The sequence below is a fragment of the Oncorhynchus keta genome, chromosome 25, assembly GCF_023373465.1.
Source record: "Oncorhynchus keta strain PuntledgeMale-10-30-2019 chromosome 25, Oket_V2, whole genome shotgun sequence".
Classification (NCBI taxonomy): Eukaryota; Metazoa; Chordata; class Actinopteri; order Salmoniformes; family Salmonidae; genus Oncorhynchus; species Oncorhynchus keta.
The window spans coordinates 6,418,840-6,707,197 of NC_068445.1; the positions used below are offsets into that span (position 1 = coordinate 6,418,840).

The following is a 288,358-nucleotide window of genomic DNA, read 5'->3' on the forward strand; positions in this document are numbered from 1 at the left end:
GCTATTGGATTATTTTGTGTCTTCTTCTGATCCAGCTCTGGAAGCATGACTCTTTTCTGTCTGTACCCCAGAGCCATTGGAGAGGTATAGACAGCCTGGGGAACCATTAAGGTAGTGTCTGTAGGTTATTTTGAGATGACAAAACCTTTCACATTATTGTGAGATGCTGCTTCCACTGTTGTGATACTCCCTGATTCTCTCTCTTTCTCTGCCATCACTGCAAGTGATCGCCGTTAGGTACAGCAGTATCACCAATAGCCTCCCATTGAATGTGGAGTCAATACACCGATTCCATCTGGTGCCTCCATCTGTTTCTCGGTGGCTTAGTCCACTCCCCTAGACCACTACCTTTGGGCTCCAGCTAGGTCCGGTCCATCCAATGGAAAATCCATCCCCATCGGTTTTTGAATTGGTTATTTTGATTTAACAAATGTATATTTGGGAAAGATAAGATTTGCATTTTATTTGTTTTAATCTTTTCCTTTCCAAGATTGCTCTTTGATCACTCAATGTAAAAAAAAATGTGGTAATCCTTTGCCGGAGTAGTATTTGTGCTTTTGGAACACTCCCACTCTCTCATTGGCAGCAGTCTCCTGAACCAACTAGCCAACATTAATTGTATTTTGTCAATGTGCAGCGGATTCAAGGACACATAATCCATACAGATCCACTGGATCTGCCAAGCCCTTGCTTACTCATTTATGTTGAATAGATATTTGTGCCTTTCTCGGGTCAAAGTTGAAAGCCCGTCTGAGGTCATGAGTGGTTTCATTCACCGTTGCCAATCATAATCAATGCTGTTTATACATGACATATCGCATAATGAGGCTGCAAGGAAACATTCAGCAGTAATCTACTTGAGTGAACACCCACTGTCTTGATACATGCTGGCATTTATGGGGCCCCGCAAAGAAATGTAAACAATATCAAGGCACCAAAGCAATCAAATCAAAATCCGAACATTTCTACTACTAATCCTAGGTCAACTTTCTATGCCTCCAAAGCATCCCTTTCGCTTGTTCTCTTCTCCCTACTTTCTATGTCTAATTGTCACAGTCTTTTGCTTCCAAGACCTTTCATCTCCAACTGCGGTGAGACAAATCATGTGCTAACCCCTTCTGTGTGTAAATAATTACGGGAAAAAAGACACTCCACTTCCTTTTAGTGTATATCTATTGCCAAATCACTGTAGATTCTCTAGATTATAGTTCAACCTACCCACTCATTAGCATGCCTGAACCTAACCTGTCACGCTTGCATGCATGACAAATGTCTGTAGTTTTGCGATTGGGAAAATGAGTGTGTTTCTCAGGCTGTTGCAATTCATAGCATTCAGAGCATTTGTGAGCATTTGGCAGTGAGATTAAGTTGTTCTTGAACCCGAGGAGATGGGAAGAGCAATAGGAAGACGAGCTTACTGTAATGGCTGGAATGGAATCAATGGAACGGTATCAAACATATGGAAACCGCATGTTTTATTCCTTTCCCTTAACTCCATTCCAGCCATTTCAATGAGCCCGTCCTCCTATATCTCCTCCCACCAGCCTCCGTTGTTCTTTACTCACATGGAGTAGTAAAATGTCACTGGAACTGACATGAAAGGCCTGCTTCCCCATACATATAAATATATATATAAACTCTATTTCTTGAACTTTGTCGTTGGTTAAGGGCTTGTCAGTAAGCATTTCACGGTAAGGTCTACTACACCTGTTGGCGCATGTGACAAATGCAATTTGATTTGATATATATACATAAATTATATATTTTTTTGAACGAAAGAAAACAAGTGACAGACAATAATAAAGAGAAACAATTATAATATATATGTATTTAAAAAAAATGGTGTGCAGGTTATATGGATTGTGAAAAATTGAGTTTAAATGTACAGTTGAAGTCGGATGTTTACGTACACCATAGCCAAATACACTTAAACTCAGTTTTTCACAATTCCTGACATTTAATCCTAGTAAAACTTCCCTGTCTTAGGTCAGTTGGGATCACCACTTTATTTTAAGAATGTGACATGTCAGAATAATAGTAGAGAGAATTATTTATTTCAGCTTTTATTTCTTTCATCACATTCCCAGTGGGTCAGAAGTTTACATACACCCAATTAGTATTTCTGCCAAGGATGAACCAGACTTGTGGAGGTCTACAATTTTTTTTTCTGAGGTCTTTGCTGATTTCTTTAGCTTTTTCAAGCAAAGAGGCACTGAGTTTGAAGGTAGGCCTTGAAATACATCCACAGGTACACCTCCAATTGACTCAAATGATGTCAATTAGCCTATTAGAAGCTTCTAAAGCCATTACATCATTTCTGGAATTTCCCAAGCTGTTTAAAGGCACAGTCAACTTAGTGTATGTAAACTTCTGACCCACTGGAATTGACCCACTGGAATTTGTTAAAAATACATTTGTGGTGTGGTAGAAAAAAATAGTTTTAATGACTTTTAATGACTTCAACCTAAGTGTGTGTAAACTTCAGACTTCATCTGTAAGTACAAAAATAAAAAGTTTTGTTAAAACATAATCCTACTAATTATCAATGTATAAATGGATTGATCAGTAATCAATCCATATATATATATATTTGTTTTGTTTGTTTTGTTAAAATGATGTGAGTGTGTGAGACTATATGGAGGAGATGACTGAGTTGTTTGGTTCATTAAGGTTGACCCCCAGTCTTGGCTGAAAGTTATTCAGAGATGATGAGGATTTGGCCATTTGAAGATAAGAATTCCAGAGTATAGTACCTTCTATATCTAATAGAGAATTGACTATGTGAGGTGCGGCAGTGGAGAGGATGAAGGTTGTCTTGTGTTATAAAGAGAGATTTCAGAATTAACCTTGAAGAATCCAGGGTTTAGGTAAACTGTAATGTAATCTCACTGTGGCTATGATGTGTAATGTTACAGAATAGCCACGCGCAATTACATTTACTTTTTTTTTTTTTAAACATCCCTTGTCTGTCATGAATGTTGAATAAAATTATATTTGATCCTAGTCTGCGGATTGTCCCTGGGGTTTTTCCACAGGATAGTATGATTAAGCCGATTTCAGAGCGCAGGTCTCTGTGTGTGGGCAATCGAGATTAGTTTGCTTGTAACCTAAGGCACATGCAGGCATACTAACTGAAGTCTTGCAGGTGTTTACATGGTTTTGCACATGTGGCAGGTGATAAAAATTTCAACGGCAATTTCCTGTAGTTTTTCCTCAGATTTAAACCCACTGAAGGAACAACTGCACAGACAACCAGTAGAGTAAGTTCACTCGTAGTTTTATTCAACGTTCTGGCTTGTAACTTTCCTAGTTTTTTTGCGGTGCTTTGTTTCAGACCTTGTACCAATAATTGGTATCACAGTCTGATTTATTAGGCAGCATATAATGAGTCGGTTGCAAGTTCAGAATTGGATACCCAAAAAAGCTGAGACATCTGTGTCCACTTACAAATGTTCTATTTCTATCTGCAGTATCACAAATAAAACAAAACATCAAGAACCCTTTTAGCAAATGCATCTCCTTGATCATGTTTGGATATACTGTTTGCTCTGTCTTTTATGATGAAAGATGTGGGTGGTTCAAACCAATTTATTCCAGTCCAAGTCTATTGATCACATTGTACTTATTATGTAACTTGCATATACATATTATCTTTACTTTCTTTGTACATTTACATTTACATTTAAGTCATTTAGCAGATGCTCTTATCCAGAGCGACTTACAAATTGGTGCATTCACCTTATGACATCCAGTGGAACAGCCACTTTACAATAGTGCATCTAAATCTTTTAAGGGGGGTGAGAAGGATTACTTTATCCTATCCTAGGTATTCCTTAAAGAGGTGGGGTTTCAGGTGTCTCCGGAAGGTGGTGATTGACTCCGCTGTCCTGGCGTCGTGAGGGAGTTTGTTCCACCATTGGGGGGCCAGAGCAGCACTGATGAAGGATTAAGGATGAAAAATATGCCATTTTTAGTTTTGATTTAAACACTTTGCACGGTCACCCTGTGTATTCTTTCAAGCATGGATTCAATGAAGTATATTATTTTTGTATCTCGGCCTCCTTGAGTTATTCTTTTTCATGTTTTTAGTTGGAGTACCTTTTGAACTCTCTTTACACCTTAACACATTTCTTTTCAAATTACACATTGTTCTGTAAAAAGCAGGATATTTTTACAAACACTATTCAAAGCTTGAAAGCAGAAAATATATATTTTTAAATGTGCATTCCCGTGATGACATTTTCCGCAGTGTTTTTGCAACTGGAAGCATTTTGGCTCATGTTTTCCTTTTCACCAAAGATGCTAAGAACATTTGTCATGGCATCTGATCCTCAGCATCAGACACTTCATGATCCTACAAACCAACAATACTTTGTCTGAATTATAGTCAATACTTACCTCAAATGGTAACATCAGGTGCACTGGTTCAGTGACACCTCTCTCTCTGATAAAACCATTTTACTGGGCAGGTGTGATTGGTTGGCCAACATGCTGAAGAAGAGACGGGGATAGATGCCAAGTAGGACACAAAGTCAGTATTTTACTGTTCTTGTCCTTTTTTCTCTATGTTTTAATCAGATGGTGGTGTGTGATGGTGGATTAATGAAAGACGGAAGTGAAACTGCATTCTCAATGCATTTTGAGTGTCTTATTAAACCCCCAGACCGAAGCCTTGATAGGGAGGTGGTGGTTGTGAGTCCTGAGTCATTAGAATGTATTAAATTATCAAATCAAAATCAAATCAAACTTGATTTGGCACATGCGCCGAACACAACAAGTGTAGACTTTACCATGAAATGCTTCCTTACAAGCCCTTAACCAACAGTACAGTTCAAGAAGAAGAAAATATTTACCAAGTAGGCTAAAATAAAAAGTAATAATAAAAAGTAACACTATATACAGAAGGCACCGGAACCGAGTCAGTGTGCAAGGGTACAGGCTAATTGAGGTAATCTGTACATGTAGGTGGGGGCGAAGTGACTATATATGGGTAACAAATAAACTGCGAGTAGGGGTCAATGTAAATTGTCCGGTGGTGATATTTCTGAATTGTTCAGCAGTCTAATGGCTTGGGGGTAGAAGCTGTTGAGGAGTCTTTTGGTCCTAGACTTGGCACTCTGGTACTGCTTGCCGTGCAGTAGCAGAGAAAACAGTCTATAACTTGGGTGACTGGAGTCTCTGACAATTTTATGGGCCTTCCTCTGATACCGCCTATTATATAGGTCCTGGATGTCAGGAAGTTTGGCCCCAGTGATGTACTGGGCCGTTCACACTACCCTCTGTAGTGCCTTACAGTCAGATGCCGACCAGTTGCCATACCAGGTGGTGATGCAACCAGCCAGGATGCTCTCGATGGTGCAGCTGTAGAACATTTTGAGTATCTGGGGGCCCAGATTTGTTGTGCCCTCTTTACGACTGTCTTGGTATGTCTGGACCATGAACCATGATAGTTTGTTGGTGATGTGGACACCAAGGAACTTGAAACTCTCGACCTGCTCCACTACAGCCCCGTCGATGAGAATGGGGGCCTGTTCGACCCGCCTTTTCCTGTAGTCCACGATCAGCTCCTTTGTCTTGCACACATTGAGGGAGAGCCTGTTGTCCTGGCTCCACACTGCCAGTTCTCTGACCTCCTCCCTATAGGCCGTCTCATCGTTATCGGTGATCAGGCCAACCACTGTTGTGTCGTCAGCAAACTTTGTGATGCTGTTGGAGTTGTGTTTGGCCACGCAGTCGTGGTTGAACAGGCAATACAGGAGGGGACTAAGTACACACCCCTGAGGGGCCCCAGTGTTAAGGAATGTTGTTGCCTACTCTTACCACCTGGGGGCGGCCCGTCAGAAAGTCCAGGATCCAGATGCAGAGGGAGCTGTTCAGTCCCAGGGTCCTTAGCTTAGTGATGAGCTTTGAGGGAACTATGGTGTTGAACGCTTAGCTGTAGTCAATGAATAGCATTCTCACATAGGTGTTCCTTTTGTCCAGGTGGGAAAGGGAAGTGTGGAGTGAGATTGAGATTGCATCTGTGGATCTGTTGGGGCGGTATCCGAATTGGAGTGAGCCTAGGGTTTCTGAGATGATGGTGCTAATGTGAGCCACGACTAGCCTTTAAAAGCACTTCATGGCTACCAATGTGAGTGCCACGGGGTGGTAATCATTTAGGCAGGTTACCTTCGCTTCCTTGGGCACAGGGACTATGGTGGTCTGCTTGAAACATGTAGGTATTATAGACTCTTGACAGTTGGTCCGCACATGCTTTGAGTGCATGCACCTGTTTAAAGGTTTTGTTCACATCGGCAACCAAGAGTGTTCACACAGTCATCCAGAACAGCTGGTGCTCTTGTGCATGCTTCAGTGTCGCTTGCCTCAAAGCGATCATAAAAGGCATTTAGCTCATCTGGTAGGCTGGCGTCACTGGGTAGCTCGCGTCTGGGATTCCCTTTGTAGTCCATAATAGGTTTCAAGCCCTGACACATCCGATGAGCATCAGAGCCGGTGTAGTAGGATTCAATCTTAATCCTGGATTGACGCTTTGCTTGTTTGATGGTTTGTCTGAGAGCATAGCGGAATTTCTTATAAGTGTCCAGATTAGTCTCCTGCTCCTTGAAGTGGCAGCTCTAGCCTTTAGCACGATGCAGATGTTGACGGTAGCAGCAACATTATGTACAAAATAAGTTTAAAAATAAGTTACAGAAAACGCAAAAAGATAACAAAATTGCACAGTTGGTTTGGAGAATGTAAAACGGCAACCATGTTCTTCGGCGCCATCCCATCCATCCCAATGATTGTGGAGAAGGACGCTATTTTATTATTAATACGCTGGCTAAACACAATGCAGCTGTCAATGCAAATCCTTGGCAGTATCTGCTTCTGAAATAATTGCCTGTTTATGGAGCCACTGAGGTGTTTCAGCAAAAATAGATGCCCAAAGGAGGCTACTGTAAGTCAGTGCTGTCAGGTCTGCGGTCAGGTCTGCGGTCATGTCTGTTGTCAGGTCTGAGGAATGCTTCACAGTGTTTCTCTCACCTACCTGCCCGCACTAGAGTTGTCTCTCTACTCACTTGTCACCTGCACTTTAGACTCCCTTTCTCAGCACCCTCTGCAAATATTGTGTAATATTATGCTTGTGTAGTATTATGCATGTGTAGTATTATACTTGTGTAGTATTATGCTTGTGTAGTATTATGCTTGTGTAGTATTATGCTTGTGTAGTATTATGCTTGTGTAATATTTGATTTGTTCATTTGACTTCAAAAGGTACTGAGAGACTGAGGAAATTCAAAATGGTATTATTAATGAGAGAATAAAATGAATGTATCCCTCTTGAAGGGCACTCATTCAATGTGCAATGTATTTATGTGTGTTTTTGGGGTGTCACAACTCAACACGTGGCTATTTTCATAGCTCGTGTAAATCTATCCCATCATTTGTTTAATTTAAGTATCAGAACTTATCTTTCACTACCAATTCAACCGAATTGACTGGTTCCTCTTTTGTCTGGTCATTCATATCAAGGAGCTCATGTGGGCTCTCATTATACATTGTGCGAAACAAAGGCTCGCCCTATCTTCATTTCTGCTCTTTCATCTGTTAATTGTGTTCCCTTATCAGCACTATACTGCAGATTGATAGCATCAATCTGATCAAAGAGAATAGAGTACAAAGAGAATATATTGTCTTGTCTGCTGACTCAATGATGGACCACTAATGATTGCTGATACACCATTTAATCTACCAGTTGCCATGTGAGAGAACCCTAAGAGGACCATGATGATCCATCTTACCTTCATGCAGCCAGGATGTCTTGTTTCCTGTGACATCAGTACACTTTGGCCATCGATCAGTGCATTTCATGTTGAAAGTGTCCGTCTCTCTCATCTTCACTGTTGTTGACTCTTTTCTCATGTGGACATGCCAATTTGGTAAAGTCAGGTTACAGTGCTTTGGTGTTTCAGTGTTATCACTGGGGTTTCTGAATACGCTCTAAGTTGGATCAGCAAAGGCCTTACAAGTCACAAAATAAGAATATTGCTTTATAATGCTATGAGGATATCCTGGGATTATTTGTAATGCTTTATCTAAAATACAATGTTATTGTCCATTGTAACTCAAATTTGAGGGGTTAAAGTGCCTGGCTCAAGGGCACAACGGCAGTAGGTGGCTCCAGATATTCTGATACCAGCAACCCTCCGGTTAATGGACTGTGTTTCTAACCACCACCACCACTATAAAGAACCTGGCTCCACAATGCAACATGGGTGAGAGCAAAAGACCACCACAATAAGCCAGAGCAAATCTTTTAATAATGTTTTCAGTTGATGTGTGAGTAAAGACAGAGGACCGAAATAATAGATGCCACCTATGGCTTAGATCAGTGCTGTGGCATCCTACCACAAGAACAATAATAAAACACCTAGTGTTTCACCATCCGTGGGAACAAAAGAGCAGGCAGGAAAATATACTGAACAATATCTAAATGCAAACATGTAAAGTGTCGGTCCTGTGTTTCATGAGCTAAAATAAAAGATCCTTGAAATGTTCCATATGCACAAAAAGCTTATTTTCCTAAAATGTTTTGCACAAATTTGTTTACGTCACTGTTAATGAGCATTTCTCCTTTGTCAAGATAATCAGCCACCTGTCAGTTGTGGAATATCAAGAAGCTGACAAAACAGCATGGTTATTACAGAGGTGCACCTTGTGCTGGGGACAAAAAGCCACACAAAAAAAAGCAACACAATGCATAGATGTCTCAAGTTTTAAGGGAGTGTGCAATTGACACACTGACTACAGGAATGTCCACCAGAGCTGTTGCCAGGTCATTTAATGTTCATTTCTCTACCATAAGCAGCGTCCATCGTTGTTTTAGAGAATTTAGCAGTACACCCAACCTGCCTCACAACCGCAGAACACGTGTATGGCGTTGTATGGGTGAGCAGTTTGCTGATGTCAACGTTGTGAACAGCATGCCCCATGGTGGCAGTGGGGTTATGATATGGGCAGGCATAAGCTACGGACAATGAACACAATTGCATTTTATCGATCGCAACTTGAATGCACAAAGACACAAAGACAACTCATGTTTCAGCATGATAATGCGCGACCCCATGTTGCAAGGATCTGTACACAATTCCTGGAAGCTGAAAATGTCCCAATTCTTCCATGCCCTGCATACTCAACAGACTTTCCAGCCACTGAGCAAGTTTGGGATGCTCTGGATCGACGTGTACGACAGCGTGTTCCAGTTCTCGCCAATACTCTGATTTTTCCCGACATTTACTCCTGAGGTGCTGACTTGCTGCACCCTTGACAACTACTGTGATGAATTTTATTTGACCATGCTGGTCATTTATGAACATTTGAACATCTTGGCCATGTTCTGTTATAATCTCCACCCGGCACAGCCAGAAGAGGACTGGCCACCCCTCATAGCCGGGTTTCTCTCTAGGTTTCTTCCTAGGTTTTGGCCTTTCTAGGGATTTTTTCCTAGCCATCGTGCTTCTACACCTGCATTGCTTGCTGTTTGGGGTTTTAGGCTGGGTTTCTGTACAGCACTTTGAGATATCAGCTGATGTAAGAAGGGCTATATAAATACATTTGATTTGAATATCCAGCAACTTCGCACAGCCATTTAAGAGGAGTGGGACAACATTCCACATTCCACAGGCCACAATGAACAGTCTGATCCACTCTATGATCCACTCTATGCGAAGGAGCTGCATGAGGCAAATGGTGGTCACACCAGATGCTGACTGGTTTTCTGATCCACACCCCTACCTTCAAAAAAATGTTTTTTTTGTGACCAACAGATGCACATCTATAATCCTACTAATACGAAATCCATAGATTAGGGGCAAATTCATTTCCTTATATGAATTATAACTCAGGAAAATCTTTGAAATTGTTGAATGTTGCGTTCTTATTTTTGTTCAGTATATATTAGTTGATTGGCTGTGTCATGCCCTGAACTTAGTATTTTGTGTTTTCTTTATTATTTTGGTCGGGCCACGGTGTGACATGGGTTATTTATGTGGTGTGTTGTGTCTAGGGTTTTTTGTAGGTTATGGGATTGTTGTTTAGTATAGTAGTCTAGAAAAGTCTATGGTTGCCTGGAGTGGTTCTCAATCAGAGGCAGGTGTTTATCATTGTCTCTGATTGGGAACCATATTTAGGCAGCCATATTTAGGCAGCCATATTCTTTGAGTGTTTCGTGGGTGATTGTTCCTGTCTCTGTGTATGAAACAGCCCTATCTGGTGCATACGTTTTTTTTCACGTTACGTTTATTGTTTTGTCTTTTTCGTTATTATCTTTATTAAAGATGTATCGAAATAACCATGCTGCAGTTTGGTCCTCCTCTCCTTCAACAGAAAACCTTAACAGGCTGACTGACTCAATGACTCAGAGTTGTCTTTTGACTTTAAAACTCCATTCAAAAAATTGAAGATCGGGCTAACAAATAAATCATTCTTTCCACCAGAAAGCTATTCACGTCAGCCTCCAGTCCCAACAATAGAAAGTTTCCTTTACAATTTATCTACATTTTCTTATTTCGGGGATGTGTTTCATATACTCCTATTCTTCGTGCAGTTATTTATTGGTGCTTTAACTTAAGATAGTATTTTTCCTCCATTTTAAGGGCCACTTTACAAATTAGACGGCTGCCTCTGACAGTCCTGCTCACTCTGCCAGATGATTACAGGCTTCTACCCTTCGGTGCATGAAGGCTCTTCATATGATTGGTATGGCCAGAGCAGGTCACATCCTCACAGACACACACTTCCTCTGCACAGATTCAACAAGGATATTCATTATGGCACTGCTTGTGAATCCACATTGTAGGCTACTTTTCAACTTATACCTCGGACAGGCTTCATTTGATGGTTAGTTTTTGAATGACATAGAATGAACAGGATGAATTGATTGGTTTCTTGAGAAGGATTTGAGACACTGCATTGTATGGGATTTTGCTCAAATGTGAATTCAACACCTTTTCTTAGACATGGGGACCAACATATTCAAGGTTATAGCACAAACTCCTACATTTACAGTAGACATGTCATGTTTATAGGACCCTCTTCGAAAATTAGATGGTGAAAAAAAAACTTCACGGTTGTTTTTGTATGGTTTATTGTTTTTGTCAGCGTCATCCCAATAAAAAGGAATATGTACGCTCACCACGCTGCACCTTGGTCTTCTTCCAGCAACGGCCGTGACAGATGACAGCTTTGCACAGGGCATTGTCCCCAATCAGCAGATGGCACTGGAGAGTATGGCTGACATTTTACGTGCTCATAAACAAGTGTGCTACTTTGGTTGTTTTTTTGCGTTGTTTGTAACTTATTTTGTACATAATGTTGAGCTACCATCTCTTATGACCGAAAATAACTTCTGGACATCAGATCAGCAATTACTCACCTCGAACTGGAAGAAGTTTTTTTCTTTAACGAGTCTGACACAAAGGATATACTCCTTTCTCAGGAACAGGCCCAAATCCCTGTAATTTGCGTGATGAAAAGAAAAAGTAAAAAGGGGGTGGAGGTCGGGCTGCCTTCTGAGAATTCGTAGGCGAGCGTGTAAACCCCGACTGCCATCCGTTCTATTGGCCAACTTGGAATCATTGGAAAATAAAATCAATGGCCTACGATCAAGATTACACAGAGACGCGTACAAAGCTCTCCCTCACCCTCCACTTGGCAAATCTGACCATAATTCCATCCTCCTGATTTCTAAGAAAGTGGTCAGATGAAGCAGATGCTTTCACTAAGACAGACTGGAATATCTTCCGGGATTCCTCCGATGACATTGAGGAGTACACCACATCAGTCACCGGCTTCCTCAATAAGTGCATCGATGAAGTCGTCCCCACAGTGACCATACGTACATACCCCAAACAGAAACCATGGATTACAGGCAATATCTGCACTGAGCTAAAGGGTAGAGCTGCCACTTTCATGGAGTGGGACTCTAACCTGGAAGCTTATAAGAAATCCTGTTAAGCCCTCCAACGAAACCATCAAGCAGGCAAAGCATCAATACATGGCTAAGATCGAATCGCACTATACCGGCTCCAACGCTCGTCGGATGTGGCAGGATTTGCAGACTATTACAGACTACAACGGGAAGCACATCCACGAGCTGCCCAGTGACATGAGCCTACCAGACGATCTAAATGACTTCTATGCTCGCTTCGAGGCAAGCAACACTGAGGCATGCATGAGAGCATCAGCTGTTCCGGACGACTGTGTGATCACACTCTCCCTAGCCGATGTGAGTAAGAACTTGTGAAAATGCTATTCATTGACTACAGCTCAGGGTTCAAAACCATAGTGCCCTCAAAGCTCCTCACTAAGCTAAAGATCCTGATACTAAACACCTCCCTCTGCAACTGGATCCTGGACTTCCTGACGGGCCGCCCCCAGGAAGTAAGGGCAGGTAACAACACATTTGCCACGCTGATCCTCAACACGGGGGCCCATCAGGGGTGAGTGTTCAGTTCCATCCTGTACTCCCTGTTTACTCATGACTGCATGGCCAGGCACGACTCCAACGCCATCATTAAGTTTGCCGATGACACAAAAGCGGTAGAACTGATCACCGACAAAGATGAAACAGCCTATAGGGAGGTCAGAGACCTGGCCATGTGGTGCTTTGTTTACTGGCCATGTTTGCTTGTGATCAAGACAAAGGATATGATTGTGGACTATAGGAAAAGGAGGACCGAGCACGCCCCCATTCTCATTGATGGGGCTATAGTGGAGCAGATTGAGAGCTTCAAGTTCCTTGGTGTCCATATCACCATCGAACTAACATGGTCTAAACGCACTAAGACAGTCGTGAAGCAGGCACGACAAAACCTATTCCCCCTCAGGAGACTGAAAAAATGTGGCATGGGTCCTCAGATCCTCAAAAGGTTGTACAACTGCACCATTGAGAGCATCCTAACTGGTTGCATCACTGCCTGGTATGTCAACTGCTCGGCCTCTGACTGCAAGGCACTACAGAAGGTAGTGCGTACGGCCCGGTACATCACCGGGGCCAAGCTTCCTGCCATCCATGCCAGGCGGTGTCAGAGGAAGGTCCTTAAAATAGTCAAAGACTCCAGCCTCCCTAGTCATGGGCTGTTCTCTCTGCTACTGCATGGCAAGCGGTACCAAAAGGCTTCTTAACATCTTCTACCCCCAAGCCATAAGACTCCTGAACAGCTAATCAAAGGGCCACCCAGACCCCTCTTTTACGCTGCAGCTACTCTCTGTTTATTATCTATGCAGTCACTTTATTGCTATTGTTCTTTTACTGCTGCTGTAAAATTATTTGTTACTTTTATTTTTTACTTAACACTTATTTTTCTTAAAACTGCATTGTTGGATAAGGGCTTGAAAGTAAGCATTTCACTGTAAGGTGTTGTATTTGGCACATATGACAAATTAAAATTTGATTTGATATAATTTGAATCATTGCCCTGGGGCATTGTGATTTTTATTTATTTTTCAGTCCAGAGGAAAGAGTGCCTCCTACTTGCCCTCCAACACCACTTCCAGCAGCATCTGGTCTCCCATCCAGGACCAACCCTGTTTAGCTTCAGTGGCAAGCCAGCAGATAGAAGGGCAATGGTAGAAGGGCAATGTTGAATGTCTAACTTCCATCACATGAAGAAGAACGCAACAAGCTATCCTCCTGTCGAAATGTTAAGCGATTCAATTAATGACCTGCATCCTCATCTCAGAGGGAGTTGAAACGGGTGCGTAAAGCCCATGCAGGTACAGGCATTCATGTAACATAGTGGCACACACACTGTCTGCGCACGCACTTGCACAGCGAACGGAATCATTGAGGGAGGCACACGGGTTGAGGCTTGGATTTCTCGTCTTGCCAAATGCAATATGCTTCTAATCTGAAAGACTGCGCCTTGAATCCTATCAGAGAGTTGCTTCATGCTTTTTAAATTAAGGTAAAACAGAGGCGGTTGAATATCTTACCCGAGCTCTCTCACATTTTAACAAGGACATAGCCCACGCGTAAAACCTTGACAGGACACTGGGCAACATTTTGAGTCTGAGAACAATTGAAATAGAAGGGGTTTTATTCTAGATTCTGGTTAACGACGGGTGAATTTTTGTTTCTTTAGGAACGGAAAATCTGCAACGCATCAAACGCGCACTGCCAAAGTGCACGTGGATTTTTTTTTTACACTGTAACAAGAAGGAACGTTGTAGCAATTTCACAATTGTGGAAATTCAAAGCAACTATTTGCAAGGGGTCCTACAAGTATGTATGATTTCAACATGTTTGTAGTACTAGATTCCCATGATCTGGACCTCCGTTAGAATTGTAGAGATCTGTGCAGTGAAGTAGCCTAGTTTTGTGTGTGAGAACCTTTTTTCCCTTCTTATTGGAGTATTTCAAACACTCATATACCCTGGTATGTTGATGACACTCTTCCTTTACCAATGATGTCAAATCTCGGATTTTAAGAATTTCAGAGAATGGTCAATGATCGATGGACAATCATGAACAGTGTGTCAGAACTCGAAGATGGACAACAGCATAAATCGCAGGTAGGCATTGCATGCTGCACAGACTCATTAATTGATCTGCTCTGCTCAAAAACAAAAAACCCAGGTGTAAAGCCTGGAGGCACCATCAAAGTATTTCCTCAAATAGACTGTGGCTCCTAATAATGCAAAACTATTGCACGTAATTACACATAAAAACGAATACACATTTATTTCGTGGGGAACTAAATGTGCCTATTTAGGGAACGCCTGTACCTATGTTTATTCATTGTTTTTGACTTTGAAATTATGCTAATATGATGTGAATTATACATATTTAATTATAATAGTATATAATGTACTGGTAAGTCCATAAATTGCTATTGAATCGCTTGAGTTGATGATGATTTCTAATTGACAAATGGCAAGATGTCCGAATGATCCTGTAGAAACAGAAATGAGCTCAATCCTGTCTATCTTTGGGATTTATCCTTAGTTTTTTTTTATTGAAATATTTTTCGTTCATTTGTCGGTCCACTTACTTTACAATTTGTGCATCTATAGGGACATTAGCCTTTCAGCTGTCCAGCTGCAAGTGTGTTTTTTTAAATTAGATTTTTGTATAAATATCCATTGAGGTAAAAAAAGGAAAAAAAAGGCATTACTGTAAAGTGGAGGAAACTGATGTTGAAACAGTTTCTTATCTCACATATTAACTTTATACACTTCTATGCTAGTTAAACATCTCAGTGGAGTATTTGGCATTGTGAAATGGCATACATACTAGGCTAAGTTTGTCGAAAGGTATTAAGTAGCTTGGTGTATTTTTATGTAACTTGGTGTCTGAGATTATATTTATTTTTTTGGCATGATACTCTCTTCTGGCTGTGTATTAGAGAACAGCATTATGGGTTCTTGTTACTAATATACTTCTGTAGGAAACCTGTGTTTTTCTGCTTTTTGTTCAGTTGAAAGCCTCTATTTCTGGCCACAGGTGAACCAGGGTATCAGAACCTCAGCAGCTGCTTATCACAGGTGGACAACCACCATGCATGTTTTTCTCTCATTATCATAATGAGTATGATGTAGACTTCACACACACGAGCACACGCACGCACGCACGCACGCACGCACGCACGCGCACACACAGACAGGGAGAGAGCTGTCTCCATGTAAGCCCAATGAATTTATTTCATTGCTCCCATTTGGACCAGCTATCATTGACATGTTTGTTACAGTTGCATCATCAACACTGTTTAATGACTGCTTTGTTAAGTATTTCACCTGACCAAACCCAAATCTTGATTTTTGTCCTTCACTCATGCAACACAATATAATCTCAATTAAGCCAGAACGAAAGTCTTGCATAATAGGTCTGCTGCCCAATTAAGTTATGGGTCCATTTATGTTAAAGGAGAAGTTTGCCTTTTTTTCAACCAAATCTCTATTTTTGATGTAAGTGGCATGTTATAGAAAGGACCAGACACTTTTTTTCGATTTCACTTTTTATTTTCTACAACCAGCAATTCACTTCCTCATCCTGCAGTACAGGGGCTCTGAAAAAGGAATTGCTCCAAAAAACACACATATTTCCTTTTAGAAACTGAAATGCTCCCAATATAGTGATGCACGTCTTCAGATGTTGTACACATGAAATTGTGCCATTCTGAACTTTAACCGCAACGTTATATATCATTTAGTTCAACGCAAACTGTTTCCCCCTATCCAGCTGTTTCATTCTCCGTGCAGCATCTAAAGACGTGCATCACTATACTGAGAGCTTGCACGTTTCAAAAAGGACATAAGTGTGTTTTTGGAACATTTGTTCATGTCTATTCATGCTGCAGGATGAGTAGGTGAATTGATGGTTGAGGTAAGTTTCTTTTAAAAAAAGCATCTGCACCCTTCCTTAGCATGCCATTTACATTGAACATTGGTTATAAAAAAAGCTAAATTTCCCTTTAAGAGAAGCAATTACAGGCCCAGTGCAGTCAGAAACGTGATTGTTCTGTGTTTTATATATATTTCCACACTAAGAGGTTGGAATAATTGTGAAAATTATGATAATTCCCTTTTAGTGTAAGAGCTGTTTGAAAAGGCTGTCTGTAATTTCAGACTGTTTTGGCCTTCCATGGTGACATCACCATGCAGTAAATAAGAAAGAGTTCCAAACCTCTCTGCCAATAACAGCAAATCTTCAGTTTTGAGTTTGGACTTTAGCACGTTTTGCACATTAGCGCGTAGGGCGCAACGATTGGTGTCACCTCGTTTGTCAGTATGTGTTACAACTGTGCTGGTTGCCCTCTCATTAGTGTTTCACCTGTGTTGGCCCAGGTGCTATTTAAGAGTGTCTGGTCCTGTGCTCTAATTGTCTTGAGAGATATGGAGGGTAAACACATTTAGTTGTTGCTCCTATTTAAAAAGAATTCTAGACAAAGTCACCTTTATCTGATTTAATTTTGTTCCACCTTTTTGGTTTGCTTCCTGTCTTTAAGTTTGATGTGGGTTGTCTTTTGTTTGCCTCTTCTTGCTCAAATTTAGTGGGTGCTCATTGTATGTGTCTTTTTTAGGTTCCAGTTGTTGTTGCTGGTCAACTTTCAGTGGTCACCCCCATGAGTGTCTTTCAGATCACCTCCTAAAACCCCACCTGTTTCGTTTTGGTTGTTGTCAGTTACTCTGTGTTATTTCCCCTCTCTGTTTGAGTGACAATGTATGGTTTTCTTGCTGGGGAACGTAACAAAATGGGTGTGCGTCCAGGACATTGTTCCCCATGAGTATGGTAGTCGCTCATGTCACCTACTCTGAAGCTCTGCTCTGCCCAGATATTTGAATGTTCAAAATAAGCTTTTGTGGTAGTTTTTGCCCATGACATCCACCTTGAGGGGTTATAACATTGGTGGAGTCATTTTGACAGTTGCATAAAGGCACAGGCATATAAAATTAAAGCCATAGAGTTGGAAGCATTTGTGGAAAACCCTACGTGGGAGATGCTAGATAAATGTACAAAGGTGAATCTACTTGTCATTGCAAAGCATTATGACATCAGTGGCATCTGACGATCCAAAAGCAGTAGCCAAAGAGTTGATCGGTACTGTTTTGGTGGAGGAGGAAATCCTCTCAGAGATAGGCTGATGAAAAGGGCGCTACGGGTAGAGTACATCCCGTAAAAGTGCAACTAAGGGAGTTAGAACTAAAGGCAAAGTTGGAGCAAAAACTATTTTGAGCTTGAAAAACAAATTACTGCTTGAGCTGTGCCAACAGATAAAGATAAAGATCGTATCTGCCAGTTTGTCATTACTGGCATGAGAAAGAAACGGTCTCTGTGTCCTAAGTTGAAACAGAAAAATGAGAGGGAGAAAAGGTTGTTTCTTCTTGTTGGAGCACTCCAGTTCATTAAGATTTTGGTTCAGATGTGTATGAACCTTTTAAGTGGCGATGCTGTTAAGCAGCCAATGAAAATACTGTGAGACACTGGGGCAGCCCATTCCTTCATTTTGGAGGGTGTTTTACCTATGTCTGACACTTTTTATTTTTGTTATTTATTTTATTGAATATCCGAAACATACAATATACTTGCACTGAAGCCGCTCAACAACTACACCACACCAGTCATCCAACAGACTCCCATTCAGAGGGACACACAGAAGCATCCAGGGTCAATTCCCTGCTCAAGGGTACGTTGACAGATCTCACACCAGGCCAAAAAACGTGAACCCGAACCCTCCAAGATCCCCCACAGCTCCCCAATAGCTGTCCCTCAACCATTCGAGACCCCTCCCACAGTCCCCCCAAAGAAGAATAATAAAAATACAATTAATTCCATTCCCCACCCCCAAGAACCCCCCAATGCACCAACAACCAAGACAATTAAGAAAAGAGACAGAAGAAAACAGCAAACAACAATGCAAAAAAAAACACACAAAAAACAAAAATCAGAACAACAATGCCTATGTCTGACACTTCAGCAACTGGCTACAGTGTGTTTAATACAAGGCGTGGAGATGGGTTGCATGGAAGTTCCTTTGAATAATGTGGAGCTCTAGTCTGATCTTATTTCTGGTTCCGTTGTCGTTGGAGTGAGGCCTAGCCTACCAGTGAAGGGGGTCTCATTCATTTTGGGAAACGATTTGACTGGAGGGAAGGTCGTGCCAAATCCTGTCGTTTTGTAAGGAACCCAGAGTAGAGGAACCTGATGGGTTATCAGAAAGTACCCTAGAGCAGTGATTCCCCCCATGGGGGTCATGGTAGGATTTTAACAGGTCACGTGACTTGTGCAAATAAATAAATATATATATATAACATTATTTTGAAAGTCAACCACCGCACAGCTTATTGTTGCTGACTTTACATAATGTTACCTGAAGCATGCACTGCACCGCTTGTTGTTGCTGACGTTACATAACTTGACCGCTACACACATGCGTGCATGCGCTGCACTGCTTACATGCTTTCAAACCACTCGCACACTCAAAACAAACTCTGAACCAATTATATTAATTTGGGGACAAGTAGAAAACCATTAAACATATATGGCAATTTAGCTAGCTGGCTTGCAGTTGCTAGCTCATTTGTCCTGGGATATAAACATTGGGTTGGAATTTGACTGAAATGCACAAGGTCCTCAACTCTGACAATTAATCCACAGATTAAAACAATTTTCATTCGTCATCTCTCCTCCTTCCTTCAGGCTTCTTCTTCTTATTTTGACTTAATATGGTGGTTTGTAGCATTACTGCAACCTACCGGAGTGTAGACCTTCATCTTTCATCAATCACCCACATGGCTATATGCTCCTAAAAACCTATCTGGAGATGGCACATGGGTATATGCTTCTAAAAACCAATGAGGAGATGGGAGAGGCTGGACTTGAGCGTCACAAATGGAACCAATTTCTATTTTAGTGCCTGGCCACCCGGATGCTCGCTGAGGTGCGCGAGCAGTGTGGGTGCAATGATTGAATAACAATAAATTGTATGTGTACATTTATTTTGCAACTCTTGCGCATGCGACGTGTCCGATCATTCTCGCCCTACACACACACACACATACACACACACAAACGCTGATCGAATAAAACATTTCAACCTGCAACATTGTTTTAAATGTGACAGATCCAATCAGATAATACAGATCTTCTTCTGACAGCTAGCTTGATGGACAGCTAACAATGCAGATGTATTCTGCAGGCATTACACATGTTGATAGTTAGCTGTCGTTTAACTCATGTAGGCAAGCTGTCAGAGTAAAATCTGCAACAATTTTAAAGAAAAAGTGCAGTTCCCTCTTCATCTACTGCTGCTTCCAATGTCAACAACAAGGCAGACAACCCGGTCCTTGTCAAGAAGAGAAAATACTACCACGACTTCATCAAATATGGTTTTACATAAGACAGGCAGGGTGAGTGTGGAATGCAGTGCGTCCTATGCAATGAGCTGTTAGCTAATGAGTGCATGAAACCCTCCAAAATGAAAAGGCATCTGGACACCAAGGATCCAAGCCACAAAGATAAGACAGCTGACTTTAAAAAAAGTAAACATCTGAAGGCCTCACAAGATTCATTGAAGAATGTATGCACGGTACAAGAAAAGGCACTTTGTGCATCATACCTTGTCGCCCAGTGCATTGCTAAATGCAGAAAATCCCACACCAGCGTAGAGGATCTCATACTCCCTGCTGCAATTGATATGTGCACTGAAATCTTGGGAGAGTCACCTGCCAACAAACTTGACACCATGAGGATAAGAATCCAGGACATGTCTGAGCACCAGACATCAGAGCGCATCAGTACAAATGGCCATTACACACTGCAGCTTGATGAATCCACAGATGTGGCTAGCCATGCAATTTTAATGGTCTATGTCAGACACATCTGGGATAATAACATCATTTTTTATTTGTATTTATTTAACTAGGCAGGTCATTTAAGAACAAATTCTTATTTACAATGATGGCCTCGGAACAGCAGGTTAACTGCCTTGTTCAAGGGCGGAATGACAGATTTTTGCCTTGTCAGCTCAGGGATTCAATCCAGTAACCTTTCAGTTACTGGTCTGACGCTCTAACCACTAGGCAACCTGCCACCCTAAAACATCAACATGTTAGTGTTGGAGCAGTTAGTGCTGATTTGCCCACCGCCACAGAGACTGTCTTTAAAACAATGGATATGTACCTGGGATCCATGGGACTGGCGTCGGATGGGTACATCGGTGTGACCACTGATGAGGCAGCTGCCATGACGGGAAAGCCCTCCGGAGTAGTAAAGCGGATCCTGGAGCGGGCACCGAGTGAGACTTGGAATCACTACTTCCTACACAGGGAGGCATTGGCAGCGAAGGACATGGTGCCTGAGCTCCACACCATTCTCCAGGATGTGATCAAGTGTGTTAACTATATCAAAAAGAGTTCCACGAAAAGCAGGTGTTTCCAGGCCTTCTGCAGGGATATGGGTAGCGAGCACCAGCAGGTGCTTTATCATGCAGGGGTAAAGTGTTGGATCACTTTTATGAACTTCGAGCGTAGATTGCTGCGTTTCATTCGGAAATCAAGTCACCTCTGGCCGAACATTTGGATTGTGAGGAATAGCTTGCACAGGTTGCTTACCTGGCAGATATTTTTTTATCATCTCAATTCGCTCAATCTGTCAATGCAAGTGAGGGGACACAATTGATTAGAACAAAGGGACAAAGTGGATGCCTTCAAGATGAAACTTACTGTTCGGGCAAATCATGTTTCTAACAGGATAATTGACAGTATTTCCTTCAAGATTCTGAACCTGATCAACAAAGTGCACAGCAACACACTGAAAAAAAAACATTAACCAGTTGAAGCTAGGGGGGCGCTATTTCATTATTGAATAAAAAAAACGTGCCCGTTTTAAGCGCAATATTTTGTCACAAAAAGATGCTCGACTATGCATATAATTGCCAGCTTTGGAAAGAAAACACTCTGACGTTTTCAAAACTGCAAAGATATTATCTGTGGGTACCCCAGAACTGATCTTACAGGCGAAACCAAGATGCAACCTCAAACAGGAAATGAGCAGGATTTTTGAGGCTCTGTTTTCCATTGTCTCCTTATATGGCTGTGAAAGCGCCACGAATTAGCCTGCCCTTTCTATCGTTTTTCCAAGTTGTCTGCAGCATTGTGACATATTTGTAGGCATATCATTGGAAGATTGGCCATAAGAGACTACATTTACCAGGGGTCCGCCCAGTGTCCTTTGTTGAAATTGTTGCGTAATCTCCAAGCTGTTCGCATTCATCCATGTGATTGAGACAGAGAGGAGACTTCCAGGAATGATATATCATGAAGAGATATGTGAAAAACACCTTGAGGATTGATTCTAAACAACGTTTACCATGTTTCAGTCGATATTATGGAGTTAATGTGGAAGAAAGTTTGGCGTTTGGATGAATGAATTTTCGTTTTTCCTTTGGTAGCCAAACATGACGCAGAAAACGGACCGATTTCTCCTGCACAACTAATCTTTCAGGAAAACTTAACATTTGCTATCTAACTGAGAGTCTCCTCATTGAAAACATCCGAAGTTCTTCAAAGGTAAATTATTTATTGAATGTTTTTGCTGGTTTTTGTGAAAATGTTGCCTGCTAATGCTAACGCTAAATGATAATGCTAAATGCTAACGCTAAATGCTAACGCTAAATGCTATATGATAAATGCTAGTTTGCTATGGTTGAGAAGCATATTTTGAAAATCTGAGATGAGTGTTGTTAACAAAAGGCTAAGCTTGAGAGCAAATAGATTAATTTAATTTAATTTGCGATTTTCATGAATAGTTAACGTTGCGTTATGGTAATGAGCTTGAGGCTGTATTCACGATCCCGGATCCGGGATGGCTCGACGCAAGAAGTTAAACAGCGTCTTGTCAAGCTGCAGGGAAAGTTGTGACTTCTTCCCGGAGAAGTACAGAAGACAAGACGACTGGATACGGGATCCCTTTCGAATGGAGATGGGAAGCGTCATTTTGCCAAGCAACTGTAATTTGATCGCAGCCTGAGCATGCGCTTCCCGGAAATGACACTGCCGCAGTTCTGGTGCAGCGTAGTATGAGAGTATCCGGTTGGAAGGCCAAGATGGCGTCTTGAACAAACTCCACACCAAACCATAAAGATTGTGAAAAAACATGTTTACAGTCATTGCTATTGCTATTTTTATTTGTTCAAGATATAAGAGCTTTCCTGTGACATGAATAATAATTGGATAATTGATTTTGGCATGTCCATGCGAAGTCATGACAAAAAAAAAGAGGGGAAGAAGCTAGCTGTTCTATTGCTAATCAACAAGAGAGGGACGTGCCTGTAGACAACTGCCATAACTACACTTGGCCTAAGGATAATCTCATGCTTTCGAATGGTGTTGAAGATGACGAGTTCCCCTCTTTACCAGTTACTCCGTGCAAACCTACACCCTCCAAAAAACCCAACATGGACTGACATTGTGGCTACCCTCTCCTTACTCATCAACTCCAGGTCTGATGCCATTAAGAAAATGGTAGACGCGAACACCATGGTAATCGAAGGCTTGAAAAAGACTCGAGTTTGCATGTGGTGAAATCACAGATGTGAAAATGAGAGTAGCTAAAGTTGAAAAAAGTGTGGAAAAGGTGGAACAGAATAAAAATTATTTCCATAGACATCTCACTGATCTAGAGAAATGCACAAGAAGATTGAATCTGAGACTACGATGTGCCAGAGGTGGAGAATGAGGATGTGTGACGAGAGGCTATCCGCATCTGCCAATAAGTTATGCCTGCAGAGAAGAACAAAGTTGGTGAAACCATCGACGTTGTGCATCGCCTCAGCAAGAAGCAACAGCAAAATGATTCAAGACCCAGGGGTATCATCATCCTCTTCACTGCCAGATTCTACAGGGATGCTGTCTGGAAAGCTGCTAGGAAGAACACGTTCCTTCAGACCCATGGTTTCAGCCATGGTATTCTCAATTTCCTTGTACTGATTAACATTACCTAACAAGCCTCAGGTGACTATTTTTCAGAATACTCAGGTACCTCAATAATTTATTAGCTTGTTATTGAATGACTACACCAGAAGAAGGCCTACATTGTTGAAACACAGTCTGGCTTTTCACTTTAAGTTGACTTAAATGGTGCAGATCTCTTCCATATCGCTTACATTCACTGCTCCATATTATCTTTGTTGTTTTGCATTTGTCTATAGTTCCTCTTAATGCTAGGGGGTTACGAAACAATGTGAAGTGCAAGGCCTTATTTTTATTTGCTAAACAATTTCAAACAGATTTTTCATGAGTCTCACACAATTTCTGCTGATGCCAATTTAACCTTGGTAGAGCATCCTACTGGAAGCTAAATAGCTCGTTATTAAATAATAATATAGTTAAGTTTAAGATTAAAGATCTGCTCTCACACTTTTGGGAAAGGGCTTGTGAAGAAAAATCTTATTGCAAGAACTGGGAGCTCTTTAAATTTGACGTGTCCAAATACCTTAGAAAATAGGGTAGTAATCTTGCTAAAACCAGAAGAGCTGAGGAGGAATTTCTCAGAGGTCCCCAGCTGGCCTCTCTGGGGAGGAGAAGATGGAACTGATTGAGTTACAAAATAATCTGGATAATATACTGTTACTATATTAAAAACAGAAGGACCCTTTATTAGATCTAGGAAAACATTGTACTCTACAAATAACACTATCCATAATTTAAACATTGATGGTTTTATTACAGATGACCAAACATGAATCGCTAAATACTGTAGCAATTTTTACAGGAAATTATATAGATCTACATATCCGTAGGAATCCACAGATGTGTGGATTGTTCACTCTATCAGTGATACAGAATCTAAACAGTGTGATGAACCCATTAAAGTTGAAGAGATTATAGAGTCAAACATCTAAATAACAATAAATCCAAGTGTTGATGGAATTACGTCAGAATTTTATAAATAAATGTGTATTCTTAATAATGACTATAAGATACCTACTACATGCAAAAATAATTAAAGAAGTCCTGGATGCAATCATTGTTGAAACACAGTCTGGCTTTATGAGGAACAGACATATTTCTAACAATATCAGAGTAGTACTAGACATACTTGACTACTCAGACCTAATAGCTTCATATTATTTTTTTGATTTTTATAAAGCATTTGACACAGTAGAGCATCAGTTCCTCTTCCACTCCCTTGAAAAATTAGTTTTTTTCTGTAAGGCTATTAAGACTCTCTATACAAATGGTAACAGCTCTATCAAACTGAAACATGGCACCTCACCTAGATTTGAGTGAAAGAGAGGAAATAGACAAGGTCATCCTATCTCTCCGTATCTGTTTTTATTAATCACCCAACTTCTTACAATAATAGTCCTGTACAAGGTATTTCCATAGCTGGTAAAGAAATTATTATAAGCCAGCTGGCTAACAATACTACACTTTTTCTGAAAGACGCTAACCAAATTCCCATATCGATCAATATAATACAATCCTTTTCCAAAGAATCTGGTCTATATCTTAACATTAATAAATGGGAAATCATGGCTGTCAAAGATTGTGTGACACCTTCATGTTATGGTATTCCAGTGAAAGAAAATCTTACATATTTAGGCATAACCATTACTAAGGATCAGAAGTCGAGGCTTACTACATTTTAACCCTCTTATTAAACACATCTAAATCAATGGCTACAGAGTGACTTACCTTTAAAAGGAAGATTCCTAATAATTAAGGCTGAAGGTATCTCTAGGCTAACATATAGCACACCATCTTTATATCGTGATGGTAAAATAAGGAAGGAGATAGACCAGATGCTTTTCAACTTTCTGTGGAGAAACTATACCCATTACATTTTGATTTTGATTTTGATTTTGACACTTTGATTCCAAGATGGCATAGCAGTTCAGACGTCTTTTGTCCTTACAACTTTTTTCACATACCTTTTTAAATATATTTTTTAATTTTCCATAAACTCATCTTCAAAACACTCTCCTGCAACCCGCATCACCAATTATATTTATTTTAAAAAGTATTATTTACCTCAAATCTGTAATCCTCCAAGAAGCTAGCCAGAAACTAGCCAGGAGCTAGCCAGAAGCTAATCCAGAAGCTAATCCAGAAGCTAATCAGAAGCTAATCAGAAGCTAGTTAGCTTCTTTACTGGCTAATCGTTAGTATTCAGCTAACCACGGTTTGTGGTCATCAGCTATCCTTTAGCTCGAAAATCTATCGCCAGTTTTGTACGGCGCAGCGCGGCTCGGAACATACCGGACCAATTTTTCTCTCCATGTCCCTGGATTTCAACCGCTAACTCTGGACATTCATACCTGGATCTCACAGCTAGCTAGCTGCTATCCGTGTGACTATCGGCTTTCGTCGATTCCGGAGCAAACATAAATTATTCCGGAGCTAGCCAGCTGAAGAGTTCCATCAATCACTCCTGGGCTACAATCACCTATCCGGACCCGTTTTACTGCCTACGCGGAGCCCCACCGGGCCTTCACAACTGGACTGCCGACGTTATCTACCCGGCTCCTCCGTTGCGACGTTACCTGAACGCCCATCTGCGGCCCGCTAACCGTTAGCTGTCTTATCGGCTGCTATCTGAATAGACAATCGGACAATTTATTTATTTTTATTAATATTATTATTTATTTATTTTCTTCTTGGGCCTCTATAACTATATCTATTGTTTTTTTTTGTTGTTTTGTGATTTGGATTAATCCCCTCTACCACATGGAACCCCATTAATCTCCTGACGGAACGCAAGAGGTGGCTAATAACAGACCTCCATCCTATGCTAGCTTGCTACCGATGGCCTGGCTAGCTGTCTAATTCGCCATGACCCCCAACCAACCTCTCTAGTCACTGGACCCTTTTGATCACTACTAAGCATGCCTCTCCTTAATGTCAATATGCCTTGTCCATTGCTGTTCTGGTTAGTGTTTTTTGGCTTATTTCACTGTAGAGCCTCTAGTCCTGCTCACTATACCTTATCCAACCTATTAGTTCCACCACCCACACATGCAATGACATCTCCTGGTTTCAATGATATTTCTAGAGACAATATCTCTCTCTTCATCACTCAATACCTAGGTTTACCTCCACTGTATTCACATCCTACCATACCTTTGTCTGTACATTATACCTTGATGCTATTTTATCGCCCCCAGAAACCTCCTTTTACTCCCTGTTCCAGACGTTCTAGACAACCAATTCTTATTGCGTTTAGCCGTACCCTTGTTCTACTCCTCCTCTGTTCCTCTGGCGATGTAGAGGTGAATCCAGGCCCTGCAGTGCCTAGCTCCGCTCCTATTCCCCAGGCACTCTCTTTTGACGACTTCTGTAACCGTAATAGCCTTGGTTTCATGCATGTTAACATTAGAAGCCTCCTCCCTAAGTTTGTTCTATTCACTGCTTTAGCACACTCTGCCAACCCGGATGTTCTGAATCCTGGCTTAGGAAGACCACTAAAAATGCAGAAATTTAAATCCCAAACTACAACATTTTCAGACAAGATAGAACTGCCAAAGGGGGCGGTGTTGCAATCTACTGCAAAGATAGCCTGCAGAGTTCTGTCCTACTATCCAGGTCTGTACCCAAACAATTTGAACTTCTACTTTTAAAAATCCACCTCTCTAAAAACAAGTCTCTCACCGTTGCCGCCTGCTATAGACCACCCTCTGCCCCCAGCTGTGCTCTGGACACCATATGTGAACTGATTGCCCCCCATCTATCTTCAGAGCTCGTGCTGCTTGGCGACCTAAACTGGAACATGCTTAACACCCCAGCCATCTTACAATCTAAACTTGATGCCCTCAATCTCACACAAATGATCAATGAACCTACCAGGTACCTCCCCAAAGCCTTAAACACAGGCACCCTCATAGATATCATCCTAACAAACTTGCCCTCTAAATAGACCTCTGCTGTCTTCAACCAAGATCTCAGCGATCACTGCCTCATTGCCTGCATCCGTAATGGGTCAGCGGTCAAACGACCTCCACTCATCACTGTCAAACGCTCCCTGAATCACTTCAGCGAGCAGGCCTTTCTAATCGACCTGGCCGGGGTATCCTGGAAGGATATTGATCTCATCCCGTCAGTAGAGGATGCCTGGATATTTTTTTTAAATGCCTTCCTAACCATCTTAAATAAACATGCCCCATTCAAGAAATTTAGAACCAGGAACAGATATATGGTTCTCCCCAGACCTGACTGCCCTTAACCAACACAAAAACATCCTATGGCGTTCTGCATTAGCATCGAACAGCCCCTGTGATACGCAGCTGTTCAGGGAAGCTAGAAACAATTATACACAGGCAGTTAGAAAAGCCAAGGCTAGCTTTTTCAAGCAGAAATTTGCTTCCTGCAACACTAACTCAAAAAAGTTCCGGGACACTGTAAAGTCCATGGAGAATAAGAACACCTCCTCCCAGCTGCCCACTGCACTGAAGATAGGAAACACTGTTACCACTGATAAATCCACCATAATTGAGAATTTCAATAAGCATTTTTCTACGGCTGGCCATGCTTTCCACCTGGCTACTCCTACCCCGGTCAACAGCACTGCACCCCCCACAGCAACTCGCCCAAGCCTTCCCCATTTCTCCTTCTCCCAAATCCGTTCAGCTGATGTTCTGAAAGAGCTGCAAAATCTGGACCCCTACAAATCAGCCGGGCTAGACAATCTGGACCCTTTCTTTCTAAAGATTATCTGCCGAAATTGTTGCCACCCCTATGACTAGCCTGTTCAACCTCTCTTTCGTGTCATCTGAGATTCCCAAAGATTGGAAAGCAGCTGCGGTCATCCCCCTCTTCAAAGGGGGGGACACTCTTGACCCAAACTGCTACAGACCTATATCTATCCTACCCTGCCTTTCTAAGGTCTTTGAAAGCCAAGTCAACAAACAGATTACCGACCATTTCGAATCTCACCATACCTTCTCTGCTATGCAATCTGGTTTCAGAGCTGGTCATGGGTGCACCTCAGCCACGCTCAAGGTCCTAAACAAACATTACTGTGCAGCCGTATTCATTGATCTGGCCAAGGCTTTTGACTCTGTCAATCACCACATCCTCATCGGCAGACTCGACAGCCTTGGTTTCTCAAATGATTGCCTCGCCTGGTTCACCAACTACTTCTCTGATAGAGTTCAGTGTGTCAAATCGGAGGGTCTGCTGTCCGGACCTCTGGCATTCTCTATGGGGGTGTCACAGGGTTCAATTCTTGGACCGACTCTCTTCTCTGTATACATCAATGAGGTCGCTCTTGCTGCTGGTGAGTCTCTGATCCACCTCTACCCAGAAGACACCATTCTGTATACTTCTGGCCCTTCTTTGGACACTGTGTTAACAACCCTTCAGGCAAGCTTCAATGCCATACAACTCTCCTTCCGTGGCCTCCAATTGCTCTTAAATACAAGTAAAACTAAATGCATGCTCTTCAACCGATCGCTACCTGCACCTGCCCGCCTGTCCAACATCACTACTCTGGACGGCTCTGACTTAGAATACGTGGACAACTACAAATACTTAGGTGTCTGGTTAGACTGTAAACTCTCCTTTCAGACCCATATCAAACATCTCCAATCCAAAGTTAAATCTAGAATTGGCTTCCTATTTTGCAACAAAGTATCCTTCACTCATGCTGCCAAACATACCCTTGTAAAACTGACCATCCTACCAATCCTCGACTTTGGCGATGTCATTTACAAAATAGCCTCCAATACCCTACTCAACAAATTGGATGCAGTCTATCACAGTGCTATCCGTTTTGTCACCAAAGCCCCATATACTACCCACCATTGCGACATGTACGCTCTCGTTGGCTGGCCCTCGCTTCATACTCGTCGCCAAACCCACTGGCTCCATGTCATCTACAAGACCCTGCTAGGTAAAGTCCCCCCTTATCTCAGCTCGCTGGTCACCATAGCATCTCCCACCTGGAGCACACGCTCCAGCAGGTATATCTCTCTAGTCACCCCCAAAACCAATTCTTTCTTTGGCCGCCTCTCCTTCCAGTTCTCTGCTGCCAATGACTGGAACGAACTACAAAAATCTCTGAAACTGGAAACACTTATCTCCCTCACTAGCTTTAACTTCTTGCGTCGAGCAATACCGTATCTGGGAGCGTAATCATAGCCTCAAGCTCATTACCATAACGCAACGTTAACTATTCATGAAAATCGCAAATGAAATGAAAGAAATATATTCACTCACAAGCTTAGCCTTTTGTTAACAACACTGTCATCTCAGATTTTCTAAATATGCTTTTCAACCATAGCTACACAAGCATTTGTGTAAGAATATTGATAGCTAGCATAGCATTAAGCCTAGCATTCAGCAGGCAACATTTTCCCAAAAACAAGAAAAGCATTCAAATAAAATAATTTACCTTTGAAGAACTTCAGATGTTTTCAATGAGGAGACTCTCAGTTAGATAGCAAATGTTCATTTTTTTTTCCAAAAGATTATTTGTGTAGGAGAAATCGCTCCGTTTTGTTCATCACGTTTGGCCAAGAAAAAACCCAGAAAATTACATCATTACAACGCCAATTTTTTTCCAAATTAACTCCATAATATCGACAGAAACATGGCAAACGTTGTTTAGAATCAATCCTCGAGGTGTTTTTCACATATCTATTCGATGATAAATCATTCATGGCAGTTGGGTTTCTCCTCGGAAGCAAATGGAAAAATACACGCAGCTGGAGATTACGCAATAATTGCGACGGAGGACACCAAGCGAGCACCTGGTAGATGTAGTGTAAAATGGTCAATCTTCCAATGATATGCCTACAAATACGTCACAATGCTGCAGACACCTTGGGGAAACGACAGAAAGTGTAAGCTCATTCCTGGCGCATTCACAGCCATATAAGGAGACATTGGAACACAGAGCCTTCAAAATCTGGGGCACTTCCTGTTTGAAATTTCATCTTGGTTTCGCCTGTAGCATCAGTTCTGTGGCACTCACAGATAATATCTTTGCAGTTTTGGAAACGTCAGAGTGTTTTCTTTCCAAAGCTGTCAATTATAAGCATAGTCGAGCATCTTTTCGTGGCAAAATATCTTGTTTAAAACGGGGACGTTTTTTTATCCAAAAATTAAAAGAGCGCCCCCTATATCGAAGAAGTGAAGCACCAACTGTCAGAGCAACTCACAGATTACTGCACCTGTACATAGCCCACCTATAATTTAGCCCAAACAACTACCTCTTTCCCTACTGTATTTCATTTATTTATTTATTTTGCTCCTTTGCACCCCATTATTTGTATTTCTACTACGCACATTCCATTGCAAATCTACCATTCCAGTGTTTTACTTGCTATATTGTATTTACTTTGCCACCATGGCCTTTTTTTTGCCTTTACCTCCCTTATCTCACCTCATTTGCTCTCATCGTATATAGACTTGTTTATACTGTATTATTGACTGTATGTTTGTTTTACTCCATGTGTAACTAACTCTGTGTCGTTGTATGTGTCGAACTGCTTTGATTTATCTTGGCCAGGTCGCAATTGTAAATGAGAACTTGTTCTCAACTTGCCTACCTGGTTAAATAAAGGTGAAATAAAAATAAATAAATAAAAAACATTAGGAAAACTGTTGTAATGAACACTTATGAGTATGGTGGGCTGAATTTTCTGGACTTACTACCTTATATAATACTTTTAAGATCAATTGGATAAAACAATTCCTAAGAAGACCCACTTCTATGTGGAATTTTACCTTTGGTGGCCTTAACTTCATGTTGGTTTGCAATTATAATATTGACAAAGTTCCAATGAAACTCTATTTTTCATCGGCAGGTTTTCTTGTCATGGTCATTAATTTATAAGCATAATTTTCTCCACGCAAATATTATATATGGAATAATCGGGATATATTGTAAAACAAATACCCCTTTGTTTTTAGAATGTTGTTTCTGAAAATAATATCCTATTGGTGAGCCAACCTGTAAATGCAGTTCCTTAGTTATAAGGAATTCTTAGCACTTTACAAGATCCCTGAAACACCTAAATATTTTGCAATTGTTTTAGATGCCATTCCCTCAGGTGTTGTTTTATTATTCAGAAATGTCTCAATACCAGAACCTTGGAACCTACCTTCCATTAACCCTGTTGACTCATCAGTAGGAAAGATTTGTTTCTCTTTTGGTCCATTGAACAACAGAGCGATACAAACCTTGTTTCAGCAGGATGTTGTATCTATTTATGTCATTCCTTATTGGAATGGTTTTATTGATAATATCTGTTGGGAAAAAGTATGGATGTTGCCACACACATACCGTCTTGTGAACAAAATAAAGGATGTTTCTAAAGTATTCATAAATATTATCCTGCCAAGCACTATATGAAGAAGTTTAAGAAAAGCATCAACTCTAATTGTACCGTTTGTAATGACCATCTAGAAACGGTGTTGCATCTTTTTGGCATTGTATTCATGTAAGGAAACTGTGGCAAGACATAATTGAACACATTTATGAACATTTTACACTATTGTGGAGAAATATAATGCTTGGATTCTTCACCTATGATAGAAAAAAGCTGAAGAATTTTTATGTAATTCATTTCATTAATCTTTTGGCCAAATTTCAGGATATGAATACTGACTATGTCCACGTCACCATCAGACCATTTTACTGGTAAACTAGACAGTATTGTGAAAGTTGTATTTTTTTGGTTGTAATCCAGAGGTAGACAAATGATCTAGATCCTTTGAGGCTATGAAGGGATCCTTAGGGGATCCATAAATTGAGGCTATGGAGGGACCTTGGCGTGATCCTGGACAACACCCTGTCGTTCTCAACTAACATCAAGGCGGTGGCCCGTTCCTGTAGGTTCATGCTCTACAACATCTGCAGAGTACGACCCTGCCTCACACAGGAAGCGGCGCAGGTCCTAATCCAGGCACTTGTCATCTCCCGTCTGGAGTACTGCAACTCGCTGTTGGCTGGGCTCCCTGCCTGTGCCATTAAACCCCTACAACTCATCCAGAACGCCGCAGCCCATCTGGTGTTCAACCTTCCCAAGTTCTCTCACGTCACCCCGCTCCTCCGCTCTCTCCACTGGCTTCCAGTTGAAGCTCGCATCTGCTACAAGACCATGGTGCTTGCCTACGGAGCTGTGAGGGGAACAGCACCTCAGTACCTCCAGGCTCTGATCAGGCCCTACACCCAAACAAGGGCACTGCGTTCATCCACCTCTGGCCTGCTCGCCTCCCTACCACTGAGGAAGTACAGTTCCCGCTCAGCCCAGTCAAAACTGTTCGCTGCTCTGGCCCCCAATGGTGGAACAAACTCCCTCACGACGCCAGGACAGCGGAGTCAATCACCACCTTCCGGAGACACCTGAAACCCCACCTCTTTAAGGAATACCTAGGATAGGATAAAGTAATCCTTCTCACCCCCCTTAAAAGATTTAGATGCACTATTGTAAAGTGGCTGTTCCACTGGATGTCATAAGGTGAATGCACCAATTTGTAAGTCGCTCTGGATAAGAGCGTCTGCTAAATGACTTAAATGTAATGTAATGTAAATGGATCCTTAGGAGGGGTCCTTAAATTGTGGATGTAAAGGAAAACATGAGCATACATCAGCATACAATGACAACTTTGTTTTTATGCCCTGGATTTATATCCCCTTGATATTATTGTTGGATATTATTTTAACTTCTTATGACTGCAGGGGCACTATTGAGTAGCTTGGATGAAAGGTGCCCAGAATAAAAAGCCTGCTCCTCAGTCTCAGTTGCTAATATATGCATGTTATTATTAATATTGGATGGGAAACACTCTGAAGTTTCTAAAACTGTTTGAATGATGTCTGTGAGTATAACATAACTCATATGGCAGGCAAAAACCTGAGAAGAAATCCAAACAGGAATTATTATTATACTATTGAAATCCCTTTGGGATATGTATGAAGATTCACTTCCTAGGGCTTCCACTAGATGTCAACCGTCTATAGAAATTTAAATGAGGCTTCTACTGTGTTGTGGGACTAAATAAGAGGGGAATGAATCATACTACTGGCAGAGAGCCAGTTCCAGGTATCGCGCATAGCACATGATATCTTCATGCGTTCCGTTCCTCCTCAAGACACAAAGGAATTCTCCGGGTGGAACTTTATTGAAGATTTATGATAAAAACATCCTAATGATTGATTCTGTACTTAGTTTGAAATGTTTCTTCGACCTGTCATATTACCTTTTGAAGTTTTTGTCCGACAATTTGGTCGTCCAGCACCAGCGTTTGGATAGGTGTACCAAACGCGTTAACAAAAGTAGCTAATTGGACATAAATAACGGACATTATCGAACAAATCAAGCATTTATTGTGGACCTGGGATTCCTGGGAATGCATTCTGATGAAGATCATCAAAGGTAAGGGAATATTTATCATGTAATTTGTGGTTTATATTGACTCCAAAATGGCGGATAATTTTATTATATTTCTGAGTGCCGTCTCAGATTATTGCATGGCTTGCTTTTTCCGTAAAGTTTTTTAAAATCTTACACAGCGGTTGCATTAAGGAGAGGTATATCTATAATTCCCTGTGTATAACTTGTATTATCATCTACGTTTATGATGAGTATTTCTGTTGAATCGATGTGGCTATGCAAAATCACTGGATGTTTTTGGAACTAGTGAACGTAAAGCGCCAATATAAACTCAGATATTTTGATATAAATATGAACTTTATCAAACAAAACATATGTATTGTGTAACATTAAGTCCTACGATTGTCATCTGATGAAGATAATCAAAGGTTAGTGATTCATTTTATCTCTATTTGTGCTTTTTGTGACTCCTATCTTTGGCTGGAAAAATGGCTGTGTTCATTCTGTGGCTTGGTGGTGACCTAACATAATTGTTTGTGGTGCTTTCGCTGCAAAGCATATTTGAAATCGGACACTGTGGTGGGATTAATAACAAGATTACCTTTAAAACGATATAAGATACATGTATGTCTGAGGAATTTTAATTTCAAGATTTCTGTTGTTTTGAATTTGGCGCCCTGCACTTTCACTGGCTGTTGTCATATCATCCCGTTAACGGGATTGCAGCCCATTAATAGCTAACATTTCGATAGCCATAATGAATAAATATGCTGATAATGGACAACCTTGTTTTACTCCCCTTAACAGTTTGATACTTTGAGAAGTAGCCATTATTTACAATTTTACATCTATGGTTACTATATGTAACTTTAACCCATTGTATAAGAGATTCTCCAAAATGTAAATATTCAAGACATTTATACTGGACAAAACAATATAAACATTTAAAGTGTTGGTCCCATGTTTCATGAGCTGAAACTAAGTATCCCAGAAATGTCCCATACACGTAAAAAGCTTATTTATGTTTACATCCCTGTGTCACAAAAGTGTGTATAGGTGGCAGGGAAGTCAGGCGCAGGAGAATAAACTTGTTAAATTGAGTTTTTAATAAAAACAAAACAACTCCAAAACCATAAATACAAATGAAACAAATTGGGTACGAGGACCTGTCGCGCACCAAATACAAACAACACGAAACTGAAACAAGAAACAATCTCTGACAAAGACATGATGGGAAATAGAGGGTTAAATACACAACAGGTTATGAATGGGATTGAAACCAGGTGTGTAGGAAGACAAGACAAAACCAATGAAAAATGGATCAATGATGGCTAGAAGACCAGTGATGTCGTCCGCCGAGCACCACCCAAACAAGGAGAGGTATCGACTTCGGCAGAAGTACTCCGCTACCACATATCTACAACACAAAATACATGTGTACATGTGTGTGTTTAGAGCGTATGTTATCATGTCTGTGTACCTAGTCTCAGTGCAGGAGGTGCTCTTATTCTCCATGGACTTTACAGTGTCCCAGAACTGAGTTTGTGCTACAGGATGCAAATTCAGTCGTATGTTTTTTTCCTTCTTTCTCTTCCCCCCTCCCATTTTTTTTCACATGACATTGTTACCTTTGTTTACAAAGCAGCATATACAAAATCTGGCCATTTCTCTAAGCGAACCCTGAGGGCTTTTAAAGCCCTGTTATCACTGACACCCCAGACGCCAGGGATCACCCTGGTGTAAAGCCACCCAGAGGAGTTGCAAATGACTTTGAACTCCTCCAGTAGCCGACTAGCGAACAACGAAAGGAGCGAGTGCATCTTCCAGAGAGATGTGGTAGCAACACACGCACGCATGCTCACGCACACACACACACAAGCCGTTAAAATGAGAGGAAATTACAGTGTAGTAGAGAGACATTAATGCTGCTGATGACTTTTGAGTGGACTTGGCATCTGTCACATCAGATCATAGACTGAAAGACTGTCAAGCACTATAATCCATTATGGACAATCTAATCAGGGTTTACAGTACATCTTAGAAGTCTAACCAGCCATGTCAATCTGTCAGACTGGCCTCAAGTCATCCCAGTTCCAATGTGCATACCAAGCAGAGCAGTGTGGAAATGTGGCTTCCATCACACTGGGCACACACTGGTTGAATCAGCTTTGTTTCCAAGTCATGTCAACGAAATTATGTTGAACCAACATGGAATTGACATCTGTGCCCTGTGGGATGCATGTTGATTATAAATAATGAATATGATAGGGAACTCACCTGCATTTTGTTTGCCAAAACACCAGAGTGCGCCGAATACAACAGATGTTGACCTTACCGTGAAATGCTTATTTACAAGCCCTTAACCAATAATGCAATTCAAGAAATAGTTAAGAAAATATTTACTAAATAAATTAAAGTAAAAAATCAATTAAGAAAGAACACAATAAAATAACAATAATGAGGCTATATACATGGGGTACCGGTACCGAGTCAATGTGTGAATCCAGCCAATATGTCAGATTTTAGAAAAGCTTTTCAGCGAAAGCATAAGAAGCTATTATCTGTATACAAAGAGGGCAGCATATTTCAACCCTACAGGCGCTACATAAAACTCAGAAATAATATGTCCCATAAACATCACAATTGCTCCTTTTGTTCGATTAATTCCGTCCATATATATCCAAAATGTCAATGTATTTGGCGTGTTTGATGCAGAGAAAAACAACTTCCAAATTGCGCAACGTCACTACAAAATATTTCAAAAGTTACCTGAAAACTTTGCCAAAACATTCAATACAGGAAGACATCAAACCAAGCTACTTTTTTAGTCTTGCGCAACTCTCAACAGTATTACGCAGTTCCTAGATGGCCGTACTTCTTCATTGCACAAATTAATAACCTCAACCAAATTCCAAAGACTGGTGACATCCAGTGGAAGCGGTAGGAACTGAAAACAAGTTCCTAAGAAATATCGTTTCCCAATGAGAACCAGTGAACAGACAGAGACCTCAAAAAAATAATTCTGAACGGTTAGTCCTCGGGGTTTTGCCTATTTTGCCTACATAAGTTCTGTTATACTCGCAGACATGATTCAAACAGTTTTAGAAGCTTCAGAGTGTTTTCAATCCAAATCTACTAATAATATGCATATATTATATTCTTGGCATGAGTAGCAGGAAGTTGAAATTGGGCATGCTATTTATCCAAAAGTGAAAATGCTGCCCGCTATACCTTAAGACTCCGGTACCGCTTGCCGTGCAGTAGCAGAGAGAAGTCTATGACTTGGGTGTCTGTAGTCTTTGCCAATTTTCCTCTGACACCGCCTGTAGGTCCTGGATGGCAGAAAGCTTGGCCCCAGTGATGTACTGGGCCGTACGCATTACCCTCTGTAGCGCCTTACAGTCAGATGCCAAGCAGTTGCAATACCATGCGGAGATGCAACTGGTCAGGATGCTCTGTGCAGCTGTAGAACTTTTTAAGGATCTGGGGACCCATGCCAAAACTCTCTACTGAGAGGAAAAAGATGTTGCACCCTCTTCACGACTGTCTTGATGTGTTTGGACCATGATAGTTTGTTGGTGATGTGGACACCAAGAAACTTGAAACTCTCGACCCGCTCCACTACAGCCCCGTCGATGCCTGGTCGAACCTCCTTTTCCTCTAGTCCACGATCAGCTCCTTTGTCTTGCTCACATTGAGGGAGAGGTTGTTGTCCTGGCAGCACACTGCCAGGTCTCTGACCTCCTCCCTATAGGCTGCCTCATCATTGTCAGTGATCAGGCCTACCACTGGTGTGTCGTCAGCAAACTTAATGATGGTGATGGAGTCGTGCTTGGCCACGCTGTCGTGGGTGAACAGGGAGTAAAGGAGGGGACTATGCACGCACCCCTGAGGGGCCCCAGTGTTGAGGATCAGAGTGGCAGATGTGTTCTTGCCTACCCTTACCACCTGGGGGGCGGCCCGTCATTAAGTCCAGGATCCAGTTGCAGAGGGAGGTGTTTAGTCCCAGGGTCCTTAGCTTAGTGATGAGCTTTGAGGGTGTTGAACACTGAGCTGTAGTCAATGAACAGCATTTTCACATGTTCCTTTTGTCCAGGTGGGAAAGGGCAGTGCTGAGTTAGATTGAGATTGCTGCATCTGTGGATTTGCTGGGGCTGTATGCAAATTGGAGTGTGTCTAGGGCTTCCAGGATGATGGTGTTGATATGAATCATGACCACCCTCTCACAGCACTTCATGGCTACCGACGTGAATGCTACGGGTCGGTAGTCATTTTGGTAGGTTACCTTCACTTGAGACATGTAGGTATTACTGACTCGATCTAGGAAAATATCAGTGAAGACACTTGTCAGTTGGTCCGCGTATGCTCAGAATACACGTCCTGGTAATACATCTGGCCCCGCGGCCTTGTGAATATTCTCCTGTTAAAGGTCTTCCTTTCATCAGCTACAGAGAGCGCGATTATACAGTCGACCAGAGCAGCTGGTGCTCTCATGCATGCTTCAGTGTTGCTTGCCTTGAAGCGAGCAAAAAAGGCATTTAGCTCGTCTGATAGGCTCGCAACAAAGGGGCAGCTCGCGGCTGGGTTTCACTTTTTTGTCCATAATAGTTTGTAAGCCCTGCGACATCCGACGAGTGTCAGAGCAAGTTTAGTATGATTCAATCCAAGTCCTATATTGACGCTTTGGCTTTTTGATGGTTCGTCTGAGGGCATACCAGGATTTCTCATAGCGTCCTGATTAGTGTCCCTTTCCTTGAAAGCATCAGCTCTAGCTTTTGTCTCGGTGCGGATGTTGCCTGTAATCCATGGCTTCTGGTTGGGTATGTACGTATGTTTATTGTGGGGACAACGTCATTGATGAAGCCGGTGACTGAGGTGGTATACTCCTCAATGCCATTCGGATGAATCTCAGAACATATTCCATTCTGTGCCAGCAAAACATTCTTGTAGCATCCGCGTCATCTGACCACTTCTGTATTGAGCGAGTCATTGGTATTTCCTGCTTTAGTTTTTGCTTGTAAACAGCAACCAGGAGGATAGAATTATCGTCAAATTTTCCAAATGGAGAGAGAGCTTTTGTCTGCGTCTCTGTGTGTGGAGTAAAGGTGTTCTAGAGTTGTTTTTTTTCCTCTCGTTGCACCTTTAACATGCAGGTAGAAAATAGGTTAAACAGATTTAAGTTTCCCTGCATTAAAGTCCCCGGCCACCTGGAGCGCTGCCTCTTAATGAGCGTTTTCCTTTTTGCTTATGGCCGTATACAGCTCATTGAGTACGGTCTTAGTGCCAGCATCGGTTTGTGGTGGTATATAGACAGATACAACAAATACAGATGAAAACTATCTTGGTACATATTGTGGTCTACAGCTTATCATGAAATACTCTACCTCAGGCGAGCAAATCCTTGAGACCTCCTTAGATTTCGTGCACCAGCTGTTGTTTACAAATATACATAGACCGCCACCCCTTGCCTTACCAGAGGCCACTGTTCTATATAGCATAAAACCTGCCAGCTGTATGTTATTCATGTCTTGGATAGCCATCCCCTCCAGCGCCATGAAATGACAGTACAAGGTATTGTTGATACCTTTAAACCAGTGATATGGAAGAACGAAATGTACATTTTTGTAATTTAGCAGACAATCTTTTTCAATTATAGGGTTCATTGACCCGCTCAAGGACAGATTTCTCACCGCGTCAGCTCGGGGATTCAAACCAGCGACCTTTCAGTGACTGTCACCCACTCTTAACCGGTAGGCTACCTGTCACCCATTCTCATACTAGGAAACTGTAGTTGACTGTTATTTCACTGAAGTATGTAAGTGTTGATCATAAATGAGAGTCATGGGGAAAGCTGCAAACACATTAGGAGAATGCCAGAAATGTCCATTAGCCTTCCGATGAGATCATTCCAACAGACAGTAGTAGATAATGTGTTTGTTAAAACTCGTGGGGTCTCTGTATTCTAGACTTCACTCCTTTGCATTTGGTATGGCTGATGTCGACCTTCTGCCAACATCTTCTAAGTTTCTAAACAACACATTGCTATGCATTGTCTGTGTTTCCCAGCTAATGTATTCTGTTCTGATTCATTCTGACCTATAGAGTTGCTGTGAGCCCCGAACTGAACAGACTGGATTACTGGGATTACCACCAGTGGCTGAAACTTTTCCTTTCCTTCCCTCCAATGATAAAACATTTCCATTTGCTTTCCACTTAAATGAGAGCTTACTGTTCATTTATCGTTGTAGTTGCAGGCAGGGCTGGGTCAAGATGAGGGATAAGGAGATGTATAGTCATACAAATAATAACAACACATTGAATTTACATTTTAATGTGTATTTTCTACCTAGTGGTTGGTATTCATTTGATCTTATGGCAACATGGCTCCTAATTGATAGTTCTCCCCTGAGATGCATCTGCTCTCCACCACTGATTTCAATGTGACCTTTGAAATATAATTTAACTATTACGAACCCCATTACCACCTCGTGATTCATTAATTTATATTATATTTTAACATTGATGTCTAAGTCTTTATGCAACCGACTGATAGCAACTATTTTCTCTTTAATGTAATAACAGGCACAGGCACCACCCACTCAGTGGCAGTTATTTGTTTTTTCACTCCCTTATGACTTACACAAATTGTGAAGTGAAATAAAAATAATTACCTGTTTCAAAAAATTATAAAAAATAAAAACAGAAAAGTGGTACGTGCATATGTATTCACCCCCTCTGCTATGAAGCCCCTAAATAAGATCCGGTGCAACCAATCACCTTCAGAAGTCAAATAATTTGTTCAATAAAGTCCACCTGTGTGCTATCTAAGTGTTACATGATCTCAGTTTTTATTTTATTTTTTATTTTATTTCACCTTTATTTAACCAGGTAGGCTAGTTGAGAACAAGTTCTCATTTGCAACTGCGACCTGGCCAAGATAAAGCATAGCAGTGTGAACAGACAACAACACAGAGTTACACATGGAGTAAACAATAAACAAGTCAATAACATAGTAGAAAAAAAATAATCTGTATACATTGTGTGCAAAAGGCATGAGGAGGTAGTGATAAATGATCAGATGAACATGTGCAGGTAGAGATACTGGTAGGCAAAAGAGCAGAAAAGTAAGTAAAATAAAAACAGTATGGGGATGAGGTAGGTAAATTGGGTGGGCCAGATACCGATGGACTATGTACAGCTGCAGCGATCGGTTAGCTGCTCAGATAGCAGATGTTTAAAGTTGGTGAGAGAGATTAAACTCTCCAACTTCAGAGATTTCTGCAATTCGTTCCAGTCGCTGGCAGCAGAGAACTGGAAGGAAAGGCAGCCAAATGAGGTTTTGGCTTTTGGGATGATCAGTGAGCTATACCTGCTGGAGCGTGTGCTACGGGTGGGTGTTGCCATCATGACGAGTGAACTGAGATAAGGCGGAGCTTTACCTAGCATAGACTTGTAGATGACCTGGAGCCAGTGGGTCTGGCGACGAACATGAAGCGAGGGCCATCCGACTAGAGCATACAGTTCGCAGTGGTAGGTGGTATAAGGTGCTTTAGTAACAAAACGGATGGCACTGTGATAAACTGCATTCAGTTTGCTGAGTAGAGTATTGGAAGCTATTTTGTAGATGACATCGCCTAAGTCGAGGATCGGTAGGATAGTCAGTTTTACTAGGGTAAGTTTTGCGGCATGAGTGAAGGAGGCTTTGTTGCGAAATAGAAAGCCGACTCTAGATTTTATTCCAGGAAGATACACTTCTTCTAAATGCAATCGCTGTGTTGCATTTTATTTTTAACGTTACAGGTTGCGTTCACTGAAGCTATGGATTGGAGATGTTTGATATGAGGCTGGAAGGAGAGTGTACAGTCTAGCCAGACACCTAGGTACTTATAGGTGTCCACATATTCTAGGTCGGAACCATCCACGGTGGTGATGCTAGTCGGGCATGCGGGTGCAAGCAGCGAATGGTTGAAAAGCATGCATTTGATTTTACTAGCGTTTAAGAGCAGTTGGAGGCCACAGAAGGAGTGTTGTATGGCATTGAAGCTCGTTTGGAGGTTAGATAGCACAGTGTCCAAGGAAGGGCCAGAAGTATACAGAATGGTGTCGTCTGCGTAGAGGTGGATCAGGGAGTCGCCCGCAGCAAGAGCAACATCATTGATATATACAGAGAAAAGAGTCGGCCCGAGAATTGAACACTGTGGTACCCCCATAGAGACTGACAGAGGACCGGACATCATGCCCTCCGATTTGACACACTGAACTCTGTCTGGAAAGTAGTTGGTGAACCATGCAAGGCAGTCATTAGAAAAACCGAGGCTACTGAGTCTGCCGATAAGAATATGGTGATTGACAGAGTCGAAAGCTTTGGCCAGGTCGATGAAGACAGCTGCACAGGACTGTCTTTTATCGATGGCGGTTATGATATCGTTTAGTACCTTGAGCGTGGCTGAGGTGCACCCGTTTACATACACTTGTTCTGAAAGGCCCCAGAGTCTGCAATTGGCCATGTCGCAATTGCAAATGAGAACTTGTTCTCAACTAGCCTACTTGGTTAAATAAAGGTGAAATAAAAAATAAATTTAAAAAACCTACATTTAGGCACATTGCACACACACACACACCACACTCAAATTTATAGAATGTACCGATACAGACTCTGCAGGCGTTTACCTGGTATTCATTAATTAAGACACTTTATGATAATGATGGATTCAATCTGGCACTTTTTTGAAGTAACTTCCTCATCCCAAAGGATAGGGGTACTTGTTTAATTTAATCACAAAGAAAACAAACCATAATTATTAAGCATGTTTATCATTTACGCATGTACAGTTAATACAAGGTTAAAAAAAATTGGCCCAAGCGTCGTCCAGGTTAGGGAGGGTTTGGGCGGCAGGGATATCCCTGTCTCATCGCGCACTAGCGACTCCTGTGGTTGGGCTGGGCGCAGTGCACGCTGACCAGTTCGCTAGGTGTACAGTGTTTCCTCCTACACATTGGTGCGGCTGGCTTCCAGGTTGGATGCGCGCTGTGTTAAGAAGCAGTGCAGCTTGGTTGGGTTGTGTTTCGGAGGACGCATGGCTCTCGGGCTTCGCTTCTCCCGAGTCCGTGCGGGAGATGTAGAGATGAGACAGTAACTACTAACAATTGGATACTACGAAAAGGGGCTAAAAAAATGACGTGTCTGTTTTTCTGCATCATTTAAGAGGGTACAGTGCCTTGCGAAAGTATTCGGCCCCCTTGAACTTTGCGACCTTTTGCCACATTTCAGGCTTCAAACATAAAGATATAAAATTGTATTTATTTGTGAAGAATCAACAACAAGTGGGACACAATCATGAAGTGGAACGACATTTATTGGATATTTCAAACTTTTTTAACAAATCAAAAACTGAAAAATTGGGCGTGCAAAATTATTCAGCCCCCTTAAGTTAATACTTTGTAGCGCCACCTTTTGCTGCGATTACAGCTGTAAGTCGCTTGGGGTATGTCTCTATCAGTTTTGCACATCGAGAGACTGAAATTTTTTCCCATTCATCCTTGCAAAACAGTTCGAGCTCAGTAAGGTTGGATGGAGAGCATTTGTGAACAGCAGTTTTCAGTTCTTTCCACAGATTCTCGATTGGATTCAGGTCTGGACTTTGCCTTGGCCATTCTAACACCTGGATATGTTTATTTTTGAACCATTCCATTGTAGATTTTGCTTTATGTTTTGGACCATTGTCTTGTTGGAAGACAAATCTCCGTCCCAGTCTCAGGTGTTTTGCAGACTCCATCAGGTTTTCTTCCAGAATGGTCCTGTATTTGACTCCATCCATCTTCCCATCAATTTTAACCATCTTCCCTGTCCCTGCTGAAGAAAAGCAGGCCCAAACCATGATGCTGCCACCACCATGTTTGACAGTGGGGATGGTTTGTTCAGGGTGATGAGCTGTGTTGCTTTTACGCCAAACATAACGTTTTGCATTGTTGCCAAAAAGTGAAAATGTTGGTTTCATCTGACCAGAGCACCTTCTTCCACATGTTTGGTGTGTCTCCCAGGTGGCTTGTGGCAAACTTTAAACAACACTTTTTATGGATATCTTTAAGAAATGGCTTTCTTCTTGCCACTCTTCCATAAAGGCCAGATTTGTGCAATATACGACTGATTGTTGTCCTATGGACAGAGTCTCCCACCTCAGCTGTAGATCTCTGCAGTTCATCCAGAGTGATCATGGGCCTCTTGGCTGCATCTCTGATCAGTCTTCTCCTTGTATGAGCTGAAAGTTTAGAGGGACGGCCAGGTCTTGGTAGATTTGCAGTGGTCTGATACTCCTTCCATTTCAATATTATCGCTTGCACAGTGCTCCTTGGGATGTTTAAAGCTTGGGAAATCTTTTTGTATCCAAATCCGGCTTTAAACTTCTTCACAACAGTATCTCGGACCTGCCTGGTGTGTTCCTTGTTCTTCATGATGCTCTCTGCGCTTTTAACGGACCTCTGAGACTATCACAGTGCAGGTGCATTTATACGGAGACTTGATTACACACAGGTGGATTGTATTTATCATCATTAGTCATTTAGGTCAACATTGGATCATTCAGAGATCCTCATTGAACTTCTGGAGAGAGTTTGCTGCACTGAAAGTAAAGGGGCTGAATGATTTTGCACGCCCAATGTTTCATTTTTTGATTTGTTAAAAAAGTTTGAAATATCCAATAAATGTCGTTCCACTTCATGATTGTGTCCCACTTGTTGTTGATTCTTCACAAAAAATACAGTTTTATATCTTCATGTTTGAAGCCTGAAATGTGGCAAAAGTTCGCAAAGTTCAAGGGGGCCGAATACTTTCTCAAGGCACTGTATGTATTGTATTGTACCTTTAAACTATCACAAAAAAATCACTTATAAAAATGCAGTCTGTCCAAAAAGAGCCGTCCTCCTTAGTTTCTACCAGAATGCTCTGCTGAATTGACAAACAGAACAGTGGTTGCAGACCAGTGGAATTGCGCTTTCGTAATAAAATAAGTTCTTCCCAACATAGAGGCTCATCATTTCTTCCTGATATGAGGTAAAAAATAGTTTCCCTCTGTTCATTTTTTCTTTGAATGGCTTTGCATCATAGTTACTGCTTACTGTACATACCCCATCTTTCCTCTGCTCACCTGATGAATATGCATCCGGCCAACCATTATCTTAACATTGTACAAGACCAGTACACTTCAGCTTAACGACAATTAGATTTGAGCTTTCTCCTAATTTTTGCTGATATACAGCCATGACCATTGCACTCACTATCAGTTTCTCAATTAGACACAGCCTCCCTACCACTGAATGGATCTATCGTTCAGTATTGTCCTAAATACGCTCTCACTGTGGTGTGAGGGAAAGGTGCAGATATCAGTGAGGAAATTCAATGAATGCTGACACAGAGCAGCAGGGTGGCCTGTGTGTTATAGATCAGACAAACAAACATGCAAGACGGAGTCTTAATCACCCAGCTGCGGAGGAGTAAGTTGACTACTGATTCCAGAGCACAAAGAGTCCCCTCTGGACCTTTCATTAGATATGCTGGACCGTTTAAAAAGACAAAGAAGGACATGTCACCAAGACACATTGGGTGTTTCTGTACTATAACGTAATTATGTTAGGGAGTTTTTTCAGTGAAAGTAATCAACATAAGGAAGTTCTTTGTAGCTGTAACGGCTGATGAAACGAGAGGACCAAGGTGCAGCGTGGCAAGTGTTCATGCTTTTATTTGAACTGAACACTGAAATAACAACATTAACAAAGAGAATGAATGAAAACCGAAACAGCCCTGTCAGGTGCAGAAACACAAAACTACTCACATAACCCATGTGGGAAAAAGCTACCTAAGTATGGTTCTCAATCAGAGACAACGATAGACAGCTGTCCCTGATTGAGAACCATACCCGGCCAAAACAAAGAAATACAAAACATAGAAAAAGGACATAGAATGCCCACCCAAATCACACCCTGACCAAACCAAAATAGAGACATAAAAAGCTCTCTATGGTCAGGGCGTGACAGTAGCCAGCTATCGATATACGGTATAGCCCAGTTTTGCACTATAGATGTGCAGCTTTGCCACATCAAAGTAGGAACCCAGTAGGAAATATGCCTAAAGCCATTTTGAAGATCAACGGTAAGCCGCAGTATCTGGTTTCCTTATTTACAGACCTATTTGTATGGATTGGTGCTCTCCCAAAGAATTATGTACAGTATGAGACATCCTCCTCTTGATTTGGGCCAACTCTTATAGCTTTCAGGGATTATTCTCCCATGGCTGTGGGGTCCAAAAGTCAAACGATTTTCTTTTTTTTTTTTTTCTTCCGTGCAGCCCTCCCCTACCCCAAAAGCTTGACATTTACTTCATAAGTCTGGTTTATGGGTTTGGATGACCATGTGCTAAATGGGCTCTCAGCAGTGTACTATGGTAAACAAAGCAATCACTGTGTATTTATTCCTCTTTCACTATTTATATATTTAAGTCCAGAGGCAATATTTACCATTGATTAAACAGAAGAACATGACATGGATTCATGCATGGATGACAATCATAGCAGGTCAGTGGCGAAACGGCACCAACTCCCTCCTGAGTATGCTTGAAAGCATTCCGTGTTTTGTCTTGAAGGTGAGCTATTTCACCACTCGTATCTCTGGCACCTTGTGCCAGCTGCTGTTTGCAGATGCCTGTCCGATTGAATCCACTGTATGTGTGGTAAGAACATTACAAGGGGTCACTTTGAATGTCAGGAAGTTTGCTTTAGCATTAACATCACACGGGATATCCAAATGTGAGGCAAAAACAACAACACAGGTAGTGGTATACATTATGTGACTGTCTGTCTGCCCAAAGACTGATCTAGGACCCATGGTCTTTTCCCATCCCCAAGTGGAAGACCAAACAGTCTTGACATCTGCACTGACCTTCTAGAGAACGGGGAGTTCTCATTGTCTTCCATCCCCAGTAAAGCCTCAGGACAGCAGGCCAGTTAGGGGTTTGGCACTGAGGAGGAGCAGTTACATTTCCTGCATGATTTTTAAAAATATAAATCCACTTGGTAAATGTTCCCCATTAAAAAAAAATACATTAAGGATGAGCTAAGTAGACACCGACTGCAGTGATAAAAAAAATAATAATAATATATGCCATTTATTATATATTATTTTAAAAAATCCTGCTCCTTGTGTGTGTGTGTGTGTGTGTGTGTGTGTGTGTGTGTGTGTGTGTGTGTGTGTGTGTGTGTGTGTGTGTGTGTGTGTGTGTGTGTGTGTGTGCGTGCCTAATGCTCAAACCAGGCCTTTTTTGTCATGTACTGTAATTAAATGAATTCGCTGCAGTGTCAGCCTCATTATTCCCAGCCGGCAGGAGGGTCAAGGTTTTTAATTAGGTGACAGGCTTTTAGCATGAGACACGTATCCTGGAGCCTGTATGCACTCCCTGTATCCACAGCACGGGTACACCGTTAATGCCAACACCCCTGCTCAAGTCACACCAGAGGGTCACATGAGAGAACTTCATGACTTTCATTATCCCTCTACTTTCTAATGGTACAGAGATCTGAGCTAGCTTCCCCTCTGCCTTCTTCCTCATAGGGTGTGTGTTTCAAGTGGCACTCTATTTACTATATTGTGTACTAGCTTTGACCATTTGATATGTCCCTTCTGCCTCCCTCCAAATAGAAAACTGCAGCACAGTTATAGTCAAATCGAGGACAAGCTTCCTCTGTTTGAGTAAGGGCCACATCTTAGAACAGCTCAGATCCAAGGTTTTCTGCTCAAGTGGATTATTGTGTGTATAGTGTATCAGGGTAAGCTGTGATCAGGGAGCTATTCAACCACCGCCTGACAATTAATAGCCTGATAGCCTCCCAAATAGCCTCCCAAATAGCACCGATCAGCATTATGTAGTGACTGGTACATATACTGGCCTTGTACAGGAGAATACACTGAGAATACACTGTAGCTCTGTTACAGGCAAGAGCTCCTAAAAGCATCTGACTTAATTCTTAATAATCATGCCTGGAATGGACCTCTTTAACTTGGGAAAGCTTCCATGCTATTGTTAATATACAGTACCAATCAAAAGTCTGGACCCAACTACTCATTCTACATTGTCGAATAATAGTGAAAACATCAAAACTATGAAATAACACATATGGAATCATGTAGTAAACAAAAAAGTGTTAAACAAATCAAAATATATTTTATATTTGAGATTCTTCTAAGTAGCCACACTTTGCCTTGATAATGCTATGCACAGTCTTGGGATTCTCTCAACCAGCTTCATAAGGTAGTCAACTGGAATGCATTTCAATTAACAGGTGTGCCTTGTTAAAAGTTAATTTATGTAATTTCTTTCCTTCTTAATGCATTTGAGCCAATCAGTTTTGTTGTGACAAGGTATGGATGGTATACAGAAGATAGCCCTATTTGGCAAAAGACCAAGTCCGTATTATGTCAAGAAGAGCTCAAATAAGCAAAGATATGAAGGTCAATTTCAATAACTTTCAAAGTTCAGTCGCAAAAACCATCTAGCACTATGATGAAATGTGCTCTCATGAGGGCCGCCACAGGAAAGGAAGACCCAGAGTTACCTCTGCTGCAGAGGATAAGTTAATTAGAGTTAACTGCACCTCAGATTGCAGCCCAAATAAATGCTTCACAGAGTTCAAGTAACAGACACATCTCAACATCAACTGTTCAGAGGAGACTGCGTGCATCAGGCCTTCAGAGTCAAATTGCTGCAAAGAAACCACTACTAAATGACACCAATAAGAAGAAGATACTTTTTTGGGCCATGGACATTAGACCAGTGAAATCTGTCCTTTGGACTGATGAGTCCAAATTTGATATTTTTGGTTCAAACCGCCATGTCTTTGTGACATGCAGAGTAGCTGAACGGATGATCTCCACATGTGTGGTTCCCACCGTGAAGCATGGAGAAGGAGGTGTGATGATGTGGGGGTGCTTTGCTGGTGATACTGTCAGTGATTTATTTAGAATTCAAAGCACACTTAACCAGCATGGCTACGAACCATGGTTTGTAGTGACGCCTCTAACACTGCATAGCAGTGTATTATACTACTGCACCACTCTGGAGCCCTACAAGTGGAACTTTCATTTGTAGGACAATGACCCAAAACACACCTCCAGGCTGTGTAAGTGCTATTTAACCAAGTAAAGTGATGGAGTTCTGCATCAGATGACCTGGCCTCCACAATCACCCAACCTCAACCCAATTGAGATAGTTTGGGATGAGTTGGACTGCAGAGCGAAGGAAAAGCAGCCACAAGTGCTCAGCATATATGGCCACTCCTTCAAGGCTGTTGGAAAAGCATTCCTCATGAAGGTGGTTGAGAGAATGCCAAGAGTGTGCAAAGCTGTCAAAGGCAAAGAATCTCAAATCAAAAATCTATTTTGATTTGTTAAACACTTTTGATTACTACATGATTCCATGTGTTATTTCATAGTTTTGATGTCTTCACTATTATTCTATGTCGAAAAACCCTTGAATGAGTAGGTGTGTCCAAACTTTTGACTGGTACTGTACATATGTGACAATCTTATGACAGTTGTATATTTCCATTAGTCGCTGTATGCTCATCTGCCCTTATTTCTAAGACTCATCCGAGGCGTACATTAATTTTATGTAAAAACAGGTCCACCTCAAAACGTCCCTTCCCTTTAGGTTAGGCTCAATTCCATTGTGAGTACTTGAAACTTCACCGTTCACAGTCTAAAGAAGCAGTCAGTAGTTCTGTTACCCCCTTTCTCCTGTATGACAAACCAGCAGTGCACTCCCCTACTCTTGCGGTGTTCAATGTCACTGCCTGTCTTGGCCTTGTCGGACAGCACCAGGTGAAACAGGAGATAGAGGAGAGGAGGAAACGATAGGGGAAGAAGTGATGGGGGTAGAGGAGAGGTAACGGAAAGGAAAGGAAAAGTGGAGAACAGGAGAGGAGAGGAACAAGGGCGGCTCATTCTGTTCGACAGCTCCCTGCTGGTGCAGCCCAGGCCTGCACTCCCAGTGAGCCTTTCCTCTCTCGCTGCTGCATGGACGGATAAAAGTTGTCAAATATTGTCTCTGTTCAGCAGAGTGTGCTTTTCCAATCCCAACCCAAGTGGCTAACAGGGCCAGAGGTGGCAGAGATGCCAAGATATGAATGTCTGCTTTTGAGTTGTCTTATGTCAGATTCAAGGGCACGACGGTAGAATGGGATATGAGAGGTGACTACTTGCCTGGCTTTCAAATGATTTTAAATAGTGATACACACACAGACACACACACAGCTCAATGTGGCTGCTTTGGTATTGCGTTACAAAGGGTAAGCAGCAGAATGTTTAGGCTCACAGGAAAAGTGTGGTGCCCCAGTATTCTTTGCTCTTCCTCGGCTAGATGTGTTCAGAGGGTTCTCATCTCTACAATAAAGGCTAATAATTCTTGCAGACAAGCGACATTGTTGCTTTGGTGTAACATATTTATCTTGTGCAGCATGGCGCAGTAGGCTGTAATCCTTTGTGCACATTAATTATCTTTAAAATAAAGATGACAATGCCTGCAGAGGATGCTGTGGGGGATAGGATTGGGAGTAGCTCCAGACTGTGGATGGGCCAGCCTGGGCCTAGTTTTAACAGGCTGAATGCTCCACTGCAGATGTGGCACTAAATCAATGACTGGCTGTATTTGTCATATCCTCTATGACATTGTGCCCCCACAAATGTTTAAAAAAATAATTATATATATATATATATATATATATATTTTTTTTTATATATATATATAATTATTTTTTTTTATATATATATATATATCTATATCTATATATATCTATATATATATCTATATATATATATATAGATATATATATCTATATATATATATATATATATATATATATATATCTATATATATCTATATATATCTATATATATATATATATATATATATATATATATATATATATATATATATATATATAGATATATATATCTATATATATATATATATATATATATATATATCTATATATCTTATATATATATATATATATATATATATATAGATATATATATCTATATATATCTATATATATATATAATTATTTTATATATATATAATAAACTGTATGTATGATGTATTTTGTTATGTCATGTTCACGTTTTGTGACGTGATGGTCAGGTTGTATACTGATAAAATTACTTTTTTAAACATATTCTTACAGACCAGACAAACACATTCTTAACTTGTTGCAATCTAGTTGCAATCTTTCCCAGACCGTCTTAATTTAGTCATGACTGACATCTCTACCTGGTTGTAATCTGGTCATTTGGCTTCTCGACAATCACAAAGAACTGTTTATAACCATCCTATTCCAAATTGTGTCCACTAGATAACTGTATAGAGTACATACAGTACCAGGATGCAATATATACTGCATGAGGAAGCTGACATTATGACCATGCTATCAGTATGTGCCATTTGTAAGAGAAGAGACAAGGAATAGGCAGGAAACATTACTCTGGTGACACACAAGTAGAAACAAATTGAAATGGCATTTGCAAAACAGCAAAAAATATAATAACAAAAAATAACTCTGAACGCCTATAATAAAAAAATAAGAAAATGCCTGCAAAGCAAAGTTTTCAATGTGGCAGTGACAGGGTGCCTGCGTCCTAGTCTTTGCCCCTCCTGTGTCAATCACTTAATTTGTCATTATAGCTAACTGTCTGAAGTGCAATGGTATAGTAGTTCATGCATGCAGATGCACACACACACACACACTCAAACAAACAAACACTAGTTCTCCCACAGTTGCGAGAGCTGTTGTGTGGAGACGCCTAGCCAATGCACAGATGATTGAGCTACAAGCCAGACCCAGTTTATTTCCTGTCCCACATTCCTTTACTCCCCTGCAGAGATGCTTGCCTCAGCACCATGATGTAAAAGAGGAGAAACACAAAATGCAGATTCGGAGAGGAGTTGTGTTCCAAACCCCTTGTCAGCCCAAAGCAGTCGGAAGTGAAATATTGCAAAGCCTACTGTAGTTCCCATTTAGGTTATATTCTACGACAATGGAGGTCGTTAGTATGTCTTGGATATTTAACCATTTCTGTGTTTAAGGATTGTGAGACAGACTGAAGTGGACTGAATAATTTGTCTAGTGGTGAGAGTAGTTTGCTATGAGTAGATGGGTAAGAATTGGATTCATTGAGGTGAGGTTGGATCCTAAATAGTTTTTGCCCATCTCAATCAATGATTTATTCACGAGTTGAAAGGGAAATTATGTACAATATTTCAAGATATCGATTTTTATTTTGATGTTGATGTAAATAGAATGTATGCACAAGTTTGAGTTACACACAAATATCTCATGTTGGGATTCAGCCTTACAGTCTATCTTGCTTTAGTTACTATACCTACACTGATGTGATCCATTCTGGATGTAGTCCTAAAACCTTTATAAGGTCTATATATACTGAACAAAAATATAAACACAACATGCAACAATATCAAAGATTTGACTGAGTTATAGTTCATGTAAGGAAATCAGTCAATTAAAATAATAATGCGCTGACCTATGGATTTCACATGACTGGGAATACAGATATGCATCTGTTGGTCACAGATACCTTAAAAAAAAGGTAGAGGTGTAGATCAGAAAACCAGTCAGTATCTGGTGGGACCACCATTTGCCTCATGTAACGCAACACGTCCTCCAAATAGAGTTGATTCAGGCTGTTGATTGTGGCCTGTGGAATGTTGTCCCACTCATCTTCAATGGCTGTGTGAAGTTGCTGGATATTGGTGGGAACTGGAACACAGTGTCGTACACATCGAACCAGAGCATCCCAAACGTTCTCAATGGGTGACATGTCTGGTGAGTATGCAGGCCATTGAAGAACTGGGACATTTTCAGCTTCCGGGAATTGTCTCGAGATCTTTGCGACTTGGGGCCGTGCATTATCACTCTGAAAAAAATGAGGTGATGGCAGCGGATCAATGGCACGACAACGGTCCTCAGGATCTCATTATGGTATATCTGTGCCCACACAATGCCATACACGTGGTCTGCGGTTGTGAGCATACTGCCAAATTCTCTAAAACAACGTAGGAGGCAGATTGTTGATGAGAAATGCTCTGGTGGATATTTCTGTAGTCCGCATGCAAATTGCACCCTCCCATCTGTGGCATTGTGCATATTTTAGAATGGTATTTTATTGTCCCCAGCACAAGGTGCACCTGTGTAATTATAATGCTGTTTAATCAGCTTCTTGATATGCCACACCTGTCAGGTGGATGGAGTATCTTGGCAAAAGAAAAATGCTCACTAACAGGGATGGTAATAAATTTGTGCACAAAATCTGAGAGAAATAAGCCTCTTGTGCATATGGAACATTTCTAGGATCTTTTATGTCAGCTCATGAAACATGGAAGCAGCACCTTACACGTTGCATTGGCATGCTGACTGCAGGAATTCCCACCAGAGCTGTTGCCAAATAATTTGCTTATTTCTCTACAGTACCATAAGCTGCCTCCAATGTAGTTTTAGAGTATTTGGCAGTACATCCAACAGGCCTCAGCTGCAGACCACGTGTTCACCACGCTGATGAAACAGTGGGTTTGCACAACCAAAGAATTTCTGCACAAACTGTAAGAAACCATCTCAGACCGCTTGGCTTTTTCCACATTTTGTTACATTACAGCCTTATTCTAAAATGGATTAAATAGTTTTTCCCCTCATTCATCTACACATAATACCCCATAATGACAAAGCAAAACAAGGTTTTTAGAAATTAGTGCAGATTTATTAAAGATAAAAAATTGAAATATGACATTTACATAAGTATTTAGACCCTTATTTTCAGCATTTTGTTTAAACACCTTTGGCAGCGATTACAGCCTTGAGTATGATGGGTATGATACTACAAGCTTGGCACACCTGTATTTGGGGAGTTTCTCCTATTCTTCTCTGAAGATCCTCTCAAGCTCTGTCAGATTGGTTGGGAGGTGTCGCTGCACATCTATTTTCAGGTCTCTCTAGAGATGTTCGATCGGGTTCAAGTACGGGCTCTGACTTGGCCACTCATGGACATTCAGAGACTTGTCCTGAAGCCACTGCATTGTCTTGGCTGTGTGCTTAGGGTCGTTGTCCTGTTGGAAGGTGAAACTTCACCCCAGTCTGAGGTCCTGAGCATTCTGGAGCAGGTTTTCATCAAGGATCTCTCTCTACTTTGCTCCCTTCAATTCTCCCTCGATCCTGACTAGTCTCCCAGTTCCTGCCACTGAAAAACATCTCCATAGCATGATGCTGCCACCACCATGTTTCACTGTAGGGATTTTGGCAGGTTTCCTCCAGACATGACGCTTGGCATTCAGGCCAAATAGTTCAATCTTGGTTTCATCTGACCAGAGAATCTTGTTTCTCATGGTCTGAGTCCTTTCATTGCTGTTTGGCAAACTCCAAGTGGGCTGTTATGTGCCTTTTCCTGAGGAGTGGCATCTGTCTGGCCAGTCTACCATAAAGGCCTGATTGGTTTAGTGCTACAGAGATGGTTGTCCTTCTGGAAGGTTGTCTCATCTCCACAGAGGAACTCTGGAGCTCAATTAGAGTGACCAACAGGTTCTTGGTCACCTCCCTGACAAAGGTCCTTATCCCCAGATTGCTCAGTTTGACCAGGCGGCCAGCTCTAGGAAGAGTCTTGGTGGTTCCAAACTTCTTCCATTTAAGGATGATTGGGGCCGACTGTGTTCTTGGGGACCTTCAATGCTGCAGACATTTTTTGGTACCCTTCCCCAGATCTGTGCCTCGACACATTCCTGTCTCGGACAGTTCCTTCGACTTCATGGCTTGGTTCTTGCTCTGACATGCACTGTCAACTGTCAAACCTTATATAGACAGGTGTGTGCTGTCCAATCATTTGAATTTACCACAGATGGACTCCAATCAAGTTGTAGAAACATCTCAAGGATGATCAATGGAAACCTGAGTTCAATTTCGAGTCTCATAGCGAAGGGTCTGAATACCTTTGTAAAAGAAAATCTAAAACCTGTTTTCATTTGGTCATTGTGTGTAGATTGATGAGGAAAATGTTATCATTCTTAGAATAAGCCTGTAACGTAACAAAATGTGGAAAAAGTCAAGGGGTCTGAATACTTTCCGAATGCATTGTATGTCACCCATTGAGAATGTTTGGGATGCTCTGGATCTATGTGTACGACAGCTTGTTCCAGTCCCCGCCTATATCCAGCAACTTGGCATAGTCATTGAAGAGGAGAGGGACAATATTCCACAGGCCATAGTCAACATCCTGATCAACTCTATGCGAAGGAGATGTTGCGCTGCATGAGGCAAATGGTGGTCACACCAGATACTGACTGGTTTTCTTATCCAAGCCTTTACCTTTATCTTTAAGATATCTGTATTACCAGTCATGTAAAATCCATAGATTAAGGCCAAATGTATTTATTTCAATTGGCTGATTTCCTTACATGATCTGTAACTCAGTAAAATCTTTGAAATTGTTGCATGTTGCGTTCATCTTTTTTATTCAGTGTAGTATGACTTTGCTCATAAATGATTTGTGAAGCATCTATGTAGTGCTTTTGAAGCCTTTAAGAATGTTCTATAAAACCTGTAGAAATTGTTTGTGTAAAGTCGGTCCTAATCTCATGCTATTCTCTCCTCTGTGTCTCTCACCTGTCTCCCCAGAGGATGGGCTGTAGCTACTTCCTGTGCACCATTCTGTTCTTTGTGGCTGTCCTCCTGGCCATCATGGCAACGGGTACCATCCTACTCATGAACCACTACCAAGCTCCACCCCCCGGCACCAACGACGGCCCCCCACTCATCTCCACCAACCACGACGAGGGCAATGCCCTGGTGACGGTCGAGCGGGGCGATGGTTCGCGCCTCAACATCTTCGTCGACCCCAACTGCCCCGACTACAACAACAACTTCATGCGGATGGAGGCCGTGCAGACGTCCCTGCTCCATTCACTGACCGACCATGACACGGACCTGAAGTCAGTGAAGGGCCAGGACCGAGCCCTGCTGGTGAAGCTGGCTGAGGAGGTGGCCAAGCTATCGGGCCATGCCAGCCAGCTTAAGTTGGAGTACGAATCTCTGAGGCGAGGCCAGGGGAACCTGGGACAAGAGCTCAACACTCTGCAGACGGAGCAAGGTCGTCTTATACAGGTTAGAGGCCCTCCCTAAAGGCTCCATAGGCCTCAAAGCCCCATTCCACCACGTACCCAGTGAAAGTGGGAGGTTAATGCTTTATTTTCTTAGTGTATTTTATCCAAAGCCATTTCTACAACTCTCCCATTTTTTTCCAACTGAGTATGTTGTGTACTGGAGTAAGCCTGGTTAATGAGCCAGGTTACTGTGCTCAAGGGCAAAACTGCACTATTCTCCATCTGAATTTCAGGCCAACAGCCTTCTGGTAAACCTTCTGATAACTATGTATGTAGGCCTACCATTTAATGCTTGGCTCTACTGCTGCATAAACTGATGACGCCCATATACACGGAGTATACAAAACATTAACACCTGCTCTTTCCATGGCAGACCGACCCGGTGAAGCCAGGTGAATGCTATGATCCCTTATTGATCTCATTTGTTAAATCCACTTCAAGTCAATGTAGATGAAAGGGGAGGAGACAGGTTATAGAATGATTTTTAAGCCTTGAGAATTGAGACATGGATTGTAATGTGTGCCATTCAGAGGGTGAATGGGCAAGATAAAATATTTAAGTGCCTTTGACTGAAGTATGGTAGTAGGTGCCAGGCACACTTTTGTGTCAAGAACAGCAACACTGCTAGGTATTTCATGCTCAACAGTTTCCCGTGTGTATCAAGAATGGTCCACCACACAATGGACATCGAGCCAATTTGACACAGTTGTGGGAAGCATTGAAGTCAACATGGGCCAGCATAACTTTGGAACGCTTTCGGCACCTTGTAGAGTCCATGCCCGATGAATTGAGGCTGTTCTGAGTGCAAGAGGTATTCCTAATGTTTGGTATAGAAGTGTATAGCGTATGAAGATTTTTTGTTTGAATAATAACATGAAGGTTGATCTCCTGTACTTCTCACGCTCTCTACTACAATCTAGCTTCACCAGACTAGATTAACCGACAAGAAAAGTATTGCCGTGTTTAGGAAAGTTGGTTGGTTAAAATCACAAGCCTCATGTTCTCCAACTCTAAATAGAGCTCGACCGGTATTGTCCGTTGAGCTCTTTTAACTTGAACAGTTGTTTTTTTCCATTCAGCACTTAATTCAAAGTCACTCATTAGATCAATTCTGAGCGTGGTAAGAATTAAATTAGTTGTTTTACCATCATCTGCAATATCTCACTGGCAGCCTCACAGTGAGAGGAGTTCCTTCTCAAGTACCTGTGTAAACATTTGTCGAAGCCCCCCCCCCACACACACACACACATACAGTACATACACCACTGCAAACTGATTAGATGGACGGAATGTTAGAACATGCTAACGAAATTACAGTAAACGAAAATGTACGCTTTATCCAGTATAAATGAATGTGGCTTGCGAAAGTATTCATCCCCCTTGGCATTTTTCATATTTGGTTGCCTTATAACCTGGAATTAAAATAGATTTTTGGGGAGTTTGTGTCATTTGATATATACAACATGCCTACCACTTTGAAGATGCAAAATATTTTTTATTGTGAAACAAACTAGAAATAAGACAAAAAACAGAACTTGAGCGTGCATAATTATTCACCCCCCCAAAGTCAATACTTTGTAGAGCCACCTTTGCAGGAATTACAGCTACAATTCTCTTGGGGTATGTCTCTATAAGCTTGGTACATCTTGCCACAGGGATTTCGCTCATTCTTCAAGGCAAAACTGCTCTAGCCAATTCAAGTAGGATGGGTTCAGCTGGTGTACAGCAATCTTTAAGTCATACCACAGATTCTCAATTGGATTGAGGTCTGGACTTTGACTAGGCCCTTAAACCACTTGAGTGTTGCATTAGCAGTATGCTTAGGGTCATTCTCCTGATGTAAGGTGAACCGTTAGCATTTTCCTTGATGGCCAAAAAGCTACATTTGTCTCTCATCTGACCAGAGTACATTCTTCCATATGTTTGGGGAGTCTCCCACATGCCTTTTGGCAAACCAAATGTGTTCGCTTGTTTTTTTCTTTAAGCAATGGCTTTTTTCTGGCCACTCTTCCGTAAAGCCCAGCTTTGTGGAGTATAGGGCTTTAATGGACAGATACACCAATCTCCGCTGTGGAGCTTTGCAGCTCTTTCAAAGTTATCTCTGCCATCCTTGCCTGGTCCATTAGTTTTGGTGGGTGGCCCTCTCTTGGCAGGTTTGTTGTGGTGCAATATTCTTTCCATTTAAAAAAAATGGAATACAATACTCAGTTTTAGAGATGTTCAGGACCAGTTTATTACTGGCCACCCATTCCAAAACAGACTGCAATTAAGGGTTTAAGGGTTTCAGTGACTTCATTAGATGTGGTTGCTGATGCGTATATGGTTGAATCATCAGCATACATGGACACATATGCTTAGCTTAATGCCAGTGGCAGCTCATTGGTAAAAAAATAGAAAAGAGTAGAGGGCCTAGAGAGCTGCCCTGCGGTACACCACACTTTCCATTAGAGAAGCTTCCATTAAAGAAAACCCTTTGAGTTCTACTAGATAAATAGCTCTGAATCCACGATATGGCAGAGGTTGCAAAGCCATAGCTCTTAAGTTTCTTCAACGACAGGTTATGGTTAAAAATATCAAAGGCTGCATTGAAATCTAACAGTAAAGCTCCCACAATCTTATTATTATCAATTTCATTCAACCAATCATCAGTCATTTGTGTCAGTGCAGTACATGTTGAGTGCCCTTCTCAATAAGCATGCTGAAAGTCTGTTATTAATTTGTTTGCAGAGAATTAGCATTGTATTTTTTCAAACATAATTTTTTCCAACAGTTTGTTAAGAACTGGCAGCAAGCTTATAGAGTAGGTCTTCTGTTAGAACCAGTGAAGGCCGCTTTACCACTCTTAGGTCGCTCCAGGCCTGAGGGACAAAGACTTTCCTCTAAGATCAGATTATAAATATGACAGACAGGAGTGGCTATAGAGTCAGCTACCATCCTCAGTAGCTTTCCATTTAAGTTGTCAATGCCAGAAGGTTTGTCATTATTGATCGTTAACAATATTTTTTCCACCTTCTCCCACACTAACTTAACAAAATTCTAACTGGCACTGCTTTCACTGTTTTTTTATGCATGAATATAATTGCTCAATGTTTGTCGTGGGCATTTTTGTCGTGGGCATTTCCTGCATACGTTTTCCCACTTTGCCAATGAAATAATCATTAAAATAATTGCCAACATCAAATGGTTTTGTGATAAATAATCCATCTGATTCGATGAAAGATGAATTTGCTGAATTTGACGAATTTGTCTTTCTGCCCATAATTTCATTTAAAGTACTCAAAAAAAAAATTCCATCGTTCTTTATAATTATTGATCTTGACTTCATAATACAGTTTCTTGTTGTTGTTGAGTTTAGTCACATCATTTCTCAATTTGCATTAAGTAAGCAAGTCAGATGTGCAGCCAGACTTATTAGCCATTCCTTTTGCCCCATCTCTTTCAAGCATACAGTTTTTAAATTCCTCATCAATCCATGGATCCTTAACAGTTCTAACAGTCCATTTCTTAACAGGTGAATGTTTATCAATATTTGGAAGAAGTAATTTCATAAATTCATCAAGTGCAGCGTCTGGACACTGCTCCTTAATAATCACATCAGACCAACAAATATTTTTAACATCATCCACATAACATAAAATTAACAACAAATAAGGTACAGGTGAAAACAGTGAAGACAACCAATAGTAAAGAACATGGAATCGGTGGCAGCAAGTAGACCGGTGACGACGACCGCCGAGCGCCGCTCGAACAGGGATAGGAGTCGGAAGTCGTGACAGTTACCCCCCCCCACCCCTCCCCGACGCCCGGCTCCTGCAGTGCGCCGACACCGGCCTCGAGGGCGACCCGGAGGCCGAGGCACAAGGCGATCCGGATGGAGGTGGTGGAAATCACTCAGCAGTGATGAATCCAAGATGTCCTCCACCGGTACCCAGCACCTCTCCTCCAAACCGTATCCCTCCCAATCCACGAGGTACTGCAGGCCCCTTACCCGGCATCTAGAATCCAGGATGGAACTTACCGTGTACACCAGGGGCACCTCGATGTCCAGAGGGGGTGGAGGGGCCTCCGGCACCTCACCTTCCTGCAGGGGATCAGCTACCACCAGCCTGAGGAAAGACACATGAAACAAGGGGTTAATCGATAGTAAGGAGGGAGCTGTAACCTATAACACACCTCGTTTATCCTCCTCAGGACTTTGAATGGCCCCACACACCGCGGCCCCAGCTTCCGGCAGGGCAGACGGAGGGGCAGGTTTCGGGTCGAGACCCAGACCCGGTCACCCGGTGCGAACACAGGGGCCTCACTGCGGTGGCGGTCAGCGCTCATCTTCTGCCGCCCACCCGCCCGTTTGAGCGATTCCTGGACGGCTTTCCAAGTCTCTTTTGAGCGCTGCACCCACTCCTCCACCGCAGGAGCCTCGGTCTGGCTCTGATGCCATGGTGCCAGGACCGGCTGGTAGTCCAACAAGCACTGGAAAGGCGGCAGGTTCGTGGAGGAGTGAGTTTTGGGCCACCTCAGCCCATGTGACATACCTCGCCCATTCTCCTGGCCGGTCCTGGAATTACGACAGCTGAAACCTACCCACATCCTGGTTCACTCTCTCTACCTGCCCATTGCGCTCGGGGTGAAAACCTGAGGTCAGGCTGATCGAGACCCTCAGACGCTCCATGAACGCCCTCCAAACCCAGGACGTGAACTGGGGACCCCGGTCATAAACTATGTCCTCAGGCATCCCGTAGTCCCGGAAGACATGGGTAACCAGGACCTCCACAGTCTGCAGGGCCGTAGGGAGACCGGGCAATGGGAGGAGACGGCAGGACTTCGAAAACCGATCCACAACGACCAGGATCGTGGTGTTCCCCTGAGACGGGGGAAGGTCGGTGAGGAAGTCCACCGACAGATGTGACCAAGGCCGTTGTGGAATGGGGAGGGGCTGTAACTTCCCTCTAGGCAGGTGTCTAGGAGCCTTACTCTGAGCGCACACCGAACAGGAGGAGACATAAAACCTCACTTCCTTCGCTAGGTGAGCCACCAGTACTTCCCCCTAAGACCCCGCACCGTCCTCCCAATTCCCGGATGACCTGAAGAGGGTAGTGTGTGGGCCCACCGGATCAATTTGTCACGAACACCAAGCGGCACGTACACGTCCACGTCCACCTCCCATACCACCGGTGCCACCAGACATGAGGCTGGAAGGATGGGAGTAGGATCGACGGATCGCCCCTCGGTATCATAGAGACGGGACAGCGCGTCGGCCTTAGTGTTAAGGGAACCTGGTCTATAGGAGATGGTGAACCGAAATCTGGTGAAAAACATGACCCACCTTGCCTGGCCGGATGTACTCCAGATTACGGTGGTCAGTACAGATGAGAAAAGGGTGTTTAGTCCCCTCAAGCCAATGTCTCCACACCTTCAGAGCTTTTACCACAGCCAGCAACTCCCGGTCCACCATGTCATAGTTTCGCTCCACCGGCCCGAGCTTCCTCGAAAAACAAGCGCAGGGGTGGAGCTTCGGTGGCATGCCCGAACGCTGTGGTAGCACGGCTCCAACCCCAGCCTCGGACGCGTCCACCTCCACTATGAATTCCAAAGAGGGGTCCGGATGAGCCAATACGGAAGCATCGGTAAACAGCGCCTTCAAATGACTAAAAGCTCTGCCCGCCTCCGCTGACCACCGCAAACGCACCGGGCCCCCCCTTCAGCAGTGAGGTAATGGGAGCAGCCACCTGGCCAAAACCCCTGATAAACCTTCGGTAGTAATTGGCAAACCCTAAGAACCGGATGTGGAAATGCGATACCCGAGGAAAGCGACGGCTTGTTTGGAGAACACATGTTTGGAGAACACATTTTCAGCCTTGATGTACAGGTCATGCTCCAACAGTCGCCCAAGTACCCTGCACACCAGAGACACATGCGTGGCGCATGTGGCGGAATAGATCAGAATGTCATCGATATAAACCACCACCCCCTGCCCATGCAGGTCCCTGAGAATCTTGTCTACAAAGGATTGAAAGACAGCTGGAGCATTCTTCAACCCATACGGCATGACGAGGTACTCATAATTGCCAGATGTGGTACTGAACCCGGTCTTCCACTCATCTCCCTCCCAGATACACACCAAGTTATCCTGAGATCCAGTTTTGTGAAAAAGCGCTCTCCGTGAAATGATTCCACTACCATAGCGATGAGAGGTAGCGGGTAACTAAACCCCACTGTGATGGAATTTAGACCTTTATAATCAATGCACAGACACATTACTCCCTCCTTCTTCTTAAAAAAAAGAAACTCGAGGAGACAGGTGACGTGGAGGGCCGGATGTACCCCTGTCCCAGAGATTCAGTGACATATGTCTCCATAGCCACTGTCTCTTCCTGTGACAGCGGGTACACGTGACTCCTGGGAAGTGCTTCGTTTACCTGGAGGTTTATCGTGCAATCCCCTCGTCGATGAGGTGGTAATTGGGTCGCCCTTTTTTTTACAGAAAGCGATTGCCAAATCGGCATATTCTGAGGGAATGTGCACAGTGGAAACCTGGTCTGGACCATACACCTACCTGAACACCTACCTAACACCTAACGCAGGCTGAAGAGGAGCTGGAGACGAGGTAGGCAGGCAGCTCCTCTCCCATCTGTCCATTCTCTCCATCATCTGGTCCATCGCCGTCCTGATCCGGTGTAGGATGTCTGTGTGATGGAGGACACGCTCTTGCATTGATGGGAGAGGGGGCGCAGCTGCTCCTGCTGACTCCATTGCTTATGGTGCGGCCCTGACGGAGGCTGTCACGAAAGCTAGGAGTGGTGGGTGTGGAGTCAAGCGCAGAGAGCAAAGCTTCCAATGTAGATATATTTATTCAGCTGGGTCTAGCCAACATACAGGCACATTGACCAATAAACAGTTAAGTCCCCCAAAACCCGGGAAAATAACGAACAGCAAAAATACTTATAAGCAAAACAAAAATCTACAACTGACAGAGAGGAATAAGCCAGCACAAAAGCAGGCGGGCCCTGGAAGTTTAAATAGCCCTGAATTAACAACAAATAAGGTACAGGTGAAAACAATCAAGACACAACCAACAGAAAAGAAAACCGAATTGGTGGCAGCTAGCAGACCGGTGACGGCGACCGCCGAGCTCCGCACGAACAGGGAGAGGAGCCACCTTCGGTGGAAGTCGTGACAATAACTCACTGTATCACAATTCCAGTGGGTCAGAAGTTTACATACATTAAGTTGACTGTGGCTTTAAACAGCTTGCATAATTCCAGAACATTATGTCATGGCTTTAGAAGCTTCTGATAGGCTAATTTACATCATTTGAGTCAATTGGAGGTGTACCTGTGGATGTATTTCAAGGCCTACCTTCAAACTCAGTGGTTCATCCTTGGGAGCAATTTCCAAATGCCTGAAGGTACCACGTTCATCTGTACAAACAATAGTACGCAAGTATAAATACCATGGGACCACGCAGCCATCATACCTCTCAGGAAGGAGACTCATGCTGTCTCCTAGAGATGGACGTACTCTGGTGCAAAAAGTACAAATCAATCCCAGAACAACAGCAAAGCACCTTGTGAAGATGCTGAAGGAAACAGATCCAAAATGATCTATATCCACAGTAAAACATGTCCTATATAGACATGAACTGAAAGGCTGCTCAGCAAGGAAGAAACGATTGCTTCAAAACCTCCACCAAATAGCCAGACTACTGCACATGGGGACAAAAATTTTACTTTTTGGAGAAATGTCTGATGCCTGATCTGATGAAACAAAAATAGAACTGTTTGGCCATAATGACCATCATTTTATTTGGAGGAAAAAGGGGGAGGCTTACAAACCGAAGAACACCATCCTAGCTGTGAAGCACGGGTGTGGCACCATCATGTTGTGGGGGTGTTTGCTGCAGGAGGGACTGGTGCACTTCACAAAATAGATGGCTTAATGAGGAAGGAAAATTATATGGATATATTGAAACAAGTCAGGAAGTTAAAACTTGGTCGCAAATGGGTCTTCCAAATGGACAATGACCACAAGCATACTTCCAAAGTCAAGGTATTGGAGTGGCCATCACAAAGTCCTGACCTCAATCCTATAAAACATTTGTGGGCAGAACTGAAAATGCGTGTGTGAGCACGGAGGCCTTACAAACCTGACTCAGTTACACCAGCTCTGTCAGGAGGAATGGGCCAAATTACTATGAAGCTTGTTGAAGGCTCCTCAAAACATTTGACCCAAGTTAAACATTTTAAAGGCAATGCTACCAAATACTAATTGAGTGTATGTAAACTTCTAACCCACTGGGAATGTGATGAAAGAAATAAAAGCTGAAATAAATCATTCTCTCCACTATTATTCTGACATTTCACATTCTTAAAATAAAGTGGTGATCCTAACTGACCTAAAACAGGGCATTTTTACTAGGATTAAATGTCAGGAATCTTGAAAAACTGAGTTTAAATGCATTTGACTCAACTATAGCTTTAGAACAAAGTTCTACAGCATTAATAAAAATGTTATCGATACATATGGATGATATTGTTCCTGTAGTGTGTGTAAACACCCTGGTAGGTTGATTAATAACCTGAACAGGCACTGGTTACAGTAAGAAGCTTCCTCTTGAGCGGACAGCTTGATGAAAACCAGTCAACATTCAGTTCCCCAAGAAAGTAGACCTCTCTGTTTACATCACATACACTATCAAGCATTTTACACATATTATTTAGATACTGACTATTAGCACTCGGTGGCCTATAGCAACACCCCAAAAGAAAAGGCTTTAGATATGCTAAGTGAACCTGCAGCCACAACACTTCAATAACAATTGACATAAGATCGCCTCTAAGCATTACAGGGATATGGCTCTGAATATATACAGCAACACCTCCCCCATAAGCATTTCTGTCTCTTCTATGAATGAATTATCCAATTGAGTCTTAGAAATGGCTAATATATGAATGTTATCTGATGTTGGCAAGTTATTGATTTCATTAACCTTGTTTAAGGCTACATCACTCAACTGTACTGTGTACTGAATCACAGTACAGTTGAGTGATGATATGATTGACAGTTGACAGTACAGTTGGCATTAATCTGTGATTCTTGTCATGATTGGGTTTGGTTAGGATTGGCCAGTCGGTGGGTAATGTAGTTTGTATGTATGCGTGTTCTTCTGAAGGGAAGAAATGACAAATAACAAGCAATATTGATGATAGTATGTGAATGCATAATTAGATTATCAAATGCTTTAAAAGTATAAATTGTCATATGAATATACAATTAATAAACATATCAATAGGTAAAATGAATAAGTGATTAAGCTATGAAAATATACCACATGGAATTTTGAAAGGTGGGACAATCTTCACTTTTTTTCACATATTTTTCTTAAAATTAAAGGGGAATGGAATCACTTCAGGAAGTTAAGCTGAGCAAAGAGATGTATTCAATCCACTAATACTAAACATATAACATAGAAAACTATATTTTGAACAATGTTTATTAGAGGTGTATGGTTGCGCCATCTTCAATTTCCATAGTAACAACTGACACCAATGCTTCATGAATAGGAGAGAGCAAATTGTGAATTTTGGCATGGTGACTGAAAGTGGAGTTAGCCTATTCAATTTAGCTCTCGTATTGTTGATGTAAATGTTTTCATTATTAACTTTACAAAATAAAATACTCTTATTGACAATTTGAAAAGCATTTGTTATTAGGATGAGCTAGACCTAGCTAAAACAAAATGGCTAGTGATTAGATATGAAGCTAGCTAGCCAGCCAAGCAGAAGAGAGGGCTGCTACATGATTGCTATTTTACCAGTAAAATGCATGATCCCCATATTATTATCTAGCTATAGTAAGTATTAGCTTAGCTAGCTAACTACGTACATAGCTAAATATCTACATTTTTATTTTTTATGATTCATAAAAAATAGTAAGCCTGCTGACAGTTGATTGCAAGAAGTAATATATCTTAACGTTAAGCCTTAAGCCTAACCCGTATAATGATAGCTAGCTATCTGTAATGACCTTTGGAAGCTAAGGCTGGTAGACAGCTTGGTAACTAAATTATCCTGGTCTAGCTGGTTCGTGACTTTACTACTTACAGGCATACATTATCATATTACCTCAGATATTAAATTGTTACATATTTTCTCAAATGTTAGAGTGAAAACCTTTAGATAATAAAATGCTACTTTGTCACCTTGCAAGCCAATTTATAACTGCAGGGTCATCGGTTGTACTATTAGGCCTAACATATTAGGCCTATATATAAATAAGGTCTGTGTATTCTTAAAATCTCTCTCTCTCTCTCTCTCTCTCTCTCTCTCTCTCTCTCTCTCTCTCTCTCTCTGTATTGTAAGGGCCTCTGTTAATTTATCTCTCTGGATGTATAAATAAATAATTTGAACAATTCTTGATTGTGAAACATTATTCCACTTTTCAATGCTAGAAAAAGTGTTTATTTTACACTGTAAATGGCCAGATTTATATCTAACTACATTGGAAGTTGCAGAGAGGCCCTATCTAATAGCGATATCTGAAATAGGAGAGAATAATGTAAATGTTTTGGTTTTTGAGGGCTGTCAACTAGGTAGCTGGTAATATGATTGTTTTCTCGTTATCTCCAAGTAAAATCCCACTGTAGTGGTCCATCTGGCCCCGCAGCCTTGTGAATGTTTACCTGTTTAAAGGTCTTGCTAATATCAGCTATGGAGAACATGATCACACAGTTGTCCGGAACAGCTGGTGCTCTCATGTATGCTTCAGTGTTGCCTGCCTCTAAGCAAGCATAAAAGTAATTTAGCTTGTCTGGTAGGCTCGCGTCTCTGGACAGCTCGCAGCTGGGTTTCCCTTTGTAGTCCGTAATAGTTTGCAAGCCCTGCCACATCCGAATAGCATCGGAGCCAGTGTAGTAGGTTTGAATCTTAGTCCTGTATTGACGCTTTGCCTGTTTGATGGTTCATGTGAGAGCATAGTGGGATTTCTTATAAGCGTCACATAGAGTTGATCAGGGTGTTGATTGTGGCCTGTGGAATGTTGTCCTACTCCTCCTCAATGGCTGTGCGAAGTTGCTGGATATTGGCGGGAACTGGAACATACTGTCTTACACCTCGACCCAGAGCATCCCAAACATGCTTAATTGGTGAAATGGCTGGTGAGTTTGCAGGCCAGGAATTACGTACAGATCTGTGCATTATCGTGCTGAAACATATGGTAATGGCGACAGAGGAATGGCACGACAATTGGCCTCAGAATCTCGTCACGGTATCTCTGTGGATTCAAATTGCCATCGATAAAATGCAATTGTGTTCATTGTCCGTAGCTTATGCCTGCCCATACCATAACCCCACCACCACCATGGGGCACTCTGTTCACAACTATAACAACAGCAAATTGCTCACCCATACAACGCCATACACATGGTCTGTGGTTGTGAGGCCGGTTGGACGTACTGCTAAATTCTCTAAAACTACCTTGAAGGTGGCTTGGGGTAGAAAAATTAACATTAAATTATCTGGCAACAACGCTGGTAGACATTCCTGAAGTCAGCATGTCAATTGCATGCTCCCTCAAAACCTGAGACATCTTTGGCATTGTGTTGTGTGACAAAACTGCACATTTCTGACTCGTTTCAGGAAACTAGGCATAAACTATACTTTTTTGGCAGAAATGCCTTCTGGAACTTTCATGTGCCTTAATAACAAATGTGTATGCCATCTGTAAATGCGTAAACACAAGATGAGTTCGGATTGGTCTGCCGTGTAGCATGTTTCTGTCTATTTGAGCTGGTCAGTATGTGTAGGTAGTCCTGTCTAAACACAGTTTTTAAAAATATACATATTGCGTTGTAGAATTGCATTATTGTTGCTCTCCACTTTCTGGAGGACCGAGTTTTGAAATCCGAATTACACCTTCAAACTAAGGGCAACCATGGCTTCCATGACAGAGAGGGAGAAGCATCCATCCATGTATACACTTAAGGTAGTCTAGCTAGCTACATTTTCTGATATTACATGTTTCTACATTTGTCAGAAGGTTGTTTTCATTTCAAGTTAAAGTTTACTATTCGCTGGCTGGCTTGCTAGCTAACGTTACATTTATGATCTGTGTAGTAATATAAGATTCATGCAGGGTAGTACAGTCATGAGTTGGGAGTATGGTTCATTGTTTAGCTAGCTAGCTACATGTCTTAACAAAAGACTCTACTATGCAAGTATCCATTTCAATAGAATATTAATGATATCACTGTGACAGCTGTTGATAGACGTAGCTGGTAAATTTGCTCTGGCTATTTACTCTGATTTCAGAGTACTCTCATCTGAGTGTGACAGAGCGCAGAATAACTGACACATTTACAAACGCTCAACATCCATTCAATATGGCTGGTGTCAATGAACTTTGTCAAGAAAAGCATAATTCAATTGTTGCCATCAGCAGCACTCTAGATAGCATAAACAGCCTAATCAACTCTACTAGGGTGAGTAAAATGGTCAGAGTGAGCTTTTTAGAGTGGTCTTTTATTGTCCCCAGCACAAGGTTCACCTGTGTAATGATCATGCGGTTTGATATGTCACATCTGTCAGGTGGATTGATTATCTTGGCAAAGGAGAAATGCTTACGAACAGGGCTGTAAACAAATTTGTGCTAAAGAAATATGCTTTTTGTGCAAATGGAACATTTCTTGGATCTTTCATTTCAGCTCATGAAACATGGGATCAACACTCTACATGTTTCGTTTTTTTGTTCAGTGTAATTACTGGTCCAAATCGCCATACAACTTTATTCAAAGTCAACTTTGGCGCTGGAGCCAAAGGCATTGACCTACAATCTTCTCCTTTGCAGGGTATTGTAACTCTAATAAGGACAGAGTGCATGCACAATGATTTGGCTGTGGACTAATGCACTCTAAAAATACAGTCCTTTAAAATGTCAGATTTCCTGCCACAAATCCCCTATGAGACGAAACCTGACTGCATTAAGCAGACAAGGCTGCAAAAACAAAAATAGGTTGCATTTTGAAACTTTTTCACTAAGCAACTACAGACTTGTATCTATAACGTATAACCGAAGCAGACATTTTTCCTGTGGACTTTTAAGGTCCACAGGAAATGGCCCTTCAAAATGTTCCATTCATCAGTGTAGAACGACCCCTGATCTCTGTGTAAAATATGAATACTTAGTAGTAGAGAAGTGCTTTTGGTATATCAACTGGGAACTTGTCCTGAAAAGGTGTTTAAAGTAGCTGAACTGTATCACTTTACAAACTCAAGACATGTTCAAAAATCTACTAATCACGGCTTCAAATCACCATACCACTTTGTGCAAAGTCAACTTAGGCACTGCAGCCCAAGCCTTTGACTAACACTCTTCTCCTTTGCATGGTATTATAACTAATAAGTACAGTATGCATGGATGTACTTATTTGAGTCTTGTAGGTGTGGTTCTGCATTTGGTTAATGATGTTTGTCCCCTATGAGACACTGTGGATGTGGAAGCCTTTTTTACTCTCCAAAACAATCTCCAGAATGAATCTGTGATTTAATTTTGCAGAGGATGTTTTAGTTGTGTAATTTTACATCCTAACTAAGGTGTTTGGTGCACTATTTCTCAAGTTTAAAAAGTGTGTGACGTGTTGACATATGTAAACAAAGTCGGAGCTGCTAGGCAGATCTGTCTCACTGTCTATGCTATTGGATAGAGAGTCATCACCGCAGCTGTTCACCCCATGTTCGTGGGCAAATGGACATCGTCAAATCAAAACCCAACCGTTATTTACCCGTTGTGACACACCGATGTTCCAAACTCCATTTTAAACGAGATTTTTAAAGTCTACACTAGGGAAAGTATTCAATTCCCAGTGTCATCATGAAAATCCTCATCAATCAATATTTATGAGATACTCCATTTGAAGTTTAAAACCATTTGATTGTATGAGAGACAGTCTGCAAAAGCATTCTTTTTGTGTTTTAATGCTAGCATTTACATGCACTGAAACACCAAAAAGTGTTTTCACAACACTCTTAAATTCAAGTACCACTTTTGGTGTTTCAGAGTACTTCCGTTCTGTTTTGATGAAATACATTCAGTGTGTCGTAACACCTACATTGGGTTTACATTAAAACACCAGATCTTGGCTTAGGTTCACTAGTTTTCATGGTTTTACTGCACAATGCTGGTGTTTTGAGTCTTTCTATTTTAATAGTGTGTAGCAGCAGAAGGAGAACTGCACAATCCATTCAACAGTAACTAGAGCCTAGATTTCACCAGAGTACTGTATGTCAGGATGCAGACAATAACCATAATCCATAGCCCAGTTGTCAAAGCTATCAAGGTCTGCCAGAGGAACACATTTTTTTTGTTTCAAGTGTTTGTATCTCCTCTCATACCTCTCTAACGTTTTGCAAACTCGCTCAACTTCTGTAATATTGGATTCAACTATAGAACAGAATGAAAAAAAGAGATCTACTTTCCTAACCTACTGTCTTTTATACCCTGTATCAGGGGGAATTATAACAGCTAAGTATGTCAAAAGGAGAGTGTGAGATATAGGGGCTTTGAAAGTGGATTTTTAGACAGTTGTGGTAGAAGTGGATGGTGTCAGTCTGGTCTCGTGGGCGTAAGGTAGCCTAGTGGTGTTGGGCCAGTAACCGAACGGTTGCTGGATCAAATCCCCGAGCTTACAAGGTACAAATCTGTCGTTCTGCTCCTGAACAAGGCAGTTCATTGTAAATAAGAATTTGTTCTTAACTGACTTGCCGAGTTAAATAAATCAAAATATATTAAAAAAATAGTGGTAGTTCTGTCAACTACAGACCATATCCCCCAAGGGTTCTAAACATGTTTGAGACATTCTCATTTGACTGCACCTCTATATCTGTCTCTCTATCTCCTTTCTACTAGACTGTCCTAAATAATGAAATACGAAAGGGATTGGGATTCCAAAAGGAGAGGGGGTGGTGCTGTTAACTACCTTGATTCCCACTGTCAATTTAAAGTCCTGCAAGAGCCCCGATGCCTACTGCCACTTCATTATCAAAGTGACCTCATTAGAATGATCACTACAGGTAATAGATACCCGGTCTGTTGCTACAGTGCTACATTCCATCAGGGCTGTGGTGATTATAGCCTCTGTCACAGAAACAAACATGTCTTCCCTCGCAAAGTCATCGGAATCAAGAAGAATGTTCGACTCATCTTGACTCATTTGTCACCCTAGCCGTTAAATTAACACTGGTTGGCACTTCTCCCCCTCCCGTCTCCAAGTGGCATCTGCTCATTGACAGCCAGCCAAACTCTGCTGCACAGTCACATTCACACAGTGAGTGTCGGAGACACATAGTCTAAGCTGTAGGAACACTGTCAGGCGAAATGTACATTTAGAGAAGAGATCCAAGGCCTTCTCCTTCAGACAAGGTATCAGGTAAAATTGAGGAGTGTCGTGCTTTCCAGGCAGTGCTTTCTGTGGAGCCATTTGACAGTGTTGATAATAGTGCCCAGAGGGAGATGAGAAAAACATTTCGGAGGAAAGAAGAGAGAGGTGGGGTAATTTAGTTATTGATTTTAATGGAGAGACCTCTGGATGAGTTTTCACTTGTAAAAAAAAACTGCAAAAGGAGTGATAACTGAAGCTCAGAGCACAATGCAATTTTTATATTTGGCGCCCCCTTGTCATTGTTCTTTCGTTCTAGGGCACATGTGTTTTAATGAGAATTGTAGGCCTACATCACTTTTTACAAGCTGGGAGTTCAAGCAAATAATATCCGAGAGCATTTCTACAGTGACAAAATGTATCGTGGCCCAAATTTACAAAACAACAACAATATTTCTGGAACGACAGATACTGTCGAATCTCTGCTCTGTATATTATTGTTCACAAAGTACAGTATATCAAACTGCTGTAGGACCCGCTACTGTGAGAGAGAGAGGGCTTCAGCAGATTAGAGGAGATGAGTAGAGAAAACTCCTAATAGCATGTATTTTTCATACCAGTGTTGTGGTTTGAGGCCCACTCGTGATTGACAGGCTAGTGCCATTGCTATAGAAGCATGTTAGGGAGGGGGATGAGGGGAAGGTGGGGGGCATTTGGGAGAGGGAATCTGTGCAGAGAGCCGAGAGTGATCATGGGGTGCGCTGTCATCAATGTCAAACCCGAGGCATTGTGGGTCTCTAAAGAGTTCCTATGTCAGAGACAGAAGAGGAAGCGAGACACCTCACTCGCTGTTTTTGGGGGGGGTGTTTCTTGTTCAATGAAAGTCAAGGAACTCAGTAGACGAGACCCAGATGCTATTGCATTGGTGTCTATGGGAAAGGCCCAGTTAAGGAGACTGGAACATAACTTTTTTTTCAACGGTAAATGGCCTTAGTGAACTATCTTCATTTATCCACCATCTTTGACGATGTCTCCTTACTGTAGACCAGGCGTGGGCAACAGACCCGGCGCCAGGATAAAGTGACTAAGGAGGCAGTTGGAGTCGGTGAGGGGGCACAATTTTGGGGGGTTCTCGCATTGGAATTATATTGAATTCAGCTTATACCACGTTATACCACAATAAACATAAAGTTCAAATGCCGAGACCATTGATTGAGTGCTTTATAATCACAGGTTGGCGTGAAATCTCCACTGCACTGTATCAGCACAACAGCGCCCTACACACTAAAGCGAGGCCGTTTTGGTAATAGATTGGGTAATTCACCTACTACAAACAGCCTGCGTCAATGCAGCCGTACACACAGTTGTCTTACCAAAATAATGCAAACTAAATGTGGAAAGTAGTAGCTAGTTATTCATACATGCAAATAAAAATACTGAATAGCAGTTCGGCTTAGAATATCGACACAACTGCGAATGCAGACAAATGAATGTGAACAGAACAAGACAGCGGTATCAGAGAGGCCTAGTAAGCAAAATATCAGATAGATAAAGACACGACACAATCTATATTTAGGCTAGTTGCGTTATCAGTAAACAAACAGTAAACAAAAGACGAAAATGGAGATCCAAATGACAAAAACATCCTACTACAGTGAGTTGCAGCCATGCACATCTGTCTTGCAAAACACATGGGTCAAAAGGCCTGCTTCAAGCATGGAAAACCGTGTCGCTCATGAGCACAGCAACACGTTGTGATATGTCACAATACACCTATGTGGATCAGATTCCACCCACGTAATCAATTAAGCAATGCCAGCCTACCATAAACAGACAACCAATGTGCATGGTTCCATTAACAACCACAAAAACCATAATAGAAGTGATCTATTTGTATGATGAAATAAAACGATATGTAGCTAATAATCAGGGGCATCATTTTGGTTATTGCATTGGAATTATATGGAATTTTGTTTATATCACACTATACCATAACAAACATAAAAGTTTAAATGACAACACCATTGAGTGCTTTTTACCAAGAAGTGTAAGGTTGGCTCGAAATCTCCGCTGCGCTCCATCAGCACCATGGACAGAGCCCTACACACATGGAAGTCATTTTGCCTTGATGTCCTACATTTTTGCTGAATGATGCCACTGGCTATACCATTAAGATTTTGAATAAAAACTAATGAGCTAGATTGTTTCTTACCTTTTCAGAAGAGTTGCAACCTCCTTGATGCTCTGTGGAACTTTCTGAGTAATCGATCATTCCATTCCCCCCCAAGTCTTTTTGTTAGACATCCCTTAAATGACAAGTGGATTAGTTGAGCTTTCCTCGGGTGTAGCATGCTTCTTGTGCTGAGGGAACACGTTTGTCAAAGTGGAAAATTAGTTCTCGCATGTAGCTTTGGATCCCCCACTATGATGTCATTTGAAATATCGTGTGACTTGTACAGTATGTATTGTATTGTGGGGTATGGTGCTCAACATCTTGGCAAGTTCCTTGTCTTTTCTGAGAATATATTCCATCATAGACAGAAAAAGTCCACTGCCACCCTCCCCTCTTGACTCTATCTTGTCATTTGTCCCCCTCAGTGGTTACTGGTTTGAAACAAGGAACTCAAGGATGCTCCAACAAATACATGCAATTTCTTGCCAGTGTTGACACTGATGTTCCCATAGCACTTCAAACTTGTTTTTCTCTCCACAATGCAGTGCATTTCAAATGCTCTTTGCATGCCTAGTGAATCCTTTGGTACTATCAATAGCATACTTACAATTAGAATACCCAGCTTGGGTGAAGGCCTTGTCTGCAATAGCATTAACACAGAATTTTCGACATGGGAAACAAAAATAATTTGCTGCAGTAAAGCTCTGCTACCCGACCCGAGACCGACGAGCCCCAACATTATACATCGAGTTAGGGCCAGGCAGTGCCTGTTTTTAAATCAATAACTAGGGTATGGGTAGGACTTGGGTATTACTCAATTGATCACTAACATTTTGAAGCTGAGCAATTTGCTTGTGCTCTGCTGTGCAGTCGTATCTGACTAAGATCATAACATGGTGTTAGAAGTGTTTATACCCAAAAGAAAATGTTGAATGTTCGTTGAGATTTTTCAGAGTTTAGTGACCAAAAGTAGCTAACTGCTCTCTCGTGTCTCTTCGTTAGTTGATCAGAGCCAGAGATACTTTTGAGGAGATGGGAAACTCCATTGGAATCATATTAACATTGTGTACATTGCCCATGTTACGTCAATGGGCCGGACGGTGACTTCTGGGTGATTCTTGGATAAGGAGAGCTCTCCTTCAAGGAGTGAATGGGAGTCAATTGGGCGCTAGCTCAAAACACAACATTACCATTAATTTAATCAACAAGAAGTACCGTATACATATATTTTCCAAGATGTGAGATAACGAACTTGTTATTTGTATTGTTGTATACCTTTGGAATCATGACATTATGTACGTTCGAGGAAACTAGGCACATTTCTTGACTCCTACCCTGACATTATCAGGAATGAAGGTAAGACCCAAGTGCAGACTGTGTGAAGTAACAATGTTTATTGTAACAACAGGGGCAGGCAAACGACAGGTCAAGGCAAGCAGGGATCAATAATCCAGAGTAGAGGCCAAGGTATGGTACGGCAGGCAGGGAGGCTCAGGTCAGTCAGAGGTAGGTTATCCAGACGGGAGCAAAGGTACATGTAGGTGGGCAGGCAGAGTGGTCAGGCAGGCGGGCTCGAATTCAGGGCAGACAAGGGTCAAAACCAGGAGGGTGAGAAAAGAGGAGCTGAGACACAAAACACTGGTAGGCTTGAACAAACCAGACGAACTGGCACCAACAGACAGAAAAGACAAGTATAAAAACCCAGAGCATAAGGGGGAAGATGGGTGACACCTGGAAAAAATTAATTACTTAAAAATCATACAATGTGATTTTCTGGATTTTTATTTTAGATTCCGTCTCTCACAGTTGAAGTGTACCTATGATAAAAATTACAGACCTCTACATGCTTTGTAAGTGGGAAAGTCTGCAAAATCGTCAGTGTATCAAATACTTGTTCTCCCCACTGTGTGTGTATATATATATATATATATATATATATATATATATATATATATATATATACACTACCGTTCAAAAGTTATGGGTTGCTAAGAAATGTTCTTGTTTTTGAATGAAAAGCTCATTTTTGTCTATTAAAATAACATCAAATTGACCAGAAATACAGTGTAGACATTGTTAATGTTGTAAATGTCTCTTGTAGCTGGAAATGGCAGATTTTTCTATGGAATATCTACATAGGCATACAGAGGCCCATTATCAAGAATACAAAATATAAAATATATCGATTTATTTTACACTTTTTTGGTTACTGTATGATTCCATATGTGTTCTTTCATAGTTTTTATGTCTTCACTATTAACCACAATATAGAAAAACCCTTGAATGAATAGCTGTGTTCAAACTTTGACAGGTACTGTAGGTCCACTCTGCGTTAATTTAACACTTTTGTAGTGTTCATAGTGAAACACTCTTGAGTGTAAGATATCACTTCAGTTTTTTTTTCAAATGACCCATAAAAGTTTTTTTTCAACACTTACCCAGTGTTTATAGAGGGCCACTCAGTGTTAATTTAACACTTTGGTAGTGTTCTCTTTGATACACCTGGAGTGTTACAACAACACCTCAGACGGTGTTCAAATGACACATGGGAGTGTTTTTTTCAACACCCTCAGAATTGAGCAGCAACACCTTACAGTGTTGAGGATCAACTCTTGAGAATGAGTCCTGGAGCTGAATTGACACCAGAAAGTGCTAAATATTCACACTAGGAAATAACAATTTTGTCTGGTTCTCTCACACTCATAAATCAAGCCTGCAATTTGTAGGTGACGTAAACAGGAACAGTAAATGATTCCTTACAAGAGTAGTGACTCGGCTTTGTTTAATTTATTTAGGCCAAAATGAAAACAGTGCATCACAGGCACATTAAAATGAAAATAGTGCATCACATATAGTGCATGTACCGAGGTGCCAATTACTTGTTAAAACAGTGCATCACACCCGCATTAAAATGAAATCAGTGCATCACAGGCGCCTCAGTACATGTATTATATGAGAACAAGAGTATTTGCAGAGTTCCTATTTCACACAAGTGGAAGTCCTTAAGACGAGGCTATGCAATTTTCTTGGCATAGTTGCCAATAATCTATTACTCAAATCAAATCAAATTGTATTAGTCACATGTGCCGAATACAACAGATGTAGACCTTGCAGTGAAATGCTTACTTACAAGCCACTAACCGAGAGTGCAGTTTTAAAAAATACGGATAAGAGATAAAAGTACCAAGTAACTAAAGAGGAGCAGTAAACAATAATAATATTATGCAGCTGTAGAATCTTTTGAGGATCTGAGGACCCATGCCAAATCTTTTCAGTCTCCTGAGGGGGAATAGGTTCTGTTGTGCCCGCTTCACGACTGTCATGGTGTGCTTGGACAATGTTAGTTTGTTGTTAATGTGGACACCAAGGAACTTGAAGCTCTCAACCTGCTCCACTGCAGCCCCGTCGATGATAATGTGGGCGTGCTCGATCCTCTTTTTCCTGTAGTCCACAATCATCCCCTTTGTCTTGATCACATTGAGGTAGATGTTGTTGTCCTGGCACCACATGGCCAGGTCTCTGACCTCCTCCCTATAGGCTATCTCGATGTTGCCAGTGATCAGGCCTACCATTGTTGTGTCATCGTCAAATGTAATAATGGTGTTGGAGTCGTGCCTGGCCGTGCAGTCATGAGTGAACAGGGAGTACAGGAGGGGGCTGAGCACCCACCCCTGAGGGGCCCCTGTGTTGAGGATTAGGGTGGCGGATGTGTTGTTACCTGCCCTTACCACCTGGGGTGGCCCGTCAGGAAGTCCAGGATCAAGTTGCAGAAGGAGGTGTTTAGTCCCAGGGTCCATAGCTTATTGATGAGCTTTGAGGGAACTATGGTGTTGAACGCTGAGGTCTAGTCAATGAATAGCATTCTCACATAGGTGTTCCTTCTGTCCTGGTGGGAAAGGGCAATGTGGAGTGCAATAGAGACTGCATCATCTGTGGATCTGTTGGGGTGGTATGGATATTGGAGTTGGTCTAAGGTTTCTGGTATGATGGTGTTGATGTGAACCATGACCAGCCTTTCAAAGCACTTAATTGCTACAGACGTGAGTGCTACGGGTCAGTAGTAACTAGGGGGCAGTATTTTTGGATAAAAAACGTTCCAGTTTTAAACAAGATATTTTGTCACGAAAAGATGCTCGACTATGCATATAATTGACAGCTTTGGATAGAAAACACTCTGCAAAGATATTTTTTGTAACCGCCTCATGCCAATGACTCCTTACGTTTTCTACGTCTTCCCCAAGGTGTCTACAGCATTGTGACGTCTTTATACGCATTTATGTTGAAGAATAGCCGTAAGGGACCATATTTAGTAAGTGGTCACATGATGGCTGCCGCAGAAAATCTTGCATAAAGTACACAAGTAGCCATTTTTCCAATTGCTTCTTATGAGAAACCAATTGTCCCGATGGATATATTATCGAATTGTTATGTGAAAAACACCTTGAGGATTGATTCTAAACAACGTTTGCCATGTTTCTGTCGATATTATGGAGCTAATTTGGAAAAAGGTTTGGCGTTGTAGTGACCGCATTTTCCGGTCGATTTCTCAGCCAAACGTGATGAACAAACAGGAGCTATTTCGCCTACAAAAATAATATTTTTGGAAAAAAGGAACATTTGCTATCTAACTGGGAGTCTCTTGAGTGAAAACATCTGAAGTTCTTCAAAGGTAAATTATTTAATTTGATTGCTTTTCTTATTTTTGTGAAAATGTTGCCTGCTGCCAGCAGAGCCTAGCATAGCATTATGCCATGATAAACTTACACAAATGCTTGTCTAGTGTTGGCTGTAAAGCATATTTTGAAAATCTGAGATGACAGTGTGATTAACAAAAGGCTAAGCTGTGTCTCAATATATTTCATGAATAGGAAGATTTTGTAGGAAGATTTCTGTCCGCTGCTTTATGCTAATTAGTTTGAGGCTATGATTATGCTCCCGGATCCGGGTTTGATAGTCGCAAGAAGTTAAACATGTTGCTATTACAGACTCGGACAGGGAGAAGTTGAAAATGTCAGCGAAGACACTTGCTAGTTGGTCAGCGTTCACTCACAGAACACGTCCTGGTAATCCGTCTGGCCCTGCGGCCTTGTGAATGTTGACCTGTCTAAAGGTCTTACATCGGCTGCGGAGAGCGTGATCACAAAGTCTTCCTGTACAGCTGCATGCATGTTTCAGTGTTACTTGCCTCGAAGCGAGCATAAAAGTAGTTTCACTTGTCCGGTAGGCTCGTGTCAATGGGCAGCTCTCGTGTTCCCTTTTGTAGTCTGTAATGGTTTGCAGGCCGTGCCACATCCGACGAGTGTCAGAGCCGGTGTAGTGCGTCTTGATCTTAGTCCGGTATTGACGATTTGCCTGTTTGATGGTTCGTCGGAGGACATAGCAGGATTTCTTATGAGCTTCCGGGCTAGAGTCCTGCTCCTTGAAAGTGGCAGCTCTAGCCTTTAGCTCAGTGCGGATATTGCCTGTAATCCATGGTTTCTGGTTGGGGTATGTACGTATGGTCACTTAGGTGGTGACTTCATCGATGCACTTATTGAGGAAGCCAATGACTGATGTGGTGTACTCCTCAATGTCATCGGAAGATTCCCGGAACATATTCCAGTCTGTGCTAGCAAAACAGTCCTGTAGCTTAGCATTTGCTTCCTCTGACCATTTTTTTCTTGATCTAGTCACTGGTGCTTCCTGATTTAAATTTAGCTTGTAAGCAGGAATCGGGAGGATAGAATTATGGTCAGATTTGCCAAATGGAGGGCGAAGGAGAGCTTTGTATGCATCTCTGTGTGTGTAGTATAGGTAGTCCAGAGTTTGTTTCCTTCTGGTTGCACATTTAACATGTTGATAGAAATTAGGTAAATCTGATTTAAGTTAACCTGCATTAAAGTCCCCAGCTACTAGGAGTGCCCCCTCTGGCTGAGGGTGTTCTTGTTTGCTTATGGCGGAATACAGCTCATATCTCGGTGCCAGCCCCTGACTCTGGTGGTATGTAAACAGCTGCAAAGAATATAGAGGAAAACTCTCTCGGTAGGTAGTGTGGTCTGCAGCTTATAATGAGAAACGCTACCTCAGGCGAGAAATGGCTCAAGACTTCCATAGATATCGTGCACCAGCTGTTGTTTACAAAAATACATAGACCGCCGCCCCTTGTCTTACCAGACGCCGCAGTTCTATCCTGCCGGTACATCGTATAACCAGCCAGCTGTATGGTGATATTGTTGTCGTTCAGCCACGACTTCCTGAAGCATAAGATGTTCGTTTTTAATGTCCCGCTGGTAGTTTAATCTTTCCAAAAACTCGTACATTTTATTGTCCAAAGATTGCATATTTGCGAGCAGAATTGAGGGGAGTGAGGTTTTATTTGATCGCCTCCTACTCCTCAGAAGGCATCCCGACCTCCGGCCTCTCTTTCTCCGCCTCCTCTTCACACAGATCACTGGGGTCGGGGCCTGTTCCCGAGGGAGCCATATATCCTTGGGCTCGTCAGAGTCGTGAAAGAAGAAAAAGGATTCTGCTAGTCTGTGGTGAGTAATCGCAGTCCTGATGTCTAGAAGTTATTTTCGGTCATAAGAGACGGTAGCGGCAGCATTATGTACAAAAATAGTAACAAAATAAGTTACAAACAACGCAGATGAACGAACAAAAAAACAATCGGTTAGGGGCACTAAAACCTCTGCCTTCAGTTACATGCTGCACCAAACAAAGCTCAAATTGATCACGCTTAGGGCATACCCCAATTAACACCATGCACCTGCTGTTTGCTAATTTTGCTAATTTTGCTAATTTTAGCTAGAATCCAGCCTACAGTAGATGTCATGATGCAATTTTCCAGATTTGTGACCAGTTTTTTCTCTGGCCTCTATTGATTTAGTTACCCTAATTATGACCATCCTACATAGGTAAAAACACAAATAACATTTGAATGGATTATGATAGAGACATGAGGTTTGAACAAATAATTTTCTTAGAAGATTATCTACAGAATTAGCATATTCTTTTAACCATTGGTCAAAAGATGCGTTTTTGATTGTACACCCTACATTCTGATTAATGAACACTCACACTCAGGGAGAGCCTAATTGCATTTTTTTTACACAGTTGTGCAGTGCAGGTACGTGCAATGCCGCCGGGGGTACGCAAAATAAAAATGTGATTCACATAAAAAAAAAATTGAAGTCCATTTAGATTTTCCAACATTAGACTTTTTTTCTCGCCTGAGTAGCCTCGATTCACTGCCAAAAAATGTAACCATATAGTGTTCAGCGGGATAAAAACACATTGTCAAATACAGGTAGCCTAGTCAAATAATTAACTTCCAATCACATTAACCGTTACTCTTTCACAGGAATTCCACTAATGGTCCATATGTAGCCAAACGTAGCTGCTAATGATTCTGTTTGCTAGAAAATGTATTAATGTTTAAGAAAAAGTAAGGCCTACATCCATAGAGACGCATACCAGCTCTACTGGTAGTACTGCTAATACCAGAAGTACTACACCTGTCGATGACACAAGTTGTTCTGCTTCCACGAGCACATCCAATGCTAGCATCAGTTATTCTACATTTGTTGTTAGCCCAGCTAGCATGGACACTGACAGTTGTGAATCTGATGCACCCGAAGAGCTACTGCCCCCTCCTCTACGACGTTGGACCATCGTAGAGGAGCAAATATGATGAGAACTACATTGATTTGGGGTTCACTTATATTGGGAGTAGTGCCTTTCCTCAGCCACAGTAAGTTATATGTGCAAAAGTAATATCTCACAACTGGGATGAAACCTTAACTCTTGCGCAGACATTTAGAAACAAAACATGCCAATTTGGAAAATAAGCCGCTTGAGTTTTTGGAGCGAGAATTTAGACGACTTTTGAGTTGTAAGCCGTATAAAAGCAAGAGATACCATTAATAAGAAGGGGCTAGAAGCATCTTACGTGGTGAGCTACCAAGTGGCTAGGACAGGCAAGTCCCATACTATTGTGGAGGACTTAATTCTTCCTGCTACCTCTGATATGGCTGGGAAAATGCTGGGGGAAAAGGCAAAAAAACTATACAGACAATGCATTTATCAAACAACACCATTTCACGACACATCAGTGACATGGCAGGAGTTGTTCTGAAACAATTACTGTTTCGCATACAAGCCAGTGAATTCTATGCGTGACAGCTGGATGAGTCAACAGACTACAAGGGCCTGGCACAGTTCCTTGTATATGTCCGTTACGTTTATGAGGGGTCAATTAAGGAAAACATGTTCTTCTGCAACCACTGGAACAGGACAACAGGAGAGATACTGGACAGCTTTGTGACATCAAATGGACTTTGGTGGTCAAGATGTGTTGGTATCTGTACTGATGACACAAAAGTCATGACAGGGAGACATAGTGGAGTGGTAACGTGCGTGCAAGCAGTTTCTCCCGATGCTACTTAGGTACACTGCAGCATCCCCCGAGAGGCTCTTGCTGCCAAGGGAATGCCTGACAGCTTGAAAGACGTTTTGGACACTACAGTGAGAATTGTTAATTTTGTTGAAGCAAGGGCAGCCATGTACAGTAATGCTTTTACAACATACAGAAGTGTGCTCGTTATCAAGGGGCAAAGTATTGATACGTTTATTTGAATTGAGAGACGAGCTTCAAGTTTTCTTTACTAACCATAGTTTTCACTTGTCTGACCGCTTGCATGATAACGAGTTTCTCACACGACTGGCCTATCTGGGTGATGTTTTTTCTCGCCTGAATGATCCGAATCTAGGATTACAGGGAGTCTCTGCAACTATATTCAGTGTGCAGGACAAAATTGAGGCTATGATTAAGAAGTTGGAGCTCTTCTTTGTCTGCATTAACAACATCATTGTATGATTTTTGCGTGCAAATGAACTCAAGCTCAACTCAAATGAACTCAATGTCAAATGTGATATAGCAAATCACCTGAGCGAGTTGGGTGCGCAATTACACAGGTCTTTCCTGAAACGGATGACACAAACAACTGGATTCTTTATTCCTTTCATGCCCTGCCTCCAGTCCATTTACCGATATCTGAACAAGAGAGCCTCATCAAAATTGCAACAAGCGGTCCTTTAAAAATTTAATTTAATCAGCTACTGCCAGATTTCTGGATTTGGCTGCGCTCAGAATATCCGTTAAGACACTGATGCCCTTTCAACCACGTACCTATCTGAGAGGCACAGACTGTGTGTGGGAAATTATTTAAGACTGAGACTCTCTCCAATACAACCCAACATCGCAGAGTTCTGTGCATACTCATTAACCTGTGGTGAGTTATTCACAATTTTCAATGAACAAATAAGGTTTTATATGTAAGATGGTTAAATAAAGAGCAAAATGATTGATTATTATTATATTATTATTTGTGACCTGGTCCTATAAGAGCTCTTTGTCACACGAGCCGGGTTCTGACAAAAACTCACACTCATTCTTATGTTTAATAAATGTATAGTATAGTGTGTGTGTGTGTGTGTGTGTGTGTGTGTGTAGCAGGCTTACAATTATGGCAAAAATACAATATTTGAGAATGCGCTGACCCTGGTGCTAGAGGGGGTACGCAGCTGGAGGTTGAATGTTTGAAGAGGTACGGGACTATAAAAAGTTTGGGAACCACTGGTGTAGGGTTTACTGTTAATGCCATGTCTACCGAGGGAAATCACATGGCCTCGTGTGTTTAGAGTAAGAGAGCCTGCCGTGGTATCGCATGATCCCTGACGTCTAAGATATGAGAGAATGGGAGGTGTCTGCATGCCCTCTTCAACTGGAGATTATTATAGTCAGAGGAAATCCTTTAGAAAAACGACTTTCATGTGTCAGGTACATACTGTACAAGTACTCCTAACTATGCATTACATCCAAATACATTGTTCAAAACAGTTACTGTTAGGACATTTCATCCTAGCTCTGTCAGTAATTTCTCCAGCCCCATCCGGCAGCTTCATAGCAGGTGACAAGGCTGCTGTTTAGTTGCTTTTCCAACTACAGAGTGGCCTTCAATGGGCTATTTGTGCGTTTGTTTCCAGCTGCTGTCCGAGAGCCAGATCAACATGGTGAAGGTGGTGAACTCTGTGAGTGATACACTCAACTCCATGCAGAAGGAGACGGGGAACCTGAAGAGCAAGCTGAAGGCAGACCTCCAGAGAGCACCTGTCCGTAGTACTCGGCCCAAAGGCTGCTCCAATGGTAGGCCTATGGATAGTGGCTGGTGAAAGGAGAAATAGTAAGCTGTCAGCTGTCGGACAATTGATCCCTTGAGCTGCAGTGAACCATATGTTAGATGTATTTTATGTCCGACATGGCTATTGTTCACAATTGCACTAGAGGGAGAAAAAAAGCATAGCTTCATATTGAAATAGGTTTAAACTGTGTTAACTGTTTGCGTACTCTGACATCCCAAATCATTTTTGTACAAACATGGCGTTTCTATAAGGTACAGACAGGATTTTGACAGGGTGTAGTGAAGCTGTCTAGGTTGATTCAGAGATAGGACAGATTATTAAGAGAAGAAATTGATGGAGCTCGCTGGTTTAATTGAATAATTTCTATGAGAAATTCTAGGATTTAAAAGTTAATCAGGTTTCTGATCACGCTAGGCTCAAGACCTCGGGACTGCAGTGATATCTTCACCAGTGGCCAGCGAGAGGATGGGATCTACTCTGTCTTTCCCACACACTACCCTGCTGGCTTCCAGGTCTTCTGTGACATGACAACGGATGGAGGAGGATGGACGGTGAGTGTCTCTTTTGTGTGTCAACCTGTGTCACGCCCTACTGTGTAGAAGAAACAATCATGTTTAGGTATGATACCAGTACTTGACAACAATGTACTATATACAGTACATCCACACAACATATGGACAGACATACAGATGCCTGCATCAAACCAATGTTTGTTTCTTTTTCTTTTTTAAATCACAGAGCAGTTAAAAGCATGGCCTTTTACTCACTCACTCATTCATCAAACACATAGACGCTTTAATAGCACACTATCAGAAACGTTCTAACTAGGTCCAACTTTCAGGGTATGTTTGGAGAAATGAATTTGTGTTACTCTTCTCATCACTATTCCTAAAGTGTCCTCCAATACTTCATTGCTTAAAAAGCCAATTATTCTGTGCATGAAGGATCACTTAAAGGCACCTCTTTCTCTTTTTTTCATAAGAATCACAATGTGTTTCAAATACAAAGCCCATTAACTTTTCAAGTGCCTTGAAGGTAATAATACCCTGCGGCGTCTTAGCGTTCCTTCCTCTCTTGCATTTCATGTTCTTTTAGACTGTTGTGTAGACAGAGCATTGTTAGTCTTGCTTTATTTAGAAAGCATTGAACTGATAGTGGGATAGGTCGAGTGGGAGGGCAGTAAAGCAACTGGCACAATGAAGATTGGAACCTCGGCTGGCCATGTTTTGTCTGGAGACGGCAGTGTTGATCGCTAGACCAACCTCAAGCACAGGCCATTATACTTTAGATATGACAGCATGACATCAGGTTTAAAAAAAAGTCCTGCATGAGGATTTATTTATTTATGTTTTAGGGGGTAGATCAGTGTTGATATTGCAGATAGATTGTGGCTTCCATCAATGTAATTGTCTGCATAATTTCCAATTCCCCCTTTTTTTAGTTAAGGTCACTTAGAAATGTCCTTGTTTTTGAAAGAAAGAAAAAATAAATGTTGATTAAAGTAACGTCAAATTGATCAGAAATAGTGTTTTCTAATGATCAATTAGCCTTTTAAAATTATAAACACTGTGTTTATTAGCTAACACAATGTGCCATTGGAACACAGGAGTGATGGTTGCTGATAATGAGCCTCTGAACGCCAATGTAGATATTCCATAAAAAATCTGCCATTTCCAGCTACAATAGACATTTACAACACTAACAATGTCTACACTGTATTTCGGGTCAATTTGATGTTATTTTATATATATATAGTACCAGTCAAAACTTTGGACACAACTATTCATTTAAAGATTATTATTAATTTTTACTATTTTCTTCATAATGGTGAAGACATCAAAACGATGACATAACACATATGGAATCATGTAGTAATCAAAATATATTTTATATTTGAGATTCTTCAAAGTAGCCACCCTTTGCCTTGATGACAGCTTTGCATACTCTTGGCATTCTCTCAACCAGCTTCATGAGATAGTCACCTGGAATGCATTACAGGTGTGCCTTGTTTAAAGTTAATTTGTGGAATTTCTTTCCATCTTAATGCATTTGAGCCAATCAGTTGTGTTGTGACAAGGTAGGGGTGGTATACAGAAGATAGCCCTATTTGGTAAAATACCAAAAGTCCATTATTATGGCAAGAACAGCTGAAATAAGCAAAGAGAAACAAGTCCATTATTACTTTAAGACATGAAGGTCAGTCAATACAGAATATTTCAAGAACTTTGAAAGTCTCTTCAAGTAGAGTCGAAAATCCATCAAGCGCTATAATGAAACTGGTTCTCATAGGGACCTCCACTAGAAAGGAAGACCCATAGTTACCATTGCTGTAGAGGCTGCAGAGGATAAGTTCGTTAGATTTACCAATTTCAGAAATTGCAGCCCAAATAAATATTTCACAGAGTGCAAGTAACAGACACTTCTCAACATCAACTTTTCAGAGGAGACAGCGTGAATCAGGCCTTCATGGTCAAATTGCTGCAAAGAAACCACTACCAAAGGTCACCAATAATAAGAAGAGACTTGCTTGGGCCAAGAAACACGAGAAATGGACATTAATGTATAAATAAACTTCTCTAGTCTTATATGTTTTTTGGGGTTATTATCCAGCTTGATTGTTATTGCCCAACAGTAAATAGATCTGTGTAGGATTACTATTTCGTCAGTTTTAGAGATATCGAATATTGCAATTTCTCATGAGGCATTCCGCACCACCATCTTTAGTCTGTCATATTAGCATTATTTGTCGATGCTCACCAGCAGGACATAATTTGCCTTTAAAATGGAAGCCCTATCCCGTTTGTGGAGTTTGAATAAGTTCCATTTATTTCCTCGGCTGCAGTCACACTCAATGTCTGCAGAAACCCCCAGATGGCTTGTGCTGAGAGAAGCTGTGGTGAAATGGCCTTTTCAACTGAAAAGAGTGTGATATTCATAACTTCCACAATGCGGTTGGCAATAGCTGAGATAGTGACAGTGCAGTGTTTCCTCTGTGACTTGTTGAGGTTTTCAGGGCTCCAGAGTCATCTCCCTTTGGTGTCAGCTTGGTTTAACAGAGGAGTACTTGGAGACACATTCCCAGACCAAAGTCTAATGATCCAATGATTTCCAAAATCTTAAAAGAGACAAATAGTACCCAGTGATTACCGACCAACCTGCTTCCCACATTTGAGAGTATTAGTTTCTGGTAATTCAGAGACATTTTTTTTACTTGACCACATCTCAGCAGTGGGCGATGGAAGGCGAAGAATGGAGCTTTTAAAAGGAATTAATAGTCACAGCGACCTTATTCATCATTGCTGGCCTCCAGCAGTTTTCAGGTGAGGATGCAGACTCCTCGTCTCTCTCTGCACCGCTGAAGATCTGTGAGCTCTGCTTTCCTGACATACAGGAAGGCTGCTGCTTCCCACTCAGACATGCCGCGTCTCACTCTCTTTCTCTCCTCTCTCTCTCTCTCTCTGCTTTCTCTCTCTTTCCCTCTATATACTTTTTTCTTCCATTTGGCTGACCATCGTATTGGCCTGATAGCCTCGTGTGAACAGCCAGGTCACCCGTGATACAAGTCAGTATTCGACGTCCATCCATGTCTGACCACGTGGAACGCGGCCACTAGGGACAACAGTGAGCGCTGTTGCCTTCAAGTAGGTTTCTGTTTTGCTCAGGAACTGTGGATGGGGATGGCAGATGGGCATATGCATCAGCCTGTGATACTCAAAGTTTGCAGGTTCAAATCCAGCAAGAAAACATTTTTGTTTTGTTTTAAGCCTATCCCAAACCTTAACCCTTACCTTAACCATTCAGAGTTAATGCCTAAACCTAATCCTGACTTTTAAAATTCATAGTTAAAGCTTAAACTTAACCTTAAAACCACTTCTAAATTTGACGTTTGGGATACATGGATGAACAGCTAATTCTGACGGGAGACTGTGAGAGCTAATTACGTGTGAAAGCCAGATAATATCATGTTTTCACTCTGGTATAAATGATTCGGGAGACAGGCGCAGGAACGCTTAATAAGGTTTTTTATTAAGCCCAAATTACGGCGTGCCGTGTAAAGGCATGCGAACGAAGACCAAACAAACACGTAACAAAACAGTGTAGAAACCCAAAACAAAAGAGCGAGGAGTACCTCGAATAAATACACACGTGCACAATGATTAACACATGGGACGAGACCCGTAATCATCTGTGCAATCCACAAGGGCACGGAAGCCAAAAACACAGCACAGGTACTCATATGCACCAACAGACATAGTAACAATAATTGACACCACCATGGTGAACAAAGGGCACATATATATATACAAATACAATCAGTGGGAATAGGAGCCAGGTGTGAGATGCAGCTGCCGAAGTTGCGGCGGCGCCGGATAGACCAGTCGCAGCGTCGTCGAACGGGCCATTCCCACTGTCTCCCTCAATGGGAGCACAGGTACTCACACATACCAACAAACATTGTAACAATAATCCACCCCACCATGGTGAACAAAGGGCACGATATACAAATACAATCAGTGGGATTAGGGGCCAGGTGTGCGCAATGAAAGTTCCAGAGAGATCCGTGACACATATGACCCTAATGGAATGCATGGATGAAGGTATTTTCCCTGAGGCATGCCTTGCATTGACAAAGTGCACGAGACTAGCCAGAGTGAGTTGACAGATGTCACTCAGATCACTCTGTTTTTAAATTGAAATTTGTTCAGAAAAAAATGAATACACTTTGACACGTAGATAGTTTTCTTTCTCGTCCTTTTCTTTTAAAGAACTCTGTCACAACGGACCAGTCAGTCATGTTGGCTTACCATCAGCTGTGGGGGTGAAGGAGAGGCCAATAAACTGACCGTCTGATTGTAGCCCCATAACCAGGCCTTCTTTTAGATGAAATGCTGTGAAATACTGGGCACCTAACCTGATTGGGACGGTGTTTTAATTCCTAAATGTCTAAGTCGTTGGGGAAGGGAGTTCTAAACTGACATATGGAATTGTTTTAAGATAATCATATTATGGATCATTTAGCATTGAATAACACATTCAAAAATGGCCAAAAATACATTCAGACGCTGCTGACGTTTTCATGAGAACACAATTTCGCCAGTTTGTTTCACACACTGCTCTAGTTCTGCCACCCTTCACCGCAGATGCAAGTGCGACGTCAGCGGATGCAGTGGATGGAGACTCATCCAATGCAACCAAAATAGATATATCTAGTTATTATAGTTTAAACTGACGGATTTTGATGTGGATTTTTTTATTTGGTTACTTACATTGACGCGCCGGTGCGTCAATCGACTCTAGGGTGTTAATCTGGACACCTCACGTTTTTCCACTCCCACTGTGATGACTGTAGCAGCTTGTCTTTGAAGGTTGCTCGAACCCTAGTGGCAATAGAGAGGTTAACAAACCCAGATCTACCCTATTTACATTGGGAACGTAATTAGTGTGTTTTGACAACCTTGACATTCACTCTTCGCCCATTTCACTCTTGGGTCAGCTTCAATGTGACAGGGTTGCCTCTCCCCACTGGCGCCCAGCGCTCAATAGACTGGTGGGTTATGACACTCTAGTGCGCTGATGTGCCTATGAGGGAGTGTCTCAATCAGGACTCTTCATGCACTGGAGGAGAGAGGTCAAAGGTCAAGACCTCGGAGGCCCAGGATCCTGAAATATCTTACACAGAACATGCTTTATTATTATCAAATTATAACCATCATCCGTAGTGGTGGTTGTAGTACTGTAGTGGTAGACAATAATGATAGTATGCCATCTGCTTTTATTCAATTTGATATAGGCCAAGGCCCAGTTGCAGTTGTAAACAGCAGAGTTGTAGTAGTGCTAGTGCTTTTGATACAAAAAATGCTTTTGATATTTTAGATTCTTTTTTTCCTTTTAAAGAGAAAGTAAATGAGACCAGCCTCTCAGGGAGATGGTCTGACTGGGAACCAGTCATCCAGGAATCATTTTCTGTCTGTAATCAACTGGGGGGATTGCACCAGCATTACAGGTCCTCACTGTCTCTGGAACGACAGAGCATGGGAATAAAATATAGCAATCCAGTTTCAATTTGACCCTATAATGTTTGACACGTTCTTTTCTATTATAGCTTCTTTCCAAGCTGAGCCCCCGCAGTTCTGCAGTCCTCTCCACATGTTCCATTTTTTCAATAATTGCTGTATTTTTCTGCCTCTCATAGCTTGGGACACGACGTTGGCGAGAACGTGGTCTTATTTCTGATGGCAGACTTTAAAAGGTGATGAAAAGATGAAAGTAACATTAATACCAGAGGGGCAACTCCGTGGCATATTTTCTCCTTTTCCATTGCGGCGGATTGAATTTTACATGACCACTAAAGGTCTGGAGAAACTCTAACGATTCTTGGAGTGGCTCTTTTAGATTCTGAAATAAGATGCGACCTTGAGATTCAAGTTGTTTTAAAACAACTGAACCCAGCATACTTAAAGGAAGTGGCTTAACCATTGATCCTGCAGAGTCATGATTTACCATGATTACAGATGGGTTGGAATTGTAATGCAGTTCTCAGTGGGGAAAGATATTAATAAAAAGCACATTTAATCCATATAGGGTTCAAATGTCCCTGTCCCTAGCAAAACTAGATATTTTTTTCATTTTCTTTTATTTGCTAAAAGGAAGAGAGTTCAAATGAATGGTTTATTCATTATTCATTATGGCTCAAGGTTTGCTGAAATATTTATCTTTGGTATACAGTACAGCGACTTAAAGACATTTTCAGTAGTGCAGGCGTTTTGTTTTATTTTTCGAGGTTAGATGTATTTTTGATGCACATACCACTTTTTCAAGTGTCCTTGAATTCTTCAGTTCCTGAATTGTCCTTGTATATATATTTTCTTAAACTTTGAATTACCGACCGGGGGGCCCCCATTGATTTTGTTAGTCACTCTCACTCAGATACATGTATCATATTAAAAACTGCAAATATTCCCCTATGCCCATGGCAAAATGTGTAAATTGCATAAAATTTGTAATACAATTCAAAATCTTCTCTTACTCTCTGGATTTTAAAAATGTCTTTCAGTGAATTTGCTTTAAATGTGCAACATTTATCCAGCACTATGGATTTTAAATTATGCAATAGCCCTTTTCACGCTGCATTGTTATTAGACCCTGGCTATCAATTAGCCCCATGCTAAGACTGGCCACTAGGCTAGCTTGTCCTGTGTTCACACAAGCATATGTTAACCCTAGGCTAAACTTTAGCCCTGGGCTAGGATTCACACTTTTATTCCAAATAGCTGGGATTAAAGACAAACACACATGCGACAAATATTCTATCTCTGCCACGCAACCAATTTTTTGCAAATAAGGCATTTATTAACACGTTACATCCCTTTGCTTCTAGCCTAGCATTTTATTTCCAACAGTGATGGTTTGTATAAAGCTGATTTGTCTGCCTGTCCGACCTCGGAAACAATGTTTCACTGGCGACTTGTGATATCGCCCCGGCACAGCAAATACTGTGCACAGAGGAGATATCAACTTTTTTGATCCAAACAAAATCGTGCTACTATGATTATGGCTTATTCTGAATGAATTGTAAATAATGATGAGTGAGAAAGTTAGAGGCGGTGGTGAAGTGAGCATGTCTTGGAGGTATGATATTATGCATCTATAACTTAACTCACTCATCATTATTCACAATTCATTAAGGACTATCCCTAATCATGGTAGCATCCACATTAATGTAGAAGGGTTTAGAAACATATTCTATTCTTATTTGCAATACATTGTTATTTACTCCAAAATGACACAATACATTATTTACCATCCATTTCTATTGGGCATAAAATAATCTAAAACACAACCAAAACAAACAACAAATGCATGCAACAAGTTTGTAGAGTCACAAGCTTGATGTAATCATTGCGTGTTAGGAATATGGGACCAAATACTAACATTTTTACTACTAATACGTAAGTGAATTTGTCCCATTACTTTTGGTCCCCTAAAATGAAGCCGTTGGTTCGCATTTTAACCCCATAGTCAATGTATCCTTTAAAAGGTCCTTGAGTACAGAGCCAAAACAACAATAACATTGTCACCGTCTCAGTACTTTTGGAGCTCACTGTAGATCATATGAATTCTTAATGGGTTTGATCATTCGGGACGCCTGGAATTGGAAATCCAATGTAATTTTCATCCACAATATTTGAGCAGTTCATTTCCACAGTTCCTGTCTGAATTGGTTAAATATGATCTCAGCAGTCAATTGAACTTGTGTCACTGAGATGAGGATAAGAGTAGGGGGGCTATGGGGGAAGTGGAGGGGCAGTGGGTCTGCACACACAGTATCTATAAGACAAAGTCAATTCGAATGTGATCTAGATGAGTGAATTCTCCACCCTGGTGCACAGACTGCTAGTGCACTTCAAAGTGTATTATCTCTAGTAGCATGTTCTACATTATTCCAGATGAGGCGAGATTGCCTTTGCAGACATTAGAGGGGCTCTGCGTTGAAGTGACAGTTGTTTGGAGAGTATTGTTGGATCAGTGTATATACAGTGTATTCGGAAAGTATTCAGACCCCTGGACTTTTTCCAAATGTTGTTTAGTTACAGCTTTATTCTAAAATGTATTACATTCATTGTGTTCCTCAACAATTTACACACAATACCCCATATGAAAAAGCAAAAACAGGTTTTATACATTTTTGCTAATTTATTAAAAATAAAAAACAGAAATACCTTATTTACATATGTATTCAGACCCTTTGCTATCAAATCAAATCAAATGTATTTATGAACCCAGCCTAAAACCCCAAACATCAAGCAATGCTGATGTAGAAGCACGGTGGCTAGGAAAAACTCCCTAGAAAGGCAGGAACCTAGCAAGAAACCTAGAGAGGAACCAGGCTCTGAGGGGTGGCCAGTCCTCTTCTGGCTGTGCTGGGTGGAGATTATAAGAGTACATGGACATTTAAGGCCAGATTGTTCTTAAAGGTGTTCAAATGTTCATAGATGACCAGCAGGGTCAAATAATGATCACAGTGGTTGTAGAGGGTGCAACAGGTCAGTAGTACCTCAAGAGAAAATGTCAGTTGGCTTTTCATAACCGAGCATTCAGAGGTCGAGACAGCAGGTGCGGTAGAGAGAGTCGAAAACAGCAGGTCCAGGACAGGGTAGCACTTCCGGTGAACAGGTCAGGGTTCCATAGCCGTGGTCAGAACAGTTGAAACTTGAGCAGCAACACAACCAGGTAGACTGGGGACAGCCAGGAGTCATCAGGTCTGGTAGTCCTGAGGCATGATTCTAGGGCTCAGGTCCTCCGGGAGTAGAGGGAGAGAGAGAGAACTAGAGGGAGCATAATTCAATTCACACAGGACACCAGATAAGACAGGAGAAATACACCAGATATAACAGACTGACCCTATCCCCCCGGCACATAGACTATTGGAGGCTTGGGTTGGCCCAGACAGGCCCGGCAGGATATAACCCCACCCACTTTGCGGAAGCACAGCCACCACACCACGTGTATTCTATACTACTCCACTGACTGTTAAACAGCCATCTCCAGCACATCTTTCGCAACAAAGCCTCCTTCACTCATGCTGCTAAACATACCCTCGTAAAACTGACTATCCTACCGATCCTTGACTTCGGTCATGTCATTTACAAAATAGCCTCCAAAACTCTACTCAGCAAATTGGATGTAGTCTATCACAGTGCCATCATTTTGTCACCAAAGCCCCATTTTTCACCCACCACTGCGACCTGTATGCTCTCGTTGACTGGCCCTCGCTTCATATTCGTCGCCAAACCCACTGGCTCCAGGTCATCTATACGTCTTTGCTAGGTAAAGCCTGTGATAGACAGTACTTTGTTGAAGCACCGTTGGTAGTGATTACAGCCTCAAGTCTTCTTGGGTATGATGCTATAAGCTTGGCACACCTACATTTAGGGAATTTCTCCCATTCTTCTCTGCAGATCCTCTCAAGCTCTGTCAGGTTGGATAGGGAACATTTCTGCACAGCTATTTTCAGGTCTCTCCAGAGATGGTCGTTTGGGTTCAAGCCGGGCTCTGGCTGAGACACTCAAGGACATTCAGAGACATGTCACGAAGCAACTCCTGCATTGTCATGGCTGTGTGCTTAGGGTCGTTGTCCTGTTGGAAGGTGAACCTTGCCCCAGCCTGAGGTCCTGAGGACTCTGGAGCAGGTTTTCATAAAGGATCTCTATGTACTTTGCTCCATCTTTCCCTCGATCCTGACTAGTCTCCCAGTCACTGCCTCTGAAAAACATCCCCACAGCATGATGCTGGCACCACCATGCTTCACCGTAGGGATGGTGCCAGGTTTCCTCCAGACCTTTGGCATTCAGGCCAAAGCGTTCAATCTTGGTTTCATCAGACCAGAGAATCTTGTTTCTCATGGTCTGAGTCCTTTAGGTGCCTTTTAGAAATCTGCAAGCGTGCTGTCATGTGCTTTCTACAGAGAAGTCTCTTCCATCTGGCCACTCTACCATAAATGTCTGATTGGTGGAGTGCTGCAGAGATGGTTGTCCTTCTGGAAGGTATTTCCATCTCCACAGAGGAGCTTTAGAGCTCTGTCAGAGTAACCATCGGGTTCTTGGTCACCTCCATGACCAAGGCCCTTCTCCCCCAATTGCTCAGTTTGGCTGGACGGCCAGCTCTAGGAAGCTTCCAAACTTCCATTTAAGAATGATGAAGACCACTGTGTTCTTGGGGAACTTCAATTCTGCAAACATTTTTTGGTACCCTTCCCCAGATCTGTGCCGACACAATCCTGTCTCGGAGCTTTACAGACAATTCCTTCCACCTCATGGCTTGATTTTAGCTCTGACATGCACTGTCAACTGTGGGACTTTATATAGACAGATGTGTGCATTTCCAAATCATGTCCAATCAATAGAATTTACCACAGGTCGACTGCAATCAATTTGAAGAAACATTTCAAGGATGACCAATGGAAACAGGATGCACCTGAGCTCAAGTTCCAGTCTCATAGCAAAGGGTCTGAATACTCATGTAAATAAAAGTGTTTCTGTTTTTTATTTGTATAAATATGCCAACATTTCTAAAACCCTGTTTTCACTTTGTCATTATGGGATATCGTGTGTAGATTTATGGAGAAACGGTTTTATTTAATCCATTTTAGAAAAAGGCTGTAACATACATTTTTGGGGAAAAAGACAAAGATTCTGAATACTTTCCGAATGCACTGTAAGTATATCAGTACCTTTGTTGGATACAATGGAAGACAGAAAATGGTTGTGTTCTTTAGGTCATGCAATGGAGAAAAAATGTAAATGAAAATGTGTGTTTATTGGAAAATTCCAGTTAGTCCCGCCCTTTTTTTAGCCCTCGTCACTGTCATTTGTTCAGTGTCACTCATTCCCTATTTCATCTAAAGGATGTTGGATGTTGGCACATCATTTGAGTTGAGATTCAAAGCTCTTGAACAACTGTGATTCTGTCAACACAAGTCAGACTTGAAAGAGATCCTGTTGATTACGCTACCATCCAACAGCCAATCAAAGACCTAAGATCTAAGTTTACCTCAATCGGCTTGTGACAGCCACCTCAGCCATGCTCCCTCTGTGTCCAAATAAAAAAACTGAACCCCTTACAGCTTATTGGAGCGCACTAAGTAGTTGATTAGTAATAAAAGAAGGATATCAAGGGCTTTATTGGCAACAGTTTTTTCGAGCAGTGCTTCACAGATTGCCATCATTGCATTTGGCTTGTTAGCATTGCTTTGACAGTATGGCTCCATAATCCAAAACACATTCAGTTAATGCTTATCAGCAGGCCAAAGATGATTCTTTACTAGATTGAGACCTGCGCCAGAGGAGTCCTATTGGACACTTAAATGGATTTGGAGAGGCACAGGTAGGCCACAGGCAGATCAGAGAATAATCTGCTATTTGCATCTTCAGACAATACTAGATTGTCTTTCTCGTGTACAGTATAAAGACACAGCTCTTGAAATGATGTACTGTAGCTTTTAGGCATGGAATATTATATCCAGTTATGGGTACATGTTCTTTATTCTCTATTGTATGTCTGGTGTTTGGAACACCGTGTAGTCTAACATGGTCATTCCTATGTGGTCATAACTGATGTACTTTATGCTTACTTGTATTGATCCATTCTGTATAGAGCATTGTAAAGTATCCTTTGCAGTGTGATCTATTTGAGACAATATACGGTTGGAAGAAAGAGCCTTTGTTGTTGTGGAGTGATGCACTCCAGCTCTGTGGCTTTGAAAGCTGGTGTTGGTCAGCCAGAGAAAAAGCAGGGGTCATGACACACAAGGAGGAGGTGCAGCAATCTTGCACAAATGACTGATGTCAGTGGAAATGCCTTTGGACTTGAATGGTGCTGTACCATTGGATACCGGTTTACGGAGACACTGTATTCCATCTGTATTTTGTGCTCATTAACAGCCCTGTATGGAGCCTTGTGATGGAGATGGGTAATTTCAGCTGAGCAGAATACTGTAGGGAAGAGCAATTTGTACTGCCAATCTGGTGTAAAGACAACAGGAGCTCTGAAAACATGATGTTCCCCTCCTTCATCCCTATATGGGCCTTTGGATGAGTAATGAGTAACCAGTAGGCCTATTTATTTTCCTATCTATTTATCACTCTCGTGTAGGACTGTTCCTCTCATGGGTGTTAATGACACGAGTGTACGATATGAGTGACATTGGGTTGTTTTCCTGCATGGCTCTGAAGGAAAAACATTACAAATATTGTACTGTTTATATGTTTACTATTGTGAGTAGCAATAGTTGTGGTCGTGGTCATCGTCATAGACATCATCGCAGTTGTAGTAGGTAGGGGTCACTGTCGTCGTCGTAGCAGTAGCCGTCGTAGTGTAACAGCGTTTAGAACGTTGCCATAAACTCTCTCCACAGCTAGCTCGAAGTGACACTGATGTAGCCATGCAATCTGTATCTTTTGGGTGGCTAAAAAAGTTGGTATGTAGTCAAGGAGGGTGGTCACGTGTGTTGCAAAGCAGAGGATCACTGGTTTGGACAGTGGAGGAAGCTAAATTGTTAGCAGCACACTGACCTCCGTTACGGTTGCAGTGGTCGTAATAACAGTCGTTTTTTTTTTTTGTATTAGGCATTGTAGCAGCAGTCATAGTATTAGCAGTCGTCTGGGTCGGTGCCAGCGGCTCACGGAGAACGGCTCAGTTTTACCTTCTCAGTTGATTGACAGCTCTGGGGGAGTACAGTACATTATCAAGTTCTCTCCACGGTGCCTTGTGGTGTCTAATATTCCCTGCCAGATTGACAAGGAGAGGGCATGTTTGTTGGCACTGGAAAGGCCTCTCATTTTCCAAGCCAGCAGATTGGCATGCTATTCTACTCTGCCAGTCTTGGCTGCTCTGAGAGTCTTTCAGTGAATGGTCCAAAGACATGAATAGGTTGTAGTGTCTTTGCACTGCGTGGCATTGTTTGAGAATTAGGAACACAGCCCTCCTACACACCATGCACACACCACAGAAACACAAGCCACAGACTATCTAATGTCTCATACTGGTCCATTAGGGTAATATGAAACTAACATTTGATGATCATTCTGAGTGGCGAGATATGATCTGTGCCAAGGAGAATGATGACATTTAGAGGCATATTAAAAGAAGCAGTGTTTTTTCCCCCAACGTTAAATTAAACATATTCCTTAGGTGATTAATCAGGAACTCCTTATGTAATAAAATCAACAAAGAGACATTCCATCATTATTTAAATATTTACCATCATTCTCAGATCCCTTTTAATGTCTTCTATCCCTCTCGCCTCCTCCCAAATACAAAAGTGATTAGGAGTAGCCAGCTCTTCCATCGTTGCCATGCGCCATCCCAGCAAATCATTTCTAGTTACCTACAGCATGTATACCCAGAACATTAGTAGAGATGTTTTGAGAACATTCATATGGTACGTTTTTCCAGAACTTTTGAGGTTCCCATGGAGATTCCCATGACATGGCTATAATGTTTTCCCCATTAACATTCAGTTAATACATTCTCGACACAAATGTGGCATATTCTTCTTCTAATGTTCATTAAATTATGTTTTCATTTAAAAAAAACAGTCATGGGATGTTGTCATCAGCTGGAAACCATATAGGGCTCCCATTGGAACGTTGCCTAACGTTGTTGGAACGTTCACTGTTTGCAGGGATGATAGGACTACGAGGCCACCTCAACATGCTGTTAATGAAGACCTAAGCTGTGGGAGTCTAGAATTCTCAACACATTCTCAGCAGAGTAGACCACCCAAGCACACCAGACAGATTGAGAGAGGGACTTCCGGCGATGGAATCATTAAGCTCTTCCCACACACACAGGATGCAATATTCAAGTGATTATGTGGACTAATACCATGTTATGGGATGTGTACACCAGACCATTCCTCTTCCGATGCCCATCAGACAAGTGTCATCTCGTTTTCTGTGGAATGCTGTGATCTAGCATGGTGCTTCACCGTGAATGACTAAATGACTGCTCTGTATTGGGGGCTGGCAAAAAAAAGACTCATTGGAATAGGTCAAGTTTCTTTTGCGACTCACTCTGTATTGCGAGGCACAACAGACAGACACATCACAGGATGGGTGAGAGCGAGCGCTTCCCCCGCCCCTTTGGATTTTATGCCACAATAACATATTTATTTTGTGTGTGTACCCAGCATGTGGTGCTTTCGAGTCAGCGCTTTTCGCTGCAACGTTATTACAAGTGCCCCCTAGCTCTACCCATCAATCATCCCCCAATTTACCATCTCTCCCAACACCCAGGACTGTGTCAGCCAGCCTGTTATGCGATTCCGGTTTCTGTACACCATCTAAATACCCCTTAAATTAAAGCCAGCATCAGGCCCGCTAATGGGAATAGTCATAGCCCAGCTCATCAAATATTTATTGAAACATGAGAATTTGCCTTTTATTTTAATCAACTGGCTTATACACAAGGTGCTGTGGTGATTTTGGCAGATTAATCATCGAGAGGTGGCTCATTGAACATTTCCACAGATTAGAGTGAATAATTAAAATCTCTTTGGCTGTGTGGTGGGTTGGAGCGGGGATAGGAGGAGTGAACATATTTATTCTCAGTAAAGCCTCAACACATTAATTTTGAATGTAGCCCAAAGCACCTGCCCAGAATGTTGGCATGTTTTATTAAGAGAATTACAGTGTCTTCACAGATCAGCTCACTTCAAAATACACTGCATGACCAAAAGTATATGGACACCTGCTCGTTGAACATCTAATTAAAAATCATGGGCATTAATATGGAGTTGGTCCCCCCTTTGCTGTTATAACAGCCTCCACTCTTCTGGGAAGGCTTTACACTAGATGTTGGAACATTGCTGCGGGGACTTGCTTCCATTTAGCCACAAGAGCTTTACTGAGGACAGGCACTGAGGTTGGGTGATTAGGCCTGGATCACAGTCGGTGTTCCAATTCATCCCAAAGGTGTTTGTTTGGGTTGAGATCAGGGCTCTGTGCAGTTCTTCCACAGCGATTTCAACAAAGCCTTTCTGTATGGACCTCGCTTTGTGCACAGGGGCAATGTCATGCTGAAATAGGAAAGGGCCTTCCCCAAATTGTTGTCACAAAGTTGGAAGCAAAGAATGGTCTAGAATGTCATTGTATGCTGTAGCGTTAAGATTTCCCTTCATTGGAGCTAAGGGACCTAGCCAGAACCATGAAAAACAGCCTCAGACCATTAATCCTCCTTCACCAAACGTTACAGTTGGCACCTGCATTGTGGCAGGTACCATTTTCCTGTCATCCACCAAACCCAGATTTGTCAGTTGGACTGCCAGATGGTGAAGTGTGATTCATCACTCCAGAGAACGCGTTTCCACTTCTCCAGAGTCCAATGGCGGCGAGCTTTATACCACTCCAGCTGACCCTTAGCATTGCACATGGTGATCTTAGGCTTGTGTGCAGCTGCTTGGCCATGGAAACCAATTTCATGAAGCTTTCAATGAACAGTTATTATACTGATGTTGCTTCCAGAGACAGGTTGTTACTCAGTAGTGAGTGTTGCAACCGAGGACAGACAATTTTTACATGCGCTTCAGCACTCAGCGATCCCGTTCTGTGAGCTTGTGTGGCTTACCACTTCGCAGCTGAGCCGTTGTTGCTCCTAGACGTTTCCACTTCACAATAACAGCACGTACAGTTGACCAGGGAAGTTCTTGCAGGTCAGAAATTTGATTAAATGACCTGTTGGAATGGTGGCATCCTATGACAGTGCCACTACACTGAGCTCTTCAGTACGGGCATTCTATTGCCAATGTTACCAATGGAGAGTGGATGGCCGTGTCCTCAAATTTATACACCTGTCAGCAACGGGTGTGTCTGAAATAGCCAAATCCACTAATTTGAAGGGGTGTCCACATAATTTTGAAAGCAGATCAAATGACATTGACTCAAAGTGAGAGGAGTAGATGTGCGGTCAGTCATTATGCTCCACATGCTTTGAAAGAGCCTCACCTTTAGTAACATTGACTAATTGAGCTTCTCCAATGGATCACAGATGACTGGACTAGAGATGAGAATGCTAAGAGGTCATTTTGCCAAACACTCTGAGGAATAACACCTCAACTGTATCACTATCATAATTGAATTTCACATAGATGGTGCCTCTGTCACAATGTATTTGTTTTTCAGTCCATTTGGGAATAGGGTCTCTCTCCTGGCTGTGGAAACTTGGCTTGGCAGTGTGGCACATGTGAGAGAGAGAGAGGGGCACTGGGCCTTGGCTCATTTACATTGATGGTGGCTCTCGCCTCCGCTGGCATTTACATCGGCCATTGATCCAGGGGCTGGCTGATTAATCTTCTATAAAGGGATCAGAAGTCAATTAGTGTCTGAAGCTCACTTCTAATTCCAGCCATGCATCAGCATCCTAGTAGCCCTCCTGGGGGCCACACAGTTTACACAGACTTTCTGGAGCTATTGAAGCCATTCACATCACCATTCCTCCCAAGTTTATGCTGTTTGAATGTTTTCATTTTTTTTCTCTCTTGATTTCAAAAGGACATCTGCATACCAAAGACAGCCCAACCTCTCAGGGGAAAGAGCATTGTTTTATGTTAGCTATTGGTTTTTGTAGCATTCAGCATTTTTAAGATAGCAAAATTAATTGAAGGGTGATGTGAAAATTGTGACAGATGGCTTTTTGGTCTAGTTTCTAATGCAAATCGAGCACAGTTGTCACGTCCTGACCATAGAAAGCCTTTATTTTCTATGGTAGAGTAGGTCAGGCCGTGACTAGGGGTTTAGTCTAGTTTATATTTTCTATGTAGGGTTCTAATTTGGTTTTTCTATGTTGGTGTTTTGGTATGATTCCCAATTAGAGGCAGCTATCATGGGCATTAATATAGGCAGCTATCGTTGTCTCTAATTGGGGATCATACTTAAGTAGCATTTTTTCCACCTGTGTGTTATGGAATATTGTTTTGAGTTAGTGCACGTAGCATCTCTGTAGTCACGGTTCGTTGTTAGTTTATTGTTTATTTGTTTTTTGTCTTTGTTAAGATTCACTTTGTCATTAAAATTATGTGGAACTTGGTCCAATATTCATTCCAACGAACATGACAACAGTGTCTTAGGCATTTAGGAGAAGAATATGTTGACATGATATGGACTGTTCGGTCCCGCTTGAAATGACATTCAGCTTATAATGACTTCATAAAGCCTTCATAAGCAATACATAAATAGATATATCTGATATTAACAAGAATTTAAGCTGCATTGTCCAATTTACAGTAGCTATTACAGTAAAGATACCTTAATAGAAAATTACTCAAGTAAAAGTGAGTCACCCAGTAAATTATTACTTGAGTATAAATCTAAAAGTATTTGGTTTTAAATATACTTAAGTATCAAAAGTCCTGGCTACTCCAACCTCGGCCAACAGCTCCGCCTCCCCCTCAGCTACTCGCCCAAGCCTCTCCAGGTTCTCCTTTACCCAAATCCAGATAGCAGATGTTCTGAAAGAGCTGCAAAACCTGGACCCATACAAATCAGCTGGGCTTGACAATCTGGACCCTCTATTTCTGAAATCATCCGCCGCCATTGTCGCAACCCCTATTACTAGCCTGTTCAACCTCTCTTTCATATCGTCTGAGATCCCCAATGATTGGAAAGTTGCCGCAGTCATCCCCCTCTTCAAAGGGGGAGACACCCTGAACCCAAACTGTTACAGACCTATATCCATCCTGCCCTGCCTATCTAAGGTCTTCGAAAGCCAAGTCAACAAACAGGTCACTGACCATCTTGAATCCCACCGTACCTTCTCCGCTGTGCAATCTGGTTTCCGAGCCGGTCACGGGTGCACCTCAGCCACGCTCAAGGTACTAAACGATATCATAACCGCCATCGATAAAATACAGTACTGTGCAGCCATCTTCATCGACTTTGCCAAGGCTTTCGACTCTGTCAATCACCATATTCTTATCGGCAGACGCAGTTGCCTCGGTTTTTCTGATGACTGCTTTGCCTGGTTCACCAACTACTTTGCAGACAGAGTTCAGTGTGTCAAATCGGAGGGCATGCTGTCCGGTCCTCTGGCAGTCTCTATGTGGGTGCCACAAGGTTCAATTCTCGGGCCGACTCTTTTCTCTGTATATATCAATGATCTTGCTCTTGCTGCGGGTGATTCCCTGATCCACCTCTATGCAGACGACACCATTCTGTATACTTCCGGCCCTTCCTTGGACACTGCTATCTAACCTCCAAACGAGCTTCAATGCCATACAACACTCCTTCCGTGGCCTCCAACTGCTCTTAAACGCTAGTAAAATCAAATGCATGCTTTTCAACCGTTCGCTGCCTGCACCTGCACGCCCGACTAGCATCACCACCCTGGATGGTTCCGACCTAGAATATGTGGACATCTATAAATACCTAGGTGTCTGGCTAGACTGTAAACTCTCCTTCCAGACTCATATCAAACATCTCCAATCTAAAATCAAATCTAGAGTCGGCTTTCTATTCTGCAACAAAGCCTCCTTCACTCACGCCGCCAAACTTACCCTAGTAAAACTGACTATCCTACCGATCCTCGACTTCGGCGATGTCATCGACAAAATAGCTTCCAATACTCTACTCAGTAAACTGGATGCAGTTTATCACAGTGCCATCCGTTTTGTTACTAAAGCACCTTATACCACCCACCACTGCAACCTGTATGCTCTAGTCGTCTACAAGTCCATGCTAGGTAAAGCTCCGCCTTATCTCAGTCCACTGGTCACGATGGCAACACCCACCCGTAGCACATTTACATTACATTTACATTTAAGTCATTTAGCAGACGCTCTTATCCAGAGCGACTTACAAATTGGTGCATACACCTTATGACATCCAGTGGAACAGCCACTTTACAATAGTGCATCTAAATCTTTTTAGGGGGGTGAGACGGATTACTTACCCTATCCTAGGTATTCCTTGAAGAGGTGGGGTTTCAGGTATCTCCGGAAGGTGGTGATTGACTCCGCTGTCCTGGCGTCGTGAGGGAGTTTGTTCCACCATTGGGGGGCCAGAGCAGCGAACAGTTTTGACTGGGCTGAGCGGGAACTGTACTTCCTCAGTGGTAGGGAGGCGAGCAGGCCAGAGGTGGATGAACGCAGTGCCCTTGTTTGGGTGTAGGGCCTGATCAGAGCCTGGAGGTACTGAGGTGCCGTTCCCCTCACAGCTCCGTAGGCAAGCACCATGGTCTTGTAGCGGATGCGAGCTTCAACTGGAAGCCAGTGGAGAGAGCGGAGGAGCGGGGTGACGTGAGAGAACTTGGGAAGGTTGAACACCAGACGGGCTGCGGCGTTCTGGATGAGTTGTAGGGGTTTAATGGCACAGGCAGGGAGCCCAGCCAACAGCGAGTTGCAGTAATCAAGACGGGAGATGACAAGTGCCTGGATTAGGACCTGCGCCGCTTCCTGTGTGAGGCAGGGTCGTACTCTGCGGATGTTGTAGAGCATGAACCTACAGGAACGGGACACCGCCTTGATGTTAGTTGAGAACGACAGGGTGTTGTCCAGGATCACGCCAAGGTTCTTAGCGCTCTGGGAGGAGGACACAATGGAGTTGTCAACCGTGATGGCGAGATCATGGAACGGGCAGTCCTTCCCCGGGAGGAAGAGGAGCTCCGTCTTGCTGAGGTTCAGCTTGAGGTGGTGATCCGTCATCCACACTGATATGTCTGCCAGACATGCAGAGATGCGATTCGCCACCTGGTCATCAGAAGGGGGAAAGGAGAAGATTAATTGTGTGTCGTCTGCATAGCAATGATAGGAGAGACCATGTGAGGTTATGACAGAGCCAAGTGACTTGGTGTATAGCGAGAATAAGAGAGGGCCTAGTACAGAGCCCTGGGGGACACCAGTGGTGAGAGCGCGTGGTGAGGAGACAGATTCTCGCCACGCCACCTGGTAGGAGCGACCTGTCAGGTAGGACGCAATCCAAGCGTGGGCCGCGCCGGAGATGCCCAACTCGGAGAGGGTGGAGAGGAGGATCTGATGGTTCACAGTATCGAAGGCAGCCGATAGGTCTAGAAGGATGAGAGCAGAGGAGAGAGAGTTAGCTTTAGCAGTGCGGAGCGCCTCCGTGATACAGAGAAGAGCAGTCTCAGTTGAATGACTAGTCTTGAAACCTGACTGATTTGGATCAAGAAGGTCATTCTGAGAGAGATAGCGGTAGAGCTGGCCAAGGACGGCACGCTCAAGAGTTTTGGAGAGAAAAGAGAGAAGGGATACTGGTCTGTAGTTGTTGACATCGGAGGGATCGAGTGTAGGTTTTTTCAGAAGGGTGCAACTCTCGCTCTCTTGAAGACTGAAGGGACGTAGCCAGCGGTCAGGGATGAGTTGATGAGCGAGGTGAGGTAAGGGAGAAGGTCTCCGGAAATGGTCTGGAGAAGAGAGGAGGGGATAGGGTCAAGCGGGCAGGTTGTTGGGCGGCCGGCCGTCACAAGACGCGAGATTTCATCTGGAGAGAGGGGAGAAAGAGGTCAGAGCATAGGGTAGGGCAGTGTGAGCAGAACCAGCGGTGTCGTTTGACTTAGCAAACGAGGATCGGATGTCGTCGACCTTCTTTTCAAAATGGTTGACGAAGTCATCTGCAGAGAGGGAGGAGGGGGGGGGGGAGGATTCAGGAGGGAGGAGAAGGTGGCAAAGAGCTTCCTAGGGTTAGAGGCAGATGCTTGGAATTTAGGATGGTAGAAAGTGGCTTTAGCAGCAGAGACAGAGGAGGAAAATGTAGAGAGGAGGGAGTGAAAGGATGCCAGGTTCGCAGGGAGGCGAGTTTTCCTCCATTTCCGCTCGGCTGCCCGGAGCCCTGTTCTGTGAGCTCGCAATGAGTCTTCGAGCCACGGAGCGGGAGGGGAGGACCGAGCCGGCCTGGAGGATAGGGGACATAGAGAGTCAAAGGATGCAGAAAGGGAGGAGAGGAGGGTTGAGGAGGCAGAATCAGGACATAGGTTGGAGAAGGTTTGAGCAGAGGGAAGAGATGATAGGATGGAAGAGGAGAGAGTAGCGGGGGAGAGAGAGCGAAGGTTGGGACGGCGCGATACCATCCGAGTAGGGGCAGTGTGGGAAGTGTTGGATGAGAGCGAGAGGGAAAAGGATACAAGGTAGTGGTCGGAGACTTGGAGGGGAGTTGCAATGAGGTTAGTGGAAGAACAGCATCTAGTAAAGATGAGGTCAAGCGTATTGCCTGCCTTGTGAGTAGGGGGGAAGGTGAGAGGGTGAGGTCAAAAGAGGAGAGGAGTGGAAAGAAGGAGGCAGAGAGGAATGAGTCAAAGGTAGACGTGGGGAGGTTAAAGTCGCCCAGAACTGTGAGAGGTGAGCCGTCCTCAGGAAAGGAGCTTATCAAGGCATCAAGCTCATTGATGAACTCTCCAAGGGAACCTGGAGGGCGATAAATGATAAGGATGTTAAGCTTGAAAGGGCTGGTAACTGTGACAGCATGGAATTCAAAGGAGGCGATAGCCAGATGGGTAAGGGGAGAAAGAGAGAAAGACTACTTGGGAGAGATGAGGATCCCGGTGCCACCACCCCGCTGACCAGAAGCTCTCGGGGTGTGCGAGAACACGTGGGCGGACGAGGAGAGAGCAGTAGGAGTAGCAGTGTTATCTGTGGTGATCCATGTTTCCGTCAGTGCCAAGAAGTCGAGGGACTGGAGGGAGGCATAGGCTGAGATGAACTCTGCCTTGTTGGCCGCAGATCGGCAGTTCCAGAGGCTACCGGAGACCTGGAACTCCACGTGGGTCGTACGCGCTGGGACCACCAGATTAGGGTGGCCGCGGCCACGCGGTGTGGAGCGTTTGTATGGTCTGTGCAGAGAGGAGAGAACAGGGATAGACAGACACATAGTTGACAGGCTACAGAAGAGGCTACACTAATGCAAGGAGATTGGAATGACAAGTGGACTACACGTCTCGAATGTTCAGAAAGTTAAGCTTATGTAGCAAGAATCTTATTGACTAAAATGATTAAAATGATACAGTACTGCTGAAGTAGGCTAGCTGGCAGTAGCTGCGTTGTTGACACTACACTAATCAAGTCGTTCCGTTGAGTGTAATAGTTTCTACAGTGCTACTATTCGGGGGCTAGCTGGCTAGCTAGCAGTGTTGTTTACGTTACGTTGCGTTAAAAGAACGACAATAGCTGGCTAGCTAACCTAGAAAATCGCTCTAGACTACACAATTATCTTTGAAACAAAGACGGCTATGTAGCTAGCTATGTAGCTAGCTACGATCAAACAAATCAAACCGTTGTACTGTAATGGAATGAAATGAAAATGTGATACTACCTGTGACTGCGACCGGGTTGTTGAATTCGATTCAGTAGACGTGTGTGTGGTGACGTTGGCTAGCTGTTAGCTGTTAGCTGTTGGCTAGCTAGCAGAGTCTCCTACGTTAAGGACGACAAATAGCTGGCTAGCGAACCTCGGTAAATTAAGATAATCACTCCAAGACTACACACTCTAAACTACACAATTATCTTGGAAACAAAGACAGCTATGTAGCTAGCTAACACTAAACTAATCAAGTCGTTCAGTTGAGTGAATAGCACTACAGTGATGCTAATCTGTGGGCGTTTGCTAGCGTTTGCTAGCTCCTGGGCGAAAAGCAGTGAAGGCTACGTTAGGGCGACGAAATACGATAATTATGCAATTATCTCTGATACAAGGACGGCTATGTAGCTAGCTAAGAAGAAATTGCTAAGATTAGACAAATCAACCGTTGTACTATAATGAAATGTAATGAAACAGTTATACAACCTGCGGAGCGAAGTGTGATGCGACCGCTCGCTCCAACCCGGAAGTCGCGCTCCAGCAGGTGTATCTCATTGATCATCCCTAAAGCCAACACCTCATTTGGCCGCCTTTCGTTCCAGTTCTCTGCTGCCTGTGACTGGAACGAATTGCAAAAATTGCTGAAGTTGGAGACTTTTATCTCCCTCACCAACTTCAAACATCTGCTATCTGAGCAGCTAAACGATCGCTGCAGCTGTACATAGTCTATCGGTAAATAGCCCACCCAATTTTACCTACCTCATCCCCATACTGTTTATATTTATTTACTTTTCTGCTCTTTTGCACACCAATATCTCTACCTGTACATGACCATCTGATCATTTATCACTCCAGTGTTAATCTGCAAAATTGTAATTATTCACCTACCTCCTCGTGCCTTTTGCACACAATGTATATAGACTCTCTTTTTTTCTACTGTGTTATTGACTTGTTAATTGTTTGCTCCATGTGTAACTCTGTCTGTTCGCACTGCTATGCTTTATCTTGGCCAGGTCGCAGTTGCAAATTACCTTTTTTAAAGTATAAATAATTTCTAATTCCTTATATTAAGCAAACCTGATATACTATAATAAGCACTTTCACGATACACTTGGTTTTTTAATTTACGGATAGCCAGAGGCACACCAACACTCAGACATAATTTAAAAACAAATCATGTGTTTAGTGAGTCTGCATCAGATTCAGATCAGATTCAGTACGGATTACCAGGGATTTTCTCTTTAAGTGCATGAATTGGACAATTTTCCTGTCCCGCTAAACATTCAAAATGTAACGAGTACTTTTGGCTAACAGGGAAAATGTATGGAGTAGAAAGAACATTATTTTCTTTAGGGATGTAGTGGAGTAAAAGTTGTCAAAAATATAAATAGTAAAGTACAGATACGCAAAAAAACTACTTAAGTATTACTTTAAAGTATTTTTACTTTACACCAGTGATGCACCGATATAAAATGTTTGGCCGATACTGATATCTGATATTTTCCTTGCCCCCCCAAAAAGTATAACGATAACCTATTCACTATACAGCCCCTGGTTCGAATCCAGGCTGTATCACATCCGGCGCACAATTGGCCCAGCATCGTCCGGCTTTGGCCGTGGTAGGCCGTCATTGTAAATAAGAATTGGTTCTTAACTGACTTGCCTAGTTAAATAAAGGTTACACACTGACCAAAAAGTTGTTTTGTTGGCATTTGCGTATGTCCCCATTACCAATAAAACATATTTCTTTCACCTACTTTCTGTGCTGTTTTGTTGTTCATTTTTTCAGTCGTTTCATTCTCAACCAGGATTTCTATGGAAAGCCATTTGGGTCTTTGCATGTCGAAAAAGATACACGTCAAATCAAATAATCTTGTTGACCAATCAGGACCTGAATATGACTGCACGTCACAATTCTTTACGTAGTTATTACGCATTGATTAAACTATCACTTGTATTTCATATGTCACAACGATTCATATGCTATGATGCTGGTAAAGTTGTCTCGCGCACTTACAGTGCTGGTCATAAAAAAAAGCTAGCTAGCTCATGGATGCAAACAATATTCTTCCCCCAAAAACATAGCAAATATTTCAGTAGCTATAGTTAGCTAGCTAACTATATAGCTAGGTGTCACCTAAAATAACCATCATTTATAAGACAGTTCTTATTTGACTAATGGTGTAACGGTTTTCTTCTGTGGACGAAGGATCGGACCAACGCGCAGCGTGGTTAGTGTTCAACATGTTTAATAAAGACAATAAACGTAAAAACTACAAAATACCAAAACAACAAATGTGAAAAAAATGAAACAGACCTATCTGATGCATAGACACAAAGACGGAAGACAGGAAACAACCACCCACAAAACCCAACACAAAACAGGCTACCTAAATATGGTTCCCAATCAGAGACAATGACTCAACACCTGCCTCTGATTGAGAACCATATCAGGCCAAACATAGAAATGGGAAAACTAGACACACAACATAGAATGCCCACTCAGCTCACGTCCTGACCAACACTAAAACAAAGAAAACACAAAATAGCTATGGTCAGAACGTGACAAATGGTGGCCAGACCCATCTGTGAAGCTAGCCAGAATAAGGATTAGCCACAATAGTGGACTTTGCAGTTAGCCTTCTAAATAAAAATGTCATTGACAGTGATGCGAATGCATACAAATAGTAGAATTATTCCATAATTGAATAGATCATGCTAAACGAGGTTGGATTGTTGTTGTATAGCATCAACAAAAGACAATCATTTGTTAATTTGACAAAAATCTGTTGAAATCACACTGGATGTATTATACTTTAGAATTGTATTGGGGCCACACTTATTTTAGTGTACAGTCTTACCTATGGATTGTGGATCAATGACATGGGGTATCAGTCTACTCAGTGACACCCAGAGAACATTAGTATCGTAGCTCTCATTGCGGGACTCCGAAACAACTTTAAATTGAGCCACATTTATTGTCAACCTATTGAACACTATTCCCGAGGAAAAACAATACTGTGTGGATGTTTTGGAGTCTAATAACTCTGAGGACGACGTTGGGAAAAAAGATATTGGGTATTGAGTAGACTGTCACCCCATTTCATTGATCCCCAATCCTTAGGTAAAGCTGTACAGTGCAATATGAATGTCAATACACACAATAGGCTGACTGGGGAGGTGATTTCACACAGTCACAGTCCCGCGATAACAGCTACAATGCTAATATTTGCGTAAACTCTTCACAGTTGTCTTCTGTGGGTGTGACCGAGTAGACTGATACACCATTTCATTGTTTCACATTCCAACCTTGTTTAACATTATCTAGTCTAAATATGGCCTTATGCATCACCTTCAAAGAGGTACTTTTATTTTGAAGGCAAACCGCAAATTCCACTTTTGTGCCTAATTTCACAACACATAACCCGGTCAGCTCGAGCCTCACTAGCTAGATGAAGCTAGTTGGCTTCTTATAACGTTAGCTTTGGGCAACAGGGTTAAGTAGCTGGCTAGCTCCAAAATTATTGCTAAGTATAGTGAGAATTATCATTGTTTTCAGGCTGGTTGTATTGGTGCTATCTAGCTACCACAGAAGTTGCTGTCGAACAAATAATGCTTTATTACCAACGCAGTATTGTAAACACATCGTTCGTGGCCGGTATTTGCTTGTTTGCAGACTTTGTACAGCTTTGATAATGCTACTGAAAGTAGTGGTGGCGCTTGGCTTGCACATGCAAATTCAGAACACAGGAACATTCTATAATATAACTGTGTTACTTGACGTGTCAGACTAAAAGCTTATTTAACCGTCAAATAGTGTTATTTGACGTGTATCTTTTTTGACACGCAAAGACCCAAACGGCCTTCCATAGTATGTCGTGAAGCTAATAGCAGTGACGCTATTACTGTGTAACCCCCGGTAGGGCAACATCGGAAACAATAGCGCACTTGTTAACATTAGTGTGTATTGATGCTCGACCAGTCGCAAAAGCCAACATCACCCACGATAGAGAATGGTTGATTGTCAAGGGCAATGAACTCCATTATCTTGGCGCTAATGGATTTCGCCTTTGAGTTGTCTCGCTGAGAATTTCTTACTCTTGCAAATGACTGCTCGATCCACACAGCAGACATTGTGGGCTAGGTTAGGAATGCTGTGTTGCACGTGTAGCTGAAATTTTTACATGGCGTCATGTACCTACGTGGTATAGGCATCCACGTCAGCTTTGTCATTGGTTTTTCACATCGGCGTTAAACTAGACATCGGGCCAATACCAATGTTGGCATTCTTAGCTAATATCGGCCCATTTCCGATATATATTGCATCCCTACTTTACACCACTGATAAATTGTGGAAATGGGCAGGGATTAGCTGGAATTATGACTCTGTGGTTGTCCTTCATGAATCAGCAAACCTTAATAACCTATTTAATTACACTTCATGTAATAGTTTGAAGTGGGACATCTGTCATTCATAACACATCCATAAGACTCTATATTGGATGAGGCCTGTACTTATGTAACAGTATAACTTTAGACCGTCCCCTCGCCCATACCCGGGCGCGAACCAGGGACCCTCTGCACACATCAACAACAGTCACCCACGAAGCATAGTTACCCATCGCTCCACAAAAGCCACGGCCCTTGCAGAGCAAGAGAAATCACTACTTCAAGGTCTCAGAGCAAGTTATGTCACCGATTGAAACGCTATTTAGCACACACCGCTAACTAAGCTAGCCATTTCACATCCGTTACACTTACTTTAAAGTCAGACCCCTTTGCTCATTCATAACACATGAATAAATGCCTTGTATTATATGACGCTATACTTACTAGAAAGTCAGACAGCTTTGGTGATTCATGACACATACATACAGCTAAATGATGTTAACACAAATGTATTAACACTTAGAAAATTCACTAACAGCTAAAACATGTTTAAACCATACTTTCTTTTATTTGTACATTTGTTCAAATGCATTGTTTCAAAAAATCCAGCAATGCAATTACATTGAACATTACACAGGGCTGTGACTAGCGTAACTTGATCCAGACCTGGCAGGCGAAGTGTTCTTGCCTCTCTGCCTGCTGGAGGTTCTGCATGTTGGTTAAATCTTAAAAGTAACAACAAATAAAGTTAGCAGTTCTGTTAGTAAATGCCTTCGTCACAGCATTTGGATAAGGGCACTGCGAAAATCTCTGAAGCTGGAGACTCATATGTCCCTCACTAGCTTTAAGCACCAGCTGTCAGAGCAGCTCACAGATCACTGCACCTGTATATAGCCCATCTGTAAACAGCCCATCTATCTGCCTACCTCATCCCAATACTGTATTTGTTTATTTATCTTGCTCCTTTGCACCCCAGTATCTCTACTTGCCCATTCATATTCTGCACATCTGCCATTCTAGTGTTTAATTTCTATGTTGTAATTACTTCGCCACCTTGGCCTATTTATTTCCTTAACTCCATTATCTTACCTCATTTGCACTCACTGTATATACTTTTTTTTGTTTTCTTTTGTTCTATTGTATTATTGATTGTTATTTGTTTATTCCATGTGTAACTCTGTTGTATGTGTCGAATTTCTATGCTTTTCTTGGCCAGATCGCAGTTGCAAATGAGAACTTGTTCTCAACTAGCCTACCTGGTTAAACAAAGGTGAAATAAAATGAAAAATGTATTGATTTATTATATTCCTTTCATTTACAAATCTCACGATGTGACTGAGACGTGGCTGTTTCTAGGGGGATTCTTATTTAGCTTAGCCTACTAGCTAGCTGCATTTCATTAGCTAGCTAGCAATTAAAATATATATATATTTAACCTTTAACTATTGCAGTGAAGTCACCAAAATTATTTGAAATAATGATTGAGGTATCTCTGTAATCTAACTCACTTTACTACAAACTCATTTAAATTACAATCAATAATGGTGAACTTACTAGTTTTTTCACTGTCTTCTGGTACCACAAGTGGGCATTTGATTTGCAAACTCATCAGATGTGAGCTTACTGAGCAACAGAAACACTGCTAACCAAACAGTGCAGGTCATGAGCACTGAATTAAAGGGCAACTACACTCTTAGGTCTTTCCCAGAACTCAAAAGTAAATAAAAAAATTACTGTAAAACAGTTGGCCTAAGGTTCCCACAATTTGCGGCAAGCTCATATTTTCACAGACAAATTGTTGCGGTAAATTTGCAGCAACTTGTGAATTTCTAGCAAACAATTCTGGGAAACTTGTGGAGAACATTCTACTGTTTGCCAAAAATTTACAGCAAGTTCATATTTTTTTATGCAAATCATTTTTGGGGCAAACTGAAGCTGGCGAATAGTCTGTTTGCTGCTAACTCAGTATGAATATGCAAATTGATCAAGTTTTGGGTTACTGTGTGTTACACTGAAATGTATCTACATAAACCAAATCACAAATTTAAATGAATTTACTTCACAGAGTCAAAAACAAACACATACGAAATGTAGTAAATACACTAAACAACATGTTTTCAATGTCTAAATCAAATACATCTTGAAATCAGCATGGTAATGAAGAAAATACCTGCTACCTGCCTAAGGCTACTTGCCTAACTATTTCATTCATAAAGCACTTCTCACAATCCCCAACATGTAACATTTGTATTTAAAATAAATTGTTGCGATAGAATGAAAGCGTACCAGAACGCGCTTTGGTAGTTGAGCTAAAGGCAAATGAGCAACGTACTGTAGGCAAAAAGCAGGCCCAAATGCATAAAAGAAAGTCAGTTTATCAGAGCTATAAGTAGTGCATTAACAGCATTTTAGCATCCTCCTGTCACTTCTCACACTACATAAATGAGCAGATACTTATCCACTATTGCTCAGTTGAAAAAAATTGTCTTACTGTGAGTGATTCTGTTCCTGGCAGCTGATAAACCGGGGTCTGTAGAAATTCCCAGGCGCAGTGGGAAAGTTGATAAACACATGATAGGATTTGAACCGCACACACCCTGTGCTCCAAGTAGAATACCTTGCTCCAATGCCAATCCACTAATTATCAGGTATCAAGGTAAGACCCAAGTGCAGGCTGTGTGAAGTAACAATGTTTATTGTAACAGGGGCAGCCAAACGACAGGTCAAGATAATCCAGAGTAGGAGCAAAGTGTGACACTCAGTGTGACACTAATGACCATAAACACCTGTGAGCAGTCCCCAAGAGCCAACACAATGAAGCGGACAATGACTTTTATTTACTTAGTTTTTTTTGTCAACAAAAACATACATTGACAAAATCAGACAACCTTTACGTACTTATCCACAAACATTAATGACATCACACTTGCTCAAATCCACACATTCCCACTGTATCCACAACCAATGAGGTTTCGAATTCTTGTGAGACTCTGCCCCATATGACTGCAAATTGTGTTATGTTGTAGCCAGACAATTAATTTTACATTGCAGTTAATCACTAGTCTAGCTAACACCTAACTATTGAAGTCCTCCTGACTTCAGTCTGGAATGGCTCTTTGATGTTGTCGGCACAATGTTTCAATAATGAAGGGGGCTGTTCTTTTACTGGTTGGCTCTCCTCTGTGCCTTTCTCACTCAAACACACACAGCCCCTGAGCGTCGCCCCCTTCTGTTACAATGGTTGTATTTTCAAATACAAACAATAAGAGGTTTCAACCCTAAAGAAGAAAAATCACGTTTGAGAGAACCACCCAAACCCAGTCACAGGGTCAATGAAAATCAGTGCCCCCCCAAAAAAGCTATTAACCCACTCTCAAAAAGGAATTTCTCAGTTTTACTTACTCCCAAACTTTTGACTTGACCTATGCATTTAAGAACAGAAACAAATAAATATTAGAAAGGTAAGGTAACTCTAACGTTAGCTATCTACTGTCAGACAATGCTAACTAAGTTAACTCAATCAATTACCATGCACACATGAGATAACCCTGCAGAATATCTTGGTTAAATTAACCCAGATGGAGAATAAGTAAAATGTAGCTTTTCTACCTTAGCTAGCCAGCTAACTTAGCTAATGTTAGCTAACGAGGGAAATGGTGTCTGAGACAGTCCAGAACTGTCAGACTAAGTTAGCTATGATAGCTAAAGTAGCTCTAGCTAGCTACCCTTAGATGCTGAAATAGTTAGCTTGCTAGCTAGCTAGCCAAACGTCATCAAAAAACGTACATTTAGTTATATTATGCAACAATTCTTCAATAAACTAGCGTCGCGAACATGGTTGCGAGGGTAAGGTTAGCTAACGTTACCACAGTCAAAGATATTAGTACAGAAATGGCTAGCTAGCTAACGCTCGTTATCTACCAAGCTGATGTTCAAGCTAACGTTAGCTAGCACCTAATTATGATAGGACAACCTACTTAACCTGAATGTCCATCAAATTCATAATTCATAAAGTTTGTTACTTACCATTTTCACAATTGAAATAACATTAGCCATTTTCCTTACAATTATATTTGCAAGTATTCAGATGGATTTCACAAGCTGGTAGCAGGATAATTAAACTACTGTCTGGGTCAAGTATCCATAGCCCAACCTTTATAACCCAGCAGCAACAACCCAACCTTGCTGTATTTACAGAAAACAACCCAACTTTTGACCATATGCCTGCAACCCAGCAATTGAGTCATCCAAAAATAATCCAACATTTTTTAGAGTGTAATTTATATCTCAAAGCTATGCATGCAAAAATACATGCACTTACCTTAATAGCCATATGTGTAAACATACTGGATTGTATTTGGATGCATTTTACCGCCATATCATACTGTGCTATGATTGGTTAAGAACACCCAAATGGTTAGGTCATGGTCAGTTTGATCCTGGTTGGCAATACGCGAACATGCCAGTTATAACTAGCTAATAAAGAGCTACTTTAAGAAATATCATGTAGTACTGCATTTTATTATTTTGTACAAAGCGTGCAAAACAAGACATGGTGTCAGAGTAAAAGGTCTTAAAATATGGATATTTCTGGAGTTCCTTCACCTCGAATCAAATCAAATCAAATCAGATGATAGCTCAAAGTGCTGTACAGAAACCCAGCCTAAAACCCCAAACAGCAAGCAATGCAGGTGTAGAAGCACGGTGGCTAGGAAAAACTCCCTAGAAAGGCCAAAACCTAGGAAGAAACCTAGAGAGGAACCAGGCTATGTGGGGTGGCCAGTCCTCTTCTGGCTGTGCCGGGTGGAGATTATAACAGAACATGGCCAAGATGTTCAAATGTTCATAAATGACCAGCATGGTCCAATAATAATAAGGCAGAACAGTTGAAACTGGAGCAGCAGCACGGCCAGGTGGACTGGGGACAGCAAGGAGTCATCATGTCAGGTAGTCATGGTCTAGGGCTCAGGTCCTCCGAGAGGCATGGTCCTAGGGCTCAGGTCCTCCGAGAGAGAGGGAGAAAGAGAGAATTAGAGAGAGCACACTTAAATTCACACAGGACACCGAATAGGACATGAGAAGTACTCCAGATATAACAAACTGACCCTAGCCCCCCGTCACATAAACTACTGCAGCATAAATACTGGAGGCTGAGACAGGAGGGGTCAGAAGACACTGTGGCCCCATCCGAGGACACCCCCGATGCATGGCGTAAGTACAAACTGGGGGTCTACAAACTCACCCGATGCATGGCGTAAGTACAAATAGCATGTGGAGCTAATGTTCACGGGTCCTCTGAAGGACAGAGGAGAAGAGGAAAAATGCAACTACCTGCTCCTCTGATCTGTGAAATAAATGAGAGATATATACAGCACATGGACAATAACCGAGGCTGAATCAAAGGTACTGAAGACATACTACAATCGTTTTGAAGCATATGTTGTCCCGAAGACCAATACGATATTCGCTAGGTACAAATTCCATGAGAAAGTACAGGGAGCTAGCGAGTCTTTTGAACAGTTTGTGGCAGAGCTGCGTCTACTTGTGAAAGACTGTGATTATGCAAACAAGGATGAGATGGTCAGGGACCGTATTGTATTTGGAATATACTCACCGCGAGTGAGAGAGAAACTTTTAAATGTTGGGTCTGAGGTAATGCTGGATACAGCTATCGACAAAGCCAGAACTCACGAGCTAGCACAGGCTCAGATGAAAACCATTTCGAGCAGCAGCAGGAGCGCATCACGTGAACAATCGAACGGAGAGAGACATAACTCCAAAACAGAGCGACACAGACTCAAAACGCCCCAAAACATGTCGATATTGTGGATACAAAGTGCATGGCGAACAAGGAAATTGCCCAGCTAAAGGCAAACAGTGTACTAAATGTGGTAAATGTAATCACTTTGCAAAAGTGTGCAGAACTTACCGTGGGAAAAGAGTACACACAGTGAGTGAAGATTAAATGTCAATCAAAGAGTCAAACGCTGATGAACTGTTTATTGATTCAGTGACACAGAAAAGTAAAATATCAGAGACAGCAAGTCTTTGCTGAGATAGGAACACAAGGCACAGAGATAAAGTTCAAACTAGACACTGATGCACAAGTAAACATTATTCCTCTGAATAAGTATGACAGCTTGACATCTGAGTGCGAGCTACAGCCCACTACGTACAGACTGACTAGTTATGGTGGTGAACAGCTCCCAGTAAAAGGCAAATACAAGGAAAGTAACATGATATTGGACTTTTATGTTGTTGACACTAGAGCACCTGCAGTGCTAGGTCTTAAAGCATGTTTAGACATGGACCTCATCAAGCTAGTTTTATCAGTGACAAGACCAGCAGAGACAGACAATGTACTGGAGGAGTTGGCTGATGTTTCTACAGGAATAGGATTATTCCCAGGAGAATGTACCATTCACCTTGACCCAGACTCAACCCCTGTGGTCTACCCACCGAGAAAGATTCCCCTTGCTCTCAGTGCCCATCTGAAGAAAGAGTTGGAGAACATGGAGCAATCTGACATAGTCACCAAGGTTACAGAACCGACTGAATGGGTGAACGTGTTAGTGGTGGTGGAGAAACCACGCACAGGCAAACTCTGAGTATGTCTCGACCCAAGAGACTTGAACAAGGCTATCAAACACCCCCATTTTCCTTTACCGACGCTAGATGGCATCACACACAAGCTAGCGGGAGCACACTACTTCAGTGTCATGGACGCTAGATCAGGCTACTGGGCTATCAAGCTCATTGAAGAGTCATCTAAGCTCACAACATTCAACACACCGTTTGGACACTACAGGTTCCGTAGCCTGCCTTTTGGGATTATCTCAGCCCAAGATGAGTTTCAGCGAAAGATCGGCAAAGTGTACGAAGGCCTCGTCGAAGTTGTGGCAATTGTGGACAACATCCTTGTCTATGGTCGAACCAAAGAGGAGCACGACCGAAACCTCAGCGCGATGCTGCAAAGGTCCCGCGAGAGAGGAGCCCGGCTAAACCCCGAGAAGAGCACAGTCGGCGCTACAGATGTCAGCTACTTCGGACATCTTCTCATAGCGACTGGAATCAAGCCAGATCCACAGAAGATCTTTGCCATAAAAGAAATGGAGCCACCAAAGAACCGCGCAGAGCTGGAAACAGTGCTTGGCATGGTCAACTACTTAGCCAAGTTCGCACCCAGCCTCTCCAATGCTAATGCACCCCTGCGTGAACTGCTAAAGCAGTCCAGTGAGTTTCTCTGGGGCAAGCAACACGACATTGCTTTCCAGAATGTGAAAGACTTGATCACGAGAGTACCAGGACCAATCCTTGCCTACTACGACCCGGACAAAGAGCTCAGACTCCAAGTGGACGCGTCGAAGTATGCACTAGGTGCAGTGCTACTGCAAGATGGAAAGCCGATCGGTTACGCTTCCAAATCTCTCACAGACTGTGAAATCAACTACGCTCAAATCGAAAAGGAGTTCTACGCCATACTGTTTGGATGTAAACGTTTTCATCAGTACATATATGGACGACAAGTCATTGTGGAATCAAGCCCCTTGAGTAAATTATGAGGAAACCACTAGCCGCAGCCCCGCTAGGGCTACAGAGAATTATCCTTCAACTACAAGAATACGACTTCACAATCACTCACCGTCCAGGCAAAGACATCTCTGTCGCAGACACACTCTCCAGTAAGTTTCTTACCTATAAGGACAGCAGCCTCAGTGAAGGCATGTGTCACGACTCCTACCGAAGGTGGCTCCCCTTCCCGTTCAGGTGGAGCTCGGCGGCCGTCATCACCGGCCTACTAGCTGCCACTGATTCTTTCCTCCCCCTCCTTGTCTGTTTATTGGTTACACCTGTGGTTTATTTGGTGATTCGTTTTTTTTTTTCGCCAGCCGGCCCAGCCAGCCTGCTCTTTGTGTGGGATTGTTTGTGTGACTAGTGTGCACGTTAGAGGTTAAACGTGTTTTCCTGTTTGTGGATTTTTTGCTGGACTGTTTTAGTCCCCGTGTTTGGGGCATTTGGTTTTGTGTGCGCCCTGTGTTTTCGTGGGGTGGCTTATGTTCGCCGTTTGTGCATTAAATAGCACTACTCTAAACTCTCTGCTTCCTGCTCCTGACTTCGCACCCACTACACCCAGATCGTTACAGCATGGACATGCAAGTGCACACTGTGTACAGCAACTTACCAGTTAGTGACACAAAACTGAAGGAGATCCAAGCAGAAAAAGAAAAGGACTCACAACTCGCACAGTTGAGGAAAGTCATACAGGATGGATAACCTGAGGAGAGGAGAAAATGCCCTCACAGCGTCTCAGAATTCTGGAACCATCGTGATGAACTATCACAGATCAACGGTATAATTTTCAAAGGAGAGAAAATCATTATTCCTACCAGTCTCAGAGAAGAGATTTTGACAAAGATCCATGCTGGACACATGAGCATGGAAAAGTGCAAACAGAGAGCACGGGACATTTTGTTTTGGCCCGGAATGTGCAAACAAATAGAGGACATTGTTGGTAAATGCACCATACTGTATGTTTTGAACGATGCCCCTTAAACACCAAAGAGCCAATGTTATCTCACTGTATCCCAGACCGACCCTGGCAGGTCGTGGCACCCAATCTGTTTACATGGAACAACGAAGACTACATCGTAACAGTTGACTACTACAGCATATACAGTGGGGAGAACAAGTATTTGACACACTGCCGATTTTGCAGGTTTTCCTACTTACAATTTTTATCATAGGTACACTTCAACTGTGAGACACAGAATCTAAAAAAATCCAGAAAATCACATTGTATGATTTTTAAGTAATTAATGTGAATTGTATTGCATGACATAAGTAAAGAAAAGCAGAACTTAATATTTGGTACAGAAACGTTTGTTTGCAATTACTTTTATTTTATTTTTATTTAACCTTTATTTAACCAGGTAGGCTAGTTGAGAACAAGTTCTCATTTGCAACTGCTACGTGGCCAAGATAAAGCGTAGCATTTCGACACATACAACACAGAGTTACACATGGAATAAACAAAACATACAGTCAATAATACTAATACTGTATACAATAATTACAGAGATCCTACGTTTCCTGTAGTTCTTGACCAAGTTTGCACACACTGCAGCAGGGATTTTGGCCCACTCCTCCATACAGACCTCCAGATCCTTCAGGTTTCGGGGCTGTCGCTGGGCAATATGGACTTTCAGCTCCCTCCAAAGATTTTCTATTGGATTCAAGTCTGGAGACTGGCTAGGTCACTCTAGGACCTTGAGATGCTTCTTACGGAGCCACTCTTTAGTTGCCCTGGCTTTGTGTTTGAAGATAAAGCATAGCAGTTCGACACATACAACAACACAGAGTTACACATGGAATGAACAAAACATACAGTCAATAATACAGTAGGGAAAAAAAGTCTATATACAGTGAGTGCAAATAAGGTCAAATAAGGGAGTTAAGGCAATAAATAGGCCATGGTGGCGAAGTAATTACAATGGGGTCTTCAGAGCAGATTGAACAGGATTTTTATATTTAATCTATTTTAGAATAAGGCTGTAAAAAAAAATAAGGTAAAAAAAAAAAAGTGCAAAAGTTAAGTGGTCTGAATACTTTCCCAATGCACTGTACGTAATGCACTGACTGCTAATCTGCTATTATTGTATATACATATCGGGTATGTAAGCTAACAACCAGCATACATAACAAGCTAGCTAACAAGACAACCTAGATAACTAGCTAATTAGCAGGCTGACTCACAAGACTAGCCAAGTTAGTTGCCTTGTTGCTTTCATGAGATTAGCTGTGGTCTTGGGAGTTGCAAACAGTCTGGGAAACAGGGCTTCCTGTCATGCATCATTCAGGGCTCAAATGCCCCACGAGGGAATATTTTATTTTTTGCCTTTACCTCCCTTATCTCACCTCATTTGCTCACATCGTATATATACTTGTTTATACTGTATTATTGACTGTATGTTTGTTTTACTCCATGTGTAACTCTGTGTCGTTGTATGTGTCGAACTGCTTTGCTTTATCTTGGCCAGGTCGCAATTGTAAATGAGAACTTGTTCTCAACTTGCCTACCTGGTTAAATAAAGGTTAAATAAAATAAATACATATATGTGCCAATATGTCTTAGCTCAATGTAAGGGACATTTATCTTGCTAACATTCTAACTTATAAACTGATAATGAGCTCCAAACACAAATGAAAGCATAATGTTAGCATGAAATGTACTATCCCTGAGTGAAGCAATCAATAAAAACACACACACACACATACACACACACACAAAAATGTGCTGATCCACTGTGGACTCGGCTGCATCAGTCATACTGTCAATAATCAAAACAACCTTTGTTATGTCATTATCATGAGATACAGTGCCAGTCAAAAGTTTGGACACACCTACTCATTCAAGGGCTTATCTTTATTTGTACTATTATCTACATTGTAGAATAATAATAATAATAATAATATAACAGATATGCCAAGAGTGTGCAGGGTGGTTATTTTATGAACCCTTTTGTCGAGCATGACATATGTTTATAGATGATTTGTGACACATTCATGTTCTGTTCATGAAGCCTTTATAAACTGCACGTCATTTAAAGCAGCACCAAATGTGTCAATGTCATTTTCACCAAATGGGGCTGGCAAAAAACAATTATTCAGAGTCATATTCACTAGGCACCAAACAGAAGAAAACGGACTGAAACAGGGAGAGACTACTTGAGCTTGTCCAATAAGAAACGGTCATTTTTGTTTTCTGTTGCAAAACATTTTGCTGTGGTGTGCACTAATGAATACTGCCCTGGGTTAGGTTGCATTTGGGCACTTATGATCACAAAACAATATACCAAAATGTTGCCACGGTAATCATATGGGGTGTTTTTCTTTTTCTGTTTATACTCCCAGGTCATTCAGCGCAGAGAGGATGGCGCAGTGAACTTCTTCCGAGCATGGGACGCATACCGCAACGGCTTCGGCAAGATTACTGGAGAGCACTGGCTTGGTGAGCACTCACAAATAGGATCAATACCATGAATAACTCAGTCTATTGGTTTGATAACACTCCACGTTCTTGTCACATTCCCAAAGTCTGCCCAGAAGAAAGGAGAACATTTTATTTGGTGTGGGATTCTAAAACTTGTTCTACACACTAGAATAATTCAAGGTAGATAAGACAGCTGGATCAAATTTAGGCTTGCATATGCTGGGTTTTCAGGAAAATAGTCATTTTTCTTACCTGCAACACTGGAAGCATAACTTTTGCGTCAACATCTTGGAAATCGATTTAACACTGAGCAGCATAAGCCTCTCAGGTTTCATTCATTGTCGTGACTTGACTTTAAAATTAATCTGAGGACTGTTATTTATCTAATCAAAAACTATGTTTAATTGTACCCAATTAAATTAATCATGTAACAATTAACTCATTAGGATCTGGAGCAACATGAGAGCGGTTCATTAAAGAGTTACCATCTCCCGAATTAAACTCCGAAAGGTCTTTACCTATCACATCTATAAGCAGTCAACTTATTAATCATAACCTCATATCATATCATCATTTTGAAAAGTTGTGTCACGTACTGACCTTAGTTCCTTTGTTATGTCTTTGTTTTAGTATGGTCAGGGCGTGAGTTGAGTGGGTTTATCTATGTTCCGTTTTCTATGTTGTGTTTTGTGTTTGGCCTGGTATGGTTCTCAATCAGAGGCAGGCGTCGTTAGTTGTCTCTGATTGAGAAACATACTTAGGTAGCCTTTTCCCACTTGTGTTTCGTGAGTGTTTAATTTCCGTGTCAGTGTTTTGTTCCACACGGAACTGTTTCGGTTTTGTTTTTTCACATGGTCGTTTATTGTGTTGTTGAGTGTTCATTATTCTTATTAAAAAACTAAGATGAACATTTACCACGCTGCGTATTGGTCCGATCCTTGCTACTCCTCCTCAGAAGAGGAAGAGGAAACCCGTTACAAGTCGTAACCTCCTTGCATCTGCAAAAACCAGAGCCTTACTTATTATTATGCACTACATAAATTGGTTGAATTTACTAGCTAATTAAATGGGAACACAGGATAACCTTGCACCCTTAATACGTTTAAAACAGGTCCCTAGAGGACTGATAACAATATGGCTGCTTGTTACAAAAGAGATGAAGAGGGCAGGGCGAGACAGAGAGGGAGAGAGACACTTAACGTTGGTACGTTTAGAAACTACTCTCACCTACAGTAACCATATACTACACAAACCGCAGCCAGCTTTGAGTAAGAAATCATGAATGTATTTATGTGAAATGCCTGAGTCCGCGTGGATTGCTCTCAGTGGACAGGGCCGCCTTGGAAAGGGAGTTGGGCCTTTCCGCGGCACACTTGTAAGGCTCTGATTGTCCAAAAGGGTTCCAACTATAACGACACCTGGCAAGACCCAGATGCAGACACAGGAGGAAGATGGTTCAAGTCTCTGATATTTATTAAAATACAAGGGACAGGCAATAGGCAGGTCGTGGACAGGCAGAAGTTCATTAACCAGGTCAGAGTCTGAAAGGTACAGGGTGACAGGTGGGCTCGAGGTCAGGGCAGGCAGAAGATGTTGGAACCAGGAGTGCTAGAAAACAGAGACTAGGAAAACCAGGAGCATGGAAAAAACACGCTGGTAGGCTTGACGAGACAAGACGAACTGGCAACAGACAAACAGAGAACACAGGTATAAATGGGGAAGATGGATGACACCTGGAGGAGGTGGAGACAAGCACAAAGGCAGGTGAAACATATCAGGGTGTGACACCAACAAGTCTTCTACTGTTGTTCTTCTCTGTAGTTGTCCAGTATCCGGTGACTTGACGTGTAGTCCTGAACAGAACTACAGAGTTTATTTTCCTTCCATTCGCTCTTGAAGATGCTTCTTTGAAGATAGGCTAGCCAGCCGTATCTATGGTTTGAGCAGAGTGCAGGATGGCCCTACTTAAATTCGCTTTCAAAGATACTTATTACAGCTAATCAGCAGTCGCAGTGATTGTCCGGATGTGAGTTTATAATCTCTACCTCGTGTTGAGATTTACAGTTCAAACCACTTTAAACATGCAGCTGCAACTGACGCTTTTGTGGTCTGCTATGTTCATTTCTTGTCTCATCAATTATAAAGTTTGTTCGAAAGGGGGCGGTTCCGTCAGGCTGATACGCTCTCTGACATTCCTAGGGGGCATGACTTGTCACTTGTACAAAGTTATGTAAAATAATTATCTCTTATAGTTTTTCTAATCACATCCCTCTTAACACATTTAAAATAAAATAAAAGTCATGTTAGATGCACAACACATAGGATGGACACTTCATACATGTAGTGGGTATACTTTCCAAAATGCATTATTTCCATTATTTCCAACATTTTTAATGACATCACAAAATTACATTAGTGTTCTGTAGATCTTCGCTGACCATTCCCCACATTCAATGCTAGAAATATTGTTCCGGTATTTGCTTTTGAACGTGTTAGAGTTTCACTGGGAAAAGTCTCTTGAAACAAAGGACATTCCTTTGGTGAGTATTGGAGAGGGAGATCTGAATCTTCAGGACGTGAGTTGTTAATCACCACTAATCTACCTCCCCTCATTGCAAACCTGATCTGACCTGATCTGACCTATTTGGATTCTCGTGGACAGTCATGACATCATGAATAGGAGTGGATCCCGTCCTGGTAATTGCATTACTTTATCCCAGCAACCCAATCTCACCAGCAGAAAGTAAAAGGAAAATATTATTTCTCAGGATTGCAGAGACACATGCTTTGTTATACTCTTTCTTTAGCTGAAATTAATCAGTGAAGCTCAAAGGAAAAGGCTTAGATCAACTCTCTACATAATTGTGTGTGTGTGTGTGTGTGTGTGTGTGTGTGTGTGTGTGTGTGTGTGTGTGTGTGTGTGTGTGTGTGTGTGTGTGTGTGTGTGTGTGTGTGTGTGTGTGTGTGTGTGTGTGTGTGTGTGTGTGTGTGTGTGTGTGTGTGTGTGGCATGCGTGCGTTTGGTGGGAGGGGCTGGTCCCAAAGGCCAATACAAAGAAGATTAATAGCTTTTTTCCTCATGCCATTTACTGCTGGGTGTTGCTACCTCATCAAAAATTTGAAATCTGCATACCGTGTTTATATGTTACATTTCTCAAGTTGCCTGTTTGGGTCACTGATGCTTCAGGGACATTTTTTTATTGCTGTACTTTCCACCTGTCCTCTAGGAATGTATGTGAAGAGTGTAGGTGTGTACTTGCATGGGTGGTTGCGTGTCTTACATTTGCCCTCAGTGAGTGAACCTGAGCCCTAATTCAGGGTTGGGTGATTTGAAATGACAGGCCTGCCACAGAGCATCAGCATGTCAAGATTGACAAATTCTCCAAGAGAGGAGCAGGCAAGAGGAAAGCTGCTGCTCACTGCAGCAGGGTGTTTAATGACATGTATTTTACCTACAGGCAGAGCAGTCTCTTTATGTACTGGTGGACCTGGAGAGGAAAAAAGCATGGAAGACAAGGGGTTCCAAACTGGTCCCATATGGGGGGAAAAAACGTTTAAAATGTATTTTTAGATAAAAAGCATGTCTATCTATGTGAAATATTTAATACATTTTAAATACATTCCAATATACTGTCTTTTACAGAATGTATATAAAATGTATATATAAATGTATGTCAAATGCATATCATAATATATGTTGAATACATCGGGAAGTGAAATACATTAAAGAATGTACTTTAGAATATGTATTTATCGATATATTTGCTAAATATATGATAAAAATGTATTTGATAATGTTTTGTAAAATATTTTCCAAAATGCTTTGAAATATTTTACATTTTATTTAACCTTTATTTAACTAGGCAAGTCCGTTAAGAACAAATTCTTATTTACAATGACTATCACGGCCGTCGTTGGAAGGAGACCACGGTGCGTACATTTTCTTTCATTTATATAAACTGTCGCCAACAAAACAACCATGAATGTTAACAGGGCTAAGTGCCACAAACAAAGTTAACTACCTATAACAAAAGGAGGGAAAACGGGCTACCTAAGTATGGTTCCCAATCAGAGACAACGATGCCGACCCCAAATCACACCCTGACCCAACCAAATAGAGACATAAAAAGGCTCTCTAAGGTCAGGGCGTGACAATGACAGCCTACCTAAAGGCAAAGGGCCTCCTGCGGGTACAGGGGCTGGGATTAAAATTAAAATATTGGACAAAACACACATCATGACAAGCAATTTATTTGTAAGAAATATATATTTGTATTAAGATATATGGCAAATATACAAAATTGGCCAAGTCATATTGTAATGAAGAGGTCACTGTATTAACAATGGAACTTTAGTAGGCTCTTTGGTATCACATGCACTTATGTCAGTGTACACCAGTACGGGAGAAAAATATATTTCAATATATTTAACATTGCGTAAAATGTATTTCAAATTCAAATAGATTTTGCATCTTCTATTTACCTGAATTTTCTCCATCTCCTTCTCCTGCTCTGCTTCCACATTATATACACATTTTAAATATATTCTGGAATATATTTAAAATGTATGAAATAAAAGCTCATTAAATACATTATTTGGCCAATTTCTTATATTTTGCATGTATTTTTTTTTCTCCATACAGTATGACAAAGCTTAACCTTTAATTACACACATGCATAATACATTCACTAGGATGACAATCCTTGTCACGGGAGGCCAAAAAGCACTAAGACAAAGCTACGATACCAAAAAGCCAGGCCTCCAAGTCTTCTAATAGGTTGCCAACTACATTTACATTTTACATTTAAGTCATTTAGCAGACGCTCTTATCCAGAGCGACTTACAAATTGGTGCATACACCTTATGACAACCAGTGGAACAGCCACTTGCATCTAAATCTTGTTGGGGGGGAGAAGGATTACCTACCCTTACTTACCCTATCCTAGGTATTCCTTGAAGAGGTGGGGTTTCAGGTGTCTCCGGAAGGTGGTGATTGACTCCGCTGTCCTGGCGTCGTGAGGGAGTTTGTTCCACCATTGGGGGCCAGAGCAGCGAACAGTTTTGACTGGGCTGAGCGGGAACTGTACTTCCTCAGTGGTAGGGAGGCGAGCAGGCCAGAGGTGGATGAACGCAGTGCCCTTGTTTGGGTGTAGGGCCTGATCAGAGCCTGGAGGTACTGAGGTGCCGTTCCCCTCACAGCTCCGTAGGCGAGCACCATGGTCTTGTAGCGGATGCGAGCTTCAACTGGAAGCCAGTGGAGAGAGCGGAGGAGCGGGGTGACGTGAGAGAACTTGGGAAGGTTGAACACCAGACGGGCTGCGGCGTTCTGGATGAGTTGTAGGGGTTTAATGGCACAGGCAGGAGCCCAGCCAACAGCGAGTTGCAGTAATCAAGACGGGAGATGACAAGTGCCTGGATTAGGACCTGCGCCGCTTCCTGTGTGAGGCAGGGTCGTACTCTGCGGATGTTGTAGAGCATGAACCTACAGGAACGGGACACCGCCTTGATGTTAGTTGAGAACGTCAGGGTGTTGTCCAGGATCACGCCAAGGTTCTTAGCGCTCTGGGAGGAGGACACAATGGAGTTGTCAACCGTGATGGCGAGATCATGGAACGGGCAGTCCTTTCCCGGGAGGAAGAGGAGCTCCGTCTTGCTGAGGTTCAGCTTGAGGTGGTGATCCATCATCCACACTGATATGTCTGCCAGACATGCAGAGATGCGATTCGCCACCTGGTCATCAGAAGGGGGAAAGGAGAAGATTAATTGTGTGTCGTCTGCATAGCAAATAGGAGAGACCATGTGAGGTTATGTGACTTGGTGTATAGCGAGAATAAGAGAGGGCCTAGAACAGAGCCCTGGGGGACACCAGTGGTGAGAGCGCGTGGTGAGGAGACAGATTCTCGCCACGCCACCTGGTAGGAGCGACCTGTCAGGTAGGACGCAAAGCGTGGGCCGCGCCGGAGATGCCAACTCGGAGAGGGTGGAGAGGAGGATCTGATGGTTCACAGTATCGAAGGCAGCCGATAGGTCTAGAAGGATGAGAGCAGAGGAGAGAGAGTTAGCTTTAGCAGTGCGGAGCGCCTCCGTGATACAGAGAAGAGCAGTCTCAGTTGAATGACTAGTCTTGAAACCTGACTGATTTGGATCAAGAAGGTCATTCTGAGAGAGATAGCGGTAGAGCTGGCCAAGGACGGCACGCTCAAGAGTTTTGGAGAGAAAAGAGAGAAGGGATACTGGTCTGTAGTTGTTGACATCGGAGGGATCGAGTGTAGGTTTTTCAGAAGGGGGTGCAACTCTCGCTCTCTTGAAGACACGTAGCCAGCGGTCAGGAAGTTGATGAGCGAGGTGAGGTAAGGGAGAAGGTCTCCGGAAATGGTCTGGAGAAGAGAGGAGGGGATAAGCGGGCACTAGATTTCATCTGAGAGAGAGGGGAGAAGAGGTCAGAGCATAGGGTAGGGCAGTGTGAGCAGAACCAGCGGTGTCGTTTGACTTAGCAAACGAGGATCGGATGTCATCGACCTTCTTTTCAAAATGGTTGACGAAGTCATCTGCAGAGAGGGAGGAGGGAGGGGGGAGGATTCAGGAGGGAGGAGAAGGTGGCAAAGAGCTTCCTAGGGTTAGAGGCGGATGCTTGGAATTTAGAATGGTAGAAAGTGGCTTTAGCAGCAGAGACAGAGGAGGAAAATGTAGAGAGGAGGGAGTGAAAGGATGCCAGGTCCGCAGGGAGGCGAGTTTTCCTCCATTTCCGCTCGGCTGCCCGGAGCCCAACTCTACAATACGTTTTGACAAAATGTTTTGTTATTCTACTTGACACATTCCAAAAGCATTAACATGTATTTAAATGCATTTAAAGGACTACAAAAATGACTACATGCATGATATATTATCGGTCATGACGTGACTCCATGTCTTTCATATCACAAATAAACAAACTTGACGAGAGCATTGTAACCAGCGTCCAACTGGCATAACATATATTATGTGTACTTAATATAGTCATTTTCTTTACCTCTTGGGAGCGGAAAACTAGTTTTTTATGAAGTCGAACATGTGCTCTTTATGATATAGTATTAAAATGAGGTGGGGGAAAAAATGTATATCACTGCCACAGTTTACATTTACAATCGTACCCATTTACACTTGTACCCGTATATTGAAAATACATTTGACATAATGTTAAATATATTGAAATGTATTTTTTATGGGGTGGTTATAACCAGGGGTTGGAACCAGTTCAGGGAATAAAACCCGATAACTGGAAAACAACAACATTTTTAGAGGAACAGAATCAGAGCCCATAACGAAAGTGATTTAGACTGTTCCGGAACAGAACCGTTATATTAAAAGCATAGGAACCGGTTAAAAAAGTCTAAGCTAACATATGGAATTGTTTTAAGATGGTCATACCATGGATCATTTAGCCATTCGATTTTGAGTTTTAGGACCCCTGTAAGTATCAAAAAAAACATATTAACCTTTTCGCGCGCAGCTCGACAACATTCTGCTGAAAGATGCGCGAAATTCAAATTTTTTTTTTTTAGAAATATGTAACTTTCACACGTTAACAAGTCCAATAAAGCAAATTAAAGATAAACATCTTGTTAATCTACCCATCATATCCGATTTCAAAAATGCTTTACAGCTAAAGCACAACATATGATTATGTTAGATCACCGCCAAGTCGAAAAAATACACAGCCATTTTTCCAGGCAAAGATAGGAGTCACAAAAAGCAGAAATATATATAAAATTAATCACTAACCTTTGATGATCTTCATCAGATGACACTCATAAGACATCATGTTACACAATACATGTATGTTTTGTTCGATAATGTGCATATTTATATCCAAAAATCTCAGTTTACATTGGCGCCTTAGATGCAGTAATGTTTTGATTCCAAAACATCCAGTGATTTTGCACAAATACTCATAGTCATGATAAAAGATACTGGTGTTATTCACAGAATTAAAGATAGACTTCTCCTTAATGCAACCGCTGTGTCAGATTTTTTTTTTACTTTACGGAAAAAGCATAATCTGAGAACGGCGCTCAGAACCCAAAACAGGAATATCCACCATTTTGGAATCAACAAAGTTAGAAACAACACCATAAATATTCACTTACCTTTGATGATCTTCATCAGAAGGCACTCCCAGGAATCCCAGTTCGACAATATCCTTCCTGTTTGGCCCTGTCCGGGGGTATCATCAGATGGGGCCACAGTGTCTCCTGACCCCTCCTGTCTCAGCCTCCAGTATTTATGCTGCAGTAGTTTGTCGACCATTCCATAAAAATGGAGCTCCATAGGAGAAAGCCCTGCCTCCAGCTGTTTGCTTAGAAATTCTATGGACAATTAGGAGGCCTGCGTCTTGTGACCGTAGCGTACGTGTGGTATGTACGGCAGGACCAAATCAGAGAGATAGGTAGGAGCAAGCCCATGTAATGCTTTGTAGGTTAGCAGTAAAACCTTGAAATCAGTCTTTGCCTTAACAGGAAGCCAGTGTAGGGAGGCTAGCACTGGAGTAATATGATCAAATGTTTTGTTCTAGTCAGGATTCTAGCAGCCGTATTTAGCACTAACTGAAGTTTATTTAGTGCTTTATCCGGGTAGCCGGAAAGTAGAGCATTGCAGTAGTCTAACCTAGAAGTAACAAAAGCATGGATACATTTTTCTGCATCATTTTTGGACAGAAAGTTTCTGATTTCTGCAATGTTACCTAGATGGAAAAAAGCTGTCCTTGAAACAGTCTTGATATGTTCGTCAAAAGAGAGATCAGGGTCCAGAGGTCCTTCACAGTTTTATTAGAGACGACTGTACAACCATTAAGATTAATTGTCAGATTCAACAGAAGACCTCTTTGTTTCTTGGGACCTAGAACAAGAATCTCTGTTTTGTTGTTCGCATGTTCAGCCCAGTAATCCATCTTCATGAGGCGCAGGCACTTCATCCAGACAAAAACTCGAAAATTTACAGTTACAGTCCTTTAGAAACATGTCAAACGTTTGATGTTTTAACATCAAACATCAATAATGATCCAACCAGAGAATTCCCTTGTCTTCAGAAAAAGCACTTGTACGAGAGGTAACTCTGTCGGAAGCACGCGTCATGAGACCAAGGCTTTCTGCCAGACCACTGACTCAAAGCGGCCTCATGAGCCCCTCCCTTATAGTAGAATCCTCAAACTAGTTTCTAAAGACAGTTGACATCTATTGGAAGCCCTAGGATGTGCAACCTCACCCATATCTAAATGTGTATTCGGTAGGCCAAGCTTTGAAAAACTACAAACCTCAGTTGTCCCACTTCCTGGTTGGATTTTTCTCAGATTTATGCCTGCAATATGAGTTTTGTTATACTCACAGACATCATTCAAACAGTTTTAGAAACTTCAGAGTTTTTTCTAACCAATACTACTAATAATATGCATATATTAGCATCTGGGACAGAGTAGGAGGCAGTTCACTCTGGGCACACTATTCATCCAAAGTGAAAATGCTGCCCCTATCCCAAAAAGGTTCATTAAAATGTTGTTTTATATTGATTTTGGCATTTAATACTATAGCCCATAGAAACACATTGAATAATACATGCATAAATGGCAAAACAGACAGTCAAAAAATAAATCATAATTAATAATGTTTTGAAGTGTCTTTCCTATACATATTTTACCCCTTTTTTATGGCACAAAACTACCTCCATATTTCCATACATTTTTTAAACCGATACCGGTTACCTTCAGAACACCACTGTGTTTGTGAGAATCTCCCCTTTCTATAGTGGGGTCATATAGTTTATGGCCCAAACAGTTCAGAAGCCAAAGATAGAAGTTTGCACATCAGCTGTATTGACTTCAGACAAGTCATATTAGGTTTGTGGGGGTCATAGAGCAAAATCATCTTGGTATTCTCCATTTGTAGGCCAAACCATTCGGATGACACTGTCACGCCCTGACCAGAGATATCTCTGTTTTCTTTATTTTTTGGTTAGGTCAGAGTGTGACAAGCGTGGACGAGAGGTAAACTAGTTTTTGTATTGTCTAGGGGTTTGCATTGTCTAGGGTTTTTGTATGTCTAGGGTTTTGTAGGTCTAGGTATTTGTATGTTTATGTTCGCCTGATATGGTTCCCAATCAGAGGCAGCTGTTTATCGTTGTCTCTGATTGGGGATCATATGGTAAATGTAGGACACCTGGTAAATGTAGTCTCTTCTGGTCAATCTTCCAATGATATGCCTACAAATGTCACAATGCTGCAGACACCTTGCCTGTCAGGCTCATTCCTGGCACATTCACAGCCATATAAGGAGACATTGGAACACAGCGCATTCAAAATCTGGTTCATTTTGTATGTTTTGTTCATTTGTTTCAGCCTGTAGCATTAGTTCTGGGGCATTAACAGATAATATCTTTGCAGTTTTGGAAAAGTCACCTTTTTTCTTTCAGCTTTCAATTGCATGCATAGAACCGAGCAAAAATGGACAAAATATCTTGTTTAACAGGAACGGAATGGAGCGGAGGAAATTGGAGGGAAAAAAGCGCTAAGGATGAGATAGAGGCAGCGAAGGCGGAAGGCCCTATCTCGAAGTTAAAGTTCAATTGATGCCGGCTATACAGTTAAAGTTAAAGGAACAATTGATGCCGGCTATACACGCCAGGTCGAGCAGTGTGCCTTCACAATCCCGTGTGTCCTGTCCCTGCTCCCGCAAACCCCAAGTGCGCTTCCATGTCCAGGCATCCTGGCCTCTTCCAGGCAGTCGCCTGAGAAGCATGTCAAAGGACAGGTACCACCAGTTCCGGCACCATGCATCAGGCCACAGTGTGCTTCCACACTCCATTACGGCCTGGCACATCCCCGCACTCGCCCTGAGGTGTGTGTCTTCAGCCCGGTGCCACCTTACTGGACACGCACCAGGACAGTACCCGATGGAAGGAGGAGAATCAATGGTCACGAACACCAAGTGGCACGTACTGAAGACCCACTGGACACTGTGAGGGCGCAGTTGGTCCAACCGTAATGCCTGCTCGATGTCCGCATCCACCTCCGATACCACCAGACATGAAGCTGGAAGGATGGGAGTAGGATCGATGGACCGCTCCTCGGTGTCATAGAGACGAGACAGCACGTCGGCCTTAGTGTTAAGGGAACCTGTTCTATAGGAGATGGTGAACCAAAATCTGGTGAAAAACCTTGTCTGATTCAGTCTCCTTGCTGCCCGGATATAGTCCAGATTACGGTGGTCAGTCCATTGAGGAAAAGTGCAAAGAAATGCCAATGAATCCACACCTTCAGAGCTTTACCACAGTTAACAACACTGGTCTCAGATTTTCCAAACCGAGCTTTTCGAAAAGCTAAACGCATTTGGGGAGGAGTATTGATAGCGTGCCCGAGCATTAAGCCTCCAACCCCAGCCTCACGGCAACATTTCCACATGAATGCCAAAGAAAGGGGTCCGAATGAGCCAATACAGGAGCGTTGAAGTAAACAGTTTTTCAGATTTGTGAGGAAAAGCTCTGTCCGCCTCCGCTGACCACCGTAAACACGCCAGCCCCCTTTAGCAGTGAGGTAATGGGAGCCGCCACCTGCTCAAAATCGGATAAACCTCTGGTAGTAATTCTCAAACCCTAAAAACCGCTGCACCTCCTTTAGCTGGCAGGCTAATTAGCACGGCTGTAACGCAGTCTCACTCCATCACCACCACAGAGGTAGAAATGAAATAAAGGAAGGAACCGGCTTGTTTGGAGAACACCATTTTCAGCCTTAACAACACTGTCATCTCCAGCATTTTCCCATGTACCTTGCGCACCAGAGACTAAATGCGCATTTGATCAGGAATAGATCAGATATCATCGATATACACCACTACACCCTGCATGCGCATTTTCACAAAAACAAGAAAAGCATTGAAAAATAAAATCATTCTTTCAACCCAAATGTTTTCAATGACGAGACTCTCATGGTCAGATGTGGTACAAATGTTGGTCTTCAACAGATGATCTAGGACCCTCCCGCATACGCACCAAATTATACGCGCTCCTGAGGTCCAGTTTTGTGAAAAACGCTCCGTGAAATGATTCCACTTTTTCCTTAAGCGATAATATCAGCGGGTAACTAAACCCCACTGTGATGGAATTTAGACCTCTATAATCAATGCACGGACGCAGACCTCCCTCCTTCTTTTCACAAAAAAGAAACTCGAGGAGACGGCTGACGTGGAAGGCCGAATGTACCCCTGTCCCAGAGATTCAGCAATATATGTCTCCATTGCCACTGTCTCCTCCTGTGACAACGGGTACCCGTGACTCCTGGGAAGTGCTGCGTTTACCTGGAGATTTATCGTGCAATCCTCTCGTCGATGAGGTGGTAATTGGGTCGCCCTCTTCTTACAGAAGGCGATAGCCAAATCGGCATATTCTGAGGGAATGCGCACTGTGGAAACCTGGTCTGGACTCTCCACCGTCGTGGCACCGATGGAAACTCCTCTACGCCTACCTGAACACTCCTCTGACCACCCCTGGAGAGCTCCCTGTTTCCATGAAATCCTAGGATTGTGACTAGCCAGCCAGGGAATCCCCAGCACCATTGGAAACGCAGGTGAATCAATAAGGAAGAGACCAATCCGCTCCCCATGATCCCCCTGCGTTATCATGTCCAGTGGAACCGTAGCCTCCCTGACCAGCCCTGACCTTAACGGTCGGCTATCTAGGGAGTGCACGGGGAAGGGTAGATCTATCGGCATCAGCGGAATACCTAACCTTAGGAATAGTCCGCAATCCATAAAGTTCCCAGCTGCGCCTGCATCGACTAGCGCCTTATGCTGGAGAAAACTCAGGGAAAGAGATTAGTAAAAACATGTGACCAACAGGGAGCTCTGGGTGAGTCTGGTGCTGACTCACCTGGGGTGACCGAGAAGTGCTCTGCCTGCCCTCTCGACTCCCAGACGAGCGCCTCCAGCACCGATCGGCAGTGTGTCCTCTCCGACCACAACTGGTGCAGGAGGAGCCTCCTCCTCCGGTTCCCCTCGATGTGCCCCCCAACTCCATAGGTATTGGAGCAGGAGGGCCGGGAGGTGGAACTAACAGGGCCCGTTCTGGATGCCCGCGGGCAGCTAGCAGGTTGTCCAGTCGGATTGACATGTCTATGAGCTCGTCGAGGGAGAGGGTGGCTTCCGAACGCCGCCGGAGGAGTAGGTTGAGCAGGCGGAGGAGTAGGGAGACCACTCCTCTCCCATCGGTCCATTCTCTCCATCATCTGATTCATCGCTGATCCGATTCAGTGGACGATGGCCATGGATGGGAGAGGGGGTGCAGCTGTTCCTGCTGACTCCATGCTGTGGTGCGGGCTTCTGTCACGTACAGTAGCTAGGGGTGGTGGGTGCGGAGTTAAGTGCAGAGAGCAGAGGTTTAGGGAAAAAACGTATTTATTCCGGTAAGTATGGTCACGCCAAAAACAACAGGCGAAATAATGACAGACCCAAACAGTCAGAAAAATAACAAAACACAACCACCCACAAACAGAACAGAGAACAAGCCCGCACAAAAGCAGGCGGACATAGAAGGCTTAAATAGCCCTGAAACAAACCCCAAACAAGAAACAGGTGAAACCAATACAGATATAACCAACAGAAAACGAAAAGGGAATCGGTGGCAGCTAGTAGACCGGTGACGACGACCGCCAAGTGCCGCCCGAACAGGAAGAGGAGCCACCTTCGGTGGAAGTCTTGACAGACATTCAAAGGTCCTTCATAGGAGTCAATCCTCTGTAGGTAGAATTCTGTGGGGTTCATTCAGATAATGCATGTCATAACAAGATGCCCAGCACTTGAAGCCAAGCCTCCTCCTCCACCCTCTTTCGCTCTCTCCCCACCAGCAAAGTTTCAGTCACATCTCGCACCCTACACTTGTCTGTCCAATGCAGGAAAATAGTTTGCCTGCTCCATACCAAGCTGCTCTATCCGCACAGATTGGTGAAGTGATTTAATGTCAAGCTAGATGTAACTTTCTTTTGCTGATCGGGAACAGTTGGGGGGAAAGAAAAGTTACATCATTTTGGTTCCAACCCCTTTATTTCTCATAAGTACAGTGAAATTCTTAACCTTTTCAATGCTAGTTAAGGATACAAAAGCTATATACAGGGTTAATGCCAGTACCAAATGTACAATGTTCAGGGATACTGGAGTATTTGAGGTAGATATGTACATGTAGGCAGGGATTAGGAGAGAATGACTGCTAGCAGGAAAATTAATAATAATAATGCACATTTGTGGTGGGTTTATGTGTGTGGTGGTGAGTGTGTGGGTGTTAGTGTGAGTGTGTATGTGTGCAAGAGTGTCATTTTAAGTGTGATAGGCTGATATACTGTACATGTAAACAGGGCTGAAAAGGGTATAGTAACAGGAATATATAAATACTTATGGTCATATATTCATATAAACAGGAGTAATAGTGACCAGTAGTAGGATAAAGAGATAGATACTAATACATACGTAGAATGTATGCACACATGACTGTAAGTCGCTTTGGATAAAAGCGTCTGCTAAATGGCATATATTACTAAGGTAATACTAATGGTAATCAATAATCAATTAATAATGTAGCAGCGTAGTGGTAGTAATACATCTAATCAATAATAATTTTAGCAGAAGCATCGGTGTGAGGGTTGTGTGTGTGTTGGTGTAAGTGTGTGGCGTCAGTAATGAGTGCGTGACTGAGGGTGTGTGTGAGTCAGAGTGACAGTGAAGGTATGTGTATCTGAATGGGTGCAGACCTGTGGGTGGGCATAGAGTCAGTGTGGATAATCTGTGGGAGAGGGAGAGAAGTAGCTGTTAACCATTTAAGAGTCTTGTGGCCAGGGGACAGAAGCTGTTTAGGAGTCTGTTGTTCTGAGCCTTGATGCACCGGTACCGCCTGCCGGACGAGAGAACAGTCCATGTGTCTGGTGGTTGGAGTTTTTGGCAATTTTTCAGGTCTTTCACAGACACTGCCTGACATGTACATCCTGAATGGCTGGGAAATCACCCCCAGTGATGCACTGGGCCATCCGCACCACCCTCTGTAGGTCCTTCCGGTCGAGGGAGGGGCAGTTGCCATACCAGACGGTGATGCAACCAGTCAGGATGCTCTCGATGGTGCACCTAGAAAAGTTCCTAAGGATCTGAGGGGCCATGCCAAATCTTTTCAGCTTCCTGAGGGAGAAGAGGCGCTGCTGTGCCTTCTTTAGGACTGTGCTGGTGTGAGAGGACCATGTTAAGTCCTCAGTGATGTGGACACCGACTTTGAGCTCCTGACCCTCGCAAATGTGGCCCCGTCAATGTGATTGGGGGTGTGCACCTGCCCCTGTTTCCTGTAGTTTACGATCAGCTCTTTGGTCTTGCTAACGTTGATGGAGACATTGTTTTTCTGGCACTACATTGTCAGGTGTCTCATCGCCATTGGTGATCAGGCCTACGACCGTCAGCTTATTGACTAGCTTGGAGGGCACTATGGTGTTGAGCGATGAGCTGTAGTCGATTAACAGCATCCTCACATACAGTGCCTTCAGAAAGTATTCATACCCCTTGACTTATTCCACATTTATTGTGTTACAGCCTGAATTCAGAATGTATTAAAACAAATAATAATTATCATGCATCTACACACAATACCCCATAATGACAGTGAACACATTTATTAGACATTTTAACAAATGTATTGAAAATTAAGTATTAAAAAATGTATTGTACGTTAGAATCAGCTCTGGCAGCGATTACAGCTGTGAGTGTTTCTGGGTAAGTCTCTTAAGAGCTTTGCACAGCTGGATTGTACAATATTTGCACACTATACTTTTTAAATTCTTCAAGCTGTCAAGTTGGTTGTCAATCATTGTTAGACAGCCATGTTCAAGTTTTTCCCATAGATTTTCAAGATTATTTAAGTTCAAATTGTAACTAGGCCAGTCAGGAACACTCAATCTCATCTTGGTAACAACTACAGTGTATATTTGGCATTGTGTTTTAGGTTATTGTCCTGATGAAAGGTGACTTTGTCTCCCAGTGCAGTGTCTGTTGGAAATCAGAGTGAACTAGGTTTTTCTCAAGGATTTTGCCTGTGTTTCGCTCTGTTCTGTTTCTTTTTATCCCCCCCCAAATACTCCCTATGCATTGCCAATGACAAGCATACCCATAGCATGATGCAGCCACAACCATGCTTGAAAATATGAAGAATGGTACTCAGTGATGTGTTGTGTTGGATTTGCCCCAAACATAATGTTTTGTATTCTGTACATAAAGTTAATTTCTTTGCCACATTTTTAGCAGTTTAACTTTAGTGCCTTATTGCAAACAGAATACATGTTTTGGAATATTTTTATTCTGTACAGGTTTCCTTCTTTTCACTCTACAACGTTGTTGATCCATCCTCAGTTTTCTCCTGACCATGGTTGACCAACACCTTGACCAAAATGTCTGACCTTGTATACTGTCAAAAGACATTTCATACCCATTATAATATTCAAATTCCTAATTCTGTGGGGCCAAAGGCCTAACTGTAGACTGTTGTCACGTCCACACGCACACACAAACACACACACTCGACACACTCTGCTGCAAAATCAAGAATATTATACGTTTAAGATTGATTCATGGGGCTCCCGAGGGGCGCAGCGGTCTAAGGAACTGCATCGCAGTGCTTGAGGCGTCACTACAGGCTGTGTCTCAGTCGGCCGTGACCGGGAGACCCATGAGGCGGCGCACAATTGGCCCAGCTAGGTCCGGGTTAGGGTAGGGTTTGGCCAGCCGTGATGTCCTTTCCCATTGCGCTCTAGCGACTCCTGTGGCGGGCCGGGCACATGCACCCTGACACAGTCACCAGTTGTACAGTGTTTCCTCTGATACATTGGTGCGGCTGGATTCTGGGTTAAGTGAGCAGTGTGTCAAGAAGCAGTCTGCTTGGCAGGGTCGTGTTTCGGAGGATGAATGGCTCTCGAACTTTCTCACTCCTGAGTCCATACGGGAGTTGCAGCGATGGGCCAAGACTGTAACTACCAATTATGGAGAAAAAGGGGTAAAAAATGTAGTTGATTTGTTATTGATATTATCTACATTGTTTATGTCGTGGCAATATGATCCTACATATTGATTTCAGTAAGATAAAAATGCTATTTATGTTTCATCTGAGCCTGAAATATGAATCTGCATATTATTTTGATATTGGGGAGACATGAATATTAATATGAGTATTTTTAAGTCATCAAGGGGTGAGGTTGAAATTGCCATTCCATATTTTTCTGTGGTAGTGTATTAGCATATTCAGTCAAAACCAACCTTGCAGAGGACTTCAGATAAGCATTCCCTTTTATCAGTCATAAAAAGAAGAAAAAATTGTGATAAAAAGTTCATTCCAACACTCTGCTATAAAACTCTAAACCTTTACCCAGAATGCCAATTTATGGAGCATCTGCCTCAAAAGCACCTTTCAAATATAGTGGCAAGCACACCATGCAGAGAGGCTCATGCACACGCACGCAGGTACACACACACACTTTCAGCTCCAGCTTCAGTGGTCCACAGAGGTAGGAGGTATTATAAAAGCCTTGCTTTGTGCACTGTTGGAATCCCATTATTGAAGCTCAAGTGTTACTTTTGAGATGGCTGTTTCTTTTTATGATGAAGTGAACAAAAAACACCAAAACCTTATCCTTCATTCTCTCTAAAATAAGGAATGTTTTCAATCTCGTAACCTGATCTCTTCGGTATTCCCTGTGTCATCATACCCCACCAACGAGAGCCAGGAGAGTCACACACATATCAGCAGAAAGAGAGGCCCTTTAATATATACTGAACTAAAATATGAACGCAACATGCAACCATTTCAAAGATTTTACTGTGTTACAGTTCACATAAGCAACTCAGTCAATTGAAATAAATTCATTAGGCCCTAATCTATGGATTTCACATGACTGGGCAGGGGTGTAGCCATGGGTGGGTCTGGGAGGGCATAGGCCCACCTACTGGGGAGCCAGGCCCAGCCAATCAGAACGAGTTTTTCCCCACAAAAGGGCTTTATTAGAGACAGAAATACTCTTCAGCGCCCCCCTCAGATGATCCCATAGGGGTAGAAGCAGGATGTGGAGGTCTTGGGCTGCCGTGGTTACACGTGGTCGGCGGTTGATAGGCCGGTTAGACGTACTGCCAAATTCTCTAAAACGACGTTGGAGGCAGCTTGTGGTAGAGAAATTAACATAAAAATTCTCTGGAAATTGCACGCTCCCTCGAAACTTGAGACATTTGTGGCAAACTGCACATTTTAAAGTGGTCTTTTATTTCCCCCAGCACAAGGTGCACCTGTGTAATGATCGTGCTGTTTAGTCAGCTTGATGATGTGCACACCTGTCAGGTGGATGGATTATCTTGGCAAAGGAGAAATGCTCACTAACAGGAATATAAACATATTTGTCCACAAAAATTTGAGAGAAATAAGCTTTTCGTGCTTGTGGAAAATTTCTGGGATTGTTGGGACCAATACTTTACATGTTGCGTTTATATATTTGTTCACTGTATAATCGCATTGATCCCAACCTTCCTCTATCAGTAATTCCTACTCAACCCAAGGTGAAAGGTCAATGGAGATGGCCAATCAAATTATCCTTTGGCCCCTTATGTACCCCTGGTTTGAAACACAGGGAGGGAATCCCGTGTCTGGTGTGGACCTGACACAACTGCCATGTCATGATTATGACAGTCATAACATAGCATAACGGCAGTCATTCTACCTGCCAGGCCTGTCGGCACACAACATTCTTCTCTCCCAGTAATTAATTCATGACATGGCCTATTTGCCAATGCCTCCTGGCGTATTGATCGCAGTCTGAATAGTGATTCCTTATTACATGCTGGTGATTGAGGAACAATCCAGAGAGTGTGCTGCTCACGATACAATCCCATCACTCTGCTCGATTAGAAGAACATGCACACATCTCAGGGACAGGCAGGGACCTTGCTGCAACGACAAAGATTTGCTGAATGTCATTACCCTGAAAAATGACAGTCCATTAGAATGCATTTTAAGCGCCTCACCAGTTAACATATGAAGTGGCACACATTTGATGTTCTGGGTGGGTTACTACTCTTGACCCAGTTGTCTTTCGGGCATAATTTTTTTCTCATGCTGCAGACTCTATTTCAGCATCAGCAACTGATTAAAATTTGAAACTGTGAGCTTAGATTTTGGGCACCAAAAGTTACATTGCAGTGTTGAGCTAGACCTCTGTTTGTTGTCGTGCAGTTGCATTTGCATAACTCATATGAAAGCATACTTTTTGCATTAAGAAGAGGTGAGTTATATATCAGGTCAAGTGTTCACATCCGCCTGGCGTTTTCTTCCACCATTTTGAATTGCCACGATGTTATGATAAGAGTGTAACCAGGCAGGCGTAAGGGGCATACAGTCTATTTTGGACTGGAATCTAAATAACTTATACCCTTTTCACACTACTGAGCCGAGCCAAGCTGTACTCTGCTGGCCAGTTAGCCACCATAGTTGCTGGAACTGGCCACAAGGCTGGAAAGGATCATGTAAAAAGTTGGGCAAAAAAATAAAAATGTGTTTTGGAACCCAGGGCTTTTGTAGCCTGGGGAACTAAAGGAAGGGACTTACATGTACATCCAACCAGACACACTTATTTTTGTTTTCTGTTGCAAAACATTTTAAAATGTGTTCCTTTTCATGCCGTAAGGAACACAATCCAGGCTAGGGAAGGCAGGCTAGTGGGATGTGGCCATGACCGTTTGTCTTGTCAGGCCGGTGCCCCACTTTCCCTGAATGGAATGCTGACTCTGTAACTTTCTAATCCTTCTGCAAACCCACTAGTTTCCTGCCACTCTCTCCCTCGCTCACTTTTACTCTTTGTTTTCATATTCAAATTTCGAGTTCCATTGATTTCAATAAGCTTAGATAAGCAGTCACCTTGCATCTCTACCCATTAGAATGTTAACAACTCCATAGAGAGTAGGCTATGGAGTCTGTGCAAAATAGCTTTTCCCATGTCTCACTAGGTAGGCCACTTTGTTCACTAATGGGAGGGAGGTCCATTAAAAAACAACTAATTTTGATGACAGATGTCATAACAAGACTTTCTTAGCAGAATCCATGTGTTACCGCTATTGATCAGTCCTTACATCATTCCTTACACTCAGGACTAACTGCTTTGTGGCAGTATTACTTGGGTGCTTTCGCTAGGTTAAATGGCCTAGATGATTTGTTGCCATCTTAAATAAAGGAATTTGAACTTTAGCATACATTTCAAAGAGTGCCTTTTCTAAACATGCCTATATTTAATGCCTATATTTAATCGTTCTACCATTAATGGAGTCATTTTCTTTGGGACATTACTTTATACATGATCTACACTGAACAAAAATATAAATGCAACATGTGAAGTGTTGGTCCCATGTTTCATGAGCTGAAATAAAAGATCCCAGTCATTTTCCATATGCACAAAAGGCCTATTTTTCTAAAATGTTGTGCATAAATTTGTTTACATCCCTGTTAGTGAGCTAAGATAATCCACCTGATATGAAGAAGCTGATTAAACAGCATGATCATTACACAGGTGCACCTTGTGCTGGGGACAATACAAAGCCACTCTAAAATGTGCATTTTTTTTCACACAACACATTGACGTAGGTGTCTCAAGTTTTGAGGGAGCATGCAATTGGTATGCTGACTGCAGGAATGCCCACCAGAGCTGTTGCCAGATCATTTAATGTTAATTTCTCTACCATAAGCCACCGACAACGTCATTTTAGAGAATTTGGCAGTACGCCCACCCGGTCTCACAACCGCAGGCCACGTGTAACCACACCAGCCCAGGGCCTCCACATCCGGCTTCTTCACCTGCGGGAGCCGGATAGCTGATGAAACTGTGGGTTTGCACAACCAAATCATTTTTGCACAAACTGTCTCATTGTCCAATGCGTGCTCATTGTCCTCACCAGGGTCTTGACCTGAGTGCAGTTTGGCATCGTAACCGACTTCAGTGGGCAAATGCTTACCATCAATGGCCACTGGCATGCTGGAGAAGTGTGCTCTTCACAGGTTAATCCCGCGTTTCAACTGTACTGGGCAGATGGCAGACAGTGTGTAAGGTGTCGTGTGGGCGAGTGGTTTGCTGTGAACAACATGCCCCATGGTGGTAGTGGGGTTATGGTATGGGCAGACAGGCATAAGCTACGGACAATGAACACAATTGCATTTTATCAATCGCAATTTGAATGCACAGAGATATCGTGACAAGATCCTGAGACCCATTGTCGTGCCATTCATTCACCGCCATCACCTCCTTTTTCAGCATGATAATGCACAGCCACATGTCGCAAGGACCTGTACCCAATTCCTGGAAGCTGAAAATGTCCCAGTTCTTCCATGGCCTGCATACTCACCAGACATGTCACCCATGTTTGGGATGCTCTGGATCGACGTGTATGACAGCCTGTTCCAGTTTCCACCAATATCCTGCAACTTCACATAGCCATTGAAGAGAAGACGGGACAACATTCCACAGGCCACAATCAACAGCCTGATCAACTCTATTTGAAGGATGTGTCACGTTACATGAGGCAAATGGTGGTCACACCAGATACTGACTGGTTTTCTGATCCACACCACATCCTACTTCATTTCTTTAAGTATCTGTGAACAACAGATGCATATGTGTATTCCCAGTTATGTGAAATCCAAAGATTAGGGCCAAATGATATTATGGCAATATCTCTCTCACAGCTCTCCTCTGCCTGCTGTCTCTCAGGTTGATGTTCGCTCCAGCGTGGAAATCAGTGACGTCATCCCATTTTATTACTGGTAGGGATATACAGTACCAGTCAAAAGTTTGGACACACCTACACATTCAAGAGTCTTTCTTTATTTTTACTATTTTCTACATTGTAGAATAATAGTGAAGACCTCAAAACTGTGAAAGAACACATATGGAATCATGGAGTAACCAAATAAGTGTTACATAAATCAAATTATATTTGAGATTCTTCAAAGTAGCCATCCTTTGCCTTGATGGCAGCTTTGCACATTTTTGGTATTCTTCTCAACCAGTTTTTTATTTATTTATTTTTTTTAATTTTACCTTTATTTATCTAGGCAAGTCAGTTAAGAACAAATTCTTATTTTCAATGACGGCCTAGGAACAGTGGGTTAACTGCCTGTTCAGGGGCAGAACAACAGATTTGTACCTTGTCAGCTCGGGGATTTGAACTTGCAACCTTCCAGTTACTAGTCCAACGCTCTAACCGCTAGGCTACCCTGCCGCCCCTTCATGAGGTAGTCACCTGGAATGCATTTCAATTAACAGGCGTGCCTTGTTAAAACTTAATTTATGGAATTTCTTAATGCGTTTGAGCCAATCAGTTGTGTTGTGACATGGTAGGGGTGGTATACAGAAGATAGCCCTATTTGGTAAAATACCAAGTCCATATTGTGGCATGAACAGCACAATGCAAAATCAATACACAGAAGAAAAAAAACTATGTTAAAATGTATGTGCGTGTGGAGTGCATGTTTGTGTGTTTGTGTCTCTTCACAGTCCGCGCTCTTCCATAAGGGGAAGTTTTACCTGTTTTTATCTGATTTTACTGCTTGACTGAATTACATGATGTTGTATAAATAGTTTTGAATAACGAATGTAGTCATGGCTCTATCTGTAATCAGTACAGAACAGTAATAGACAAAAACAAACTCAATATAGAAAATAAACATGTAATAAGTTATACACTGAGTGTACAATTAAGTGATAATGCCCGAGAAGTCGGTATTTGGAGGATTCATTGGCATGGGTGTTGTTGTTAAGTTAAAGGCTGGAAAACCATGCCAATATATTCTCTAAACACCGGCTTCGAGGGCATTACCACGTTTATACAACATATTCAAATAATGATTGACATATTTTTTTATTTTGATGAATTCAATTTCACCATTCCACAAGATATAGTCCCGACACAAATCTAGGGTAGCTACCCAAGCCGGCTGGTCATTTGTTCTGATTTGCGAGAAACACTACCCAGTCGTTCAGTTTTTTTGTTCTGTATCTATGGACGCCATCCAGTCGTTGGTTCTAAATGTTCCATTGCCATACTGGCTGGCATTGTTCTTATCCCTTACTTGATAACCAACTACGGCTAACTTACAGTCAGGTCAAAAAGTGCAGCCAGAATAACAGCAAAGTAGCTGCATTTGCATTTGCTGTTTTCTAAAAACATTTATTTGGATACATCCATAACAATGAGCTAATGAGGCGCGATCTCGCCTGGTATGGATAATGTGCTCACTCATCAGGACACTGTTGTTCAGAGGAGTTAGCCAACACAGCTAAAACAATCACATCAAACGGAAGCTGGAAACACTGCAAACTAGTTGCACTTAATTTCATTTGTATATATCCATAAAAATGATGCCAGCTGATTCATGATTTCGACTGGTTGAGAAACGCTGCCAGTCTGTCTCGTTCCGACTCTTGTGACACGTTCATTACTATGGGACAGCTGGAGTTTGAATTTGAATATTGAAACAATGTTGCAAATATCAGAAATACAAAAAGCAAGGTTTACACAAATCTCCGACGTTGAAAACTAAATGTTAGTCGAAAAGAAATGTCAGATAATGTCAACATGCTTTTTATATTGGAGATCAATTTTATAAATTGCTTGGCTGGGCTGATGAGTCAGTGGATTGTGCAGTCAGATGGAACAGAGTAAATATGCATTTTAACTCAGATTTAGCCGGTGGTATTGATGTCACGTGTTAAATGCACTTCAATCAGCGTAGATGAAGGAAAGAAGACAGGTTAAAGAAGGATTTTTAAGTCTTGAGACAATTGCAACATGTGTTGACCAGCAGCAAACATCCCACTGCTGGCATGCCTCTGAAGCTAAGCAGAGTTGGTCCTATTCAAATCAAATCAAATCAAATAAAAAAAATGTATTTGTCACATACACATGGTTAGCAGATGTTAATGCGAGTGTAGCGAAATTATTGTGCTTCTAGTTCCGACAAATGCAGTAATAACCAACAAGTAATCTAGCTAACGATTCCAAAACTACTACCTTATAGACACAAGTGTAAGGGGATAAAGAATATGTACATAAAGATATATGAATGGGTGATGGTACAGAGCGGCATAGGCAAGATACAGTAGATGGTATTGAGTGCAGTATATACATATTCCTATGAGAGTGGCTAGTGATACATGTGTTACATAAAGATGCAGTAGATGATATAGAGTACAGTATATACATATTCCTATGAGATGAATAATGTAGGGTATGTAAACATTATATTAGGTAGCATTGTTTAAAGTGGCTAGTGATATATTTTACATCATTTCCCATCAATTCCCATTATTAAAGTGGCTGGAGTTGAGTCAGTGTGTTGGCAGCAGCCACTCAATGTTAGTGGTGGCTGTTTAACAGTCTGATGGCCTTGAGATAGAAGCTGTTTTTCAGTTTCTCGGTCCCAGCTTTGATGCACCTGTACTGACCTCGCCTTCTGGATGATAGCGGGGTGAACAGGCAGTGGCTTGGGTGGTTGTTGTCCTTGATGATCTTTATGGCCTTCCTGTAACATCGGGTGGTGTAGGTGTCCTGGAGGGCAGGTAGTTTGCCCCCGGTGATGCGTGGTGCAGACCTCACTACCCTCTGGAGAGCCTTACGGTTGTGGGCGGAGCAGTTGCTGTACCAGGCGGTGATACAGCCCGACAGGATGCTCTCGATTGTGCATCTGTAGAAGTTTGTGAGTGCTTCAGGCTTTCAGTTTCACGCGAATGCTGCCATCAATCCACGGTTTTTGGTTTGGGAATGTTTTAATCGTTGCTATGGGAACGACATCTTCAAGGCACGTTCTAATGAACTAGCTCACCGAATCAGCGTATTCGTCAATGTTGTTGTCTAACGCAATACGAAACATATCCCAGTCCACGTGATGGAAGCAGTCTTGGGAGTGTGGAATCAGATTGGTCGGACCAGCGTTGAACAGACCTCAGCACGGGAGCTTCTGGTTTTAGTTTCTGTCTGTAGGCAGGGATCAACAAGATGGAGTCGTGGTCAGCTTTTCCGAAAGGAGGGCGGGGCAGGGCCTTATATGTGTCGCGGAAGTTAGAATAGCAGTGATCCAAGGTTTCTCCAGCCCTGGTTGCGCAATCGATATGCTGATAAAATTTAGGGAGTCTTGTTTTCAGACTAGCCTTGTTAAAATCCCCAGCTACAATGAATGCAGCCTCCGGATAAATGGATTCCAGTTTGCAAAGAGTAAAATAAAGTTCGTTCAGAGCCATCGATGTGTCTGCTTGGGGGGGAATATATACGGCTGTGATTATAATCGAAGAGAATTCCCTTGGTAGATAATGTGGTCGACATTTGATTGTGAGGAATTATAAATCAGGTGAACAGAAACCCTTGAGTACCTGTATGTTGTTATGATCACACCACGTCACGTTAACCATGAAGCATACGCCCCTGCCCCTCTTCTTACCAGAAAGATGTTTGTTTCTGTCTGCGCGATGCGTGGAGAAACCAGTTGGCTGCACCGACTCCAATAGCGTCTCTCCAGTGAGCCATGTTTCCGTGAAGCAAATAACGTTACAGTCTCTGATGTCCCTCTGGAATGCTACCCTTGCTCGGATTTCATCAACCTTGTTGTCTAGAGACTGGACATTGGCGAGAAGAATGCTAGGGAGTGGTGCCCGATGTGCCCGTCTCCGGAGTCTGACCAGAAAACCGCTCCGTTTCCCCCTTTTACGAAGTCGTTTTTTTAGGTCGCCGGCTGGGATCCATTCCGTTGTCCTGGGTGAAAGGCAGAACACAGGATCCGCTTCACGAAAGTCATATTCTTGGTCGTACTGATGGTGAGTTGACGCTGCTCTTATGTTCAGTAGTTCTTCTCGACTGTATGTAATGAAACCTAAGATGACCTGGGGTACCACTGTAAGAAATAACACGTAAAAAAAACAAAAAACTGCATAGTTTCCTAGGAACGCGAAGCGAGGTGGCCATCTCTGTCGGCGCCGGAAGTCCCTTGATGGGAGACCAGGTGCTGCTGGAAGTGGTGTTAGAGGGGTCAGTTGGAGAAACTCTTTCCCCTGGTCCCCCCAAAAAATATGCCAGAGCAGTGATTGGGGACATGGTGCTGTCTTTTGGATGGAATGTTAAACAGGTGACCTGACTCTCTGTGGTCACTCAAGCTGCACTTGTAAGAGTAGGTTTGATAACCATGGTGTAAATGTAAATGTAAATGATAACCATGGTGTCCTGGCTAAATTCTCAATCTGGCCCTAATACCATCAGGGCGACCTAATGCTTCTAAATGGCTCATTCATCCCCCCTCTCCCCTGTAACTATTTCTCAGGTCGTTGCTGTAAATGAGAATGTCTTCTCAGTCAACTTACCTGGTGAAAGTCAAATCATGTATGTGTGCCATTGAGGGTGAATGGGCAATACAAAAGATTTAAGTGCCTTTGAACGGGGTATGGTACACCGTTTGAGTGAGTCAAACTGCGACCCTGCTAGATTTCTCATGCTCAACAGTTTCCCTTGTATATCAAGAATGGTCCACCACTCAAAGGATATCCAGCCATCTTGATACAACTGTGGGAAGCATTTGGAGTCAACATGGGCCAACATCCCTGTGGAATGCTTTCGACACCTTGTAGAGTCCATGCTCCAACGAATTGAGGCTGTTCTGAGGGAGAAAGGGGGTGCAACTCAATATTAGGAAGGTGATCCTAATGTTTTGTACACTCAGTGTACAGTATATAGGAAAGACACCAAGAGACAACAAAAAAAACTATTTACACACTGTTCATATTCTTATACACAGTACAGTTAAATTAGATATTTAGAAAGAGCAGACGCACTCCGTAGTTGGGGGGTGTTTAGTCCCGGGGTCCCAAGCTTGGTGACGAGCTTGGAGGGGACTATGGTGTTGAACGCTATGCTGTAGTAAATGAGCAGCATTCTCACATAGGTATTCCTCTTATCTAGGTGGGTGAGAACGGTGTGGGATGCAGTGTGGGCCTTTCAAAACACTTCATGATTGCAGATGTGAGTGCTACAGGGCAGTAGCCTTAGAGTTCTTGGGAACAGGAATGATGGTGGTCAGCTTGAGACATGGGGATTACAGACTGGGACAAGGAGAAGTTTAAAGTTACTGAATATGTCTGCCAGCAGTTCTGCGCATGCTCTGAGAACATGCGCTGGAATACAGTCTTTGCCCTGCGGACTTTGGGTGTCGACCTGATCGGAGAGCGAGATCACCCAGTCCCCTGGGTGGGCGGGGGCCCTCATGCACGGTTGTTTTTGTCAAAGCGTGCATAATATGCTTTGCATTCGTCTGGTAGAGAGGCATCGTTGGGCAGTTCAAGGCTGGGTCTTGCTTTGTAATCCGTAATGGACGTAGCCCCTGCTACTCCCTTCGGGCATCTGAGCCTGTGTAATAGGATTCCACCCTGTTCATATATTGTCCTTTTGCTTGTTTGATGGCAGTGCAGATGTCATAGTGGGACTTCTTGTACTTGTTTGTGTCCTCAGAGGTAGCCTCGGTTTTGGCTGCGATAGCCCTGTGTGTGGTAGCCCTGTCCTTTAGCTTAGCTCCATCCTCAGTGTTAATCCATGGCTTGTAATTGGGGAAGCAGTAAACCTTGACTGTGGGGACGGTGATGCATTTCCTAATGAGGCCAGTGACGGAGGTGCTTAGCTCGTCGATGATATCTGCGGAGTCCTCGAACATATTCCAGTCAGCGTTAGCGAAGCAGTTTTGTAGAATAGCCTCCGATTCGGATGACCATTTCTCAACGGAGCGTCACGGGTACTTCCTGTTTCAGCTTCGGCTTGTAGACAAGAAGCAGGAGTAATCTGATTTGCAGAAGAGTGGACGAGGGAGGGCCTTTTATGCTTGTTTGTGGGTAGAGTAACGGTCTAGGACTTTATCGCCCCTAGTGGAGAAGGAGATGTGTTGGAAAGCAGCATCCCGGTGCATAGTTTCCTGCTTGTTTATTGCCTTGTACAGTTTGTCATATGCTAGCTTATTGTTCTCCTTGTCTTGAGGTGGAGGAATACATACAGCAGTCACTATAACAGATGAAAACTCTCTTGGAAGCTAGAAGGGTCGGCATTTGACCATCAGGTATTGCAAAATGGGTGAACAATGGGCCAATACTTCCACTGCGATAGAGTCAGCACACCATTTGTTGTTGATGAAGAGGCATACCCTTCCCCTCCACGGTTTCCCTGAATCCAATGTCCTGTCTGCTCGGTGAATGGAGAATCCATCGAGTTGGATAGCCACGGGGGTATCTTGTCCGAAAGCCATGTTTCAGAAAAGCAGAGAACATTGCAATCACCAGAGTCCCGTTAATAGCAAATCCGCGATCAGAGGTCATCCATCTTATTATAAAGAGATTGTACATTGGCCAATAGAATGGATGGAAGATGTGGCCGGTTTTCTCTTCACCTTAATCTCTCCTGCCTCTTTTTGGCCGGCGTTTCCTCTTAGATAGCCCAAAAATTGAGTTGGAATTACACAAAGAGCCCAGGGCAAATGGGTCAAAGTTGAAGCCGGAATTGTCTGCCGATCTGATGTAAAAAAATATATATATATAAAAAAGTTATTTTTCAATCCTAAAAATTATAGCGGATACATTCTGTACAAAAAAAAAGTAAAGATAAATGCCAAAAGAAAATAGCAAACGTTGGGTCGGAGATCGCAAGATGGCATAATTAGTTATTTGTCAGCGTGAAACTGGTGTGACACTGGTGTGATGCCTGATCACACAACTAGTTTTGATCTTTGTGTCAAGACTATTCTAACCATAAGTCTCCTTAAATACGTCTCCCATAGTGCTCCTTCATATCTATTTGTCAAATAACACCATGGAGAAATGGTGTGGGAATGAATGGGCCCTAATCCGGTTCCAATCAGCCCTTTTCACACAATGCAGCACTTCCTACTCCCAGAGTGTCGCCTACTTTGAATGGACACAGCCAGCGAGCAGCCCTATTGTATTGAATTTCCTAAAGATGAGCCACCATGATATCAGCTCGTTCCTGTTGTTTCGTTTGGCAACATAAACACACAGCTAATTCTCTTATGTTTATGTTGTGTGGCCCATTCTCCTGCCATGTTGAATAAAACATTGTTTGGCTTAGATTGGGATTGTTTAAGACTAACTACTTACCTTACTCTGCGAGTCACTCTCTCTCTTCCACTGAAATAAATTAGAATCAACTTTCCCTTTGAGCCTTTTTATCATTCCAATTCATACCTCCGCAATCTGCAGCCAACTTGGAAGTCATTGATTTTGAACACAAGGCATGGAAATGGGATGAACAGACTAGAGCTACAAGCAGATACCATAACTACTTTCCCTTGACTAATGCAACATCTTAGCCACATACCAAAACATATTTCCTCCGGATCTCCAACTTGAGTATTCATCATTTGGATAGGCTTGTTTTGAATAAAATGCATTTTGTACTTTCGAATATATTATATTTTGACTCTACATCTGTGTGACCTTGTTGATCTTGTTGGTCACATACACATGGTTAGCAGATGTTATTGTGAGTGTAGAGAAATGCTTATGCTTCTAGATCCGAAAGTGCAGCAGTGTCTAGCAGGTAATATCTAACAATTCCACAACAACAACCTAATATCTAACAAATTCCACAACGAAACCTGATACTCACAATCTAGTAAAGGAATGGGATAAGAATATATAAGTATAAAATCCTGTATATGGATGAGCAGTGACAGAACGGCTAAGTTTCAATAGATACTAACTAGTAAAGAATAGATAGTGAAGGATACAGTATACATTATATACATATGAGATGAGTAATGCGAGATATGTACACATTCTTAAAGTGGCATTATTAAAGTGACAAGTGTTCCATTTATTAAAGTGGCCAATGATATCAAGTCTGTAGGTAGGCAGCTGCCTCTCTGTGCTAGTGGTGGCTTGATGGCCTTGAGATAGAATCTGTTTTTCAATCTCTCTGTCCCAGCTTTGATGTACCTGTACTAACCTCACCTTCTGGATGGAAGCGGGGTGAACAGGCAGTGGCTCGGGTGGTTAATGTCCTTGATGATCTTTTTTTGCCTTCCTGTGACATCAGGTGTTGTAGGTGTGCTGGAGGGCAGGTAGTTTGCCCCCGGTGATGCGTTGTGCAGACCGCACCACCCTCTGGAGGGCCTTTGCAGTTGTGGGCGGTGCAGTTGCCATACCAGGCTGTGATACAGCCCGACAATTGTGCACCTGTAAAAGTTAGTGAGGGTTTTTGGTGACAAGCCAAATTCTTTCAGCCTCCTGAGCGCTGTTGCGCCTTCTTCACCAGACTGTGTGTGTGGACCATTTCACTTTGTTGGTGATATGTACACTGAGGAATTTAAAACTTTCCACCTTCTCCACTGCTGTCCCGTCGATGTGAATAGGGGGGTGCTCCCAGGGACGGACTGGGAATGAAAAATGGCCCTGGACCTTTTGACTCAGACCGGCCCATCAAAAAAAGAACAGCGATACACCACCACCCACACAACCCACGCCACACTTTATGTAAACAAGATTACTAAACAATATTTGTAACAATAACTTGTAATTGTAACAATACATATAGTAAAATATATGTAAAATAGAACAATGGGAGGAGGTTGGCTAGAAGGAGAACATATTGGCACAATGGCACTGGCAGCAAGGTGGCAAGAATATCTGGAACCATCTGACCAGTAGAATAAATAATACAGGAACATGTGTTGGTGAAAAGACTGGTGAGTAGGCAAGTCATAGAATAATAATAAGCATATTTCCTACATCCTTAAATTAGCCATTTCTGCAGCAGCTCACTTCTCTCAGCAATGCCATCTATGACCCGGTCACTGCCCAGGGCCATTAAAACATCTCGCTCAGTAGCCATGAGCATAAAAGCTTCCAGGTGCTGTTGTGATAGAGTGCTCCAGAGCCTACCTTTGATGAATTTCAAAGTAGAGAAGCTCCGCTCGTAAGCTACCTGGGTTACTGACAGGGTAAGTAGGAACTTGTAAGCAAGGCCCAGGATGTGGTATGCGTCGGTCAATAGGTTGTACTGACTAAGAATATGGTAGCAACACACTGGACAGTCCTTGCAAGATGAACAGCTCTTGTTCAACATTCTTCTAGTCCACTGTTCTGCCAGACTCACGAGCTCACTATGTAAATTGGACACCATTGCTCTGCTGTCAAATTTGATGAAACATTTGCTTAGTTCCTGGGTTTGGGGACTGTCTGTGGAAGGCCACTGGCACTGGGTGTTATCTGACTAAAGTTTTTAGGGTCCAGAAGAGCCATGTCGGCGTACAAAGTGCCATTACTCAGAAATCGCCGATGGATGCCATCTATAATATATAATAATAATATCCTGTATATTCTGTATCCAGAATTTGATTATGGACACCAATCCTGTATGCACTCTCTGCCCCAGTAAAAGTCTCATCTTGTGGCAAGGCATGGTTTTCTTCTTTCAAGCCCTTTTCGTTGGCAGAGTGGTCTCTAACTCCAGCTCTGTTTCCTCATCCCATCCCTGCAACTTCCTGTTAGCCCACTGAACAAATGTATCTGCAGCTGCCCTTGACTTTTTCAAAATGTCTTGCCATTCCTTTCAGCTGCTTCTCTGTAGACACAACCACACGGTGCGCAGACAGAATGTCCATTCCACTTGTTTGAAGATATTGTGAGACTGGTGAAGTGACCTGAAATATTCTGAGGAATATTTGAGCTGGAAGTATTGTTTCATACTTCAGCACCCCCTCAACGTATCCTTGAGCCTTGACCCGTGGCAGTAGTATTGATGTTTTTTTTTATCTTGTATGGTTGAAAGAGTGAGAAGGACATCAACATACAGGTCCTCACCTGGATTTCCAAAAAGCTCCAAAGACCTTCTTTAAGGCACTGTCTTTAGCCCACCAGCGTGTCGCTCCAATTGGAGCAAGACGTCTGTCTCTTGGGGTCCTTGCTCTCCTTCTCCCAAATGTTCACCCTCTGGTCAGATTCACGGAAGAACACAGCTATGTTGTTAACGAGAGAAAAAAGTGACCCACTTGCCAAGACACTCTCGGTTGTGTCTGCCAAAACAAGGTTCAAAATGTGTGCATAGCACCACACATGCACATGATTGGTGGATTTTGCAGAGAGCAGGGCAGAGAAACCTAGGTACTGGCCTTGCATACTGGAGGCTCCATCAGTAGAATTGCCAATGCTTCATGTTTTTCAGTACTTCACTCAGTACCTGGACAAGGTATTGTCCACTGGATGCTTCACATTTCACCACAGCCACAAGCCTCTCGTGGATGATGTTCGTCACATATCTGACTATGAAAGAGCATTGATCTTGTGTTGTAATGTCCTGCGAAGTGTCAATCTGGACTGAAAACATACCAGCTTCATGGATTACACTTGATATGGTGGCCTGCATTGTGTGTTGGATGGTGGTAATGACGTTATCGATGGTAGTCTTTGATAATAGAGTGATTCGAGAGCCTCTGCCCCCTCTTGACCCAGACTCATGCAGTTTTTTTTCTCTCTACGCAGGCAGTGAGATGCTTTTTCATTCACATATACTTTCCCAGCAAATTTATCATCTCTATAAAGTTGCCATGGTCAATGCTGCTGTCATCTAGTGTATAAGCTGCTTCAGACTGCATGCCTCTGTAGCTCAGACCCCTCTTGCCTTTAACAACATCTATAATGCGCTCCAGCACTTGCCTTCTTCTGCGCACTTGCTCTCCATGAGCAGACATCTGACTGGCGATGGACAGGCTTTCAATGTTACCTTTGGAGAACCTTATAAAGTAGGCCTCAGCTTAACCTCTATGCATAATGCTCTTCTCATGCTCTTCCACTCTCTGATGGATACTCTTCTAGTCTACCAGTACATTCATGAAAGGACTGTTCTCTGTGGGCTTTTCAAATGCCATACAAATGAAGCAGAAGAAAGTATGGTTCTCTTCACTGTATGACAGCCACTTCCTGATTGGTCCCCATCTTTACAAAAGAAAACCTTCTGCACCACAGACTTTTCACAATTTTGTTGGGGGTGGAAACTAAAAAACATATCTAAGTCCCCTGACTTCGGCCTCTTAAAATAATCAAAAATTGGGGTGGCTCAATCTACTTCTGTCCACTGCAGATAAACTATCCTCAACCTGGATGAGTAATTAGTATAAATTAGTATAATATTATAACATTAAATAAAAATAGGATGTTAACATAGTATAATGTTAAGATATGAATTATATAATGTTAGTATAATTAATAGTGACGATAGTATACTATATAGCACTAGTATAATATTAATTCCAATTATACAATACAGCAGTTTAAGAAATACACAACCAACATTTATAATTTTTGTAGTTTTTCTGCCATTAAATTCTTGTGCAAGAAAAATGGTCTACATTGGTGGTTCATCTAAAATGTTTTAATGCTAAGTACTAACTTGTCAATAATCATAACCATTCATGCATAACAATGAGTTCAACATTTCAACAGTTAGCACAACCTTTTTTTAAAGTCCCGCCCCATCCAGGCTGTGATTTGTTGGTTCACGAAAAGTGACATTGACGAGCGCTTGTTTCAACAAAAGGCACCCGATATAGCTAAACAGCCAGCTAGCCAAACCCAAACATTGCTTATCTTATCCCTATTGTATTCTGTCTTGTCGCTTCAGCTGCAAAACCTTGACTAAAAGTTGAACTGGTATCGCTGGGCTCAATGGGCTGCTTTCTCTGTGCTCTATCCTCTCTGCTGCCAGTGCCTTCAGGCTCACTAGGCTGAGATGATTGACTGGTAACGGCGCCAAATGAATCATTTGTTATTTTAAAACATTTGGCTACATCAGCCTCAAGGGACTTCAACCTCCTCTATCAAAGCACAAGGCGAGACCCAAATGCAGAGACAGGAGGCAGATGGTTGGAGTCTTACAATGTTTATTAATCCAAAGGGGTAGGCAAGAGAATGGTCGTAGACAGGCAAAAAGGTCAAAACCAGATCAGAGTCCAGGAGGTACAGAGTGGCAGACAGGCTCATGGTAAAGGCAGGCAGAATGGTCAGGCAGGCGGGTACAAAGTCCAGAAACAGGCAATGGTCAAAACCGGGAGGACTAGAAAAAGGAGAATGCAAAAAGCAGGGGAAACCGTTGGTTGACTTGGAAACATACAAGATGAACTGACACAGAGAGACAGGAAACTAAGCGACACCTGGAGGGGTGGAGACAATCACAAGGACAGGTGAAACAGATCAGGGCATGCCACTCTTCTCTCCGATTTTCAGCACCACCTTTACTTTTTTTCTCTTTTTGTTTTCTCATCTTGCTCCACTCAACTATTTATCAGGGGAGCAACAAGATGGAGTCATGGTCAGATTTGCCAAAAAGATGGCGGGGAAGGGCCTTGTATCCATCGCAGAAGTTAGAGTAACAATGGTCGAGTGTATTACTCGCTCGTGTACAGCAATCAATATGCTGATAGAATTTAGGTAGCCTTGTTCAGAAATTAACTTTGTTAAAATCCCCATCTATAATAAATGCAGCCTCAGGATATGAGGCTGCATATCCTGAGAGAATGACCACTTGGGAGAGATGAGGATCCCGGTGCCCACGTGTTCTCGCACACCCCGAGAGCTTCTGGTCAGCGGGGTGGTGGCACCGGGATCCTCATCTCTCCCAAGTGGTCATTCTCTCTTTCTCCCCTTACCCATCTGTCTATCGCCTCCTTTGAATTCCATGCTGTCACAGTTACCAGCCCTTTCAAGCTTAACATCCTTATCATTTATCGCCCTCCAGGTCCCCTCGGAGAGTTCATCAATGAGCTTGATGCCTTGATAAGCTCCTTTCCTGAGGACGGCTCACCTCTCACAGTTCTGGGCGACTTTAACCTCCCCACGTCTACCTTTGACTCATTCCTCTCTGCCTCCTTCTTTCCACTCCTCTCCTCTTTTGACCTCACCCTCTCACCCTCCCCCTACTCACAAGGCAGGCAATACGCTCGACCTCATCTTTACTAGATGCTGTTCTTCCACTAACCTCATTGAAACTCCCCTCCAAGTCTCCGACCACTACCTTGTATCCTTTTCCCTCTCGCTCTCATCCAACACTTCCCACACTGCCCCTACTCGGATGGTATGCGCCGTCCCAACCTTCGCTCTCTCTCCCCCGCTACTCTGGGCGTCTACCTTTAACCTCCCCACTCCTCTCCTCTTGCGTCTACCTCCTCTTCCATCCTATCATCTCTTCCCTCTGCTCAAACCTTCTCCAACCTATCTCCTGATTCTGCCTCCTCAACCCTCAACCCTCCTCTCCTCCCTTTCTGCATCCTTTGACTCTCTATGTCCCCTATCCTCCAGGCCGGCTCGGTCCTCCCCTCCCGCTCCGTGGCTCGACGACTCATTGCGAGCTCACAGAACAGGGCTCCGGGCAGCCGAGCGGAAATGGAGGAAAACTCGCCTCCCTGCGGACCTGGCATCCTTTCACTCCCTCCTCTCTACATTTTCCTCCTCTGTCTCTGCTGCTAAAGCCACTTTCTACTACTCTAAATTCCAAACATCTGCCTCTAACCCTAGGAAGCTCTTTGCCACCTTCTCCTCCCTCCTGAATCCTCCTCCCCCTCCCCCTCCTCCCTCTCTGCAGATGACTTCGTCAACCATTTTGAAAAGAAGGTCGACGACATCCGATCCTCGTTTGCTAAGTCAAACGACACAGCTGGTTCTGCTCACACTGCCCTACCCTGTGCTCTGACCTCTTTCTCCCCTCTCTCTCCAGATGAAATCTCGCGTCTTGTGACGGCCGGCCGCCCAACAACCTGCCCGCTTGACCCTATCCCCTCCTCTCTTCTCCAGACCATTTCCGGAGACCTTCTCCCTTACCTCACCTCGCTCATCAACTCATCCCTGACCGCTGCCTACGTCCCTTCCGTCTTCAAGAGAGCGAGAGTTGCACCCCTTCTGAAAAAACCTACACTCGATCCCTCCGATGTCAACAACTACAGACCAGTATCCCTTCTTTCTTTTCTCTCCAAAACTCTTGAACGTGCCGTCCTTGGCCAGCTCTCCCGCTATCTCTCTCAGAATTACCTTCTTGATCCAAATCAGTCAGGTTTCAAGACTAGTCATTCAACTGAGACTGCTCTTCTCTGTATCACGGAGGCGCTCCGCACTGCTAAAGCTAACTCTCTCTCCTCTGCTCTCATCCTTCTAGACCTATCGGCTGCCTTCGATACTGTGAACCATCAGATCCTCCTCTCCACCCTCTCCGAGTTGGGCATCTCCGGCGCGGCCCATGCTTGGATTGCGTCCTACCTGACAGGTCGCTCCTACCAGGTGGCGTGGCGAGAATCTGTCTCCTCACCATGCGCTCTCACCTCTGGTGTCCCCCAGGGCTCTGTTCTAGGCCCTCTCCTATTCTCGCTATACACCAAGTCACTTGGCTCTGTCATAACCTCACATGGTCTCTCCTATCATTGCTATGCAGACGACACACAATTAATCTTCTCCTTTCCCCCTTCTGATGACCAGGTGGCGAATCACATCACTGCATGTCTGGCAGACATATCAGTGTGGATGACGGATCACCACCTCAAGCTGAACCTCGGCAAGACGGAGCTGCTCTTCCTCCCGGGAAGGACTGCCCGTTCCATGATCTCGCCATCACGGTTGACAACTCCATTGTGTCCTCCTCCCAGAGCGCTAAGAACCTTGGCGTGATCCTGGACAACACCCTGTCGTTCTCAACTAACATCAAGGCGGTGGCCCGTTCCTGTAGGTTCATGCTCTACAACATCCGCAGAGTACGACCCTGCCTCACACAGGAAGCGGCGCAGGTCCTAATCCAGGCACTTGTCATCTCCCGTCTGGATTACTGCAACTCGCTGTTGGCTGGGCTCCCTGCCTGTGCCATTAAACCCCTACAACTCATCCAGAACGCCGCAGCCCGTCTGGTGTTCAAACTTCCCAAGTTCTCTCACGTCACCCCGCTCCTCCGCTCTCTCCACTGGCTTCCAGTTGAAGCTCGCATCCGCTACAAGACCATGGTGCTTGCCTACGGAGCTGTGAGGGGAACGGCACCTCAGTACCTCCAGGCTCTGATCAGGCCCTACACCCAAACAAGGGCACTGCGTTCATCCACCTCTGGCCTGCTCACCTCCCTACCACTGAGGAAGTACAGTTCCCGCTCAGCCCAGTCAAAACTGTTCGCTGCTCTGGCCCCACAATGGTGGAACAAACTCCCTCACGACGCCAGGACAGCGGAGTCAATCACCACCTTCCGGAGACACCTGAAACCCCACCTCTTTAAGAAATACCTAGGATAGGATAAAGTAATCCTTCTCACCCCCCTAAAAGATTTAGATGCACTATTGTAAAGTGGCTGTTCCACTGGATGTCATAAGGTGAATGCACCAATTTGTAAGTCGCTCTGGATAAGAGCGTCTGCTAAATGACTTAAATGTAAATGTAAATGTAATATGTGGTTTCCAGTTTGCATAAAGTCCAGTGAAGTTCCTTGTTGGTCGTCTTGGTATCCGCTTGCGGGGGTATATACACGGCTGTGTTGATAACCGAGGAGAGTTTCTTGGGTGATAATAAGGTCAGCATTTGATTGTGAGGAATTCTAAGTCAGGTGAACAAAAGGACTTGAATTCCTGTATGTTGTTACAATTACACAATGAGTTGTTAATCATGAAACATACACCCCCGCCCTTCTTCTTACCGTTGAGAGGTTTTCCTGTTGGCGCAATGCACTGAAAATCCAGTTGGCTGTATGGACTCCGACAGTATGTCCCCAGCCAGCCATGTTTCCGTGAAACAGAGTATGTTACAATCCTGGATATCTCTCTGGAAAGCAGCTCTTGCCCTGATTTTGTCGACTTTGTTAACTAGGGACTGGACATTAGCAAGTAATATACTCGGAAGCGGTGGGTGGTGTGCGCACATCCGAAGCCTCACTAGAAGACCGCTCTGGCACACTCTCCTCCGGCGGTGTTGTTTTGGGTCGGCCTCTGGAATCAGGTCAAATGCTTTGGGATGTACAGACAAAGCATCTGCTTTGGGAAAGTTGTATTGCTGGTTGTGCTGGTAAATTGACGTCTCTCTGATACCCAATTGTTCTTCCCGGTTATATATAATAACACTTAAGGTTTTCTGGGCTAACAATGTAAGAAATAATACATTAAAAAAAAATACTGGATTGTTTCCTAAGGACTAGAAGCAAAGCTGCCATCTCTATCGGCGCCATCTTGATGCGGTTGAGAACTCGCCAGAGGTGTGGACTCGAGTCACATGACTTGGACTCGAGTCAGACTCGAATCAGAAATATGATGACTTGCAACTCTACTTTGACTTTAACACCAATGACTCATTACTTAACTTGGACGAGAGCCTTTTGACTCTGACTTGATACCCTTCCCAAGCCCAAATATGAATAAGGATGCCATTTAAAAAAGTGTACAGCACGTCAACTCTTCATTTAACAGATTACAGTTGGAATCGGACAGCAGCCAATCAAATTGTGCCAGTGGAGAAAAAGTTGTGCGTGGCTGTACAGAGGAACGTTGTCGGGTGAATTCAGATGGAGCCCTTGGAAAGATGATACCCCAAATTATTATTTTTCGGTTATAAAGACTACGCTGTAGTCAACAAAAAACAGATTGCAACTTGCAAAACATGCAGGAAGAAAATAACAGACGGAGGAGCAACAACTTCCAACTTTGTTCAACATTTGAAGCTGCACAAAGAACGGTAAGTCGTGGCTAATATAGCCGACAGCTATATATATAACTGTGATAGTGTAGAATGTAGGCTAACATAATGTTAAATCAATGAGCCTCCACACAGTCAGCCAGTGCGGGGAACGTGATCATTGCACCCAAGATTGAGCTACAACTGGGTAGGCAGTTGGTAGCCGAAATCCTGCATGATGTTACTGCTTTTCCTAAAACCATTGACATACTGTATGTTAGCCTACTGTAACCACACGCAGAGTGGGGGTGGGGATGGGTGTGTGTGTGTGTGTGTGTGTGTGTGTGTGTGTGTGTGTGTGTGTGTGTGTGTGTGTGTGTGTGTGTGTGTGTGTGTGTGTGTGTGTGTGTGTGTGTGTGTGTGTGTGTGTGTGTGTTGGGTGATTGTGTACAAGCCTACATCGCCCGATTGTGCAGAGTTCATGGAGACCCATGTAGGGCAGTACAGCATGAATCATCCACAGCACAAAGCTATCAACAATGCAGTACTGTCCAACTAGGTTATTGTAACTTGCCTCTGTCTATTGTGGAAAACAAGAGCTTTTGTCACTTTCTGTAAGTGGTTGACAGTAAGTACAGCCCAGTGTGTCATAGAACATTGACATCAAAAGTAGAGAACCTCGCTACAGAGAGACGTTCAAAACTGAAAATTCAGTTGAGCAACACAGACCTTGTTTCAGTCACAGTGGACATTTGGTCCAACCGAAAGATGAGGGGGTTCCTTGGTGTCACTGTTCACTGTATGGAGAAATATGGAGAGTGGATACAGCTCAAGTACAATCTCTTGGCCTGTGACCGCTTCAAAGGCCCACACACGGCCAAAAGAATCTGTGAGCAATTTGAGGCCATATGTGGTGAGTACAGCATTTAAGATAAATTGGACTATATCATTAGTGACAATGCTGCCAACATGAGAAAAGCATTCACAGTGTGCTTCCCCATTGAACAAGAAGATGAAGTACATGACGAAGATCACCTTGATGATCACACTCTCCAGCTGGTGGTGGGAGATGGCTTGAAAGAAACAAAAGTGATGACTCTTTCTCTTTCAAAGTTTTCAAAAATCAGCTCACTGCTGCATACAAGCACAACACTCAAAGAGGTGTTTGAGGCTGAATCCCTGCTGCTGTCAACACAAGATGGAACTAAACACTGAGACAAGTGAAGGCAGTTTTCCAACGTGACCATCTAAAGATCAGTCATGTTCTAGAAAAGGCGGGGCACAAGGAGTTGTTGTTCACCGTACGGGAGTTGAATAAGTTGAAGGAGTTGGTGGACATCCTGAAGCCATTTGGAGAAGCAACAGATATGACACAGGGGGAGAAGATGGTCACAATCAGTTCTGTTGTTCCCTCGGTCCTGTCCCTGAATCACCACCTGGAGCAGCGGAAGCCTCAAGTCCATTTCCTGAGCGGCCTGGTCAGAAGTCTCCAGGCATCCCCGAACAAAAGATTTCTTGGAATTTTCATCAATGTGAAAATGGCCAGGACACAAGATGGAATCACTTCCCCCTTTTCAGATCCAGTCTATCTCAAAGCAGCTGCCTTGGATCAGGCTTTTTCTCTGATGTGGGTGGAGCACCATGTGCTGGTCAAGGAGGAGGTCAAGGAACAGATGGCACAAAGAGTGAAAGTGAAATATTGTTTTACATGTTTTGCCAGATCTGATTGTGAAAGATGCTGCAGGGACTGAGCAAGCTGTGCTTCTTGTTGATGAGGAAGAGCAAGAGGACCATAGTCTTGGACAAGAAGATGGGCTGTTTGCAGCATACTGTAAGAGGCAGAAGAAAGCTGTTGAGACCTCTCCAGCATTACAGCTAAGTCACTACCTTGACACATACGAAGGACAGAATCCCCTCTTGTTCTGGGCAACGAACATGAAGCATTTTCCTTCACTGTCCCGAGTGGCCATCAGGGTCTTGGCAGTGCCTGCCTCCAGCCATGGTGGCATCATACCGCGACCTCATCGTGCACAAATGACTGACAGACTTTTATCGAATTTGGTCTTTTGCAAATGCAATACATCATAGGGCCCTGAGAAAAGAGAGAAAATGAAACTGTTTATGCATTACACGCACACACACACACACACAAACACACGCGCACGCACGCACACACGCACGCACGCACACACGCACGCACGCACACACGCACACACGCACACACACACACACACACACACACACACACACACACACACACACACACACACACACACACACACACACACAGTCTCCATGTTCATGTTTTATCTCAGACATTCAGGCCAGTGTTCCAATTGTAGGCCTACTTGAAGTTCAGTAGCAGTTGTTTTGATGTACCTTTTAATAAATGTTTATAACTTTATGGCAGGATTGATTTATGTGTCTAGAGTATATCTGGAGGGAGAGCGAGAGAGAGAGCACTACGATATTTTGTTTTTATTGTCATATTGAGGCTACCCATGTATTTCCATGGAAAGTTAAAGTTTATTTGGAAAGTTATAAATAAATATATTTTTAAAAGCATTCATGATTTGCGTAAATTTAATATGCTAACTCTTACCTCTTGTTAAAAATATGAAATGGTATTACATTTGGTGAAGAGCACATTATGACTTGTTTAGGACTCAAAACTCAAAGTTTAGGACTTGAGACTTGACTTGGGACTTGTCTTGTTTGACTTTGGACTCGACTTGGGACTTGAGTGCTAAGACTTGAGACTTACTTGTGACTTGTAAAACAATGACTTGGTCCCACCTCTGGAACTCGCCATCACTCATTTTTACTATAGCTGCATCTGAGTGGCGTAATGACTAATCGTGTGTACTTTGCCAAGTGCTCAGAGGGAGATAAAGCCTGACTAGCCGAGGAGGTCAAATCAGGTCAACGCCATGGAAGATAAGATGCTGATGATCCTAAAAGTGAATTTATCTTGGTTGTATCTCTGCGTTTTTCTCGATGCCATCATACAACCAGAATAGAATTTCAGAATGTCATCGCTATCATTGCTGATAGTTCCGGTAGTTCAGAAGAGTTTACAGCAAAAAGATTTGAGCATCCAGTCATATTCATCTCAAGAGATAAGTAAATACACTGATGGATAATTATCATATTTGAATGAATTATATTGTCTTCTTTAAATGTGTGCATAAATCACTCAGCCCAACACAGCTGTTTGTGTGGTAAATACAATGTATCCATCTGTGGTGTTCAGCTACTTCAATTCTTCTGTACATAACAGGACACTGGTAATGCCATGTTTGAAAGCGTTCACCAACGGCCAACTTCTCATGAATTGACTCTTTGTAGAGAGTGGTTGACTACCAAGCTAGGAGGCCAATATTTGTTTAGTTGGAGTACGAACAGAGGGAGACAATTGTGCTTATTTGTATGGCTAAATCCAAGAGGAGTGTGTGAGTGATGACGACATCTAGGATTATTCTAATGCAGTCCCTCTTATGGGGAGAAGAGTCTCTTCCCATCCTTATTGTACAATCTTCATTAGCTCAGCTTTTGCAGAGAATGGCACTTTATTTTTAATTGAATAATCGCTATTTCATAAGCCTGGAGGTTATACAATGACAGAGGTTAGCTGGATATTCGGGAGACTCCCCCGGGAGTGTTCCCCTAAAAACTGCTGATACCAGGAGGATTCTTCTCGCAGAGAAGAATGTAAAATATAAAACAAGAGCCGCATCAAGCCTAATTAAATCTTCACCCTTATTTGCATAGAACTGCGCTGAAGGCAGAGAACAGTTTTGCCAAAGCAATCCTGCACAGAAAACCCGAGCCTCTTCAATGCAGACAAGCGCTGGAAATAAATCAAATCAATACTGATGCAGTGGTGGATGTCTGTCTATGGTGCCAAAGCCACAGAGAAAGACAGAAATTAGAAAATATGGGGACGTAGGGCGGGCCCCAGGTTTCATAGTGGGATGATTCATTTAGGACAAAACTGAGGGGATCCATATCTCCCTTTCTGAGAGGCGTTCAAAGACCCCCTAAACTAGTCCTGCGACTCTCAAGGGTGGCACTGACATCTATGTGATGTACTCTATGAAGTCAGCTTGTGTCTCCTCATCCTCCTCATCCTCCACCTCCTCCTTGTCCTCCTCTACCTCTCACCTCCCTCTCCATGCCATTATCTGACAGGGAAGGGAGAACAGCCGAGCTAGATGTGTTACCAAGAAAGAACAAGCTCTACTGAGAAGTAGAGTCCTGCTGCTGCTGCTGCTGCTGCTGCTGATGTGCACAGTGTGTTCTTAATAATTGATGGCCAGGAATGTTGCATCTGAGGAGAAAGGGAGTCTAGTTGTGATCAGAACCAGGTTGAGAGATCAATGTTTCCTCCTGCCACAATGAGTATCAAATGTGGCCAATCTCCAAGCTGACAATTAGTACAATAATTTCTCACCTTAAAATGTATGCAAACTTATTTTTGAATGAATAAGTCTTCAAATATTTGACCAATTTGCAGTTTCTACATAATCATTCCACTTCAGCAATAGTGACATGTAGGCATCACCATTCAAACCTACTTTGAGATGTAAACAACTGCCTCAACTTTATGTTACGTGTATTTTTCATTAAAGTCATATCTGATAATTACATGTCCATTACATTCATTTTTGTTTTAATCTCAATAACAAATCATTTATGGGTAAAAATGTACCTTACTGTGATAGTTTTCAATTTAATGCTTAGAAAGAAACTAAATAACTTCTTAGCAAAAGGTAATTTCGCAAGCAAGAATGTTGATATGATGGTCTGGGAGTGGTCTGAGTTGGGAGGGGAAAACTGAAAATGTGTTGTTATTGGCAGAGAGGTTTGGAACTCCTTTCATATTGGTCTATTAACTAATTTATCACCTGGTGATTTCACCAATCAGGCCAAAACTCTATCCCACCAAAACAGGCACAAAATCCCGGCAATCTTTTCAAACAGCTCTTACACTAAATTTTCACAATTTCACAGCATTATTCCAACCTCATAGTGTGGAAATATAAAACACAGGAATATAATGTTTTTGACTGCACAGGGCCATTAATGACTTTCATTATCTTATTATTGATAATTCCATCAACACCTTATCCATGCAAAGAGTAATTATGACACAAGTCTTCATTTATGTGTCAAAGGGATTAACAAAAATATTGAAGGCATTGCCAATTATCAATTATCTGAATGTTCAGATTGAGTTTGAGATAATGGATATGCTGTTAAATATCTCTACTGCAAAGAATGTTCTTTTTGAGAGAGAGATTGAGAGATTCTCAAGGGGTCTAATTAAAACCTAAACACAATTATGGAAATGTACAGGAAAGTGCAGTTTAAATATAAGTAGTGTGCTTAATTTCCAAATGAATGCCTTTGATGCTCGTAAATGTTAACATTTTTGCCTTGAGATAGGTGTCCCCCCTTTTTTGTTGGGTTCCGGGTCGTCGTCCCCCCCCTAAAACAAAATATGTATAAGCACTGAAAAGCTTGATTCTTGTTAAGTTCGTTCGATGAATTAGACCAAAGTGCAGCGTGGTAGGCGAACAACTTACTTTATTTCAAATGAACACCGAAAAACAACAAAATACAAAACGAACGTAAAGTTCTGCAGGCTACACAGCACATATACAAAATCAAGATTCCATAAACTAAAAGTGGAAAAAAGGCTGCCTGAGTATGATCCCCAATCAGAGATAACGATAGACAGCTGCCTCTGATTGGGAACCATACCCGGCCAACAAAGAAATAGAAAAACTAGAATGCCCACCCAAATCACACCCCGACCTAACCAAATAGAGAAATAAAAAGGCTCTCTAAGGTCAGGGCGTGACAGTTCTGGTGACTTTAGAATTATTATTTTTTTTAATAAACCATCTAAAATATAACTTACACCCCTAGAAATGAGCTCAGTAACATATTTGTAAAATGATTATAGTATACTGGATGCAATTTAAGGTTGAATGCTGCAGCTATCTAAAGAAACAAAACAGAGACCTTATTTATGAAATAAATAAGTTTATCTTGACAAAATGAACAGAGGAAGATTTGACTGAACATGAATTAGAGCCCACTTATTCATGTTCATCACAAAAAGAGAGCATTGGAAATCTCTTTCCAGGTTCTGATAAAAAACCTAGTTCTGACATAGTTTACAGTCTTTGTCAGAGCACTTTATTCTTCTGGGCTTTTGGATAAAGATTTTCAAAGCCCTCCTGTAATTGAGCTCCTTTTGGGGGGGTGTCATTGCAGAGAAGTCCCGCTCACAATTAACGGAAGACAATGGTATGGTCAGTGTGATTGCTGCCAGCTGGCTAAGGCAGGGGAAGACTGCCCCCATCAAACAGCGAGGGCTGGTCTAAAATACATGAAAAACAAAAAGATGTACAACATTAAAGAAGAGCTGGTGTCCCCGCACATTGACTCTGTACCAGTACCCCCTGTATATAGACTCGCTGTTGTTATTTTACTGCTGCTCTTTAATTATTGGTTACTTATATATATATATATATATATATATTATTTTTTTTCTTAAAAGTGCATTGCTGGTTTAGGGCTTGTAAGTAAGCATTTCACTGTAAGGTTGTATACCTGTTGTATTCGGCGCATGTGACAAATAACATCATTTTAACAGAGTGGTAGTTCAACAGGAAAAAGGGTTGAGCAACACTGGTCTAAAATGTTATTTTCAAAAGATTGTCACACTCATGCCATACCTTGAATGCCTCCGCTTGCACATGTTGCTTGTAAGAGTGCCACTCATGCAGCACAGCAGCCTCTGGCGCTTGCAAAAAGTGCCTGGAGAGGAGGGTCAGGTTAAAGGTGTTGATCATCTTAATAGAGAACGCTACCTGAGGTCCCAACACACTGAAGGTCCCCAGAATCTCCAGGTGTTGGAACCTCCAGTCTCGGCTGTCCTGGAGGCCAACAAGACTTAATTACAACAACAACAAACAAAAAATAAGCGATTAATAGCTATTTGTTTTAGTTTATCCAACACACATGATGTAACATTGGTTTCATCACAGCATTTGAAAACATGTTTTTTTACCTCCTCTCTGAACCGAGCCCAGAACTGCTCCCTGGTCTTCTCCACCTGCCCCCCACCCCCTCCCCTCCTCCCTTGACTGTGGCATATTATATAGGCACGGCTTCAGTCTGTCAATTTTAAGCCACTTTGGGTCTCATCCGGATTGCCGGTGGTGCGCACTTGGCCTTTTATCTATTCCTCTTTCTTCTCCTTCTCTCAGCTCTCCTCTCTCCTTTTCTCCTTCCATCTCCCCTCCTGGCTTTCCTCTCCTCTGCTCCATTCTGTCCCTCCTGCATCCCTACCTCACTCCCAAGATTCTGCCTCTTCTCTGTCTAGTAAAGTAAGCCATACACTTGTTATGAAACGATAGCTTAAGCTTTTAAAAAGTTAGCTTACTAAAGAAAGTTTTATTTAATTCAGGCTGATTTTACGTTAGCTAGGTAAGGTAACATTACCTGACACTCTTGTCCCTGCCTTCCCTTTCTCTTTTGCTGCTGTGTCTGGAAATATTTCAACAAATTCATCTGAAAAAATAAAAAAATCTAATCAAAGACTGATGAATGTAGCTATCTTGCTTGCACTTACAGTTCCAAACAAACTAGCTAGCTAACTTGCTTGTTAGATAACTATGTTTCTATCATCAACATACTTGTGGATATTGGATAGCTAAATGCCGTTACAATTGTGGCAACAATATTATAGATCTAAATTATGTTAGTAGAATTGTTAGGTTATAGCTAGCTTATGTAGTTAACTAGTTGGCAAGCTAACGTTAGTCAAACAAACAAGCTAGCATACCTTTCATGCAGTTCCTCAGGCAGGAGCACTCTTAGGTGATTCAAGTTAATTGTTTTTTTGCGCTGCAGAGCATCTGTATCGAGCACCGGTCACTGGCACCATGTGTTTCTTGAGTTGCAGGCTGCCTACCACAGCTCACAGAGCTAAACAACCTTCAGAACTGGGTTGATCCAAGACAGATGATCTATTAACAAGAAAAGTGAATGTGATTTACAGAACTTTATTGAAACTCTGTTTGGTAGAAATAGGATGTTTCTTTTGGTGTAGCGGCAATGATTCTGCCATGGCAGAGCGCCACACTTAAATGAATGCAGAGGAAACACTGCCTTGCAGTCCATACCACAATGAATTGAAGATGTTCTGGAAGCACAGCCGCGAGCTGCCCTGTGACATAAGCCTACCAGACGAGCTAAATTACTTCTATGCTCGCTTCGAGGCAAGCAACACTGAAGCATGCATGAGAGCATCAGCTGTTCCGGATGACTGTGTGATCACGCTCTCTGTAGCCGATGTGAGTAAGACCTTTAAGCAGGTCAACATTCACAAGGCCACAGGGCCAGATGGATTACCAGGACGTGTACTCCTTGACCTTCTTGACCTTCTTGATCCAAATCAGTCAGGTTTCAAGACTAGTCATTCAACTGAGACTGCTCTTCTCTGTATCACTGCTAAAGCTAACTCTCTCTCCTCTGCTCTCATCCTTCTAGACCTATCGGCTGCCTTCGATACTGTGAACCATCAGATCCTCCTCTCCACCCTCTCTGAGTTGGGCATCTCCGGCGCGGCCCACGCTTGGATTGCGTCCTACCTGACAGGTCGCTCCTACCAGGTGGCGTGGCGAGAATCTGTCTCCTCACCACGCGCTCTCACCACTGGTGTCCCCCAGGGCTCTGTTCTAGGCCCTCTCCTATTCTCGCTATACACCAAGTCACTTGGCTCTGTCATAACCTCACATGGTCTCTCCTATCATTGCTATGCAGACGACACACAATTAATCTTCTCCTTTCCCCCTTCTGATGACCAGGTGGCGAATCGCATCTCTGCATGTCTGGCAGACATATCAGTGTGGATGACGGATCACCACCTCAAGCTGAACCTCGGCAAGACGGAGCTGCTCTTCCTCCCGGGAAGGACTGCCCGTTCCATGATCTCGCCATCACGGTTGACAACTCCATTGTGTCCTCCTCCCAGAGCGCTAAGAACCTTGGCGTGATCCTGGACAACACCCTGTCGTTCTCAACTAACATCAAGGCGGTGGCCCGTTCCTGTAGGTTCATGCTCTACAACATCCGCAGAGTACGACCCTGCCTCACACAGGAAGCGGCGCAGGTCCTAATCCAGGCACTTGTCATCTCCCGTCTGGATTACTGCAACTCGCTGTTGGCTGGGCTCCCTGCCTGTGCCATTAAACCCCTACAACTCATCCAGAACGCCGCAGCCCTTCTGGTGTTCAACCTTCCCAAGTTCTCTCACGTCACCCCGCTCCTCCGCTCTCTCCACTGGCTTCCAGTTGAAGCTCGCATCCGCTACAAGACCATGGTGCTTGCCTACGGAGCTGTGAGGGGAACGGCACCTCAGTACCTCCAGGCTCTGATCAGGCCCTACACCCAAACAAGGGCACTGCGTTCATCCACCTCTGGCCTGCTCGCCTCCCTACCACTGAGGAAGTACAGTTCCCGCTCAGCCCAGTCAAAACTGTTCGCTGCTCTGGCCCCCAATGGTGGAACAAACTCCCTCACGACGCCAGGACAGCGGAGTCAATCACCACCTTCCGGAGACACCTGAAACCCCACCTCTTTAAGGAATACCTAGGATAGGATAAGTAATCCTTCTCACCCCCCTAAAAGATTTAGATGCACTATTGTAAAGTGGCTGTTCCACTGGATGTCATAAGGTGAATGCACCAATTTGTAAGTCGCTCTGGATAAGAGCGTCTGCTAAATTACTTAAATGTAATGTAATGTAAATGTACTCCCCGAGCATGCGCTGACCAACTGGCAAGTGTCTTCACTGACATTTTCAACCTGCCCATTACTCAGTCTGTAATACCAACATGTTTCAAGCAGACCACCATAGTCCATGTGCCAAAGAACACTAAGGTAATCTGCCTAAATGACTATCGACACGTAGCACTCAAGGGGCCCCTCAGGGGTGTGTGCTAAGTCCCCTCCTGTACTCCCTATTCACCCATGACTGCATGGCCAGGCACGACTCCAACACCATCATTAAGTGTTGCCAGACAGCCTTATCACCGACAACAATGAGTGGCAATGGGGCGGCAGGGTAGCCTAGTGGTTAGAGGGTTGGACAAGTAACCGGATGGTTGCAAGTTCAAACCCCCGAGCTGACTAGGTACAAATCTGTCCTTCTGCCCCTGAACAGGCAGTTAACCCACTGTTCCTAGGCCGTCATTGAAAATAAGAATTCTTCTTAACTGACTTGCCTAGTTAAATAAAGGTAAAATAAAAAATAAAATAAAAAATGAGACGGCCTATAGGGAGGAGGTCAGAGACCTGGACGTGTGGTGCCAGGATAACAACCTTTCCCTCAACGTGATCAAGACAAAGGAGATGATTGTTGAATACAGAAAAATAAGGACCGAGCACACCCCCATTCTCAGTGATGGGGCTGTAGTTGAGCAGGTTGAGAGCTTCAAGTTCCTTGGTGTCCACATCATCAACATACTATCATGGTCCAAACACACAACACGACAACGCCTATTCCCCCTCAGGAGACTGAAAATATTTGGTATGTGTTCTCAGATCATCAAAACGTTCTACAGCTGCACCATCTGGTTGCATCACTGCCTGTTATGGCAACTGCTCGGCCTTCGACCTCAAGGCACTACAGAGGGTAGTACGTACAGCCCAGTACATCACTGGGGACAAGCTTCCTGCCATCCAGGACCTCTATACCAGGTGGTGTCAGAGGGAGGCCCTAAAATGTGTCAAATACTCCAGCCACATTAGACATAGAGTGTTCTCTCTGCTACAGCACGGCAAGCTGTACCGGAGCGCCAAGTCTAGATCCAAAAGGCTTCTTAACAGCTTCTACCCACAAGCAATAAGACTGAAGAACAGCTAATCAAATGGCTACCCAGACTATTTGCATCTATGTTTTACTTAAAACTGCACTGTTGGTTTCAAGGCTGGTAGGTAAGCATTTCCCTGTTGTATTCGGCACATGTGACAAATACAATTTGATTAGATTTTACGGCAAATGGTGGGGGGGCTGCAACTCAATATTAGTAAGGTTTTCTTAATGTTTTGTACCGCTCAGTGTATACAGACAGTCCCACATCATTGCCTGCGTTTGTGCATCATGCATATAGTCTAAGATATCCTCGAGCTCCACAGTTTCACATGTCCAGTCATCCTTTAGCTTATCATTCAATAAGGATTTAAATTTTGTTTGATGAAATAGACAGTGAATTCAGCACATGTTTAAAGGCACAAACAACACAGTGTAGTTGCCCAAAATTAAGACAACGTATTCCAGAATAGGAAGCTGTTTGCCTGCGGTGTTGTTCTCCTGTTCTCTGTTTCTTGTGATCTGCAGGCTCGGGTGAATGTCAGAGTCTCTGAAAAATGCTCCCTGCAGAGGGATTATCAGGCAGTAGCAGCGATCAATGCCTAAAAAGGCATGAGTATCAAAGAGGGTTTGTGTTGACAACACTGACAGCCGCACAAGTTCACCCTGAGTGTACATTGAAGGCTGTGCTGGTTCATTTACTGTAGTTACTGGGTTATCTGTGGGTGTCTTAAAAATACAGTGCATTTGGAATATGTCAAATTCTCGAGTCCATTGGTCCCCAAAATTGTTACAGTCTCGTGCCCATTCAAACATTCAACCTCCAGCTGCGTACCCCTCTAGCACCAGGATCAGCGCACTCTCAAATGTTTTTCAAACTTTATTTGTCAAATGCGCCAAATACAACACATGTAGACATTACTGTGAAATGCTTACTCACAAGCCCTTAACCAACAGTGCAGTTCAAGAAGAGTTAAGAAAATATTAACCAAATTAACTAAAGTAAAAAATCAAAAGTAACATAATAACGTAACAATAACAAGGCTATATACAGGGGGTACAGGTACTGAGTCAGTGTGCGGGGGTACAGGTTAGTTGAGGTAATTTGTACATGTAGGTAGGGGTGAAGTGACTATACATAGATAATAAACATTGAGAAGCAGCAGTGTACAAAACAAATGGAGGGTCAATGGAATAGTCCTGTGGCCATTTGATTAATTGTTCAGCAGTCTTCTGGCTTGGGGGTAGAAGCTGTTGAGGAGCCTTTTGATCGAATGAGAAGGGTGTGCTTGAAAGGATGCACATAACTCTGCAATGTTGGGTTGTATTGGAGAGAGTCTCAGTCTTAGATCATTTTCCAAACACAGTCAGTGCCTGTAGGATACTTTATGTGCAGCTCTATCCAGAAATCTGGCAGTGGCTTCTGATTAAATTCAATTTTCATAGAACCTCTTGTTGCAATTTTGATTACGCTCGGTAAGTTGACTGGAGGCAGGGCATGAAAGGGATAACGAATCCAGTTGTTTGTATCATCCATTTCGGGATAGTACCTGTGTAATTACATACCCAGTTTACTCAGGTGCTTCACTATATCACAGTTGACATTGTCCGTAAACTTGAGTTCATTTGCAAACAAAAAAATCACACAATGATGGAAAGAACTGCATTGTCCTTGTTAATGCAGACAGAGAAGAGCTCCAACTTCCTAATCATAGCCTCAAATTTGTCCCGCACATTGAATATAGTTGCGGAGAGTCCCTATAATCCTAGATCACGATCATTTAGGCGAGAAAAAACATCACCCAGATAGTCATGCAAACGAAGTGTAAATGGAAAATTATGGCCAGTAAAGAGAACTTTAAGCTCGTCTCTCAATTTAAAAAAAATGTGTCAATACTTTGCCCCTTGATAACAAGCACACTTCTAGTATGTTGTAAAAAGTGTTACATGGTTGCTGCCCATAGCATTGCAAAATGCAGAAAATACACAAGAGTTCAGGGGCCTTGCTTTAACAAAGTTAAACCATTTTCACTGAGTGTGCAAAACGTCTTTCAAGCTGTCAAGCTTTCCGTTGGCAGCAAGATCCTCTCAGTGGATGCTGCAGTGTACCCAAGTGGCGTCGGAAGCAACTGCTTGCACTCGCGTTACCACTCCACAATGTCTTCATGTCATGGCTTTTGCGCCATCATTACAGATACCAACACATCTTGACCACCAAAGTCCATTTGATGTCACAAAGCTGTCCAGTACTTTAAAAAAATATCCTCTCCTGTTGTCCTGGTTTCCAATAGTTTACAGAAGAGGATGTCTTCCTTAATTGACCCCCCATAAAAGTAACGGACATATAACAGGAGCTGTGCTAGGCCCGCCACATCTTTTGACTCATCGAGCTGTAATGCATATAATTCACTGGCTTGTTGTTTCAAAACATCTCCTGCCATGTCACTGATGCATTGTGAAACAGTGTTGTTTGATGAAGACATTGTCTGTATAGTTTTTCTGGTCTTGTACCCCAACATTGACAAAGCCATATCCACGGCAGCAGGAAGAATTAAGTCCTCCACAATAGTATGGGGCTTGCCTGTCCTAGCCACTTGGTAGCTCACCATATAAGACGCTTCTAACCCCTTCTTATTAATGGTATCTATTGCTTTTATACATGTCTTACTACTCGATAGTCATCTAAATACTCGCTCCAAAAACTCAAATAGCCGGCTACACAGGCGAGGAAAAAAACATCACCCAAAGGTATAGCCCGTTGGAAAATCGAAATGGACTATTTGAAAATCTGAATTACCTTTTTATTTGGCATACCCCCGACAGGATTGCCCCAGTTTGGGAATCCAAACTATTATCCATATTGTCACGAACCAGCTCAAAGCCCGTAACAAAAGGGAGACAACGTGGAGGTAAGGAGTAACAAAATATATATTTATTAAATAAAGCAACTAAGGAAAATATACAATGGTGTGAGTAATCAGTAATCAGTAGTGTAAGTGAGTGTTTTGCATGCATGAATGTGATAATGCAGGGTGTTGAAAGGTGCCAAAGCAAACAACAAAAAGGCCACCAAGAAACACAACAAAATCTAGAAAGGTGTCTGCATGGACAGAGTCTCTTCCATGAATGTGGAAGAGGTCTATTTATCGTGGGACACACCTGGCCCAGGTGTTTCCCATGTAGCTGATGCCCCTCCCAACTCTGCCCACCGGCATCCTAATAAGGAAACAAGAACAAAGAGAGAATACGGCAGACAGAGTGGGAGGGTCGTCACAATATTCTTTCAGGGGCAAAACTAGTACATAGGATTTCATATTAGGGATGATGCCATGATAACATGTACAGCTCCAGCTTGTGGGTGGGTCCCATAGTTGAGAGTCGTAAAAGCAACTCATATACATAACCAAAAGTATGTGGACACCTGCTCATCGAACATCTTATTCCAGAATCATGAGCACTGATATGGAGTTGGTCCACCCTTTGCTGCTATAATAGCCTCTACTCTTCTGGGAATGTTTTCCACTAGATGTTGGAACATGGCTGTGTGAACTTGCTTCCATTCAGCCACAAGAGCATTAGTGAGGTTGGGCACTGATGTTGGATTAGACCTGGCTTCCAGTAGGTGTTCCAATTCATCCCAAAGGTGTTCGATGGGGTTGAGGTCAGGGCTCTGTGCAGGCCAGTCAAGTTCTTCCACACCGATCTCGAAAAACCATTTCTGTATGGACCTCGCTTTGTGCAAGGGGGCATTGTCATGCTGAAACAAGAAAGGGCCTTCCCCAAACTGTTGCCACAAAGTTGGAAGCACAAAATCATCTATAATGCAATTTTATGCTGAAGCGTTAAGATTTCTCATCACTGGAACTAAGGGGCCTAGCCCAAACCATGAAAAACAGCCCCAGAACCTTATTTCTCCTCCACCAAACCTTTCAGTTGGCACTATGCGGTGGGACAGGTAGCAATCTCCTGGTATACGACAAACCCAGATTCATCCGTCGGACTGCCAGATGGTGAAGCGTGATTCATCACTCGAGAGAATGCAATTCCATTGCTCCAGAGTCGAATGGCGCCGGTCTTTACACCACTCCAGCCAACACTTGGCATTGCGTATGGTGAACTTAAGCTTGTGTGCAGCTGCCCGGCCATGGAAACCCATTTCATGAAGCTCCCGGCGAACAGTTATTGTACTGACGTTGCTTCCAGAGACAGTATGGAACTCGGTAGTTAGTGTTGCAACCGCGAAAGACAGACAATTTTTACACGCTATGAGCTTCAGCACTCGGCAGTTCCGTTCTGTGAGCTTGTGTGGCCTACCACTTTGTGGCTGAGCCGTTGTTGCTCCTAGACGCTTCCACTTCACAATAACAGCACTTACAGTTGACCGGGGCAGCTATACTGTATCAGGGCAGAAATTTGACACACTGACTTGTTGGAAAGGTGGCACCCTATGACGGTGCCACGTTGAAACTCACTGAGCTCTTCAGTACAGGCCATTCTACTACCAATGTTTGTCTATGGAATTTGCATGGCTCTGTGCTCGATTTTATACACTTGTCAGTCACTATTCTCTATGAACTTAAGTGACTTATCCTCATTTAGGGTCATGACACCTAACTTCAAAATGTGGGAACACTGATGTGTTATGGTATGTGTGTGTAGATTTTGTATACAAACATAATGTTATGGGTCATTTTGACCCGGAGGCTTAAATGTGTATAGATATTTGCACAGGTCCAAAATTAACAAGTGTCTTTGATGTATTTTGTTCTGACTCGTTCTGGTTGCACTTTTATTATTATGTTTGAAAAGGAGCTTTCCCAAGCTTCTCCTTCTCAGTGCGAGAGCAGCAGATATCTGACACAGACACTCAAAAATGAGCTCCAAACAGAAAATGCTTGTTTGTGAGAAAGGAAACATTTCTAACAAACAGTTCTTAAATATAGAGTTTTTGAAATCAAATGTTCTTGTATTTCTTCTTTCTGAAAGGTCTGACAAGACAAAATAAAGTTTTGGCTGTTTTTACTTGATTCTTTGACTGCCTTGAGTGTGTTTAAACTGTGCTGGTCAATCTGACTTTACTGACTGTGGACTTTAATGCAGGCCAACTTAAATGTGTTTTACCTCATTTCTACCAGCATGTCACATGTGCAACCGAAGGGAAAAAAATCTAGACCACCTTTGCACCACACACAGAGATGCAAACAAAGCTCTCCCTCACTATCCATTTGGAAAATCTGACCATAATTGTATCCTCCTGATTCCTGCTTACAAGCAAAAACTAAAGCAGGAGGTACCAGTGACTCACTCAATACGGAAGTGCTACGCTACAGGACTGTTTTGCTAGCACATGCTGGAATATGTTCCAGGATTCATTCAACGGCATTGAGGAGTACACCACCTCAGTCATTGGCTTCATCAATAAGTGCGTCGACAACGTCGTCCCCACAATGACCGTACGTACATATCCCAACCAGAAGCCATGGTTTACAGGCAACATCTGCATCGAGCTAAAGGCTGGAGCTGCCACTTTCAAGGAGCAGGAGACTAATCTGGACGTTTATAAGAAATCCTGCTACCCCCTCAGACGAACCATGACTTTTATGCTCGCTTCAAGGCAAGCAACACTGAAGCATGCATGAGAGCACAAGCTGTTCCGGACGACTGTGCAATAACGCTCTCGGTAGCCGATGTGAGGAAGACCTTTAAACAGGTCAACATTCACAAAGCCGTGCGGCCAGACAGATTACCAGGACGTGTACTCAATGCATGAGCGGACCAACTGGCAAGTGTCTTCACTAACATTTTCAACCTCTCCTTGACTGAGTCTGTAATACCTACATGTTTCAAGCAGGCCACCAATAGCATAATCCCGGATATTCTAGACCCACTCCAATTTGCATACCTCCCCAACAGATCCACAGATGATGCAATCACACTCCACACTGCCCTTTCTCACCCGGACAAAAGGAATATCTATGTGAGAATACTGTTCATTGACTACTGCTCAGCGTTCAACACCATAGTGCCCACAAAGCTCATCTCTAAACGTAGAACCCTGGGACTAAACACCTCCCTCTGCAACTGGATCCTGGACTTCCTGACGGGCCACACCCAGGTGGTAAGGTTAGGCAACAACACACCTGCCACACTCATCCTCAACACTGGGGCCCCTCAGGGGTGTGTGCTAAGTACCCTCTTGTACTCCCTGTTCACCTACAACTGCATGGCCAAACACAACTCCAACACCATCATTAACAACATCTCAACAATGAGACAACCTATGAAGAGGTCAGAGAACTGGCAGTGTGGTGCCAGGACAACAACCTCTCCTTCAATGTGTGGAAGACAAAGGAGTTGATCGTGAACTACAGGAAAAGGCGGGCCGAACAGGCCACCATTAACATTGACAAGGCTGCAGTTGAGCGGGTCGAGAGTTTCAATTTCTTTGGTGTCCACGTCACCAACAAACTAGCATGGTCCAAACACACCAAGACAGTCGTGAAGAAGGCACAACAAAACCTTTTCCCCCTCAGAAGACTGAAAAGATTTGGCATGGGTCCCAAGATCCTCAAAAAGTTATACCGCTGTACCATCGAGAGCATCCTGACCGGTTGCATCACCGCCTGGTATGGCAACTGCTCGGCATCTGACCGTAAGGCTCTACAGAGGGTAGTGCGTACGGCCCAGTACATCACTGGGGCCAAGCTTCCTGCCATCCAGGACTTATAAACTAGGTTGTGTTAAAGGGAAACCCAAAAAATTGTCAAAGACTCCAGTCAGTCCAAGCAGTACCGGAGCGCACACAGCAAGCGGTACTCGGAGCGCCTAATCTAGGACCAAAAGTCTCCTCAATAGCTTCTACCGACAAGCCATAAGACTGCTGAACAATTAATCAAATGGCCACCCGTACTATTTACATCCCCCCACCCCCCCATTAGTTTATTACACTGCTGCCACTCGCTGTTTATTATCTATGCATTGTCCCTTTACCCCTACCTATAAATGATCTCGACTAACATGTAGCCCCGCACATCGACTCTGTAGCGTTACCTCCTGTATATAGCCCCATAATTTTTATTTTATTGTGTTACTTTTTATTCTTTTTTACTTTAGTTTATTTGGTAAATATTTTCTTAACTCTTTCTTGAACTGCATTGTTGGTTAAGGGCTTGTAAGTAATCATTTCAACACCTGTTGTATTCGGCGCATGTGACAAAGAACACCAATAAGAAGAATTGACTTGCTTGGGCCAAGAAACAAGAGCAATGGACATTGGTCTGATGAGTCTAAATTTGAGATAATGTTTCCAACCGCCGTCTCTTTGAGAGACACATAGGTAAACAGATAATCTCCACATGTGGTTACCACCATGAAGCATGGAAAAGGAGGTGTGATGGTGCAACAGTATCTTCTAAATCAAAGAGGAATAGGTGAAGCATGAATATGTTGGCTTCATGAATAAAGATTTAGTGAAGCCAAAGCTTATAGGGTCCCCTGGGAAACACAGAACATCACTTTGGTTCCTTTCCATTTCCATGATTCCAAAAGTTCACCCAAGTGTTTTGATCTAAATCACAATTGCAACATTTGGTTAAAAATAAGGCCTAGTATTTTTTTTTTGCCCATATTGTGGCAGTGTGGAAATGATCTCAAATGAGTGCAAGAAATGCAGAAATTGATGGAAATGCAGGAAATTATTTTAGGTTGAAGTTGAATTTAACAGTATAAAACAATCCACATGGAGAAAGACCCATTGAAATCATTTAGAATATATGTGTTTCCACCTTAGGGTCACGCACTACTCATAAAGCAAATGTAGAACTTTTATTAATCAAAAACATCAAATACCGTCCAAAAAAAAGAAAAACCATGATCTGATATTTTGGCCATATCGCCCAGCCCCTGTGGCTACTTGGAAGAATCTAAAATATATTTTGATATGTATAACACTTTTCTGGTTCCTTCAATGTAGAAAATAGTAAAAAGAAAGAAAAACCCTTGTCCAAACTTTTGACTGGTACTGTATAGTGTATCTCATTCTATCGATACAGGTGTACGAGTGGGCACACCGTTGTATCTGTGGGTGCCATTGTCGAGACTGTAATGACGACCTTCCAGTGGAAATAGCCCATCTATTTGCTGTAAAAATGTATCCATTAAACAACACTGTTTATGCCTGATGATGTACTATGGCGATGTGCCGGCTGCTGGGAGGAGTCTATCAGGCGGAACCCGCTGTTTGAAATGTGTCTCTCTGCACCAGGAGGGAGGCAGGTTAGGGTGTAGCGCGATTACTTGGTGTCGTTCTCCATGCCCAGTCACACTGTCGTATTAAGGTCATTCTCGAGTGCTGAACCTTTTGGAGTTTAACTTAATCTAAAATCGATTTAGACACTCCTCCAGCAGCCCTGAAGTGAATTGGTCAACCACTGTGCTAGCAATGCGTTCCAAGAATTCTGTGTGAAAACATTAGCTATTTCAAAAAAAAGTGTGAGACCATCGTACCAAGGACAGTGTAAATCAGAGCATTATCGGTAATTCTGTGATTAATGTTAATCGTGACTTTCTCCTAAATGTTATCCTCACTGGCTGTCTGTCTAATGATCCTATAGCATCTGCTAAGCATTTCAAACAGCAAGAAGCAGTCAGTAAAAACTAATGTGGCCACCTGCAGTGGGAGATTCACTTTTAGGAACCATACGAGGTATTCCACAACTGTCGACAACAGTTGTAGAAAGGCAGCATGCTTGGCTTAGCAGCGGCAAAACCTCCCGGCCTATTGATTTTCTGTCCTGGTGGTACAGCACATACACCAGTCTATGGCCTACAAAGAGAATTCATATGGGGCAGAGCACGGTAGTTCCTTACCAAGAACCCATATACAGCACTTGCAGAGAAAGAGGGGGGGGATGTTGGTGTAAAGCCTCATCTCTCTTTTCTGCTTGGAATAAGGTCCCCCTGGAGCTATTGATCCAAGAGTGCGTTGCCCCTCTACAGCACCCTTGCCTCTGGCTGTCAGATGCCTTGTCTTCAACTATCGCTGCCCACGATGGCTGACAGCGAGACTGGGATCCCAGGGGGACAATTTAGCAAACTAATGGTTCTCTATGAAAGTTTAGTCCAAAACACCCAAAAAGTTGGTTACTGTGCCTTGTAATGGTTCAATGCTGGAAAGTTATGGAAGCGCTTCATTTTTCCAAACCTAGTTCTACCATTGCATGAAGATGAACACAATGTAAGCCTGAGCTGACAATAATTGCAAATTCTAACAGTGTAATTAATGCATTTCACATGTGCTATAGCAAAAATCATAATTTGGTTGTGTTTATGTAGGCCTTGGGTAACATTAGAATACCATTGTTTTTTTTATTTCAAATAACAATAGCATTTTCATTCGTTTTTATGTTACCGTAGGCTATACTAAAAACAAAGAAACACAAAAAACACCTCAATTCAAGTGTTCAATCAGTTTTATTCGTGGAGTGCCTTTGTTACAACTATGAAACAGAAAGCATATGTGTTGGAACACAGTAACAGCTTCTTTTTATAATAACAAAATAAAATAAGTACCCCAACCACCAAGACGCACAGCCAGCAAGACGCACGATCAGCAAGATGTGCGGTCAAATTATGAAAACATCAGTAGCCTAAACAGTAATATAAGCACGAAGTGGCTGTAATAAATTGCGAAAATCGTCACAAAAAGCAATAATGGCCTTAATATAGGCAATTATTGTCAGCTCGCGCTTACATTGTGTTCGTCTTCACACAATGGCATCAGTTGGATTTAATTTAGCTGTTATCCCTTATCCTAACAGTTGACACATATCTTCGTAACTTTCACTTGCTTGACACACTTTGATATACCTTTGTTTGGTTGTACTGCGTAAGTCTACAGTTCTCTCTTTATTGTTGTCTTGTCGTTCAACAGCACCTTTGTGGAGTACAACAGCTGTGCAGGTGGCTTATTCTGCGCAGAGGGAGGGAGGGAGGGAGGGAGGGAGCGACTCACTTTGTTCATGGTGCCGACTAGGCTTGTTATTTGCAACTTGTTCGCCAATGACAGTGAAGTGAAGAAATTGTCCATGGTGACATTTCACCCTTTGCCATCATAAGGTTCCACAAGCCTCATCACTACATTCTCCAACACTTGCTCAACTGCTGCTCGACTTGGATCTTTTCCCAGATATTGAAAGCCGTTCAGCGTGTACAATTACTCCCTCTCTCACAGTGTAGCCCACTCCAAGTAGGCCAGATCAGACGGAGGGTTCGGAGGACTGATGGAGTACCTACCATTTTGAGATTAGAATTGGAACAGATGAATACAATGGAATGGTCCACACTGTTCTTCAATTGGTAATTACATTATCATGCATCGTTAGCTTCCCCTCGCTCATTAACTCACCAAATCACCCCCTTTCTCCCTCCCCATCATACTTCATTTATTTGATCTGTTGTGATATGTGTGGAATTAGTTTCGATATAGTTTAGGTTCAGTTTCGAGGCAATTATCGGGATGATTATCAGCTGGGCACTGCACATTCAACTGTCAGGAGAAGCAATGTGGGAAACCATTCAAAAATGATAACCCGTTTTAGGAGGGCACAACTCCAGTTTTGTTTGTAATATTAAGATACACCGACAGCGTGATATATGGATGTGTTGATGGAAAGTCAAGAACGGACGGGGCATGACTTCAAAAAGGACAGAGTAATAATGTTTTTAAATACATGAACTTTATCGGTCCTAGTGTTAATCACAGCTGTTCAATTCAGATCATGACGAGCCTCTCCTCTGTCTTCAAACTCAGGTTTGAAGAGGATGCATGCCCTGACCACCCAAGCCAACTACGAGCTGCGCATTGACCTGGAGGACTTTGAGAACAGCACAGCCTTCGCCCAGTATGGAGCTTTTGGAGTGGGACTGTTCTCCGTTGACCCGGATGACGATGGATACCCGCTGACTATTGCTGATTACTCCGGCACTGCAGGTACTGCAATATCCAACTGTACTGTAGCCATTTATTATGGCTCATACACATTTGTTTCATAGACTTCATAAATGCCCCTTAAAGCATTTATAAATTGTACTGATCTTCCTATTGGTCAATGCCCCCCTCTCAGGGAAGAAATACAATTTCTAAACATCCAAATATCAGGAAAATCCAATTCAGACATCTGTTCACCAGTATGAGAGTCTTTCTCTGGCTGTTGTTTGTTCTACATCAGCTGTAGATCATGAGCAGCAGCATCCAGGCAATGTGTGTGTGATTCTCCACGGTTCAGCTCTTCTGTCGCGGAGGGCTCTTTTCGACATGAATTGGGTCCCTCCACTCCGTTAGTCTCAGGTTTCCCCTTCCTCAACCCCTCACTCATGGTTGGGCCCAGCTGGACAAAATCATGACCTTCCAGGGCTGCTGGAAAGGGCAGGAATGATGAAGCTGTAGGATGCCTCTGTGGCCACGGCAAAAAAAAAGCAGGCCATTAGGTTATTACGGCCCGACATAAACAAACAGTCGGCTTCCACTTGATTTAATTAGTGAGGTTGTCTTTAAACGTCTGCTGCCAGGGATTCATGCAACATTGATTCCCAATCTTATCAATTAAAGTTGACTTTTCATCCTCTCTTGTTGTTTTTGTTCAGACGAATTGAGGCTCCGGGATTTAAAAAAAAGAAAATAAGTTTGTTTAAAGGCCTAGTGCAGTCAAAATTGTGATTTTCCTATGTTTTATATACACTGAGTGTACAAAACATTAATGACACCTACTCTTTCCATGACATAGACTGACCATGTTAATACAGGTGAAAGCTATGATCCCTTATTGATGTCACTTGTTAAATCCACTTCAACCAGTATAGATGAAGGGGAGGAGAGGTTAGAGAATGATTTTAAGCCTTGAGACAATTGAGACATGGATTGTGTATGTGTGCCATTCAGACTGTGAATGGGCAAGACAAAATTCTTAAGTGCCTTTGAAAGGGGTACAGCATAGGTGCAACGGTTTGTGTCAAGAACTGCAACTCTGCTGGGTTTGTCATGCACAACAGTTCCCCATGTATATCAATAATGTTCCACCACCCAAAGGACATCCACCCAGTTTACCCAACTGTGAAAAGCATTGGAGTCAACATGGGCCAGCATCCCTGTGGAACGCTTTCGACACCTTATAGAGTCCATGCCCCAATTAATTTTTAGGGCAAAAGTGGGGGGAGCAACTCAATATTAGGAAGGTGTGCTTAATGTTTGTACACTTTATATTTCCATCCTATGAGCTTGGAATAATACTGTCAAATTGTGAAAATGGTGACCATGCCCTTTTAGTGGAAGAGCTGTTTGAAAACACTTTTTTTGTTTTGGCCTGCCTCGCCAGGCAGTAAATTAGTTAATATACCAATTAGAAAGAAAGAGAGTTTCAAACCTCTGCCAAAAATAACTAGTTTTCCATTTTCTCCTCCCCACTCCCAGACAGTTCTAGCTAAAATTATTGCTTGAGAAGTTGCTCTTCGCTAAGAAGCATCACTACATTACCAAAAGTATGTGGACATCAGCTCATCGAACATCTCATTCCAAAATCATGGGCATTAATGTCTCCCCCTTTACTGCTATAACAGCCTCCACTCTTCTGTGGTCCTTCTGTAGCTCAGTTGGTAGAGCATGGCGCTTGTAACGCCAGGGTAGTGGGTTCGATTCCCGGGACCACCCATACGTAGAATGTATGCACACATGACTGTAAGTCGCTTTGGATAAAAGCGTCTGCTAAATGGCATATATTATTATTATTATTATTATATTATTCTGGGAAGGCTTTCCAATAGATGTTGGAACATTGCTGCAGGTAATTGCTTCCATTCAGCCACAAGAACATTAGTGAGGTTGGGCAGTGATGTTGGCCGATTAGGCCTGTCTCACAGTTGGCGTTCCAATTCATCACAAAGGTATTCAATGGGGTTGAGGTCAGGGCTCTGTGCAGGACAATCAAGTTCTTCCAAATCGATCTTGACAAACCTTTTTGTATGGACCTCGCTTTGTGCATGGGGGCATTGTCATACTGAAACAGGAAAGGACCTTCCGCAAACTGTTGCCACAAAGTTGGAAGAACAGAATCGTCAAGAATGTCATTGTATACTGTAGCATTAACATTTCCCTTCACTGGAACTAAGGGGCCTACCCCGAACCATGAAAAATAGACTATTATTCCTCTTCCCCACCAAATTTTACAGTTGGCAATATGCATTCGGACAGGTAGTGTTCTCCTGGTATCTACCAAAAACCAGATTCGTCCATTGGAATGCCAGATGGTGAAGTGTGATACATCACTCCAGAGAGCACGTTTCCACTGCTTCAGAGTCCAATGACGGCAAGCTTCACACCACTCCAGCCGACACTTGGCATTGCGCATGGTGATCCTAGGCTTGTGTGTGGCTGCTCGGCCACGGAAACCAATTTAATGAAGCTCCCGACAAACAGTTATTGTGTGGACATTGCTTCCAGTGGCAGTTTGGAACTCGGTAGTGATATTTCCACACGATGCACTTCAGCACTCGGCAGTCCAGTTTTGTGAGCTTGTGTGGCTGAGCTGTTGTTTCTCCTAGATGTTTCCACTTCAAAATAATAGCATTTACAGTTGACCGGGGCAGCTCTAGCTCTTCAGTAAAGCCATTCTACTGACAATGTTTGTCTATGGAGATTGCATGGCTGTGAGATTGCATGGCTGTGCGTGGCTCGATGTTATACACCTGTCAGCAACGGGTGTGGCTGAAACAACAGAATCCACTCATTTGAAGGGGTGTCCACAGACTTTTGTACATGTAGTGTTTTTTTTTTTTTTTACCATTTTAATTGAAAACAATCACAGTAAGGGTCTTAATTGTTACCCAGAAATGTTTTGATATTGAGATTTTAGAAAACGGCAGCATTGGACCTTAATAAAATAAAAACGTCTGGTGTTCAACCTTCCCAAGTTCCCTCACGTCACCCCGCTCCTCCGCTCTCTCCACTGGCTTCCAGTTGAAGCTCGCATCCGCTACAAGACCATGGTGCTTGCCTACGGAGCTGTGAGGGGAACGGCACCTCAGTACCTCCAGGCTCTGATCAGGCCCTACACCCAAACAATGGCACTGCGTTCATCCACCTCTGGCCTGCTCGCCTCCCTACCACTGAGGAAGTACAGTTCCCGCTCAGCCCAGTCAAAACTGTTCGCTGCTCTGGCTCCCCAATGGTGGAACACACTCCCTCACGACGCCAGGACAGCGGAGTCAATCACCACCTTCCGGAGACACCTGAAACCCCACCTCTTTAAGGAATACCTAGGATAGGATAAAGTAATCCTTCTCACCCCCCTTAAAAGATTTAGATGCACTATTGTAAAGTGGCTGTTCCACTGGATGTCATAAGGTGAATGCACCAATTTGTAAGTCGCTCTGGATAAGAGCGTCTGCTAAATGACTTAAATGTAAATGTAATGTAAATGTAATAAAATGTTTGCAGCAGCAGCACTGTTTTGATTTCAGCACAGTCCTGAGTGTGCTTTCAATACCTGGATTTAAATGATTTGTTCTTCATATATTTGGTTTCAGTTAAGTGGCATTTGGGAGGAACAGTTTGCGATGGGACAGTCAAAACCAATGATAAAGGGTGTGTTCACATATTGACTTAGAAGACAGGACTTGTATTTCTTTACCCCCGTTTGTTCTGCATCCGTTCACACAGAAAACTGTCGCTGCCTTTTAGTCTTTGATAATTCATCTTCAATCCTTGCAAAGATTATTTAACCATTATCCTAAACAACAAAATTATGGTTATATACTACAGAATTGTGTATCATATATATATATATATAAACATGAAATGAGTACTCTACCGGCAGAGAAATAGGGCGAACGTGCAATTACCTGTGTTGATGAGGCACACCAGCTGTTCACACTTTTAAGTGCTTACTCTCAGAACTTGAAAGAAACTCTTTAATGACAGTTTGTTACCTAACCAAAGTGTTTTAACCATATCATTACTAGGGCCACAGGAGTGTTGAATATGTTTTATTACAATGCTTGTGGAGTAGCACATCATTTCCCTCTGATGTTTTTAATGTATTCATTGTGAATATGATTATGAGTACTGGGGCATGTTTAAATACTTTCGCTGCTCTCATTGTAGGTTTCTCCCAGGATATTTGATTAAAATGTGTCCTACATTACATTACATTGCATTACATTTGTTATAATGGTACAGTAGGCATCCATTTACACGGCATCTTAAGGAGTTTAAGAGGTTTATTAATCATCAATGCAGTGTTTCATTATCATATCCTGCCACTATGTTTACAGTTATTCTATATTTAAAAAGGTTGCCAACCTTTATTAGCGGTAATCCACGAGCGTGTTGAAGCAGTTAAAGTCAGAATAGAATAGATGTACAATAGGTGGGGGCATACAATACACCGGGGTACTTTTTCCATGGGAAGAGAGGCAGACTCGTCCTACACTGCCCTAATAAACTGACTCTTCCCTTTGTGCAATGCATGGTTTTACTATTATTATCACCATGCTCTTTCATCATCTTCACGAACAAAACAAATCATGTGGTCTGTAATAACTCCATTTCATTGTTGTATGAGTAAACTGACATTTCAAAAATGTTCAACTTCATATATTCATAATGTCCAGCGCCACCCCAACATGAACATGGGTGAAAATGGCCGTTTCTATGTTTTTTTTTGTAAAAAAAAAAAAAAAAAGATAGAGGAAGACAAGTGTTCCCTATGACATCATCAACAAATTAGTAGGAAATGCCTAGTCATAATTGGTTAAAATCACATGATGCACACCAATGATGTCATTGGAATCACTTATCTTCCTCTATCTTTTTTTTTTACTACAAAACATAGAAAAGTGCCATTTTCACCTACTGTATGTAGATGTTGGAGTGGTGCAGGAGATTATGAATATTTAGTAGCCCTTTCAAGCTTAACATCCTTATCATTTATCGCCCTCCAGGTCCCCTCGGAGAGTTCATCAATGAGCTTGATGCCTTGATAAGCTCCTTTCCTGAGGACGGCTCACCTCTCACAGTTCTGGGCGACTTTAACCTCCCCACGTCTACCTTTGACTCATTCCTCTCTGCCTCCTTCTTTCCACTCCTCTCCTCTTTTGACCTCACCCTCTCACCTTCCCCCTACTCACAAGGCAGGCAATACGCTCGACCTCATCTTTACTAGATGCTGTTCTTCCACTAACCTCATTGCAACTCCCCTCCAAGTCTCCGACCACTACCTTGTATCCTTTTCCCTCTCGCTCTCATCCAACACTTCCCACACTGCCCCTACTCGGATGGTATCGCGCCGTCCCAACCTTCGCTCTCTCTCCCGCTACTCTCTCCTCTTCCATCCTATCATCTCTTCCCTCTGCTCAAACCTTCTCCAACCTATCTCCTGATTCTGCCTCCTCAACCCTCCTCTCCTCCCTTTCTGCATCCTTTGAGTCTCTATGTCCCCTATCCTCCAGGCCGGCTCGGTCCTCCCCTCCCGCTCCGTGGCTCGACGACTCATTGCGAGCTCACAGAACAGGGCTCCGGGCAGCCGAGTGGAAATAGAGGAAAACTCGCCTCCCTGCGGACCTGGCATCCTTTCACTCCCTCCTCTCTACATTTTCCTCCTCTGTCTCTGCTGCTAAAGCCACTTTCTACCACTAAATTCCAAGCATCTGCCTCTAACCCTAGGAAGCTCTTTGCCACCTTCTCCTCCCTCCTGAATCCTCCTCCCCCTCCCCCCTCCTCCCTCTCTGCAGATGACTTCGTCAACCATTTTGAAAAGAAGGTCGACGACATCCGATCCTCGTTTGCTAAGTCAAACGACACCGCTGGTTCTGCTCACACTGCCCTACCCTGTGCTCTGACCTCTTTCTCCCCTCTCTCCAGATGAAATCTTGCGTCTTGTGACGGCCATCCGCCCAACAACCTGCCCGCTTGACCCTATCCCCTCCTCTCTTCTCCAGACCATTTCCGGAGACCTTCTCCCTTACCTCACCTCGCTCATCAACTCATCCCTGACCGCTGGCTACGTCCCTTCTGTCTTCAAGAGAGCGAGAGTTGCACCCCTTCTGAAAAAACCTACACTCGATCCCTCCGATGTCAACAACTACAGACCAGTATCCCTTCTTTCTTTTCTCTCCAAAACTCTTGAACGTGCCGTCCTTGGCCAGCTCTCCCGCTATCTCTCTCAGAATGACCTTCTTGATCCAAATCAGTCAGGTTTCAAGACTAGTCATTCAACTGAGACTGCTCTTCTCTGTATCACGGAGGCGCTCCGCACCGCTAAAGCTAACTCTCTCTCCTCTGCTCTCATCCTTCTAGACCTATCGGCTGCCTTCGATACTGTGAACCATCAGATCCTCCTCTCCACCCTCTCCGAGTTGGGCATCTCCGGCGCGGCCCACGCTTGGATTGCGTCCTACCTGACAGGTCGCTCCTACCAGGTGGCGTGGCGAGAATCTGTCTCCTCACCACGCGCTCTCACCACTGGTGTCCCCCATGGCTCTGTTCTAGGCCCTCTCCTATTCTCGCTATACACCAAGTCACTTGGCTCTGTCATAACCTCACATGGTCTCTCCTATCATTGCTATGCAGACGACACACAATTAATCTTCTCCTTTCCCCCTGCTGATGACCAGGTGGCGAATCACATCTCTGCATGTCTGGCAGACATATCAGTGTGGATGACGGATCACCACCTCAAGCTGAACCTCGGCAAGACGGAGCTGCTCTTCCTCCCGGGGAAGGACTGCCCGTTCCATGATCTCGCCATCACGGTTGACAACTCCATTGTGTCCTCCTCCCAGAGCGCTAAGAACCTTGGCGTGATCCTGGACAACACTCTGTCGTTCTCAACTAACATCAAGGCGGTGGCCCGTTCCTGTAGGTTCATGCTCTACAACATCCGCAGAGTACGACCCTGCCTCACACAGGAAGCGGCGCAGGTCCTAATCCAGGCACTTGTCATCTCCCGTCTGGATTACTGCAACTCGCTGTTGGCTGGGCTCCCTGCCTGTGCCATTAAACCCTACAACTCATCCAGAACGCCGCAGCCCGTCTGGTGTTCAACCTTCCCAAGTTCTCTCACGTCACCCCGCTCCTCCGCTCTCTCCACTGGCTTCCAGTTGAAGCTCGCATCCGCTACAAGACCATGGTGCTTGCCTACGGAGCTGTGAGGGAACGGCACCTCAGTACCTCCAGGCTCTGATCAGGCCCTACACCCAAACAAGGGCACTGCGTTCATCCACCTCTGGCCTGCTCGCCTCCCTACCACTGAGGAAGTACAGTTCCCGCTCAGCCCAGTCAAAACTGTTCGCTGCTCTGGCCCCCAATGGTGGAACAAACTCCCTCACGACGCCAGGACAGCGGAGTCAATCACCACCTTCCGGAGACACCTGAAACCCCACCTCTTTAAGGAATACCTAGGATAGGATAAAGTAATCCTTCTCACCCCCCTTAAAAGATTTAGATGCACTATTGTAAAGTGGCTGTTCCACTGGATGTCATAAGGTGAATGCACCAATTTGTAAGTCGCTCTGGATAAGAGCGTCTGCTAAATGACTTAAATGTAATGATGTAAATGTAGTAGAACATTTTTGAAATGTCCTTTTCACCCTGTGTCCTGGCTGAATTCCCGATCTAACCTCTTAAACTACAGTGTAACTTTGTGCTCTCAGTCAACTCACCCAGTAAAACAAGGGTTAAATAAGTCTATAGTCTGAGGCACTTGGTGGGAAATTGAAATATATAACAGGATCTGTAATCTGCATAATGTGATAGTTAGGGGGATATTTTTCTCCTTACCATCAGCCCATGATTACGAGGCATGATATGAAAGCCAAATCTGAGAGGATATCCATACAAAAAGATGGAGTTAGTGCTATATGGGCAATAAGCAGCTGTCGCTAAGAGCTGCCTGGTCCAGCCACAGTAGAATTAGCACCTTCAGAGTAGAGTGTGGTGCTGCACAGAGGGGATTTGATTAATGCACCACTGGCTGCTGCATTACATCCCTGAGACATACATCATAGGGTTTAATAAGGCCACCACCACAGCCTACAGCCTCTCCACCAGTCTTCCTCTGATCTGCACACACACACACACACACACACACACACACACACACACACACACACACACACACACACACACACACACACACACACACACACACACACACACACACACACACACACACACACACACACACATATGCAAGCATGCACAGATACACACAAACACCACCCATACCCACCCACACATATCCTACTGGGCACACACTGGTTGAATAAATGTTGTTTTAATGTAATTCGTCAATGTATTGTGACGTGTAATCATAGTGGAAATTAGATTGGATTTGAAAAACGTCATCAACCAGCACTGTTTTCATCTCATTTCAACCAACATTGTAAACATTGAAATTAGGGTAAAACTTCAACTTAAATACATTAACTTAACTTGACTAACAGGTTGTTACATTAATCTAATTTCAACATATTCATCAGAACTATATATATGTTGAAAGTTCCACATAGACATTTTACTAATATTTTTATCCTATATTGATTACATATTGTGTGGTTGAATTTATGTAGAATTTCATATTTGATTAGAGATATTTTATTTGACCTTGTTTCAATGTTGCTAGTAAAATGGTATGTTTGAATCAACGTCGTTGTTTCAACGTCATGCCATCAACCTAAATAAAGAGCTATATTGAATGTGAAGCCACAGTCCACCAATTCCTGCCTGAACATTGACTCATACTGGTATATAATAGGTAATAATCTTCAGTGAGAACAAGTATACCATCCAGATCAACCTCTATCTACTCTGCTTAGCTTTGGAAACAAGCTGTGTTCGATTCAGCTGAGCTAACATGTCAACACATTTCTCTCTCTCTCTCATTCACTAACACAGAACCTGACAATAGCAAAGTAATTTACTTGCCCATCCCTGTGGTTTTCATTTATTTCAGTATAATGTTATATTTCACCGAGCAGTAATGGTTTTTCTTTTTAAACCTCTCACACATATACCACCATACATGTCATCATGATCCTGTCAAAGTGCTAAAATGCTGGCAACCTCTCTCATTCCCCACCCTCTCTCTCTCCCTCTCCTCCCTGTTTCTGCACCCACCCCTCCTCCCGTCTGTCTGTCTTTGTAAGGTGACTCAATGCTCAAACACAACGGGATGAAATTCACCACCAAGGACCAAGATAACGACCACTCGGAGAACAACTGTGCCTCCTTCTACCACGGTGCCTGGTGGTACCGCAACTGCCACACGTCCAACCTGAATGGACAGTACCTGCGTGGGCCGCACACCTCCTACGCCGACGGCATCGAGTGGTCCTCCTGGACGGGCTGGCAGTACTCCCTTAAATTCACTGAGATGAAGATTAGAGCCACGACAGAGGAGAACAAATGAGAGGGAACCGATAGCACGAGAAACAGTAGATGGATGGACTTAGGCGTTATTAAAGACACTCGACCTGCCGAAAATTAGAATAAGGACTCTGAACCTTAATCTGCTCGTACTGTAACCCCTGTCCAAAAACATTCTTAATCCCCTCCAAACGTCAACCATTTTGTGGTGTTGTGTTGAAACCTCCAAGGTTTTGTAACCTTTTGCAGCTTCTTGCTGATCTGATCATGTTTCTAAGAATTATTTAAAAAAAATAATGCAGGCAATGTCAGAACCACAGTATTGTTGTGCTTTTAAAAGGAAAGCTGTGGAATTTTGAAATCTGAAATGTTAGGATTTTTCTCATTCTGTTGAGTAAAATTGAATTGAATGAATTGAGTTCCCAGCTGCTTGTATGTACAGTTAACTTTGCATCTGACAGCAGTCTGAGTTCTCCTAAGTGTTACGCAGGGGGTTCAGTGAACCACGCTCACGAGATGAGGAACCCTGCTTGAGACCTGAATACGTGTGATAGGTCCCTGAGCTAACGCTCAGACTTTAGCTTAGTAGGTTAGCACTGTCTTGAGACACGCAAGAGACACAGGTTTGAACCCCAGTCAGTTACATGATCTTGTGGTTTACCCTTAGCTCCTTTTTGACCCCTAGACATACCTTGTACAGATCATGTGTCAGTCCAGTGCTCCAGTAAGACACATTCATGACAAAGCATTATATCAGTCAGACAGGGGTTTTAAAGCCAACCCAATCACTTCACAAAAGGCAGCCTTGCCTTTTACATAACATTTACAAATACAATGATCCCACAAGAGTGGCTTTGAGCAACATGCATGTGTGACCTGTTACAATGAAAGTAGAGAGAATGAAGAGAATACGTGAAAGGGCTGGGCCAGCGGTGTGCCAATTATAATCAGAGGCCTGGATCTGTGTAGCCTTCCAGTTGTTGGTGGAAACCTCCGACAGTAGGTTCTAACCTATAAATTCATCTCCTCTGAGAGCCAAGTCTATTCACTGATATGCTATCTTAACTCAAATTAGTCCTTTCAATATACTGGATTTTGCTTACTCCTGAAGCCTTCTAGTCTGTCATCTTCAGTGTGTGTACAGGAGATGATTGATAAAGTCAGGCAAACGGTGTTCTTTACTCAGTCAGAGTACCAAAAATTGAGATTCACCTATGGGCAACCAAAGTTTTAAAAAATACGAAAACATTGTGACATAACACAACAACGGCTGGTAATTCATTCCCTGCAAAAAGCAGCCTTTTCATCTGCCCAGATGTTGAATGACATTGTGTCACTGGTACAGTATGAGTGTATGTCTTTCTCATTATTTACAGTGATATGATATAGTGTTCGATACCTTGGAGGCAGCAGACAGTTGTACATCTGTGTAGTTTCCAGACCTGGGTTCAAATACATTTGTATCTGCTATTAAAAATGCTTTTTATTGTGCATTTGAGAATTTTTTTAAATACAGCCCAAAACAATGACTTTTATTTGAGTATTTGAATGTTTATTTTTAAAAATTGAACAAATAAAGTCTATCAAATTGTATTTGAAAGTATTCTCAAATACTTTTCTGGAACACTATTTGAAACCCTTTTCAAATATATTTTCAGCAAACATATTTCAAATACTCTGCTCTAAATGTTTAGCAAAAGCCAGATGTTTATATACAATCCTATGAATATATGTTCTAAGTAAATCGATCAATTAATTGCTCAAAGGGACTTCACCCTCAAAAGGCAAGAGAATGGCCATACTTTCAAATAGGAGATTGTAGATTTTGGCTACCAGATGGAAGCAGTGTGTGTGCAAAGGTTAAGACTGATCCAGTGGAGAATTACATTACTGCATCCTATTTTGTATCAAGTCTGCCAGGAGTTTGCCCAAATATGGCAAATTGGTCAGTTGCTACATTTTATCTCTGGGACCCTCAGGATGACAAATCAGAGCAAGATGACTGTAAGTACATTATTTACCTTCAGAGGTGAATGTATCAAACCAGTTGCCGTGATATGTTTTTTTTGTTATTGTGTACTCCTCAAATGGTAGCATGGTATTTGTTCACTGTAATAGCTACTGTTAATTGGACACTGCAGTTAGATTTACAATACTTTAAACTTTCTCCCCATATAAGACATGTCTATGTCCCAGGAAAGTTGGCTGTTGGATACAACGTCATTCTCGTCACATTAGTACACATTAGCAACAACCACTCCGGTTTAGAGACACCTATCCTGTAGAGATTAAACTGCTGAGGGATGGGTGCTGGTGAAATGTTATCAAAAAGAACAAAGATATTGAGGATTACCTAATCACCCAATATCTTCCACCAACTACTGATCCTCTGAAATTCTGGAAAACACACAGTCACACACACCCAACACTGAGCAAAGTTGCTGCTGAGTACTTACATGTCCCAGCATCCTCCGCAGCTGTGGAGCGGCATTTTAGCATTGAAAGGCGTATCTTCAGACCAGATCGCTGCTCAATTTTATTTTATTTATTTTATTTCACCTTTATTTAACCAGGTAGGCTAGTTGAGAACAAGTTCTCATTTGCAACTGCGACCTGGCCAAGATAAAGCATAGCAGTGTGAACAGACAACACAGAGTTACACATGGAGTAAACAATTAGCAAGTCAATAACACAGTAGAAAAAAAAAAAATGGGCAGTCTATATACAATGTGTGCAAAAGGCATGAGGAGGTAGGCGAATAATACAATTTTGCAGATTAACACTGGAGTGATAAATGATCAGATGGGCATGTACAGGTAGAGATATTGGTGTGCAAAAGATCAGAAAAGTAAATAAATAAAAACAGTATAAAAACAGTATGGGAATGAGGTAGGTGAAAAAGGGTGAGCTATTTACCTATAGACTATGTACAGCTGCATTGATCGGTTAGCTGCTCGGATAGCTGATGTTTGAAGTTGGTGAGGGAGATAAAAGTCTCCAACTTCAGCGATTTTTGCAATTCGTTCCAGTCACAGGCAGCAGAGTACTGGAACGAAAGGCGGCCAAATGAGGTGTTGGCTTGTGTCCGACAAGCTTTTTGAAACCCTGCTGTTTTTTAAATGTAACATGGCATCTTGCCATCTTTCATGAGACACCAACGTAAGGTAGCCTAGTGGTTAGAGTATTGGACGAGTAACCCAAAGGTTGCAAGATGGAAGATCAGCTCCCTGAGCTGACAAGGTACAAATCTGGTGTTCTGCCCCTGAACATTGCAGTTAACCCACTGTTCCTGGGCTGTCATTGAAAATAATAATTTGTTCTTAATAACTGACTTGCCTAGTTAAATAAAGGTAAAATAAATAGTGTGATCAAAAAGTGAAGTAAGACTCATACATGTAATATCTAAATACTTGTTTTGTAAAGCAATTGAAATACCTGAAATCGTATTTGAACCGAGATCTGGTGGTGCCTATAAAAGTCAGAGTGACAAAGGGTTGTTACAAAGTAGAAATGGCACATTGAGGCTCACAACTTGGAGTCAATATTGAGACAACATTGTGTGGTGTGTTTGCCGGGAATGTGGTGGTCTCCTATGCATTTTGTATTTATGTTTACTGTTTGTTTTTGTCATGATGCGGCTAGTCTTTCCATTTAAAGGTTGAGTGAAAATATTGCTTATATGGTGATAGGTAGAGAGGTCTGTTTAAGTTAGGCTGAAACACACTTAAAGTGAGATTTTAATGTTGCTATTATTATGAGTGTGTTTATAATGGTAAGCTGTTGTTGTAAAAGATCCCTCAGTCCAATATGAGCACTTAATAATCAGATCTTCTGATTGACATTCAGTGTACTTTCTATGTTTTTGTCTCAAAATGAATAAAACAAGAAAACATTGTGTTTAGATGTGTAAAGTTGTCTCATCACAGTATTTTCAAATAAAGGTATTACTATAAGAACTAACATTTATCACTTTACAAACTTACTTTTTAATTTCTTATGATTGTAGCCTAATCTTATCACTCATTATAGTTACTCAATTAGATGATAATTCCACCATAAGAGGGACATTGAATAAAACATTCTCAATAACAGAGTACTGTCAGTTTGTCATTGGGGGAAGGGACAAAAATATAGTTTTTCTACAGATATACTGTAGACTACAATATTAGTACAGTTTTTGAAATTGCTTTTGTGCTATTGGTTACACGTGGTCTGTGGTTGTGAGGCTCCAACAACATGGAGAAATCCTTTACTTTCAATTCTTTGGCAACAGCTCTGGTGGACATTCCTGCAGTCAGCATGCCAATTGCACACTCCCTCAAAACTTGAGACATCTGTGGCATTGTGTTGTGTGACAAAACTGCACATTTTAAAGTGTAATTTTATTATTCCCGGCACAAGGTACACCTGTGTATTGATCATGCCGTTTAATCAGGTTCTTGATATTCCACACCTGTCAGGAGAAACGCTCACTAACATGAATGTAAACTAATTTGTGCCTGAAATTTGAGCTCATGAAACATGGGACCAACACTTTTCTTTTCCAGTATAGTTATTTTATCAACCAGGTAATCCAATAGCAAAAAAATCAAGATACATTTCCCTTTAAATGTAATATGCTATGGTACATTAAACTGTTTTCACATTAGGCAAAACACTTGCATTACCCATTAAAATCAACTGAACATCAAATGTCATTCAATTCTATCACGTGTGTGATCAAAGGTGCGATCATTGAACACGACATACACAAAAAATGATTCACAGAAATAATTACATCACAGGTGTACCGTAATCAAATGAAACAAATTAAATAAATTAAAGAAGCAGGCACTACATTACATTACATTTAAGTCATTTAGCAGATTTCGATTTATTTAGATTTAGGCACTAGATTGCATCAAGTCTGTCTTGAGCTTTTGGCCAAACATTCTCAATCCCAGGTCCACATTGTTCATGCACCTGGGGAAAAACCTTTTGGCATGACGAATCCAAGCCTGACATAGGTCTGGATTGATCCATGGCCTGAAGGAGAATGGTACGCTCATGGGAATGGCATCTTACACTTGTATCGTAATTGTTACAAGTTTTGGGTTTTTCCATTTTTGTTTTAAAGGTTGGACTTTAGCACGTTAGCACGTAGGGCGCACAGATTGGTGTCACCTCATTAGTCCATATGTGTTACACCTGTGCTGGTTGCCATCTCATTAGGGGGAAGGTGTTTTACCTGTGCTGGCCCAGGTGATATTTAAGAGTGGCTAGTGCAGTGCTCCACTTGTCTTGAGAGATGTGGAGGGTTTAGTTGGCACTCCCTGTTTGATTTCTAGAAAAACATTCTTTGTCTGAACTTTAAGTTCAGTGTTTGCCTTCTTGGGAAAATTTAGAAGGTGCTCATGGTGGGTGTTTTTTAGGTCACAGTTGTTGTTGCTAGTCAACTTTCAGTGGATACCCCCATGAGTGTCTTTTACGAATCCCTCCGAGAACCCTACCTTGTTTTGTTTTGGTTGTTGTCAGTGACTCTTTGTTAATTCCCTTTTCTGTTTGAGCAACAATTTTTGGTTTTCTTGCTGGGGAACGTAACAGTAATCATGTCTTGCATATTCTACTTATGTAGTGTAGTGGTCCAGTACATGACTCCGTTCGTAAGAGCATGGCACTAGCAACACGAGTTGTGGGTTCCATTCCCACTGTTGTCACATAGAAAAATGTGCAGTCTCATACAGTGCATACAGTGCATTCGGAAAGTATTCAGACCCCTTTACATTTTCCACATTACAGCCTTATCGTAAAATGTATTAAAGGCAGAAAAAAAATCTCTTATCAATTTACACACAATACCCCAATAACGACCAAGCAAAAACAGGTTCAGAGTTTTGCAAATGTGTGTATATATACAGTTGAAGTCGGAAGTTTACACACAGGTTGGAGTCATTAAAACTAGTTTTTCAACCACTTCACAAATTTCTTGTTAACAAACTATAGTTTTGGCAAGTTGGTTAGGACATCTACTTTGTGCATGACACAAGTCATTTTTCCAAAAATTGTTTACAGACAGATTATTTCACTTATAATTCACTGTATCACAATTCTAGTGGATCAGAATTTTACATACACTAAGTTGACTGTGCCTTTAAACAGCTTGGAAACTTACGGAAAATGATGGCATGGCTTTAGAAGCTTCTGATAGGCTAATTGACATAATTTGAGTCAATTGGAGGTGTACCTGTGGATGTATTTCAAGGCCTACCTTCAAAATCAGTGCCTCTTTGCTTGACATCATTGGAAAATCAAAAGAAATCAGCCAAGACCTATAGAATAGAAATTGTAGACCTCCACAAGTCTGATTCATTCCTTGGGAGCAATTTCCAAATGCATGAAGGTACCACGTTCATTTGTACAAACAATCCCAGAACAACAGCAAAGGACCTTGTGAAGATGTCGGAGGAAACATGTACAAAAGTAGCTACATCCACAGTAAAACGAGTCCTATATCGACAACCTGAAAGGCCTCTTAGCAAGGAAGAAGCCACTGCTCCAAAACCGCCATAAAAAAAGCCAGACTACGGTTTGCAACTGCACATGGGGACAAAGATCGTACTTTTTGGAGAAATGTCCTCTGGTCTGATGAAACAAAAATAGAACTGTTTGGCCATAATGACCATAGTTATGTTAGGAGGAAAAAGGGGGAGACTTGCAAGCCGAAGAACACCATCCCAACCGTGAAGCACGGGGTGGCAGCATCATGTTGTGGGGGTGCTTTGCTGCAGGAGGGACTGGTGCACTTCACAAAATAGATGGCATCATGAGGCAGGAAAATTATGTAGATATATTGAAGCAACATCTCAAGACATCAGTCAGGAAGTTAAAGCTTGGTCACAAATGAGTCTTCCAAATGGACAATGACCCCAAGCATACTTCCAAAGTTGTGGCAAACTGGCTTAAGGATAACAAAGACAAAGTAATGGAGTGGCCATCACAAAGACCTGACCTCAATTCTATAGAAAATGTGTGGGCAGAACTGAAAAAGCGTGTGTGAGCAAGGAAGCCTACAAACCTGACTTAGCTCTGTCAGGAGGAATGGATCAAAATTCACCCAACTTATTGTGGGAAACCTGTGGAAGGCTACCCGAAACGTTTGACCCAAGTTAAACAATTTTAAGGCAATGATATCAAATACTAATTGAGTGTATGTACATTTATGACCCACTGGGAATGTGATGAAAGAAATAGTCACTGAGATAAATCATTCTCTCTGCTATTATTCTGATATTTCACATTCTTGAAATAAAGTGGTGACTGACCTAAGATTGGAATTTTTACTAGGATTAAATGTCAGGAATTGTGAAAAACTGAGTTTAAATGTATTTGGCTAAGGAGTATGTCAACTTCCGACTTCCACTGTATATATAAAAAACAGTTATCTAATTTGCATCAGACACTTTACTCAGTACTTTGCTGAAGCATCTTTAGCAGCAATTACAGCCTCGCGTCATCTTGGTATGACGCTACAAGCTTGTGTTTGGGGAATTTCTCCCATTCTTCTCTGCAGATCCTCTCAAGCTCTGTCAGGTTGGATAGGGAGCGTCGCTGCACAGCTAATTTCAGGTCTCTCCAGAGATGTTAGATCGGGTTCAAGTCCAGGTTCTGGCTGGGCCACTCAAGGACATTCAGAGACTTTTCCCGAAGCCACTCCTGCGTTGTCTTGGCTGTGTGCTTAGGGTCATTGTCCTGTTGGAAGGTGAACCTTCGCCCAGTCTGGGGTCCTGAGCAGGTTTATATCATGGATCTCTCTGTACTTTGCTTCGTTCATCTTTCCCTCGATCCTGTCTAGTCTCCCAGTCCCTGCCGCTGAAAAACATCCCCACAAACATGATGCTGCCACAACCATGCTTCACCGGAGGGATGGTGCCAGGTTTCCTCCAGATGTGACGCTTGGCATTCAGGCCAAAGAGTTCAATTTTGGTTTCATCCGACCAGAGTATCTTGTTTCTCATGGTCAGAGTCCTTTAGGTGCCTTTCGGCAAACCCCAAGCAGGCTGTCATGTGCTTATTACTGAGGATTGGCTTTCGTCTGGCCTCTCTACAATAAACGCCTGATTGTCCTACTGGAAGGTTCTCCCATCTCCACAGAGGAACTCAAGTTTTTGGCCCTACTCCCGCAGTTTCTCAGTTTGGTCAGGCAGACAGGCAGAAGATTCTTGGTGTTTTCAAACTTCTTCCATTTAAGAATGATGGAGGCCACTGTGTTCTTGGGGAACTTCAATGCTGCAGATATTTTTTGGGGCCCTTCCCCAGATCTGTGTCTTGACACGATCCTGTCTCGGAGCTCTACGGACAATTCCTTCCACCTCATGGCTTGGTTTTTGAACTAATTCTTAGTTTCATTAACGGCCTAGGAACAGCGGGTTAGCCGTCTTGTTCAGGGGCAGAATGACACATTTTTACGTTGTCATCTCGAGGATTCGATCTTGCAATCTTTTGGTTAATTGTCCAAAGCTCTAACCACTAGGCTACCCGCTGCCCCTATCTGAATGCACTATATATTATGGTATTACAGTACTGTATTGGCCAATGCAATTTGACTAAAACAGTGTGAATCCCACCCCAGCAACTTCATTGTGGATACAGGTTTACTGTATAGGGGATGCATGTTACAAATCCAATCAAATAAAATAACATTTTATTTGTCACATACACATGGTTAGCAGATGTTAATGCGAGTGTAGCGAAATGCTTGTGCTTCTAGTTCCGACAATGCAGTAATAACCGACAAGTAATCTAACTAACAATTCCAAAACTACTGTCTTATACACAGTGTAAGGGGATAAAGAATATGTACATAAGGATATATGAATGAGTGATGGTACAGGGCAGCATACAGTAGATGGTATCGAGTACAGTATATACATATGAGATGAGTATGTAGACAAAGTAAACAAAGTGGCATAGTTAAAGTGGCTAGTGATACATGTATTACATAAGGATGCAGTCGATGATATAGAGTACAGTATATACGTATGCATATGAGATTAATAATGTAGGGTAAGTAACATTATATAAGGTAGCATTGTTTAAAGTGGCTAGTGATATATTTACATCATTTCCCATCAATTCCCATTATTAAAGTGGCTGGAGTTGGGTCAGTGTCAATGTCAGTGTCAGTCAGTGTGTACATACAGTACATCTTGGATATTGTCAATGTCAGATTTAACTGTGAGTTAAGTCAAAATATTACAGTACATATACTTTATGTTTCTAATTCACAGACATACACTTGCATTATGTTCTCCATCTTATTATTCAAACCCATTTAAAATCTGTAGGTTTACCAAATGGTTTAGTGATTATCAGTTAGGAGAAGTTAGATGAATTAATAGTCAAATGCATTTACACAAATGAGAAGTATCAAATCAAAGTTTATTGGTCGCGTACACAGATTTGCAGATGTTATCGCAGGTGCGGCGAAATACTTGTGTTTCTAGCTCCAACACTGAAGTAATACCTAGCAATACACAACAATGCAGTAATCCCTATCAATACACAACAATGCAGTAATACCTAGCAATGCAAAACAATGCAGTAATACCTAGCAATGCAAAACAATGCAGTAATACCTATCAATACACAACAATGCAGTAATACCTATCAATACACAACAATGCAGAAATACCTATCAATACACAACAATGCAGAAATACCTAGCAATGCAAAACAATGCAGGCGTAATACAAAAAGGAAGACATTTAAGAAATATCAGAACAAACAAAAATCATATAAAAAATAATGTGAGAATTGCATTGTGAAAGGCAAATTACTTTATATGAACATGTATTGCAATGTGAAACGTGTATTTCTAGATGAAACACGGATTAAGTTTGGTGAAAAAGTGACTGATGTGTGTTGCACTTAGTCAGTTGAAAATGTAACAACTGCCTTTTTGATGATCTATTTTTAGCTTTGTACTGAGAGTTGTGAAAATGTATCACACACTTGTGAAAAATGTACCAAAGGATTGAAAAACTGTTATATACCCCCCACCCCTCCTCCACCCTCCCCAACCCCTGAAAATGAGTGTCTGTGACTAAGAACCTATGGAACCTCTAGTGGTGACCTGCTGAACTGCAACCGTATCCAATACATTAATTTTTATTTTTTTATTTTACCTTTATTTTACTAGGCAAGTCAGTTAAGAATAAATGCTTATTTTCAATGACGGCCTAGGAACAGTGGGTTAACTGCCTGTTCAGGGGCAGAACGACAGATTTGTACCTTGGGGATTTGAACTTGCAACCTTTCGGTTACTAGTCCAATGCTCTAACCACTAGGCTACCCTGACCCACGCTCCATGGGAAGTTTCTAGGGTATGAAATTGTGCATGTCCTTCAAAAGAACTCCCCCATAGGAAGACAACTGCTGTTCTCATATTTTTCCCCTAAATGCACAATGTCCTTCACCCTTGTTCCCCTTTGTTACCCAAAAAAAGATGCATAAATGTTTTGTGTTGAATGGAAAGGAATGAGACCAGGCAGACATTTGTAAACAGTCTATGCTGCAATGACTATTACCTCTGGATGTTTTCAATCTAAGCCAACTCTCCTGATTGTGCTATTTCCCTGAATATGGTGATGTCCATTGCTTTTTCTTGAATCCTTATACTGTGTTTAAATGTTCTCCACAAAATGTATTAAACACTTACATTTTCTAAATGAATCTCCCTTGGTGCGTCAGAACTATTTCTGTGTCATCCCTATTTTTGATTATCTGACTCCAGTCCACATCTATGCCTTTTTAATTACTCTTCACCGGAGACAAGAACAAGGCTAATTGAATAGATCAGCCTAGAATACATTGTGTGTGTGTGTGTATATATATATACACTGCTCAAAAAAATCAAGTGAACACTTAAACAACGCAATGTAACTCCAAGTCAATCACACTTCTGTGAAATCAAACTGTCCACTTAGGAAGCAACACTGATTGACAATAAATTTCCCATGCTGTTGTGCAAATGGAATAGACAACAGGTGGAAATTATAGGCAATTAGAAAGACATCCCCCAATAAAGGAGTGGTTCTGCAGGTGGTGACCACAGACCCCTTCTCAGTTCCTATGCTTCCTGGCTGATGTTTTGGTAACTTTTGAATGCTGGCGGTGCTTTCACTCTAGTGGTAGCATGAGACGGAGTCTACAACCCACACAAGTGGTAGTGCAGCTCATCCAGGATGGTACATCAATGCGAGCTGTGGCAAGAAGGTTTGCTGTGTCCGTCAGCGTAGTGTCCAGAGCATGGAGGCACTACCAGGAGACAGGCCAGTACATCAGGAGATGTGGAGGAGGCCGTAGGAGGGCAACAACCCAGCAGCAGGACCGCTACCTCCGCCTTTGTGCAAGGAGGAGCAAGAGGAGCACTGCCAGAGCTGTGCAAAATGACCTCCAGCAGGCCACAAATGTGCATGTGTCTATTCAAACAGTCAGACACAGACTCCATGAGGGTGGTATGAGGGCCCGACGTCCACAGGTGGGGGTTGTGCTTACTGCCCAACACCGTGCAGGACGTTTGACATTTGCAAGAGAACACCAAGATTGGCAAATTCGCCACTGGCGCCCTGTGCTCTTCACAGATGAAAGCAGGTTCACACTGAGCACATGTGACAGACGTGACAGAGTCTGGAGACGCTGTGGAGAACGTTCTGCTGCCTGCAACATCCTCCAGCATGACCGGTTTGGCGGTGGGTCAGTCATGGTGTGGGGTGGCATTTCTTTGGGGGGCCGCACAGCCCTCCATGTGCTCGCCAGAGGTAGCCTGACTGCCATTAGGTACTGAGATGAGATCCTCAGACCCCTTGTGAGACCATATGCTGGTGAGGTTGGCCCTGGGTTCTTCCTAATGCAAGACAATGCTAGACCTCATGTGGCTGGAGTGTGTCAGGAGTTCCTGAAAGAGGAAGGCATTGATGCTATGGACTGGCCCGCCCGTTCCCCAGACCTGAATCCAATTGAGCACATCTGGGACATCATGTCTCGCTCCATCCACCAATGCCACGTTGCACCACAGACTGTCCAAGAGTTGGTGGGTGCTTTAGTCCAGGTCTGGGAGGAGATCCCTCAGGAGACCATCCGCCACCTCATCAGTAGTATGCGCAGGCGTTGTACGGAGGTCATACAGGCACGTGGAGGCAACACACACTACTGAGCCTAATTTTGACTTGTTTTAAGGACATTACATCAAAGTTGGATCAGCCTGTAGTGTGGTTTTCCACTTTAATTTTGAGTGTCACTCCAAATCCAGACCTACATGGGTTGATACATTTGATTTCCATGGATAGTTTTTGTGTTATTTTGTTGTCAGCACATTCAACTATGTAAAGAAAAAAGTATTTAATAAGAATATTTCATTCATTCAGATCTAGGATGTGTTATATTAGTGTTCCCTTTCTTTTTTGGAGCAGTCTCTCTCTCTCTCTCTCTCTCTCTCTCTCTCTCTCTCTCTCTCTCTCTCTCTCTCTCTCTCTCTCTCTCTCTCTCTCTCTCTCTCTCTCTCTCTCTCTCTAAATGTTGCAATGTCCTAAAGGAAGTGGGAAGTTATTGATGCAGTCACTAAAATAGTTCAATCTCATGATTGGTAGTAGATATGTCTGTTCTGCAATGTTTATATTAGGACAAAATGCTTTGAAATGTGAAAAGTACAAATGCTATCAAAAAGCTGCAATGTCTGCACATTTTAGAAATTGAATGGCTTTTCTAGCTTAAACATTTCAAAATAAATTGTGGTCTAAAAAATGTGAAGTATTTCAAATATTTAGAATGGTCTTGCTGAAACAAGCATATTATCTATTGCTCTATTCAAAACACGTTTGTCCATGAGGCAGCTAACGATTAAGAATTCAGCGGTTGAATGGAATAGCCTATAACATCCAAGCATCATCATGCAATTCACAGCGGGCCTTTATGGCACTGGGAAACAAGTAGCTGATGCATTAACAGAGTCCTCATCTGTGTGTGCCCTGTCCAGCCAAGCACTCTAATTATCCCACCATATTGCAGCAATATACTCATTTGGTGATGTACTTGACAATGACATTGACAGCACACAGGGCTGTTATGTGAGGAATACAAGAGGAAATGGAGAGCGATGTGGATTAAATAATATCATTGTGTTGAGCCACTGTCATCATTACCCCATAAGAAGGCTGCGTTCCTGCTGTTCTGTTCCTCAGCAGACATGGGTTACATGGGTTCAAATACTATTGGAAATATTTCAAATACTTGAGCTCTAGTTTGCTCTACTCTGCCTGGAGTGCCAAATGGGAGAGGTTTGCACAGATGATTCTATTGATTTGATTGTGCCAGGCAAGCTCAGTTTAAGTTTAAATAGTATTTGAACCCAGGTCTGTTCCTTAGCAGGGCCTCCTGGGCCATATACAGCGTTCCTCATTGAGTTCCCTGAATTCCTATCGGATCTTGTAGTCATAGCAGATACTATTCTCATTTTTGGTGACTTTAATATTCACATGGAAAAGTCCACAGACCCACTCCAAAAGGCTTTCGGAGCCATCATCGACTCAGTGGGTTTTGTCCAACATGTCTCTGGACCTACTCACTGTCACAGTCATACTCTGGACCTAGTTTTGTCCCATGGAATAAATGTTGTGGATCTTAATGTTTTTCCTCATAATCCTGGACTATCGGACCACCATTTTATTACGTTTGCAATTGCAACAAATAATCTGCTCAGACCCCAACCAAGGAGATCAAAAGTCGTGCTATGAATTCACAGACAACACAAAGATTCCTTGATGCCCTTCCAGACTCCCTCTGCCTACCCGACGTCAGAGGACAAAAAACAGTTAACCACCTAACTGAGGAACATTTCTCATAAGAAACTAGCTCCCTGGTATACAGAAAATACCCGAGCTCTGAAGCAAGCTTCCAGAAAATTGGAACGGAAATGGCGCCACACCAAACTGTAAGTCTCCCGACTAGCTTGGAAAGACAGTACTGTGCAGTATCGAAGAGCCCTCACTGCTGCTCGATCATCCTATTTTTCCAACTTAATTGAGGAAAATAAGAACAATCCTAAATGTATTTTTGATACTGTCGCAAAGCTAACTAAAAAGCAGCATTCACCAAGTGGGGATGGCTTTCACTTCAGCAGTAATAAATTCATGAACTTCTTTGAGGAAAAGATCATGATTATGAGAAAGCAAATTACGGACTCCTCTTTAAATCTGCGTATTCCTTCAAAGCTCAGATGTCCTAAGTCTGCACAACTCTGCCAGGACCTAGGATCAAGAGAGACACTCAAGTGTTTTAGTACTATATCTTGACACAATGATGAAAATAATCATGGCCTCTAAACCTTCAAGCTGCATACTGGACCCTATTCCAATTAAACTACTGAAAGAGCTGTTTCCTGTGCTTGGCCCTCCTATGTTGAACATAATAAACGGCTCTCTATCCACCGGATGTGTACCAAACTCACTAAAAGTGGCAGTAATAAAGCCTCTCTTGAAAAAGCCAAACCTTGACCCAGAAAATCTAAAAAAAACTATCGGCCTATATCGAATCTTCCATTCCTCTCCAAAATTTTAGAAAAGGCTGTTGCGCAGCAACTCACTGCCTTCCTGAAGACAAACAACGTATACGAAATGCTTCAGTCTGGTTTAGACACGGACAAGTTCTGGCCTGGTTTAGATCTTATCTGTCGGAAAGATATCAGTTTGTCTCTGTGAATGGTTGTCCTCTGACAAATCAACTGTAAATGTCGGTGTTCCTCAAGGTTCCGTTTAAGGACCACTATTGTTTTCACAATATATTTTAGCTCTTGGGGATGTCATTCGAAAACATAATGTTAACTTTCACTGCTATGTAGATGACACACAGCTGTACATTTCAATGAAACATGGTGAAGAACCAAAATTGCCCTATCTAGAAGCCTGTGTTTCAGACATAAGGAAGTGGATGGCTGCAAACTTTCTACTTTTAAACTCAGACAAAACAGAGATGCTTGTTCTAGGTTCCAAGAAACAAAGAGATCTTCTGTTGAATCTGACAATTAAAATGAATGGTTGTACAGTCGTCTCAAATACGACCCACGTGGAGTTCCAGGTCTCCGGTAGCATCTGGAACTGCCGATCTGCGGCCAACAAGGCAGAGTTCATCTCAGCATATGCCTCCCTCCAGTCCATCGACTTCTTGGCACTGACGGAAACATGGATCACCACAGATAACACTGCTACTCCTACTGCTCTCTCTTCGTCCGCCCACGTGTTCTCGCACACCCCGAGAGCTTCTGGTCAGCGGGGTGGTGGCACCGGGATCCTCATCTCTCCCAAGTGGTCATTCTCTCTTTCTCCCCTTACCCATCTGTCTATCGCCTCCTTTGAATTTCATGCTGTCACAGTTACCAGCCCTTTCAAGCTTAACATCCTTATCATTTATCGCCCTCCAGGTCCCCTCGGAGAGTTCATCAATGAGCTTGATGCCTTGATAAGCTCCTTTCCTGAGGACGGCTCACCTCTCACAGTTCTGGGCGACTTTAACCTCCCCACGTCTATCTTTGACTCATTCCTCTCTGCCTCCTTCTTTCCACTCCTCTCCTCTTTTGACCTCACCCTCTCACCTTCCCCCTACTCACAAGGCAGGCAATACGCTCGACCTCATCTTTACTAGATGCTGTTCTTCCACTAACCTCATTGAAACTCCCCTCCAAGTCTCCGACCACTACCTTGTATCCTTTTCCCTCTCGCTCTCATCCAACACTTCCCACACTGCCCCTACTCGGATGGTATCGCGTCGTCCCAACCTTCGCTCTCTCTCCCCCCGCTACTCTCTCCTCTTCCATCCTATCATCTCTTCCCTCTGCTCAAACCTTCTCCAACCTATCTCCTGATTCTGCCTCCTCAACCCTCCTCTCCTCCCTTTCTGCATCCTTTGACTCTCTATGTCCCCTATCCTCCAGGCCGGCTCGGTCCTCCCTCCCGCTCCGTGGCTCGACGACTCATTGCGAGCTCACAGAACAGGGCTCCGGGCAGCCGAGCGGAAATGGAGGAAAACTCGCCTCCCTGCGGACCTGGCATCCTTTCACTCCCTCCTCTCTACATTTTCCTCCTCTGTCTCTGCTGCTAAAGCCACTTTCTACCACTCTAAATTCCAAGCATCTGCCTCTAACCCTAGGAAGCTCTTTGCCACCTTCTCCTCCCTCCTGAATCCTCCTCCCCTCCCCCCCTCCTCCCTCTCTGCAGATGACTTCGTCAACCATTTTGAAAAGAAGGTCGACGACATCCGATCTTCGTTTGCTAAGTCAAACGACACCGCTGGTTCTGCTCACACTGCCCTACCCTGTGCTCTGACCTCTTTCTCCCCTCTCTCTCCAGATGAAATCTCGCGTCTTGTGACGGCCGGCCGCCCAACAACCTGCCCGCTCGACCCTATCCCCTCCTCTCTTCTCCAGAACATTTCCGGAGACCTTCTCCCTTACCTCACCTCGCTCATCAACTCATCCCTGACCGCTGGCTACGTCCCTTCCGTCTTCAAGAGAGCGAGAGTTGCACCCCTTCTGAAAAAACCTACACTCGATCCCTCCGATGTCAACAACTACAGACCAGTATCCCTTCTTTCTTTTCTCTCCAAAACTCTTGAACGTGCCGTCCTTGGCCAGCTCTCCCGCTATCTCTCTCAGAATGACCTTCTTGATCCAAATCAGTCAGGTTTCAAGACTAGTCATTCAACTGAGACTGCTCTTCTCTGTATCACGGAGGCGCTCCGCACTGCTAAAGCTAACTCTCTCTCCTCTGCTCTCATCCTTCTAGACCTATCGGCTGCCTTCGATACTGTGAACCATCAGATCCTCCTCTCCACCCTCTCCGAGTTGGGCATCTCCGGCGCGGCCCACGCTTGGATTGCGTCCTACCTGACAGGTCGCTCCTACCAGGTGGCGTGGCGAGAATCTGTCTCCTCACCACGCACTCTCACCACTGGTGTCCCCCAGGGCTCTGTTCTAGACACTCTCCTATTCTCGCTATACACCAAGTCACTTGGCTCTGTCATAACCTCACATGGTCTCTCCTATCATTGCTATGCAGACGACACACAATTAATCTTCTCCTTTCCCCCTTCTGATGACCAGGTGGCAAATCGCATCTCTGCATGTCTGGCAGACATATCAATGTGGATGACGGATCTACACCTCAAGCTGAACCTCGGCAAGACGGAGCTGCTCTTCCTCCCGGGGAAGGACTGCCCGTTCCATGATCTCGCCATCACGGTTGACAACTCCATTGTGTCCTCCTCCCAGAGCGCTAAGAACCTTGGCGTGATCCTGGACAACACCCTGTCGTTCTCAACTAGCATCAAGGCGGTGGCCCGTTCCTGTAGGTTCATGCTCTACAACATCCGCAGAGTACGACCCTGCCTCACACAGGAAGCGGCGCAGGTCCTAATCCAGGCACTTGTCATCTCCCGTCTGGATTACTGCAACTCGCTGTTGGCTGGGCTCCCTGCCTGTGCCATTAAACCCCTACAACTCATCCAGAACGCCGCAGCCCGTCTGGTGTTCAACCTTCCCAAGTTCTCTCACGTCACCCCGCTCCTCCGCTCTCTCCACTGGCTTCCAGTTGAAGCTCGCATCCGCTATAAGACCATGGTGCTTGCCTACGGAGCTGTGAGGGGAACGGCACCTCAGTACCTCCAGGCTCTGATCAGGCCCTACACCCAAACAAGGGCACTGCGTTCATCCACCTCTGGCCTGCTCGCCTCCCTACCACTGAGGAAGTACAGTTCCCGCTCAGCCCAGTCAAAACTGTTCGCTGCTCTGGCCCCCCAATGGTGGAACAAACTCCCTCACGACGCCAGGACAGCGGAGTCAATCACCACCTTCCGGAGACACCTGAAACCCTACCTCTTTAAGGAATACCTAGGATAGGATAAAGTAATCCTTCCCACCCCCCTTAAAAGATTTAGATGCACTATTGTAAAGTGGCTGTTCCACTGGATGTCATAAGGTGAATGCACCAATTTGTAAGTCACTCTGGATAAGAGCGTCTGCTAAATGACTTAAATGTAAATGTAAATGTAAATAAAACTGTGAAGGACCTCGGCGTTACTCTGGACCCTGATCTCTCTTTTGACGAACATATCAAGACTGTTTTAAGGCTTATTATTATTGGACCATGCTGGTCATTTATGAACATTTGAACATCTTGGACATGTTCTGTTATAATCTCCACCCGGCACAGCCAGAAGAGGACTGGCCACCCCACATAGCCTGGTTCCTCTCTAGGTTTCTTCCTAGATTTTGGCCTTTCTAGGGAGTTTTTCCTAGCCACCGTGCTTCTACACCTGCATTGCTTGCTGTTTGGGGTTTTAGGCTGGGTTTCTGTACAGCACTTTGAGAAATTAGCTGATGTACGAAGGGCTATATAAATACATTTGATTTGATAGAGGACTGAGGGTCTTCCAAATATTGAAAGTGTGTAAATAGTTACACATGTTATTTTGTAAATGTATATATATTTTTTCCATATTTTCTTCTCCATTTTTGGGGGGTAGTTATTTGTTTCAAAATGTATACCTTCACCAATTTGGCCACTTGGGTACATTTGGGCTTCTTGTGTGGGACACCTGGGTGACTTCATGATAAATGTCATGTAGCACACTCATTTTGGAAGTTATCATTCTGAAACGTTGCACAAGTACTGTTGCCCTCATATTTTTCACTGAAATTGTTTGTTTTATCTTGTTCATTTTGAAGTTGATGATACAACAATAAAAATAAAAAAAACGTATGTTTTTTTTCATTGTATTATCTAAACCAGATCTATTGTGTTATATTCTCCTACATTCAATTTACATTTACACAAACTTTAGAGTGTTTTCTTTCAAATGGTATGCATATCCTTGCTTCTGGGCCAGAGCTACAGGCAGTTAGATTTGGGTATGTCTTCAGGCGGAAATTGAAAAAAGTTGAAGGGTAGCTCTAATTAAAGCTTGGTGAGAGTGTGGTTGTCATATGGTTATTTTGCAAACAATCTTCCCACAATTTTCTAGGAATGTTGCAGGATAGATGCTTGGCTTTGGAACATTCAACACTTCCAAAGAACTTGACAAATAAACAATATTTTCTTGTTATTTCATTACTTTAACCTAACATTTCCTAAAAGATCAAACATGGTTATATTTAATAACATGTTGGTTATGTTCTAGGAACGTTCTCCAACTGGTTTGACATTGGGAATGTTCTCAAATAGTTCGGAGAACGTTAACAACATTCTTCTGTGGGAATTTCAGTATTTCCCATAACGCAGATTTCATGTTTGTATTCATAGTCATGTTCTCAAATTGGTCAGAGAATGTTCAAAAACTTTCCGTAAAAACACCAAGAACTAAACGTTCAGAGAATGTTATTTAAAAGCATATACATTCCGTTCTCAGTGTCAACAAAACCCTCCTATCTTGTTAAGCGTGTTCAGGTGTGTTGGCTGCACACAAAAATTGGCCACCAGTTCTTAATGAGTGCTTTTTCCCTTTGAAATGGGGTCTGTTTGAATAGCTCAAAATGAACAGCTTTGTGTGCAGAAAAAAAACATGGCGCGCTATCTCCATCGTGGTAAACAATGGACTAATTCCATGGATAGGGAATGGTAGATTATAGGTTAAAATCTCACTGATGCTGTGTCACAAAAAATACATGTGTTCCCATGATTAATGTCGAGGGAAATTAATTTCCAGGTGTCCTATCTGTGCTTGGAGTTCAAAAAGGAAAGTTATTCAAAAACCTTAAAAACCTATCATTTCCATTGAGTGTTAATTAACCTCCCAGGAAAACTTTCAAAGAACCGGAGTAAAATGTTCTCAGAACCTCCCTGCAACCTACTGATAAACATTCCCAGAACAGGCTAAATGTTCACTTCTGCCTCCCGGGTGGCGCAGTGGTCTAGAGTACTGTACTGCAGCCGCTAGCTGTGCCAACAGAGACTCTGGGTTTGCGCCCAGGCTCTGTTGCAGCCGGCCGCAACCGGGGCGTAGTCCGGGTTCGGGAGGGATTGGCCGGTAGGGATATCCTTGTGTCATCGCGCACCAGTGACTCCTGTGGCGGGCCGGGCGCAGTGCACGCTAACCAAGGTCGCCAGGTGCACGGTACGTAATTCCCAAACATTCTAATAATTTATGAAAACATGAAAACGACCATAAGTGGTTGCTTGTCAAGATTTTTGTTTAAGTGTCATATTGTTCCTGGGGGTGTATATGGACAGATTTTCAAAATATTTCATGTTGCTAAAATGCTGTAAGTTCCACACACAAATTATTTTCAGAGATGTCTAACAGCAAGCGCACTGCAATAAAACACAGTTCCATTCACCAGATGGTGATAATTTGAAACTTAACTTCTTGATGAAAGTTATTCTTGAAAAGGGAGAAGCTAAGAAATTTGCAACAACATCCTTTTTGATAACACCTGCTGCAAACTAGCTGACAACAAAAGCTATCTAGTTATCTAGACCGTGGAAAAACTATTCCTCACTATTGTGCAGTGGTGACCTGTTGGCCTTCAAGAAGGCAGAAGTTTCCATACGTTTTTGTAAAAGTCAAAATTTGATTGGTTGATTCCACTGTCACTCCAAAATGTTGCCCTAATACAGTTCAATGGCAGATTCTTTTATCTAGCTTTTGATGGCCTAGCCAATGGCCACCTAGCTAGCTGACTAGCTAAATGTATCTCCCCAGAGACATCAAAGAAAAATCCTGATTAGATGTTTTTTTCTCTTTATTTAACTTGGCAAGTCAGTTAAAGAACAAATTCTTATTTTCAATGATGGCCTAGGAACAGTGCCTTGTTCAGTGGCAGAACAAGAGATTTTGTACCTTGTCAGCTCGGGGATTTGATCAAGCAACCTTTAGGTTACTAGTCCAATGCTCTAACCACTAAGCTAGAACATAATTGAAAATAATAATCTAATTATCATTATTATGATATAACAATCAATATTGTATAAATCCTTCTAGAAGTTAGGCTATATCCTATAGGCCTATGCAAAACGTAGCACATGTCGCTGTCATCATTCTTGCTGCTTCAAGTTCAGTACCCATACCTATGAGATCAGGTGCGCATGTGGTCTCAATTCAATAGAGTAGGCTACAGCCAATGCGATGGCGGAGAAGCACGGGGCAGTTATCTTTCCAAGGAAATTTACTTCCTAAAATAGGCCTATGATTAGGCTATAGCCTAGAAAGGCCTAAATATTGATCACCCATATTTTTCCGTCTGAACACTCCAAAAAGGTAGGCTATTAAAAATAGCTGAAGAGAAAGTGCAAGTCTCTCCAATTCTGCTCTCTTCAAACTACATCTAGCATATTGGCTGATCTAGACCAGTAATACTGTCACGGGCGTCGTAAGAAGTGGACCTTAGTGCAGCGTGTATGCTCAGTACATATTCCTTTTATTTATAGAAAATGTAGCCAGGAAAACAAAGAAAAGACAGTGAAGCTTAACTTCGGCAATAATGCCTCTCACAAAGTCAACTACCCACACAGAAAGGAGGGAAAAAGGGCTACCTGAGTATTATTCCCAATCAGAGACAATGATAGACAGCTGTCCCTGATTGAGAACTCCCCCCCCAAGTGCGGCCGCAAAACCTTAACCAAAGGGGAGGGTCCGGGTGGGCATCTATCTGCGGTGGCGGCTCTGGTGCGGGACGTAGACCCCGCTCACCCCACTTTGGTGGCACGTGTGGGGACCCTCGCTGCCGACCCCGGACTGGGGGCACCCTCGTTGCGGGCCCGGACTGGGCACCCTCGTTGCGGGTCCTGGACTGGGCACCCTCGTTGCGGGCCCTGGACTGGGCACCCTCGTTACGGGCCCCGGACTGGGCATCCGGTGACGGTTCACAGTCCAGAGCTTCTAGCGAAGTTTCACAGTCCAAAGCTTCAGGCGACATTTCACAGTCCGGAACCTCGAACGACGGTCCACAGTCCGGAGCCTCCTGAGACGGTCCACGGTCCAGAGCCTCCTGAGACGGTCCAAAAAGTTAAGACAAACATGTGGCCAACAGAGGGTTCTGGGTGAGTTTGATGCTGACTCACCTGGGGTGATCGAGAAGCGTTCCACCTGCCATCTCTACTCCCAGACGGATCCCCCCAGCCCCGATAGGCCGTGTGTCTTCTCCGACCACAGCTGGTGCAGGGGAGGCCTCCTCCTCCAGTACCCCTCGGCACGGCCCCTCCACACTCCATCGGAATGGGAGCGGAGGGGCTGGGGGGTGGAACACACAGGACCCTCTCCGAACGCCCGCGGGCAGCCAGTAGATTGTCCAATCGGATAGACATATCGATTAGCTCATTCAGGGAAAGAGCGGTGTCCCGACACGCTTGCTCCCTGCGGACGTCCTCCCGGAGACTACACCTGTAGTGGTCAATAAGGGCCCTGTCGTTCCACCCAGATCCTGCTGCCAAGGTCCGGAACTCCAGCGCGTAATCCTGGGCGCTCCTCTTCTCCTGCCTGAGATGAAATAGTCGTTCTCCCGCCGCTCGGCCCTCTGGAGGGTGATCAAACACGGCACAGAAGCGGCTGGAAAACTCTGGGTAGTGCTCCTTCGCTGAGTCCGGGCCATTCCAGACTGCGTTCGCCCACTCCAGAGCACGACCCGTGAGGCAGGAGATGAGGACACTCACCCTCTCCGCTCCCGATGGAGTGGGTCTGACGGTGGCCAGGTATAGCTCCAGTTGGAGTAAAAACCCCTGGCACCCTGCCGCTGCTCCATCATAAGCCCTCGGGAGCATCAGAGGGTGCCGAAGGTGGAGAGAGGAGACCACTCCTCTCCCATCGGTCCATTCTCTCCATCATTTCATCCATCTCCGATCCGATGGAGGACGGTGGTGTGGTGGAGAACCCGTTCCTCCATCGATGGGAGAGGGTTGGCCGCTGCTCCTGCTGACTCCATTCAAAAGGGTGCGGGATTCTGTAACGCTCCGGGTGTCGTGGGTGTGGAGTCAGACGCAGGAAACAGAGAGTGCAATACTGTGCTCTTTTAATGCACTCACGCAACACTGGGTGCTCAAAATCAAATGCCCCAAACACGGGGGACGAAAACAGTACAGCAGAAAATACACGACCAGAAACAAACACATTCCTCTACTACCTACACGAAGGTCACAATGATTAATCCCGCACAAAGAAACAGGCGGACCGGCTGTCTAATAAAGCCCAACTAATGACTCACTAACAGGTGCCAACAATAAACATACAAGGAGGGGGAGGAAAGACAATCAGTGGCAGTCAATAGGCTGGCGACTACGACCACCGAGCGCCACCCGACCTGAAAGGGGAGCCACCCTCGGTCGGACTCTGACAACAATGCTAATTTCACCATTCTCCTATTTCTTTAAAATGCAGTGGTAAATAGGAAAGTAAAAGCTTCCAAATTTCTACAAAGAGTACCCCTGTCCATAATTGGTATAAACGCATAGATGTTCCTTTGTAAATCATAATTTTCGCCATTTGTGGTGTTATCATTGGTGTTCTCCGTGCCGTCCGTGGCCACAAGAAGTAGACCATGTATTTAGCTTTATTATTTTATATAAATATTTATTTTCTTTCCTGGATCAGCTGATGATGGTCGACAATATCACTAGCCATCCAACAAGTAGGCTATAAGTAGTTGAGGTTACGACGCCAGGACAGCGGAGTCAATCACCACCTTCCGGAGACACCTGAAACCCCACCTCTTTAAGGAATACCTAGGATAGGATAAGTAATCCTTCTCACCCCCCTTTAAGATTTAGATCCACTATTGTAAAGTGACTGTTCTACTGGATGTCATAAGGTGAATGCACCAATTTGTAAGTCGCTCTGGATAAGAGCGTCTGCTAAATGACTTAAATGTAAATGTAAAGGTTAGATTTTGCAATGGCATAGGCCTACATTATTTTGGATTTGTGTGCCCTTGAGAACTGTTTTCACAGTTACATGTACAGTGCGTTTTTTCTGAGATCTCAAAGATCCAGGATTCCTACGGAGTTTAAGGTCAATGTTCTAATACACTTGTTAAATGCGTAATAATGACAAATAATAGCCATAAATGTCATTCATGTAAGGAAAGAAACGTTGTGTTTTATGACACATGATCTGTGAAGACTCCAAGCGAATTTTACTATTTACAATGCTTTATCAATACATTTTCTCTGTTTCTAAATGGTGATTGTGTGATGACAGAATATAATTGCTAACGTTGTGATATCTTAATGGCGCTTTCAAGACAACTGGCAAATTAGGAAAAAAAAGAAGTCAAATCATGACACCAGTGATCTTCAGGTCGGAATGTCATGGTTCTAGAAAGATGCCTGAGTTTCCAACTTAAAATTCCAAGTTCGATGACAATTCAAACTATTTTTCCAGTCAGAGCTCGTTATTTTCCGAGTTCCAGTTGTCTTGAATGCACTGAAGTCAGAACTCTGAGATTTATGAGTTCCTAGTTATTTTGAATGTGGCATAAGCAGCTTTATCTGAAGCCTGCTTATGTTTATGTGTGTAAAATTGCCTCGACAGTGGTGTAGGCCTAGTGGAGGGTAAAACGCAAGTAAACACAGTTTACCCATCTTTTTCAGACAAATGCATTGAAGGTATTAATAGGGAGCGTTTTTTTTATCACCACGACAGGCAATCGGAGTTTAGACACAATTGTTTTTACCACACAAGAATACAGCACTGGCTACTGTTGGGCCTATTTGAAGTTAATGGTAATACACATTGTAGCCTAGTCTAGTCAATTGACTGTGTGTATTAGGATGACCATGCCATTTTTCTGGGACAGTTTGTTTCAGCCCCAAATTCCATGTCTCGACTTTTCAGGCTACAGAAAAAAGTCAATTTGACAGCAAGACGCATCAATTAATGTAGCCCTAATCTATGACAATTGCAGAATGTCATTAGGCACACTTTTTGGTAACAGTAACCTCCACAAATGTATGAAAAGTTGACATGTTTTGGTAATGTGCTCATTGTTGTGATCATTTGATGAGTTCTTCTGTACAACACATTTGTACTGACAGTAAAAGCAACAATACTCACACACCTGTCATGTAAATAATGGGCCTCTATCACAAACGTGGTGTTCTGTGCTAGATGACAGGCAGGATGTGTGAAAATTATGGCACAGGGACTTTCCTATTTGGCGGAAGTGACTGTAGTTGAGGCAATTGAACCTGCCTCACACATTCAGAGAAATAAACTGCAATAAATGCTTGTGTGTGTATGTGTGAGAGAGAAAGGGAGAGTAAACAGCATTGCGAAAACTGGCTCCTGGAAATGTTTTACCCCTCATTTGAACACCATGCGTACTCACTGTAAAGTACATTTTTGTTTGGCACCACACATGGGGTTTTTGGTTTTAACATGTTTCCCGGGTTACCATAGGGGGGAAACCCACTGAATTCTTCAGTCTTCAAAATGATAAAGGTTGACACTATTTAATGGACGCATCATATAGTGGGAGAGAATAGTGACAATTACAATCTTAAAAACATCTTGGTGATTTGTAGATGGAGTCTAGTTTAAAACCAGAGGACAACTTCTAGTGATTCATCTGTCCCAGGTGAAAATGAGTATCCTTCTGGATTTCCTCAAAGTATTTGCGATGTAATAACGTACTGAAGGAGGCACGTCAGACTTTGTGCAGCCAACGCTACTGCCTCGCTTGTTTTCATTGGTTAGTGAGGTTAAGGAATTCCAATTGTTTATATTCCAAGTTTTGTGAAACATCTTCATTCATAACCAAAGTGAACCATTTCCTCATATCACACTCTTGCCAGGTCTTTGTATGTAATATAGCCTACATTTCCCTTTTTTGCCTTCCCCTTATGTTTTTAAAGGTTAAGATATTACAAATTTATGTTAACATATTTGTGTTTATTGTATTTAAATCAAATCCCACATGTTCATTGCTGTTGTTTAGGAACATTTGCGAAATGTGCAAAGAAGAGGATCCGAGCTCAGAGAGTGAAACAAGAATACTGACATCAGACAATGTATGTATAGTATTAATTTTTTATTTTTTATTTTTACCTTTATTTAACCAGGCAAGTCAGTTAAGAACAAATTCTTATTTTCAATGACAACCTGGGAACAGTGGGTTAACTGCCTGTTCAGGGGCAGAACGACAGATTTGTACCTTGTCAGCTCAGGGGTTTGAACTCACAACCTTCCGGTTACTAGTCCAACGCTCTAACCACTAGGCTACGCTGCACTTTGTATATATGCTTGTATAGTACAAGTGGATAGGGTGGAATGATATGGCAGGCCTCTATGAAGATGAGAAATGGAAAACTGTTTTATGGCACACATAGGTAGATAGCTTTGGTGAAAGACCTGCTTTAACAACACAAAGGATATCCTTTTATAAGACCATTTGAAATGCAGGCGACAGTTACCTTTTCAGTCTCGATGTAATACTGCAGCCTCAATAAGTGGAATTTCCTGTAAAAAAAAACAACAACAATGACATGGGATGAATTGAATCAAAAATGAAACCGCTCTTAAAGAATTCCCCATGTCCCTGTATGTTTACATAAATGTGTGAATATCATTTCCCCTTTTCATTATTTGACTAATTTGCATGACACAGCCACCAAGGTGCTGTGTGAATGAGCATGAAGTGGGAAGAGCACTGCTCTAACATTGGGAGGCAAGATTCAATGTATTCCTACGGTAGGTACCAAATCAAATAGAGGCTCTATAATAGTGGTGCTTCTAGTGTTATCCAAAGCATTCCCCTTTACTCATTACTTCTGGCATTCGAGCACTTGTGTTCCTACGCAAAATACATGTAAATATTTTAGCTGGATAGAATAAATGATCCAGATAACACTGAGTTACAGTGCATTCGTAAAGTATTCAGACCCATTCACTTTTACCACAGTTTGTTACGTTACAGCCGTATTCTAAAATTGATTAAATTGTTTTTTCCCCTCATCAATCCACACACAATACCCCGTAATGACAAAGCAAGTCCGGGCTCTGGCTGGGCCACTCAAGGACATTCATAAACTTGTCCCGAAGCCACCCTTGCATTGTCTTGGCTGTGTGCTTAGGGTCGTTGTCCTGTTGTAAGGTGAACCTTCGCCCCAGTCTGTTACGACTTCTATAAATGGTGCGGTGGAGGAGTCAAACGCAGAGAGCAGGTAATATCGTACGTGAATCTATTTATTCCAAAGACAGCGGAGACACGGACATGCCAACACTAGGGAGCATGAAACAACCCGTCCAAAATACACAGGACTAAAACTGTCCGGAAAATAATGAGATAACACTAATACACCGACACCAAAATAACAGAGAACAAACCCGCACAAATACCCAGCGGGCCTAGTGCCCTTAAATAGCCTACAAACAACACTAACTCAAAACAGGTGTACCCAATTAAACCCAATAAACAGAAACAAAAGGAAAGGGAATCGATGGCAAGCTAATAGGCCGGCGACGACGACCACCGAGCGCCGCCCAAACAGGAAGAGGCACCATCTTCGGCGGGATTCGTGACACAGTCTGAGGTCCTGAGCACTCTGAAGCAAGTTTTCATCAAGGATCTCTCTGTACTTTGCTCCGGTCATCTTTCTCTCGTTCATGACTAGTCTCCCAGTCAATGCTGCTGAAAAATAGGGATGGTGCCAGGTTTCCTCCAGATGTGACACTTGGCATTCAGGCCAAAGAGTTCAATCTTGGTTTCATCAGACCAGAGTATTTTGTTTCTCATGGTCTGAGAGTCCTTTAGGTGTCTTTTGGCAAACTCAAAGCGGGCTGTTGTGCCTTTTACTGAGAAGTTGCTTCCGTCTGACCAATCTACCATAAAGGCCTGGTGGAGTGCTGCAGAGATGTTGTCCTTCTGGAAGGTTCTCCCATCTCCACTGAGGAACTCTGGAGCTCTGTCAGAGTGACCATCTGGTTCTTGGTTACCTCCCTGACCAAGCCCCCCAAAACAGGAGACATGATCAGAGCCTGTATTTGGATTTTAGCAGAAGGGTCATACAATTGAACTCACCAGAGAATTGCAGTGACCTGAACTTTTTCATTGCTCTGGTGAGACTCCACTCAGGGGATATAAGGTTTAAGAAAGAAATTGAATGTGAAAAGATGCTAGAATGGACCGGTGTGATTAGAATGTCTGTAGAGTTGACAACATGCCATGTGTTGATATTTGTCCAACGTGAATTAGTCCATTGCTGAGGCCCTGAGACCATAGAAAGAGAATGGCTAAAACTGACATTCCCATTCAAGTCAATATTGTATTTCTATGGCTGAGACGTGTCTCACCAATACATCATTCTAGTGATAAGTGATATGCTATGTAAGCAGATAACCTATAACAAATACGTCATTATAATGATAAGTGATATGCTATGTCAGTAGGTAACATATAACTAATACATCAGCATACGTGACAACTAGATTGGTAAAAAAAAGCATTATTTCAACTTATTCTAATGAGACCATGTTGGTCAGCATGTGGTTCTATAAGGGCACAAGGCGAGACCCAGATTCAGACACGGGAGGCAGATGGCTTGAGTCTTGATATTTATGAACAATCCAAAAGGGGTTGGCAAGAGAATGGTCGTGGACAGGCAAAAGGTCAAAATCAGTTCAGAGTCCAGGAGGTACAGAGTGGCAGGCAGGCTCAAGGTCAGGGCAGGCAGAATGTTCAGGTAGGTGGGTACGGAGTCCAGAAAACAGGCAAGAGTCAAAAACCGGGAGGACTAGCAAACGAAAATAGAAGCAGGAGTACAGGAAAACCGCTGGTTGACTTGAGAAACATACAAGACGAACTGGCACAGAGAGACGGGAAACAGGGATATATACACCAGGGATAATAAGCGACACCTGGATGGGGTGGAGACAATCACAAGACAGGTGAAACAGATCAGGGTGTGACAGGTTCAGCATCAGAATGGGGTTCAGCATCAGAATGGGGTTCAACATCAGCTCCTCCAAACATCCTAGGCAGAAGAGACACCCCATAACCGTCTGACTTGTTGACTTGTAGGATTTAGGTTTGTTGTGCTAAAATAATAGGCCTTGAGTATATTCATATCAATATCAGTTGGAAAAGTCTATTTTCAGGACAGATGACTCCTATATCTTGATTCAATTAGGTTAATTGGCCACAGCGAATACTTTGAGCATCAGAGTGGAATGGAAACTAAAAGCTTGTTAAACAGTAACTCAAATGTTTTACTTTATATTTACGTTCATCTTCCCTTGTATGCTCACAAAGCAAAGGCTTGACTGTCTCTGACTGTTACTTACACAGTGGGTTCATTGTTGGTTGTCCGTTTTAAGAAGCTACTGTTGTATTGAATGATTCGTTGTTATTATTGTGATGATTAAAGAGATAAAAATGGCTTTGTGTGTTTGTTGCTTTTGAGCGGTAGAGACACAGCAGAGCTTAAAAGTTCCACTTCAAGGTGTGTCAACTTAAAACAATGACAGCCAGAGAACGTTGTCATTTAAACCAGTTTAGCACTGAAGATTGCACCGGTGTAATATGTAGAAATCAAATAAAACACATTTTCCCCTTGAGGAAAATTTAACATGGTGAGACTGAATTTAGGACTGAATTAGTAATTGAAGTACTGAACGTTGATCTTAATTCTCCTATGTGTTACTGCAGGAGATCTTGGAGTTGAAAATGCATTGTGCTAACCAAGGGTGCTCCTGGAGGAGTATTCTCAAGGACTTTGAGCTATTGACACTGTTTTACACATTTGTGAATGATACAATAAAAAATGATTATTTTATCACCATGTGACCATTGTAATACATACCCACTGTAATTAGATCAGGGTCAGGGCCCAATTCTTCACTAAAACAAAAGTCCTGTTGAAGAAAACCTTCAGACAATTTAACAACAAAATATTTTAAATTGGTACCAAAATAATGAATACATTTTAGAACTAATGAGGACAATTGCCCCTGATGGCTGACTCTGCGCTGCTATCAAGATGTTTATCCTCCAATTGGATTGATTCACTGAAATGTTGTGCTGAGCTTGGGATGTTTATTGTGATTTCTGAATTGTTTTGAATCCTCTTTCAGGAGCACCAGGAGCAGTGTGAGTATGCCCTGATCCCCTGCAACATTGGCTGTGGTCACATGGTGCTGCAAAAGGCCTTGGCCTGTCACCTGGAGAAGGCCTGTACAAACAACTTGTCAGTGTTCCCCACATGCTGCCGCTCTATGTGCCCCTCAGAGCTACGGGTAAGACAGGCCCAAATAATTAACTTCCAGCCGTGCACTCAGTAGCTGTCAAACTAACCACCTTGTCTAAGTTGCAAGTCCTGTCACTGACAATCTTGCTGAGATTCTCAAATGTTCAGCCCTGGTATGAAGTGTTTTTACTCCTGGAAATAAATAGCCAGTGTATGGTTTCCTGTGGTGTTATACTGCAGGGGCTACAGTCGCTGAGAATTGTACAAAATAAGTTAGAATTGGTCTCTAGTGGAAAACCTTGTTGGGGACAAGGTCAGTGTGACATTGGTTGGGTCCCCACAGCACAGCTCAAGCAGCAGTGTCTCCAATGTTTACTGCTGCCCCATATTCCCTTTCACCACTGATCTGGGAAGGGCAGGGGGCTGCCGAGAGCTTTGGACCACAGCGAAAGGGAGCAGAAAGCCACAGAACTTTAGACTCAAGAAAGGTTAGGTTAACCATTAGGGGAAGGGCATCATGATTCGGGAAGAAATTTATCAAATGTATTGTAAGAAGCAATTGCAAAAGCATTCTGTGTGTAGACTACTGAACACACTAAAATAGTAATACTGTTCTCCTTAAGTTGTCCAGTCTCTTGACAACAAGGTAGATGAAATTCGAGCAAGGGTTTCCTTCCAGAGAGACATCAGAGATTTGAACATCCTGTTTCACAGAAAAATGTCTCACTCGGGATATGTTATCAGAGTCGGTATAGCCACCTGTTTTTTTTCACGCATCGCGCCGACAGAAACAAACATCTTTCTGGTAAGAAGTAGGGCAGGGGTGTACGCCTTACAATTAACGAGTCGTGGTGTGATCATAACAACTTACAGGAACTCAAGTCCTTTTGTTCACCTGACCTAGAATTTCTTACGATCAAATGCCGGCCGCATTATCTGCCAAGAGAATTCTCTTCGATTATAATCACAGCCGTGTATACTCCCCCCTTGCTACTCTAACTTCCGCGATGCATACAAAGCCCTCCCCCGCCCTCCTTTCATCAAATCTGACCATGACTCCATTTTGTTGCTCCCAGCCCATAGACAGAAACTAAAACAGGAAATGCCCGTGCTCAGGTCTGTTCAACGCTGGTCCAACCAATCGGATTCCACGCTTCAAGATTGCTTCAATCACGTGGACTGGTTTATGTTCCGGATAGCCTCAGACAACAACATTGATGTATACTCTGATTCGGTGAGCAAGTTTATTAGCAAGTGCATAGGTGATGCTGTACCCACGGTGACTATTAAAACCTTCCCCAACCAGAAACCGTGGATTGATGGCAGCATTCGCGCAAAACTGAAAGCGCGAACCACTGCTTTTAATCATGGCAAGGTGACCAAAAACATGACCGAATACAAACAGTGCAGCTATTCCCTTTGCAAGGCAATTAAACAAGCTAAGCGTCAGTATAGAGACAACGTAGAATCGCAATTCAATGGCTCAGACACGAGACGTATGTGGCAGGGTCTACAGACAATCACGGATTACAAAAAGAAAACCAGCCCCATTGCGGACACTGATGTCTTGCTCCCAGACAAACTAAACAACTTCTTTGCTCGCTTTGAGGACAATACAGTGCCACTGACACGGCCCTCTACCAAAACCTGCGGGCTCTCCTTCACCGCAGCCAACATGAGCAAAACATTTAAATGCGTTAACCCTCACAAGGCTGCCGGCCCAGACAGCATCCCTCGCCGCATCCTCAAAGCATGCGCAGACCAGCTGGCTGGTGAGTTTACGGACATATTCAATCAATCCCTATCCCAGTCTGCTATTCCCAAATGCTTCAAGAGGGCCACCATTGTTCCTGTTCCCAAGAACGCTAAGATAACTGAGCTAAACGACTCTCGCCCCGTAGCACTCACTTCCGTCATCATGAAGTGCTTTGAGAGACTCGTCAAGATCATATCACCTCCACCCTACCTGACACCCTAGACCCACTCCAATTTGCTTACTTCCCCAATAGGTCCACAGATGATGCAATCACCATCACACTTCACACTACCCTAACCCATCTGGACAAGAGGAATACCTATGTGAGAATGCTGTTCATCGATTACAGCTCAGCATTTAACACCATAGTACCCTCCAAACTCGTCATTAAGCTCGAGACCCTGTGTCTTGACCCCGCCCTGTGAAATTGGGTCCTGGACTTTCTGACAGGCCGACCCAGGTGGTGACGGTAGGAAACAACATCTCCACCCAACTGATCATCAATACTGGGGCCCCACAAGGGTGCGTTCTCAGCCCTCTCCTGTACTCCCTGTTCACCCATGACTGTGTGGTCAAGCACGCCTCCAACTCAATCATCAAGTTTGCAGACGACACTACAGTGGTAGGCTTGATTAACAACAACGACGAGACGGCCTACAAGGAGGAGGTGAGGGCCCTTGAAGTGTGGTGTCAGGAAAATAACCTCACACTCAACATCAACAAAACAAAGGAGATGATCGTGGACCTCAGGAAACAGCAGAGGGAGCACCCCCTATCCACATCGACGGGACAGTAGTGGAGAAGATGGAATGTTTTAAGTTCTTTGGCGTACACATCATAGACAAACTGAAATGGTCCACCCACACAGACAGCGTGGTGATGAAGGCGCAACAGTGCCTCTTCAACCTCAGGAGGCTGAAGAAATTTGGCTTGTCCCCAAAAACACTCTTTTACAGATGCATAATCGAGAGGATCCTGTCAGGCTGTATCACTGCCTGGTATGGCAACTGCTCCGCCCACAACCATAAGGCTCTCCAGAGGGAAGTGTGGTCCGCACAACGCATCACCGGGGGCAAACTACCTGTCCTCCAGGACACCTACACCACCCGCTGTCACAGGAAGGCCAAAAAGATCATCAAGGACAACAACCACCTGAGCCACGGCCTGTTCACCCCGCTATCATCCAGAAGGCGAGGTCAGTACAGGTGCATCAAAGCTGGGACCGAGAGCCTGAAAAACAGGTTCTATCTCAAGGCCATCAGACTGTTAAACAGCCATCACTAACATTGAGTGGCTGCTGACTCAAATCTCTAGCCACTTTAATATTTGGAAAATTGGATGTAATAAATGTATCACTAGTCACTGGAAACAATGCCACTATATATAATGTTTACATACCCTACATTACTCATCTCATATGTATATACTGTACTCTATACCATATACTGCATCTTGCCTATGCCGCATGGCCATCGCTCATCCATGTATTTATATGTACATATTCTTATTCATTCCTTTACACTTGTTGTGGGAGTTGTTGTGAAATTGTTCGATTACTTGTTAATGTAGTGTCTATCAAATCCAATGATGTTATTTGTTGTATAGCTACTGATCGTTTTTGCGTAACACTTTTTGTTGTTGTTGCATGACGTGTTAATTGTCAAAATTGTCTTGATTCTACAGAAAAATCCTCTTCCAGGTTCCAAAAGGCAAGACTCTTGTGGTTTCTCTGAAGTTCGTTGCCCATTTAAGCCAATTTAATAATTCCAATATTGCATTATAGTAAAATTATTGAATTAGAAGAAATGGGGCATCAAATACAAAGAACGTGTGGCATATAATAAAGCTTTTGCTGTACAGTTATTGACGTTTTTGTCTTGCAATCCCATGTATCTTAGGGGACCGTAGAGAAGGTGAGAGGCCATGAGACCAGCAGCCACGTCAGCCACCTTCAGCTCCTGCTGCGTGCCGCCACCACCAACAGCAGTGACCTGCAGTTCGCCCCACAGGTAGCCCAGTTCTCCTTGTCTGGTGTAGCAGCTATGGTTGAGGAGCTGCCCCAGCTCAGAGAGGCTTTATCTGACTTGAAAATCCACTAGGACAGGGGGAGCTGGAGGCGGATGGAAGGGACAGATGGGATAGCTCAGCAGCTGAACAGTCTGCGAGATGATGACCAGGTGACCATCCTCATGAACATAAGGCTGCAGATAGACACACTGCAGCAGAGGGTCCAGATATCAGAGAACATCATCTCTGTCCTCAACAAGGAGGTGGAAAAGACCCAGCTGAGAATGAAGGCTTTGGAGAGGGAGAACCAGAGCAGCCAGAACATGATTCACCAATTAGAAATAAAGGTACAGTATATTGTGAGTCATAGAACACAGTCATCTTTGGTGGACCAGTTATATGACCTCATGCTGTTTCATTCCAGGGCATGCTGTGAACTTAAAAAAATATATATTCTTCTTAAAGGTCCAATGCAACCATTTAAAAAAAATCTCAATATCAAATCATTTCTGGAAAACAATTAAGTACCTTACTGCAATTGTTGTCAATTAAAATGGTTAAAATAAACAAAAAATGGTTCTTAGCAAAGAGCAATTTCTCAAGAAACAACTTTTGCTAGGACTGTCTCGGAGTGGTCTGAGGGGGAGGGGGAAACTGAAAACTAGCTGTTATTGACAGAGGTTTGGAACCCTCTTTCTTACTGGTCTATTTGTTACATCAGCTCCTGCCACGCCCTCTACTTCTCATCCTGTGTCTCCATAACCTGCTGCCACTCCCCCAGTGCTCTCTCTCCCCCTCCCTCTCTCTCTGTGTGAGTGGAGACAGGTGTGCTGGAGGCAGAGCCCCCCCCTCTACTGCTTTCTTGGATTCCGCTCCGGACCTGCTTACCCTGCTCCTACTGCTTTTCAATAAAAACGTGTCCCTGTCTCCTCGTCTGAGTCTGCACTTGGGTACACCTGCTTCATCACACGTTTCACTAACTAATTTACCACCTGATGTCACCAGGCAGGTGACATCAAATTACAGAAAGTAACTTTTCTGATGCTCCTAATTTGCAGTGGTGGAATTGTAGCCTTACAATTGCTCTATACACTCACTGGTCTTGAGAATAATAAAATGCTGGTCTGGCTGAACATTGAGGGGGAAGGGAGAGCATCAAATGTCACATCTTGGTTGGAAAAATGGACTGTTGACAAGAATGTATTTCACTTTCCTGAAAAAGATCAATTTATATCCCGCTTCTACAAACGTTCCTCTCCTACTCTTATAGTAGAGAGCCTCTTCTCATGTAACAGTGCATAGAATAACCCCCAACCCCCTCCCCACAAAATGAAACAGATTTTTATCTCCAGCAAACAATAGTTTTGAGTGTACATTTTTTTATAAAAACACATTACCAGGGTCTCTCTGCTTTTTTCACTGGCCGTTGAAATGTCAGCTTAATTAACAAAAAAGTGCGATGTCATTTTATACTTTAAAATGTCATCTTAGATCACTGTTCTAATTTCTCTCGAATCCCAAACAAAACGTTATTGAACAGTAAACAAAACGAAGCGGTAATTGTATATTTTCAAAACAAACATATCAGACAGTCAGCTGAAATTGAAAGGTCCTAAACATAATATTTAGTTACGTGTTATCTGACCAGGATAATGGAGGTGATTCAGCTACACTGCAATGTCAAGACCTGCGACAACAATACCATTTCAGAAAGCTCGGCGAGAACAAATTATAGAGGGGGACCAAATAGATGTATCTGACAACAGACATCAACAGTTTTCTGCGTGATGTCTGTTGTTTGTATCAGCCTACTTTATTGTGGAGAATGTTGATATTTGTAATGTTGATATCTGTTTCATTGTGTGTGTGTGTGTGTGGGGTGGGGGGTTATTCTATGAGCATGAGAAGAGGCTCTCTACTATAAGAGTAGGAGGGGAACGTTTGCAGAAGCTGGATATAAATGGATATTTTTCAGGAAGGCGAAATTCATTCTTGTCAACAGTCCATTTTTCCAACCAAGATGTGACATTTGATGCTCTCCCTTCCCCCTCAATGTTCAGCCAGACCAGCATTTTATTATTCTAATTTTCTTCAAGAATAGTGGGTGTGTGCAGCAATACTAAGGCTACAATTCCACCACTGCAAATTAGGAGCATCAGAAAAGTTACTTTCTTGATTGTATTAGCCTACCTTTCTGTCATTTGGGAAGATAGTTGACGCATGCACTTCTTAATTGCCCCTGTGGGGATTAATAAAGTTCAATTGAATTGGTTGTTGCCCTGTTGGTGCCAGAGCAGCAGCACAGACTGGCCAGTAAAAGATGTTGTCATCAGCTCCCTGATAGAAAGCCTCTGCGCCCACCAGGAGGTCTCCTATGACGGTAATTTCATCTGAAGGCTGTCTGACCTTAGCTACAAAATGAAGGAGGCCATCTCTGACCATTGGAATAGGCCTAACCTGTACTCTCCTGGTACAGTATTCTTTCAATTTCACCTAAAACGGAAAAAACAGTGGTGTAGGACAGTCAATTCACAGGGACAGTCTTCTATGCACATGGAATAAAATAGGCCTTCATTAGAGAGTGCTTCATTTGAACAAAATTGTTTTTTATGTACCACCTTTGAAACACTACACAGACAGACAAGTTCCCTCCAATATTAACATTTGTGTCCACTGAAACCCTGGCACAAGTTTGAATCTGCGTTTTTTTGTGTCCTCTGCTTCCTCTAGCATTCTAAACATCCAGGTACGGCTTCAAGGTGCGCATAAGGCTGTATCTGAATGGCAACAGGGTGGGAAAAGGCACTCATATCTCTCTGGCCATTCAAGCACTCCCTGTAATACCTGTGTAACAGACATCATAGATTGTTTATTTGGAGGGTTGAGGTTTTCAACTGAAATGTTAGTTGAGATAAGTATTTCCCGAATGTCAAAAAACAAACAAACAACAAAATCTCTTCGTTGAGTCATTATAGTTCTAGTTCTCATCTCGTTCCCTCTGCATCATTAAGGTAAGTAAGCATCGAGTCAACCATCTTGTGTGGTATGTCTGTTACACGGATTAAACATGAACATGTCTGTCTCCTTTCCAGGTCACTTTCTTTTTGCTTGATCATAATCACTGAGAACATGTGATTGACGCCTTGTTTTATGCATAGATATGTCCACAACATGAGCCCGTGGTAGGTAGGTAGGTACTCAACTCATCTGCTAAATGACATTTCAGTTGATCCCTGACATTTCCTCTCAGCATAGAGCCATTAGAAAAATCCTCATGAACAGACGGCAGCACAGTGGAAGTAAACAGAGATCTCTTTGGATTTCATGTTTTTTTATTTGCTTGAGAGTAAGCTCAAATAAACAGGGCAGAATCCGCAATCTTACGTCGGTGCTAGTATAGCAATCCTAGGATTCTCAAGGAATTTGATTTGAAAACCTCTCAAATGACTTGTCCAAACATGTTATTTGTTTAATGTTGTGTGTTATTTATTACATTTAAAAAAAGGTATACATTTAATCGTGCAACAGTAATGTTAAATACATGTTGCAGGCATTTCAAAATCATAATTCTTTACAAAAATATATTATTAGTCTTATGGTGATGATGGTGATGGTGATGATGATGAATAGGGTAGTAAAAGCCTAGTGGTAGTACAGTGTTGCGTAATCAGTAGTAGTGGTAGATAGTATTACAATCATTGATAATAACTAATAGTGCGTGAAAATATATGTGATTGGAAAAAAAAAATACATGTAGAGATTTGAAAAACGTAAGGGGCTCATTTGAAGAAAACAAATGCTGTTCCTCCGCACCTTGTGAGGAAATATTGAACTTCCTGTATGGTGATGATGTGTTTATGTTAATCACATAGCTAAGGCAAAAACCTAAATGATTCGCGGGAAAAAGTAAAAAATGGCGACAAGCAGAGTTTGAACTTTAGCGCCTGTCCACATATTTGCAAGAAGAGACAACTCCTAAGCTAATGGAACGTTACTCAACAGCAACAACAATATTTCGAGTTTTATCGAACCTGGGTTGGAAGTTTATCAAGGGGGTAAGAAGTCTGGATACATTAGAGCTATATTTGATGTGTTTTTGTTGTTGTATCTCCTAGTTTTTATGTCTCAAACTAGTATTTTATGTAACGTGCTCAATCTCATATGTCGGTTATTCATTATAGATTACATTTATCTAGCAAGCTAAAATATATGTTCCTAATGCATATGCGATACACTATACCCAGGGCCAAGCAACAGATACGTTTCATTGCATTGACAGTTGCAACACAGTTTAGCAGGCTAACTTCACTAGCAGCTACTTTATCAGTTACCAAGCTAGCTATATTCAATATTGCTACTATAGTTAGCTACATTTGATAGATAGCATTTTAGACTAGCCAGCAACGTTTTGTGACTCTAGAAGACATCCCGTTGAGATGCAAAAGTGTCCGATCAGATTTGCAGAAGAAAATACTTTAAACAGCTTGAGCTGGCGATATGACCATCATCTTATTGATGTACGTTAACTTATCCAATCAACCAGTCTATTATCAGTTTGATATAAGTTACATTCGAGAGTTGCTATAGTTTGATAGCCTACTAACTACTACCAAGTTTGTAAGCCATGTTACTTTTTAATGCGGTGCACGATTGTTTGGCTCGAGCAAGTGCTGCAATCTGCGACTGCTTTGACAAGTCCAACTCAAATGTGCAGGCTGGCTGTAGTTAGCTGATGAGTCAAACCTGTAGGCTGTGCTGCGATCTACAAGCAGGAGAAAATTGAGTCATCAGACATCAGCCTCAGAACAGGGGAGGGGTGTTAAAACAAATATGTTGAAGGGCTGTAATTCGTGATAGCATGGGCATATGTCGTAAATATGTTTTTTTTAGGCTTTGTATGACACAGTAATAATACATACATGTCATCAACAACCCCAAAATTACAGGACGATGTTCAACCACCACTAAACCTCCATAACGTTGTGATCAGGAGGACATACGGTGTCTACCACAATGATGATGTAACACCCTGATTCACCTAGGAAGTGTTGTAGTGTGTGGACAGCCCAGCTGCAGCATGTTGGAGTCAGCATACAGAGATGACTTCTGCAGTGTGGAGCCGAAGAAGGGGCTGGATGCCAAGCGTCTACCCCAGAAGAGGGAGCGGAGCTTCACAGACCTGGAGAGCAGCCTGACCGTGGGCCAGTATGTCCTGTGTCGATGGTCTGATGGCCTATACTACCTGGGGAAGGTCCAGAGAGTAAGTGCTCAATAGAAAACATTCCTGTTATCAGTCAAATACTGTAGTATACTGCCACACAATGGTTTGGATTAATTTGATTTACAACCCAAATACCGCTATTCACAAACTGTGATGGTTTCTCTGTAGTTTTCTGGGACCACATCTGTTATTCCTGTTTTATGAAAAATCTATTGTAATACACTATGAGAATAAAACTGTAATAAGGTTTCTGTAAACAACTTGCCTCCTGCCTCATACTGGCTGTTTTCACTTTTCCATTCAAGGTGAGTGCCTCCAAGCAGAGCTGCTTTGTCACTTTTGAAGATAATTCAAAATTCTGGGTTCTCTGGAAAGACATCCAACATGGTGAGTGAAGAGGGACTAGAATATTGTTGTTGTCACAGTGTTCAATAAAAAATGTGAATTAGTCAAACGTCAAACGTACTACATCCAACATCTTCAATGAATGTACAGTGGGGCAAAAAAGTATTTAGTCAGCCACCAAATGTGCAAGTTCTCACACTTAAAAAGATGAGAGAGGCCTGTAATTTTCATCATAGGTACACTTCAACTATGACAGACAAAATGAGAGAGAAAAAAAACAGAACATCACATTGTAGGATTTTTAATGAATTAATTTGCAAATTATGGTGGAAAATAAGTATTTGGTCAATAACAAAAATGTATCTCAATACTTTGTTACATACCCTTTGTTGGCAATGACAGAGGTCAAATGTTTTCTGTAAGTCTTCACAAGGTTTTCACACACTATTGCTGGTATTTTGGCCCATTCCTCCATGCAGATCTCCTCTAGAGCAGTGATGTTTTGGGGCTGTTGCTGGGCAACACAGACTTTCAACTGACTCCAAAGATTTTCTATGGGGTTGAGATCTGGAGACTGGCTAGGCCACTCAGTTAATTTGCATATGAATAAATTAATAAAAAATCTTACAATGTGATTTCCTGGATTTTTTCTCTCTCATTTTGTCTGTCATAGTTGAAGTGTACCTATGATGAAAATTACAGGCCTCTCTCATCTTTTTAAGTGGGAGAACTTGCACAATTGGTGGCTGACTAAATACGTTTTTGCCCCACTGTATGTCTGCTGATAATATGGATCTACACCATACAGGTTCAACATATCAAAAGCTCGCTCTAAAAGCCATTAGTAATGTAATCCACTTTGAACAGCAGTGCACAACATCCTAACGGGAAATCATTGACATTTTGTGCTGTAGCTCTGTGGAACCTCATGAAGCTGTTTTAGGCCTTTATTCCTTAACACTTTTTCATTGGCTAGCCGACACTTGTACTATGTAGTAGGCCACTTAATGTTATATTTAGATACTTCCCTAAAGGATTTAGCTGTCCTTCAAACTCTTCAACTGTCACGTTTCATTGAAAGGCTGATTTATGTCAGTAATTCCCTGTCGATTGCTTCTAATTTAATATCTTGCGTGTTTTGTCTACATGTTGGTTTCATGAAGCTGAACGATGAGAAAGCTGAGAATCCCACTCCAGCTCTTCATTCATCATTGAATATACCCTAATGCTGTTCTTCTCTCCCAAAACATGCAGCTGGAGTTCCGGGGGAGGAACCCAAATGCTCGGTTTGTTCTGAAATGGTGCTGGTGTCTGACAATGAGATCCTGATATGTGGGAAATGTGGAATAGGTGAGTCACTGTAGAGTAATGTATAGTCTGACACTTCAACATTAAAATATAAGTGGTGAAGTTCCCCTTTAAAGGAGGGTGTGGCTACACCCATCTATCTTGCCCTGATATAGCCTACAAGAGGATGTTGGTTCTTTACAAGCCATGGTTAAGTGGGAGGAGATCGCATTGCTTATTGCATACAGCGTTCTGTATGCTTCTATATTTACTTCCATAACTTTGTTTAACTCTTTTAATGATTTAACACTCACTCTAAAAGCATAAACTGTATCTTTGAACTGTGGTAAATGGACTGGAACAACATACAGAACTTAAGATGGGGACAATGTGTCCAACTTGATCAAAAGTAGCCTTACTGCATCAAGTTATCTTCTACAGTTCAGTTAAAGTGGAACTGAACATTTTCAAGTTGGACAAGGCAAGTGCACACCAAGCCTCTGTGACTCATAACATCATTTACTGAAGCCTGTGTATGTTAAACTAAGTACTTTCCATGGATGTTTGTCTTATAGAGTCCGGTCCCATTTGCAGTCTACGGTTTGCAGGTCCTGTCTTCAGGCTGTGGTCTCGTTGGTTCGGTTTTTACATGGCACTTAATTAAAGTCATTGGGAGAATCTCAATTGCATTCTCTCTCCTCGCCTCCTTCTGGAAACCCATTGAAAGAGAATGTCAGAGGGGAGGGACCTCTGGCTTTCTCATCAAATGGGTTGAGAGAAGAGGACGCGAGGAGTATGTCATTGAGATTCTCCCATTGATTGCTTTGGGAGTCCACTCCTGGCTTCCTCTAACATTTGCTGATCAAGGGATTACAAGCTTCTAGTTGGTTGGGTGCCACCTTCAGATGAACATAACACATTGATGTGGCTGAAAGTGCGGCCGGCAGTAGCGCTTTCATTTAATCCATTCATTTATTTCTATTGGGTTTGAGATGATCCAAGGCAAGCAATATTTTTCAAACATTTAACCTTTATTTATCTGGGCAAGTCAGTTAAGAACAATTTGTTATTTACAATGATGGCCTTCCCCGGCTAAGCCCTAACCCAGATGACGCTGGGCCAATTGTGCGCCGCCATATGGGACTCCCACGGCCAGTTGTGGTACAGCCTGAAATTGAACCAGGGTCTGTAGTGACGCCTCTAGCACCGAGATGCAGTGCCTTAGACAGCTCCGCCACTTTGGAGTTCCGGGGGAGGAACCCAAATGCCCGGTTTGTTCTGAAATGGCCTTGGTCCTCTTGTTTTTGCTTTTTCCAGGTTACCACCAGCAGTGCCACCTGCCAGAGGTGGAGAGCTCAATGGATTTGTCACCATGGTTTTGCAGGAGGTGCATCTTTGCTTTAGCTGTGCGGGTGAGTATTATTAATAGAACAACCTGCTCAAGGAAAACAAAACTGACTAATATAATATATAAATTACTGTTTATCTAGGGTCTTGTTCAGTAGTGAGAAAACGTTTGGAAAAGGAGTGAAATGGAGAGGCACTATCTAAACACGTCCAATAAGAAAACACATTTTTGTTTTGTGTTTTAAAACATTTCGCTATGATATGTCCTACAGATCACTGTCCTATTGCCGAACCATGTTGATGTGGCTGTTTCTTCTCTTCACAGAAAGGGGGAGCTCTCAAAAAGGGCGCTATAGCAAAAGCACTGCAGGCCATGAAGCAGGTGCTTACCTACAACCCAGCAGAGCTGGAGTGGGATTCTCAGCACCGCACAAATCACCAACAGTGTTATTGCTACTGTGGAGGACCTGGAGAGTGAGCATGCTGGCTAGACACACTGTAGCATAGTATTTACATGTCCACACTTTTAAAATCCATTAGCAGGTTTTGTGACTCAATGAAGGCACAGTAGCTGTATTTGATTCAGATGGGCACAGTAGCTGTATTTGATTCAGATGGGCACAGTAGCTGTATTTGATTCAGATGGGCACAGCAGCTGTATTTGATTCAGATGGGCACTGCAGCTGTATTTGATTCAGATGGGCACAGCAGCAGTATTTGATTCAGATGGGCACTGCAGCTGTATTTGATTCAGATGGGCACAGCAGCGGTATTTGATCCAGATGGGCACTGCAGCTGTATTTGATTCAGATGGGCACAGCAGCTGTATTTGATTCAGATGGGCACAGCAGCTGTATTTGATTCAGATGGGCACTGCAGCTGTATTTGATTCAGATGGGCACAGCAGCTGTATTTGATTCAGATGGGCACAGCAGCTGTATTTGATTCAGATGGGCACTGCAGCTGTATTTGATTCAGATGGGCACAGCAGCGGTATTTGATTCAGATGGGCACTGCAGCTGTATTTGATTCAGATGGGCACAGCAGCTGTATTTGATTCAGATGGGCACAGCAGCTGTATTTGATTCAGAAAGATGCCTCTTAGCACTCTGTTGCTCATTCAGTGACTACTACTTTTCACTAAATGGCTGCTTTCCACCCAGGTGGTACTTGAAGATGCTGCAGTGTTTTCGGTGTCAACAGTGGTTCCATGAGGCCTGTATCCAGTGCCTACAGGAGTCCATGATGTTTGGAGATAGGTGCGTAACATTGTTATCAAACAAGAGGTTTTATTCCCACGGTCCGGTAGGGCTGAGCGATATGGCCTAAAAAAAAAATCATATTTAGGGGGGATTTACATGGGGGATTTACGATATACTGTATATTTGGATTTTCTTTCCCTGAATAAGCCTTGTTGTGCAATAAGGGAAAGTGTGATACTTAGTGTCTGAAATGTGTCTTCTGCATTTAACCCAACTGCTCTGAATCAGTGAGGTGCGGGGGGCTGCCTTAAATCGACATCCACATAAAGGTCAATACACTGCATGTAAAATTCTACCTCGGCTAACTATAAGCCTTCCACAACCATAAAACCCACTAATAATTTTTTAAATCAAAATAGTTTAACCTGCTTTTTTACAGTAATCACTGACTTGGCTTTCAAGTCTGTCTATGAAAATGCAATTTCTAAAGAAAATGTAACCAGAATCATGCACATGCACTAATAATGACCAACTTTGAGTAGTAGGCACATGCTAGTGAGTAGCCAGCTCATATTTAAAGTCGAGCCAACTTGGATCTATTTGCTTGCTGAAAAGAGAGTAACTGTTATGAATACACCCTCCTGACCATCTCAAACTGTTTGAACATTATAGCCTGTGCATAGTGCACACAGCACAGAAGAGTGAAGGAGACGAGACCAGAAAGACATAAAAAGTTCATGAAAAAAACCCCGAAAAACATGATTCTTTTGATACAGGCATTTGGAACATTGCGCTATAACATCAATTGCAATTAATCAAACTGATATACAGTGCATTAGGAAAGTATTCAGACCCCTTGACTTTTTCCAAATGTAACGTTACAGCCTTATTCTAAGATGTATCAAATTAATGTTTTGCCTCAATCTACACAATACCCTATAATGGCAAAGCGAAAATGTGTTTTAGACATTTTTGCAAATGTATTAAAAATGAAAACAGAAACACCTTATTTACATAAGTATTCAGACCCTTTGCTATGAGACTTGAAATTGAGCTCAGGTGCATCCTGTTTCCATTGATCATCCTTGATGCTTCTACAACTTGATTGGAGTCCACCTGTGGTAAATTCATTTGATTGGACATGATTTGGAAAGGCACACACCTGTCTATATAAGGTCCCACAGTTGACAGTGCATGTCAGAGCAAAAACCAAGCCCTGAGGTCGAAGGAATTGTCCGTAGAGCTCCGAGACAGGATTGTGTCGAGAAATGGGAGAAACTCCCCAAATACAGGTGTGCCAGGTTTGTAGCGTCATTCCCAAGAAAACTTTAGGCTGTAATCGATGCCAAAAGTGCTTCAACAAAGTACTGAGTAAAAGGTCTGAATACTTATGTAAATCTGATATTTCATTTTTTGTTGTTGAATAGATTAGCTAAAAATGTCTAAACAGTTTTTACTTTGTCATTGTGGGGTATATTTGTGTAGATTGATGAGGGGGAAAAATGACAATTTATTCAATTTTAGAAGGCTGTAATGAAACAACATTTGGATAAGGTAAAGCGCCCTACGGTCAGAGCAAATCCTGGGAAGTCATAAGACATATAATGGAAGTCGAAAGTGTAGCCAGGTGACCGAGGGCCAATATTGATTTTGATTTCCCCTAGAGGCATGTGACCTGTGCTTTCTCCTCTGATCTCTCTTCCTTTCTCTTTCAGGTTTTACTTGTTCATCTGTTCCGTGTGTAATAAAGGACTGGAGTACATTAAGCGCCTGGCTCTCCGATGGTAAATGGCCACTATTATTTTCCTACCTACCTCTGAGGCTCACTCAGGGGTACTTTAAGAATTACAAAAGGCATTTGTGTCGTATAGTGCAGGATGTATGCATGTATGCAATGATTGTGCTCTTGTGCGCATAATGTCGTAGGGATAGATAAAGTTGTACAGTATTGCACTGTATTGGTGTTAATACACATAGTGGTGCTGTGAACGATTCAGGCAGCACAATAGCTCTGATTAAGAGGACTACATTTACACCTCTCTCTAAACCCAATTTCTTATCTGCTAACCCATAGGGATGTATAATTGAGAATTCCATTTATGAAGATGATGAAATACATTGTCATACTCATACCTTATTATCTGATATGCTGCAGGTTAGGGTTCGGCACTCATTAATTGCTATCAGCTCTAGATACATTACAATCAGTTCATCTTTAGATTTTCAGGCCTTCAAGGAATTTTGTGTGATTTATTTTTATTTGTTTATATATATATATAAATCAAACCATGTGTTTGACCGGTCCGCGGGAGCCCAAACCGATCCAAATGAATCATGCATCGGTAAGAAAATCAAATCAAACATTACGAATCGGCACTAATGTTTATTACTCATATAATTGTTTTCTGCCTTATTCCAAAAATACACGACATGGCCAAAAGTAGGTGGACACTAGAGGTCGACCGATTATGATTTTTCAACGGCGATACCGATTATTGGAGGACCAAAAGCCGATACCCGATTCATCGGACGATTTTTATTTTTTTGAATTTGTGATAATGACAATTACAACAATACTGAATGAACACTTATTTTAACTTGATATAATACATAAATTTAGCCTCAAATAAATCATGAAACATGTCCAATTTGGTTTAAATAATGCAAACAAAAAGTGTTGGAGAAGAAAGTAATATGTGCCATGTAAAATATGTGCCATGTAAAAAAAGCTCAAGTTTAAGTTCCTTGCTCAGAACATGAGAACATATAAAAGTTTGTTCCTTTTAACAGGATACTTCAATATTCCAAGGTAAGAGGTTTTAGGTTGTAGTTAATATAGTATTTATAGGACTATTTCTCTCTATACCATTTGTATTTCATATACCTTTGACTATTGGATGTTCTTATATGCATTATAGTATTGCCAGTCTATAGCTTCCGTCCCACAGTATAGCCTCGAACCAGGAACACATCGACAACAGCCACACTCGAAGCAGCGTTACCCATCGCTCCACAAAAGCCGCGGCCCTTGCAGCGCAAGGGGAATAACTACTCCAAATCTAAAAGCGAGTTTGAAACGGTATTAGCGCACACCCAGCTAGCTAGCCATTTCACATTGGTTACACCAGCCATTAGGCTGATAGGCTTGAAGTCATAAATAGCTCCATGCTTGAAGCACAGCGAAGAGCTGCTGGCAAAACGCACAAAAGTGCTGTTTGAATGAATGATTACGGGCCTGCTGCTGCTCAGTCAGACTGCTCTATCAAATCAGACTTAATTATAACATAATAACACACAGAAATACGAGCCTTTGGTCATTAATATGGTCGAATACGGAAACTATAATTTAGGAACAAAACGTTTATTATTTCAGTGAAATACGGAACCGTTCGGGATTTTGTCTAACGGGTGGCATCCCTAAGTCTAAATATTCTTGTTAAATTGCACAACCTTCAATGTTATGTCATAACTACGTAAATTTCTGGCAAATTAGTTCGCAATGAGCCAGGCAGCCCAAACTGTTGCATATACCCTGACTCTGCGTGCAAGAAAAGTGACACAATTTCACCTGGTTAATATTGCCTGCTAACCTGGATTTCTTTTAGCTAAATATGCAGGTTTAAAAATATAAACTTCTGTGTATTAATTTTAAGAAAGGCATGGGTGTTTATGGTTAGGTATAGTCGTGCAATGAACGCAAGAGAAATTACACAATTTCACCTGGTTAATATTGCCTGCTAAACTGGATTAGTAGTTATAACTAGTGTTTATGATTGATTGTTTTTTTATAAGATAAGTTTAATGCTAGCTAGCAATTTACCTTGGCTTCTACTGCATTCGCGTAACAGGCAGGCTCCTCGTGGAGTGCAATGGTGAGAGCGTTGGACTAGTTAACTACGGTTGCAAGATTGCATCCCCTAAGCTGACAAGGTGAAAATCTGTCGTTCTGCCCCTGAACAAGGCAGTTAACCCACCCTTCCTAGGCCGTCATTGAAAATAAGAATGTGTTCTTAACTGAATTGCCTAGTTAAATAAAGGTATAAAAAATATATATATATTTTAAAAAGTATGCTCTGCTAGAGCTGCCCCGGTCAACTGTAAGTGCTATTATTGTTAAGTGGAAATGTCTAGGAGCAACAACAGCTCAGCCGCAAAGTGGTAGGCCACACAAGCTCACAGAACGGGGCCGCAGAGTGCTGAAGCACGTAGCGCGTAAAAATCATGTGCGAGTTCCAAATTGCCTCTGGAAGCAACATCAGCACATTAACTGTTCAGTCGGGAGCTTCATGAAATGGGTTTCCGTGGCCGAGCAGCCGCACACAAGCCTAAGATCACCATGTGCAATGCCAAGCGTTGGCTGGAGTGGTGTAAGGCTTGCCGCCGTTGGACTCTGGAGCAATGGAAACATGTTCCCTGGAGTGATAAATCACGCTTCACCATCTGGCAGTCTGATGGAAGAATCTGGGTTTTGTGGATGCCAGGAGAACGCTGCCTGCATCGTGCCAACTGTAAAATTTGGTGGAGGAGGATTAATGGTTTGGGGCTGTTTTTCATGGTTCGGGCTAGACCCCTTAGTTCCAGTGAAGGGAAATCTTAATACGACATTCTAGATGATTCTGTGCTTCTGACTTTGTGGCAAAAATTTTGGGAAGGACCTTTCTTGTTTCAGCATGACAATGCCCCCTTGCACAAAGCGAGGTTCATACAGAAATGGTCAATGTGCAGGGGCACCGGTTATTTGAGGTAATATGTACATGTAGGTAGAGTTATTAAAGTGAGATGATAACAACAGAGTAGCAGCTGTGTAAAAGAGGGGAAGAGGGGAGGGCAATTCAAATCAAATTTATTTATATAGCCCTTCGTACATCAGCTGATATCTCAAAGTGCTGTACAGAAACCCAGCCTAAAACCCCAAACAGCAAGCAATGCAGGTGTAGAAGCACGGTGGCTAGGAAAAACTCCCTAGAAAGGCCAAAACCTAGGAAGAAACCTAGAGAGGAACCAGGCTATGTGGGGTGGCCAGTCCTCTTCTGGCTGTGCCGGGTGGAGATTATAACAGAACATGGCCAAGATGTTCAAATGTTCATAAATGACCAGCATGGTCCAATAATAATCAGGCAGAACAGTTGAAACTGGAGCAGCAGCACGGCCAGGTGGACTGGGGACAGCAAGGAGTCATCATGTCAGGTAGTCCTGAGGCATGGTCCTAGGGCTCAGGTCCTCCGAGAGGGAGAAAGAAAGAGAGAATTAGAGAGAGCACACTTAAATTCACACAAGACACCGAATAGGACAGGAGAAGTACTCCAGATATAACAAACTGACCCTAGCCCCCCAACACAAACTACTGCAGCATAAATACTGGAGGCTGAGACAGGAGGGGTCAGGAGACACTGTGGGCCCCATCCGAGGACACCCCCGGACAGGGCCAAACAGGAAGGATATAACCCCACCCACTTTGCCAAAGCACAGCCCCCACACCACTAGAGGGATATCTTCAACCACCAATTTACCATCCTGAGACAAGGCCGAGTATAGCCCACAAAGACCTCCGCGACAGCACAACCCAAGGGAGGGGCGCCAACCCAGACAGAGTGACCACATCAGTGACTCAACCCACTCAGGTGACGCACCTCTCCCAGGGACGGTATGAGAGAGCCACAGTACGCCAGTGACTCAGCCCCTGTAATAGGGTTAGAGGCAGAGAATCCCAGTGGAAAGAGGGGAACCGGCCAGGCAGAGACAGCAAGGGCGGTTCGTTGCTCCAGAGCCTTTCCGTTCACCTTCCCACTCCTGGGCCAGACTACACTCAATCATATGACCCACTGAAGAGATGAGTCTTCAGTAAAGACTTAAAGGTTGAGACCGCGTTTTCCTCTCTCACATGGGTAGGCAGACCGTTCCATAAAAATGGAGCTCTATAGGAGAAAGCCCTGCCTCCAGCTGTTTGCTTAGAAATTCTAGGGACAATTAGGAGGCCTGCGTCTTCTGACCGTAGCGTACGTGTAGGTATGTACGGCAGGACCAAATCATAGAGATACGTAGGAGCAAGCCCATGTAATGCTTTGTAGGTTAGCAGTAAAACCTTGAAATCAGCCCTTGCTTTGACAGGAAGCCGGTGTAAGGAGGCTAGCACTGGAGTAATATGATCAATTTTTTTGATTCTAGTCAGGGTTCTAGCAGCCGTATTTAGCACTAACTGAAGTTTATTTAATGCTTTATCCGGGTAGCCGGAAAGTAGAGCATTGCAGTAGTCTAACCAAGAAGCGTTTCCTTGTTTGTAATACATCTCATTCAATGCTGTCTAAATGCCTCAGTCTGGTGGTATGTAAACAGCTGTGAAAAATACAGAACTTTCTAGGTAGATAGTGTGGTCTACATCTTATCATGAGATAATCTACCTCAGGCGAACAATAGCTCGAGACTTCCTTAGATATTGTGCACCAGCTGTTATTTACAAAAAATACATAGTCCGCCACCCCTTGTTTTACCAGAAGGCGCTGTTCTATCCTGCCGGTACAGCATATGACCAGCCAGCCATTCAGCCATGACTCCGTGAAGCACAAGATATTACAAGCCCTTGCATAATATGTGGGGAATTGTTGATTTGGCAAAAACAATTGCAATCGTGGGATCCTGGAGGGACTGGTTTCTGTTAAACATGCGTATCTTTTTCCCCCTCTCATTTCATCTCTATTTTGAGCTCACTGATTGTCCCTGGTTTCTTATCCAGGGTGGACGTGGTGCACTTGGCACTTTACAACCTGGGAGTCCAGAGTAAGAAGAAGTACTTTGAGCTGGAGGAGATCCTTAACTTTGTCAGCAACAACTGGGAGCATTTCCATTTGGGCAAGGTTAGAACCACCAAATGAATTCCTGTCTGAATTCTGAGTAGGAATCCGGATAGGAAGTTGATTAATGCCATCTCAAGTCAATTGCATCAGACTAACATTTTGATATTCCCCACAGCTCTCCAATACTCCTCCAACAGAAAGAGGCCAATATCTCCTTGATGCTTTGAACAACTACAAGAGCAAGTAAGACATCTCTCTCCGTTGTATTCAGATAATGCATTATAAAACTATTATTTAATTGGAAATCCCATCAACAGCATATACTGAATCTGCCAATGTAATTCTCATGTCCAGCTAACAATAATATAGTATGGCCCCCAACATTCAGTAAGTTGTTTACTTTTTGTTCTGGGTGATAAGAGTATTTGTTACAACAGACATGTTACTCGGCTGAAGGTTTATTTGTTGACATCACACCTCCTTTACCAGACCATTACCTTAACATCCCCTTTGTATTTCTCCAGGTTTCTCTGCGGGAAGGAGATCAAGAAGAGGAAATGCATCTTCCGCCTGAGGACACGCGTTCCACCGAACCCTCCCTCCAAACTCTTTCCCGAGAGGGCCCAAAACGAGGGATGGAGAGGACGAAAGAAAGGCCCAGACAGGAACAGGTATTTCACGGCGTTGTGATATGCTTGTTTTCATGGGAAACTGTGTATTTCAATGAGGCCTGTCTTGGCTCAGTCAGAAAGTGTTAATCAATGTTAATGATGCTATAAGGCTGTGCCGAATTGTCACCCAATAATCCTATTGTTTGGTCAGAAAGTGAAAGTTGTCTCTTTAGCTCTCTCCCGGCAGAGAAGAGGAGGAAGAAAAGGTCGAAATGGCTGCTGGAGGACGCCATTCCCAATGTAAGTTCTCGGATTGTCACAAGATCCTCCCTCATTCTCAAAACACCTCACATCAACGCTATTAGCGCGCACCCCGCTAACTAGCTAGCCATTTGACATCGGTTACACCAGCTATTAGGCTGATAGGCTTGAAGTCATAAACAGCGCTGTGCTTGTGAAGAGCTGCTGGCAAAACGCACGAAAGGGCTGTTTGAATGAATGCTTACGAGCCTGCTGCTGCCTACCATCGCTCAGTCAGACTGCTCTATCAAATCATAGACTTAATTCTAACATAGCACACAGAAATACGAGCCTTAGGTCAATAATATGGTCGAATACGGAAACTATCATTTCGAAAGCAAAACATTTATTATTTCAGTGAAATATGGAACCGTTCTGTATTTAATCTAAAGGGTGGAATCCCTAAGTCTAAATATTCTTGTTACATTGCACAACCTTCAATGTTATGTCATAATTCTGGCAAATTAGTTCGAAATGAGCTAGGCTGCCTAAACTGTTGCATACACCCTGACTCTGCGTGCAAGAAAAGTGACACAATTTCACCTGGTTAATATTGCCTGCTAACCTGGATTTCTTTTAGCTAAATATGCAGGTTTAAAAATATAAACTTCTGTGTATTGATTTTAAGAAAGGCATTGGTGTTTATGGTTAGGTATAGTCGTCCAACGATTGTGCTTTTTTCGTGAATGCGCTTTTGTTAAATCATCCCCCAGCGCTGCATCGATTATATGCAACGCAGGACACGCTAGATAAACTAGTAATATCATCAACCATGTGTAGTTATAACTAGTGATTATGATTGATTGATTGTTTTTTATAAGATACGTTTAATGCTAGCTAGCAACTTACCTTGGCTTACTGCATTCTCGTAACAGGCAGTCTCCTTGTGGAGTGCAACGAGAGGCAGGTGGTTATAGCTTTGGACAAGTTAACTGTAAGGTTGCAAGATTGGATCCCCCGAGCTGACAAGGTGAAAATCTGTCGTTCTGCCCCTGAACAAGGCAGTTAACCCACCGTTCCTAGGCCGTCATTGAAAATAAGAATGTGTTCTTAACTGACTTGCCGAGTTAAATAAAGGTATTATTATTTTTTATTTTTTAATCTGCAAAATCGGCGCCCAAAAATACAGATTTCCGATTGTTATGAAAACTTGAAATCGACCCGAATTAATCTGCCATTCCGATTAATCGGCCGACCTCAAGTTTCAACCACACTGAACGATCCAAACCCCTGGTTATTTCACTCATTCCTATCTCTGATGGTTATCAACGTGGCTGGAATCCCTCCCTTCTCCATTTGTCTGTGCTCTTCTTTTTTCTTTCCCTCTGACCACTGTCCATCTTCTAAAAGGCTGTCTTCTCTCTGCCATGTCCCATGAAGAACTTATGTGTCATTGCCCTCATCACTGTCTCCCTCCACAGTTCTACTCAAAAGGGGATTACAGTTGGCCTTTGAGGCATTTTACTGACAAATCCCCCTGAACAGAGCAGTGTATGTCTGGTCCCCAGGCATATTCATCTCAAACAACAGACCTCTGACATTTCTTAGTAATTAAGCTAATACTGCCTCGCTGGAAGGAGGAAGGTGCTCTGATTTGAAAATGTAGACATAGCATATAGTAGGGTTCTCCAACTGGCAGCCCGCAGGCCAAGTGATTTTTATTTGGCCCCCAAGTTTTCTGAGCAAAACACAACGTATTATTATTAATTGTTGGAAATATACAGGTTGGCTGACCACGTCACGAAAATCATGTGCACGCATCGATGTGACCGGAAAGTGTGCGTTATGATTCTGAACAGTCCGATGGCTAGCAACAAATAAAAGAAGATTCCATGTGGGGAAGCGTAGGTGGCTCGTTTCTGCTCGTTGTATCTTGTTATTGATGTTGTCTTGTTTTGACTGCGGTCATGTCTATGCTAATATGAAAAACATTCGCTAGCAAGCTAACCAACATCGTTAACTATGTATTTGAGAGACAACAAGTGCTCATTGTGCAAATGTATTTGTTTTCAATAAACATGTGGAGGCAAAATATGGTTGTCAACAGTCTAAGCTAACCCAGTCTGTTTTGCACACATCGGTTTTGTTACTCTACAACCAACTCGTCTATAAAAGACTGTAAAAAGACCAGCAAATCAGCTCCAAATGTAAACAAGGTTTGAAATTAGGCTTTGACGGTATCCAGATGTTCACATCGTCATACTGTCCTTTTCTCATCCTGGGATTATTGGTATTATCATCATAGCACACGGGGGGGTGCAAGAAAAGCCCATCGGGCCTTTGCTAACAAAATGCTAACAAAATTAGAACAAACTACTAGCAAAATCAGACGCTATTAGCTAAATGCTAAAAAAACAGATACTTTATTTATGGAAGTATTCACACCCTTTGTTATGAGACTGGAAATTGAGCTCAGGTGCATCCTGTTTCCATTGATCATCCTTGAGATATTTCTACAACTTGATTGGAGTCCACCTGTGGTTAATTCAATTGATTGGACATGATTTGGAAAGGCACACACCTGTCTATATAAGGTCCCACAGTTGACAGTGCAAAAACCAAGCCCCGAGGTCGAAGGAGTTGTCCGTAAGAGCTCCAAGACAGGATTGTGTAAAGGCACAGAACTGGGGAAAGTTACCAAAAAATATCTGCAGCACTGAAGGTCTCCAAGAACATAGTGGCTTCCCTCATTCTTAAATGGAAGAAGTTTGGAGACACAAAGACTTCCTAGAGCTGGTCGCCTGGCCAAATTGAACAATCGGGAGATGAGGGCCTTGGTCCTTTTTATGGTAGAGTGGCCAGACAGAACCCACTCCTCAGTAAAAGGCCCGCTTGGAGGCACCGAAACAAGATTCTCTGGTCTGATGAAACCAAGATTGAACTCTTTGGCCTGAATGCCAAGCGTCTGGAGGAAACCTGGCACCATCCCTACGGTGAAGCATGGTAGTGGCAGCATCATGCTGTGGGGATGTTTTTCAACAGCAAGGACTGGCAGACAATTCAAGATCAAGGGAAAGATGAACGGTGCAAAGTACAGAGAGATCCTTGATGAAAACCTGTTACAGAGCACTCAGGACCTCAGACTGGAGTGCAGGTTCACCTTCCAATAGAACAATGACCCTAAGCACACAACCAAAACAACACAGGAGTGGCTTTGGGACAAGTCTCTGAATGTCCTCGAGTGGCCCAGCCAGAGCCCGGACTTGAACCCAATCAAACATTTCTGGAGAGACCTGAAAATAGCTGTGCAGCGTTGCTCCCTATACAACCTTACACAGCTTGAGAGGATCTGCAGATAGGAAACTCCCTAAATACATGTGTGCCAAGCTTGTAGCGTCATACCCAAGAAGACTCAAGGATGTAATCGCTGCCAAAAGTGCTTCAACAAAGTACTGAGTCAAGGGTCTGAATACTTATGTAAACGTGATATTTATGTAAATGTAATATTTCATAAATGTTTTCTTATCTGTTTTTGCTTTGTCATTATGGGGTATTTTGTGAAGATTGACTATTTAATCAATTTTATTATAAGGCTGTAATGTAACATAATCTGGAAAAAGTGAAGGGGTCTGAATACTTTCCGAATGCACTGTAGGTTGGGAAGAGATTTTTCGATGTACCAATTCCATGGCACATGGTTTATGAACTGATACACAAAACAACGCTGTATTCAAAACTTTGAGTTTTTCAATTTTAAATCATTATACAAATTATTGCAACCAGTAGAATGTTATATACTGTTGAAGTCGGAAGTTTACATACACTTAGGTTGGAGTCATTAAAACTTGATTTTCAACCACTCCACAAATGTCTTGTTAACTTCTTAGTGATCCCTTCCCGCTCGAATCCCGGTAACGGGATTGATTTGACAACATCCAGTGAAATTTCAGCGCGCCAAATTCAAAAACAGAAATACTCGTAATAAAAACTCTCAAAACATCCATGTGTAATACATCAAAATAAAGCTTAACTTCTTGTTAATACAGCCACAGTGTCAGATTTCAAAAAGGCTTTACGGCGAAAGTAGACCATGTGATTATCTGAGGACAGCGCCCCGCATACCAACACATGAAAATCATATTTCAACCAGGCAGGTGGTACACAAAAGTCAGAAATAACGCTATAATTCATGCCTTACCGTTGAAGATCATCTTCTGTTGGCACTCCAAAATGTCCCATAAACATCACAAATGGTCCTTTTGTTTGGTAAAGTCCTTCTTTATATCCCCAAAATGTCCATGTATTTGGATCGTTTGATTCAGAAAATACACCGGTTCCAACTCGCCCAACATGACTACAAAGTATCTAATAAATGACCTGTAAACTTGGTCCAAACATTTCAAACAACTTTCCTAATCCGACCTTAGATATATATCCTAAAACGTAAATAAAAGATAAAATTTAAGACTGGATAAACTGTGTTCAATACCGGACGAAAACAAACGTTGGCATCTAGTGGAAGCCATAGGAACTGCAAGCAGGTTCCTAATAAAAAGGGTTTACCATAGAAAACGAATGGAAAACAGATTGACCTAAAAAAAAAATGTCCCTGGATGGATTGTGCTTGGGGTTTCGCCTGCCAAATCAGTTTGGTTATACTCACAGACACTATCCAAATCTACTAATAATATGCATATCCTAGCTTTGGGCCTGAGTAGCAGGCAGTTTACTTTGGGCACGCTTTTCATCCGGACGTGAAAATACTGCCCCCTATCCCTAAGAGGTTTTAACAAACTATAGTTTTGGCAAGTCGGTTAGGACATATAATTTGTGCATAATCTGTTGTTTAACAATTGTGCAATTTATAATTTACTGTATCACATTTCCAGTGGGTCAGAAGATTTCATGTACTAAGTTGACTGTGACTTTAAACAGCTTGGAAAATTCAGGAAAGTGATGTCATAGGCTAACTGACATCATTGAGTAAATTGGAGTTGTACCTGTGGAATTATTTCAAGACCTACCTTCAAACTCAGTGCCTCTTTTTGACATCATGGGAAAATCAAAATAAATCAGCCAAGACATCAGAAACAAAATTGTAGACCTCCACAAGTCTGGTTCATCCTTGTCAGCAATTTCCAAAAGTGCAAATCAATCCCAGAACAACAGCAAAGGACCTTGTGAAGATGCTGGAGGAAACCGGAACAAAAGTATCTATATCCACAGTACAACGAGTCCTATATCGACATAACCTGAAAGGCCTCTTAGCAAGGAAGAAGCCACTGCTCCAAAACCGTCATAAAAAAGACAGACTACAGTTTGCAACTGCACATGGGGTCAAAGATCTTACTTTTTTGTGAAATGTCCTCTGGTCTGATGAAACAAAAATAGAACTGTTTGGCCATAATGTCCTTTGTTATGTTTGGAGGAAAAGGGGGATGCTTGCAAGCCGAAGAACACCATCCCAACATTGATGCATGGGGGTGTCAGCATCATGTTGGGGGGGTGCTTTGCTGCAGGAGGGACTGGTGCACTTCACAAAATAGATGGCATCATGAGGGAGAGAAATGATGTGGATATATTGAAGGGTCTTCCAAATGGACAATTTCCAAGGTTGTGGCAAAATGGCTTAAGGACAACAAAGTCAAGGTATTGGAGTGGCCATCACAAAGCCCTCACCTCAATCCCATAGAACATTTGTGGGCAGAACTGAAAAAGCGTGACGCGAGCAAGAAGGCCTACATACCTGACTCAGTTACACCAGCTCTGTCAGGAGGAATGGGCCAAAATTCACCCAACTTATTGTGAGAAGGTTGTGGAAGGCTACCCAAAACGTTTGACCCAAGTTCAACAATTTGAAGGCAATGCTACCAAATACTAATTGAGTGTATGTAAACTTCTGACCCACTGGGAATGTGATGAAATAAATAAAAGCAGAAATGAATTATTCTTTCTACTATTATTCTGACATTTCACATTCTTAAAATAAAGTGGTGAACCTAACTGACCTAAAACAGGGAATTTTTACTGGGATTGAATGTCAGGAATTGTGAAAAACTGAGTTTAAATGTATTTGGCTAAGGTGTATGTAAACTTCCGACTTCAACTGTATATGGGGACACAACCATCCCTGCTCTGCAGATTTTGCTGTGAATAGAGAATTATTAGATCATTTATTTTGGTACTGGCCATATTTAGCTGGTTTTTGGTCAAAGGTTCAGGAATAGCTGAAGAATTGCAACATTTACCTGAATCTGTCTCTGCAAATAGCACTGCTGGGTGATTAAAAAAATTCAGTCAATCGATCAATGATGTGATAATACTCTTAGGGAAATGTTGTATCTTTAATTTACAATCTGTAAAAACTATGAGAATATAAAGGTTCAGAATGTTTGCACAGCACAGTTGAAAAATAGATGGTCTCAGAGATGAGTTCCCACATATGCTGAGCACTTGTTGGCTGCTTTTCCTTCACTCTGCGGTCCAACTCATCCCAAACCATCTCAATTGGGTTGAGGTCAGGTGACTGGAGGCCAGGTCATCTGATACAGTGCTCCATCACTCTCCTTCTCGGTCAAATAGCCCTTATACAAAATAAAGGAAAACCCTTGAATGAGTAGGTGTGTTCAAACTTTTGACTGGTACTGTACAAAAAATATAAATGGGAGATTGAAAATTACGCAGACAATTACATTGATGGAAGCCACAATCTATCTGCAATATTAAAGCTGATCTACCCCTAAATACATTTAGTTAATAAAATGTTTTATTGATATCATATTTATTTATTTATTGATATTTATTGATATGGCTCCCCAATGGTGGAACACACTCCCTCACGACGCCAGGACAGCGGAGTCAATCACCACCTTCCGGAGACACCTGAAACCCCACCTCTTTAAGGAATACCTAGGATAGGATAAAGTAATCCTTCTCACACCCCCCCCCCCCTTAAAAGATTTAGATGCACTATTGTAAAGTGGCTGTTCCAAATAATATTTTAGTTAGTAAATGACTTAAATGTAAATGTAATATCAAATATGATATCTGTTAGGGTTTCTTGCGGTCAATTTGTCGTAAAATAATATTATTAGTAACTATGTTTCGGCCCCCTGATCATCTTCTTATTATGAAAGAAGAAAATTGCCCCAGGCTGAATCTAGTTGATCTCTGGCATGTAGCATTTAAACAGTAGTGATGAAGACAATGATGATGATGACTGTCTGTTTATGACACTGGCTGAGTACTATAATACCGTGTGTGTGTGTGATTTGTTATGTAGAATGACCTGACCTCAGCCTGGAGCACCAACCATCATATGGCCAACATCTTTGACTTCACATTGGACGAGTTACAAAGCCTCAAAAGGTAAATGGTTTGGATACTAAGGGCAAGTTTCCCTGACAGATTAAGATTCAGCTTGGATGAAGTAGCATGTTCAATGGAGTTGATCAATATAAAGTTCTTTTAAATCTAGGACTGTGTCTTGAAAACCAGCTCTAAGTGTAATTTTGAACACTTTTGTCTAGATGCTCATTTCCAATGAACTCTGTACGACTGCAAACATTTGACATAGACTTTGATTGAATGCAATCATTTAAGGCCCTAGCTATCTACTTAATTTACATGAATTTCCCTTTGAAAGACAACCTCTGCCAGTGTTGTTTTGTCACCCCTCTGATGATATTCATCAATGTGTCGAACGAAGAGATTTAATTATGCTTTCCTGTAAAGGTTATCTCCCGAACAGTGCATAATAATAAAAGAAAGGCAAACACTTTGGGGACTGTTGAGAATCAACCAAGCTTTCTTAGAGGAAAATCAAGAGATGGGGAATAGCTGGTGCAACGCCAAAAAGTGGACTAACACTGTCGGAATGTGAGGAGTGGAATAGGCTTGGTCATAACTCTATAGCACCTGAACTGAGCTGGAGGATGAGAACAGCTAAAATAGTCTGTGGGAGCTTTGAAGCATTACATTAACTTTCTTCCATTAGCTAGATATAGTACTTTCTCACACATACACACGCCTTTAGCATGCAGGCTCTTTTATTATATGGGCGCAGAACAGTGACTTGCAAATTCAAGTCGCAGGGTGAGGGACCATGGTAATAATGTACTTTGAGGTTAGGATTAGAAACTACAAAATAGGACTATTCTATCTGGTCCAGGGGCCACAAAATCCTCTGATTAGCACTTATTTCCAGCGTCTGAACGGAGCTGACGCTGTTTACTCCTCAGCACTAGCTCGGGACGGACCTTCAGTCTTGACCTGGACTCCACAGACGCTGCCAGCACCTCTGGGTCCGCCACCACCAGTGTCTCCTACGACTTCAGGTACAGTACGAGAGTCACCAAGACTTTTATTGTTAGAAAAGGCAACTCCCTCACGCACGGTTACCTCTGCAAATTGTTCATTGTGTTGGCATTAGGAGGAGGTCCTGTCTTCTTTATTTTGCTCCACTGTGTGGAATGTGTTGCAAACCGATCGATAAGACTGGAACCGCTGCAGCCCGGGCTGTCAGAAGAGATTTTGTCTCCCACCCTTTCTAAGCTCTTGGACATTGTCCTATGTAAGGAGTTGAGGAGAGCCAAAACATGTTTGACAGCACACAAAAATAAGTATGATGTGAGGTCCTGGATTATTTAATGTGGTTGGCTCCTCTACATCTTCCAATATTAGCTTGAATATTTGCTTAAACTTGGTTGGAACCTAGCAATGGAAGTGACTATACATTCACTCTATCCACATTCACAACCCCCCGATGACAGAATTATTTGAACACTGTGAAACACCACCCCTCCCGTTATCTGCGAACACCCCTGGGCTCCCTAACTGACTGGCTTAATTAGGCGACACTCTCGGTGCTGGCTCCTCGCACGAGGGAGGGGCTCTGAAGTCTGACATACAGAGTGTATTGACACTCTATGCTAGGTTTCAAAAAATATATATTAATAATCATTTGTCTATGCCTTTTACTGTGTTTTGTTTCATGACTGAAAATCCTACTGTTTGGCATCCCGGTGGAGCTGCTGACATCTCCTGTGGCTCTATATTTCCAGCTGGCACTAAGGAGGCACATGTTAGTTTGCAATTTCGTCATGTATAAACTGCCATTTTACGGCCCTAATGCAAGGTTTGGTAATTTACCTGTCTATCGTCATCTCACTTGCCCTGAGGTGGGAGGGGTGGCAATATTTAATTTCATGCAGAGCTAATGGGAAGTTCAGACCCACAAAAAGCAGGTCTTAATGGTAACGCTGTTTATAATGCCGTGGAGTTTGAGAGCGGAAACACAGCCATGCATTACACACAGTGCCTTTGGAAGGAGAAATGTGCCTTTTATGCCAATTCATCTGGTTTAGAAACACAAGTTCATTTAATTAGATTCAAAACCAAGCATAGCCTACCCTCCCCTTAATCAAGGCTGGTTTAGCAGCATCAGAAAGGTGCGCATTTGTATTCTGGCTTATAGCCAAAAGAAGCCTATGGTTCAACAGCAATGAGTTTTGCCTTTTTTATCCTGGTCTTGCAAAGTAGCATTTCCATAAAAGTAGCCATCCCCATTTCCAAAGAGCGCCTCGTGTTTTTACGAAAGACTCCCTTATCCAAACTTATTGAAGGATTCAGTCCTATAATGCAGTATCAACAGTAGGCCAAGGCTGTATTTTGCTCATTGACAACATGCTTCACATACAATACAATTTACGGAGCCTAGTATTTTGTTGTTTTTGGAGAAGTGCTATACGTAAAGACATGTAGGCTAGGCTCGTTGAAGCCAATTACAACTCCAAACATACTGTTGCTATTACTCATTACCGTAGCCTATGCTATTTAATAAACGGTAGTATCAATCCACAATGGACCTGGACGAGAATTGAAGTTGATGACAATAACCTACAGAACTTGAGACAAACGCAGGCAGTATTAAGCCTATGCACCGCGTTGATTGGCCAGTGAGGGGCCAAGCCCTCGTCACAACTACTGTTTATTCATCAAAATCCAGCCCTTTCGGGCCACCGCCAGCTATTGCATTCATAATTACGGCTGTGAAAATAGCTAACATATTTCTGAAACACCCCCAGGACCTACAGTTGAAGTCAGAAGTTTACATACACTTGGGTTGGAGCCATTAACTTGTTTTTCAACCACTCCACACATTTCTTGTTAACAAACTATAGTTTAACCTAAGTCGGTTAGGACATCTACTTTGTGCATGACACAATTTAATTTTTCCAACAATTGTTTACAGACAGATTATTTCACTTATAATTCATAGTTTCACAATTCCAGACGTTTACATACACATCGTTGACTTTGCCTTTAAACAGCTTGGAAAATTCCAGAAAATGGTGGCATGGCTTTAGAAGCTTCTGATAGGCTAATTGACTAATAGGCTAATCATTTGAGTAAATTGTAGGTGTACCTGTGGATGTATTTCAAGGCCTACCCTCAAACTCAGTGTTTTTTGCTTGACATCATGGAAAAATCCAAAGAAATCAGCCAAGACCTCAGAAAATAAATTGTAGACCTCCACAAGTCTGATTCATCCTTGGGAGAAATTTCCAAACGCCTGAGATACCACGTTCATCTGTACAAACAATAGTACGCAAGTATAAACACCATGGGACCACGCAGCCGTCATACCGCTCAGGAAGGAGACGCGCTCTGTCTCCTAGAGGTGAACGTACTTTGGTGGGAAAAGAACAAATCAATCTCAGAACAACAGCAAAGGACTTTGTGAAAATGCTGGAGGAAACAGGTACAAAAGTATCTATATCCACAGTAAAACGAGTCCCAAATCGACATAACCTGAAACAACGCTCAGCAAGGAAGAAGCCACTGCTCCAAACCCGCCATTAAAAACAAGCCAGGCTACGGTTTGCAACTCCACATGGGGACAAAGATCGTATATTTTGGAGAAATGTCCTCTGGTCTGATGAAACAAAAATAGAACTGTTTGGCCGTAATGACCATCGTTATGTTTGGAGGAAAAAGGGGGAGGCTTGCAAGCCGAAAAACACCATCCCAACCATGAAGCACGGGGGTGGCAGCATCATGTTGTGGGGGTACTTTGCTGCAGGAGGGTGGTGCACTTCACATCATGAGGCAGGAAAATGATGTAGATATATTGAAGAGACACCTCAGGACATAAGTCAGGAAGTTAAAGCTTGGTCGCAAATGGGACTTCCAAATAGACAATGACCCCAAGCATACTTCTAAATTTGTGGCAAAATGGCTTAAGGACAACAAAGTCAAGGTATTGGAGTGGCCATCACAAATCCCTGACCTCAATCCCATAGAAAATGTGAGGGCAGAACTGAAAAAGCGTGTGCGAGCAAGGAGGCCTACAAACCTGACTCAGTTACACCAGCTCTGTCAGGAGGAATGGGCCAAAATTCACCCAACCTATTGTGGGAAGCTTGTGTAAGGCTAACCGAAATGTTTGACCCAAGTTCAACAATTTAAAGGCAATGCTACCAAATACTAATTGAGTGTATGTTAACTTCTGACCCACTGGGAATGTGATGAAATAAATAAAAGCTGAAATAAATCCATCTCTCTACTATTATTCTGACATTTCACTTTCTTAAAATAAAGTGGTGATCATAACTGACCTGAAACTAGGAATTTTTTTCTAAGATTAAATGTCAGGAATAGTGAAATACTGAGTTTAAATGTATTTGGCTAAGGTGTATGTAAACTTCAGACTTCAACTGTATAACGCTATTTCCAGTGCTTGGATTTATCATTGCTTTAGGTTTGTTCAAATAGAGCCCTGAGAGAGAGGACTGATTGTGATGATGATGTTTACACTGATGTTACTCTGCCCTGTCCGTTTCCCCTCTGGTACTCTGCCTACACATATATACTATACATGCATGCATGTTTGATATGTTCAGAGTGTAAAGAATTGGGGAAACTACCAGATACGGGGTGCCACACAGGACATTTTCAAAGGGATTTATTGCTTTTTAAAGGCAGTCGCTCTTTAAGTGTGGCATTGAGGAGGGAATGTAAAAGCAGCACAGTTATTGGGCATGAATATTTGACAGAGAAAAATCATGTAGCGGACCACAGCTACACCTGGAGGCTGGTCCAAGTCATGTTAATAATCGCAGTCTTCTCTTGGATTGGGTTGGTGGATTGCATCCAACTTAAAGGTGCATACACCACCACCTATTGTTCTAAAGTGTGAGGCCAGTCACGGCCTACCTACATTACATTCTCTTCATTATTCCTGTTCCTAAAAGGAAAATATCGTACCACCAACTAGCCCTAGACCTATATACCACTATTTAATAAACATTTAAACCACCACCCCATTAACTCTTCTGCAGTAAAATCTTGCACACCCAGGTACTTCTCTGCAGCTGCCAGTTTCCCACGACCCCATTCCCACTGCTTTGACCCTATCTGCTCCTGCACCATGCCAAGGGTCTGGGATGACGGGACGTCGCTCTTCAACACACCCTGTAACTCTTTTGAAGTCAAATCTCATATCCCTAAATACTTCTCTGCAGCTGCCACCACAACATTTATTCGCTGTGATTTACGTTCCATTTCTGCAGTACATTTGATAACCATCGCTAAGAAGCCAACCTTGCTGAAGCAAAACTCACTTGTTGGCCTATCCGTCTGTGCTGGCACAAATCTACTACCCACTGGGATCTAGGGCTGGGCGGTATACCATATTTTACTATATACCAGTATTGATGCACGGACCGGTTTAGGTTTTTACTTTACCTTCTATAACAGTATTTGAATGCTTGGTTTGTTAAATGTGATACGGTGTGTGTAACATCCATTTTTATAGTTTACTATGCTACTTGAGTCTCTCTCTCTCACGCAGCTTTACACACACACCTAGTTCCACCCCTGTCACTAAAGGAGCTAATTTGTTGTTGTTATAGATAATGTGTGGGCAGAACTGAAAAGGCGTGTGCGAGCAAGGAGGCCTACAAACCTGACTTGGTTACACCAGCTTTGTCAGGAGGAATGGGAAAAAATTCACCCAACTTATTGTGGGAAGCTTGTGGAAGGCTATCTGAAACGCTTGACCGAAGTTAAATAATTTAAAGGCAATGCTACCAAATTCTAATTTAGTGTATAGAAACTTCTTACCTACTGGGAATGTGATGAAAAAAATAAAAGCTGAAATAAATAATTTTCTACTATTATTCTGACATTTAACATATTAAAATAAAGTGGTGATCCTAACTGACCTAAAACGGAATTATTACTAGGATTAAATGTCAGGAATTGTGAAAAACTAAGTTTAAATGTATTTGGCTAAGGTGTATGTAAACTTCTGACTTCAACTGTATGTGTTGCCACCAGAGGGTCACACACTACTCATAAAGCAAATGTAGAACTTTTATTAATCAAAAATGTGAAAAATACAATGATATGATATTTTGGCCATATCGCTCCTCCACTTTCATCACTGCCTCAGCATACGAAACTCTCTGCACTACTCTGACTCTGGCCACTTGCCTCTCCTGCACCGGACACTTCCGATCCCCAGAATCATCAACACCCCTACATTTGACACACACAACTTTATCCACCGAAACTACACAATCGTCTATCCCTTTCCCTCCTGCACACTTCCCACATCTTGGTATCTCCCTCCTACAAACTGCTGCAACATGACCATGAACATTGCACCTGAAACAGCACAGTAGATTCTGCACAATAGCTCTAACAGGATAACTGATATATCCTAATATGACTTTGTCAGGTAAAGACTGACTCAAAAGGACCTACAATGACTCATCTGTTTCACCATGCTTCCTACCGGGTCTGCGTCACACCAAACAGCGGGTGTCACAAAAACCAGGAATTTCTACTTCAATTGCTCCACCTCCACACTTAATACTACGCCAAAAATGACCCCTTTCAATGTTGCCCTGTTCCTAACAGCAAGGCAAGAAACATATCTTGACCCATGTTGTGTAACGCAATCGCAGTAGGTGTCCAATGTCCAGTTGTACAAAAGTGTTTGTTGACTCCACAAAAGTATGACTGGTGGCACAGCAAAGCACAAAAAGCAGTAAATTCAGGAAACAGTCGTTACTTTTGTTTCAATAGGTTGCTGATATCAGGGTCATTATGTTCATTAGGCATCAAATGGAATAAAACAAGACTGAAAGAGGGAGGGACTTGTCCAATAAGACAAGGTTTCCCAAACTCGGTCCTGGGCAGGGTTAAGGGTTAAGTTTAGTGCCAGGTAAGGGTTAGTAGCTAGCTAGTTGAAATGTTACTGATAGTCTAGAGCAGGGTTTCTCAACTCTCCTCAGGCCCGCACCGATGTCTCAGAGTTTTCGTTTTAACCCTAAACTGGCACTCCTGATTTAAATTACTTAACTAATCATCAATTGAATCAGGTGTGCCAGTGTAGGGTTAAAAAAAAAAGTGAAACGTCTGGGGGGACCGAGGAGAGGGTTGGGCAAACCCTGCTGTAGAGCATCTACAGATGGATTATCCAAATGTTTTTTGCTGCATGCCCTAATGAACCCGTTATTCTAACTTGTTGCAGGAAGAATGTTGGCAGTCGTAAGAGGAAGCTGCCCACCTCTAACTATACGGTGCTGGCCACTAAGAAGGAGGTGGTGGAGAGCGAGCTGAGCCCCATGGAGCTGAGCCTACCAGGAGAGGAGGCTGCCTCCGCGATGCTGGACAACGCGATCGACAGCCACACCTTTGACAGCATCAGCGAGGACGACTCCTCCCTCTCCCACCTCAAGTCGTCCATCACCAACTACTTTGGGGCGGCGGGGCGGCTCACCTGTGGAGAGAAGTACCAGGTGCTGGCCCGCCGGGTCACTCCAGAGGGGAAGGTGCAGTATCTGGTTGAATGGGAGGGCACCACTCCCTACTGACCGAGCCGGCCAGACTGGCTGGCTGCTGCAGTCAGGAGGTGTCGCAGAGGAAGGGGGAGTAATAGGCAAGATCGGCATAGCAAGGCCTACCTGGTTGTACTCGTTTATTTTTTTCATGTTACTTTCTCTTGCTCTACAGTGGTATCTTTATTTCAGTATATAATATTATTTTGGGTATATTGAACCAATTTGGTAGCGTCCTCTTGAGCATCTTGAATAGTAACAAAGCCTGAAAAACTGTGTTCCAGATGCTAGTGTGAGTAGGTTTGTGATGGTAAAGATAGCGAAAGAGTTGGCTCAGAGTTCCAAGAAAGAACAATACCACTGATTCTAAAGGATGGAAGCAAAACTGTCAGAAGAGCACTACTAAAATACAGGCTCTGTGTCCCTAAATTCAACAATATTCTGCTCTATTAATAGTTTTTCACAGTATTTAAAAAAAAAAACTTTCTGTTTAGAATTATTTCACAATAACAGCAATATGCCATATCTAAGCCACATTGACAGTGCATTCAGAAAGTATTCATGCCCCTTGACTTATTCCACATTTTGTTCTGTTACAGCCTGAATTCAAAATGGATTAAATGTATCGTTTCCACCCATCTATACACACTACCCCATTTTGCAAATGTAGGGAAAATGAAATACACAAATATCTAATTCACTTAAGTATTCACAGCCCTAAGTCAATACTTTGTAGAAGCACCTTTGGCAGAGTCTTTCTGGTTAGGTCTAAGCGCTTTCCACACCTGAATTGTGCAACATTTGCCCATTTTATTATTTTCCAAATTCAAGCTCTGTAAAATTGGTTGTTGGATCATTGCTAGACAACCATTTTCAGGTCTTGCCATAGATTTAAATCAAAACTATATCTTGGCCGATCAGGAACATTCGCTGTCTTGGTAAGCAACTCCAGTGGGCCTCCCGAGAGGTGCAGTGGTCTAAGGCACTGGATCGCAGTGCTAGCTATGCCACTAGCGATTATCGGTTCGAGTCTAGGCTCTGTCGGAGCCAGCCCTGTCCGGGAGACCCATGGGGCGACGCACAATTGGCCCAGCGTCGTCCGGGTTAGGGGAGGGTTTGGCAGGGATGTCCCTGTCACATCGCGCACTAGCGAATCCTATGGCAGGCTGGGCGCAGTGCAAAAAAAAAAGCAAATCCAGTGTATATTTGGCCTTGTGTTTTAGGTTATTGTCCTGCTGAAAGGTAGATTTGTCTCATGGTGTCTGGTGGAAAACGGACTGAATCAGGTTTTCCTCTAGGATTTTACCGATGTTTTAGCTAGATTCTGTTTCTTAGCCCCCAGTCCTTAACAAAAAACATTGATTGGAGAAGATTTGGAAAGGCATACAAGTGTCTATATAGGGTCCTACAGTTGACAGTGCATGTCAGTGAAAAAACCAAGCCATCAGGTCGAAAGCAATTGTCCATAGAGCTCATAGACAGGATTGTGTCAAGGCACAGATTTCGGGAAGGGTACACAAAACATTTCTGCAGCATTGAAGGTCTCTAAAAAAACAGTGGCCTCCATCATTCTTAAATGGAAAAAGTTTGGAACCACCAAGAGTCATCCTAGAGCTGCCCGCTCATCCAAGCTGAGCAATCAGGGGAGAAGGGCCTTGGACCAAGGACCCGGTTGTCACTCCGACAGAGCTCCAGAGCTCCTCTGTCGAGATAGGAGAACCTTCCAGAAGGACAACAATCTCTGCAGCACTCCACCAATCAGGCCTTTATGGCAGAGTGGTCAGACGGAAGCCACTCCTCAGTAAAAGGCAAATGACAGCCCGCTTGGAGTTTTCCAAAAGGCACCTAAAGATTCTCAGACCATGAGAAACAAGATTTTATGGTATGATGAAACCAAGATCGAACTCTTTGGCCTAAATGCCAAGCATCACGTCTGGAGGAAACCTGGCACCTGCCCTACGTTGAAGCATTGTGGTGTCAGCATAATGTTGTGGGGATGCTTTGGGACAAGTCTCTGAATGTCCTTGAGTGGCCCAGACAGAGCCCGGACTTGAACCTGATTAAACATCTCTGGAGAGACCTGAAAATAGCTGTGCAGCAAAGCTCACCATCCAACCTGACCGAGCTTGAGAGGATCTACAGATAAGAATGGGAGAAACTCCAAATACAGGTGTGCCAAGTTTGTAGTGTCATACCCAAGAAGACTCGAGGCTGTAATTGCTGCCAAACTTGCTTCAACAAAGTACTGAGTAAAAGGTCTGAATTCTATGATATTCTTGTTTTTAATTTTTAATAAATGTGCAAAAAAAAAATGTTTTAATTTGTTTTTGCTTTGTTGTTATGGGCTATTGTGTGTAGATTGTGGAAAATGTCATCCATTTTAGAATAAGGCTGTACTGTAAAAATAAAGTGTAAAGCATCAAGGGGTCTGAATGCACTGTATAATTTCATATTTTTTGGAGTGGTGGCAACGATTTATCAGCGGCAGCTCGCCTCTGCTAAATGAATATAGGGGGAAACACTGGCAAACACTGCAAGCACCTCTTATATAGTGTATAGTCCTGGTTTTCCTTAGGCTCTGTTTATGCTGACATAGGTAGTTTGGCTAAGTAGATGCAAAACTTGTATTTTCCCGGAAATGCAATGCAGATGATGGAGAGCTTAACATAGTACTTTTAGACACTGTAAGATCTTTTTTGACATTTGAAATCTAGAAAGTTACAATGAGAATATTATGGACTTCAAGGGGTAGTCTTGGTTTATTTTCTTACAATATCCAAAGATGTCTTTACATATTCCTCCCATCCATAGTTATTTCTGTGTTGCTGATTTATTTTTCACTAACAGTGAAACCTGGGTCGTGTTCCTTAGGGCGCTCAGTGGAAAAAAAACATATTTGTGTTTAGGGCTTCATATGACAAGTCCAGGTCGTCCCTCCCTGTTTCATTTTGTTTCCTTCTTTTTCTGCCTAATGAACATGATACATAAAATAAATATTCGATTTCAATAAGTCAGTACATTATAAAAGATAAATGATGCTTTCCTATTAACATTTCTACGTGCATAACCCCCTTTGCTTCATTGCACTATTGACATCTTAAACTATGCAAGTATTGTTTTTTTCAAATCCTTTGACTAAATAACCAAATATTATTTACAAATAGTTTTAATTGATGAATATGGAAATATGTGATCAGAAGTCACATGCTATATGCGTTTATATTATTAATAAGAAAAGTTTGAAGCTAATTGTAATATTTTTCCCAAATGGCATTTTGCAACCATTTATGCTCTTATGTCTTTAAATTACAGTATGACTGTATTCACTCTAAAACAAACTGTTTACATGAGTAGATTCATATCTATCCTATGGAGTCTCCATTTAATATAATTTTTTGGATGATTCTTGAAGTGACATGTCAATGGTAAACTTTGTTCATTGTTTTACATTAATAGGCCTTTTTACCATGTAACATGCCCAGAGCTGTGTAGATAGAGAACATACTGTATACATTTCTCCTATTTGCTATGCTTGTTAGAAATGATATCTCTCAGCGAGTATTGTGCATCCTTTATTTGTAATTTGTAAAATCTTTATTTGGTATTTTGAATTGTAATTAAAAGCATTTTGAGATGTGTGTATTTGCTCCTTGGATAGATGCCATATCAGTTAACTCCATGGTAACGGCAAAGTGCCCAAGAAACCCGATTCACACAGGAATATAATTTTTATTTTATTTTATTTTTTATTTTACCTTTATTTATCTAGGCAAGTCAGTTAAGAACAAATTCTTATTTTCAATGACGGCCTAGGAACAGTGGGTTAACTGCCTGTTCAGGGGCAGAACGACAGATTTGTACCTTGTCAGCTCGATCTAAAAACAATACCCACATATGTTCACAAAAGGCTTTAGCATTACTAAAAGCCAAGCATGGTGGTTTTCCAGAGCAGCATGTGTGAAGTGTTACAGGAGAAGACTCCATGTCTTTTCCTTTAATAATTGTTCAACCTCTTATCTTTGCTCTCTAAACGTTGAACATCACTGGCACTAGAGGGCAGCAAAATAGCACGATACAGACTGATCAGATCTGTTGTGATTGAAAGTCATAATGATGATGTTTGAAGACATCTTCAGCAAAGCTAAATACACCTATGTCCCATAAGTTTCCAAAATCATTTATATATTTAAAAAAAAGTGCAACCGACCGAGACTTTATCCCACCCAGGTCCATGCCAGACAGTTAATTCTTCAATATAATTAAGGCGTTTTACGCTCCAGTCAGTGTGTCAAAACACGGCCCTATATTCTGTCAGCAAGAGTCTGAAATGCGGAGTTCGTGGCGAAGAAGTTGTGGAAGTCGGGCATAATTATGGTCCTGAAAAGTGAAAAAATGCTTAACGTAAAAGTACCTCAAACAATAATAGCCGAGGGAGACGCCACTGTATTTTTGTTATCCCCGTGAAAAGTGCGCTCTACGAAATAATGAGAATGTGGTGACCCCATCTGTCACGATGTCAATTCCAAGGCTGGATGAGTGCGGTAAGTAACGTTCGCCGTTAATAAACACAGCAAATGTTTTAAATTAAACCTCCAACTCAAGCACCGATGAAAAGGGGATGCATCTCAAATCAATGGGCTGCTGTGTATTTGCTAAAAGCTTGTAGCTACGTTAGAACTGTTGACGTTCATGTTAAATGTCATTCGATTCATGCGAAAGGCCAGTCAGCTAACATTACCTATCAAAATAACTAAATTACGCATGAGTCAAGACGGGTGAGAACACTCAGCACTTAGAGAGAGAGACATTATATTAATGTTTCTTTCCTTTTACTTGTTTACAAGTTGTGCAACCAAAATGTAGATATTAAGCTGCAGGATAAAAGCTTTGTCCTGTAAAAACAGTAGTTGACTGAATATAGACGAGTGATGCAACCATTGAAAAAAAAAGAAAAATCAACTGGAGGAGCACTAAACTCAACTCGTCATCGTCAACACTCAAACCTATGTCTTCAATCTGATATGGGTACACACTAACTGACAATACTGGTGTAACCTATCATACGGTTAACGTCAAATTAGTAAAAAAAAATCCATCTTCAAGCAGTAGACAACTTCAATTTGTAGACAGAGGATGTCACAAGCAAGGGACATTTGACCCCGGGTAGTAACTGAAAATACAGCATTGCCCTGTAATGATATGGTCTATGCTGCCTGCATACAGTGCCTAGCATAGGCAATAATCCCCTACTCTCAACTTCATTTTAGTATGAAAACAGTCAAACTCAGTAGCTAAATTACTGTGCCTGATGGACTACTGTGCCTGAGTCACCTAACCATTCTGTACCACAGCATTGATGAGCCCAGAAGAATGAGCCCAATGCCCTACTGCGAAAGGTGGAGGATTATTGAAGGATCCCCTTGAGTCTTGATTAGAGGTCGACCAATTAAACGGAATTGCCGATTTAATTAGGGCCGATTTCAAGTTTCATAACAATTGAGTAATCAGCATTTTTGGACACCGATTACATTGCCCTCCATGAGCCATGAGGAGACTTCGTGGCAGGCTGACTACCTGTTATGCAAGTGCAGCAAGGAGCCAAGGTAAGCTGCTAGCTAGCATTACATTTATCTTATAGAAAACAATCAATCTTAACATAATCACTAGTTAACTACACATGGTTGATGATATTACTAGTTTATCTAGCTTGTGCTGCGTTGCATATAATCAATGCGGTGCCTGTTAATTAATCATTGAATCACAGCCTACTTTGCCAAACGGGTGATTTAACAAGCGCATTCGCGAAAAAAGCACTCATGTGTACCAATGTGTACCTAACCATAAACATCAATGCCTTTCTTAAAATCAATACACAAGTATATATTTAGAAACCTGTATATTTAGTTAATATTGCCTGCTAACATGCATTTATTTTAACTAGGGAAATTGTCTCACTTCTCTTGCGTTCTGTGCAACAGAGTCAGGGTATATGCAGCAGTTTGGGCCGCCTGGCTCCTTGCGAACTGTGTGAAGACCATACTAATTTGCCAGAATTGTACATAATTATGACATAACATTGAAGGTTGTGCAATGTAACAGCAATATTTAGACTTAGGGATGCCACCCGTTAGAAAAAATATGGAACGGTTCTGTATTTCACTGGGGGAAAAAAGTTTTCGAAATGATTGTTTCCGGATTTGACCATATTAATGACCTAAGGCTCGTATTTCTGTGTGTTATTATATTATAATTAAGTCTATGATTTGATAGAGCAGTCTGACTGAGCGGTGGTAGACAGCTGCAGGCTCGTAAGCATTCATTCAAACAGCACTTTCCTGCATTTGCCAGCAGCTCTTCGCTGTGCTTCAAGCATTGAGCTGTTTATGACTTCAGGCCATTCAACTCTTGAGATGAGGCTGGCAATACTAAAGTACCTATTAGAACATCCAATAGTCAAAGGTATATGAAATACAAATGGAAAAGAGAGCAATAGTCCTATAATAACTACAACCTAAAACGTCTTACCTGGGAATATTGAAGACTCATGTTAAAATGAACCACCAGCTTTCATATCTTCTGAGCAAGGAAGTTTAAATGTTAGCTTTTTTACATGGAACATATTGCACATTTAATTTCTTCTCCAAAACCTGTTTTCTTGCATTATTTAAACCAAATTGAACATGTTTCATTATTTATTTGAGACTAAATTGATTTTATTGATGTATTATATTAAGTTAAAATAAGTGTTCAGTATTGTTGTAATTGTCATTATTACACACATATATATATTTTTTTATAAATCGTCAGTTTAATCGGTATCGGCTTTTTTGGTCCTCTTTTTTGAAAAATCATAATCGGTCGACCTCTTGTCTTGATGCTGTCTGTCATATGGGTAAGTAAATTAATGTATTGTTTGCCCCTTTATCAGAGCTCACACATTTTTCATCCATTCCAATAAAGGGACTTGCTTATATGTACAGATAGACTACTGTTAGTAATAATATCTTAGTTTGTACACGTTTTGCGGATATTAAGAGCTCATCAACTAACTGGATATCCTGCGGCCAGCCTTTCACTGAGCCTGTCATATTGAAGCCCAAGTTCGGCACAGTTACCGACTATCAGCTACTTCTATTGGACAAATGAGGTATTTAACCCCTGTCCAAATAACAAATAATATATGGTGTGAATATTGAAGAGATGGAAAATAATTTAGGCCTATATTTGTACTTTTTTAAGGAGAGTGGAATTCCACCCTCCTGGAGTGAATTGTCCCATTGTTCAGTAGCAACTGTAGCCTAAGTTTCCCTCATTCCCTGCTGTCCTGGTTGCTCCTCAGATCCACCCGCTGCTGTTGCAGGAGCGCCGGGCAGTTTGGCTACTACGTCACACCCCCACTGTGCCCACAGACAGCCACACCCCTGGAGACTACACAGCCACACCCCTACTGTGCCCACAGACAGCCACACCCCTGGAGACTACACAGCCACAGATGACAGTGAGTACAACCCCACCAACTCCTCCCCTACCAGACTGGTAAACATCACTCAACTATACTATGAGATGAAACACTTCCCTGACAAACAACAGAGTACAGTGGTAGTAAAATATACAGTGGCTTGCGAAAGTATTCACCCCCCCCCTTGGAATTGTTCCTATTTTGTTGCCTTATAACCTGGAATTAAAATATATTTTTTTTGGGGGGGGGGGGGTGTATCATTTGATTTACACAACATGCCTACCACTTTGAAGATTCAAAATATGTTTTATTGTGAAACAAACAAGAAGTAAGACAAAAAAACAGAACTTGAGTCAATACTTTGTAGAGCCAACTTTTACAGCAATTACTGCTGCAAGTCTCTTGGGGTATGTCTCTATAAGCTTGGCATATCTAGCTACTGGGATTTTTGCCCATTCTTCAAGGCAATACTGCTCCATTTCCTTCAAGTTGGATGAGTTCTGCTGGAGTACAGCAATCTTTAAGTCACACCACAGATTCTCAAGTGGATTGAGGTCTGGGCTTTGACTAGGCCATTCCAAGACATTTAAATGTTTCCACTTAAACCACTTGAGTGTTGCTTTACCACTATGCTGAGGGTCATTGTCATGCTGGAAGGTAAATCTCTGGAAGACTGAAACAGGTTTCCCTCAAGAATTTGCCTGTATTTAGCACCATCCATCATTCCTTCAATTCGGACCAGTTTCCTAGTCCCTGCTGATGGGAAAAACATCCCCACAGCATGATGCTGCCACCACCATGCATCACTGTGGGGATGGTGTCCTCGGCGTGATGAGAGGTGTTGGGTTTGCGTCAGACATAGTGTTTTCCTTGATGGCCAAAAAGCTCAATTTTAGTCTCATCTGACCAGAGTACCTTCTTCCATATGTTTGGGAAGTCTCGCACATGCCTTTTTGCGAACACCAAATGTGTTTGCTTATTTTATTCTTTAAGCAATGGCTCTTTTTCTGGCCACTCTTTCGTAAAGCCCAGCTTTGTGGAGTGTACGGCTTAAAGTGGTCCTATGGACAGATACTCCAATCTCCTCTGTGGAGCTTTGCAGCTCCTTCAGGATTATCTTTGCCTCTCTGATTAATGCCCTCCTTGCCTGGTCCGTGAGTTTTGGTGGGCGGCCCTCTCTTGGCAGGTTTGTTGTGGTGCCATATTCTTTCCATTTTTTAATAATGGATTTAATGGTGCTCTGTGGGATGTTCAAAGTTTCTGATATTTTTATATAACCCAACCCTGGTCTGTACTGAAAAAACTTTGTCCCTGACCTATTTGGAGAGCTCCTTGGTCTTCATGGTGTCACCTTGCTTGGTGGTGCCCCTTGCTTAGTGGTGCTGCAGACTATTGGACCTTTTAGAACAGGTGTATATATACTGAGAGAATGTGACAGATCATGTGACACTTAGATTGCACACAGGTGGACTTTATTTAACTAATTATGTGACTTCTGGAGGTAATTGGTTGCACCAGATCTTATTTAGGGGCTTCATAGCAAAGGGGGTGAATACATATGCACACACCACTTTTCCGAAACAAGTTCTTTTTTTCATTTCACTTCACCAAATTGGACGATTTTGTGTATGTCCATTACATGAAATCCACATTTAAATCCTTTTAAATTACAGCTTGTAATGCAACAAAATAGAAAAAAAATGCCAAGGAGCATGAATACTTTTGCAAGGCAATGTATAGTCTTGTCTATTCACTCCATCTTTGACAAAGAAAATACAAAGTTTTCATCTGCAGCAATTGGAAGCATAGCAAACTAGGCTACTCGTTGTAAATATTGGAATTATTCATTTAATATCACACCAGAAAACATTTTGTGCAGGCTTTAACTTGCCTTAGGACTGGAGTAGGCTAACACATTTTCTTCTGCATTTGAGTCATAGTGCTGATAATGAATTTAGCCAAGATTTAGGTTAATGGAAAATGAAACTTTGATTGGAAAAAGTTGCTTGTGGTTATGAAATTAAGGCTGTTTGTCAGAATGGGGATAATTAAAAAGAAAAAAAAGAAGAAAGAGATAAAACATCAACAAAAAAGTGTGGAAAAACAGTGGAAAAGAGTGGAAAAGAGTGGAAAAGAGTGGAAAAGAGTGGAAAAGAGTGGAAAAGAGTGGAAAAGAGTGGAAAATAGTGGAAAAGAGTGGAAAAGAGTGGAAAAGAGTGGAAAACAGTGGAAAACAGTGGAAAAAGTGGAAAAGAGTGGAAAAGAGTGGAAAACAGTGGAAAAAGTGGAAAAGTGGAAAACAGTGGAAAAGAGTGGAAAAGAGTGGAAAAAGAAAACAGTGGAAAACAGTGGAAAACAGTGGAAAAGAGTGGAAAAAGTGGAAAACAGTGGAAAACAGTGGAAAATAGTGGAAAACAGTGGAAAACAGTGGAAAATAGTGGAAAACAGTGGAAAAGAGTGGAAAAGAGTGGAAAAGAGTGGAAAAGAGTGGAAAAGAGTGGAAAAGAGTGGAAAAGAGTGGAAAAGAGTGGAAAAGAGTGGAAAATAGTGGAAAAGAGTGGAAAAGAGTGGAAAAGAGTGGAAAAGAGTGCTCCGACCCGAATGCCGGTTGAAAATGGCAGATGTTTAAAGCCTTTATTACAGATTAAAGATTTAAAAACAGCCAAATTTGTGAAATTGTTTATCCATCATGTTGTGGTCGACTGAGGCTTGGTGCTCACGGAATCAGTAGGCTATTAAACAACTGAGCAAGAGGACAGGTATATTAGAGTGTCTAGTTTGAGAAACAGATGCCTCACAAGTTCTCAACTGGCAGCTTCATTAAATAGTACCCGCAAAACACCAGTCTCAACGTCAACAGTGAAGAGGCGACTCCGGGACGCTGCCCTTCTAGGCAGAGTTCCTCTGTTCGGTGTCTCTTCTTTTGCTCATCGTAATATTGTATTTTTATTGGCCAGTCTGAGATGTGGCTTTCTATTTGCATCTCTGCCTAGAAGGCCAGCATCCCGGAGTCACCTCTTCACTGTTGACGTTGAGACTGATGTAGACAATTAAGGCAAGGACTGTTTTCTCGTCTTCTGCTGCGTCCGCCGCATTGTTCTCAACACCAATGCTGGGTAACTTTGCTATTATGCACCATAGCAACATGGTCTAGGAGAAGGTGCCAATTCAACAGCACACTTACGTGTTTCAGAACCGCGAACAGCGACCACTATCCAACACTGGATAACCCCCACATTTGTTATAAAGTATGACTTTTATTTGTGTTGCACCATTGTTCTTACGTAATAAAACCACATACAATTTCAGTAGCAAATGTCTTAGACTGATGTACTGTGCCGCCAAAGGATTAGTCCACTCAGACATGCACTAATCAGACAGGTGTCTTGTATACCATAATTTAATATTTATTTTGCTACTGCTTGACTAAAGAAATCTCGGATGACGAACAGCCTATCGACCAAACAATCGACCAGTCGACTAAATGGGGTCAGCCCGAGCCAACATTTATGATCACTATGTTTGATGTACAGTTACACGATGACATGGTGTCATCCCCTGAGACGTTTGTCTTTTTGTGAAGAAAATTTGCCACAGCACACACCTGAATGCACTCATGACTCCTTTTTGTGCGCACCAAATTGAAGAACTTTTCCCCTGAATTGCATTGTGAAAGCCTAACAATGAAATAACTTTTTATAACTAGTCATGTTGGCAATAGAACAAGCTTTCAAATGATGCCCACCTGACCCAGATTGCAATTTATAATGGACCTTTTTAGGATTGCGTAATCAAATGTTCAATAAGGAAGGCTGATCTGAATGTCGTTTAACTTAATCAACCAGCATAACTTAATTTACTCTGTCTCCAATTATATGGAAATGAATACAAAGGTATCATCAGCATAGCGTCTCTTTCTTCTCCTCTTACTATTAATCATATTAATGTCATTTACCTTTAGCATTAAAATGCACATTCTGCACTCTTGCTGGTAGGCCGTCATTGTAAATAAGAATTTGTTCTTAACTGACTTGCCTGGTTAACTAAAAAATAAAACTGTATCTATGGGCTCAATCATTAAAGTATCGCTTTTGTCTCTCCAATGGGTGTAAATCTTGGGATGTAGTTATGTCAACTTACCCATGTTCTCTCACTTGCTGTTTTTCAGCAACAGTTTTCTACAACCATCTCCCCACCACCAGCTATAATAACCCGGAGGCCCGTCAATTGTTACTCCTTTCCCCTAGCGGGGGGGTTTTCGATGACAGCTTCCCAGGGCTACTTGTCATCACTATCGGGCTCCGAGGAGCATTCCTCGGAGATGAGGCCATAGCCCAAACTATTTAATAAAATGCCATATTGCGTTCCGTCTCTGTTGTTCATTCAGTTGAGCCTGCACTCGATTGAACAATAATTGTGTGATGGTGGGGATGCCGGGTTGTGTGCCTGCTCTAGTTCCTCAAGGGCACAGCTAGGATAGCTCAAAAATGCACCTTATAGTTGAAGACTCTTCTTTGAGTCATAAAAGTGCATTGAAATGACTTATGAACTGTACTAATGCTGAGCGATTAGTCTTTTTGACGTTGGATTCGATTAGTAAATCACGGTTTTTCGGTTTTGATTATTATTTTTGACAAGAAATGCACTATGCGGATTGAATGCTGTAAGAACACGGAAAAACAATTAATAAAAGCCCTATGATGGTACTGACTGCTTATAAACTTACTAACCATAATTTATTCACATTACTTTAAGAAAATATTTGGTTGTTGTGTATATTACATTTGTTTCATTTCCAAGTTATCATCTCTATATAGTTGCTGCATATGCTGTCTGAAAGAGAATTTTCCTGATGCATCAGGAAATTAAAACGAGCCTTGTGATTGGCTAAAAATGAGCAGTTCTTTGTTTCCATTCTGGGGCAGTCGAGTCATTTGGCTCAGGGCTTTCTATCGTACAATAATGTTCTCTCGCTCGCTCAAATGCTATTGTCCTATTGTCCTATTACTACTACATTCAAATGTGCAAAAATGTATCTGAAATTCATCCAGGGCCACTGCCTTCAGCGCGCACATACAGGCCTACCATGTTGGCGTGGGTTCAATTCCTTCTGGCACAAATAATGCAATCTCCAAATTGACTTGATGTATTTCAAATATGGGCATTTCTTATTTTTCTTGATAATAAATTACCATTATGGATAACATAAATATTAAACAAATAAAATTACACCAACCTTGGTTTCCATTCATACAAAGTGTCAGTGAAATTGCCACAGTAGATTTGACATGGTAAACAAAGAAATACTTCATTTGTATTGTACAGAATGCTTGTAAAATAGATAAATTGCCTGTAGTCTTTTCAAAAAGGACTAAATTGTTCCAATGACAATACCAACCGGAGACGAACATACAGTGCATTCGGAAAGTATTCAGTCCCCTTGAAATTGTTACCGTACATCCTTATTCTAAATGTTTTATTTATTTTTTTAATCCCTCTTCTAACTACACACAAAGCCCCATAATGACAAAACAAAAACAGGTATATTTTTCTGTGCAAATTTATTAAACACAAGTATATGTATATTAATAAGGTATATATATTTTTTAAGTATTCAGACCCTGCTATATGTGACTTGAAATTAAGCACAGGTGCATCCTGTTTCCATTGATCAACATTGAGATGTTTCTACAACTTGATTGGAGTCCACCTGTGGTATATTAAATTGATTGGACATGATTTGGAAAGGCACACACTTGTCCATAGAGCTCCGAGACAGGATTGTGTCGTGGCACAGATCTGAGGAAGGGTACCAAAAAATGTCTGCAGCATTGAATGTCCCCAAGAACACAGTGTCCTCCATCATTCTTAAGTGGAAAAAGTTTAGGACCACTAAGACTCTTCCTAGAGCTGAGCAATCGGGGGAGAAGGGCCTTGGTCAGGGAGGTGACCAAAAACCTGATGGTCACTCTGAAAGAGTTCCTCTGTGGAGATGGGAGAAGTTTCCAGAAGGACAACCATCTCTGCAGCACTCCACCAATCAGGCCTTTATGGTAGAGTGGCCAGACGGAAGCCAAGTAAAAAGGCACATGACAGCCTGCTTGGAGTTTGCCAAAAGGCACCTAAAGGACTCTCAGACCATGAGAAACAAGATTCTCTGGTCTGATGAAACCAAGATTGAACTCTTTAGCCTGAATGCCAAGCATCACATCTGGAGGAAACCTGGCACCATCCCTACAGTGAAGCTTTGGGGATGTGTTTCAGTGGCAGCGAGACCAGATGGGAAGGTGGGAAAGATGAATGGAGAAAAGTACAGAGATCCTTGATGAAAACCTGCTCCAGAGCACTCGGGACCTCAGACTGGGGCGAAGGCTCTAACTTCCAACAGGACAATGACCATAAGCACACAGCCAAGACAGCACAGGAGTGGCTTCGGAAACAAGTCTCAGAATGTCCTTGAGTGGCCCAGCCAAAGCCCTGACTTGAATATTTGTGTAGCAATACTCCCATCCAACCTGACTGAGCTTGAGAGGATCTGCAGAGAGGAATGGGAACAAAATGTGGCCAAAGTCAAGGGGTCTGAATACTTTCCGAATGAACTGTATCTTTAAAGACTTTGGTTGCAAGCATGACTATATGGCAGAGAGGAAGTGAGAGAATTCACTCTCGCCAAAATAAGCCCAGTGCGTTTCTATGGGCTTAACTGTATGCAGACCTAAACTTGTTTGCTGCCTTCCTGCCTTTTGGGACGACGATTGTTAAGGCGGAGACATGAGAGAGATCTCTGACTAAGGTAACACCAACATCAATCTGACAATTAATCTTGATGGTTGTACAGTCGTCTCAAATAAAACTGTGAAGGACCTCGGTGTTACTCTGGACCCTGATCTCTCTTTTGACGAACATATCAAGACTGTTTCAAGGACAACTTTTTTCCATATTTCTGCAAAAATCAGAAACTTTCTGTCCAAAAATGATGCAGAAAAATTAATCCATGCTTTTGTTACTTCTAGGTTAGACAACTGCAATGCTCTACTTTCCGGCTACCCGGAAAGTAGCTGTAGCTCAGTTGGTAGAGCATGGCGCTTGTAACGCCAGGGTAGTGGGTTCAATCCCGGGACCACCCATACGTAGAATGTATGCACACATGACTGTAAGTCGCTTTGGATAAAAGCGTCTGCTAAATGGCATATATTATTATTATTATATATTAAATAAACTTCAGTTAGTGCTAAATACAGCGGCTAGAATCCTGACTAGAACAAAAAATTGGATCATATTACGCCAGTGCTAGCCTCCCTACACTGGCTTCCTGTTAAGGCAATGGCTGATTTCAAGGTTTTACTGCTAACCTACAAACATTACATGGGCTCGCTCCAATCTCTCTGAGCATTACGCACGGTGGGCTAATTGTCCCTAGAATTTCTACGCAAACAGCTGGAGGCAGGGCTTTCTCCTATAGAGCTCCATTATTATGGAATGGTCTGCCTACCCATGTGATGGACGCAGCCTCAGTCTCAACCTTTAAGTCTTTACTGAAGACTCATCTCTTCAGTGGGTCATATGATTGAGTGTAGTCTGGCCCAGGAGTGTGAAGGTGAACCCTGGAGCAACGAACCGCCCTTGCTGTCTCTGCCTAGCCGGTTCCCCTCTCTCCACTGGGATTCTCTGCCTCTAACCCTATTACAGGGGCTGAGTCACTGGCTTACTGGTGCTCTTTCATGCCATCCCTAGGAGGGGTGCGTCACTTGAGTGGGTTGAGTCACTGACGTGATCTTCCTGTCTGGGTTGGCGTCCCCCCTTGGGTTGTGCCGTGGCGGAGATCTTTGTGGGCTATACTCGGCTTTGTCTCAGGATGGTAAGTTGGTGGTTGAAGATATCCCTCTAGTGGTGTGGTGCTTGGCTGTGCTTTGGCAAAGTGGGTGGGGTTTTATTCTTCCCCTGTCCAGGGGTATCATTGGATGGGGCCACTGTGTCTCCTGACCCCTCCTGTCTCAGCCTCCAGTATTTATGCTGCAGTAGTTTATGTGTAGTGGGGCTAGGGTTCATTTGTTATATCGGGAGTACTTCTCCTGTCTTATCCGGTGTCCTGTGTGAATTTAAGTATGCTCTCTAATTCTCTCCTTTTCATTCTCTCTCTCTCTCTCTTCCTCTCCCTAGGACCATTCCTCAGGACTACCTGGCATGATGACTCCTTGCTGTCCACCTGGCCGTCTGACCTGTTCACCAGACGTGCTACCTGTCCCAGACCTGCTGTTTTCAACTCTCCAGAGACAGCAGGAGTGGTAGAGATACTCTTAATGAGCGGCTATGAATAGCCAACTGACATTTACTCCTGAGATGCTGACTTGCTGCACCTTCGACAACTACTGTGATTATTATTATTTGACCATGCTGGTCATTTATGAACATTTGAACATCTTGGCCATGTTTTGTTATAATCTCCACCCAGCACAGCCAGAAGAGGACTGGCCACCCCTCATAGCCTGGTTCCTCTCTAGGTTTCGGCCTTTCTAGGGAGTTTTTCCTAGCCACCGTGCTTCTACACCTGCATTGCTTGCTGTTTGGGGTTTTAGGCTGGGTTTCTGTACGGCACTTTGCGATATCAGCTGATGTAAGAAGGGCTATAAAAATACATTTGATTTGATCATCTTTTAGGGAGCGGTAGAGGTGACCAATAATGGTTCATTTGAGATCAGCTGTGCGTGTGAATTTAGCGCATATTGATGGTTTTAACGAGACCTCAGTTGTCGATAATCTAGTGCCATCGATGGTTGCAATAGGCCTCTTGTTATTTGGTTATATTTCTATAAGCTACATTTTGTCGGCTACCCATTAGCCTATCAATAATCCGCAATGAAAGGTGTGAAAACCGATAATCCACTGTGTTTACCTGGCTAAATCAATTAGATTTTGTTTGTGCCATCAGTTGATTGACAGATGTAGGTCTACTGTGGAATGATCAACTTTCCTGCGGTGTGGATGCTTGCCCATCTTTTATAGTTAAGCTATGTATAATTTCCAGAGGTGGGTAGAGTACTGAAAATCTACCTCAATTGGACCGACCAACCAGTGCTCCCGCACATTGGCTAAACCGGCTATCTGCATTGTCTCCCGCCACCCACCACCCCCTCTTTTACGCTACTGCTACTCTCTGTTTATCATATATGCAGTCACTTTAACCATACCTACATGTACATACTACCTCAATCAGCCTGACTAAACGGTGTCTGTATGTAGCCTCGCTACTGTATATATCCTGTCTTTTTACTGTTGTTTTATTTCTTTACTTACCTATTGTTCACCTAACACCTTTTTTTGCACTGTTGGTTAGAGCCTGTAAGTAAGCATTTCACTGTAAGGTCTACCTACACCTGTTGTATTCGGCGCACGTGACAAAGTTTGATTTGATTTGAATACTCAGCTATGAAAAGCCTCTACAACCACCGATTTGTTATTTGATCCTGCTGGTCATCTATGAACATATTAAGATCTTGAAAAACAATCTGGCCTTAAATAGCCATGTACTCTTGTAATCTCCACCCAGCACAGCCAGAAGAGGACTGGCCACCCTTCAGAGCCTGGTTCCTGCCTTTTTTCATGGTGTTTTTCTGAGCCACCGTACTTCTACATCTCTTGTTGTTTGGGTTTTTAGGCTGGGTTTCTGTATAGCACTTTGACATCTGCTGAAGTAAGGGCTTTATAAATCAAATTGATCGATTGACTAGAATGCAAATCGGACACATTTCATCATTCACCAAATTGACATTTGTTTTTGCATTTTAGCTATCCCCTAACTATTTTCCTTCACCTTAACCTACTCCTCCTACGTTAATTATCTTAACCTTCTTGCGAAAAGTTTATTTTATTGGCTGGCCAATTCTTCTCCCCCTCGGTTGTGCTGCTAAACGCTGTGAATAAAAAGAAAATATTGATTTCTACATGGAGCGAAATGTTTACTGTGATGATACACTGACTGTGTATCTTACTCAAGTGTGTGTGCCGTTATCAGCAGCTTTATCCACTGGACCGCACAGTTACTGATATAACCATGAATTTATTTTGCATATTGCTTGACTTGAACATATAATAAATAATTGATCTAAAAAAAATGGATTTTCCCTACTCAAAAATACATCTACCCCCTATACATATGGTCTATTTTATTATAATACACACAAGAATTCACACGAGAAGCAATGTAGCCTGCACATAGCCACCCAGGCTACTTGAACTGGCGTCCAGTAGACCTGCAGTCTAAATGATTGTATAGCCTACAAACACTGCTTCCAGCTGCCTCCTGGCATCGATTATGCATATTAAATAGGTATGCAAATCTTCCTGATGCATGATTATTATCCTCTTGTGACAAAATGGTTAATATTAAAATGCTACATCTGTACGGGTATATTCAACACCACTGGTTGGTCAATCAGTATAGGTCTTTTCAGTCTCAAACGGCCGTGATCCTTTGATTTGAACGCTTTGGGGGCGATAAAACAACAGAGCCCCATTCAATGAGGGGAGATGTTAATCTGGCCTGTGGGATGAGTTTGAACCGGGTGAAAAGTGATTGCTTTCGTTTTGGAGCCGGGCTGCCTCCTGGGCATGAGCCAGGTGCCCCGCTCTGATTGATTGCGAAGTCTGCTCAAAACAAAAGTGACGTAATCAAGCACGTGGAGCGATAATTAGTATTCTGTTTTCACATGCACAAGTGATTGCTTTTGATAAAATCCTATTATCTGCCTTCCCAATGAAAACTAGTTTGAAAATTCTAATATTTATTGCATGAACAGAGGTGTATGTTTCTGGACGATGCAACTAGCGGCCTTGTTGACAACATAATTGATTTAAGGAGGGCACTCCTCCCTCCTCGCTTTTGGCCAATGACGGGCCATTACCTGGTTCAACCGGTCCAGACTAATAGGATTCCCTCAATGAGGAAGCGAAGTGTCCTTCATGTAAAATACACTTAAAATATACGCTCCAACTTCCGGGTTGGAGCGAGCGGTCGATCGCACTTCGCTCCGCAGGTTGTATAACTTTTTCATTACATTTCATTATAGTACAACGGTTGATTTGTCTAACCTTAGCAATTTCTTCTTAGCTAGCTACATAGCCGTCCTTGTGTCAGAGATAATTGCATAATTATCGTATTTCGTCGCCCTAACGTAGCCTTCACTGCTATTCGCCCAGGAGCTAGCAAACGCTAGCAAACGCCCACAGATTAGCATCACTGTAGTGCTATTCACTCAACTGAACGACTTGATTAGTTTAGTGTTAGCTAGCTACATAGCTGTCTTTGTTTCCAAGATAATTGTGTAGTTTAGAGTGTGTAGTCTTGGAGTGATTATCTTAATTTACCGAGGTTCGCTAGCCAGCTATTTGTCGTCCTTAACGTAGGAGACTCTGCTAGCTAGCCAACAGCTAACAGCTAACAGCTAGCCAACGTCACCACACACACGTCTACTGAATCGAATTCAACAACCCGGTCGCAGTCACAGGTAGTATCACATTTTCATTTAATTTCATTACAGTACAACGGTTTGATTTGTTTGATCGTAGCTAGCTACATAGCTAGCTACATAGCCGTCTTTGTTTCAAAGATAATTGTGTAGTCTAGAGCGATTTTCTAGGTTAGCTAGCCAGCTATTGTCGTTCTTTTAACGCAACGTAACGTAAACAACACTGCTAGCTAGCCAGCTAGCCCCGAATAGTAGCACTGTAGAAACTATTACACTCAACGGAACGACTTGATTAGTGTAGTGTCAACAACGCAGCTACTGCCAGCTAGCCTACTTCAGCAGTACTGTATCATTTTAATCATTTTAGTCAATAAGATTCTTGCTACGTAAGCTTAACTTTCTGAACATTCGAGACGTGTAGTCCACTTGTCATTCCAATCTCCTTGCATTAGCGTAGCCTCTTCTGTAGCCTGTCAACTATGTGTCTGTATCCCTGTTCTCTCCTCTATGCACAGACCATACAAACGCTCCACACCGCGTGGCCGCGGCCACCCTAATCTGGTGGTCCCAGCGCGCACGACCCACGTGGAGTTCCAGGTCTCCGGTAGCCTCTGGAACTGCCAATCTGCGGCCAACAAGGCAGAGTTCATCTCAGCCTATGCCTCCCTCCAGTCCCTCGACTTCTTGGCACTGACGGAAACATGGATCACCACAGATAACACTGCTACTCCTACTGCTCTCTCCTCGTCCGCCCACGTGTTCTCGCACACCCCGAGAGCTTCTGGTCAGCGGGGTGGTGGCACCGGGATCCTCATCTCTCCCAAGTGGTCTTTCTCTCTTTCTCCCCTTACCCATCTGTCTATCGCCTCCTTTGAATTCCATGCTGTCACAGTTACCAGCCCTTTCAAGCTTAACATCCTTATCATTTATCGCCCTCCAGGTTCCCTTGGAGAGTTCATCAATGAGCTTGATGCCTTGATAAGCTCCTTTCCTGAGGATGGCTCACCCTCTCACCTTCCCCCCTACTCACAAGGCAGGCAATACGCTTGACCTCATCTTTACTAGATGCTGTTCTTCCACTAACCTCATTGCAACTCCTCCAAGTCTCCGACCACTACCTTGTATCCTTTTCCCTCTCGCTCTCATCCAACACTTCCCACACTGCCCCTACTCGGATGGTATCGCGCCGTCCCAACCTTCGCTCTCTCTCCCCGCTACTCTCTCCTCTTCCATCCTATCATCTCTTCCCTCTGCTCAAAACTTCTCCAACCTATCTCCTGATTCTGCCTCCTCAACCCTCCTCTCCTCCCTTTCTGCATCCTTTGACTCTCTATGTCCCCTATCCTCCAGGCCGGCTCGGTCCTCCCCTCCCGCTCCGTGGTTCGACGACTCATTGCGAGCTCACAGAACAGGGCTCCGGGCAGCCGAGCGGAAATGGAGGAAAATGCCTCCCTGCGGACCTGGCATCCTTTCACTCCCTCCTCTCTACATTTTCCTCCTCTGTCTCTGCTGCTAAAGCCACTTTCTACCATTCTAAATTCCAAGCATCTGCCTCTAACCCTAGGAAGCTCTTTGCCACCTTCTCCTCCCTCCTGAATCCCCCCTCCTCCCTCTCTGCAGATGACTTCGTCAACCATTTTGAAAAGAAGGTCGACGACATCCGATCCTCGTTTGCTAAGTCAAACGACACCGCTGGTTCTGCTCACACTGCCCTACCCTATGCTCTGACCTCTTTCTCCCCTCTCTCTCCAGATGAAATCTCGCGTCTTGTGACGGCCGGCCGCCCAACAACCTGCCCGCTTGACCCTATCCCCTCCTCTCTTCTCCAGACCATTTCCGGAGACCTTCTCCTTACCTCACCTCGCTCATCAACTCATCCCTGACCGCTGGCTACGTCCCTTCCGTCTTCAAGAGAGCGAGAGTTGCACCCTTCTGAAAAACCTACACTCGATCCCTCCGATGTCAACAACTACAGACCAGTATCCCTTTCTCTCTTTCTCTCCAAAACTCTTGAGCGTGCCGTCCTTGGCCAGCTCTACCGCTATCTCTCTCAGAATGACCTTCTTGATCCAAATCAGTCAGGTTTCAAGACTAGTCATCCAACTGAAACTGCTCTTCTCTGTATCACGGAGGCGCTCCGCACTGCTAAAGCTAACTCTCTCCTCTGCTCTCATCCTTCTAGACCTATCGGCTGCCTTCGACACTGTGAACCATCAGATCCTCCTCTCCACCCTCTCCGAGTTGGGCATCTCCGGCGCGGCCCACGCTTGATTGCGTCCTACCTGACAGGTCGCTCCTACCAGGTGGCGTGGCGAGAATCTGTCTCCTCACCACGCGCTCTCACCACTGGTGTCCCCCAGGGCTCTGTTCTAGGCCCTCTCTTATTCTCGCTATACACCAAGTCACTTGGCTCTGTCATAACCTCACATGGTCTCTCCTATCATTGCTATGCAGACGACACACAATTACTCTTCTCCTTTCCCCCTTCTGATGACCAGGTGGCGAATCGCATCTCTGCATGTCTGGCAGACATATCAGTGTGGATGACGGATCACCACCTCAAGCTGAACCTCAGCAAGACGGAGCTCCTCTTCCTCCCGGGGAAGGACTGCCCGTTCCATGATCTCGCCATCACGGTTGACAACTCCATTGTGTCCTCCTCCCAGAGCGCTAAGAACCTTGGCGTGATCCTGGACAACACCCTGTCGTTCTCAACTAACATCTAGGCGGTGTCCCGTTCCTGTAGGTTCATGCTCTACAACATCCGCAGAGTACGACCCTGCCTCACACAGGAAGCGGCGCAGGTCCTAATCCAGGCACTTGTCTTCTCCCGTCTTGATTACTGCAACTCGCTGTTGGCTGGGCTCCCTGCCTGTGCCATTAAACCCCTACAACTCATCCAGAACGCCGCAGCCCGTCTGGTGTTCAACCTTCCCAAGTTCTCTCACGTCACCCCGCTCCTCCGCTCTCTCCACTGGCTTCCAGTTGAAGCTCGCATCCGCTACAAGACCATGGTGCTTGCCTACGGAGCTGTGAGGGGAACGGCACCTCAGTACCTCCAGGCTCTGATCAGGCCCTACACCCAAACAAGGGCACTGCGTTCATCCACCTCTGGCCTGCTCGCCTCCCTACCACTGAGGAAGTACAGTTCCCGCTCAGCCCAGTCAAAACTGTTCGCTGCTCTGGCCCCCAATGGTGGAACAAACTCCCTCACGACGCCAGGACAGCGGAGTCAATCACCACCTTCCGGAGACACCTGAAACCCCACCTCTTCAAGGAATACCTAGGATAGGGTAAGTAATCCTTCTCACCCCCCTAAAAAGATTTAGATGCACTATTGTAAAGTGGCTGTTCCACTGGATGTCATAAGGTGTATGCACCAATTTGTAAGTCGCTCTGGATAAGAGCGTCTGCTAAATGACTTAAATGTAATGTAAATGTATAGGATCAGTGGTGACCTGTCATTCAGGGCAGGTTTTTAGCCCCATATTTTTAGCATAAAATAATATGAAAAAAATATTTTAATTTTTTGGGCTTGCCTGTTTTTTGCATGTTATTTTTACATTAATACATGTCACATATCAGTTTGTAATTTGAAAAATATATATATAGCTTATATATACACATGGTCTTTTTGTTTTCTTGAATAAGGCAGCTCCAAAATGCAGGTGTTTAAGCCTAGCTCAGTGCTTTCTGTGGTGGTGGGGCAAGCCAGCAGATAACACGGAGCGTTGCGCCATGAATGGCTCAGTGTTCTGTCACTCATGGGGACAATACATCATCTCCAAGTTTAAGTGCTTAGTAAAGGTAGACATCCACAATTTCAGCCCTTTGGGTCCTTCCATAGTTATATTACAAGTGCCCTTCCAAGCAGGCTCAAGGTCATTGGCCACAGATAAAATCACTTCAATGTAGATAAAATCACGTTATATGTACAGTTGGACTGATCATGTCAACATCTTACTTTCAAAGTCTTAGCTAGCAGTCATCATCATGAATCAAGTTGACAATCTACTGGCAAATCCTTTCTTGTCATATGAAGAGATATTATAGATAAAACGTATCGGTGCTCATCGCCCATTGGACATAAAGATCACACAGCAAGTTGGAAATCGCAAATTCAACAATGAGTCGTTTGGAAGGAATCAGTGGCTAACTGCAAGCATTGCAAAGAAACCACTAACGTTAGCCTGCTATTCAATGGAGTGGCTGTGGTTGTTTTTTACAGTACCCACCATAAATCAAGAGAATGCCAGACTTTGATGACAAAATTTGCCCACAATGGACCTATCTTCACAAGGTGAGTCCAAAAATGTGTTGTATGCTACTGCAATATGCAAGGGAGTTATGTATACTGTAGCTAAGAAAGTAATAGTAAGTGTATGTAAGCTGTTAGTAGCCCATGTGCCTCACCCTAATAATTTGTCTATTTTCACCAATGCAGTATTGTAAACGCATCGTTCATGGCCCGGTGTATGTGCAACCTTTTTTGAACAGCTTTGACAGTGCTACTGATAGTAGTGGTGGCGCTTGGCTTGCACTTACAAATTCCGCACACACAACATTCTAATAGAATTGTGTTTTTTGATGTGTCAAATTGTATTATATGACATTATCTCTTTTTGACACGCAAAGACCCAAACAGCGTTCAATGTGCCTCACCCTAATAATTTGGTATAGTTTCACCTCTTAATTTTGCCTACTGTTCTGACTTGGTGGTGCACATATAGCCTATAACCTGTTTTAGAGAAATGTAATCATTGAATATTGTAAGAGCTTCCATTGTCTGTTTATATGCCCCCTTTATTTATCCTACGGTTCTGACTTGTACACTGTAAGAACAGCCCATGTTCTGAATTCTATCGCTGTACATTTCAAGTGCTGAACAAATAGTTATATTGACTTACGTCTGATATTGCTTGCTCATTAATGTCTTAATCAAAATGAAAGATTGTCTCTTATCTGCTTGTCATCCCCTTATGCCATAGGTTGTACATCTCAATTGTCAGTGGAAACCACATTTGTTTTAGCAAGTCAGCCATATCAGCTATGTTTTTTTTTAAACGGCAGTAAATGAGGCTGAATGAACTGTTTCGCTGCCAGACAAGGCTACGCTGAAAGCCAGGTGTAGCAGCGGTAAGGTGTTGGGACAGCTTTATGTAGGCCTTAACAGTTGGTAGGCACCGTTTGTCACAGTTATAGTGCAATTCATGTATTGTTTAGTGGCGTGTAAAGGCTTTGCTGGCATGCATCCCAAATGTTTTTATTTTGCCCCACCAATATTTACATGCTAAAAATCGACACTGTATAGGATAAATCAAATGCATTTAGAAACACAAAAACTATACAGGCTAAAGGTTACAAATTAGGGGGCATGATTTGTTAACATAATTGTAATCCAAACCCAACGTTAATTTACTAGTGACGCGCTGAGGTTCCAAACTCCGTTTTAGATGAGACTGACTTTATGACCAAAATGATTATATTTACAATTTGTAGTCAAATTTGACACTACAACACATGATTCAGACTCCTATCGATGCCATTTTCAAAGGGATTTGTTGGGTTTTAGGATGCAGTCGTATTCTAGACAGTGACGGCTTGCTGCTGAGTAAGGTAAACTCTACGGTTGCTACTACAGCACCTCTTACTACTGAGACACGGGTGAATCTAGTCTTGTAATTCTTTCACAGTACGCTGTAATAATGGCTAACCGTGACCACAGGACTCAAAATGGAAATGGATCTAATCCATCAATTTGCCTGCTACTGCTTGTTTTTGCTCAGTAGTGCCTTTAGCTGTGCTGCTGCATCACCACGTGTTCATGTAGTGGAGGATCTGGTTGTCGATGGCCATTGGTCAGGATCTCAGAGAACTGAAGTGAGAGGGATTCTGAACTTGTTTAGTGACCATCTGGTGAAAGGCAGATTATAAAAAATGTGCTGTGTCTTTAAGAGTTGAGGAGCGAGAGCTGGCAGTGAGGCCCTATGTTGAGCCCAACTTAATCATAGACTTGGAAAGGCTGCCAGATGTAGCACAGCAGCAGGCAGAACACAGCACAGCAGCCCCTGCAAAACCAGGCATCGCTACTCACTCTGGTAGGCGTGAGACGAGGCTAGGTTTCAGTGCCTCACTCGATTCTACATCCGCAAGCACACAAACACAATTGGCAGAGAGGAGCATGCCTCATTCGGTGCTTTGAAGTTATGGAGTTGGACAACGCGGCCGAACTGGGGAGCTACAATGGTAAGGGCAACTTGTTAAATCAAGCAGACAACCTGTTGAAGTCTGCCTCTGTCCCCGTGGCAATGGGAGCTTTGAGATCAGCAAGATCGGCTGCTCTCTTTGTGCTTCATTTGCACTCATTTCCAGATTGGAGTTGTAGTGAAGTGGGGTTGTTTGCTGTTGATGCAGAATTCCTATGAATCAAATGTTTTGTTCGAGTAGACAGAGCAGATGCCGGGGGGTTACTAATACTGTAATCAAGAGGGTGTTTGACATTACTAGGAATAATTCTTAGTCCATGTGAATGCTTTAGTTAAAAAAAAGTGAGTGGACACTTTTAGCTTATAATGCTGTCTGTACAAAGAGATTCATATAAATATTGTTCTGTCTTAGAATAAATTCAAGCAATCTGTGCCGCAACTGGATTTCCACTCTGTACTCTGTGGGCTGAATGACCCATACAAATCTGGTTATGCGTCTTCTAAAGAATAGCATGAATATTGTGCAAAGTGCGCAGCACCGGTTCAAGTGTGAGGACGTGTAGGAGTCGTTACATTTTTGAGAAGGGAGAAGTAATTGTTTGTCTTGAAAGCTTGTACATGTATAATATTTTCAGGAGAACATCTGTTCAATGAACGGTTGAGGATACATTCTACTTTGTATTAAATACCGATCAACTTAGTGTGGCTTTAGTTCCAACATGAGTCCAGGTTAGAATATTTCCAGAGCCACACTTGGCTGACTTGGATTTATTCCGTTTTATTAGCCGGGCTCTGTGCCACTAACAGTTGTCACGAGAATACCATACCAAAACCACTGTTTGGTCCAACCTTCCTTGGAAATATTAAAATCCCACAACTATCTGCTTCATCCAATTTGAAGTAATTGTCTATCTACAGTACACACTCTAGTATGGGTTAGAATAGCCATCCATCCTGATGCTCAGATGGTCTTCCTCTAGTGTAAAATTGTCTGTGTTCCAAACAACCCTTGATGCACCAGTATGTAATCTAGACACCTCTTTGTTCATGACTGCCAGGTAAGCTTTTTTTTGTGTGACTGCCAATGAATTCATGTCAGTTCCCTGATATGATCAACACATTTTCTTATACTGTTCTTTAGTACGTTAGCGTTTGAATGAGTTTGAAGGGAGACATCAGCCTATTTTTCTATTTAACATGCCCCATGGTTAATGTGAATGCATATTTTTGCATTTCTAGCTTCACGAGCATGCAATGTTGTGGTGTGATGAATAATTCGTTTTATTAGCACTTGCAGGAGTCACTGTCAGTACGAGAATATCCTTGCGAACAGTCTAGAAAGATACTGGTATGGGCCTTTTTGATGACTACTATGGCTGAAAAACACAATCAAAAATTCCTCCTCAAATATGAAATATCGATATCAACAGTCAATTTTTACATAATGCTATCTCATCGTTCTCTAAAGTATCCAGAACTATTTGTTTTGTTAACACTGTAAGGGATTACATGCTCCAGACAGCCTGCATTAGCCCTAGATGTAACACAAGGAGTTAGCATAATCCTGATGACATATCAAAATTGACAATCTGCTTTAGCATGAAATTAGAGTCAACATTTTAATGCTGTGTTGCAATGACGAGTTGACGATTGCCTAGAGATGGGACAATAAAGCGAAAATGATCGATACCAATCACTTATCACAGGCATTTAGCTGATATTGTTCTTTACGATAAATACTGTATACTGTATACTACAGAAATGGGAAGTTTGAAATTAAATAAGTTTGCTAATAATATTACTTAATTAATATTGAGTGATTGTTAAAATGGTACAATTGATGGCTACAACCATTAAATGTAAGTTGTTTAAAGGGTAATAAAAACAAAGGTGTACATTAACGTTATAAACATGTTGTTCTGTTTATCATTATCGCGGCAATCTGTCCATATTGTCCAGCTCTACAATAGCCTATGATGAATTTGTTATTTTAGTTTGAGAGATGATATCAAACTTGATTTGTCCCATGCGCGAAATACACAATTTCACCTTACCGTGAAATGCTTACTTACAAGCCCTTAATTAACTCTCCAAATAATCTAAAGTAAAAAATAACACACAAAAAAATAACAATAACGAGGCTATACACAGGGAGTACCGGTACCGAGTCAATGTGCGGGGGTACAGGTTAGTTGAGGTCATTTGAACATGTAGGTAGGGGTGAAGTGACTATGCATAGATAATAAACAGCGAGTAGCAGCAGTGTACAAAACAAATAGAGGGGGGTGTCAATGTAATAGTCCGGTGGCCATTCTGATTTTATTGTTCAGCAGTCTTATGGATTGGGGGTAGAAACTGTTGAGGGTAGGAGCCTTTTGGTCCTAGACTTGGCGCTCTGGTACCACTTGCCGTGCGGTAGCAGAGAAATCAGTCTATGGCTTGGTTGATTGGAGTGTCTGACAATTTGTTGGCCTTTCCTCTGACCCCACCTATTATATCGGTCCTGGATGTCAGGAAGCTTGGCCCTGGTGATATACGGGGCTGTACGCACTACCCTCTGTTGTGCCTTGCAGTCAGATGCCGAGCAGTTGCCATACCAGGCGGTGATGCAACCGATCAGGATGCTCTCGATGGTGCAGCTGAGGATCTGGATCTTAACTATTGTTGGGGAAGCCTAACACATTTTTGGGAGAGGTTCTCTTCTGCACAGTTGAACCGATCCAGTAAATGTGGAGGAGGGAGTTAAGATGGTGTGTCGCCTTGTTAACGTCCAAAAGTGGAAGTTGCGTCACAGGCTCTCTTTAATTTCCCCTGAAAACAGGATGCATACGGTTGTTTACCGGCCCCGCAGAGGGTACTTTTGGGGAGAAAGAACAGATGTACATACCTCAGTGGCATTACACTTGGGTCCCATCTGTTGTTCATCTTGTCATTTAGATGTCTCCCTAGTAACCAAAGTTGTCATATTCACTGCCAACATTTGGATACAGGATGTCTTACAAGCCGAAAACCAAAGAACCTAACCACTCGGGCGTATTGCAAACATAATCAAAAAAGTATAAAATTGTAATGTGTTGTATGGCGGCTTACAAAAATCTCCCATGTTTTAACTTTTTTTTTAATGCAAGTTAACAAGTTTTTATCCCCTCTTACATGGAAGGAAATGTCTGCTCGGGATGAGTCCCCCCTCCAGATTGAACAATTATTCCAGTGTACATAAGTGTCTGCCTTATTTCTGTGACCAAAAACACACAGTTTTTCTACCAAATAGAAATCTATTTGCATATTGTATCAATTACAATGCCCTCAAAAAACATGGTACGGCTTGCTAATGCCCTTTGAGTTAAAAATGGCAGTGAATCCCAGCAAGGTCTGAAATATAGTGTAAAAAAAAGATGAGGATGACATTTTATTGGGTCCCAGTCCATTTTCGCCCTCTTGAAAAGAAAACCGCTTGCCTCTGAATTTAATGGGATGACTGACTGAACAATGGTGCACTTCTTTTTGACTCAACTTTGTGGGAGTTGAACTGCGTAGATAGATGCATTACGTACCTAGCTTTAAACTGACAGATGTTACATTTCAACCTTTTTTTAGTCTATATTTTGCGATGGTATATTTTGTGTTTCTAAATCCACGTGGTTTATCCTGTACTGTTGTGAAAGCATGTTTGACATGAAGGCTAGCTGACATCTGCTCTTCCCATGTTTACGAAGGTGAAAAGATGAGGCTGCCACTTCTCATTTTTATCGTCATTCTTCGGCTTTTCTTTGAATCAAGTAACAAGTCTAAGCTGTCGTTGCTCGTGCTATGTGCTTCTGTGGTTTTACTTTGGCACTTCAATTCACCTTGAAGGCAAGGGAGTGATTCGACAGATTTTACATTTCTATGAAATGTTTGCAGTAATGATAAGGGTCCTTTTCAGCGCAGTTGTATTAGAGCGGACTAACTGATTTTAGTTGTCAAATATGAAGTTTGACTAAATTATACTACAAGGTTTGACAAAATATTGCCCTTGGTGTGAAATATTTGACCTGTTGGACTGTCGAGATTTCGAAGACGGACGGACGGACGGGGGGCTCGTGCTCCATCTTTGACATATTAACATGTAAAAGCATGTGGGCTTGTGACATTTGAAGTTCGAATTCCTTCGGCGAGGGCTCAGCTAGCCGTCATAACGTCAGGGCAATTTGCTGACCTCACATGCTGCACACAAGTGTCTTTGTCTGTAAAAAAAAAAGCAGCTGTATAAATCCTCTGCCCAATCTTCTCTGTTTCTATAGTCCTCCGCTCAGGAAGTTCTGTCTCGCACAGCTTGTTAGGCCAATAGACTGGAGTGCACCATGCAGTGAGAGACAATGCTAGACTCATAGCAATGGGCTGTAGACCAGGCGACGGCGTCAGACCAGAGATGCAGGCCAGTCCTTAGCCATTTTTCACCCTCCTATTTATACTCATTATACATGTTTTACTGGGTTTTTTTTTGTCTTCAAGAGATCCAGGGCTGGAAGTATAATGCCCTATAGTTGCTTAAAGCCCAGTGGATTGCTGGGATTAAAAATAGGAACAGTTTCATAAACGTTCACGTCTGCAGTCCATAAACAATGTACAAGTTCAGACATACCAGTTGCAGTGACAGCATAGAAAGAAAATTATTATTTTACAAACATTACCCCTCTTTGTGGGCCATGAAGCTCCCTTGTTCAAGAGACTGGATAAAAAAAAAACTTCCCAAAAAACAAGGCCATATTTTTTTTTTAAAGCCTTGTATTATTATCAATCTTATGTAAGTGATAAAATGATACATTTGACTGTGCCTCTTTTTAAAGGGTCAAGCCACAGTTGAAACAACAATAAAGTGTCGTCACTGTTTTGGTAAAACGTAGAGGGGTAGGCCTGGAGGTAATATGTAACCACTCTCAAATTCATAGACAGAGCTATGGACTGACCATCCATGATATCACAATCGCTTTAACCAATATTTGAGGCTAGCACATTTGGTACCTTGGAAGTTGTGGGAACATATGTTTTTGGTTTGCCATTGGTTCTGGGAACGAAGCCATAAGTTTCCCGACCGGTAAAACTGAATGCTTTTTTAAACATTCTGAGAATGGAAGTGAACTTTTCTCCAGTTCTGGGAATGTACATTTTTAGGTTGCAGGGGGGTTCTGAGGAAGGTTCCCTAAACTATTTCCTGGGAGGTTTTATAAAAGTCCTGAGAATGGAAATTATAGGTTATTTGAAGGAAATTAAATACATTTTCTGAGAACATTCTCTAAATGTTTTGAATATAATGTAAAGGTTATTTGGAGGTTTTTCTTAACTTTCACTGAATGTTTCAATAAGACTTAATAAACCTGCTACCTTAGTTTGGGTTAAAGGTAAACATCACTTTTTTTAACTTCATATTCAAAATCTCCAGTACTACCCCAAC

General features: G+C 42.6%; 3 protein-coding genes across 4 annotated transcripts in view; all 3 read left to right on the plus strand.

Annotated features, from left to right (window-relative positions):
* The first annotated feature begins 13,792 nt into the window (after positions 1–13,792).
* On the plus strand, positions 13,793–193,435 carry LOC118358040 (fibrinogen C domain-containing protein 1-like). The gene is made up of 7 exons (XM_035735416.2): positions 13,793–14,553; positions 55,535–56,020; positions 83,583–83,742; positions 84,153–84,289; positions 121,838–121,934; positions 182,339–182,518; positions 191,725–193,435. The coding sequence occupies exons 1-7, from the start codon at positions 14,482–14,484 to the stop codon at positions 191,985–191,987; spliced, it is 1,395 nt and encodes a 464-aa protein (XP_035591309.1). The 5' UTR covers positions 13,793–14,481; the 3' UTR covers positions 191,988–193,435.
* Positions 193,436–229,671: 36,236 nt separating this feature from the next.
* Positions 229,672–261,428, plus strand: LOC118358041 (PHD finger protein 19-like). 2 transcript variants are annotated; one of them, XM_035735418.2, is made up of 15 exons: positions 229,675–229,956; positions 230,944–231,161; positions 231,428–231,509; positions 232,722–232,817; positions 234,072–234,166; positions 234,427–234,575; positions 235,265–235,360; positions 237,019–237,087; positions 242,034–242,154; positions 242,270–242,337; positions 242,619–242,765; positions 242,939–243,005; positions 250,228–250,313; positions 251,186–251,281; positions 257,488–261,428. In XM_035735418.2, the coding sequence occupies exons 2-15, from the start codon at positions 230,979–230,981 to the stop codon at positions 257,828–257,830; spliced, it is 1,698 nt and encodes a 565-aa protein (XP_035591311.1). In that variant the 5' UTR covers positions 229,675–229,956; positions 230,944–230,978; the 3' UTR covers positions 257,831–261,428. The 2 variants fall into 2 exon arrangements, with proteins under 2 accessions (XP_035591312.1, XP_035591311.1); XM_035735419.2 differs by lacking the exon at positions 235,265–235,360 and having other exon boundaries at positions 229,672–229,956.
* A 21,091-nt stretch (positions 261,429–282,519) lies between these two features.
* The window catches only part of LOC118358042 (disabled homolog 2-interacting protein-like), a 119,381-nt gene continuing 113,542 nt past the window's right edge, over positions 282,520–288,358 (plus strand). Inside the window, exon 1 of the mRNA XM_035735420.2 lies at positions 282,520–282,964. Within this exon, the coding sequence (XP_035591313.1) occupies positions 282,925–282,964 (40 nt within the window). The 5' untranslated portion in view covers positions 282,520–282,924. The remainder of the gene's footprint in view (positions 282,965–288,358) is intronic.

Bases quoted from the DNA above. Each gene is read 5' to 3' on its own strand.
- LOC118358040 (XM_035735416.2), top strand. From the start codon at position 14,482: ATGGTCAATGATCGATGGACAATCATGAACAGTGTGTCAGAACTCGAA. The intron at 14,554-55,534 runs GTAGGCATTGCA...CTGTCTCCCCAG, and splicing joins GACAACAGCATAAATCGCAG to AGGATGGGCTGTAGCTACTT. The intron at 182,519-191,724 runs GTACTGCAATAT...TGTCTTTGTAAG, and splicing joins TGATTACTCCGGCACTGCAG to GTGACTCAATGCTCAAACAC.
- LOC118358041 (XM_035735418.2), top strand. From the start codon at position 230,979: ATGTTGGAGTCAGCATACAGAGATGACTTCTGCAGTGTGGAGCCGAAG. The intron at 234,167-234,426 runs GTGAGTATTATT...TTCTCTTCACAG, and splicing joins TCTTTGCTTTAGCTGTGCGG to AAAGGGGGAGCTCTCAAAAA. The intron at 234,576-235,264 runs GTGAGCATGCTG...CTTTCCACCCAG, and splicing joins TACTGTGGAGGACCTGGAGA to GTGGTACTTGAAGATGCTGC.